At 45.5% G+C, this 288,358-nt stretch overlaps 4 protein-coding genes and 2 pseudogenes across 8 annotated transcripts in view; 2 read left to right on the top strand and 4 right to left on the bottom strand.

Annotated features, from left to right (window-relative positions):
- Nucleotides 1-49,024, top strand: part of ADIPOR2 (adiponectin receptor 2) — a 102,087-nt gene extending 53,063 nt beyond the window's left edge. For 2 of the 4 annotated variants that reach the window (XM_025401681.1, XM_025401683.1), the window contains exons 2-8: nt 13,978-14,234; nt 33,048-33,167; nt 38,195-38,366; nt 40,787-40,973; nt 41,224-41,411; nt 44,247-44,440; nt 46,292-49,024. In XM_025401681.1, the coding sequence (XP_025257466.1) occupies nt 14,064-14,234; nt 33,048-33,167; nt 38,195-38,366; nt 40,787-40,973; nt 41,224-41,411; nt 44,247-44,440; nt 46,292-46,420 (1,161 nt within the window). In that variant the 5' untranslated portion in view covers nt 13,978-14,063 and the 3' untranslated portion in view covers nt 46,421-49,024. Of the gene's footprint in view, nt 1-13,977; nt 14,235-33,047; nt 33,168-38,194; nt 38,367-40,786; nt 40,974-41,223; nt 41,412-44,246; nt 44,680-46,291 lie in introns of those variants that run through there. The other 2 variants (XM_025401682.1, XM_025401684.1) reach the window with 2 other exon arrangements.
- Nucleotides 16,948-17,720, bottom strand: LOC112634365 (annotated as a pseudogene).
- A 2,730-nt stretch (nt 49,025-51,754) lies between the features above and the next one.
- On the bottom strand, nt 51,755-185,337 carry CACNA2D4 (calcium voltage-gated channel auxiliary subunit alpha2delta 4). Its single transcript, XM_025401758.1, has 38 exons — nt 184,748-185,337; nt 181,371-181,452; nt 179,545-179,661; nt 175,969-176,028; nt 174,579-174,741; nt 173,535-173,666; nt 146,088-146,148; nt 145,300-145,450; nt 145,042-145,116; nt 144,076-144,165; nt 143,857-143,970; nt 143,012-143,090; nt 141,618-141,751; nt 138,544-138,621; nt 137,682-137,762; nt 137,041-137,115; nt 133,651-133,737; nt 132,967-133,038; nt 117,678-117,739; nt 116,122-116,189; nt 115,674-115,719; nt 115,503-115,600; nt 113,447-113,540; nt 105,771-105,866; nt 103,643-103,770; nt 100,010-100,090; nt 72,401-72,462; nt 70,826-70,870; nt 70,559-70,621; nt 61,441-61,511; nt 60,906-60,981; nt 60,257-60,309; nt 59,884-59,936; nt 59,567-59,587; nt 57,249-57,366; nt 55,426-55,538; nt 55,059-55,141; nt 51,755-53,515 (listed from the first exon to the last, which is right to left on the bottom strand). Exons 1-38 carry the CDS (start codon nt 185,173-185,175, stop codon nt 53,411-53,413), a joined length of 3,615 nt encoding a protein of 1,204 aa, XP_025257543.1. The 5' UTR covers nt 185,176-185,337; the 3' UTR covers nt 51,755-53,410.
- LRTM2 (leucine rich repeats and transmembrane domains 2) lies at nt 82,432-96,077 on the top strand. Its single transcript, XM_025401759.1, has 5 exons — nt 82,432-82,471; nt 86,592-86,773; nt 87,218-87,357; nt 90,229-90,819; nt 93,567-96,077. Exons 3-5 carry the CDS (start codon nt 87,291-87,293, stop codon nt 94,019-94,021), a joined length of 1,113 nt encoding a protein of 370 aa, XP_025257544.1. The 5' UTR covers nt 82,432-82,471; nt 86,592-86,773; nt 87,218-87,290; the 3' UTR covers nt 94,022-96,077.
- A 9,193-nt stretch (nt 185,338-194,530) lies between the features above and the next one.
- Nucleotides 194,531-196,009, bottom strand: LOC112633961 (annotated as a pseudogene).
- Nucleotides 196,010-212,589: 16,580 nt separating this feature from the next.
- Nucleotides 212,590-271,868, bottom strand: DCP1B (decapping mRNA 1B). 2 transcript variants are annotated; one of them, XM_025400908.1, is made up of 9 exons: nt 271,616-271,868; nt 264,968-265,008; nt 259,980-260,107; nt 233,686-233,752; nt 231,407-231,542; nt 221,943-222,071; nt 218,964-219,824; nt 215,583-215,831; nt 212,590-212,821 (listed from the first exon to the last, which is right to left on the bottom strand). In XM_025400908.1, exons 1-9 carry the CDS (start codon nt 271,763-271,765, stop codon nt 212,741-212,743), a joined length of 1,842 nt encoding a protein of 613 aa, XP_025256693.1. In that variant the 5' UTR covers nt 271,766-271,868; the 3' UTR covers nt 212,590-212,740. The 2 variants fall into 2 exon arrangements, with proteins under 2 accessions (XP_025256693.1, XP_025256692.1); XM_025400907.1 differs by having other exon boundaries at nt 271,535-271,795.
- Nucleotides 271,869-288,358: the final 16,490 nt, after the last annotated feature.

Below are 288,358 nucleotides of genomic sequence, written 5' to 3'. Positions count from 1 at the left end.
AGGATCAAATGTTTTTACTTTTCGATTTTGTTGTTTTGTTTGTGAAGACTTGGGAATTGCTGGGTTTAGTTATACTACTCTCTTATTAAGGGAGAATATAGCAATCCTCCTAGAGAGATTTGCAAACTACAGCGCTTGGGGAAACTTGTATAAGAAATTTTATGAGTCTTGAGGGCTGGGTGTGGTTGCTCACACCCGTAATCCCAGCACTTTGAGAGGCCAAGGCCAGAGGATCTCTTGAGGTCAGGGGTTTGAGACCAGCTTGGCCAGCATGGTGAAACCCCATCTCTACCAAAAAAAGAAAAAAAAGAAAAATCCGGGCGTGGTGGTGAGCACTTGTAATCCCAGCTACCCAGGAGGCTGAGGCATGAGAATCCGTTGAACCCAGGAGACAGAGGTTACAGTGAGCTAAGATTGTGCCACTGCCCTCCAGCCTGGGCAACAGAGCAAGACTCTGTCTAAAAAAAAAAAAAAAAAAAAAAAAAAAAAAATCTATGAGTCTAAATTACATCAAGTAGCTTTGGAGGCAATAGTTTAAATTCTCTAAAATACTGGGCACATTAGCTCATGCCTGTAAGCACTTTGGGAGGCTGAGATGGGAGGATCGCTTGAGGCCAGTAGTTCAAAACCAGCCTGGGCAACAGAGTGAGACTCCAGCGCTACAAGAAATTAAAAACTAGCTGGTTGTGGTGGCACACACCTGTAGTCTTAGCTTTTCTGAATGGAGGCTGAGGTGGGAGGATGGCTTGGGCCCAGAAATTCAAGGTTACAGTGAACTGTGATTGTGCTGCTGCACTCCAGAGCGAGACCCTATTTCTAAAAATATTAAATTAAAAAAAACCTGTACAACTCAAATTTCCAGGTACTGTTATTAATATGAGTTATCTTGAACTGTTGAAAAATTAATCATTTATTGTTGATTTCTATCTGCATATTAAAGATCTGACTTGATCTCCTGACCTTGTAATCCACCTGCCTCGGCCTCCCAAAGTGCTGGGATTGCAGGTGTGAGCCACCACGCCTGGCCTTTTTGTTTTATTTTTTTTTCTCGAGACAGAGTCTTTGGCTCTGTCACCCCGGCTGGAGTGAGTGCAGTGGCATGACCTTGACTCACTGCAACGTTTGCCTCCCGGATTCAAGTAATTCTCCTACCTCAGCCCCTTGAGTAGTTGGGACTATAGGCGTGCACCGCCACGCCCGGCTAATTTTTGTATTTTTTTGTAGAGATGGGGTTTCACCATGTTGACCAGGCTGATCTTGAACTCCCAACCTCAAGTGATCCACCTGCCTTGGCCTCCCAAAGTGCTGGGATTACAGGTGTGAGCCACCGTACCTGACCTACTTGAAAATTCTTAAATGGTTGCCTTATACTTTCTGGTAATAAAAGCACTATTTTAATGTTCAGAACTATTTTCATTGTTTGCTAACCTTAGAATTAAAAAATCCTTTTATATTTATCTTTGGTTAGATATGAGGAGACCTCAGAAAGTTTGTGGAAAAATGAAATTAAAAGATAAAAATACAAAATATAAACTTTATTCTCAATATAAGCTCTATCGAGTTCAAGAAACTTTTGTAGGCAGTAATGTTAGCCATTTAGTCCACTCCTAAAGAAGTAAGGGTCCTGGGAATTTAACCATATCAATATGTGCAGTCTTTTTTCTACATTATTAACTAAAGAAAAATGGGTGCCCTTTAAATTTTTTTTAAGATTAGGAAAAGGAAGTCGGAAGGAGCCAGTCAGCACTGTTTGGTGGATGCCTAGTGATTTTCCATTGAAACCCTAGCAAAATTGCCCATTTGAGAGGAATGAGCAGGAACCTTGTTGTGGTGAAAGTCAACAAGATTCCTTGAGCATTCCAAAAAACTTCTGTCATGACCTTTGCTCTTGACGGGTTTCTTTTGCTCTGACTGGATCACTTTCATCTCTTGGTACCCATTGCTTTGTTTTTTTGTCTTCAGGATCACACTGGTAAAGTCATGTCTCCTGTGTTAAACGTTTTAAAAGAAATTCCACATGCTGTTGATGCCACTTATTTAAAATGTGCATTGAAAGCACTGCTTTTGTCTGTGGCCGATCTGAGCACAATGGTTTTAGTACCCATCAAGTAGAAAGTTTGTTCAACTTAAATTTTTTTGTTAGATTTGTGTAAGCTGAATGAATTTATATGTCTATGGTATTGGCTGTTTTTTGTGCTGTTAATCATGTGATCTCTACATTTAGGTTACAAACGGGATGAATTTTTTCCTAAAAAATTTATGTTGATAGTCTGCTGCTGCAGGCTTCATCTTCAATATCATCTTGTCCCTTCTTACAGTGAATTGTCTATTTATAAACTGCTGATTTCTTAGGGGCATTGTTTCTATAAACTTTTCGTAAAGCACCAGTGATTTTACCATTCTTCCAGTCAAACTTCACCATACATTTGATGTTTGTTCTTGCTTCAGTTTTAGCGGAATTCATGTTGCTATGTTAGTGTGCTTTTCAAACCAATGTCTTATCTTTCTTAGTGCCTCAAACTACATCTCGTTCAGATGTGTTATAACAAGTTAGTACCAGCTTATTTTGGTGCAATTTGTTTTGAAATTCATGCATAGTTTTTTCATAAAACATACGTTACATGAACTTTTTGAAGATCCCTTGTACCTGCAGTCCAAAATTCAAAAGTTACTAAAGAAAGTAAAATAAAAATAATTCTTCCTCTGCTTGTTTTCACTTACCCAGTTTCCTTCCTCGTCTTCCTGATGGATTAAAAAAAAAAAAAAAAAGACATGATCCAAAAAACGTGATCTACTTTAGGTCTAAGGACATGTATAGGTTGAAAGTGAAAGGATTGAAAGTTAGCACATGCAAATAGTAACTGAAAGAGTGCTAGGACAGTTTGCTAATATCAGACAAAATAGATTTTTAGTTAAACACTCTTACAAACTCTTATAAGAGGCTGGGTGTGGTGGCTCATGCCTGTAATCCCAGCACTTTGGGAGGCTGAAGCGTGTGGATCACTTGAGGTAAAACTTCATCTTTACTAAAAATGCAAAAATTAGCCAGCCATGGTGGTGTGTACCTGTAATCCCAGCTACTCGGGAGGCTGAGGCAGGAGAATCGCTTGAACCCGGGAGATGGAGGTTGCAGTGAGCTGAGATCGAACCATTGTACTCCAGCCTGGGTGACAGAGCAAGACTGCCTCAAAAACAAAAACCAAAAACCAAAGAAAACCCTCTTACAAGAGACAAGGAAGAGCATTAAATAGAAGAGTCGATACACCAAGAAGACACAACAGTTATAAACATGTATACACTGAACATCAGAGCTCCACATAACCTGAAGCAAATACTGACCTCATTCATTGAAAGGAGCAACAGACAGATCTAAAATAATAATTGGAGACTTTCATATGCCACTTTCAATCATGAATAGAACAACTAGACAGAAGATCTAGTCTAATTAGAAGTAGAGGACTTAGGCCGAGTGTGGTGGCTCACACCTATAATCGTAACATTTGACAAGACTGAGGTGGGAGGATTGTTGGAGCCCAGGAGTTTGAGACCAGCCTGGACAAATAGTGAGACCTTGTCTCTACTAAAAATTAAAAAATTAGCTGAGCATGTTGTTGCACTCCTGTTGTCCCAGCTACTTGGAAGGCTGAGACAGAAGGATTGCTTGAACCCAGGAGTTTGAGGTTGAAATGAACTGTGTTCGTGTCCTTGCACTTCATTCTGGGCAACAGAGTAAGACCTTGTCTCCCCCACTAACTCCACCCCCCACCAAACAAAAACAAAAACAAAAACAAAACAAAACAAAAGAAATAGAAGACTTTAACACTGCTAGAAACGATTGGGCCTAACAGATATGTATACCACACTCCACTCAGTAGCTATTTTTCTCAAGTGCACATAGAACATTCTTCAGGATAGACCATATACTATGCCATAAAATTAGTCTTAATAAATTTAAAAAGATTGAAATTATACAAAGTGTCTTTTCTAATCACAATGGAATGAAAGTGGAAATATGAGAACGAGACCTGGAAAATTCACAAATATGTGGAAATTAACACACTTAACCATTGGGTCAAAAATCACAAGGTGAATTAGATAATATCAAGACAAAAACACAGCATACCAAAACTTAGGGGTTGCTATATATATATATATATATATATATATATATATATATATATCACTTCATACAATGGGTTTTTCAAAATCAGTTAACACAAAAGGTAAACATTTGTATAATTACAGGTACTCTTTCTTTTTTGTTGGGGAGTGGTGGGTGGTATGTGGATTTGAATTACTGTTTGAGGTCACTTGCTTTCAGGTTTTTGCATTTCTTTTAAGGGGGATCTTCCAGGAACAAAATGTTGTTTTATTGCTTTTTAAAATCTGAGGTCTGTTTCGCCTTCAGTTTTGAAATGTAGTTTTGCTAGATATAAGATTGGTTGACACGTTTTTTTTTTCTTTTATTTGAACACTTTGATTATGTTATCTCATTGTTTTCTGTCTGCCATTGTTTCTGCTTAGAAGTTAGCTGCTAATCTTACTGGGTTCCATTTTAAAATAAGTCATTTGGTTCTTGCTGCTTTTAAGATTTTCTCCTTGACTTTGACTTTCAACATTTTTACTGTGAGGTATCTGTCTGGATGTCCTTGCCTTCCTCTCAGTTAAAATATATTGAGTTTCCTGGATGTGTGGTATATTGCTTTCAATACATTTGTGAAGTTTTCAGCCATTATTTCTTTGAATGTTTTTTTTCCCCCTCTACTGCTTTTTCTCCTCTCCTTTTGGTACTCCCATAATGAGTACCAAACTGTGGCTAGTGGTATCCCAAATGGCTCTAAGATTTTCCAGTTTACTGTTGAGCCCCCCCTTTATTTTTAAATTTCCATTATTGTAATTTTCAGCTTCATAAGTTTCATTTGGTTCTTTTTTGTAATTTATGTCTCTTCATTGATCTCTATCTGAGGTGATATTGTCATTATGCTTTCCTTCACTTTTATTTTTTATTTATTTATTTTTAGTTAGAGACGGAGTCTCGCTGTATCGCCCAGGCTGGAGTGCAGTGGCATGATCTCGCTCACTGCAAGCTCTGCCTCCCGGGTTCACGCCATTCTCCTGCCTCAGCCTCCTGAGTATCTGGGACTACAGGCTTCCACCACCATGCCTGCCTAGTTTTTGTATTTTTAGTAGAGACGGTGTGTCACCTTGTTAGCCAGGATGGTCTCGATCTCCTGACTCGTGATCCACCCACCTCGGCCTCCCAAAGTGCTGGGATTACAGGCGTGAGCCACCGCCTTCAGTTCTTTAATCATGGTTTCCTTTAGTTCCCTGAACACATTTATAATGGTTAAAGTCTTTTCTGTTAAATTTGACATCTTGTTTCTCATCATTTTTTATTGCCTGCTTTCCCCTCCCTTAGCGTATGGACTGTACTTTTCTATTTACATGCCTCAATTTTTTGTTGGAAACTGAACATGTTAGATAATACATTGTAACAGTTCTGGGCTCTGGTTCCTTTTCCTCCAGGGCTTGTTACTGTTATTTGCTGGGTATTTGTTTAGGGACTGACTGGATTCATTTAGTGCAGTTGGTTTCCCTCCTTAGTGTTCAGCCTCTGCCACTGTCCTCTGGAAGGCATAATTACGGATATGCCCTCAGTTAGGATGGGTTGATAGTGCTTTTGGTAGGGCTCTCTTCTTTTCTTATCCTGGAACACACCCAGTTGTTAAACTCCACTAATTGCTGGCTGATTGCTCCAATCAGTCAGTTGACTGATTTCAACCAATGCCCTGGGGTAAAATGGTCTATAGAATAATCCAAATTCTGACTCATTTGAAGGAATAGTTTCTGAGGTCAGTGTTTAATTTTTGGTCTGATTGTACCAGATACCATATTCCCTGGTTCACTTCTGCAAACTAACCTACAGTTTAGCCTGTATCTTGATTGTGTAATTGCATGTATCTTGATTATCTTCCCAATTGCCTTTCAACCTCTGCTGTTCTTTAGAGCACCTTTAGGCCTTGACTTCATGCTGTGTTGCCAATGAAGTCAGAGTCTTTGGGAAAAGATTAGGTGCTGTTTTTTTGTTTTTGTTTTGCTTTTTAATCTACTTCTCACCCCAGGCAAACAGTCTGAGCTTGGACTTTAGAGGTGTGGGAGTGGGAACAATGACAAGTTTCTCTCTGAGTGACATGCCACTCTAGAAGATGAGTGCTCAGTGGGAGGTAGGCAGTAGCCTGGGGTCCTCCTGTTATGGAACCACCACTTCAACAGCAGGGTCCAGAAGGATTGGGGTTTCATTATTTTCAGTGTGCCCGGCCCTAGGTAGAGCCTTCGTTCCACAAGTGGGGGTTTGGCAGAAGGGTGCCTCCACTTCTAAACTGTGTTCATGGGGACTTAGCCTTCAGCAGTAGGTAGCTGGGGAAGGATGGGAGGTGCTGATGTCTTGTATCCCGTTGTCTGGGTGCTGGGGGCAGAGGGAGTCCTGTGTTCTTGCCTGCCTCAGTAGAGTGGAGTCTTCTTTTCTGAGCTGGGGGAGAGTGGGAAGGAAAAAAGAGGTTCAGATACCACAGACTGTTCCCTTTCTTACTGAATTTTCTATATGTTCTTGAATAGATATTTCTTCATTTGCTATTTGCCTTTTGGACCATTTCCAGAGGTTTTTGATGGTTTTTAAAAATAGTTTTTACAAGTTTCTCTTCGGAACAAGCCAGTGGAACCCTTTACACTGTCATTCATGCCAGAATTCACTCTCCTTGTTGTTACCATTCTTAAATTTTAGTCATTCTGATTAGGTTTGTAGTAACATTGCATTGTATTTTTAATTTGCATTTTGTCTGTTGCCAAGGCTGGAGTGCAGTGGCATGATCAGAGCTCCCTGCAGCCTCAGAACTCCTGGGCTCAAGTAATCCTCCCACCTCAGCCTCCTGAGGAACTAGGACTGTAGGCGTGTGCCACAGTCCCCCACCTGGCTAATTGTTTTAGTTTTTCTTTTTTAAGAGATGGTGTCTTGCTGTGTTGCCCATGCTGGTCTCAAACTCCTGGCCTCAAGCTGTCCTCCCACAGCGCTCGGATTACACATGTGAGCCACCATGCCCAACCTATGTTGAACATCTTTCCATATGATGATTTGCCATTGGTATATCTATCCTCTTTGGTGAAATGTTTGCTCATGTTATTTTCCATTTTATGGTTGGATTTTTTTGTGTGTACTGTTTAGTTTGGAGAGTTCTTTATATAGTTTACCAGGATTATTCGTTTTGTTTTTTTTTTTGAGATGGAGTCTCGCTCTGTCGCCAGGTTGAGTGTAGTGGTGTGATCTTAGCTCACTGCAATCTCTGCCTCTCGGGTTCAAGCGATTTTCCTGCCTCAGCCTCCCCAGTACCAGGATTACAGGCATGTGCCACTGCACCCAGCTAATTTTTGTATTTTTAGGAGAGACGGGGTTTCACTGTGTTGGCCAGGATGGTCTCGATCTCTTGACCTCATGATCCACCCGCCTCGGCCTCCCGAAGTGCTGGGATTCCAGGTGTGAGCCACCGCGCCTGGCCTTTAACAGGATCTTTCACGGAAAAGTTCGTTTTGATGAAACCCAGTTTATCAGTTTTTCCTGCTAGAGATTGTGCTTTTGATTTGAAGTCTAGGAACTCTACCTAGCTGTAGATTTTCCCCTGCGTTTTTCATAAAAGTTAAAACATTAAAAAATAAAAGTATGGTTGTGCATTTTACTTTTTTTTTTTTTTTTGAGACGGAGTCTCGCTCTGTCACCCAGGCTGGAGTGCAGTGGCGCGATCTCCGCTCACTGCAAGCTCCGCCTCCCGGGTTCCCGCCATTCTCCTGCCTCAGCCTCCCGAGTAGCTGGGACTACAGGCACCACCACCGCGCCCGGCTAGTTTTTTGTATTTTTAGTAGAGACGGGGTTTCACCGTGTTAGCCAGGATGGTCTCGATCTCCTGACCTCGTGATCTGCCTGCCTCGGCCTCCCAAAGTGCTGGGATTACAGGTGTGAGCCACTGCGCCTGGCCTGAGTTTTACATTTAAGTCTATAATCCATTTTGAATTAATTTTTGTATGAAGTGTGACCTAAATTTGTAGATTGAAGTTTTTTGCCTATGGGTGTTTAATTATTTCAGCACCATTTATTGAAAAGGTTATCCTTCTATTATTGAATTGCTTTGGATATTTGTAAATGTGTTTAGGGAAAAACTCTCCTCAAACTGTGTTTTTTCTCTACTGTCATACCACAGCAATAATCAACACAGAAGAAGACTTCTGTGATCACATGCATGGGGTTGTTTTCCCCACACACCAAGCAGCAGACACCAGCTTGAGTGTCCTCTAATTCAGTTCGACACTGTCTCCGGGTCATTGATGTCAGATCCCACAGGTTGAGGGCTCCGTACCCAAGACTGCTGCCCCAAGACACCCACCAGTCATAAGTCGGGGCATCCAGAACTTCTGACCAACCAACTTCAAGTTGGGGTGCCCATGACCCCCTCTTTGGCTTCATTAATTTGCTGGACTGGCACACAGAACTCAGGGAAACACTTATTTACGTTTACCGGTTTATTATAAAGAATATTGCAGGCTGGGCGGGGTGGCTCATGCCTGTAATCCCAGCACTTTGGGAGGCCGAGGCGGGCGGATCACGAGGTCAGGAGATCGAGACCATCCTGGCCAACATGGTGAAACCCCGTCTCTACTAAAAATACAAAAATTAGCTGGGCGTGGTGGCGGGCACCTGTAGTCCCAGCTACTTGGGAGGCTGAGGCAGGAGAATGGCGTGAACCCGGGAGGTGGAGCTTGCAGTGAGCCGAGATCACTCCACTGCACTCCAGTCTGGGGGACAGAGCGAGACTCCGTCTCAAAAAAAAAAAAAAAGAATATTGCAAAGGTCACAGATGAAGGGAGTGCAGGGCTACGTATGGGGGAAGGGGCGTGGAACTTTCGTTTCCTCCCTGGATGCTCCACCCACCAGGAGCCTCTGTGTGTTCAGCTGTCTTGAAGTTCACTGAACCCTGTCCTCTTGGATTTTTATGGAAGCTTCATGACATCAGCATCCCTACCCCAAGGGCATAGGATGGGACCCTACGTGAGAGAGTTTTAAGATCTGCAATCAAAAAGGCAGGGGAACATTAAGCATGGAAGGAGGGCAGGAGAAAGTCAGAGGCCTGCCTCTGAGGCCTAACACTTCCAACGTTATAATGAAAGACTGGAATAAAGGCTATGGGAGTTAAAGCCAGGAACCATGGATAAAGATCAATAAATATCATAGCACCACAATAAAATAACAGGCATACTTGTGTGGGTCATTTCTGGGTTCTCTGTTCTGTTACTCTATTTGTGTATTCTTTTGCGCATACCAGCACAGTCTTGACTAGCTATGTAGTTGGGCTTCAGTAAGGTCTTCTTTTTTGATTGTTTTAGCTATTTTGGAGCTTTGCCTTCATGTAAGTTTTATGAGTTTTTATCTACAAAAATCCTTGGTGGGATCTTGATAGGAATTGTATTAACCTATAGAACAATTTGGAGAGAATTGACATCTTTACTGCGTCAGTATATTGCTGAGAACATAGTATAATATATCGCTATTTGTTTAGGGTTTTTGTTGTTGTTTTTTGAGAAGTGGGGTCTCATGCTATTAGTTCACTGCAGCCTCGAACTCCTGGACTTAAGCAATTCTCTCACCACATTCTCTTGAGTACCTAGACTACACAGGTGCATACCACCAAACTCAGCTAACTTAAAAATTTTTTTTTTAGTGACATGGTCTTGTTGCCCAGGCTGGTCTCAAACTTCTGGTCTTGAAGTGATCCTCTTGCCTCAGTCTCTTGTATTTGTTTAGATTTCTGATTTCTTCCATCAGCATTTTGGAATTTTTAGCATACAGAGCCTATACATATTTTGCTAAGTGTATACTTAAAGTATTTAATTTTCTATGGAGCAGTTGTAAATGGTATTGTTTAAAATTTCAGTTTCTACATGTTTATTGTTAATATATAGAAAAGTAAATGATGGCTGGGCACAGTGGTTCATACCTTTAATCCCAGCACTTTGGGAGGCCAACTCACGTGAGAGGATCACTTGAGTTCAGGAGTTCAAGACCAGCCTGGGCAACATAGCGAGACTCCATCACTACAAAAAATTGAAAAAAAAAAAAAGGCCAGGTATGGTGGCATGCACCTGTAATCCTAGGTACTTGGGAGGTGGAGGGCAGGAGGATTCCTTGAGCCCAGGAGTTCAAAGTTACAGTGAGATATGATTGCACCATTGCACTCCAGCCTGGGCAACAGAGTGAGACCCTGTGTCTCCGGAAAAAAAAGAAAAGTGATTGATATTTGAGTGTTGATGTTGAACACTTGCTGAACTTACTATTTCTAGAATTTTTTTTTTGTAGATCCTCAATAACATTTTAAGATTTGTTTTGAAGTGTTTTATCTTTTTTCTATTGTGATATATTCTTCTTTCATAATGACCAAATATTGTGGGGTTTTGGGATCAAGGCTGTTGAAATCCATATGTCAATTTTATGCCCAACCCACAGTGATGATTTTTCTTATTTATAAATTTTTCTTTAGTTGATTTCTCCTGGGCTTTATAGATAAAAGAGTCATGTAATCTGCAAATAGTTACAGTTTACCTTTTTTTTTCTTCCAATTTTTATACTCATTTTTTCCCCTCATTTAATTATCTAAGACTTCCAAGATACAGTTAAATAATGCTGGTAATACCATCTTCTGACTTTAGACTCTAGGCTTGTTTGCTTTTTTGTTTTTTTCCTCCTCAAGGCATTGCATGCTAGTAGGAATTCTTTTTATTTCAGTAGGTAGAATGCAAATAAAGTAAAAACATATAGTAAATTTCCGTTCTCTAGTGTGTTCTAGTATTGGGGTATTCTGTTTTGTTAAATTTATGGGAACCCGAAGGTTGACATACTTTTCCTTCAACAGTTCTATTGTTGAAAGTCAGTATCATAGGCCTTCCTGCTTTCTGTAGAGTGGCGAATATTTGATTTCTTTGTAGATTTTGCGGCACTTTATTTTCTTCATTCTTATTTTATCATACTTGTGAATTTAGAAAACATTATTGATAGGAATGTCTGTTGATCTCAGGAGTTTACTGGAGAGTTGATTTTCTTCTTTTTATTTTAAGGAGGATCCTTAAAAATTATTGGGGCAATCTTATTTCTTGTCATTGGATTTCTTTTTCTGAGATGAGATTACAAAACAATTCTAACTAATAGAGCCTTTCAGTTTTCTTTTTCTTTATTACGAGACGGGGTCTTTGCTTTGTTACTCAGGCTGGAGTGTAGTCATACATTAGAGCTCAGTGCAGCCTTGAACTCCTGGGCTCAAGCGATCCTCCCACGTCAGCCTCTTGCGTAGCTAGGACCACAGCTACTAGCTACGTGCCACCACACCCGGCTAATTAAAAACATTTTTGTTTTTGGTGGAGGTGGGTCTCACTTTGTTGCCCAAGCTGGTTTTGAACTGCTGGGCTCAAGTGATCCTCCTGCCACAGCTGCCCAAAGTGCTGGGATTACAGGTGTGAGCCACTGTGCCTGCCCGAGCATGCATTTATAGTCATAAATGAGCAACACTCCTCCATATATAGCTCCTGCTGATGAGAAGTTTGGTGTGGTGATATTTTTCTTTTTTTTCTTTTTAAGACGGAGTTGCCAGACTGGAGTGCAGTGGCATGATCTCGGCTCACTGCAACCTCTGCCTCCCGGATTTGAGTAGTTCTCCTGCCTCAACCTCCAGAGTAGCTGGGATTACAGGCACGTGCCACCACACCCAGCTAATTTCTTATATTTTTAGTAGAGACTGATTTTTTGTATTTTTAGTAGAGGGTTTCACCATGTTGGCCAGGATGGTCTAGATGTTCTGACCTTGTGATCCACCTGTCTTGGCCTCCCAAAGTGCTGGGATTACAGGCGTGAGCCACCGCTCCTGGCCTCTTTTTTTTTTTTTTTTTTGGCTCACTGCAACCTCCACCTCCCGGAGTCAAGTGATCCTCTCACCTTGGCCTCCCTAAGTGCCAGGAGTACAGGCATGAGCCACTGTGCCTGACCTAGTGTGGTGATATTTCAAGAATACTTTACAAAGCTTTATTCTACTTGCTACAGCTTGAGCATCAAGATCCTGACTCTGTAGTTTTCTTGTGATGTAGACCAACTACCTTTAGGGTTCATTTTCTTATCTTTTACTCACCCCAGTCTTAATTTTGTTGCACAGTGGAAAGCACATGAACTTCGTGAGGTTCAGAAACTGGGTATAACACAGCTGCTTCTCTTTGAATCCTAATGACCTTGAATAAGTTATCCAATCTCTAATCCTCAAAATGGAGGATAATAATACCTCAGAGGGCTATATTTAAAGATGCTATGAAATACCACATGTAAATTATCTGGTAGAGAATTTACCTTTGTTTATTCTCAGTAAATGTTTACTGCCTCTGTTGATTCTCAGTAAATGTTTGCTGCCTCTCCCCTGAAACAAAATGAAATGGTGTGTGTGAATAGCTTTGTGAGCTTTAAATAATATAATTAAATAGAAGGCATTATTAGTTCTGTTTCCTCTTTCAGAAATGGGCATTAATAACATAATTTATAATCTCAGTAGTATAATGTAATGTGCTTGGCCAGGTACATGCCCAGGTTTGGTATTCTTTAGATTTTTGTTTCTTCTTGCCCTACATACTTTGAAAGCCCTTCGAGAAATCCTGTAGCAAACTCACATGATTTGTGAAACCAACAGTTGACTAATTTTTACTCTAATTCTATGTCTTTGACTAATTCTTAGTCTGTGTATCCATATATATGAACACTAATCCACCTATTACCTTCTTTTTTATGGTGTCTAGGTTCTCTTACTTTGCCCTACTTCTCCTTTCCCCACTAAGAACTTTGAACCATATGGAATTTATTAGCTAGCATATACCCTGGTCTCTTTCTGTTTTGGTATTTCTGGTTGGATTGACTGTAATAATCCTTAATTGGATATTCAACTAATTGTCTAAAATAAGCTTACGTCCGTGAGTTAAGAGGTAGAGTGCCAAGGACTTGAAAAGCTTGAACTCCTAAGACTTACTTGCTGCAGTCCAGTTTAGAGAAAAATTAATGATTTCTGAAAATATTCTTAGCACTTAAGAGCATTGAAATATTATCACATATTCATTAAACATTTGTATGCATAGCACTTTCTGGTAACCCAGATGGATGTAAAACATGTATGTTTTGGTCCTGAGTTTCTTCCTTCTAGGGTAGTCTAGTTAGAGTTCAGAATGACTCAAAAAAGTTGAAATGTAAGACATTAAACCTTTTGAATACAAAATATTATCGATAATATGTGCTTATAAATTTGAAGACTTTGTCCTATTTATTTTTTATAAAGTGTGGTGAGTTTTGTTTTCCTTTACCTGTGAACTAGAAATAAAAATACCCTGTAGGGTCATTGTGATGTTTAAATGAGATTGGTTATGTAAAGCCCAGTTATAATATATAAACCTACATATATTCTTTCTAATATATACAATGAGTATTTAGAATTCTAATTTCTAATTGTATACTATTTTTTAAACAAGTAATATGATACATGGTAAAAAAAAAAAAAAAATGCAGACAGAGCAAAGTAACTATTCTTCTCACTTCAGACCTGAGGTTCTTCCCTGTGTTCTTCTGTACCAAGAGTAGGGTTTTAAATATTTTTCATTAATTATTCTAGTATGTATACAGTTACATATACTTATATATTTTTATAACATGTGAATGGGAACATATTATGTTGCCTTGTATCCTGTGTTTTTCATTTAAAAAAAGATTTTTGGTTATCTTCCCATCAACAAATATAGCTTTTGAATACATTATTTTTTTATTGTTATTGATTGCTGAATATTCTATCGTTTGGATATGTAATAACTGGTATTTTTCCCCCAGCACTCCTTTAACGCATTTTTTAAAAACTTTCATCTTCTTAGGATCAACTCACTATCCTGAAGGTCCATTCTCCCAAGAAGAAGGGACAGAAAGACAGACCTGTTTGTAAGAAAGGCTTGGGTATCCCATGAACGAGCCAACAGAAAACCGATTGGGGTGCAGCAGGACTCCAGAGCCAGATGTAAGGCTCAGAAAAGGGCACCACCTGGATGGTACAAGGAGAGGTGATAATGACAGCCACCAAGGAGATTTGGAGCCCATTTTAGAGGCATCCGTTCTATCTTCCCATCATAAAAAAGTAAGTCAAATTGGAAGAATGGTAAACAAAGGAAAAAATCTGGAGGATGTGGCAGAGGGAGGATATGGGGAAAAAAAAAAGTGTGGGTCCATTGCTGAAGGGAGAATGGCGTGGTAAGAAGGAAACTTGCACATTTGTGTTTTTTTCTTCTGGATAACTTGAAGTCTTATTATTATTATTATTATTATTATTATTATTATTATTACTACTGAGACGGAGTCTCGCTCTGTCACCCAGGCTGGAGTGCAGTGGCGCGATCTTGGCTTACTACAACCTCCGCCTCCCGGGTTCATGTGATTCTCCTGCCTCAGCCTCCTGAGTAACTGGGTACATGCCACCATGCCAGGCTAATTTTTGTAGCTTTAGTAGAGATGGGGTTTCGCCATCTTGGCCAGGCTGGTCTCGAACTCCTTACCTCAGGTATCCTCCCACCTCGGCCTTCCAAAATGCTGGGATTACAGGCGTGAGCCATCCTGCCTGGCCTCTTGTTCTTAAATTAGCTTAGATATTATTTGATTTTGATTTTATAGTTAATGTCTTTCTGCTGACTCTTTTTTTTTTTTTTTTTCCCCCTGGAGACAGAGTCTCACTCTGTCACCAGGCTGGAGTGCAGTGGCGCGATCTCGGCTCACTGCAACCTCTACCTCCCAGGTTCAAGCGATTCTCCTGCCTCAGCCTCCCGAGTAGCTGGGATTACAGGCACCCGCCACCATGCCCGGCTAATTTTTTGTATTTTTAGTAGAGACGGGGTTTCACCATGTTGGCCAGGATGGTCTCGATCTCAACCTCCTTATCCACCTGCCTCAGCCTCCCAAAGTGCTGGGATTACAGGCGTGAACCACTGCGCCCGGCCTCTGCTGACTCTTAAAAGCATACTTAACCTGCTTTATCTTGTTGAAGGGAGAGGGCGTGTTCTATGGGTACCATATAATCTTTCGAATTTAACCATACTATGACATTATCCGTTATTTTTGGAGAAATTCGAATTGTGTGTTGGAGCTACTTTTCCAGAAATTGTCTACCTCCAGTGTACACCTTGGGAGTCAGTAGAATTTCTGAAAGCTGAAGCAGATTTTACTCTTTCATTTCCTAGAGAAAAGAGCAACCTTTAGGCAACTATACCTATAGAGCAGAAGTATCAGAAAGTCATAGTGACAGACGTTTTGCTATGTGCTTTGGAATTTCCAAATTATACAGCATGTGTTTAATGTTTTATTACTAATACAGTGTTTCTCAAACTGTGGGTTGTACTTATTAGTGGGTTTTGAAATTAATTGTATTATAAAGTGTTAAAAAAATTTTTTTAAAGATCAAAATAGAATAAAAGCATTGAAGTGTGTATATAGTAATACACATTTAAATTGTTATTTTAGTTATTTTAGTTTTATGTATATAAATAGGAATAATATATGAAATACATTTCTTACTATGCGTTGTGGTTAACATTTTGAAAGCCTCTACTTAGAACAGCAGCTTGGGGAAGAGTGTTTCGAGGTAGAGGAAACAAGCTAGTACCGAGGTCCGAAGGTGGGAATATGCTTATCTTCCTTGCCTTCCCCCCTGCCTCCTACCATCACCTGCGCCTGCTTGTATCATCTTTCTCTTCTTTCATCTTCTCCTTTATTTTATTTTAATTTATTATTATTTTGAGATGGAGTCTCACTCTGTCGCCCAGGCTGGAGTGCAGTGACACCATCTCGGCTCACTGCAACCTCCGCCTCCCACGTTCAAGTGATTCCCGTGTCTCAGCCTTCCGAGTAGCTGGGACTACAGACCTGCGCAACCACGTCCGACTGATTTTTGTATTTTAAGTAGAGATGGGGTTTCACCATGTTGGCCAGGCTGCTCTTGAACTCCTGACCTCAAGTGATCCGCCCAGCTTGGCCCCACAAAGTGCTGGGATTACAGGCATGAGCCACTGTGCCCAGCCTTCTTTTTATTGTTTTGTTTTTTCTTTTTTTTTTTAAAGGAGCCAGTATAGTTAGAGCATGAGGAACTAGAGGGACGAGTGAAATGAGATGAGGTCAGTGGACCAGTCAGAGAACAGGTTATACAGGTTTATTGAAGGAATTTAAATTGTATTTGAATAAAATTGCCTGGCAAGTGGGCAGCTTTTGGGGTGTTTAAACATGGAGACATTTGTGTTTTTAAAAATATCACTGTGGTTGTGGAATGGATTATTTGAAGACAGAATAGAAGAGGGACCCAGGTGTTAGAATATAGATGAGAGATGATGTCACTTGAAACAGCATGGTGGGAGCAGCAGAAATGGAGGGAAATGGCTAGATTCTGGGTATATTTTGTGGGCCGAATCAACAAGACCTCCTGATGGATTAGCTGTAGAGTGAGGAAAATAGAGGAATCAAGGCTGATTCTCTGAGCTGAACTGAAATGGTAAAGTAAGAGGGAGAAGCGGGTTTAAAGTAGGGAAATCAAGAGCGGTGTTTTGGAAATGTGAGATTCGAGATTCTTATTAGATATCTTAGAAGAGATTGAGGAGGCAGTAACTGTATCACTATAAGATTTTTATGTACCACTGTTTCTTAACTATTTTTAAAACTGATACTGTTATTACGGGATCTAAGGAATTTTCAAGCTTGAAAGAATTTCAGGCTAGCCGATTTGAGATTTATAATGTCAATAAAATTCTGTTTATCATTCCACATTATTTTTAATTACGTACAAAGATCTAACATGTCACCCAGGGACCATTTCACCCACTGCTCTGTTTGGTCGCCAGTCTTTTGTCTCTCTTTTCGGCAATGGTTAGGCGGATATCCTTTCCTCAGGGAAGAGAAATCCGTGGTTTGTTGCCCTTGCCAATAACAAAAATGTTGGAAAGTTTAGTGGCAAAGCCATTGGCATCTTTCATGTGAACCACATCAAAAGATCCAGGGTGCCTTTCTCTGTTGGTCATCACACCAGTTCTTCCCAGGTTAGCACCTACAGTCACCATACACAGGTTACCAGTGTCAGACTTAATGAAATCGGTAATCTTGCCAGTCTCCAAATCAATCTGAATGGTATCCTTCACCTTGATGAGGGAATCAGGATAGCAGATGGTGCCGAGCATCATGAGTCACCAGATGAGGGATTCCTTTTGTGCCCACAAAGATTTTTCTCACTTTGTATTTGGCCTCCTCAGGTGTAATAGGATGTACAGCAAAGCAACCCTTGGTGTCATAGATCAGACGGAAATTCTCTCCCGTCTTGTCAATGCTGATGACATCCATGAATCCAGCAGGGTAGGTTATATCAGTTCAGACCTTGCCATCGATCTTAATGAACCTCTGCATGTAATCTTCTTTACTTCATCTCCTGTCAGGGCATACTTAAGTCTGTTCCTTAGGAAGATGATGGGAGTAACTCTCTCAACTTGTGGGGACTAGTGGATGGACGAGGAGCAAACTCATCGGTCAGTTTATCCAGCATCTAATGCTTTGGAGCTGCCACCCACTTCCGATGCTTCTCGGGACCATGCTCCATGGCTGCTTAGGCAAGGAAAGCAAAATATATTTTCAGAGTCCAGAACTTGCCCACCCAATCACTTTTGTGTCAGATTTACATTAATTGATGTTTCTGTGTGTTTTAATACTATATATTTTTGTTTACTGTCTTCACTGGTTGGAGTGTTATCTTCTGTAGATAATATTTGTGTTTGAATTTCACTAATAAGTAATTAGGTGGATGGGATTTTTCCCATCCTTATGAATGAACTCATTTATTGCCCTGAAAGCCTCTATTTGATTTTCGTTTAATCTTGAGCTAATAGGCCGGGCGCGGTGGCTCAAGCCTGTAATCCCAGCACTTTGGGAGGCCGAGACGGGCGGATCACGAGGTCAGGAGATCGAGACCATCCTGGCTAACATGGTGAAACCCCGTCTCTACTAAAAAATACAAAAAAACTAGCCGGGCGAGGTGGCGAGCGCCTGTAGTCCCAGCTGCTCGGGAGGCTGAGGCAGGAGAATGGCATGAACCCGGGAGGCGGAGCTTGCAGTGAGCTGAGATCCGGCCACTGCACTCCAGCCTGGGTGACAGAGCAAGACTCCATCTCAAAAAAAAAAAAAAAAAAAAAAAAATCTTGAGCTAATGCAGAAGTTAGCAGTATGAACAAAAGAACCATTTTTTCTTTCATTTGTTTTAATAGATTTTTATATGAGGAGCCAAGGAATGAAAGGATCCATAGGTTGTGGAATATTAGAGTTGAAAAGGCCCTCCAGAGTCATCTTGTTTGCCTTCCTCAATTTACCAGTGAGGAAATTGTGTTTTTATTCCTAATGAAAATTTGTCTTGTGTGTGTTGTTTCTCTTTGGAGTTGAAGTTCCTTGCTGAAAAAGAGAATCTATATGCAGTACTGTCCCTTGCTGCCAATTTCATGGTTAATGTATAGTGCACGTGGGAGCTAGAAAAGAAAGGGGATAGAGTTACAGAGAACTGCAGTTTTGAGACTGAAATAAAAGGCAAAATATTAATATCTTAGTGATTTGAGGAGTTCTATGTACTGATTTTTTGTTTGTGTTTGGAGAAAGGACTCATTTCTTAAAATTTTCGGTTTTGAAGTTGAAACATCTGAACTGTAGACTGCAGCCTTCTCAATAATTCTAGTAATACCTTAATTGTATCACTTTCATAGACATTATCTCATTTGCTTCTCAAAACTGTGCTCTGAAATAGAAAGAGCAGATATGATTTCTTTTTGAAAGTGGACGAAAATAGGATTTAGAAAGGTTAGTAATTTGCCCAAGGTAATGTGACAAAATGAGAGCATGTGCTGAGTCTTCTGACTGCGCTTTCTGCTGAACAAAGCTGCCTTTATGAGAATTGGCACCAGATTGACTTAATGTTTCTGAATTCCAAACTCAGTCCCTGAGTGTTTATATTGAACCTAGAGATTAGATTCAGTAGTTGGTCTTGTTTTTTGACAGAAGTTGTTGCAGACCTCATTTTCTGTTAGGCCAGGGTAATTTTGCATCTCAGATGCATTCTAACTTTGTAATGGGTTTTCTGTTTATTTGGAAAGCAAATAAAACGAATATATCATAGTACAGTCGTTCACATTCCTAACAATTTTGCATCATTTTCTTTGTTTTTTCCCCTTTTTTAGAAGATGCAGATCTTAACTAAATTTCTTAGGCTTCATTTAAAACATGATGGCAGCCCTTACGCTGTCTTAAGTTGTGGAGATTGGCATTCACATGCCAATCGTGAATAAGGATAAAAGCAAAATAGGAAAAGCACCAGGGGTGTCTCGTTTTTTATTAAGTGTAATTCTGAATTTATAAAGTAAGATTTAAGGTAATTATGTGCATTACAGACTGGTATCTTTTTGTACAAGTCTTTATTTACTGCCAAGTTTCTTTAAATCAATAAACCTATTAGGAGTGCCCACCTGATCACATATTGCCCTTTATAGAAAAGTACAAACGCCAGGATTTTGTTCCAGGCCTGCTGAATCAGAATCTTTGGATCCTGGGTATATTTTTTTTGTTTCACAACTAAGATGCTCACTACTGTTTAAAAACCTCCTTTCTGGCCAGGCGCAGTGGCTCACACCTGTAATGCCAGCAATTTGGGAGGCCGAGGCAGGCAGATCACGAGGTCAGGAGTTTGAGACCAGCGTGTCCATCATGGTGAAACCCTGTTTCTACTAAAAATACAAAAATTAGCTGGGTGTGATGGCAGGCACCTGTAATCCCAGCTACTCGGGAGGCTGAGGTAGGAGAATCGCTTGAACCTGGGAGGTGGAGGTTGCAGTGAACCGAGATCGCACTACTGCACTCCAGCCTGGGTGACAGGGTAAAATTCTGTCTCAGGGAAAACAAAACAAAACAAAACACCTCCTTCTGGTAGGAGATAGTTAAGGGAAAAAAAATAAAAATAATAATAATAAAAAACAGAAAAACAACCAAACCAGTCCCTATTTTTTATACTTATTTATTTTAAATAAGTATTTTATTTAAAATAGTTAATGTATTAAAAACTTCTTAGCAACATGCTTTGCAAAGAAATCTCAACACATTCTCTGAGGATTATTAGGAAAATGAAGTTAGATTTATTTACTGTTTGTTAAAGGAGAATATCACATTTACTCACAGTTGACTCTTAAAAATTTTTTTTGAGATAAATTTTACATACCATAAAATTAACCCATTTAAAGTGTACAATTCAATGGTTTTATTAGTCACAGGGTTGTACAACCATCACTTCAATCTAACTTTATGACATTTTCATCATCCCCTAAAGAAAACCTTTAACCCATTTGCCATCACTTCACATCTCTACCCCCAACCCTAGGCAACCTCTAGTCTACTTTCTGTTTCTATGGCTTTGTCTATTCTGGACTTTTTAATAAATGGAATTGTAAGACATGTGGTGTTTTGTATCTAGCTTCTTTTACTTAGCATAATGTTTTTAAGTTTCATCAATATTGTAGTATGTACCAATACTTCATTCCTTTTTATGACTGAATAATATTCCATTGTATGGATATACAGAGGTCCTTTCTTATTTGTGGTTTCACATTCTCTGGTTTCAGTTACCCCTGGGTCAACCGAGATCTGAAAATATTAAATGAAAAATTCAGAAATAATTTATAAGTTTTAAACTTTGTGCTGATCTGAGTGGTGTGATGAAGTCTCACACCTTCCTTGCCCTGTCCTGTCTTACCCAGGAAATGAATCATCCCTTTGTCCAGCATATCCACGCTGCAGATGGCTGGCTACTTACTTAGTAGCCATCTTGTTATAAGGTCACAGATCACAAGAAGCCTGAGTACAGTACGCTAAGATATTTTGAGTGAGAGCGCATATTCACATAACTTTTTTTTTTAACAGTATATTGTTAAAATTGTTCTATTTTATTGTTGGTTATTGTTAATCTCTTACTATACCTCATTTATAAATTAAACATTGTTATAGGTATGTATGTATAGGAAAAAACACAGCATATATAGGGTCCAGCACTATCCATGATTTCAGGCATCCTCTGGGGGTCTTAGAACATATTTCCTGTGGATGGGGAAGCTACTGTACTATAGTTTATCTATCCAATAATGATTGATGGACACTTGGGTTGTTTACACTTTTCGACTGTTGCAAATAATGTTGCCGTATCATTCATGTAAAAGCTTTTGTATGGATTTGTTTTCATTTCTGTTGGGTATATACACAGGAGGGATTTTTCTGGATTATATGTTAACTCTGTTTAATATTTTGAGTGTTTTTCATAGCAGCTGCACCAGTTTATATTCCCACCAACAATGTGTGGGGGTTCCACTTTCTCCACACCCACACTAACTATTGTTACTATATTTTGAATATAACTGTCCTAGTGGGCGTGAAATGGTATTTCCTCGTAGTCAGTTAACTCTTGAGCTTTTATCAAGAGACCTGCCTAGGTTTGCTTTGCTCAGGATTTTGAATATTAACCTCTTTGAGGAATTTGGAAATAGAAGCTAAATTCAAACTTACTATAAAACTCAAGTTGTGTCAATTTAACTTCAAATGGTCTTCTCATTGTCTGTTCTGCCATTACTTTAAGCCACCACCATCTTCCATCTGGAATACACCTCCTGTCAGGACTTCTGTTTTGTTTCTTGTACTGTCCAATATATTCTTCACACAGTTCCTAGAGAGAGCTCTTAAAAATGCAAAGTTTATTATGCCATTCCCATTTAAGAAATTCATTTGTTTCCCACTGCACTTTTGGTAAAATCCCAAATCCTTTCTATAACCTGTAGGATCCTGGGTGATCTCACTGCTACCCTATCTGTCCAACTTCATTTCAGGACATTCTTCTCCATGTTCATTGAGCTGCAACCGTATTGGCCTTATTTCAGTTTCTTAAACAGGCTGGGCTCTTTGCAGCTTCAGAGCCTTCAAACATGGCTCTTTCCTCTGCCTGGAGTGTTCTTACACCCACACCTCTGCCTAACTGCTGCTCATCCTTCAGTATTCAGGTTAAGTTCTCTACCCCCACTTCATTCTGTATCAGGTTTCCCATTGTTATCTTTAATCACCTTTTATTTTCTGTTACAGTGCGTATCATGACATATATTTGTGTGACTTATATATTTATGTTTATAAACTTATAGATACAACATATTTTATAAAGATTTTTAATTATTTAGTAATTGTTTTTGCTTGTAGACTCTTCAGTTCCATGGTGGTAAGAATCTTGCCTTTTTGTTTTCCCCTGGTATCCTCAGAGTCTAACCTGATCTTTGAGTGGCATATAACAAACAGTTGTTGAATGAATTTATCAACAACAAATTTAAAGTTCTGTGTCTAAGTGGTTTCAAGTAGTTTCTTTAAAGAGATGTACAAAAGGAGCACATGGGGAGGTATACTATTTAGATGCTTAGGGAAGCTTAACTATTCTGCTTCTTTAATCTTCGAGAGAATAAATGCATTCTTATCAGGAGAATAATGATAGTTCACTTTTATTGATCTTTTACAATGGATGAAGCAATTTTTGAGCTCTTTTGAATATATTATTCATTCCTACAGTAGCCTTATGGAATAGATATTATTAGAATCTGTTTTACAGATGAGGAAACTGAGGTTTCATGTGAATGTATGTGTATTGTACACCGGGACTCTTGTCCAGGGGGATGATATACTTTTTCTCTTCAGAGGGGCAGGATTTTCTTTTCATTGGTTTATTGTAGAAAGTGCGATATGGCAATTTCAATGGTTATTTGCCTTTAATACATTTTAAAGTACATTATTTCCATAGATGATCAGACTTGTGGAAAAAGAGACCCTGTGATAGGTGATAGTGATCCATTGTAGTTGTGGAACTGGCTCTCAAGTAACATTGAATAAAGTACCTGTGTGTACAGTTAGATTACGCTTACCTGTGCATAGGAATCCCTTCCTTATTTGAGGTGATGGAGAGGTTAGTCTCTTCGATTCCTTATGAAGCAGAATGGATTTTTAGAAAGAGTATTAGAAACTAAATACTTTGAAATTGAAATCTCTGCAGTAGGAATCTGTATTTGTCACAAGCTCCCCTATGTGATTGTGAGACACACTTAAAGATTGAGAGCCAATGATCACAGTTTTCTTTTCATAATACATATATGTAAGTTCCAGACCAGCAGGAATTACATCAGGGTAAAGCTGGGCCTCGAGGAGCTGAGTGTTTCCTCTTTTGTAAATGCAGTATGTAATAGTATGCCTCTTGTCTCACAGGGTTGTAATGAGAATAACTTAGTGCATGTGAAGCAGCGGTAACACTGCCAGGTACAGAGAAAGCACTTAATAAATGTTAGATGTAGCATATCATTGGAGGTGTATATTTGGGTCAAAAAGAAAAGACTTCCTCTGTTATATCCAAAGGACAAAGTTAATCTCTCTTTATTTCTTTTTGTTTTTATTAGATTTGTATTTATCTTATAAAAAATAGATTGGTGGTTATCTGTCTCCACTCACTTGAACATGTTTATCCTCTGCATCCAAAGTAGTCCAGGAATGGCTGGACCTGGTGGCTCACGCCTGTAATCCTAACAACTTTGAGAGGCTGAGGCAGGCAGATTGCTTGAGCCCAGGAGTTCGAGATCAGACTGGACAACATGACGAAACCTTATCTCTACAAAGAATACAAAAATTACCCGGGCCTGGTGGCATGTACCTGTAGTCCCCAGCTACTTGGGAGGCTGAGATGGGAGAATCACTTGAGCCCAGGAATTTGAGGCTGCAGTGAGCCATGATTGTGCCACTGCATTCCAACCTTGGCAACAGAGGAAGACCCTGGCTCAAAACAGAAAATTACACAAATGTATATTCCAAGAATATTGTATTTGTGCAGTATTTAAGTAAAGAAATGAATAATTAAACCTGGGTTTTAGTCCTGGCTGTATTGCCAGCCAGATGTGTGACTTTGGCTAATTTTCTTGATTTCTTTGGGTTTCATTTTCCTTACATTAAAATGGAGATGTTTAACTGGGTGATAAACATCTAAGATTTTCTTATCCTCAAAATTTCTGTGGTCCCCGACACTATATTAATACTTTTTTGTAATGGGATAAAAAATGAGTGAGGGTCATAGTTTACTTTTTTCACAAATCATTCCAGTTAAGTATCTTTGCTTAAGCAGCCCTTTTAATGCCTTCTTTGATAACTTTTATCATGCCTGGTTTTATTTAGTGAAGCCATTTCTGTGGACTAGTAAATAATTTTGTAGGAAACAGTTTGGTAAAAGGAAAAAAGCAGGGTTTTGTACTCAGAGTGACCTGAATTTGTATCCTTGATCTCTTCTATATCATTATTTTTCAAACTTCTGCGTAGGAGGATCCTTCAAAGAAAAACGACAAAAACCTTATTAAAGCATTACACACATATACACGTAGATATATCATAAGTGGATAGTTTGATAAACTTTTATAAACTAGACACTCCTGAATAACCAGCACTCCTGGAGGTTCCTTATTACCTCCTCATACTAACTGCCTATTCCCACTCCCTCAGAGGGAACCATTACCCTGACTTCTAATGGCATAGATTAATTTTGCTTCTTTTGTACTTTATCTCATTGTAATGATTCCATATATACTCTTGTATCTGGCTTCTTTTGCTCAGTATCATGTTTGTGAAATTCATCTGTATTTTCTGGGTATAGCTGTAGATTGTTCATTTGTATTGGTCTGTGGTATTTCTTTATGTTACTGTACCAATTTTTATTTTATTTATATGAAGGCAATCTGGGTTGTATCTAACTTGGGGCTATTATAAATAGTGTTGCTATGAACATTCCAGTACTTGCTTTTTAGTGAACAAATGTATACACTTCCATTAGCTACATACCTGTGAGTGGAATTACTGGGTTAGGAAGATGATCCCATTCTCCCTTCAAACATCAGAGATATTTAACAGACCTCACTACATGATACTCACATTTTAAATATTAGTTTGAAAAAACTACATGATAGAAATTGGCTATGAATTCAGTTCATCTTAAGTGAATTTGTATTGTGTAATTCATGGAGCACCTACATGTATTTTAAAGTAGTTATACCTGCTTTATGAATGAGACATTTATTCAGTCTACAGAAAACATTTAATGTGCGTATACACTTGCATAATATTTGAAGTAATTAGCCAAGAAAGGTAGTGGTGTTAGGTTGGGAATTAAGGTACTACTTAGAGCTGTGTACCTTTTCGTGGCTTCTATTTCTTCATTTACCATGCTTGATCTAGATTTCCACTTAATAAAATGGGAATAGAAATATACTCATTTCAGAAACTTGTTATGAAGGTTTGATTAATTTGTAAAAATCACTTAGTACAGTGTGTGGCATGTAGTGTATAATAAATAATAATTGTTACTCTGTCCTTCCTTTATAATAGTACTTGACTACTATAACTGTAGTAAATCCTGATAAACACATCTTGAAGTTATCCACATATCTCAGCCACCCTTGACTTCAACAACCTTTTCATAAAGGTGATTTCTAAATCTATCATCATAGTGCTGTCTTCTTTTTTTTCCCCTAGACCCTTCAAATGAGAAGTGTTTTCTTCTTTATTGGACTTTTAACCATTTCAAATTGAACTAGTGTTAAACTAAGGTTAACTGTCCACTCCCCCACCAGCTTTTCCTTCTATTCTAACTTCCTAATCCTAATTTCTCTTAAATAATGCCAACTTTCTTTCACGTACTCAAACTTGGTTCCTAGACTGTCAAAGTGGCAGGGATCCCAAAAGTCATTTAGTTTAGTAGACACACGGATGCTTTTAATCCTTCTTCAAATGTTTTTAGTTTCTTTACCATGTGTTGGCACTTTGGACTTGAGAAGAGAAGACATAGTTTTTGCCCTTAAGCAGCATGTAGTTTAGTTGGAGAGACAGGTAAACCAGTACATTTGTGGTGAGTGCTGTGTGATTTTATGCACAGATTACTATGGTAGTAACTCCAGCTGCAAATGGATTTAGCTAAGAAAGGACCAAAGGACATTCTAGACAAAGGGAACAGCAGATGTGAAGATTCAGAAGCAAGATATCGTATAGTGCCTGTAGGGAATAGTAATAATAATAGCTAATGTGTATTGAGTACACACTGGCACATACTGATGTCTGAACCTGAAAAATGTCCAGCATAGTTGGAATGAAAGGTCAAGGTACAGTGGGGTGGAGGATGTGGTAGTAAGACAAGACAGCTAGGGCCTGACATCTAGCTCTTTAGCCTCCTGGTCCAGTATTATACCATCATTCAAATTTCTTTTTGAAATTTATATCAGTTTCCAATTTTGTGTAATGCGTACTGGTTGAAATGATTAGATCATTGCCTCTAGGCCTCTGACCCTAAAGCCTGGACTCTTAACTATATTTGCTAAAGTGTATAGTTAGGAGGCATTCTGTAAGCTTTTGGACAAAAATATGGAGGCGTTTCAAACCAGGTTGTCCTAATCTTTGTATTTATGGCTCCCCTCTGCCTCCTGCTCCCTTTCTGAGCTTTCAAGATATTAGGTTGAATAAAGAGATCAGCCTTTATGGTTGTCCTACTTTTCTTCTGCTCCAGATTCTTCTTTATAAATTGGGAGATAAGGAACTTTTATTCATTCAACCTTCATATTCTGTTAAACTGGTTTACTTTAACCAAACTCAAGAATGCCACTATATAATAGTTTATTATAAGAAAACTAACTTGTAAATAGACTCTTGTCAGTCACTTCATTTTATTTTCATGGAGAAGTCTGCTTAAGAAATTCAATTAAGATTAGAGGCTGGGCGTGGTGGCTCACCCCTGTAATCCCAACTTCTCGGGAGGCTGAAGCAGGAGAATCGCTGGAACCCTGGAGGCAGAGGTTGCAGTGAGCCGAGAGAGCTGAGACCACGCCATCACACTCCAGCCTGGGGGGACAAGAGCGAGACTTCGTCTCAAAAAAAAAAAAAAAAAAAGATAGAATTGCTATTTGAGAATTTTTAAGAAACTGAGTGATTTTAAAGATCTTTTCCATCAAGCTTTGATGGAAGTCAGAGTACATAGATTTCTAGGCAGGCCAGAATGAATATTCATGTAGACTACATATTGTAGTTATTCTTTTGGAGAATACTGGGTATATATCCATCAATACTTACTCTTCAGCTATCTATTTTTATTTTTGTGGATAGCTTTGTTTCCACAAACTTCTTCGTTTTCATTTGTTAGTAATATCAGCTTGCTAATGCCCTTGGTACACATTTCCAGTTTCTAAAGTTAAGGCTGGCTTCAACCTGTCAACTTGGAAAAAGACCATAAAAATCACCTGTTGATCAAACTAAGCCAGGTTTATTATATACTCCAGTAAGGGTGAACACTGCCTTAAAGAGTCCTAGAAGTATTTCAGAAAGAAAGTATTGGATATGGATATTTACAGGGTTTTGGGGTCTGGGTTCAAGTAGTTTAAGGAGATTTTACTTGGCCCTGTGCTAAGTTTGTGATAGAATTCTTGGATCAAGTCTTGATAAACAAATACTTATTTGATAAGTGAGCATGTTTGCCCAGTTGAGCAATTTATTATTCTAAGGATCGAATTGTGCAGTCTGTTGTTCAGTTGAATGAGTTTTTGAGAAATTCCTAAAGCTAATGATGAAGTTATTTACTGGTTTGCATTCTTACCTTCCTGGGCAATAATTTCCTAGAACAAATAATAAAGTTATGTTAATATAGGGGCCATAGATCTTAGTCCTCTTAATTAAGCTATGTGAATGCAGAAGGTCTCAGTTCTAAATGACATTTATAAAGGCAGACAAATTTTAATCAAAGGTTTACTGTTTCCAGCCCTGGGTACTATACCATTTCTTGATCTTTTTCGTCTAATTGTGGATGGTAGATAGTATCATGATTGGGAGTCTTTGTGGCACTTTGTGCACTTCCACTAACATTTAAATACATCATTTATGTTTTGCTACTTTCCTAAATGCACCTGAAGCTTTAGTTGAACTAGTAGTCTCTTTTTCTCAACATGATACTTTTGCTTTTCCCACTTGGTTATTTTCCTTTATCTCATCTTTGCAAAATTTTTATTCTTCATGCAGCTTTTCCTGAACCTCATCATTTCTGTCTTTGAACTAGCTATACCTTTTTTTCCTATGATAGTTATTTATGTGGCTAATTTAGCACTTTATTAGATTGTAAGTTCATGGAAGATAGAGACTATGTTTTATTCATCTTATTTTTAATCATCTAATAAATATTTGTTAAGCTGAATTACTCTGTTGAATTGAGTTAGGCCAAAACCAATAAATACCCAATAGGTTTGTGAATTATTTTCATATTAGGCTAATCTTAAAGACCTTTTATCTTTATCACTATGGTTCTGTCTTTCCAAAGGTAAAGTGTACTCTGGAAAATTCTCATTTTAGATTGCAGTTTGGACAGATCATCAAAGTCAAGTGTTACTATGTTTTGAAATACAGTCAGCAAAGTTCTCACAGATGGACTTTACTGAAAACAGATGGCGGGAGGGAAGAGATATTTCAAAATGTCTGTGTGCTCATTTCAAAGCATTGACCTCTACAAATTTAAATATAATAGTTATTCATAGAAAAAGCTGGAGAATTAAGTTTTATGCCTTTATTCTTGGCAGCTTTGGTTTTGTTTAATCTTTCACAACGTCGTGTATCTTGTCATAATTTTGTTGAGGGTATGTGGTAAGGAGTATGACAACAGAAGCAGAACATAGCATGTATGTGATCATTGAATATAGATACAATTTATTCAGAAATATCTTTGGGTACTGTGGTTTGGTGGCTGTTGGATGGAAGTTAGAAATAGTAATTTCACTCATAATAGTCATTTGGACTTAATATTGGAAGACAGAGACTGTTTTAAATATAGTGGCTGCATAGTCTTTCCAAGCCGTCAGTATGTGACATACGGTGTACTCTAGGGAAAGTCTTTTTTATCCTGTGTTTTAGCCAGTGTGTAACTCTGCCACTGTATTCCTACTTTATCCTCTCTCTAACCCAGGGAACTGCATTTACCACCACCCACACCATGTGGATACCTTGTTAGCAACTCCAGAATACTTGAACACAATAAATAGTTAATTATGGTCTAGTATTTTAATTTATCCTTTGAGAACACATTTGTGAATATTCCATTATACAAGGGTGAGAATTGGTCATAATACTTGGTAAATCAACAGATTTATTAATACTTTGCCCTTCTGAAGGAAATATTTTCGTTTTGTTTTTTTCTCTTGTTGCCCAGGCTGGAGTGCAGTGGCACGATCTCGGCTCACTGCAACCCCCACCTCCTGGGTTCAAGCGATTCTCCTGTCTCAGGCCTCCTGAGTAGCTGGGATTACAGGTGCGCGCCACCTCACCTGGCTAATTCTTGTATTTTTAGTAGAGATGGGATTTCACCATGTTGGCTAGGCAGGTCTCAACATCCTGACCTCAGGTGGTGCACCCGCCTTGGCCTCCCAAAGTGCTGGGATTACAGGCGTAAACCACTGTGCCTGGCCGGAAATAATTCTTTTATAAAGGTTCTGAATCTTGCTCACATATTGGGATGGATGGAAATATTACTAAAGTCTTTTTTTTTTTTTTTTTTTTGAGACAGAGTGTAGCTCTGTTGCCCAGGCTGGAATGCAGTGGCCCGATCACAGCTCATTGCAACCTTGACCTCCTGGGGCTCAAGGAGTCTTCCCCTGAGCTTCTTGAGTAGCTGGGACTGCAAACAGCCACACAACACCACTCCTGGCTGATTTTTATATTTTTTGTGGAGATGGGGTTTTACCATGTTGCCCAGGCTGGTCTCGAGCTCCTGGGCTCAAGCCATCCTCCTGTCTTGGCTGCTATCAGTAGTCCTGTATGTAATCAGTTGCATTTAGCCTGATAATCACAATTACTGATTGTGAGTAAGCGCATTGATTATTTACTGAATCATATTGATTCAGAGTGCAATTTCATCAGGTTTTACTTAATGGTAGTATACATTAACCATATTGTGTTTTATGTGCATATTTGTAGTTTTGAAACTGCTGACAATAATTTGCATGAGAATAAAGACTGTTTCTGTTTCTTTGTGAAGAATCAAATACACGTTGAATATGCATAAATATTTGAGCTATTTTATATAACATATAATTTTATATTTTAAAATCGGTCTGCTATAATCGTTTCAAGCTATTGCCCGTTTTCAGGTTTTATATAATTTTAATGGAATTTTATCATTTTAATTTCATGTTTAATTAGGCACAGCCCTCATTAATCTATTGTTGAAAGTCTTCTAGAGCATTTATTAATTTAGCCATCATGTAAGTATGTTCTGGAAGCCATGGGGAAGAGGATAGACACTTAAAATCTAGTTTAGGAAATGATACACTAAAAATGTAAAATTCTATTAAACATTAAATAAAACAGTATAAATCAATAAAAGCTGTAATCAGATATTACTGTTAAATGAGAGGCACAGACTTAAGTGCTAAAGAAATCAGAAGAAGAGCCGGGCGCGGTGGCTCAAGCCTGTAATCCCAGCACTTTGGGAGGCTGAGACGGGCGGATCACGAGGTCAGGAGATCGAGACCATCCTGGCTAACACGGTGAAACCCCGTCTCTACTAAAAAAAAAATACAAAAAACTAGCCGGGCGAGGTGGCGGCGCCTGTAGTCCCAGCTACTCGGGAGGCTGAGGCAGGAGAATGGTGGAACCCGGGAGGTGGAGCTTGCAGTGAGCTGAGATCATGCCACTGCACTCCAGCCTGGGCGACAGAGCGAGACTCCGTCTCAAAAAAAAAAAAAAAAAAAAAAAAAATCAGAAAAAGAAGTCAGAAGAAGAAACAGAAGTCAAAAGAAGCAACTGCTGTGGATTAGATAGGTTATGCAGTCTCTAGTGAAAATTGGTTCTTGGTAGGGTGGGCGGTGAAAAACTATTAAATACTACTATGGTTTGTAACCCCCCATAGGGCCACAGTACATAGATAGTATATCTGTGTTATTAAAATTCATGGGGATTAAGAAAGCAATCTAAAAATGTCCCAGGGCTGGGTGCAGTGGCTCACACCTATAATCCCAATATATTTGGAAGCTGAGGCAGGAGGATTGCTTGAGGTCAGGAGTTCAAGACCAGCCTGAGCAACATAGACCTCGTCTCTACACACACATAAACACGCATGTGCACACACAGACACAGTGGTGCATACCTGTAGTGCACGCTGCACACATGTGCCCACCGTGGTGCACACACACACACACACGTGCGCACAGTGGTGCACACCTGTAGCCCCAGCTGTTCAGGAGGCTGAGGTGGAGGATTGCTTGAGCCCAGGAGCTTGAGGCTGCAGTGAGCCATGATCGCACCACTGTACTCCAGGAGCCTGGGTGACAGAGCAAGACCCTGTCCCCTGTCTCAAAGAGAGAGAGGAAAAAAAAAAAAAAAAAAAAAAAAGGTCCCGGGCTTGGGGGTAGCAGTAATGAAAGAAAGGTTGAAGAACACGAGTTTAGGATAGTTAAAGAAGGGTTTTAAATAGCAACTATGAAGGTTAGTCATTGAAGGATAGATAGTACGTTTTAGATGAGCAAAGATGGGGAGGTTATTTTATTCAAGATGGTTTTCTTGGAGATTATATGTTTTTATAAAATCAGACTGGGTGTGTAACATGTCTCACATGCCACATCATAGCCTCTAGTGTCTTATAAACTGGAGAACAGGAAAATTAAAATCTCAAATTTCCTTTTAAACAAGATCAAATGTAAAGTGTTGTAGTAGATTACCCATTGCCTCTGTGTTCATTCTTACCAATTAGTTTTTCGATTAGAGGTGGAGGATTCGTTCATTTCTTTGTGCAGTGATGCTAGCAGTACTGTTTGTCTAGACAGACTCTTGGTTAGGTAGGGAATTGTGGTTCTCTTGTGCTGTCTTATTCATTGAGCTAAAGAATTATAGAATTTTTTAGAGATGTAGAAGACTGTAGAGATTGTTTAAACTCCTCCCTTGATATATAGGGAGAAAATGGACCTGCAGCGAGGATCCGTCGATGTTAGTGGTAGAGCGGGCCTCACCACTTTGGTCTCCTGACTTCCAGTCTGCTGCCCTTCTTCTCACAATATCATTTTATCTAAACCAGTATGAACCTTGGTCTGGAGGCAGAAATTTTAATTTTAGTAATTTATCTCTTTGGACCATACCGGATTGTCACTTCTTTTTCCATTTGCCTATACAGATCAGTCATTTTCTTCAGAATGTGGGAAGGCAATGGGTTTTGGAGTTTGACTTTTCCACTTCAGCTTTAACCTTGGACAACTTATTTAACCTCTTTGTCTAATGCTCTTAATATGTTAAATGGGAATGAGAATACTTAATAAGGCGGTTGTTAGGATTAAGTTAGATGACCTATATATAAAGCCTTTTCCTCTGTGTTAGATATATTTTTTTAAAAATTTGTTATATGTTTTTCTCTCCTTTTTCTCTCTGCCACTAGAGTACTTACCACATTGTGTATCACAGTTATTTATTTCATGTGTCCCAGGTGCGAGTCTTGGAGGTTTTCCCCTCAGTAATTTCTCAATTTTATGTAATATTATTATGGTTCTATGACATAATTCTTAAAAAACAAACCAGTAAAGCCAGGAATTTGCTACTGAAACAAACACAGAGATGCTGCTATAGTAGACAGTTAATTCATCTGTCAGAGAAGAATTGAGTATTAGAGTTCATTTTTAATACTAATAATTCTATAATAAACTGACTTACCATATTGTTGATTCTTGTCTAAGGCCTTGTTTTAACCTTAAGAATTTCATTATAATTCTGCAAGGGAAATGTATTGATTGTGTCATTTGGCTCCCAGTCTCTGTCCTTGACTGTTTCTGTGATTGCCTTGCAGAGCTCTGAGGAACATGAGTGCAGTGATGAAGCTCCTCAGGAAGATGAGGGGTTTATGGGCATGTCCCCTCTCTTGCAAGCCCATCATGCTATGGAGAAAATGGAAGAATTTGTTTGTAAGGTAAGAGTGCAGTTTCTTGTCATTGTCATGCTATGTATCTAGCCCTTCCCAAACAGAAACCTTTAGAGAGAGTGGTAGTACTGTAGCCTTTGGTTTGCTTTGGGGAAGATTTGTGGCAAGATGGGGACAGAGGTGGTCTTGGGACTCTAATCTTGTTGAAGACACAATACATTTGTTGGCTTGTAGTAGCCATGATAAAGCTCTGATAAAACTAGGATATCCAGCTTTGAAACAAAGATTTCCTAATGTAGATTAAGAGAGTAAATGTCTTATTGGTGGTTTAGACAAACAGAATGAAACATAATCAGAAGTGGTTGACGCCTGGAGATACGAAAATGCCCTCCTCAGGTCCCTTAAATTTCTTCTGCTGACTGACTGCAATGGCAAATGTACTGTTCTTTCTAGGGATTCTAGGAATTCTGAGTAATCAGGCTACTCTTGAGAGAGAAATTTTCCAGTTTTCATGTACATCTGGTATTTTCAGTTCAGCTGGTATATATTCTGTCTAAGGTTTTTCTTCCAGTCCATTGTCTGATTCCCTAGGACCTATTGTGGGATTCTCTTTTTTTTTTTTTTCTAAAATAGTAATTAGAATTGTGTTTGCCTGCTTAGAGAAAATAGACACACTGGTAAACTTGTAGGTACTTGATCAATCAGATCAATAAGGGCCCTGGCAGGTAGAATCTAATTAACATAAGTCAGTCTGTCTGTGTGTATATAAATTGATTTATTAAACATTTCTGGAGAACTACTATTTAGAGAGAAATTTTTGTGACACTTAGCTTTTCATGGCTTTTATGAAACCAAAACTTTTTATGCACATGGTCTTAGATCCAGGAGACTATAGGTTTTCTTACATTCACAATAATGCTGGAAATAATTGGGATCAGTGGACTTAGAATACTATCACTTTGGACCAGGGTATGAAAAGAGAACATTATGATCTGAACATAGACATCCTTTCCAAGACTAAGGGTCCAGTGGGCTTTCAGGGGGAGTTTAAACATTTATGGGTCTGAAATAGAAAATTTTAGCCAGTTTGAAAATGAGTGAAGAAACTGAACAAAACAATAGATTCATTCTAGTGATCACTGTCTCAGGAGAATTAGCACAAAGGGATACAAAAGATCATTTTGTTTTTAAAATGAAAATTTGGTGTGAAGAAATCTCTCAAAGTTGGCAAATTTAGTATCTGGGCCATTAGGGAATTTTAATATTTAGAGATCAGCGGGTACTGTAGCTGACTTAACTGCCTTTTTGTCCTCCCTTTCTGAATAGAGAGCAAAGAATAAAGCAACTAAAACTCTAAATTAAACAGTGAATCGGAGAATAAATAGGGCAGGACATTTGTTTGCTACAAACTATGATCTTCTGAGGAAAAAGGAGTGTTGTAAATATCCCTTAGCAGTTTGTTTATGACAGCAGAATGAAGAGGCCTCCTGTTACACAGTGTTGTCTGGTGTGGCTCTACCCTGCCATGGCAGTGCAACTGACCACACTTGAAAACCAGCCATGTCTAGTGGTACAGGGATTCTATTGCTTGGATTGGAAGCGAGTAAACAGAGACAGTTTAATATGAAATGTACTGTGATCTTGGTCACTCTTTTTTCCCCTAGACTTCAGTTTTTGCTATTTTACCAGGATAACCAGGTCCATGTGGGAATAGGATGTGTGCTACGGGCAGTTTATTTGTTTTTGAAATTTATTTATTTTTGAGTCTCACTCTGTCGCAAGGCTGGAGTGCAGTGGTACAGTCTCCACTCACTGCAACCTCCGACTCCCGGGTTCAAGTGTTTCTCCTGCCTCAGCCTCCTGAGTAGCTGGAATTACAGGCATGCGCTACCATGCCCGGCTAATTTTTGTACTTTTAGTAGAGATGGGGTTTCACCATGTTGGCCGGGATGGTCTCGATCTCCTGACCTCGTGATCCGCCCACCTCGGCCTCCTATAGTGCTGGGATTACAGGTGTGAGTCACTGTGCCCGGCTGTTTTTTAAAGAAATGTTTCTGTGCACTTTATGGTCTAATATACCCACATACCCAGTGGATTATTGCTAAGATATTTGAAGGTAGGTAGTGTCTTTGTCAAGCTTATAAATAAATATGTCTTTGGCTAAGCTGTGATCTTATTCTTTTATTCTAGGGGGTAAAAGAGGATATAACTATTTGTGTTGGAATTTGGCTGACTATATATGACTCCAAGTTGAGAATGAGGGTGCAGTGTCTGTTGAGTGTGTCACTAATTGCAGTATAATTAAGAAAGTATAGCTCCTTGTCTCAGTATTTAGACCACTAGAACATTTGTTTAGAAATAACAGGGAAAATCACTCTGAAATTATATGCATATATAACCAGTAAGTAACTCACATATTCTTTTTGAATGTAAAAAGGGAACATATGACTCTTTTGTCTATGTGGGGTAGCAGAGTAGCACTTTGGATACAGCAGAGCTGTGTGCACATTGTGAATTGCCTTGAAGATGTAAGGATTGATTTCTATCTTCCTCTCCCTCTCAGAAAATAAAATGCCCCCAAAGTAAGGTAATAGCAACATTTTGTAAGGTTAATCTCAACAATAGTGGTCTTTTCCCAAATTCAAATTTGATGCAAAAAAAATCAGTATCTTGGTCTGTCTCTGACACTAAAAGAAGCAGACTGCAGAGGTTGACAGACTTCCAACAGTTCCAACAGAAGGGATACTGGATCCCTGACTCCCTTTCTCTCCTTCTCTCCATAAAGTCCTGTGGAAGATCTTATACAGCTACTTTTGTAAGTGGTAGTACTATTAGCAGCAGATGTTAAAAATAAAGATTAGTCTTTTGGCATTATTTTATTTTATCGTATATTAGGAGCAAGCATAGAATAGCCAGATTTGCACCAGTAACCATAGACCCCAAGTTTTGAGTTGGAAGGGGAGGAAGGAGAGGTTATGTATGGCTGGGGGCGGGAAGAACAGGGAAGAGGCGGGGGGGCTAGTTTGGATAGAGTGTTAAGAGGGACACATCTGTTCTTAAACTGTTAGTCCTCACTTCCTTCGGAGGTAGAGATGTTACACAGAGGATTAGTTCTTTTACAAGTATCTGTAAGGAAGTAAGAGCAGAAAACAAGAAACAGGTTGTGGATCAGAAGGAATGGGCACAGTAGCTGGGAGTAAGTGGCAGTCTTTCCACAGCGTAGAGAGAGCACCAAGTTTCTGTGGCTTACCCATATTGTCACAAGACCCCTGTAGTGGGTAGGGTGGAGGTCATTGTCTGAAGGTGAATCTTGCTGATTTGTAGCCTGGATTCTTGCTTTATAGGGTACTAGACTGGAAGAACTGCTCAGCCCACATTAGCTGGAAGATAGACCCTGTGCCTGCCATTTTTCCTCGCATCCTTCTGTCTAGCAGAAGCAAGTTAGTCAAGATTTAAGTGGTCCTTGTGGTGTGAGCTCTTGGGGCTATGAGACATTAAAAGAAGCAGAGTGCAGAGGATGACAGACTTCCTACAGAGGGGATATCAGACTCCTGATCCCTTTTCCTCTAGAATCTGATGCGGGAGGGACCATGAGGAAAAGGGAGGAAAGGGCGCTGAGGGACTGAAAGGGCAGTTTAGGGCTGAGCTTCTTTACCATCTCTCTGCAGCATGAGCAGGAAGGTGGATTAGACACTAACTGTCCCACAGGAGATAGCCCCTGGGGATAGTCATATACTGTCTTTGGAGTAGATGCGAGGAATTACTAACTAATTCATGAAATGCTTTGTGTCATTTTGTTTGATCTTCATGATTTCCTTATGAAGTAACTGAAGCACTATTTTACAAATGAAGGAACTTCAGGTTGGAAGTTTTATAATTAATTAAAGGCCGAGCGCGGTGGTTCACGCCTGTAATCCTAGCACTTTGGGAGGCCGAGGCGGGCGGATCACAAAGTCAGGAGATCGAGACCACGGTGAAACCCCGTCTCTACTAAAAAAATACAAAAAATTAGCCGGGCGCGGTGGCGGGTACCTGTAGTCCCAGCTACTCAGGAGGCTGAGGCAGGAGAATGGTGTGAACCCGGGAGGCGGAGTTTGCAGTGAGCTGAGATCGCACCACTGCACTCCAGCCTGGGCGACAGAGCGAGACTCCGTCTCAAAAAAAAAAAAAAAAAAAATCAGTTAAGTCTCATATAGCTAGTTAATGCCAGGGATCCACAATTTTCTGACACCTGTGCTCTTTCTTCTCTGCTTCATCATATTTGTGTGGTGGGAAGAGAAGAAAGAGTAAGATGGAGGGAGAGATTTTAGCAAAAGGCACAAAAGTGTGATTCTATGTAATTCTGTTTTTACCAATAGGAATATTAAAAATAAAATGTTCATATTTAATACCACAGGGGTTTATCAGGGGTAAAGTCTGTTATATAGGATGAAGGGGGTCTGTATGAGTGAGACTTTGGAACCTTCATCCCACCGTTAGCCAGATAGAAACAAAGTTTGAAACCACTCTTTTAGGGCATGTCCTATAAATTTATTTACTCTTTCCTTTTCCTAAGGTCCCCACTTAAAAATACCTTTTTCTTTCTTTCTTTCTTTCTTTTTTTTGAGGCAGAGTTTTGCTCTTGTTGCCCAGGCTGGATTGCAGTGGTGTCCTCAGCTCACCACAACCTCCACCTCCTGGGTTCAAGCAATTCTCCTGCCTCAGCCTCCCGAACAGGTGGGATTACAGGCATGTGCCACCACGTCCGGCTAATTTTTTGTATTTTTAGTAGAGATGGGGCTTCTCCATGTTGATCAGGCTGGTCTCGAACTCCTGACCTCAGGTGATCCGCCCACTTAGGCCTCCCAAAGTGCTGGGATTAAAGGCTTGAGCCACCATTCCCGGCAAAAATATCTTTTTCATCAGTCTTTTTAAAGAACTCAGAATATAAGACATTATACATTTTGAGATGTTTGCCTTTTAAAAAATAAATTATTTTTCCCATTATAAAACAGTGTGGTAAGATATAGTTGTTAGGGATCAGTGTTGCTAAATTGACAAAATCACAAAGATGTTTGATAATACCCCTCTGCCAGGTATGGGAAGGTCGGTGGCGAGTGATCCCTCATGATGTACTACCAGACTGGCTCAAGGATAATGACTTCCTCTTGCATGGACACCGGCCTCCTATGCCTTCTTTCCGGGCCTGTTTTAAGAGCATTTTCAGAATACACACAGAAACAGGCAACATTTGGACACATCTCTTAGGTATGTAATGTCAGTGATGTGATGAGCTGGCGATTCACTTTCTTTCTTTTTAATTTCATGTATTTGATGGTAAGGACAGAATTTCAGACATGTATTTGGATTTGCCATTTTGTTCTCTCAATTTCTAATGATGAATTTTCTCACTGGTTTACTCCTAGGTTATCCTGGTTTGCACTATGATTTTGTTATAACTTAAGTCGTATTTCTCTGTACTAGATTTTCAGATATTGTCCTTAAACCAGGCCAAGTAAAAGTAGTTGCTATACAAAATGTGGTTTCATATTGTAGTGACCACTGAGAAGAAGGTATTATTTAATAGAAGTAATCTGATCTTTTAAAATTCATTACTTATATGCACTGCTAATTTTCAGTTTGGCCTGAAGTAGAATATGGACTGTAATTTTTTCTCCATAATGATAGTATATTAAAGAAAGAATACTATAGAGAAAAGAATAGTCTTTCCAACATGTGGTGCTGGGATAGCTGAGCCATATGTAAAAGAATGATCCCAAACTTGCATATACAAAAGTGAACCCCAAATGGATCAAAGACCTAAACATAAGAGCAAAAACTATAAAATCCGTAGGAGAAAACATAGATATAAATCCTTGTGACTTTGGATTAGGTGACTGTTTCTTAGAATTGCCACCAAAGAAAAAATAAATTGGACTTCATCAAAAGTAAAAACATTGGTATATCAAAGTGCATTATCAAGAAAGTGAAAAGACAACCCATAGAGAAGAGAATATTTACAAATCAGCTGGTTGGTAAGGATCTAATAAATAACTCCTACAACTCAACAATAAAGACAACCGATTTTAAAAATGGGTAAAACATCTGAATAGATGTTCTTCCAGTGAAGATCTAAAATGGCCAATAAGCACATGGAAAGATGTTTATCATCATTAGGCATTTAGGAAAGTGCAAATCAAATGCTTTGAGAAATGCAGTGAGAAATTTCACCTCTTCACACCCACTAGGATGGCTATAATCAAGAAAATGAAAAATAACAAGTCTTGGCAAGGATGTGGGGAAATTGGAACTTTCATACTTTGCCAGTAGGAATGTGAAATGGGGCAGTCCCCATGGAAAAGTCTGGCAGTTCCTCAAAAAGTTAAAGAGTTACCAGAAATCCACTCCTAGTATATTACCCAAGATGACTGAAAACATGTTCACATAAAAACACGAACACAGAAGTTTATAGCAACATTATTCATAATAGCTAAAAAGTAGAAGCAACCCAGATGGGTATCGACTGGTAATGGATAAACAAAATATGGTATATTCATACACTGGAGTATTATTTAGCTGCAAAAAGGGATGAAGCACTGATACATGCGACAGCATGGGTGAGGCTTGAAAACATTTGCTAACAAGCCAGACGCAAAAGGTCACATGTTGTTTGATTCTACATGCATGAAATGTCCAGGACAGGAAAATCCATAAAGACAGATTACTGGTTGTTTAGGGCTGTGAGGAGTGGGGAATGGGAGATGACAGCAGTTATAGAACTTCTGTTTGGGGTGATGAAAATATTTTGGAATTAGTTAGTGGTGACGGTTGTACAGCCTTGTGAATATACTAGTTCTGGCCTTACTACATTTGATTTGCATTTCTTATCACACATTTGATTTCCATGGTGCCTCTAAGTTCCTGCCTGCTAGTATAGTGAGAGGAGAATAGAGAGTCAAATCAAGTTTGTTGCTGACTTCTAATTCAAGGATAATTTTTAATTAAAATGATAAAACAATTACTTAACAAATGTTGAACTTGAAATTTCTGTGTCTGCCTTGTGTTAGGTGGCCCTTCCCTAAACAGTAGGTACATGGCATCTTTCTGTGTAGAACAGTTTAGGAATTGGTTAGGAAATGGCCTGAGTAGGCATTTTACTGTCCTTAACTCTTGAATCTCCTGAACCAGCTGATGAGGACCAGAGAAGCAGCATGATGCTCCCTGACAGCTATTGGTAGAGGAAAGCTGAATTTCTTGGCAGGGTTTAGGGGTATTGGGATTCATTGTAAAAACAAAAGCAAAAGCACAATGGACCATTGAAAGCTGGACTATGATGTATGTGCCAAAAACTGTATAAATGAAACTATTCTACATCTAGAGGTAGAAGTGGCTTCTTCTTATGTCTTCTAAGAAGTAGCCACACTGTCTGATTTCTTTTTAGATTATGCCCTTAGATAAGTTTTTATATTCTGTATATTAAGTTTATGAAGCTGAAGTATTTCTGATACCAGCAGTGTTGGAAGTAAACCACGATTTTGGATAGGCTTCAGTTACTTGGAAAATTTTTCTCATTGAACTTTTGATTCAGATATTGTTATGATGCTGAAGGATTGAAAACAGAATCAGTATATAATATTGTCTCTTTTAAAGGGTGATATTTTATCTATTTTGTGTGCTCTTTTTCCTAGGTTGTGTATTCTTCCTGTGCCTGGGGATCTTTTATATGTTTCGCCCAAATATCTCCTTTGTGGCCCCTCTGCAAGAGAAGGTGGTCTTTGGATTATTTTTCTTAGGAGCCATCCTCTGCCTTTCTTTCTCATGGCTCTTCCACACAGTCTACTGCCACTCAGAGGGGGTCTCCCGGCTCTTCTCTAAGTAAGTATCTGTAAAGTCCGTATTTTGGCCAATGATTTAGAGGTAGTGCATTAGGGAAAAACATTCAGCAGAGTTGGCAGAATTCTTAATATCATCTCATGGAAACTTTTTTTTTTTAAATTAAAGAGCAACCCAGTTTGGCTCTTAGCTGTTGTTGATGGCTTATGTCATGAGGGATTAATTGGAACCTGTATTGGCCAGTAATTTTTAAATTACTGCATTAAATGAAATTTTTTTTTTTCTATCATAGACTGGATTACTCTGGTATTGCTCTTCTGATTATGGGAAGTTTTGTTCCTTGGCTTTATTATTCTTTCTACTGTAATCCACAACCTTGCTTCATCTACTTGATTGTCATCTGTGTGCTGGGCATTGCAGCCATTATAGTCTCCCAGTGGGACATGTTTGCCACCCCTCAGTATCGGGGAGTAAGAGCAGGTAAGAACACTGGAGGTTCTACATTCGACATTCATTTATTCACTAGTTAAATTCACTATTTATTAAAGTTGAACCATTTGCCAAACATTATGCTGTGTATTTGTGATGCCAAGATGAAGAAATCATAGTCCTATTGTTGAGGGTTTTTTTATGTAGTAGTAGTAGTAGTAGTTGTCAGTAGTGTTTATTAATTGTCTTAAAGCATTAGGGTTGAGGGGTCATGGTGAGTATGAGGTGATATAATTTGGGACTGTTACTTACTTGAGTTTATGGCTAACCATCCAGAAAGCGGTAGTCTGTAACTTTTGTAAACAGTGATTTCTCTTACTCAGTGTGGAGTGTACTTTTTGTAGTGATTCTTTTTTTGTTGTCATTTTCTGTTTTTTTTTATATTTTTATTTTATAATGTATAATCTGCTTAAGGCTTCACCCCCGTACTGATTGTGTTTTGTTAAAGTGGGCAGCATATCTCCCTTCTGATGTAGGGTAAAGGGACTTTTTATATTTAGGATAATGCCTGTTTAGCTGGAGATCATAGAGAAAGCCACAAGGCCCTCAGTGCCTTGGCTGAGTCTTCTTGTAGGGTATGGAGTTAGCAGAGATGTTTTTGTCTCCCACTCAGTGTCAAACTCCGTGCCCACTGAGAATGAACAAGGAGTGTTTTTCCTTTCATCCTTAAACCCCCAAAACCATTTAGTATTAAAATCTAAGCCTTGGATCATCTGCAGGTACCTGGAAGGTTAGACACAGAAGTAACTTCATGTCAGTGGCCACTGTTACAACATTCTGCTCTCTTCCTTTTTGTGTTCGTGTGAGCAAATGAGCACTGGTCAGGGTCGGCTTTCAGCCGTACTTGAGTAGTACAGTGGTGTTAAGCCTGTTTGAGCACATGAGATAAGAATGTCTTTGCTGAGTAGAGCTGAGCATTTTGCTATTTATATACATGAGAAGAACCAAGTTCCTGAGCCTTTGACTTAGAGAATGATAGGCAGAAACCATTAGCAGCCTTTGCTTAGCATGTAGAGGAAAAGAACAAGTGAAGAAATATCATGATAATAATTCCTTAGAGGAGCAGAGGTAGGAAATAATTTTTCTTCAGGCCTGCTTGGTTCTTATCTTTTGTGAGAGCAGCATTGCCATTTTCCTCTTCTCTTTTAGATGCCCATTTTATTTGTGAGTATGCATCCTGTATCTGTGCTTACATATATTGCTGTATACCAGCAGTGTATTTGGTAATGTCCAAAGCAAGTCATAGGCTCTTTATCTGTTGAGAAAGCTTACCAAATGACAGCTTGTTTTGCAAGGGTCATTGTTAACTCTGTGTCAAAATGTAGGAACAGTTAGTTACTGGCTGAGGCAAGGAGTTCCTATGTTGCTTTGGCTAATACACAGGTTTCAAAGTGGATTTAGACCAGTGGACTTCAAATTTTTTTTTCTTCATGACATTTTCTATTACAGTCCTGAACACGTGTATCTATACATAAGTTCATGTATATATAAATTACAAAACTTTAACAAAATAGTATTTAATCCTCCACTTATGTTACAATCTGATATTTTAATTTTATTCTAGTTCATTTTAAAAAATACTGGTTGAGACTCATTTAATTCATCTTAGAACTTAGGTCATATCTAGAAGTTTAAAAAAACATTACTTTAGATGCTTCTGGAGGCAGTAAGGCAGTAGGGCTGTGGCTGAGTGATTTGCCAGACTTTTTGTACCTGATTGTTATTTAGGGGCCTGGGAGCTTTCAGAAATCTCTCTCTCTCTCTCTCATCTTAGTATAGTATTCTCTCCCATCCCCCACCCCCATTAGGTCATTTGTTAAAGGCATTTAACAATTTTTAAGTGCCCAGTTACAGGTCACAGATTTAGATTAAAATTTTTTTTTTCTTTTTTCTTTTCTTTTCTTTTTTTTTTGAGATGAAGTTTTGCTTTGTAGTCCAGGCTGGAGTGCAGGGGTGCCATCTTGGCTCCTGACCTCAAGTGATCCGCCTGCCTTGGCCTCCCAAAGTGCCGGGATGACAGGTGTGAGCCACTGGCCCGGCCCTAGATTTCTGTTAAAAATAGGTGATGCCAGGTGATATGATCATTCATTGCCTCTCCACCCCAGGAACATCTGTCGCTTCAAAGAGAAGATGAGATACGTAAAATAGCTTGTATTGTAACCTGTGTCTGTAAAAGGACAGGCTAGGACAGTTTAAATAAACTCCTGGAGCTGTCCTTTCTGAAAACATTTAGCAACATTAATTCAAAACCCTTGAAGACTGCTGACTTACTAAGCTAGACCTCTCTTAGCGAGGCTCCTTGCTTTTTTTTTTTTTTTTTGAGACAGAATTTCACTCTTGTTGCCCAAGCTGGAGTGCAGTGGTGTGATCTCGGCTCACTGCAGCCTCTGCCTCTCGGGTTCAGGCTCAGATGATTCTCCTGCCTCAGCCTCCTGAGTAGCTGGGATTACAGGTGTGCGCTACCATGCCTGGCTACTTTTTGGATGTTTAGTAGAAATGGGGTTTCACCCTGTTAGCCAGGCTGGTCTTGAACTCCTGACCTCAGACGATCTGCCTGCTTTGGCCTCCCAAAGTGCTGGGATGACAGGTGTGAGCCACTGCACCCAGCTGGCTCCTTGCATTTGTAAATCTTTAGAATACAGCTGTGTTGTCTTGTGTGACAGTGTCCCAGAGTTTGAAGAACTTTTTCCTTTAAAACTGGAAGCTAATTTTGTATGCTGCTTTGAAATACTCAGTTTACAGAGTTAATGGAACTGTGCTGTAATACTGACTTCTGGCTCTTTGTTTCTCTTCTGCGTTACTTCACTCTCTTCTTGTGACTGCTAGGAGTGTTTCTGGGCCTGGGCCTGAGTGGAATCATTCCGACCTTGCACTATGTCATCTCGGAGGGGTTCCTCAAGGCTGCCACCATAGGGCAGATAGGCTGGTTGATGCTGATGGCCAGCCTCTACATTACAGGAGCTGCCCTGTATGCTGCCCGGATCCCCGAACGCTTTTTTCCTGGCAAATGTGACATCTGGGTAAGTATGTCAGGGGTGATTGAGCTTGTGTAGGTATCTGCTCGTGGGTTATTGGCATACTGCAGAGTGATGCAATAGAAAAAGTTTTAGACACAAAGTTAGGACAGTTGTATTCTGGTTCTTATTCCTTGTTTAGCTGTCTTTCTATGGACAATAAGTACAATAATAACTAACATTTAGTGAGCACTTCCTTGGTGCTCAGCATAGTACAGAGTGCTTTGCATGGATTACCTCCTTTAATACATTAGCCCTATGTGGTATGATAACTCCTGTTCATGTCTTCATTTTACACATCAGGAGACTAAGGCTTAGGGAGGTGAGGCCACTTGTCCAAGCCATGTGGCTATTAAGTGGTAGAACTGGAATTTGAATTAGGCTAATTTTAATATCAGAATCTGTGCTCCTTTTGACAATGGAAAGTCATTTTTCCATTCTTTGTCTCAGTTTCCTTGTTTATGAAATGAGGATGATAGACCAGATTTTTACCAGAGTCCTTTTTAGGACCAGATTTCTACCAGGGTCTTTTTTTATACCAAAATTTAGTGATTTGTAATGAGAGACTGAGTGTATGTATGTCTGGTGGAAGAAGAGGGATTGTGAAGAAGAGGGAACTGGATTGAACTAGATTGTGGTCATTGGTAAGAGACGAGGAAAGAGAGGAGGGAAAAGAAAATATATGGACTGATATAGATAGAAAAACTTATAACCAAAGAGGGCCTGAAATATTTTCAACAAGACAAAATTGGAAATATGCTTAATGTGAAATCTGACCTTTGGAATTCTGTTCCTCAGCCTATTGCTGATTATTATAGACTAAGCTGATTATCTCATCTCTTTAAAGTTTAGTTTAGCTATCTGTAAAATGCAGATGATCTTGAACTTAAGCATTTTTTTTTAGCTTCAGATTAGCGCCTTCATCTTTCTGATTGCATTATCATCATTTTGACATTTACCAGGAGGGGTTTTTGCCCTTTATCCTCTTTCTTTGGGGAAATTAATCCCCTTTGGTTTCCTGGGAAACATCTCTTGGGATGTGACTTAATTTCTTCTAGTTTTTGCTTCCAAAATCAGTGTTTTTCTCTTGATAAATCCTGCTTAGCCACTGTACTTTTTCATTTTGAGATTAGAATGACAGAATAGTGTAATTTTTGAAGTGCAGCCAGCTATTGATTACCCTTCTTGAGATGTGGAATAGCATTCAGCAGAACAGGTAAAATCAGAAATAATGTCACTTGCTTGTAGACCAGCTTCTGACTTGAGAAGTAAAAGGGCCTGTTTGCTTAGTTTTTGACACATTATGTAGTTCATGAAATTTCAGAATCATAGCACTGAAGGAAACTCTGGGGACCATATGTTATGACATTCCACACACGATCCTGGAATCCTCTTTAGTTTTTCTAACAAGAGAGCAACATTTAAATGACCATAGCTCTAGTCCTCTTGTCCATGACAAAATGTCCATCAGCAGTGAGTAGGAAAAGGACTGTATGTGTGATCATAGTCCATGGCTAGGTGTCAAGGGATCCTTGGGACCTTTGTGGCCTGTTAGCAAGAGTCTGTATGTCATTTGCCACTGGTTTCAGTGTTAAGTGTGTAGATGTTTATGTGTAGAGCTGAGTGGCAGCACCTTGATTTCTTTGGGAACAGCTGACTTTCAGCTCAGCAGAATGTGATATACCTAATGGATGTTCCAGGATCTGTGGACACCTTGAATGTGAGCTCTGCCACATCCATTCCCTGCCTTCTGCTCAGCATAAACCAGGATTAAACGTTTCTAAGAATCTTTAGCAATCTTAATAATGTATGGGTTTGGGTTTCTCTATCCCCTTCTCTTTTTTTTTCCCTCTCCAGTTTCACTCTCATCAGCTGTTTCATATCTTTGTGGTTGCGGGAGCTTTTGTTCACTTCCATGGTGTCTCAAACCTCCAGGAGTTTCGTTTCATGATCGGCGGGGGCTGCAGTGAAGAGGATGCACTGTGATACCTACCAGTAGCCAGGGACTATGACCCTAAACCAGGGCCTGCAGCACTTGCGGGCCTCCCTGCTGGCTACTGATGCCAGTACCAGAGGAGCCCCAAAACTTTGACAGCCTCGTGGGCTTTGTGACGGCCCAGGGGCTCTGCGTGGTACATGACTGAGAAGAGAAAAACAAAAATAAATCATACCTCAAAGGATGGAGTGCATCAGTTGGGAGAAAAGGAGACATAGCCCAAACCCTGGCTTATTCTTGGGATCTACTGATTGTGGGCTCTGCAAGACCCTTGGCAAACTGGCTTCTGATCCATATCATATTTATTTGTAGAAGATGGCGAAACAGTTTAACTGGTGGTTCGTTCTTCTCCCTTTCTCTCTCTGTATAACAATAATACAAACCGATTTAGGTGAACATTTATATCCAATAAGGGGTGGGAGTGTGATTTTAAATGCTCTTTTGGGAGAACAAAGAAATTAATGTAAATAAGATTTCTAACTGTTTAAATAAGACTTTATATAAATGTTTAAAACATAGGGGTAAGGGAGGGAGGGAGAATTTTTGTATAGAATGAAACATGCAAGTACCACACACTGTTTGAATTTTGCACAAAAAGTGACTGTAGGAGGATCAGGTGATAGCCCCAGAATGTACAGTGTCTTGGTGCACCAAGGTGCCTTCTAAAGGCTGACATACCTTGGACCCTAATGGGGCAGAGAGTATAGCCCCAGCCCAGTGGTCACATGACCACGGTCAGGCCTGCGAGCCTTTGGGAGATCTGAAGTGGAGGGGAGTGGTGTGTGTTTTCTCAGTGGAAGCAGCACACGAATGGCTGACAGGACGTGTTAAAGGCTCTAGTTAGGGTGTCATTGTCATTTGAGAGACTGATGCACTCCTGCCAGCTGGTAAAGGGGTGCTGGAGACCACGGAGGAAACATTAGCACGGGCTGGTCCGGTTACTTCCTGGCATCCCGCTCACTTTTATGGTAAGTCTTATTAGAGGGATGTGACAGTTTTCCATATCCTTGCTGTGGAGCTCTGGAACACTCTCTAAATTTCCCTCTATTAAAAATCACTGCCCTAACTATCCTTCCTTCTTGAGGGGATAGAGATGGACCTTTCTCTGACATATTTCTTGGCATGGAGCCAGCCACAAATGAGATTCTGACCTGTCCAGGTTTCTCCTGAGCTCGTCTACATAGATTGGGAGACCCTTCCTTTGGATTAGGAAAGATGAGTTTTACCTCTGGTACACGGTCGTGATAAGCCTGGATGTGACAGACACCTCGGCTCTCCTTGAACAAGAAAGCCAGCAGAGCTCTTAAAGCCAATTGTAGTACCAAGTTGTCAGCACTCACTGAACCCCACTTTACAGGGATAGAGTGGCATGGCATTGGTAGACAATGGTATGTTATTGCCAGGGAGTGAGGTACAAGACAGTGGCTCGTGTCCCAGGCCTAACCTGATACGCTGTCAGAGAAAGTGGTGGGGAAAGGATCTGGTTCATAGAATTCTGATCTTGGCCCATAGGTGAACCACCAAAATAGCGCTTGAGTCTTAGGTTACTGTCATCAAAGACTTGGGATGACTCCATTATATCCTGGGATTGTGGGTATTAGAACTAAACATGGAGGTCCTGAACATGGGGACTGGCATCCTCAGTAGGTGTCTGGGAATATAGGAAGGGTCTCCTATTCAATAGAGTTTTCTCAGTTATTTTCCTCCCTTGCCCTTCCAATCTCCAGCAAAAGCTGGGATCCAGGAAGGAAAGAATCCAGTGTAGAAGTTGAGAAGAACTTGAGCGTTTTGGTTCTTGATAAGGTCACTGCCCTAGGTGCTAGGTGGACCGAACAAAAGACTCAGTGGATGAACTGATGCAGTGCCTGACAGAATAAAGAACAGTATTAATCCCTTTGAGAAAGCATAGTCCAGCAGGACAGTGGCCATTTGGACAGAAGCCCACTTAGTTTCTTGGGAGCAACAGCACAGATCAGAAGCCAGACTTGCTCTTTGGTCATGCCCTTTGGGATACACAGGGTACAGGTGCAGCCCTGTCACAACAACAGAAGTAGCAGCCTCTGGGTGCAGTCACCCACACCCCAAAGCTGGAAGGATCTGGTTCAACATAGCACAAACCCTTAGGAAAAATGAAATTAACATCACTGATGTGTAATCCAGTAAAATCTCCCTCTTTTGGGTGTGTATGTGGGCATCTCTGTGCCCATTTCTATGTGTGTCTACGTGCAACTCACTACCAACAGCCTCATGTGCACTTGACCTGACAGTGCTCGCTGAGAACTCTCACCAGGTTGGCGCCTGAATGCCTTACTCTCAGCAGTCAGAGGCTTGCTTGCTCTGTGCAGATTTTTAATTTTCTTTTTTGGCCCTAGGCTGGTTGGGACCTCTACAGCTTCATTCTTTCACCATTAAATAGTGGCCTTTTTCAGTATTTTCCCTCTTCCCCTTTATAAATTGCTAAAGCCACAAAGCACATTTTAGGGGATCATAGAAGGTTGGGGTTCCAGAAGGGCATCTGTGTGATGGTTCCATTGATGTGGGATTTCCCTACTTGCTGTATTCTCAGTTTCTAATAAAAAGAACCAAATGAAATACGACCTTCTGTTGTGTGTTTTTTATTGCCGTTCACCTTACCTCCCCTTAGCTTTTGGCACTTTTCTGAGGCTCTAATTTAGACACTGAGATTTAAGAAATTTTTGGAAACTTGCCATTCGGGATGCACAAATCAAAGTGCTTATGCCCAACTCCTGTTTCCTAACTCAAGCTTTCATCGTAACTTGGACCAGGTTTAGAATGGAGGGGAGAGCAGCCCTAAGAGGCAGTTCGTTTTTATTGTTGAAGTTTATAAAAATAGTCTCTAATGTAACACTTGATGTCAAGGGATGTGTTAGAGAACTGTCAATGTCACGTGATCATAGTCACAACCCTCTGAGCCGGTCAGGAATGTATTCACTCTCATTTTATACAGGGGGAAACTGAAGCTTAGGAAGTTTAAGAATGACTCTAGTGCCAGCACTGTATTGGAGAAAAGAGTGAAGAGAAAATTTAAGAAAACCTTTCTGTATTTATTATTCTGATTAAACAGTCTCATGTACACTGACTTAAAGGTTTTGGGGTTCATTAACCTAGTCCCTTCTATATAAGAAGAGGATCTGGTTCGTGTTGGTGTTTGAAATAAAAAGGAATTCCAACCCATTTGCCTTAGGTTAATTTAGTTTTTGGAAGGGCATTTCCAGTATTGGGATAAAATGTTCATTCTGAATTCTCATTTTTAAGTATAGATTTTAGAGTGTCCCATACCTTATTTGGGTATAGGCACTGGATCATTTCCTGCTTTTGACAATATTAACTGAAGCCTACTAATAACCCACTTTGTCTTTTCCCAGTCTCTTACTAAAAGGTATCTGAGCTGGGGTTGGTGGCTGATGCCTGTAATCCCAGCACTTTGGAAGGCTGAGGTGGGCGGATCACAAGGTCAGGAGTTCGAGACCAGCCTGGCCAACATGGTGAAACCCTGTCTCTATTAAAAATACAAAAAATTAGCTGGGCGTGGTGGCGGCGCCTGTAATCCCAGCTACTCGGGAGGCTGAGGCAGGAGAATCACTTGAACCTGGGAGGTGGAGGTTGCAGTGAGCTGAGACCACACCATTGCACTCCAGCCTGGGTGACAGAGCGAGACTCATCTCAAAAAAAAAAAAAAAAAAAAAAAAAAAGTGTCTGTATGGTTCCTGATACTCAGGTGATGTTATGTGGATGTTGCAGAGGAAGTAGATAAGGACAAGTTTGGATTCTGACTACAGAGTGCTAGGCTCTGGGTGCCTAGAGAAGCCTCTGGGCAATGTTACTTTAAAATCTTCCCAGAAACAACATCCTCTTCTTGAATATTTGGCTTCAATTGTAGTGTTTCATTTTGTCCTCCCCTCAGAGGGCATGAACCATTTGCTAGCCAGCACCGCCGCCCAACCCCCACCAACACCCTATCTAATGTACAAATCTTTCTGCCTTCAGCTGGTGAAACAAGGGCAGCCTGGCTGGCTCATGTAGAGGCTGCTTATGATGGCATGGGGCAGGAAGGAAGCGTCACATACGGTGGCCTCTTGTCACTGCCATCCTACTGTACCACCGTCCCTACCTGCTACGCTACCTGGAAATGAAAAGCCTAACTTCAGATCTTGGTTGTGCCATTTGCCACGTAGTTTGTCTAGCCTCGGTGTTCTGTCAAAATGAGGCCTATGATACATCCTCTAGATCCCTCACTGAGATTCTGTGGCTCCTACAGATTATTTGCTCAAACTTTTCCGTAGTGATTGGCTGGGGTTTCTGCCAAACCCTCACTCCAATTCCGTCCTTTTGTGGACTTCATTTATTTTTCTGGCCTTATGTTTTGCCCACTTGCTTGCCTCCCTCCCACCCCCTGAACCAAAACTTCACTGAGCTTTATGAAGTGGTTGAAGCATTTTCCCTGAAAGCTCTTCTATTGAAATACACAACATTATTAGGTGGATTTAGTAGTTAACATATCCTTGGTACTGAGGAAGGAAGATCTGGCAGCATCCTTAAGTTCCTGGTCCTCCAAAGGTGTACAACGTAAGATTTCAAAACTCTGCATTCACATTTATTAAATGACTTAGGTTCCAGCTTCATGCCTCTGAAAGCAGGTGATGGGCTTTAGAGTGAGCCAGGCTGCCACCTGCTGTCCTTTAGTGGTTCTGCTAAAAGTGGAAAAGGAGGAATCGTTCTGAGCTTCAAAGGCAAAACTTAGGAGAATATTTTGTTCTCCAAAGTAGAGAAGGTTACTTTATCAGAAACGGTTTTAAAGGGATTCCCCTTGGCCATGCAGAGACACGGGGCCCAGAGGAAGCAGACAAAACAAGGCCAGAAGCTGCTCCAGCTTCCTAAGCCTGGCTTTTCGAGTTGGTCAATTTGCCTGAAAGTGCACTTCCTGTTTGGGTAGGGAAGATAAGCCTTCCAAAAGATAACACTGGGTTATTGTCCTAGAGAGACTGCTGGTTGGTGTCTGTGAGTTGGTACTTGGGGTCAAATGCAGTTGGAGGTCAGAACGTGCCTTAATGCCGAAGAATGAACGGCAGGTGGGCGGCCACGGCCTTGGCAGGGAGTGGCGGGGCGAGACAGAGTGCTCACCCTGCTGTGCGCAGCACGGGGACCCTCGTGACACGTGGTTGGGACACTCAGTGATGGCAGCCCAGGGGCTGGAAAGGGCTCCTTGCTGCTTTCTTAACCCTGCTGGGCCTGCTGGACACCTTATTGTTCCTGGCATCTAAATTGTAATTTCTTTGTCCCCACCTCCATGAACCAAGATAATGTAATGATAGCAGTTAGCATGTATTTATTTAGCGTTTACTATATGCCAGGCAGTTTCAAGCATGTTACGTGAATATATCACATTCAATCTTCACAATACTCTTCCAATAATTTGGAGGCAATTTTCAACTCTGCTGCAGTTTCTATAATATGGGATGTACCCACTTTCAGGAGGCTGCTGTGAGGATGGAATGAGCTGAAACATGTTATTCGGTACGTGTAAACCTGAGCTGTTCTAGCATTATTCTGCCACTTAAGCTGGCTTCTCCGAGCTGCAGTGTCTTCTGCTGTAGGGGGGCATTACTACCACCCTCACAGGGTTGTTGCAAGACATGACTGTTAAGAGTGACATTCTGTAACCTATAATGTAAGTGTGTTTTACAGAGTTGGCATTTGGCCCACTCTAGAGGCAAGTTAGGGCTATTTGCTAGTAGGAAACTTGAATAGCTTGTACTTTGAAGTGTGGAGGCCGAGGGCGATGGAGGAGCAGGAGGAAGGGCCCCCAAATCCCTGCATACTACCCATGCCCATCACTAGGGTTTGTTAAACGGAAAGATTTGAGGCCTCTCCCAGATTTCTCCATGGTTTTGCCCTTAATGTTGCTCTCACCGTGGAGACTGTTGTCGCCTGGGGTTTGGTGGGGGGAGGAAGCTGCAGGGCCTTGGGACCCTGGGGAGATGTGTGTGCGCTGGGGCTGAGTTCCCAGATCGAGCTTCCCTCTCAGTGGACCCTGCTTAGCAAGTTGGAATGTTCCCACAAGTTCCAACCCTAAGGGTTTCACTCCAGGGACAGAGTCAAGTAGATTCTTTTGTAAATCATTGGCCAGAAAAAGAGCACAATGACTGCTCTTTTTCACTATTTTACAGCTGTTTTTGCCATCCCCTGAATGTACATCAATTTCCATGCGGCAATTGGATGGCTCAGCCTACTGGCTTTTCATAGATGCAAACTTTCCTTTAGGGCTTTGTAAAGAAGTTTTGGGAAGTTCTTCAATAGTAGCAGTTCGGGGACATCACATGCAGCCCTGTCGATATTTCCTGAACGGATTTCCCTTACCCATTCCCTTACCCAACCCCCACCCCAACACAGTCAAAACCTTTTTGAGCATCAGCTAGGAAAGTGAGCTGCCTTCCACCCTGAGCCTCACTTTGGGGAATCTATGTTTTAGTTGGGGCATGTTCTCGCCTTAGCCTCATCTCTGCATTTGGCCTCAGTCTGCTGCCTTTTCTCAGTGCCCGGAAGTCCTTAGGTTCTACCAGAGACCACGCTGACAGAAACGGTCAGAAACCACTGACCTTTCTTGGCCGGGTCTGGACTCCGGAGTACAGGAGGAACTAAGTTATTTTGTCTTGTTCCAAGCTGAGCTCATGCTGGCTTCCCGAAGAGGAGACAGGAAGGTTAGGTTAGAAGTATGCTCATTTTGAGACCTAGGGCGGACGGTACCGGGCACCGTGAAGCGTCTTGAAAGTGGTGCCAGGGGATTGGTTTCTTGTTCCATCCAGCATTCTCCGGCCGCAGGGGCCACCAGCCCAGGACTGAGAGGAGCATTGGCCTGGGGGTGACCCGACTGCAGTTAGCTGCATCCCATGTCCGTGCTGACTTTTTGGGATGGCTCTGGAAGGATCACCTTGCCAAAACACAGGTCAGGCTAGGTGGTGTCACCGCAGGAGGTGGGGCAGTAGCCCCCAGACACACAGAGGCAGCAGGAGTAGGGGCAGCGAGGCTGAGGTGTCCGAGGCGCCGCCGCAGTCCTGGGCATTCTCCTATGAACCCAGAGCAGAGGTGAGAGGGTAGCACTGAGAGGGGGACCCTCGAAAAGGGAGGGGCTTCCACCACGAATGGGGCCAAAAACCTGGGGAAAGGGGCGTTTCAGAAAGCAGGGGAAGCACTGCTACCTTTCTTAGACCCCTCCCTTTTGGGGGAAAAGCCAAGGCTGGCCCCGCAGCCTGGGAAGGGGGCACCAGCCTTCTCTGCTTGCCCCCAGGCTTGGAGTGGCTGCGGGGTCATCCTCTCAGCATGGCTTCAGGAAAGTCCTCAACTCTGGGAGCATCTCTGATGGGGATTATTGTCCCAGCAGACGGAACCGTGTATGAAGCGCCCGGCTCAGGGCCTGACACCTGGGTCTCGGTTCTGGATCCGTTCCAGCCACTAAGACTGTCATCCACATGACGGCCTCCTCACACTGCTCAGATCATTCCGAACTAAGTGCAGCGGGAACGAGGACAAGATGGGAAAACTGCGTTCTAATTCACCTACCGCCCAAGGCCTAGGAAGCGTGGCTCTTTGTTAAAGCACCTTTGGATCCTGATTGACTTCGTATTTTAATGACATAGGGCTGTGCTGTGTTTGCACACCACCACTTCAACAAATGTGAAGGGTTTTTCCCTCCCCACTCTCTGGACACCAACTGGGTGCCTGTCCTGAAATTCAATTCAAGTCTGACACTATCGAGAAGTAGCATTAGATCCCGCAAGTTACAGGGCTCAGTCCCACAAGGTGGCCCTCACCTCACATGCTAATCGCAAGCCCCTTCTGACAGACTGGCTGTAAATCTAGGGTTCCCATGACCCCGTCTCAGGCTCCGTGATTTGTTAGCACGGCTCACTAAGCTCAGGAAGGTGCTTCCCTCACCATTACCAGTTTATTATAAAGGACGCAGCTCAGGCAGCTGAGTAGAAGAGACACATAGGCCAAGGCATGGGGTGCGCAGAGCTCCCACACCCTTTCACCAACTCGGACACTCTCCAAACACCATTGTTCAGGGATTTCATGGAGGCTTCGTTATGATAGGCACGATTGATTAAATCTTTGGCCATTGGTGATCAACTCAATCTCCAGCGTCCTTCCTTTCCCAGAAGCCAGGGCGTTGGAGCCAAAAGTCCCAACCCTCTAATCCTGCCTTGGTGTTTCCTGTGGCCAGCCCCCATCCTGTCTAGGGCCCCCCGCCACCAGTCATCTAATTAGCATTCAAAGGTACCCCTATCATTCCAAAGGTCTTAGAGGCACCTGCGAAGGAACCAGGGACTAAGACCAAACACTATACCGAAAGATGCACCTATCACCCTGATCATTCAGGAAATAACAAGGGTTTTAGGAGCTTGCCAGGAATCAGGACAGGGACCAAATATCTGTTTCTTATTATATCACAGCGTCACAGGGCATAAACGCCAATGTTTCCCCTGAACAGCACAGGTACAGGTGTGTTCATTGGCATCCATGTATGCTCCTGTCTGCAGGGCACAGACCCAGGCACAGAGGGTTTGGGGGTGAAGATCCAGCCCACCCTCGACCCGCCTCAACCCGTACCTCTGGATGGAAGGCGTGGCAGGAGTCTGGTCGCCTGCGGAGCTTCTGGGAGCGCATGCGGTCACATTTGACAGAGGCATTATGTGCAGAAATCACTGTTAAGGTCAATATCTCAGGACCGGAGCCCATTCTGCAGACTGGAACAAGGTCTGGAAGAACCTGCTCTGGCGCCACCAGTTGCCCTGCAAGCAGCTTTGGGGTCAGGAGGCAGCACCGGGGCCCAGGGAAGGGTTAGAGAACAAATAAGGGAACCCTGTGGAGGGCAGACTGGTGGTGAAGGAGGCTGGCCCCGCTGCTCAAAATCTGAACCCCACAGACACCTACAGCCCCGCCCCCACCGCACACATCCCCGAGGACTGCAGGATATATTTGACTTCTGTGGCCTCCTGCAGCACTGGCGGGAAGATGCTGCAGTCACAGGTGGGGTCTGTCACCAGGAGGAGGAGGTTACTGTTGGGAATCTGTTGCACCACAAATACCCTGCAGCAAAGAAAGGGAGTCGAGGACGGCTCCGTGGCGACCACGGGAAGGGCTTCTAGGGAAGGAACTTCTGGAGACTTCAGTGTGGAGTTAGGGTGGCAGGGAAGCCCGGAACCGTGAGGCGGTGCGGGTCGGGGCAGCTACGGGAACGGGCCTGGGCAGATGGCTCAGTTCTAACTGGCTTTCCCCACAAGCCTTTGCTGCTGCATTTCCTTTCCTAGCAGATTGGAGAAAGTGAGGAAGTCCAAACTGGGCCGCTTTGGAGAGTGCAGAGTTGTTATTAATACATGCAGGGACAACAGGCGTCAATCAAGACCATCCAGAGCAAACGGGAGGGGCGGCCACGCTTGCTTTGGGTGAGGGTGGCGGGGGCAGGCCTGGGCGAGGCGGCAGTGCTGGGGCCTGGCCACCAGGTGGCGCGGTGGTCCCGCGCTCGGCGAGGCCGCCCCGCGAGGAGTGGCGGGAGTGGGGCGGGAGTGGGGCGGGAGTGGGGCGGGAGTGGGGCGGGGCCCGCCCACCGGGCCCACGGCCTTCCCAGCAGTCCCAGCGGCCGCCTGCCGAGCCCTCCGCCGGGACGGGGGCGTCTCCCACGTCCACACGTGCCCACCGCAGCCGTGTACACGCTAAGCCTTCACGGCTCTCCATGAGGCTGCTATTGTGCCCATTTTGTAGATGAGCAAACGGAGACTAGAGCAGGCGAAGTCACTGGCCCACGGTCCGGAGCCAGGAAGAGCAGAGCCCGTTTTAAACTCAGGTCTATCTGAGGCCCTCGCTTCACTGCGAGACCGCGGCTCTATCCTGGCACCGAGCCCTGGAGACTAGTGCACAGGGGACGCGCTTCTCAACCCTCAACCCTGCACGGAACCCGGGGTGACACCCGCGCGGCAAGACGCGCAGGGAGGGGGGAAGGGAGCCCCCATGCCAGCGCCGCGGGGGCCGCACTGTTCAATGGGGTGCCACGGCCGGGGGGTCTGGCCGAGGCGACCCTCGAGGAGGCCGCTGCGTTCCCGGGGTGGGGTCCTCCCGGGCTCGGCGGCGGGGGTCAGCACGAGAGACCCTTCCGTCCGGCCTCCCTGCCTCCCCGGGCCAGGGCGGGTTCTAACTAGCGGCGTCCACACAGCAGGAAGCCTGGCCGGGCTGCTGTCCGCGCGCTGGGGGACCCAAGTCGGTTCCCTCCTGGAGCCTCCTGAGGTGGGCGCATGGCAGAGGTGGGCACACGGCAGAGCAGGGCCGCGCCATCCAGGCGGGGACTGTGCCCAGCGCTCCGCTTCCTCCCAAGGCTCCCAGCGGCCCAGGACATCGCACACTTTCCGGCTTCTCTTCTCGCACCTCCCTCTGCCTTCCAAGTGCTCCCCGTGCAGCTCAGCCCTGGCCCCGGCCTGTGCCCGAGCAGGGGTGAGGGAGACCCGCTGAAGGGCCCCCTCGCCCAGGGACGCCGCAGCCTTGGCGGGGTGGGGTGGGGCGGGGCGGGCTCGCCGCCTCTCCCCGCTCCCCTGCGGCAGCGCCCCCGGCTGTCCCGGCCCCCAGCGTCCCGCCCGCCGCAGACCTTCCGCCTCCTGCGTGTCTCCTGCACGGAGGGCGGCGCGGGAAGACCCTGGCAGCGTGGCTCGCGCCTAGAAGCTCCCCCTCCTCCCAGGCCCTGCCCCGGCTTCCGTCTCGCGAGGGAGGGAGGGGCGTGGCGGGACGGGCGGCGCCGCCCTGCGGCCTCACTTCTGGCAGGGCCCGCACTCGATGATCCCGTTGGCCTCCCGGATGGCCGGCTGGTACACGAACACCGGGTACTCGGTGTCGCACGGCTGCAGCTGGTCCTGCTTCTTTTGTTTGTGGGCTGCGGGCAGAGAAGGGACATCAGGCCGCCGAAGGGGCCTCGGAGGGCATGGCCTGGGGTGACCTCGCCTCAGCCTTCCCAGGGCCAGAGTTCCCCCCGGTCCATCTGCAGGTGGCCCCTCCTCAGGCGGTTCTCGGGACACGTGTGGAGGAGCCGGTGGGGGTGAAGGGAGGGGAAGGCACGGAGAGCGGCCTCACACGGGGAGCGCCGCGGGGCCCTGTGTCTCGGTGGAGGGAAAGCGCTTGCTCTCTGGGAGCCTGGCCCTGGCTGTGAGCTGGGGGCGGTGCACCATCTCCAGGGCTCCTTCCAGCACTCAGATCCGGGGGAGGGTCTGAGCAGGGAGCAGAAGCAGTAGGGGCACCAAGGGGTGGCTTGGGGGTACTTAGGCCCACCACCCCTCCCCTCACTGTGGACAGACCTAGCGCTGTTCCTGGGCAATCCTGCCCTCCTCTCCCGCATAGCCAGGCCCACCTGAGCGCCTGGGGTGGGGACAGCCGGGCAGGTGGGCTCCAGGCCTGGGGCTGCCAAAGCCCAGAAGGCACAGCCGCCTGGCGCGGGGCTCCTTGGGGGCAGTGCGATTTGCCCTAGCTCCCTGGGACAAGGACAGTGGACTCAACCGAAGGCAGAGGCGAGTGCCTCAGCCCCGCTCTGGGGGACCCAAGTCTGTTCGCTCCTGGAGTCTCCTGAGGTGGGCACATGGCAGAGCAGGGCCCCACCGCACAGGTGGGGACTGTGCCCAGTGCTCCTGTTCCTCCCAAGGCTCTCTGCGTGGCCCTTCTGTTCTCAGGGCCCGGCTGTGGCCCCCAAGGATAGACCTAGAGGTGGGGGCCACAAGTGTGCGCTACCTTTCCAGGCTCATGTGGGGTCCTACAGGGCAGCATGGGTCTCCTCAACTTCTAGACCCAGAAACTTCCAGCCAGAGCTCGAAACCCAGAGCGGACACCGGCTGGCACACGGAAAACCCTCACTGAGAGGAGCAAGCCCACAGCGGCTGGGCTGTGAGTTTTGTCCCCAGGGCTGGGCACAGAGGCCTGACAGCGGCAGGGTTGAGTGGCATCCCCAAGGTCACGCAGTGGAGGGGGCTGCAGCACCTACACCCCGGCCTGGGACTCCAAGTCCAGTGCTCCTTCACTGAGGACACTGACACCTGGCAGGCTGGGGGGAGGAGCTCCAGGGGACAGGTGCCCCAGAGAAGAGAAATTCTGAGTAGGCAGATTGAGGGGGATCATCCTCAAGATACAGCTGCTGACAGAGACAGAGGGGACAGTGTCCCCACCCCACGGTGAAGCCCTGTGTTTCTGCGCACGGGGGTGGGGACCTGCTTCTAAGTGACACAGCGTTCCTGGTTCCTGTCACTGACACCTATGGACTGCAAACGCCCCAGAGCAGCCCCACCCAATCGATCATGGGTGTGAGTCCAGGAGTCTGGAGACACAGCCCTAACCGCCCTGAGCCCAGGGACAGGGGAAGCCCCAAGCCAAGGCCAGCAGGAGAGAACAAAGAGCAAGCCGGAGGTGGACCACAGCAGAGCTGAAGAGATGGGATAAGCTGGGGACAGCCCAGGTGGTGGGAGGTTTTGGAACCCCATGGCAAAGGTTCTATGAACACTGAGGCAGATGGCCTCCTGTGGTCATGGAGTGCCCAGGCGCCCGGGCAGTGAGTGCTTTGAAAAGGCCAGTCTCATTGCCGCCCTGCGCGTGTGGCCAGAGCCACCGGGCTTTGTGTTGGGGCCTCTCATGGTCGCTGCCTCTGGGGGACTCTGTCCTCAGACACAGGGTCCCAGAGGGGAATCATCCTGAGAGCTTCCTGGGGCATCTGGAACCAGGAGTCCTGCTGAGGGCTGGTGATGCCCGGGCTGGGGTGCCGCTGTTTGCTTCTCCAAGGGGTGGGCTGGCGGTTGCTCACTCATACTGCCTCATGGCCACCCAGCCGCACCATCCTTCCTCTTGGAATCTTACATGTTCTCACCCAACGGGAGGCTGGAGTTTCTCATTTTCCCTGGGGCCTGACTGTCCTCGTGTGAGATGCGATCTGGGCTAGACTCCCCAGTCCCCCAACCCCCAGGAACAGTACTTTACACCGGGAAAGCTCAGCCCTGCCTGGGGTCACTCCTGGGACGGGTCATGGAGGGCGGGTTCTGTGTAGCTCCTGCTGCGTCCCCAACCCACCACTAGCAGGGATTGTCAGCAGAGCTACTTACAGTGATGGAAGACACTTTTGGCTGGCCGGGACATGAGCCCAGCACAGGGTGGACACGGCACAGGAAGAACATGGTGGCACAGGAGGGCAGGATGTCATGGGGTGGTGATGATGGCACATGGAGTGGCGGTGTCCCAAGATGATGTCACACACAGAGCCAGGAGTGAGGGAGGTGATGAGAGAAGGCCACGCAGGGTGAGAGGTGAACAACGATGCTCCTATCCCCACTGTCACCCACCCCACGGGGAATGGTCTCACGTGAGTGGACCAAAATGCCACTGCTCTTCAGCACATGACCCTGCAGCTCTAGGCACTCACCCTCGGCCCCTCTGTCGTACCAGGAGCCCCAGACGCTCCACTCCAGCAGGAACCTGTCGGACACAGGACTGAATCTCGGAGACCTCTGAGATTACAAGGGGCTGGAGTATCCCTGACAGCCCCCGGCCCATCCCCTCTCCTCTAGGACACCCTCTTCCCTGCTTGAGGGCTCTGGGGTGAGCGGTGAGGTCCCTCCCAGGGGCAGCATGCAGGGAGGAGGTGGTGTCCATGCCCAGGGATGGTGCCCTCCTTCCCCGGGTTCTGGTCGCAAGTGGGTTGTCCTGGAGACCTTGCAGCCCCCTGCTCAAGCACACCCTCCTAAAGCCACCCTTGCATGCAGCCCTCCACCAGCCCCATGTCCACCCCCACTCACAGCACCAGCTCCTGCAGCAGCCACCTGGTCGCCGTCAAGAAGGCAGACATTGGCTGGGAAGGAGAGAGTACACACCACTCACACCTAGGTCCAAGGCTGAGGGTCCCCCCACGCCCCAGCACCACCCTCAGAGAGACCAGACAGTGGGCTGCCCTGCCACTGGGAGCGGGGGCGGCAGAGCTCAGGCCCGCAGCCCAGCACCCACTATCCCCCTACCCCCCACCTGCCCTGCAGAGCTGAGCTAGCTGGGAAATGCCTATTGCAGGTCAGACGTCTCAGGTGGGGTTGGACGTGCCCCTCCAGGAGATGAGTCAAGGCCTCATCCTGGTGCTGTACTGCTGAGGATCCCTGGTGATCAAGTGGCAGTGTCAGGGGCTGAGGCTGAGGCAGGTTGCTTTCTCTGTCTCCGCCAGAGGCCCTATTATGTCACAGCTACCAGAGCAGTCCCTTTGAAGCCCCAAAGCCAGACCCACAGGCCTGCCTGAGAGCGGGACTGAGAGCAGTGGCTCTGAGCAGAAGGTGGAGATGGTCAAGGTAGGGCCCTGGGGCCAGACACCCAACGTGGGTGAGAACAAGGACCAGTGACCTCATTCCAGGAGAGGGCAGAGGACTGGCTGGCTGGCAGAGGGAAGGGCTGGGTGACACTCACGCTGACCAGGGGCTGGGCTGCGCTGTGGTGGTGACTTGAGGGTTTGCACATGGCCTGATAGTCGTACATGGTCACTCTGAAAATCAGACGCAGGCTGTGATGAGTCCGAAGCCACCCCCACACCCTGCCCCTGCCTCAGGAGGCTTTACTAGCAGAGCACCCATTTACCGCAATTCCCAAAGGAGCCTGAGCTAGGACAGCAGATCAGAAGACAGTTCATGCTGAAAATTGCATGTCTGCACTTGGAATGGTTTAAAGACAGTGAAGAGTAAATGGCTTGCCCTCTGAGTTGGACGGTTTTCCCTTTTTCCCTCTAGGGTCTGACCTGTGGGGTCCCTCCCAGGGATGCCCACATGACCTTAGCCCTCCCCACATCATGTTGACGCCCTGGCTCCATAAAGGTTGCTTTTGGAGCTCTTTAGGGGCACCCACTGTGGGTTTTGGAGGTCAGGATCCCAAGATCCGCTTGGGCCACTTAGCGTCAGCTCTTGGTTTGCTATGTCTATTTGGACGGGGGAGGAGGTGCCCCACTTACTGGCTGAACACCCCCATGCTGAGCAGCTGGGTCATGACAGCACCATCCACCTCCCCCAGAAATCTTCCCGTCTGTGAGGGAGGGAGAGCAGAGAGAAAGGGAGGGAGAGAGATGGAGCAGGGTGGAGCCTTCTGAGTCCAGCATTACTTACTTAGCTCAGGTCGAGGCTTCTGGTGCCTGTCGGGCTTTCCCTCTAAATGCCTCTCAGCAAAATCCAGCTGAAACCTTCCACCCACGCCCCTCTCCGGGCCTGGCCCCCGCCTTACCGTCCAGCCTGGTGCTTTCCAGGCCAGCAGACTATGAGACCAGCCTAGAGGTTGCAATATGATTTTTCAATGGTACAGAATTCCTTGGAACAATTCTGCGTGAATCACTTGCAGCAAGGTTAAAGAATGTTTTATGAAACTGGATTTGTTGTACGTGCTGTGTGTGTGTGTGGGGGGTCAAATATAAAACACGTCTACACGTTTCTGCAGGTGAAGGTCAAAAGCAGCGCCTGTCTCGTGCACACTGGTATCCTCATCCTCCCAGTGTGAGAGGGCTGGTGTCGCTTTTGATGTCCCTCCATCACCTCCCACAATCAGTGTGCCCTGTGGATAGGTCATTTGTCCCCTCCACGACAATGACCTAACCGGATCCCTTGCCCTGTCTCCACTGCCCACCTGCCCTCCTCACTGACCTCTCCCCTAGTCCCTGTGGCACTGCCAGAGTCATCTTCCTCAAATGCAGCATGAATGGGTCACTCTCGTCTTCATTTCCAAAAAACAAACAGGACCCTCCCTCCTGCCCTGGCTCCCCTTTCGTTGTCCATCAGCCAGCGCTTTGTGGCTTCTGTGCCCTGTGCCAGGCAGCGGCCCCCTAGCTGGCTGAGAATGGCCTCAGGCCCCCCATCCTGCCACCTCTCATGGCCTCTGTACCTGCCTTGGCCTATTGAGTCTGCCGTTTCTCAGCAGGGCAGGGTGGCAGAGCTTGGGCTTTGGTGTTGGATTTCAACTTGAATGTAGGCTGTCTTTAAAGATTGGGGATAGCGTGTGTCCGGCGTGTGGCTCCCAGTAAATACTTGAAAAATGGCAGCCATTGTTAGGAGAAGAGGTCTGGGGTCTGGCTTGGCTGTTCTCCCTGCCTTGATTACCCTTTTTCTGTCCTCGTGCCAAGGAACTTTTTTCCTCACCCTCGCTGGGAAGTCTTTCGATTCTAACTTTTCCAGCCAGAACAAGGCCTTCCTCTGCACACTGGCAGCCTGTGACCTGCACGCCCATGCAGTCCCAGTCTCACTGTGCCGGATAAGATATTTGGTAGAAAACTGTGTGAGAACAGGACCATGTCTTACTCATCTTTGAATTCCCCACAGTGTCTTGGTACCTGGACATACTCAGTCAGCGTGGAATTTTGGCAGGGAAGGGAGGTGGAAACCAAGCTGAGGGTCATGTCAGCTTCTTCATGGAGATCTTTCTAGCTGCCAGGGCCCAAAATGATGACATGTGTGATAACTACCAATAAAAAGAAATGCAAGGCTGGCACAGGAGCTGAGGCACATGGGCCTGGCCAATCTCAAGGAAAGGTAGGCATTGTCTGGGTGCCCACCTGGGGCCTGCCCTGGGCAGCCAAGTAGACTCCAGCAAGCCTTCTGAAGGGAACAGAGATTTATTCCAGACAAGGGCTAGTCAGAACGCACAACTCCTGAACACCTAATGAAAAATCAGAGAAGTTCTCTCTCAAATAAGAGGTGATGGTGCAGCTTCAGGACAATAACCCCAGTACCATGCCCATGGTTCATAATGCTATGACTTATAATCAGCCAGTATGGGGCCACGGGTCCCCAGATGCACCCACGCCAGGAATCTGGGATGAAGTCAGGAAGTATTACTTTCCAAATTGGAATTAAATAACAAAACATAGTCTTTACATCCTACAGTATTTCCTGTATAAGTGGAAATAGCTGACTTATAAAATTAAAACGTAAGGATGCAACCCACTAAAAATGCATGGCAAATTGTAATCTAAAAATGGACGGGTCAATTACAAAAGTAAGCAGGAGGAAAACAGAGGCAGACAAAGGTACTCAGACTTGCCTGTCTACATTCTGCTCGCTCTTCACCTGGAATAGCCTGACCACCAAAAACTATTTCATAACACCTTTTATTCACAAGGCACTCACCAGGTGAGTCTGATGCAAAAATGAATGAAATGGACACAAATCAAGAACTTCAGACTAGTTTGCATGGACAGACAGGGAACACACAAACTCTCAGACAGGGCTGGCTGATAACCGGCACCTCCTACAGTGGCGGAATGGAGTGGGAACCCAAAGCCCTGGTAGGCTGCATGGAAGAAGGCAGTGGACATGGCAGGGAGACAGCAGGGAGGGTCAAGGGCATTCCAGGGACAGAACAGCACATGGGAATGTGAAAGGCATTGAAGTCCCGCCTGTTCAAGGTGCAGCCCTAGAGCTCTCCCTGGTGCCTCCAGCTAAACTCTCTCAGCTGGGGCTTGCTTTTCGCTATTCTAGTTACTCTATGTGTGTGTGTGTGTGTGTGTGTGTGTGTGTGTGTGTGTTTCCTCCGTCACTCCCTCACCTGACAGCAGGATTCTAGAGGACAGAAATCCACCTCTGTCCCACAGCACCACACCATGTCCTGTTTACAGTTATTATTCCATGCATATTTGCTGAAGGAATGTGTGAGGGAATGAATGACCCGACTCCTCTGCTCCCTGGGAAAGCGCAGCGGGGTGGAGACAAGGCTTCTGACGAGGCTGGTCTTAATTCCTACAAGCCTGTCCCATTCTCCTTCCTAATTCTAGGCTTATTCACTAACAACCCTGGTGTTTAGACCCTGGATTCTGAGAAGAGAGGTCCCTGAGAGCAAGGATGTGTATCCTGGACACTAGAAAAATGTATCCCCCTCCATAAATAAATAGCTTGATTTTTCTAGGATTTGTCACTCTGGCAGAAAATATCCATTCTCCCTGTTTTCTTTAGTTAGGCACCCTGACTTTAATTATGGCAGCCATGTGCTCAGCGAAAAGACTACATTTCCCAGTAGCCCTTGCGGCAAGGACTGGCCAATGGAATGTGAGTAGAGCCGCTGGGCGGGACTTCCGGGAAGCGGTCCCAAGGCCTCCTGCCTGCTGCCTATTCTTGCCCTTGCGCCCTGGGAAGTGGTCTCGAAGGCAGGACCCCCTCCAGCAATGCTGGGATCGTGCGGATGGGGACAGGCCGGGCCCAGGCTGCCTTCATCTATTCTTTTATGAGAGAATAAACCTTTAGTTGTTTAAGCCACTTCTCTGCTGGCAGCAGAACACAATTCCTGGTTTCTTTTGAAGTGTGTCAGGGCAAATCCCCGACTCAGATAGAGTCCCTGAACCTGCAAAGCCAAGGCCCAAAGGTCGACGTGGGATGCCTTGTCGATTTGGGAGCCCCGGACCGTCCGTGGAGTGGCACCCAAAGCACAGCACGATGCCTGGGCCTGACTCCGCCCCAGCCCCCGTTTCAGGGGGATGATTCACAAATAAGCAGTGGCCCATGGGCTGCCTGAACTCTGGGGCTGGGTCAGAAGGGTCGAGGACACCCCTGCCCGGCCTTCAAGTCTGGAGGGAGGCTGGGGGGAGGCGGGTCCTGTGAGCACCACCCAGAAGCCTGCAGGGGAAGCAGATGGGGGCAGAGGCAGGCGAGCAAGTGATGAGAGGTTGGGCAGTCCCTCCCAGGCCTGGACTAATTTGCAGGGCTGTGGGAGGCTGTGCCCAGAAAGAAGGGGTGCTCTTGACTCTGGTGACAGATGGAGTAAATGTCCCATGGCCTCCTTACCTGGGGACAGCCTCCGTTTCTTCTCTAAAGATGGGAGCTCATCCTCCTAAGGGGTGTGAACACTCAAGTCCCTGTGTCTGGCTCGTGTGGGAATCAGTTTCCTTTTGTCTGCTCCTGGCTTGTGCAGCCTCTCCTACCCCCCCGTCCCCCAGGCTGCAGTCTCTTAAGGAGTGTTTTGGACACTCAAGGGTGCCTGGGAGGGATGTGAAGGAGCGGGGTGGGGATGGGGCAGCACTGCACTCCCTGGAAAGCCACCTGAAGAGCCTGCCTCTGACCACGACAGGATGAATTTTATTCCTGGAGGGCCCAGTGGACAAGGGCCATTTGGGAAGCCAGGAAGGCAGAGGGAGCACCGCTGCCAGGGCATGTGGTGTCCCGGAAGATGGCCAAGGCAGGCTACCCAGAGTGGAAAGGATGGGAACACGTGCCAGGCTGGGATAGTGACTTGAAGATGAGGAGCCTGGGCTGGGCGGGCTGCAGGGGGCAGGGAAGGTGAGAGGGATTCAGGGAAACAGGACCCAAGGCCCAGACAGGCATGCCTGACGCCCCTGATAACAGAAAGGGATGCCCTGCTCTGAGGGCCTGCCCGGTCCAGGCTCACTGGGCTAGGGCATGGAGGGAGCAGGGTGCTGTGCTCTGAGAGATCCAGGGAATCTCCCAGGGAAAGGTGCTGGGATGGAGCCTCGGATTCTCTAGGCTGCAGGTGCTGCCCCTTGGAGATCCACTTTGAAGCTCCCATGGGTGGGTGCTGTCAGGAAGCAAATGACAGGCATCGGAGTCCCCAGATTCAGGGTGACAGATCCACTATGAATATTACAAAGCTCCACAAAGCTGCTGTCATTGTCCCCAACTGTCTGCTTCTCTTTCTAGGCCCCACATCAAGGGTTCAATCTTGTCATTCATAACTCTTTATTATAAGAATGAGCCCTGGCCTGGAAGAGAGGCCAAATCAGCAGGCCTGGAACACCACTGGACAGGAGACAGCCAAGCAGCCACTCCCTCAGGCTGGCTGCAGATGGGACCCTTGTGGTTTCCCCACTCACTGACTATGGGGAGGAGGGTGTGGAAGGACTTTGTCTGGGAAGAACCTTTGCATCTGTAGCTCAACAGGCTTCTCTCTCCAGGCCCCTGGGTGAACCCCAGCAGGGACAAGGAGTCGCTGGAAGCTTTTGACACATTTGCCCAGTCAGGAAAGTGACAGTAGCCAGCTCAAGTGCATCCAGCTCCACAGCAGCCATGAGGCCTGGGGAGGGTTCTCAACCCACCATGCACCCAGTCACCTGGAGGGCCCCTTTGAGCAGACTGCTGGACCCCAGTCCCAAAGTGCCTGAGTCCCTAGGTCTGGGTGGGGCCCTGGCAAATCTGCATCTCTGACAAGCTCTCAGATGCTGGGGCTTCCATACTTCAGCCACACTGGAGACCTGGAGATAAGCAGGGAGGAGCAGTGAGGAGCGGATGAGTTAGGGGAGCCAGACTCTGTGGCGCTCGATGGCGCCTGTGTGTTTGGGGAAGAGGGGCAGGTTTGGGTCGGTTGGTGGGAGTTGGTGGTGGGCAGACCCTAAAGTGGTTCACAATGATCGCAGCCTCCTGGGCTTCCTGCCCTTGTGTAAGCCCCTCCCCTTGAGCGTAGGTCGGACATAGTACCTTGTTTCTAGCAAGCAGACTACGGTAAAAGTGAGGGGTGTCCCTTCTGAAATCAGGTTTCAAGACTGACTTCCACCTTGGCTTGCTCAGTTTGATGAAGGAAGCCGCCTGCTGTGGGAGAGGACGCTTCCACCTCACAGCCCTGGAGGAACTGAACGCTGCCAACGTGGGACCGGATGCAGATCCTTCTCAGGTCAAGCCTGGAAATGACAGCAGCCCTGGGGACCTTGATGCTGTAGCCTTGTGCAAGACCCTGAGCCAGCCGCACCCAGATCCCTTACCCACAGAAACCGCCAGATTTTAAGTCTTCTGGTTGTAAGCCACTGCTTTTGCCATAATTTGTTATGCAGCAATAGATAACTGCTACAGAGTTGTTAAATGAATACGTTTTTTCAAAAACAGCAAAAACAGATGGATGGACAGAGGGTTGGACAGCTGAACAAGTGGCATTAGCCCCAGACTCTCTACCGCCCTGTCTTCCTCTCACCTCCCAGTCCAGCGCCTGCTACCTCCAGCCCTCACTCTCAGGCCAGTTCAGTTCTCCACACAGTTATCGAGTGTCTGCTGTGTGCCAGGCACCACGCCAGGCGGGGTCTCTGGCCTGCGGCCCTCCCATAACCCGACACAGTTCAGGCTGCATGGTCACAGCTGTCCAGAGTGAGGAAAGAGGAAGCGAGCCCTGTCACAGTGTCTTGACTCCCAGGGCTTGACACTAGCCCAGAGCTTAACACAGGGTTGGGATTCCTGGGCCTTGCCTTTCAGGTCCTACAGGCATTGGTCCTAACTCCATGAGACTCAGCTGAGCACAGCAAGTGAATGAACTCCGCCTTAAGCGGTGACAGAGTGACCTGGGTGGGGCTCAGGGCCAGGAGTGTCACCCAGGGGGCCCGGACTTGCAGCCTCCACACCCACCAGAGGAAGCCAGTCTAGCTGGGGTCATGAACCGTGCCCTGCAGATGCTCAGGTCCCATCAAGACCAGTGTCCTCCCAGCTCAGTTCCCCTTCCAAGAGGTCTTTTCTAGAATCTTCTTCCCCCTCTTCTTTGCTGCTCTTCAGTTGGCTTTCTGGGTTTGAATTCTGGCTTTTCTGTGGCTGTGAGTTTTTGGGTTAATGCTCTAACCTTGCAGGACCTCATTTTCCCATCCTGTGTAAAGTGAGACTAACAAGGTCCCAGCAGATGATGTGGGGGGCCTTTCTCACTTTTGAGGCCTCACCGTTGGGGAAGTAAGGGTGAGCCAAGCACGGTGGGAGTGGAGGCCCTGGCAGGAGCCTCTAGAAGGTCAGTTCATTTCTGTCCTGTTTCATTTCATGGAGGATTTGGGATGGCATATAAAACTACACACAGGGTAAAAAGGTAATAGAATCATTGAGAAAATGGGGGTGAATGAGTTAAGTAAACAAATACATTATAAAATATAAATCTCTGAGTAACTGACGGCTACCACATCTAATCCAAACTTGTTCTCAGTGATTTCACAATCCATGAAGACATGTGAGCAAATGTGGTCTGGACAGAATAGGACCAAAGTGGCCCAGTGGGTTATGAGAGGGTCCCTCGAGGGGTTCCTATCTCGAGATGCCACACGCTTGCCAGCTTCTCTCAAGACTGGGGTGGTTCCCCTCCAGGGCTGGCTCCCTGCACGGTTGTCCGGCTGCCTCTGGAGCAGGGACTGGCAACCACAGCCCTCAGGCCAAGCCTGGCTCACTGTTGATTCATGTGGGACCTTGATCTAAGACTGGCTTTTCCATGTTCAAGTGGTTGGGGAAAAAAAGTCAAAAGATTGATAGCATCTCATGACACATGAAATGTATCTGAAATTCACATTTCAGTATTCAAAGGTTTTACTGGAGCAGTGCCACGTGCATTTGCTAACAGATCGCCCATGGCTGCTTTCTTGCTGCAGTAGCAGGGCTGAGTCTCATGAAGTTCAAAACCAAAATGTGCATCCTCCCCTTTAGGAAATGCTCGCCTACCCCTGCTCTAGAGCTCGCTCTCAGGCTTGGCCATCCTGTCCCTCTGTCCTGCCACCTCCCATCCCAGTGTCCAGAATCCAAGCTCTCGCTGGGACGCCTTAGCCCATGCTCTGGCCCTTGAAAGCCAACACCACGGGAGGCCTGGGGACGTGGTCAGGCTCCGTTACCCAGGGCAAGAGGGGTCAGAGCACGAACGAGGGGGCATCAGGTAATCCCAGAGCCTCACACCAACCACTGGTTTTAACTCCTGTCATCACCGGTTTTCTCCCAGAACAGTGGAAAAATACAAAGGCCCGGGCTCTGTCTGGGGAGGAGTGAAATGGCCAAAAGGGGGCATGAAAGGGAGAAGGGGGAAACCAGAGGCAGGCGCCCAGGTGACCACGATGAACGATTAGCTGAGTCCTGCAAAGCCCTGCCCCCACTCCCACCAAGAGGAAGTTGAATGAAACCGTCTTTGGCTTCTCTGCTCTTGTGGCTGAGAACTGCTGCTCATTAAGTGGGTCATTTAAACACTACCCCAAGGAGTTAGATTTCATGACCCACTGGTGCCCCTTTGTCCTCACTTGTCCTCTTTCCCAAGTCTCCTTCCGACACCCCTGCTCCGGTTCCTGCCCTGTTCCGATGACTTCTTTGGATCGGAAGCCGCATCCCGGTCAGGCCAGACCACAGCCCTGAGATGCATGGAGGTGGCCTTGACCACGACCTCTGCATCAGCCTCTGCATATCAGGCGGTGCGAGCCTTCAGCTGGGGCTGGCTTGGACACTGTAGTCCAGCTCCCAGCGAGACACGGCGAGCGGAAGTCGCTTGCCCACATCATATTTCTAATTAGTAGTGAAGCTCACACAGAACCAAATACTACGCCCCTTTCCCCGAGGCTCAGGCAGGAGGCCGTTCGGATGCTCTGCCTCGCTTCAAGGAAATACGTCTGGTGAATAGATCTGGATTTACTTCAGGTTGGAATGGGCTTCTTTCTCAGTTTGATTCCTGGCTAAAGGAATAATCCATTTTGAGGCCCCTTTTGGAGCCCAGCAAGTATAAAAATATTATTGTACTTTCTCTTTTTTCTGTCTGAGTACATGTTCAGTTCAAAGAGATGCCCCACCCAGCGGGGGCAGGGGAAGGTTAGGATGTGCAAGCCAGGCCTTCAGGTGAGAAAGCCTCACATCCATCCCCCATTTCTTCCCTGGCACAATGAAGGCTGGGCGTGGTGGGCGAGAGTATAATTTTCCATAAGGTCCAAACAGGACAAGAACATGAAGTGGGGCAGACGTGTCTTCCGGGCCCCACGATGGTAGAAAGGCAGGAGGGGGTTGGGGGTGATCTGATGAGTGGGTGTGCTTGGATCGCTGGGGGGAGGCCCCGCATGAGGCTGGGTCAGTGTGGCCAGCCCGGGCCCTGAGATGGGGTTACTGAGTGGCTCCTACCAGGGATGGGACGAGGCCAGGCTAGTGACAGGTAAAATGAAGTAGTAATATTTTCTCTGACTCTGTGAGTTGAAAAGTGATCCAAATTCTGCCATCTTGCTCTGTTGACTTTGGCTTTAGGAACACCGTGTTCTTCAGACCTTTCAGCTGAATTGGCCCTGAGCAGGGTTCCCTCCCGGGGCCGTGGGGCTCTCTGGCTGGAGTGGCTGCCCGATCTCTCCAGTCCTCCTGCTGCCCTCTCCCCCTCATTCTACATCCCCAGTGACTCACCTCATGGGACCTCTTGGAGATCAGAATGAACCCATTGTTGTCTATGACGAAGCAGTCCAGATCCTGGGGGGAAACCCAGAAGGGAGGTTACGCCAGGACCCTCGCCCACCCCGGTCCTCCGGCCTTGTCCCCCAGCTCTGGAAGGCAGCGTGGGAGCCTTCCCTGCAGGGAAGGAGGGGATTTGGGAGAGGGAAGCTGGCCCACAAGGAGGACCGGGTAGAGGGCCATGGCTCCCTCCTCCAGTTTCCTCACGCGGGCAGAACTTACACTGTCCTCACAGCTCTGTGTGCACGGCCCGTCCACAGTGCTGCACTGGAAGGAAGAGGAGAGAATGAATGTGGAGACCGCGTGCATGTGTGCGGTAGAAATGGCGCGTGGAAGTGGGAGCGCTGTGTGTGGGGTACGTTTGCAGTGTGTGCGCATATGTGCATGGGGTATGCAGAGGGCATGTGTGTGGGGTGTGGGATGTGTGTGCCGTACGCAGAGAGCATGTGTGTGAGGTGTGTGCATGTGTGTGTCTGTATGTGGAGGGTACATACGTGTGGTGTCTGTATGTGTGTGTATACAGAGGGTACATGCGTGTGGTGTGTGTATGTGTGTCTGTATGTGGAGGGTACATGCGTGTGGTGTGTGCATGTGTGTGTCTGCATGCGGAGGGTACAAGCATGTGGTGTGTGCATGTGTGTGTCTGTATGCGGAGGGTACATGCGTGTGGTGTGTGTTAGTTCTGTGTATGTCTGCATGCGGAGGGTACATGTGTGTGGTGTGTGTTAGCTCTGTGTATGTCTGCATGCGGAGGGTACATGCGTGTGGTGTGTGTTAGTTCTGTGTATGTCTGCATGCGGAGGGTACATGCGTGTGGTGGGTGCATGTGTGTGTCTGTATGTGGAGGGTACATGTGTGTGGTGTGTGTTAGTTCTGTGTATGTCTGCATGCGGAGGGTACATGTGTGTGGTGGGTGCATGTGTGTGTCTGTATGCGGAGGGTACATGTGTGTGGTGTGTGTTAGCTCTGTGTGTGTCTGTATGCGGAGGGTACATGCATGTGGTGTGTGTGGTATGTGGCCTGTGGGTGCAGCATGTTGCAGGCCCTGGCTGGTGGAGTGGCCCAGGTAGCCCTTCTAGAGGTGCAGGCCCTGCAGCCCCCGGGCCTCAATGCTGGTGTGGGGAGGGGGCTTTGTGGACTCTGCACTGGCTGTCCGGTGAGGCGGAGGGTGACCACAGCCCCCTGCCCTCCATCCCTCCCCATTCATTCTCGGGCTCCCTGCACTTGCCCAAAGCCAGGCCACAGCAATGAGTGATGGGGGCCGAAGGGTCGGCGTTGCAGGACATTGGGGCTGAGGGAGCTTGAGGGAGGTGATGGGGGCAGCTCAGAAGCCCAGAGGGACCTGAGGGCTCTGGGGAAGCAGATGGGAAAGGAGCCAGTAGAATGGACAGGACCGGGCCAGGCAGAGCTGGGAGTTCTCAGCCAGAAGCCGCTGTCGTCTCTGGCATCTCTTGCCAGCCATCAGGGCCTGGACCCTGGACCTTGGACAGTGGAGTGAGATGGCTCTGCCTCTGCAGTGGGGAGGTGAGCCAGTGATTTTGGGATGGCGAGGGGGGTGACTCTGGGTCGTGCCCCTCAGCACTGGGCTGGGAGGGGCTGGGGACCAGCGCTGAGGCCCGGCCTGCAGGCTGGGGAGGGAGGGGCTGAGAAGCAGGAGGGGGCCGGGAGGGCATCCTGAGAGTCTCAAGGCAGTGGAGCATCCAAGGGGATGCGAGGGGGTCTACACCCAGGGAAGCGCGGTGAGTTCCCCACCCGACCTGGCCTGACATCACACCTACCTGTCACATTGACACCTACCTGCCGTGTTGCCGCCCAGAATTTGCGCTGGAGGAATTCCAGCTTCATTTGGACGCCCACGGCTACAGGGCAGGAAGAGAGAGGGCAAGGCCAGGGAAGAGACAGGGAGAGAAAAAAATAGAGTCGAGTTAAAGAGAGGAGGTGCTTCCGCCGGAATTGAGGAGAGAGACAGCAGCGCATGGGAGGACTAAGTCAGAGGGCAGAGTGCAACTGAGGCTCCTGGGGAGTGGGAGGGGTGGGGGAAGAAGAGAGACGGCAGCCCAGCAGCGATGAGGCTCCGGTTCCAGAGAACAATGAGGGCAGGTTCATCCTAGATCTCTGGGAACTCAAGGCCGGTGGATGGGATGCTCAGTCTCCCCTTTCCCATAGATGGGAGTATAGAGGCCAGAGAGCCCCACCCGTTTGACCAAATCACATGACCAAGAGTGGCGCCCGGAGACTGGAGTTCAGGGCCATTGCCCTAGCAACTCATGGGCTCCTCGGATCTAAACCTGGTGTAACCATGTCTTTCACACCCTCTGCCTGCTCAGGCTCTTCCCCGCTTTATAAGAAGGCTCTTTTCCAGCTCAAAGCCAGGATCGGATTTGCCCGGGGCTGCAGGCAGGTTCCAGGAAACTACAGGCACCACCAGCTGGCAAAGAGTTCTCTTTTGATGACTGCTTACAAGGGCCACCCCTGCCTTTCTGGTTCCCAAATAGGCTTGGAGAACCCAAACGGGTGCTCACATATCAAGAGAAATCTGGGACAAAGAGCTCCAGGAAAACTTGGGGCCAATGAATAGAAAGAAGAGGCAGGTTATATTGAAAAGAAGAAGAATTTCAAAACTAGGCCAGCTTCCTAGTGTCTGGTATAATAATATCAAAACTGCGCTGGGCGCTCAGAACGTGTCCGGCACCTCACATGCATGAGTGTATTGAATCCCACAGCAGGCCAGTCCTATTATTATTCTGACTTTCCAAGCTGAAGAAATGGTGGCTTTTCAGAGTCACATGGCTTGCCCAAGTCACCAGCTTGTTAGGAACAGAAGCAGGACTGCAGCCTGGGCCTGCCTATCCCTGAACCTGCCTCCTCTCGACCTGGACTGAGTCCTGGCAGTCGGGAAGGAGCGGCGGGCACAGGCAAGCCGCTGTCTACTCAGGTTCCGGTCTCCTCATCTGTGAAACGTGAGCAGATGTGGCTTCTTAACCATTACGCTGTGTCCATCACAATCATTCCCACTTCTCAAGTGCCAGTTGGCGGGAGTTCCAGTATGGCACAGAGATACAGAATTGTGTTTTTGTTTTTTCAATCTGGAATGATCTTAGAGAAATTTGATGGGAGAAATGAGAGCAGGGAAGGGTGACAGGCCAGAGGTCCAGCCCTGCATTTTCCAGGGTTGTGATCTTTGAATTTTGTCTTCTCAGCTGCAAGATGAGTCACAGTTCTACTTCCCCTAGAAGGGCAGAAGGAGTGTAAGATTGTTGAGGCTCAAGTGAGATAATGTGTGAGGCTGTCACTCTAGACTAGAGCCTTGGTTTTTAAGTTTCAGCGTGCATCACAGTCGCCTGGAAGGTTTGTTAGAACCCCACCCCCAGAGTTTCTCCTTCAGGGGGGCCAGGGTGGGCCTGAGAATTTCTGAAGTGTTCCCAGGGGTGGCTGATGCTGCTAGTACAGGCACCATATTTATGGAACCCCTGTCCTAAGCCTTACCCACGGAACCTTCTAAGATGATGAAGATGGCCTACATCTGTGCTGTCCTAAACAGTAGCCAATAGCCACACGTGGCTACCGAGAACTCGGAGTGTGGCTAGCATGCCTGAGGACCTGAATTTTAAAACATTTTAATTTTAATTAACTTAAATTTAAACAGCCACGTATGGTTGTTGGCCACTGTTTTGGATAGTGTTATTCTAGAGCTAATCTGAGTTTGCAGATGAAGAAACCAAGGCTCTGAGAGGCCCCTCCCCTCCCCTGGAGTCTCATGGCAATCCTGGGGCGGGACTCTGGCTGACTGGCCTTCTTGAACAGGTCCTATGATATGGGAACATTTGAGTTCTGTGGGGGTGTCTTTGTTGCTTTGAGGTCCAGGTGGCTGAAAGGAGTGGGCTGGAAGGGGATGGGTAGACCCATTTGTTGGCTCATGACAAAGATGAGAGCTGCAGACACAGTGCACAGCAGCAGGTGAGGTGTGCTCGGGGCCTAGCACGGTCATGCTCCTCCTCCCGCTCATGTGCCCCTCTAAGGTTGTGGGGACCCCTCAGTCTCTTCTCCTTCTTTTCCCTTATAAGACCACCCTAGATATTCATTTTAGACAGATTTCTTTCAGCAAAGGCTGAATGAAAGAGGATCATCAGAGTGAATCACGCTAGTGTTCAGAACGACCAACTCTTCGGGATCGAGGAGAGCTTCCTGCATCTTGCCCTTGGCCTCCGTGGTCAAAGAGGTCTCACATTATTCCTAGAACGAGACTCTGCCTTTCCATTGGAGGGCTCAGTGTCAAGTCGCATAGCATCATGAGATTTCTGAGCTGGAAGAAATTCTATGGTTCTAACATGGAGAGTATGGAGAGGGTGGGGGTGTAGGTTTTGAGGCTCCTTGGGCAGAAATGGGGGGAGCAGGGCACAGAGCAGATTTTCCCCCACTTGGTTCCATTCCAAGCTCCTCCAAGGCAAGCTGTGTGTCTTGCCCCGGGTGTCCTTTGCAAAATTTAGGGTATTGCAACCGCCTATGGGCATGTCATCTGCCCTTGGGTCACAGAGTGCTAATGAGTGCGTTTTACAATCCTCTTGTAAGATAAAAAAGTTCTCAAAGTCCCCACTCGACCCAAGAAGTGTAGCTGGCTTCACCTCTCACTTTGAACTTGCCATGTTCTTCCCCAAACCTGACCCTCCTTGAGACATCTCCATTTCACAACACATTTTCTATCTGATTGCTATCATTTTCCCTCCTCCCATCTAAGGTCTGCACACCTTAGTGCCAACATTTTATAAATCTGTCCGCTTCCCTCCATCTCCACGGTTACCACCCTTGGCCAAGCCAACATTGCCCTCACTTGGATTAATGCAAGCACCCCCAGCTGTCCACCGCTTTCCACCCCACCTCTCTCTGACCCGTTCTCCACATAGCCGCGAGAGTGATCTTTCTGAAGATCAAATCACACCACTCCCTGGCTTAAAACCCTCTAATGTCGTCCCATTGCTCTTTGTTGTTTTTTTTTTTTTGAGATGGAGTTTCCCTCTTGTTGCCCAGGCTGGAGTGCAGTGGCATGATCTCAGCTCACTGCACCGTCTGCCTCCCGGGTTCAACGGAGTCTCCTGCCTCAGCCTCCCGGGTAGCTAGGATTACAGGTGCGTGTGACACCATGCATGGCTAATTTTTGTATCTGTGGTACAGATGGGGTTTCACCACGTTAGCCAGGCTGGTCTCAAACTCCTGACCTCAAGTGATCTACCCGCCTCAGTCTCCCAAAGTGCTGAACACTTCAGAAATTACAGGCATGAGTCATCGCACCTGGCCCCCATTGATCTTAAAATCTAAACTTGTAAGATGGCCACGTGAACTGGCTCTGCTGATTTCTCTTATTTCAACCAGAAGCACTTCATCTGTCAAACATATTAAGCTCATTCTCACCCCAGGGCATTTGTACCAGCTGTTTTCTCCTCCTGGAATGCTCTTCCCCTAGAATTTTACATGGCTGGCTCCTTCCCATGATCCGGTCTCAGCCCAGCATCATCTCCTAGAGTGGCTGTCCCTGGCCTCCCGAGATAAAGCAGGTTCCCCCCTCCCCCGCCACCTTTCACTCTCTATCTCGTTACTTTTTTAATTTTCTAAGTGACATGATTTGTTCATCTATTTGATTTCTCATTTATTGTCTGTCTGGGGCTAACACCAGGCGGGGGATTGAGTTTTGATCCCCAGCACGTAGAACCCATTCCTATCACAGTGTGGCTCCGTACATTTCTCTTGAGCTATGTGAGCAAACTCAATTTGAGCCAGCCAGTTGACAGGGAGGCAGAATTCTAGCAGGTCTCACTGTCCCTTCCCTCCAAGCTTCAGGGCCTTGCTGACCTCCTTCCTCTCCATTTTGCTGTGCCTGCTCACTGTCCCTGAACTTGAGATCCTGGAGGTTTAGCTGTGCTCTGGGTCCCTTGAAGACCTCGGAGGCAATCCACTAAGGAATGGGGGTTTAAGTGAGACACGAAGAAGAACTTCCTTATGGCAAGAACTGTAAGATGTTGAAGACAAGACGTGGTATTGGGAGTAAAGGCGGTGAGGCACGGAAATACATTTACCAGTGAGTCAACAGTGTTCTGCGGTGCCCAACTGCTTGCACCCCTTGGCTTGCATCATACTGAATCCTTCTGTCAACTCCTGTCCCACAACCCAAGTTGTGCTTTTCCATTCCAGACACCCAGGGAACCGAGTCTTCTCCCCCAGGATCCCTGCTCTGCTCGTTCAGCTGAGTGGCTACTTGCGGGGAGGACTGCCCTTCCTCCCATCATCTCCTGCTAGCCAGCTGTGTGTAGGAGACAACACCTTATGATACTATGTTTGCAGACAAGCTCACACCTTTCCGTGAAGAGAAATTCAGGCCAAGGGCCTGAGGGAATGCAAGGCCTCGGCTTTTCCGGTTGCTTTCCTGGGAGTTATCAGGAAAACTTCCCTCATGCCTGTGCATGCTGGGCCCCTGGTTTAGACCCTGACGTTGGTCCCCAGGGGGTCTGTCATGACCTGAAAGAGGAAGACAAATCTCAGACCCCTTCCTGCCCCAGCTGGCCTGAATCCCTTCCCTCCCTCCTGTCCTCCCTCTCCAGGCTGTCCCCTGCCTTCCCTCTCTGGCCTGCCTCTCCACATTGATCTCGTGCCTTCCTCCATAGCAGCTTTCCTTAAGATCTCAGCTCAGCTCCGCTGGCCAACATAACAAAGAGCCTCAATAAGGCCAGGCCGGCAAGCGGCTTATCAAGATGTACATCTTGGCTCTGCACGTAGACTGTCACCTTGGTGCTGCTGTGTCATCACAGATGGCAGAACCAAACAGCTGCACATGCACACACACATACATGCACACACAGACACACATGCATGCACACATACATGCACACACAGACACACATGCATGCACACACACATACATGCACACACAGACACATGCATGCACACACACCTGCACACATACACATGCATGCACACACACCTGCACACGCATGCATATACACATGCACACCATACACATGCACACACGTACACACACATGCACACACATAGCATGCACATGAACATATGAGTTTGCACACTGTTGAGTGCTGTGGTCCCAGGAGTCAGAGGCTCCAGCTTTGCCCTCCCAGCCATTGTATCTACTTCTCTTTCCTCCTCCTCTGTCTTGAGAACCTAACCGGGAGACTGCGTGTTGCATGGGATGGGGACTGTGGGGCATGAGACGGATCATCTTTTGTAACACATGCTGGGGACCCGGCAGGTGCACAGCGAAGACTTAGGTTGCAGAAGGCCAGTGCCAGAAGGGAGACCAGAGATCTCAACCCATCTCCTCATTCTGCAGGGCAGGAATCCCAGCCAGCAAGGCCCAGGGCTGCTGAGTGAACTCACTAGCTAGCTAGTCACTGAGCAACAGAGTCTGGAGTCTGGGTGCCCTGATGCCCAGTCTTGGGCTCTTTCATGTCCTCCATTCCTCACTCAGTTGACACAAAGGCGCTGGGGCCTGAAGGACACGGAACAGGTGAGGCCGGTCCCTCTGCTTGAACAGCTCTGTGTAGGAAAGGAAATGAAGCAGACCACAGAAAGCCTCTGCACAATGTGAGGGTGGCCCAGAGAGAATGCCAGAGATCGGAGGAGGAGCAGGGCCAGTCCTGTGGCATTCCGGGGAAACGTCGCCTTGCAGGTGACATTCTGGTTGAGATTTTAAGGAAGCGGGAAGTCCCCTATGGGCGGGAGAGCATTGCAGGCCCAGGGAAGGCCACACTTTCGGGGAAGGCCACGCTTTCGGGGAAGGCCACGCTTTCATGGAGATGGAGAAGCAGGAAGCGTGTTTATGGGGAGGTGGGAGCCTCTTTAGCTTGAAAGTGGGAAGTGTGGGAGGCACCAGCATGAGAGGTGAGAGGCAGGGGATTCCCCAGAGGGAAAAGACACTGCAGCTCAAGGCTTGTGCTGCCCGGGGGCCCAGCAGAACAGACAGAAAGGAGTGTGCAGGAGCATCCTTCTAGGGGCATCCTGAGTCCAGGGGGTTCCTCTACCCCCACTCCAGTCCTGGTTATGAATCCTCCCAGGAAAGCAGGCAAAATGGAAGAGGGACAGAGGACACAGTGACATATTGCTAGCACACTGCTTCATCTGTCTACAGGCAGTGGACGCAAAGGAAGGGGGATTTAGGGTTCGTACTCCAGGCTGGGGGGGCCCTGGCTTCCTTCTAGCTTGGTCCCTGACTCACTTGGCCTTCAGATCAGCCACTTCCCATCTCTTAGGATATCAATTTTTCTGACTTGCTTTATCCTGATTGGTTAAGAAAGAGGCCTCCAAGTTCTTGAATGACAGTCTCTTCCCTTCGCATGCCTGACCCATCACAGATAAGAGCAAGGAGCCCTGAGAAGCCAAGCTCGTCCCTGGCACTGAGAATGGTCTGCAAGCAGCTGCTGCAGGCTGCCCTGTGCCCAAGCTCCCAGCTGCCAACTCTGGTATTCTGCTTCCTAAAGTAGTCCTGGCCTGGGGTGGTCAGACCCTGAGGCTCAGTGACCTCTGCATGACCATGTGATCCCTGGCTTTGTGGGGGCTCAGGGCCCTTTCCTGTAGGGCCATCTGTCACATGGACATCCCTGTGCACCCTTCTTTTGTATGACTGAGAGAAGGGTTCAGTTTTTCCTTCTCTCAGGCAGGATGGGAGACTCTGCCTCACATGTCTCTAAAACAGGAGAAAGACCAGCTTCCCAGGGGGGGCCTCAATGGGAACAAAAGTCAGCCGCTTGCTCAGTGTCTGCGCCTGTCCCTCTTTCCCCAGATGGAAGGGAAGAGAGCGGAGAGGCACAGAAGACAGGTGCAGCCGGGGGGGTGAGGGAGAGCCTGGAGGCGCAGGATGGAAGATGGAGGTGGTGGTAAAACAGCTTTCCTCCTCCCTGGGGTCGGCAGCGATTCATCCACAGGCGCCTTTTTCCACTGAAACGTGAGCGTGGCCAGGGCGAGCGCTGCCCTCGCGGCCGAGGCGCCTCTGGTGTGTGCCTGTGTGTGCTGCTGCCGCTGTCATCACAGATGCACCCCAGCTGTCACTCCCCGCTCTGCTCTGGCTCGTCGCTCGCGCACACGCGCGCTCTCCTCCCTCGCCCCTTTCTTCCCTCTCTCCTCTCTCTCTCCCTCCATCCCTCTCTTTCCTTCTCAGTTTGTGACTGACCCAGCAGTCCCCTGCCTGCTGCAAGCATTCCACCTCCCGGTGCTGTGTGCAGCGTGCCAGCCCCTGCTCCCGCTGAGTGGAGACTCTGGCATCAGTGCCCACTGCGCTCTGCCTGCCGGTGGTGTCTGGATTTCTCTAGGAATCCCAGGAGGGTCTTACTGGAGGGTTGAGAGCCACCTGATTGAAGGCGTTTGCGGTCAGAGTAAAGACGGTGAGTGCCGATTGACTGGTAGGAAGGAATGGAGGGTTGGTGGGGACGGGGCGGGGGGGGTGGGGTGGTGGTCCGGGCATGGGAAGTGGGGACCGGCCATCTCTGCCCTGCAGGAATAGCTGCAGTTGCTTCCCACCTGGGGGCAATTGCTGGGGCCAAGCAGCAGCTTGGGCTCAGGCACCTGAGCATCCCAAAGGTGCACGACACCGGGAACTCTGAGCCCACAGCACTGGGGACAAGAACTGTGGATTCTGCTGGGAAGTGGGGAGGAGGGCAGCGCTGGCGCCAGATGACAGTCCCGGGTGGCATAGAAACGGTCCCTGCAGCACGGGAGAAGCAGCCAAGAGCCTTGTGTTGTCGTTGTGCCCGGCTCTGCACAGACAGCCCCAAGAAACTCGGGGGTCATGGGAAGCGGGTGGGATGGCAGCTGGGTGCTGGGGACAGGGCCAGATCACAGGAAGGCTTGGGGTGGAGGGTGGCAGGGTGGAGGGCCTGGATGTCAGAGGCATGGGCACAGACCCAGGGCCTGGGCCTCCCCATGGCTTGCCTGCAGGTGGCTGTCCTTGGACAAGGGTGTGGAGGAACCCTCCCCCAGATGAGCATGGGTCCACTCGGCTGTGCATGAGGCCTCCCTGGTGAGGGTGAGGCTGGGAGTGGGCAAGAGAGAGGAGTATCGCAGCCCTTCCCTGCTAGCCCAAGGGCAAGACAGGAGAATCAGGCCTGCGAGAACCTGCTGGGGTGTCCCGCGGCTGTACACCCAGCCATCCACCTGCAAATGGGTCAGGGAGCCTTAGTGGGGGCCGTGCACTGAGCTTGGGTGGGGGGTACACAGCGGGGCCAGGCCTGCCTGGCTTCTTGACCCAGGCAGGGGGCATGGACCCCCTGAGTAGAGCGGCACAGTCACTCCCAATCCCCCAGGCCCATTTGAACAGTGCTGGAGAGGGGAGCAGCCTGACCAGGAGTCGGAAGTTCATATTCCTGCACCTCCCCGCAGGTCCAGGGCTGGGTTCCAGTTGGCGGCTCTGTCTCTCCCCCACCCCCAAGCTGTCCACATTTCTGGGGGGTGTTGGCACCTGGCTGTCAGGGCTACTTGGGCAGTGCCTCTTTGTGACTCAGATGACACCCCTGCAGCTTAGATAACCGCCTCAGGTGGGGGCGGGGAGGGAGCCGAGCACGTGGAGCTGAGGCGGGGGAAGTCCAGCTGGTAGGGAAACCCGACAGCAGCTTCCGAGCTGCCAAGAAGAGCCCAGCTCTTCCCACCCCCACCTCCCCACCGGCAGAAAGAAAGTCTCAGCACTGCCAAAAGAGGGAGACCAGGAAAGCCAGGCCCGTGGGGAGGGGGAAGGAGAGAGGCCGCTTAAGTTGCCGATCTGGTGTCTTTGGGGTTTGACAGAAGCTTGTATGGGCCCAGGAGGAGCAAATCCTGCTCCCATTTCCCAAGCACCAGAGCCCAGGGGCCACCTCTGGGCTGTTTGGGCCTCAGTGGGCAGTGTAGGAAGGAGGAGGGGACGGCGTGTATGTGATGGTTGGGGGTGTCTGGGAGCTCTGGGGGTGGGCAGAGGAGGAAGGAGCCAGCATAGAGGCCGTCTGACCCTCTGGTCTTCCTCCTTCCCCCCAGCCAGGCTTCCCCTGTGCCCTGCCTGGGGACACCACTCTGAGCCCAGCCCCAGGGCTCAGCGGACACCTGAGCCTCCCTCATGTCAGGGAGCAGCTCCCATGAGGAGTCACTCAGGGGGCTTCTCTGCTCTACTTCCCAGAGGGTCTGTTTGAGATTGGGACTATCTGACAAGAAAACGGGGGTGCAGGAGGCTGGGGGTGAAGATGGGGCATGTGTTTTCAAATGAACCAGGAGGGCATATGGCCGTTCCAAGTACAAATATAGAGATTGTAAAAACCTGGTTCCTTGCTGCCTGGGCAGTGTGTGTGATGGGGGTGATGGGCAGGAAAGAGATCTAGCATGTGTCCTAGAGGGCCTGGGTGCCCAGACGGGCAGCAGCAAGGGAAACCCAGTCTAGACAGCAGTGGCAGCCTCCCCTGCATCCCGGGCATGTGGAATCTTGGGCTGTCTTTGGCCCGGGGCTCTGGCTGCCCACTCTCCGGGCTCCCTCTCAGCCTTCCTGGGGTTGGTGGAAGGGCACTGCCCCTGCGGGCCCAGGGCGTGGGCCCAGTGCTGGCACTGCCTCTCTCTGGCCCTCTGCAGAATGAAGGGGGTGGCAGAGTAGGCTGTCAATGCCCCTTTTACCCCTGAGTCCTGTGACTCTTCCATGCTGAGGGGTGTGGAGGCCTTGTCTCAAGTCAGGGACCCTCGACCAAGGGGAGATGCCAGGGGAGTGGGTGCACCCTAGGGCTAGCAATGATGGACCAGGAATCAGGAATTCAGAGGTGGAGGCCCGATGGCCATTATCTGGCTGCATGTCTTGGATGCTTGATGTGGAGGGATAGACATGAGCAGAAGCCTGGGAGGAAGGGCGCGGACACCAGGTCTATGGTGAGTGTGCAGGAGGTTTCTAGCTAGAGTCTGAGACTAGATTAATTAACCTCCATCTCAGGAGAAATGGAAGGGGCAGGTGCATGGAGCGGTCCAGGCTCCTGCCGTCCCAACCTAGCTCTCTGCAGTGAGTGCGTGCGTGCAGGCTGTTCCATGCTCTGAGGGGCCGGGTGGGGCGCTAGCGGGGAGGTAGCTCCCACCCCCAGTCTCTAGGGGTGGCTGCAGCCCACTCAGCTCTGCACGTGGAACCCCCTGCTCCTACTGGGGCCTCTTGCTCCCCCATGGCCTCCTCAGCCTTGACTCCCCCACAGCAGAGCTCCGGCCTACTCCCCTCACCTCAGCACACAACCCCCAGCCAGAAAGGTTTCTAGAAAGCCCCCTCCACCCTCTCTAAGATCTTGGCCTCCCAGGACTTCAAGAAGGGAGGCTGGGAAGAGGAGAACCTGGCTTGCTTGCATCTCAGTCCAGCAAGTCACAAAGTCTGTTCCTTCATCAGGGCAGTGGGGACAAAGACAGCTGCCTTAGCTCCAGCGAGAGTGGATCAGGCAATGCCGTGGACGCTGCGGAGGACCCTTCCGAGGAAAGGCAGTGTCTTCCTTTCCTACCTCTGCCTTTCCTACACAAGTAGCCCCCACGTGTAAGCAGACGGACAACTGAGTTAGGAGCCAGAGAGCTCGGGCTCAGACCCATATGATTCCATTTGCCTAACTTTAGGAGAGTTAATTTCTGTTGCCTCAGTTTCCCCCATCTGCAAAATGATAGTAACAAGAACACTAACCCCAGAGAGTTGTTATAAGGATTAAGAAAACTACATAGGTTTGTGACTGTGGTAATTTTTTCTCCCCAGGTCCCAGTTAACTTCTCAGTGGGTCCTGGAGGCTCAGGGACAGGCCAGCATGGTCTCCTCGGCGGGCCGCCGTTTGCCCTGCTGAGAGGTGCCCCGGCCTAGTAGTATAAAACTCGAATATGCATGAAAATCGCCTGGGGATCTTGTTAAAATGCTGATTCTGACTCAGTCATTCTGGGTGGGACCTGGGACTGCCTCCTTACAAGGCTCCCGAGCTAGACCAATGCTGCGGATCCATGGACCGCACTTTGAGTTGCAATGGGCTACACTCAAAGCCCGTGTTTCTGGCCCTCCAGAGTTCCTCATGTGACTGCTTTGAGCTCTTCAGCCCCATTCTCCCATCCTGGCTCTCTCCGGAAGGGAGGCCAGGGCTTCCGTGGAGGCCCAGCCCCTTATCTTTGGTCTCCCCGTCTCTAGGACTGGGTTAGGAGCAGGCTCAGCATCCAGAGTGGATGAGGCCATGGGACTTGGAGACAGGAGATCTCGCTGTCCGCCATGCTGCACCCTGGGTAGGGACTTCCCTCCCAGACTGTGAATTTATTTCAGCAGCTGTCAGCGCCTGCCACGGCAGCTGCTCTCCAAGCTTCCCAATGTAGGTCACCCCCTTTCCTTAAGGAGGCTCCACTCTTCTGGGGGTGGGAAGGGGCCCTTTGGATGGAGGTGTGTTGGTAGGCAGAGGCTCAGGAACTAGGGAGTGCTGGCTGCAGCCCCACCTCTCCCTAGGAGTCCTTCTGTGACGACACACACGTATGACTGGTGTCCTCTGCGAGCTGCGCTGTTTTTCTCACTCTTGGGAAGGTCCTAGTGTCCAGGAGGAAGCCCAAGGAACCCAGGAAAGCAGAATTTGTTGCTCAGAGAGCAAGGGGCATATCCGCATGGACCTGGGGGCCTTGTTTTCATCACATTTCTCTAGACAATACCAGGATCAACAGTGTCCTGCCACCTTGCAAGACAATACCTATGGGTCTGTATTGTGGGGACTTGCCTGACTTGTGCAGGTGACATCCCAGTCAAGGCTGGAGATGGGACCTCCAGACCTGCACAAGAGGCCACCTTCGCCAGCCTGTGTGCTGGTTAACCCCTGGGCTCACAGTGTGGGAGACACTGAGGGACGGGAAAGGGTGGCATGGGAGGCAAAAGAGGAGCCTACCCAGAGGAGGCAGAAGCCTTAGGTGGAAACTGGCCTGAGCTAGGGTGGGAGGGCTTCTCCACTATCTATCTGCCTGCAGCAAGCCAGAAGGAGTGGGAGCAGATGCCTGGATGGGGCATCTGGCCTCAATGTGGACCCTGAGCATAGGAAGGATCTCATGGGTTAGGGGCTGCCCTACAGAAGTTCTCTCTAGACCTTAGGTCCAGGCTGCAGGTGGCTTACACATATGTCGCTGGGGGCATTTGGGAACTTAGAGGCATCTCATTCGGTTGCCTGAGTGTTGGCATTTGAGAAGTGCTGGAGTGCTGCCAGCAAGGTGCGTGTGCATGTGTGCAGGCATGTGGGCTCATGTATGTTAGCACACGCCTAGCTGCACAGCTCTCTGTGGGTGTGTTTGCATCCCGTGCTGTGTACAGAGCTCCAAGCACATGTCTGGGAGGCCTGTGTGTGTGCCCTGCTCTGTGCACACATAAGTATCTCCGTGGAAGGGCCACTGCCCGGTGACAGTCCCCAGGGAGTGACGGGCAGCCTGGCTCCAAAACCTGCAATCCAGTCCCTTATTTACCGTGTGACCTGGGGCAAGTGATCGTCATCTCTATGCCTTGGGTGGCCGTGGACGGTGAGCTCTGGACATGGGCATTCTTGATTGAGTAAGAGAGATTGTGCTAAAGGTCAGGGCTCGAGGGACAGACAGCGTGGACGCTGCTGTTTGAAGGCAGGTCTGCGAGGGCCATAGGTGTGGGGCAGAAATACACAGACTCCACAGGCCCGGGGTGCTCAGGAATGAGAATCAACCTCACGTGTGAGGTTGGTGGGATCGGGAAAGGAAGCCGTCACACTGACCTGCTGCTGACAGCCCTCTCCCCCGGAGGGAGGAACTGCTGCTCCCTCATGCCTGTCTTGGGCTCAAGTCCAGGCTTGGAGCAGGAGCCTCTGCCTGGATTTCCACGGTGATGTGCACTGAGTGTGTCAACTCTCTTCCCTTCACTAGATAGATCCTCATAGAAATTCCACCAAGCAGGTATTGCGGTCACCATCTCTAGGCATAAAGAAGCTGAGGCCCAGAGGGTGTAAGCAGTTTGTTTAAAGAACTGGCCAGAGATTTGAACCCAGAGCCCCCACCCCTGCCAACTGGCACCAGGAGCCCACTGGGGCTTGGCCTTGAGACAGTGGTTAGAGAACCATGACATCGCCACCCTCAGGGGCTCCTCCACCCCTCATGCCAGGGACGTGGGTCCTCCTGAAGGCTGCATGGCAGGGGGGTCCCAGGCTGCCTGCAATCCCACATTTGTGCCCAGTCTTGTGACCCCTCTGCCAGCGCCTGCGGGGCCCTCGGCGGACTGGCACCCTTACTGTGTGGGGGAAGGGGAGGAAAGACAGCCAAGAGGGCAGCGCTCTGCCCCTCAGCAGGCTGCCCTTGCCGGGGTCAGAGCCGACTGTCCTGTTCTAACTGGGCACTGCTGTGGCGGCCTGAGGAGCACCCAAGGAGGGAGGGGCCGAGGGGAGCCGAGAGGAGAAGATGGGGGCAACAGGGTTTGCAGCAGGACCCTAATGCCCGAGTGGAAACCTGCACAAACAGGCAGAGATTCTGGGCTCAGCACTGACGCTTCCTGGCAACTCCATCTACCTCCGGGCCTGTCTCTTTCACTCTGATATTGCCTCCTGGGCTTCCAGAATTACATAGGCCCATGCGGGCAGGGAGAGGCAGGCTGCAACCAGGAATCACCCAGGGACAAATCTGACAACCAAGGAAGGTCAGAGGCTGGGAGCCGCCTGGAGCAGTGGGCTGACGCAGGGAGCCCGTGGAGGGCGAAGGAGAGGGGTGCAGGCATCCTCCCTCCTTCCCCACCCGTCCCCGCCCCTGCCAGCTGCAGCAGGTAAACACATGCCAGTCCCGGTCCCCGTCTCTGATGGGCTGGCAGCCTGGGCCTCCCATCTGGAAGGAAGTGGAGACCCCAGCACACGTCCTGTGTCCCGGTTGGGAGACACAGGGGGGCAGACCCTAGAAAGGGTAAGTGCCCCCTTGTCCCCTCGGAAGGAAGCCTGCTCCTGCACCCCGGCTGCCTTAGCGCCCCTGCTCTGAGATCTCACCTCTCCTCTGTGTCCCTGTCTCTTCCTAGCAGCTGCCGCAGCATGAACCCCTGAGCTGATGAGTCTTATTATAGCCCGGCTGGCGGAAGACAGAGTGCTGCTATTCACCTCTGCGCGGGCGGCGGTGCAGGGGGAAGCGGCAGGCCGTCCAGTGGCTCACACCCTACGCGACTGCAGCTGCCAAGGGCCTGGCCCCTGCCTCCCTGGGGCCATGGTGAGCTGTGGTGGGGCTGGAGAAACTGGGACCCAGGTGAGGGGAGCCTCCAGGGACAGGTGACAGCTGTGGCCTGTGACCTCACTCTGCTCACCTCGCAGAGACAACTCAGTTTCTCCACCCATAACTCAAGGAATGCCCAGATGGGAGACCAGGTTGTCATGAAAACATTTGAGTGATCAACAAGAAGGCGGAGGAGGCCGGGTGGGCACTCGGGTGCGCCCCCAGCCTTGCCGCACTGTGCAAGCCGAAGCCTGTTCCTCCCCCACCCCAGGGGGTTGAAGGCTCCCTGGCTCCTCTTCTTCCCCCACCCAGGGAATCATGACTGAGAGGAACAGGAGAGGGCATGAGGAGTGTAAAGAGACACCCGGGACCTCTCCCTAACCCCTGGGCTGGAACGGGGCTCCTGCGCCTGCCTGCGCTCAGTGCTCCTCCCTCCCTCAGGACTGACAGGCGGTGCACCCAGGGCCTCCTCTCTCCCCAGAGCGACAGGGCCCAGAGAGCCGTGGGCCTCACCATGCTGGCGCCGGGCAGCAGCCCTGAGCAGAGGGGCAGGCTCGCCCTGCAGTGGAGGCAGGTCTCCTGTGAGTACACCCCTGGCCCCGGAGGAGGGTGCGGGTGGGGTGGGGGTGCCGAGGTGACTTTAGGTAGCACCGTATGGGGCCTTAGCAACACTTAGGCTGCAGGGAGGCCTAGGCCAGATCTTCCTGGGATACCCGAGGCCATGTTCTGGGAAGCCAGGGTCATGCCTGGTGACAGCATCCCTACCAGTCAGTCACCGCTGAGTGCTGAGTGGTTAGACCTGGAGTTGGAGGCCTCGACAGTTGTTCTACCTCCCCCAGGTAAGTCTCTGTGACCTCCTGGGGTCCCCAATGAGAGAAGAGCTCTGCTGGAACGCAGGCCTGCTGAGTCTTAAACAGCCTCACTGGTGCCTAAGCTTGTCAGACTGAGCTTGTCAGTCTGTGTTTCATAGACTGTGGCGAGCCCTTTTGCTCCCATGGGAACTGCCCCATTGGCTGGCCTCGGCCAGGAGCTGGGTCAGCTTGGAGATGTCTCTTATGCTCCTTATGTCTCCGCTTTCCCAACTCTCAGTAGAGGACCTAGTGGGCTCTTGGGAGGCGGTGCTGGAAGAGACTTTGGGGAGTGGGTCCAACCCCTCCTGCATATATAGACTGAGCCCTCTATTTACCAAAAACGGGAGGAAGCGTGAATGAAGGCAACGCCTGGCAGCGTCAGGGTGAAAGGAGCCCTGAGAATTCTCTTTATATGTGGCAAAGGGACAAGGTCAACAAGGGCTGGCCTGCCCAAGGCTACACGGTGGCAGGGAGGAAATGGCCCTGCGGGATGGGGACGGCACCCCGCCTGACTTCCCGCTGCGGCCAGCCCTGTGATCCGAGGCCCCACAACACAGGCAGCCTGAATTATTCACTGTTCGAGAGAGGCTGGCCCCCGAGTGACTCAGATCTCCTTTCAACCTCATTCCAGAATCACTCAACACCTCGCAATACGGGATTATGTTTTCTTGTCACTGGAGCTTTTCTGCCACCCTGGTCTCCAGGGCGGTTCGGAGGCAGGGAGTTGCTCTTCTGCTGCGGCTCTCGGCCTGCTGTCAGGCCCTTCCCTGGGAGGGGCGAGTGGCTTCTGGGGATGCAGATCTTTGGAGAGGGAAGCTGAATGGATTGGAATTTTTTTTTTTTCCTGGGGAAAGTCAAGTCTGAAGAATGCTGATTTTCAGATGGCTTGGTGTGGTGGTGTGGGGCTGGCTGACTGGTAGCAGATGGGCTCAGAGGGGTGAGAGGTGAGCGGTGACATGAGGTAACCCAAGATGGCCAGAAAAAGGGTCTCCAGTGGCTTCCATGGCTGTGCCTGTGCTCGCTTCTCACCAAGAACATGGGGGCTCGCTGTTAGGCTGCAGGGAGGCCTAGGCCAGATCTAGCCATGTGTCAGCTCTCAGCTGTCATCGATCCTCCAGGCAGGGGAAGGGGAGAGTCTCATCCTCTTCCTTCAAGCTCCACCCTTTGGGACACCAGACACCCAGAGCCCTGTTGGACAAGACTTAAGGCTGTTCACACCCAGCTCACGGCCCATTGGTCCACCCCGACCTGGGACAGCCAGGCCCCAGGTCTCAGGCCCCAGGTCTCAGGTCCCAGGTACCAGGTCTCAGGTCCCAGGCCCCAGGCCCCAGGCCCCAGGCCCCAGGCCCCAGGTGTCAGGTCCCAGGCCCCAGGTCGGGGATGGACTGATGGGCTGTGAGCTGGGTCTGAACTTCTCCATTACTTCTCTGGCTGGGGTCTTTTCTCTAGTCTGTGTGGAACTGACCTTGGCTGGGCTGACTTGGTGGGACTGAACTATTTTGAGCTCTTCCCAGTTCCCTTTCACAACGAGCAGGCTTCCCTGCTACTCAGGAGGACACTTAGGGGTTTTTGAGGCCGCTGTTGGAAAGGGCTGCTCCACAACGGAAGGCACGGCTCTGATGTGATTGTTCCCCGAGGGTCACTTCTCCCAGCCCTACACACAGGATCCCATGCTCGCTACGCAGAAGAAGAGTCTTGGGCAAAAGATGGGACCGGGAAAGGAATTCTGTTAATCGAGCCATTGTGCAGGAATGCTGCCCTGTAGCCCCTAGGAACAGAGGCCCAGGCTGAGAGCCTGGATGGTGTTAGGGTGGGAGTCAATGTGGAAGGCGTCCTGGGCCCTGTGATTTGTCAATGTAGAAGTGGGTTTGTGCATCTTAGCCTGTCACTCCGACAGTGGGACCCTCGGTGCACAGCCTGGGCTCTAAACCCTCACGCCAAGTTGCTGGCGTCATCTTGGGTGTGGGGTTCATGGAGACCTAACAGCACATGGGAAGCTGTGCAGGACAGGGCTGGAAGTGCTGTTTTGTGCTCTCGCCTTTCCACACGCAGCTTGTCTTTAGGGCAGCTCCAGAGTTGGGGTGGGCCACAGAGGGGAGGGGGCCAGCAGCCTGGCCATTTTCCATGGGAAAGAGAGACTTTGTCCCAGCAGTGACACTGGGAGAGGGCATGGGAGCAGGTTTCTCTGACAACCTTTTCTCCTGTATTGTGTCAACATCCATGGTGTCTGTAGGACCCAAGCTCCCAGGAGATGACTGTGGGAGGCCCTGCAAGCTTCCCATCACTGTGCACCAGCATGGCTTGTCCTCTGGGCTCTGGCTGAGTCTGCAGGGTCATTCTCCACTCAAGTGATTGCTCTGCCAGATGTGTGGCAAGGCAGGGCGCCCTGCAGACACTGTGTGATGTCCATTACTATGGAAGTGGCTTTGGATTTGTTATCCTTTTATGTGGTTAATAAATGTTTATGCCTTGATTGTGGCTTGTGCCAAAGGAGATAAAGCCAAGAGCTTGTTATGATATGAGCTGGAAAGGAGGGAAGAGTAGCAGGAGGTAATGACCTGGCCTGTTGCTTTCTTTCCCCTGTCTGTCCCTCCCATCAAGGGATCACCTGCTGGGTCGCCCTGTATGCCGTGGAGGCCCTCCCCACCTGCCCTTTCTCCTGCAAGTGTGACAGCCGCAGCCTGGAGGTGGACTGCAGTGGCCTAGGCCTCACCACGGTGCCCCCAGATGTGCCCGCGGCCACCCGAACCCTCTTGCTCTTGAACAATAAGCTGAGTGCCCTGCCAAGCTGGGCTTTCGCCAACCTGTCCAGCCTGCAGCGGCTGGACCTGTCCAACAACTTCCTGGACCAGCTGCCCCACTCCATTTTCGGGGACCTGACGAATCTGACTGAGCTGCAGCTACGCAATAACAGCATCAGGACCCTGGACAGGGACCTGCTGCGGCACGCGCCGCTGCTCCGCCACCTGGACCTGTCCATCAACGGCCTGGCCCAGCTGCCCCCTGGCCTTTTTGACGGCCTCCTGGCTCTGCGTTCCCTCTCGCTTCGCTCCAACCGTCTGCAGAACCTGGACCGGCTGACATTTGAACCCCTAGCGAACCTGCAGCTGCTGCAAGTGGGAGATAACCCCTGGGAGTGTGACTGTAACCTGCGTGAGTTCAAACACTGGATGGAGTGGTTCTCCTACCGAGGTGAGCGCAGCCGGCCCCGCTGGGGCCCCAGGGATCGGGACAATCACCTCTGGCCCCACACTTTCCTCCTGGTGGCTGGGTGCTGACTCAGAGAGCAGGCCAGGGCAAAGAAGGGGGCGACCCTGCCTCTGTGCCAGCTCGGCTAGAAAAGTCACAAGCCTCCCCTCAGATGAGCCATCACCCTTCCTGCCAGTGGGAGAGAGGCTGGTGCTGCTCCCTCCACCCCCACCCTCCCCTCCCTGCTCTGCATCCCCTCCCCAAGCTAGCTCCCCGCTTTCTCCTAGGAGGACTCGCAGAACTGGATCTCCCTTTCGTAGGTTACATAAGGGAAGTAAAGACACCTGGACTTTGTATCCCACCAGGTTTGCCTGTGGGCTTCCCCGGTGCGGTAGAAGGAGGGAGAAAAACAGCTCTTCTTCTGAAGAATACAGCCGTCTCTTAAACACCTACCCTTACATGACAGGGGAATAGAATGAATCCTCAGTAAAACCACAGCTTCCTTGTGGTGACAGTGCCAACTTCCTCTCCCAAGAAGTTTTGTCATCCAGACTTTAAGAAGTCAAATGAGTTAGGTTTTACTTTCTTCCCGTCCCCTTTTCTTTAATGTGGGAAAGTGCTGTAATGACCTATGATATGGTCACACGACATGGGAAAGGAGGGTGCGCAAGACAGTGGTGAGAAGGGCCGGATCTGCCTTTGTATTTCGGCTCTGCCACCTGCTAGCTGTGTGATCTTGAGAAAGCTGGTTGCCCTCTCACTGTGGCACTGTAAAGTGGGAAGGAAACAATATCTATTTCGTAGGGTCATTGTGAGGATGAAATGCGGCAATGCACGACATGTGGCTTGAGAGGTGCCCAGCACAAAGTGAGTCCTCAATAAAACGTTCATTTATCTGTTCGCTTCCTGGTAAGAATCAAATACTAAGTGGACTTGAAATGCCATTTAGTGCCCAGCACAAAGTACATGCTCAATGAATGTCTGCTGAGCTGATGAATCAATATTTAAGCGGTGAAAATAATGCCAATGCTTTTTGTTAAAGTCTTACCACTTTCATTTCATCTCCAGCCACAATTTCAATTATTTCCATGAAATTCTCCTGTGTTAGTTAATTAAAAATGTTTTACATACTATAAAGTGCCACAAAATGTTAGTCACTATGATACTTTCTCCCATTTTAGTGAGAGGGGAAATAATGATTACTATTTGTATAGTTTCCAGTTTACCAATGTCTTTTCATGTACATGATTTTAATCCTTACAGCAACTAATTGAGATAGACCTTCTTATTTTATAGCTAAGAAAACTAAAACTCATAAGTAATTAAATAAATTAAATAATTTTCACAAGATGACACAGCCAGGATTCAACCTTGGGTCTTCTGAGCAGGGAAATGAGGATGCACCCCTGTCAGCACCCAGCTCTGCATCCCCAGGCAGTACTGATACATGTTCCTGGGATGTGAGGTTTGCTGCAGGCCACCCAGGCGTCAGCCGCATAGGGGAACTACTAGGCCAGGTGTCTTTAGACCCTCCTCTGCTATGGTCGTCGGGAACTGAATTCCCAGCACAAAAAGGCATGCCATGAGAATGTGCACTTTTCAGACTTTTTCAATAGCAGAATTGCTTTCAACCTTGCATTTCTTAAAAACAAAATCTTGGAATATTTCCATTGGCATCCCAGGGAAAGATTGATGCCCACTGTATGAGGAGACTTGCGGCAGACGGGCTGCAGAGGGAGCTGCCAGTGACAGAGTGGCTGCAGCCGCATCTCTTCAGCAGGGGGTCTAGTGCCTGCATCTAGATTTCGCTGGAAGCTGAAAGAGGGCCAGAATCCAACTTTCACTTTCTAGGGGACGTCTAGGCAGATTGTTGTCCTCAGCCACCCTCTCTCTCACCCCACCCCTGTCCTGCATCTGTGTCTCCCTATGTCTGAGCCAGGCTCCGCCATCATCATGAAGACATGTTGGCGAGCCCGTGCGCCCACGTACCCACACCTCCTCATCAGCACCAGCCTCCTCTCCTTGGCCTCGTGTGCCTCCAGGATTCCCCCTCCTGTTGCCTTTGTACTCACAGGGCTGTGGTTGGGGCACTGATGGGGCCATTGGATTGCTCCTAAGGAGGAAAAGGAGAACATTCCTGCCAACTCTTTTCCTCCCTACACCAGAAAGGGAGCTGCCCATTCTTAGGCAACCGAAAGGTCTTGCATGGAGGGGCAGTGGCAAAGGCGGGGGTTTTGACTTTTGTCCTTCGAGTGAGACGTAAGAACCCTAGAAGGATAAGATGCTGTGTTGAGAACAGTATCCTGGGCTCACAGACAGGTGATCAGCAGGCAGATTCAGGGGCAGACAGTGTGGCAGGGACACTCAGCTTTCTGCAATGACAGCCCTTTCCTGGGCACCTCCCCACGTTAGCACTGCCTTGCTCTGTGGGTCAGTTTGGCCCGGGAGAGGACAGGCTGGATGGAAGTGGCTGCGAGCTTCTCTATAAAATGGGAATAAAGACAATATCCATTTCACATGGCTCCTGTGAGGATGAAATGGCACGATATACGTAATTCACTGTGGACTTGGCTCAATCAATGCTGTTTTCCCTCCTCCGCTTCCTCTTCTATAGATGGCGATTCCAGGATTGACTACATTGCTGATAAAAACTACCTTCTGGGGCTTCCGTTTTGGGGAGCTGGGGATGGGGAGAGGGAGTGCAAGTTCTGGATGCCTGGTCAGCCCCTCTTTTTCTCTCCTGCATGCAGGGGGGCGCTTGGACCAGCTTGCCTGCACCCTGCCCAAGGAGCTGAGGGGGAAGGACATGCGGATGGTCCCCATGGAGATGTTCAACTACTGCTCCCAGCTGGAGGATGAGAATAGCTCAGCTGGGCTGGATATTCCTGGGCCACCCTGCACCAAGGCCAGTCCAGAGCCTGCTAAGCCCAAGCCCGGGGCTGAGCCAGAGCCGGAGCCCAGCACGGCCTGCCCACAGAAGCAGAGGCACCGGCCGGCGAGTGTGAGGCGAGCCATGGGCACGGTGATCATCGCAGGGGTCGTGTGCGGCATCGTCTGCATCATGATGGTGGTGGCCGCTGCCTATGGCTGCATCTACGCCTCCCTCATGGCCAAGTACCACCGGGAGCTCAAAAAGCGCCAGCCCCTGATGGGGGACCCCGAGGGCGAGCACGAGGACCAGAAGCAGATCTCTTCTGTGGCCTGAGCGCCCACTCCCACCCGGACAGGTAGGAAGGGCGGGGAGAGCACGCGGCATTGCTCTGCCACAGCCTCCACCTTGACCCGGCACTGGCCACTGCCTCCCCCAGTCCACTCTCCTCCCCGCCCTCCAGCAGACAAGCCACAGCGGGCTCTCTCCCTGCACTTTCGAGGCTCCCTGGAAGCCGCCGTGCTGGGGGCTCCTGCGGATGCTCCTCTCAGAGCCAGTACATCTTTGGAACATCTGGGGGATCTCCCTAAGCTCTGGCCACGGCAAAGCAAGGAGGTGTGTGCAAGAGGAGGCTTCCGGACTGGGCATTCCCCTGTCGCCCTTCCTGCCCTGGGGTGGCCACAGCTGGTGACTCTTCCTACCTTGCTGGTACCACCTCACCTGCATTGAGGGGACGGGGAGGGAGGGATCTGAGGGATGAAGGTAGATTTCTGAGACTCTCTCCTAAGCCAGAAGGACGTTCTTAACACCCCTGCAGTGTGAAAGCTGGCCCAGCTCTACAACTGTTGGTACCAATGTGCAAACACACCAGCCCTGCCATCTGGACCCAGCACTCAGAAACACCACACACCCCTGGCCAACGCCATCATGCCTCTGGATCTGCTATAGGTCACACTGACCACATGCTCCTGGATTCGCTGATTCACTCACACACCCATTGCATCACCAGTGCAGTCACACGGATTGATAGAATACACACACACACACACACACACACAGACACATTCTCACACTCACACGGTCACATGGAGACCGAGGCTATGAGCACTCGGACAGCAGAGACATGCTCTTCCCCGGGGGCCTCCCTGAGATCACAGAGCCTCTCGCTTGCTCACTGCAATCTTCTCAAGTCAACAGCGGGAAGGAACTCAACCAGTAACACCAGGATCCTTTGAGATCCTCTAAAGTGGGCCAAAGTGGTGCCACTAGAGGAGACTTCCTGTCACCATAGTAACCCTCTCATACCTCTCCTGCTGGGCTTTCCCGGGACACCCCCCAGGGGCCTGGAGCGGCTGCATGTGTGCATGGCGGCCTCCTGAGAACCCAGCCACACACCACTAGTGTTGCCTCAGTCCTGCCCACGCACATCACAGCACCATGCTCTGCGGGGCCCCTACCGATTCCTCCACAGCCTGCAGCCTGGCACCGTGACTCTGTGCCTCTCACCCTCCATCTTCAGTCCTCCTGGCCTGTGACTTCAGGGCTGGGACTTGGTGGTGCTTTGCCATTGGTGGCACCCTCTGGGGAAAGCAGGTGGCAGGCAGAGAACACGGTGGCTCCCCTGAGGCTCACTGCCTGCCAGCCTATCGCATCCAGAGCCCGGGAGTGGGAGGGGGTGGCCACACGCTGCCCAGAGGCTCCCAAGATGGGGCCTGTGTTCCGGGCTTTGTCTGCTCAGCGTGGCTCCCCAGAGCACTCCTTGCACCCAGGTGGGGGCCAAACCAGAGAGTGGGTGGGGAACCTGTCTGGGATGGAGCCACCTGCCGCCAAGGCAGTGCAGGTTTTCCAGGTTACTTGTCCCCCTCCCCAGCTCTGTCCCTCCTCAGAGTGCGATGACGGTGGGTATCTAGGTGTCGTGCTCACAGGCTCAGGAGGCATCAGGCTCGTCTCTGGCTCTTGGATGGAATCTCGATGGGGGCTCAGGAAGAGGCCAGCCAGAACGCTGAAGCCAAGGGTCTGAGCAGAGGGAGTTGGCAGGCCTAGCTCCTGTGCCCTCCTCTGACCCTCCCTGCTCATGCGGCAGTGGTGAGTGGGGTGGGCTGGGGGCCCGGAGGAGTGCCTTTGAGGAGGTCGGTCCTGGCAGGTGGACAGAGGACGCCTGGCATGGGCGACTTACTGGGACCCCAGGCCACCCCAGCTGCAGCCACAGTCTTCCTGCTTCTTTTGGTGTGCGGGCTGGTACCAGATCTGGGGATTTTCTAAAGGGACTGGGGGAGGGGAGGGCATTGTCAATGGTGGTATCTTTAGCCTGAGACAGAAGATTTTTAAAGGCAAAATTATATTTCTGGTTTGTTGTTTCAGAAGACCAATAAAGACTGTATTTTCCTACGTACTTCCTGGTTTCATTGGGAGGGAAGGGGACTTGGGTGCCAGGAGAGCTGCTTCCTGTCCCCCACCTCCCCAGGAGGCTGGAAAAAGCGCCAGTGGCCATGACCCTGATGGGTAGAGCTCTGATGACAGACGGTGCCTCCCGCCCAGGGCCAGGGCTGGGGCAACACTGGGAGAGGGCGGAGGCTGAGTCCTGGATCAGAGCGAGGCCCTGTAGCTGGGGGCAGTGAGCTCGTGACCTGGCAGAGCCAGGATGGTACTTCCATCCCGACCTGACAGGCAGGTTCTTGAGCCTCAGGGCAGCTTAGCTGGGCGGCGCTGAGGTTGTGGTGTGAAGGTGAGCTGGGGACCCCGCCGTGGCCGTGCCCTGTGGGTGCTGCTCATCCACCCAGCCTTGACATGAATTGGCCCTGGCAGCCAGGACAGATGGGCTTGTGTGGCGAGAAGGCACTGTTTGCCCAGAGGATGCCGCCGCACAGTGGGAGGGGAGGGCAGTTGGAGGGGCCTCTGATGACTGGGTTCTTTCAGCCTCACTGGCTGCTGGCGGGGCTGCTGGTGGGGAGGGGGAGCCCATTCAGGGCTTACTAGGGCGCCAGCAAAACACACTCTGGGCCTGCAGAGTGAACCCTCCACGGGGCTCAGCAGGTGGGCCCCAGAATTATGGACTGGAGGGCTGGGGAATGAGGCACCGAGTAGAGGGGATGAGGAAGAGCATCAGACCTCTGGGGTTATGAGTACACGGCAAGCCCCTGTGAAGAGTGGGCTCAACGCTCGGCCCGAGAACTCCCTCCTTGGCTATATGGTTCATTAGTCTTCAGAGGCCAAGGCGGAATTTTCTGCTTCCCAGGATCTTCCTTTGGATAACAACCCAGCAAGCCAGGAGCAAACCCTGGAGTGAAGTGAACCGTCGGGGCCCCCCGGGAGTTCAGCTCCACTCCACGGCAGAGCCGGGGTGTCCGCCTTCCCCAGGCAGTGATAACATGTTGCTCTCCTACAGCCCTAATAATCAGAGCAGGGCCCAAGACAAGCCTTCCCGAGCCCCACTGCAGAAGCAAGAACGGGGCCCCTCCCAGGCCTGGCACAGGTCTCCGTCATGCATATGTGTGTAATTCAAATGTCATGGTTCCCAGACAGAAGCCCTCAAAGGTCTGAAGGCTGGGCCTGTACTGAGGCCGACCTCTCAGGAGAGGAGAGCTCTTGCAGCCCTGGCCGGCAGGAAGGGCCTCTGTGCAGGGGCTTCTGTACATTGCAAGTCGTTCTGGAAGAATGCCCGTCTGCCGGACAAACCCTTGCCCATTACAGCCCCTCCGTCCTGGAGCTTGACCTCATTCCTTGCCTAGGGCCTGGAGGACATGGAGAATTGAAAACAGATCCTGATCCAAAAGTTAGATCTCTGGAAATTTTGCAGTAGCTGTCTATAAACCACCTGCTTAGGGATGAACACGATCTCTACCGGTCTGCTGCCCTTCTGTGTGAGCCGGTGGCGTGAGACATGGCAGTGACGTGCAGCCCGCCGCTGCCCCCGTGGCTGGGCTGAGTGCCCGTCTCCTAACTTCCCCTCGAGCTCGGCGCACAATCGTCACTATACAGCCCCCACCACAGACACCACACTCAGCAGGCCTGGCGCTCACACACTCACAGTGCCAGCCGTTTCCAGGGACAGCAAACGAACCACCCACCCCTCCTTCAGCGACAGGCTCCAGCTGGCCCCAGGATCAGGGAGGCTGAGCCACAGGCCAGAGAGAGGAAGTGACAGAAAGAGACCAAAAGAAAAATTGTAATTGAAGTATCAGGTCTCCAGCACCCCATTTCTTTTCCTCTGGCATTCATGCACCCCAGAGTGTAAGAGCGATTGTCTGCAGTGAGTTAAACTGGAGGCACTGGGACACTGTTTCTATGGCAACCCCTCTCGGCTCTTATTCAGCTCTGAGTTAAAAATGCTATCAAATAATTGGAGAGTGCAGGAAAGCACAGCCAGCAGCCTGACCTCCTGTCCACTGTCTTTCCTAGACCTCCAGGTGTACAGGAGCTGAGAAGGGCCCCGTCACGTGGGAGCAGCACAGGCCCTGGCTTGGCTGGGAGCACAGAACAGTCTGAAGGGAGACGATTTCAGGGTCAAAGTTTGGCCTGGAAATCGGGTCTGGGTTTAGTGTGCCCTGGGCCCAGGGAAGCACGGCAACTGGGAGGGCACAAATCCCTTCCAAGTGCTGTGGGTGGCTGCATCGCAGACGACCAGTGACACGGGGGTTTCTACCCGCGACGATTCGGCAATGTCAGACGGAGCCGTTCTCCCCCCATCGCTTATTCCAGAGCAGCACACAGCCCAGGACCCCAACTCAGGGTGGCCCTGGTGCCCTCTCTGGGGCTGGAAGACAGAGCCCAGCCGGCTCCTTCCATCCCCTTTGCCCTGACCCTGTCTGCTCTGTCCCCATCCTGCTGCGAGAGTCCTCACCTGGCCAGGGCCTCAGTTACAAGGCAGGTGACTGACAGCTGCGTTCATGGAGCCAGTGCGGCCGAGCTCGAGTGCCTGTTGGATCACCCAACGTTTCAGAACACAGCTGGGTTCCAGATACTGAAGCTAAAACGAGGGTAAGGAGGGCTTCATTGCAGGGGCCTGATCTTTCTCAGACAGTTAGGCAGAGACACCAAGGACTCTGCGGCACTAAGAAACTGAAAGTCAGGAGAAGCTTGTGAGGGTCACAGTTGCTCTCATCACATAAGCCATGGCAAACTGCAGCACAGGGCAGTGAACCTGGGTTCCAACAAGAGGCGGTCTGCGTTCAAATCCCAGCCTCATTCATTATTAGCTGTGGGGCTTTGGGCAAGTAATTTTTCTGGGTCTCCGTTTCCTCAGCTGTAAAATAGAGCCCAAACCATCTCCTTCACTGGGTCACCCCAAGGACTGCATGGGAGGCAGTTTCCACAGTGTCTGGCACGTGCTGAACATACGTACTGAGCTCATGCCTTATGGGTTCGAGTCACAGTCCCACTTCCCTCTTAAGCAGGATCTGAGACCCCAAGGCAATAGGAGATGGAGCACGCAAGCGGATGACACAGGAATCAGCTCCATCGTTTGCTATGTAAAGAGGCATGACCTCTTGGTGGAATAACACTGTGGGGAAGAGACAGGTCTGGACTGAATTATGGCATCCGATCCCCGCTAGCTGGGTTGCTTTGAGCCAAACGTTCTGAGCCTATGGTCCTCATTTATAAAATAGGCGCTGACAACGATACCTACACTCTAAAATATTTGTAAAGGTTAAACAAGTTAATATTGCAAAAGAGCTTTCTCAAGCTTTAATGTTTAGGCAAATCAGTAGGAACCTCAGTGAAGTGCACTCTGGTTGAATAGGCATGGGCTGGAACCTGAGACTGTGTGTTTCTAACAGAGGCCCGGGCAATTTCAGTGCTGCTGGTCTTCATCTTTTCAATAGCAAAGCTTTCAAGAAGTTACCACTCTGTAAACACTCAGTAAATATTAGCTCTATGATGATGATGATGATTGATAAAAGGCCTAGAATAAAACAGCTCTGCCCGCCAGCCTTCCTTTCAGCTATGGAATGCCTCAGTAATGCTCCATTAACCCTCAGGAAGTGTTTCTCAAGAGAAGCTTGCATAGAGTAAATATATTGTATGGAAGGGGGAGTGGGTGGGGGTGGCGGGGGGCTGAGCGGCAGTTTCCCGTCCTGGGTGGCCGTGCAGATCTCCTAGCCTCTCTGGGCTTCATTTTGCTCACGTCATGAATACTTTTACATCTAAAGTTTTACGATTTTACAAAATAAATGGCTTAGGAAGAGTGCACTTCTGCCCATCCCACATTCCACCGGCAGGACTGTGGCCCTGGCCACATGTATGGGGCCTCCCGCTGTGATCTATGCCTTGCTCTTGACACGGACCCCAGCTTCCCGGCCTCAGCGCCTCAAGGGCAGCTCCTACCTGCAGCAATGGCTGTCTTCTTGTCCACGGTCACCGCCACAGCTGTGCTTGCCGTCACCACCGTGGGCGCACCCGTACTTTCTGGGGAAACAAAGACAACGCAGTCGCTGGGGAAGAGCCGCGGTTGGGGCAGGTGGAGCGCTACCACTTTCTTGGAATAGGAGACGGGAATAAAAGCAGGCGAAGACATCCTTGGAAGAATTGAGGTGAGGGTGGGGACAGGGGTCGTGTTTGGAGAAGCAGCTGCTGTGATGGTGGTGACCCCAACACGGGTCTTGGACAGACACACACACGGCCTCTGGCCACCAGAACAGTGCAGGGCCGCAGTGTCCCTACGACACCAGGGTTTCTGCCTGTCTGTCGGCTGCAGCATGCGTCCTGCCCACAACACCCATGTCGCGCCCAGTGATCCCTTCCAGTGGAAGGAAGGACAGGCTGCATTTCAGCACTGGGTGGTGGGTGATCCTGGATTGCTCTCTGTGAGTCTGCATGAATCAGAGAGGACGCCGACAGTCAGTCCCATTCAGGAAGCCGGATGCCACAGCTGAGCCACTGTGCGGGCCTGGGCAGCGAGGCGACGGACCCTCCACGCACAGCCGCTCTCTGGGTCTTTCACTCGCTTCACAGCTGTTGCTTCACTTCTGGGACTCTCTGCAGCGACTCAAGGCAAGCCCCGAGGCTCCTGAAAGCCACAGGCCTTGCCTTGCTCTCTCCACTTCTTCTGGAACAATCAGGCCACCATAGGTGCACCGTTTAGAGGGCAGTTTCATCTCCACATTGAAGCAGAGCTTTCTGGATGTGACTGGGGCTGGCTACTTCTTCATTCTCATCAGTCCCTGACCCCAGACTGGAGTTTCAAAGCACTCTTGTCCGCAGGTCAGATGCAGATTAAACTTCTGAGAAAGGGGCAAACATTTTCTGATGTGCTATCGTATTTTGTTAGAATGTCTTGATGTCAAATGTTGCACGAAGCAACGGGACTCTTGTGCGGCAATTATTACAACAGTGTCAGTTGTCCTGGGACTTCACCACCAGCTTCTCACATCTGCCACGTGGCCAAGATCACCCATCACACCTGCAGTCATCAGGTATCTCAAGAAACCTAAAACTGCAGTCTGATTCCAGGAACTTCCAATACGTAAGGTTGTCCTTGATTCTAGAAATTTGCCCATGATGTTGAAGGGCCCACAGTTCCCCACCTTGCGTCTAGAGACATCTCGGAGGTAGTGATGAGGCGGCCCCGACAGCATTCTCTGGGTCCCACTGCCCATTTTCTGGGACAGACCTTCTATTGCGTTTGTAGCCCAGCCAGCAGAGGCTTGTAGGAAACACTGATGTGAGGATGTGGAGACCCTAATGATGCAGTCTCTGGGGACATCAGGGATCTCAGTGCCTGGCTCACCGTGGCTACCTGGCCCAGCACCTGATGGGAATGATCAGGGCGCTAAGTGCAGGAGGGGGCAGGGCCCGGAGAGAGGTGGGCTGTGGGCATGTCGCTGAGGCTCTGCTGTGTGCGGACAGGTTTCTAGGCCACTGACTGCACCATGCAGCTCCATGTGGGCAGGACTTAGCCCACCAGGCCCTGGCAAAAGGCAGCCATGTCAGCCTAGAGAGATGGGCGCTTCCCCTCACCCTGGAGGCAGCTGCTCCTCTTTTCCCCATTGACACGCAGTTGTTTTCCTTCTCTTGGGGTGGAAGGGAGTGTGCAGAGGTGGCCACGTGTCTAAGCGTGTGCGTGCGCTGAGCGGGTGAGCGGGCTGTGGAGAGGAAGTGGGCCCCGCCTCCCTCCTCACCAGGCCCCCTTTTTGGGCTCCAGCTTCCCTCTTTTCTCCTCGTGGCTCAGCTTCTCACCCACCCACCCTCCCACCTCATCACCACATAAAGCTCCCCCAGCAGCCAGCAGGCTCAGTCCTGGTGGATGTGGGCAGGAGGGGACCTGTCATCAGGGCCTGGGGCCTCACTATAGAACCTCTCCAGGGGCCTGTGGGTGCCCTCCCTGGCGAGCCCACTGTGCTGCTATCGACGGCGTGGCCATGGAGGAGGAGCTGCCTCTTTCAGCCTTGGGGTGGACGGTGTGGGAAGGGGTCTCCCCTTTGCTTCCAGAGCCTTCCTGCTGGACTTGAGCTGGCAATAAAAACTCCCCCTCCCTCTTTCCTTACCTTCAGTGTGGTAACGGGGCCTGGGCTTTGATTAGGGCAGTGCTTGGCTCTGTGGCTCCCTTGCTGTGTGACCCTGGGCAAGTCACAGAACCTCTCTGAGCCTCAAGTTCTCCTTGTATAAGTTGAGGGATAATGACAGCACGTATCTCATGGGGTTGTAGAGATTAAATGAAGAACACGTGGAAAAATGTTTTGTGAAGCATAGTAGTTATTGGCACGTGTGTGGAGGGAACGGGCACAGACAGGAGGGAGAGCACAGCACCAGGTGAGGAAGGCGGAATTCCGGAGGGGGCAGGGGTGGAGCTCCTCCCTGCTGTTGGCCTTCCCTGTCCTTGTTCCAGGAGGACCCCTGGGATCCTGGGCCTCCCCAGCCATCAGCTCCAGGGCATCTCTCCATCATGATGCTTGAGGATGGTTTTGGCAAAGTGGTGGTGGAAGGCCTCTGCCAGAAGAGCACACTAAAGGGGAAGTTCTGAGTGGCCCCAGCCCTGGCTCTCCTTTCAGAAGTCTCCACCCTCCTGCATCCCCTCCTGGGGCTCACCCCACCTGCCTGTGCACACTCTCTAGGCCCCTGGATCCATGCGCTGGAATGGGATCATCCGCCCCAGCACTCACCTGGTGGAGGGCTGGCTGTGCCATGCACTCTGGGACCCCCTGGACAAGCCCCTGAAGCTCCCTGGGCCACAGTTGCTTCCAGTATAAATCAGGAGCACCAGGCTATGCAGACACTGAAGCCTCTTCAGGTCTAAACATTTGGCGATTTTTCTGGTGCTCTGTTAGAGTCACTTAATTTTTCCTATTTTGGTTATTTTCCAGAATGGGGGCTGGGGCTGGCTGGCAGTTGGGTGCCCATCAACTCTGAGAGTCTTCCTGGCCCCTGGCCTTGCAGGGATTTTGCGACTGCCTCATACCCCACCCTCCCTGCCACCTGCCCGGCACAGCCTCTCTCTTGAGCTGAGAGGGGCTTGTGGAGCAGACTGGGAGCTCCCTGAGGCTGGTTCTGGGTGGCCCTGAGTAACTGGGGACTGGCCGCTTTCTTTCTGTTTGGGAAGAGCAGGGCAGCCCCAGTGACTTGGTGATGCTGCAGCCCCTAATGAAACCGCCCTTCCGGGGGGTTTATGAAACTTTCACAGAGAGGCAGGATAAATAGAAGAATCTTAGAGATAGACTCTTCTGCTCTCATATTTGGAATCAGGGCTAGAATCCCATGCTGGATTTTTAAATGCCAACTTTGATGGCTGGCTAGGAAATAGAATGATCAGGCCTTCAGCGCGGAACCTGTGGTGTGGGAAGCCGCCAGTGAGCTTTCTTAAGTCACTAATGCATGGCACGAGGGAAGGCAGGAGGGGAACCCTGGTGGTCTGGACATTCTATTCCATATCGCGTTCCCATTTCCCACAAAGAGCACAGCAGGAGGAGAGGTGAGACTGGCCTGAGGCTGGCCCAGCCCCAGGAGCACAGGGCCGTGGGTTACCTGGTCCTTCTGCCCAACGGAGGTTGAAGACGAAGCTGCCAGCAGGATGCTCTGAGGCCTGGCGGTACCACAGCGGGAAGCTGTCCAGGGTGAACACACTGGCCTCGTCTTCAGGCGTCAGGAACTTCCTGCAAGGAGGAAGATGTGGTACCTCTCCCCAGATCTGTGAACACAGTCATCTCCTCTTTCCTTTTCTCATACGAGGTCATCTTGGCTGGGCTAGGAGAGTGATTGTAGCCCCTAAATTAGTACTGCCCCAGACAATGTTTCCCAGCAATTCTCGCCTTTTCCAGAAACAAAATGATGTTGCATCTGACTAGCAGCTAGAAGAGGTATAGGGTCTGCATAATGAGGAAATACTTTCCATTTCTGTGTAAACTCTTCTGCCTGCAGCGTTTCTTTCTTTTGGATGGAGCTTAATTTCTTCTTGTCTGGCTCACTGGCACGTCTGAGGGAGGAAGCTGCAGAGTCAGCTCTATCACTGCACTAATAGGAGGGCATCAACCTCCCAAACGGTTCCTTCAAGAGGATTGCCTCTAGGCTTTTGCATGCATTATGAGTTTCCTTTTTTCCAGCAGCTTTACCTTGCTAATTATGGTTTTGCATTCCCTGAACACACAGCAGCCCACAGAAGGGAGTGTTTGGCCAGAAGCAGAGTGGGAGGCAGGGAGAAGCGGGGTGGGGGTGGGGAGCAGACACACTGCTGTGGATAATCCACAAGGTGGATAACTGAGATTTGGTTCTGAGAGTGACGGGCTCACATGTACCAGAAGCAACCTGCCTTGTGACACAGTTCCTGGGCTGCCATTCACCTCAAGTCTGGGTGAAGGGAGCCCCCGGGAGTGCTCGCAGGAGGCAAAGGCACTGGGAAGGTCTGTCTGCCTCGAATCTCCTGCTTCCAGTCTTAGAAGCCTCTGAGAGGTGGCGAGGGAAGGGTCAGGGAGGCAGTGGTGCTCTTCTCTCCACCTCCGCAGGGAGGGGTGGGGGGAGGAGGGGAGGGAGGAGGGAGGGAAAGGGAAGAGCAACTTAATTTGTTTTCCTAGAAAGCCTCAGCTTTGCTTAGCAAGTGTGGATTTGTCACAGAGTCCTGGAAGAAGCTCAAAGATGGCGCTCCGTGGCTGGGTGTGCTTAGTGAGAGGAGCAGCTGGCGGGTGGGAGGCGAGGAGAGTAGGGTCAGTTCAGCTCAGGGGCCCTGGGCTTCTCTCCAGGTACGTGAAGGTCCTCACCTGTTGGAGTCTCCTGGGTTGCGAAGCGGCAGGTGGCACTGCTCGCCCCCCGACCCCTCCTCTGGGCTCCCATCCTCCTTTGAGCAACCGGGTGGGCCAGCCCCGGATTCCCCCGGAACCCGGCCTTGGCTTAGAGCAGGCTTTCTCAGCCTGGGCACCGGTGACATTTTGTGCAGGCGATGGCTGCGGGGGCTGCCCTGGCCTCATAGGATGTTTAGCGGCATCCCTGGCCTCCACCCACTAGATGGCAGTAGGACGCTCTCTGTCTCCCACAGTGTGACAAGCAAGCGTCTCCAGACATCGCTGAATGTCACAAAATCACCCCCTGTTGAACATTCCTGGTGTGGAGGCCTGAGCCTTTCATGGCCTACAGGGAGTTGGGCCTGGATTCCTACCAGGTAGAGTAAGAAACCACAACTGCCCCACACCAAGGTGGGAGTGGGTGGTTCACGAAGGCTCTGTGGGGTGAGCGCTCCACCTACCGCCGGGCCCCAGCAGCACCTCCTCTCCCCTTAGGAGTGGGGAAAAGACACAGCCGGAAGATTCAGCCTGTCACACAGAGACCAGCCCAGAGAGGAAAGCAATTCCGGCTTTCTCCCTTAGAGATTCCTATGGTGGATTCTCCGACCAACCCTCAACTTCAAAGTCTGTCTCCCTGACTGGTCCAGCCTCCATCCTCTCCTGGGGACACCACCACCAGGAGGTGTGAGCCTTCGGGGAAGGGCTGCTTCTCCCACCATCCCAATCTGTCAATCCCAATCCTTCTGCCCTGCTGGGCTCCCAGGGGTCCAGCAGGCTGGAGACCCCGTGCCAGTCCACCCACAGCCCAGGAACACACCGTGGGACTCTGCCCCTCTCTGCCCTGCAGGGATTGCCCTCCCGGGGTGGCCGGCCCAACCCACCTGTCAGAGACCTTCTCGGAGCCCACGAACAAGCTGCTTCTCAGGAGTCCAGCCCGGGTGCCCAGGAAGGCCATGTCCACCACCTGCTCAGACTCTCTGCGTGGCAGACACAGTGGAAGTGGTCACCACGGGGCTGTGGCAATAGCTTGGGGGAGACCTGCAGGGGTTTGGGGGCCTCTCCTTGCTCCTGCCCAGCCTGGCTCAGGGGAGACTTTCCAGGAAGGCTGGGTTCCCGGGACAGGGGCCGGGACATGCACCCTGCTGGCATCCACGGTGCACATCAGGTTTCAGGCCCGGCTTCTGGGCAGCATCTGCCTGTGCAGTGGAGCCCTGGGCCTCTGCCTCTCTGCCCTGGCAGATCTAGCTCCTAATTTGTTCTCCTGGCTTTTGGGGAGTTAGATCTAGAAAACGGAACTTGGAAGGGAGATTCTGTCCTAGGACCTAAGGAACAGGGACTTCTCATGCCCAGCACATACCTGGCACCTCCTGGTCTTATAGCTCTCCACATACTTCCCTTATTACTGAAATGTGAAGGAAGGGGGAGCAGGCACTGTCCACACCCACCCAGGAGAAGTCCCGGTGGACCTCATAACCTTGCTGTTGAGACTTGAAAGAAGACAGACCCAGGAGCTTGTTGGTGTCACAAACCTCCCTCCCAGTTTCAAAGCCACAATACTTTGGCCAGGGTGGGAAGTCATCACTTTTAACCCAGGTGATGTTCTTGTCTTTGGCACAGTCGACTGGAGGCTATTACCTAGCTCCTCTCCATGCCCAAGAGTGTGTGCTATAGTGAGCATACAAAGTAGGCAATCCTGAAGCACTGCCAGGCTCAGAGGCTGGACTGCGGGGGTCTCCCTCATGGATAGACCCTGCAGTGTCTGTGGTCTGGAAAATCACTGAGGGAAAGGGTCTCCCCCACCCACTCCCATGCTGTAGCCAGGGGGCTTGTACAGGGTGTGCACGGGGTCACAGGACTCCAGCCTCACAGAGCCCTGCAGCAGACCTCTGAGTCAGACTCTTTGGAAACAGATCCTAAGCTCCTGGTTATCCCTAAAGCTTCTTGATTCAATTCTCTGTTCAAAAGCAGAGAGAATGGGGCTAATGGGTCTCACCCAGAACCTGGCTTCAACAATCACCAGCCCGAGCCTGGTCTCAATTCAGCCACTGCCTCCTCCAACCCCTCAACTAGATTATTTTGAAGCAAATCCCAGATATTTCATGGGTAAATATTTTAATTTATACAATCAAAATATAAATAATTTTTAAAAAAAACTTTGATGCCATTATTACACCTTAAAAAAAAAACCTGATGATTCATTAATATCATCAGATAATCCAGTTGCCTCATGAATTATTTTTAAGTTTGGCTGAATCAGAATCTGCCTAAGGTTGATGCATGGCAACTGGTACCTCTTATTTGTCTGTCTGTCTTTCTTTGTCTTTATTGAGATATCATTCAAATACCATCCAATTCACCCACCTAAAAGTGTGTGATTCAGTAGTTTTTAATGTATTCACAGAGTTGTGTGACCATCAGCACTGTGAATTTTAGAACATTTTCATCACCCCAGAAAGAAACCCCATAACCATTAGCAGTCATCTTTGGCCTCTTTTAACCTGATTCCCTTTCTCTCTCCACTCTCCCTCTCCCCTTCTCTTTTCCTTGCAATTGATTTGTGGAACAAACAGAGCGACAAAGGGCTCTTGCCTGTGGGGATTCTCCGGTTCTGGCCTTGGCGGATTGCCACCCTGGGGTGCTCTTCAGACTGCTCTGTGTCCCCTGCGTTTCCTGTCAACTGGCTGTGAGACCTCAGGGCCTGACCGGGTTTGGGTTTGTGTTTTTACCAGGCTGTTCTTCATAAGAGGCACGCACTCTCTGATTGATTAGGGCATGAAAAATACATGTATTCTTTTGTTTCCTATTTTATTTTTACCTGAAATACCTGTATAAGGAAAAACTTCCCCTCATCAATATTTAGTTATCCTGGAGTACAATTTTTATAGAAGAGGCAGGATAAATAATTTATTCTTTGTGTTTCTTTGTTAGGTTTTAGAATAATGAGTTGTTTTCCTAACAATCTTCCAAAGATGGCCAGTGAGGTTTTTTTCCAGTATCATTATGAACCCAAGGATTTTAACATATTTCATATGTTTGAATTCATTGCAGTTATTATTATTATTTTTAATTAAAGACAGGATCTCACTATGTTGCCAGGCTGGCCTTGAACTCCTGGGCTCAAACGATCCTCTTGCCTTAACCTCCCATGAGGCTGGAATTACAGCCGCGCCTCCACAGCCAGCTCCTGCTGTGATTATAATTACTTCATCCACCTTCGGCCAGTGAGGGCCTCCTCCGGCTGGCTCTGCGGTTCCTTGGGCACAATATCATTCGTCTTTGGTAACTTCTTGCTTCCTCGTATGACAAGATGTTCCACGTTCATTGCGTATATTTCCTGCCCCTGTCCTGGAATCAGACTTTTCTTCTAGGAGCATGGGCTCATTTTAATGAGGACTAACATTGAAAGTCCAAAGTCTAGGGCTGGGCCACTCACTGCGGTGGGCCCTTTCACGGGAGAGAGCTAGGATATCCATTAAATTTCTTTAAGAGAAACTACATCGTGAGTTCAAATTGATATTTCGAATTAACATTTAGCATTCCATCTAATCTTAACTTCTTTGATTTTTGAAATTTGTATATCTCTTTTCTCTTTTGCTGAAGATCTTGGTTCTTAACGACATTAATATAATACGATTTGCTCTCTGTATTCAGAATAACAATGCCAATACTATTTCTAGCAATGTGATTACTGAGCACTGCTTAACATTTTATTTATTTAGTGTTTACAATTCTAAAGCCCCTTGAAAGAATTCCCATATGTTCGATTATTTAATGAACTTGATATATGGCCAGGTTTATTTGTTTCATTAGCTTTCAATTACTACAGGTTACTTTTTAAAATTTAATTTTGTTTTATGATTCGATAAAGCATTTACATGGTTCCAAAGTCAATATGGAGAAGGCCTATTCAGGGGAGTCTGTCTCTGTATCCATCTCCTTGTTCCTTTAGTCTTCCTGAAGATAACCTGACTTTTGGTTCCTTGTGCCACTGAAAAGTATGTGTGTGTATGTGTACATATGTGTATGCATGTACATTTATATGTACATTTCTGACAGTAATTATGAAAACACATTTGTATTTCCTCTTTCTAGATAAACAGCGGAGATATCATTCATACTTTTTCCATTACTGAAGATTATTTCATAGTGGCAGTACATAGAGATACTCTAGTTTTTCACAGCTGCATAGAGTTCCATTATGTGGATCCACCATGATTCATTTAACGAGGCTCCCACTGATAAAGTTTGGGTTGTTTCCAATCTTTTACTGTTATTAAAGGTGCAGTAATGAGCAGCTCACAGGTACATTTATTTTTCATATTTTTGCCAGTGTATCTTTGGGATGAGGTTCCTAGAAGTGAGGTTGCTGGATCAAAATGTAAATGTACATGAAATTGTGCTAGATGTCATCAAACTCCCCTTGACAGGGTTTGAACCATTTCATATCCCACCCACAACCTACGAGTGCCTGATTCCCCACAGTTCTGCCAGCAGTGCGCGCTGACAAGCTCAGGTGGTTCTCAATCTGACAGGCGAGAAGTCCAATCTGGGTACAGTTGTCATTTGCATTTAAGATTAAATGTTAGGTTGAGCATTCTTTTTTCTTTATATTTAAGGACTATTTGAATTTTTCTTCTAGGGACTATTTGCATTTTTCCTCTGAACTGTTCACATTTCTTGACTACTTTCCCTCTAAGATAGCTGGTCTTTTACGTCTCAATTTTTGAAGCCCCTTATCATGAATACATAATATATAGAGTAACCCTTTATCTATTTTATAAGTTGCAAACACCTTTCCAGTTCGTAATTTCTCTTTTTATCTTGCTCGTGTTTTTATTTCTGCCATAGAAACATTTTTTTTCCTTTCTTTTTTTTTTTTTTTTAAAGATGAGGTTGGCCGGGCTCACGCCTGTAATCCCAGCACTTTGGGAGGCTGAGGTGGGAGGATCACGAGGTCAGGAGATTGAGACCATCTTGGCTAACACGGTGAAACCCCGTCTCTGCTAAAAATACAAAAAATTAGCCAGGCGTGGTGGCAGGTACCTGTAGTCCCAGCTACTCGGGAGGCTGAGGCAGGAGAATGGCGTGAACCCGGGAGGCGGAGCTTGCAGTGAGCCAAGATCGTGCCATTGCACTCCAGCCTGGGCGACAGAGCGAGACTCCGTCTCAAAGAAAAAAAAAGAAAAAAAAAATATATATATATATATATATAAATATATAAGGTCTTGCTGTGTTGCCCAGGCAGGAGTGTGGTGATGTGACCATGCCTCATTGCAGCCTCCACCTCCTGGGCTCAAGCGATCCTTCCACCTCAGCCTCCTGAGTAGCTGGGACTACAGGTGTGCACCACCACGCCTGGCTAAGTTGTTATTATTTTTATTTTAGAGATGGGGTCTTGTCATTTTTCCCAGGCTGGTCTTGAACTTTTAGGCTCAAGTGATCCTCCCACCTCAGCCTCCTGAGTAGCTGGGACTGCAGGCACGAGCCACCGCACCCGACTACAGAAACACTTTTGACGTTGCTGAATTTACCCATCATTCCTTTATTGCTTCTGAATTTTGAGTCATTGTTGGGAAAGGTTTTCCCCACTCCTAGCTTTTAGAGCAATTGGCTCATGTTTTCCTTTAGTATTTATATGGTTTCGTTTTTTACATTTGAATCTCTGAGTCATTTGGACTTCGTCCAGGTGTATGGTGTGAGAAAAGAACACAATTTTATCATTCTCCATATGGCTCTCAAACCGGTTATTTAAAAATCCATCTTTCCTTCATTGATTTGACAGGATATCTCTGTCATAGACTAAATTTTCACATGCGTTTAGATGAGTTTCCGGATTTCCTTTTCTGTTCCCGTGGTCTGCCTGCCTTTTCATGTGCCAATACCACACTTTATAAATCTCAGAGGCTTTGTCATGTGTTTTAATATCTTGGTAGGCCCAACCTCCCTTCATTGCTTTTTTTGGTGTGTGTGTGTGTGTGTGTTTTAGAGATTTCCTGGTTATTCTTGCTTGTTCTTCCAAATGAACTTGATAATCAGTTTATCTAGATGCAGAAAAAGACTGATGGTGTTTTCATTGGGGTTGCATTTAACTTATACGTTAACTTAGGGAGGATTAATATCTTTATGACGTTGAAGTCTCCTATCCAAAAACACTGTCTTTCCATGTGTTCCAGCCTCTACTTTTGTGTTTTCAGGAGTGTTTCGTAATTTTCCTTCTATAGGTTTTTGAACAGTTCTTATAGTTTATGTCATATGTTCTTGTAGTCTTATAACTTTATCATGTATTATTTCTTGCCTTTTAAAATAAGCCTTCTCATATCTTCTTTTTTTGTGTGTGTAGATAAAGGCTATTAATTTTTGAATGCTGATATTATAACCCATTACTTTACTGAATTCTCTCATTGGGTATAGTAATTTTCTTATTAATTCTTCTGGGGTTTCCAAATATATAATTATGTCATCTTTAAACAGAGACAATTTTACTTCTTTCTTTCCAATTCTAATTGCCTCTGCATATTTTCTCTTGTCTAATGCCTTCTGACCTTGTTAAACAGCAGTGGGGAAGTAGGCCTGCTTGTCTCGTTCCTGTCTTTAGTGAGAGAGCCTCTAGCCCCATTAAGATGTTACTTGCATGCTTAGGTCAATTTTAATTTTATTGAGTGGCTTTAACAAACAAGAATGGTATGACTGGGGGTGGTAGCTCATGCCTGTAATCCCAGCACTTTGGGAGGCTGAGGTGGGAGGGTTGTTTGAGGCCAGGAGTTCAAGACCAGCCTGAGCAACATAGTGAGATCCCATCTCTATAAAATTTTTTTAAATGAATGAATATTAATATTTATTTAATGCCTTTTCTTTATCTATGGAGATGGTTATGTATTTTTTTCTCCTTAACTGTATGCTCTTTTTTTTTTTTTTTTTTTGAGAGGGAGTCTCACTCTGTCGCCTGGGCTGGAGTGCAGTGGCCGGATCTCAGCTCACTGCAAGCTCCACCCCCTGGGTTTAGGCCATTCTCCTGCCTCAGCCTCCCAAGTAGCTGGGACTACAGGCGCCCGCCACCTCGCCGAGCTAGTTTTTTGTATTTTTCAGTAGAGACAGGGTTTCACCGTGTTAGCCAGGATGGTCTCGATCTCCTGACCTCGTGATCTGCCCGTCTCGGCCTCCCAAAGTGCTGGGATTACAGCCTTGAGCCACCGCGCCTGGCCAACTGTATGCTATTTTATATTAACTCCCTAGGAAGTCTCTTCTGATGCATGCTCTGGTTAAGAATATTTCCTTCTCAATGTTTCTCCACATTGAAAATCATCTGTGACTAATCTGTGAGGTTGGAAAGATGAAGATGGTGCCCCTCTCCAAACCTAGTGCTGCAGCCCTCTGTAGAAGGCACAACAGTGCAGGGTTTAAGAGTCTGGGCATGGGAGTGAGGCTGCCTGCTGTTGATTCCAGCTCTGCCACTTTCGAGGCACATGACCTCAGGCAACTTGCTTAATCTCACTATGCTTTGGTTTCCTCATCTGTCATATGGCAGTAATGAGAGCTCCTGTGTGAGACGACTGCAGTGAGGATCAAATGGGTTATATACACTAAGCACTCAGAACAGTGCCTGGCCCACTAGATTCTTTTTCTTTCTTTATTCTAGTTTAATTTTGTATAGGTCATATATTCATATGGTTCAAAATTACACCAACACGTTAGGGTGAAAAGTGTCCCTTCCATCCCTGTTTCAGTTACCCATTTTCTAACCAGAAACAGCTAATGAGGAATGTTTCCTGATTAGCCTTGTGTAGATAGTGTATAGATCATAGATGTTATCTATATAATCCACACAAATACTATGGCACCCCCTTTTTACAGAAAAGGTAGCGTACTATACTATGTGGAGTGGTAGCATTCCACATTTTGCTTTTTTCAGTAAGAGACTGTCCCTATAAAATTCTGTAGGAGTTTTCTTTAATAATAAGGATAGCACTAAAAAACTAATATTTAATTTTCTAGTATCTAATTGTGTCCTTAAATTTATTGACTGTCTAGGGGAGGTTTGACATCTTCACAATGTTGAATCCTCCTATTCAGGAGCAAGGTATGGCCCACTGTGACGTTAACCTTACCCTTCCCCCCAGCACTCATGGGCACACACACGCCCTACACTCACACTCACATGCCACTCATCTTCCTTCTACCAGGCCACTAAACACGATAGTACCAAGAAAAGACCAGCAAAGGGAGCAAGGACTTCTAAGGGGTTGGGAAAACCAAGGTCAAGTTCATTGGTGCCGTGACCTTACCTGCTGGAAACCTATTGGAACTGCTCTTTGGCCAGGGGCACTTTGGCCAATGAAGTCTCATGACTGGAGTCCAACCCAGAGAAAGGGGCTGTCCAAATGGGACTCTCCTGGAGTGGGGATTTAGTCCTGTGCCCAGGGGGACCTGTACTTGTTCTTAGGCCACAGGACATGGGTGCTCTCTGAAGCCACCAGCCAGGTGGTGAGAGGGGCCCTGACTCAGCCAAGGGAATTCCGGGGGCCGGTTGGGGCCTGGGACCCTGGGAACCTGGACCTACTCGGAGATGTTGAGGGTGAGTGCTGTCCAGTAGGCTTCCATGGGGGCTGTCACCACCGCATCAAACAGCACCTCCCGGACCAGCTCCTCGTCACCTGGATGCAAAACATCAAGGGACCAGGTCATATGCTTCCTCCATGCTTATGAACACAACTCACCCACCCAAAGTTCAGGGAAGAAGATGTGCTTCATGTACGTGTCTGTGGGACATGTAAAACTATCTCTGTGAGTGTGAGGGAGCCACCTCACCTCTGTCCATCTTCACTTTCTCAACTCCAAAATATATGTCAGTACAACAGCTTGATATCTGAGGCTCTTTCCAATTGTAACATCTGATAAACTTAGGAGACCCTCAGTGACCTCAGGTTGGATCTTCAGTCTCCCTCATCTCAACTCCTCCTCCTCTGCTCCTTAATCATCCAGATATCTTGGCCTTTGGTCAGTTCCATGAATTTATTTTTGCTGTTGTTGTTGAGATGGAGTCTCATTCTGTCACCCAGGCTGGAGTAAAGTGGCATAATCTTGGCTCACTTCAACCTCCACCTCCCAGGTTTAAGCAATTCTCCTGCCTCAGCCTCTCAAGTAGCTGGGAACACAGGAGCACACCACATGCCTGGCTAATTTTTATATTTTTTTGTAGAGACGAGGTTTCACTGTATTGGCCAGGCTGATCTAGAACTCCCGACCTCAAGTGATCTGCCCACCTTGGCCTCCCAAAGTGCTGGGATTATAGGTGTGAGCCACCGCCTCTAGCCAGTTCTGTGAATTTGACCTTGCTAAGCTCCCCCTTGTCTCAGAGCCCCTACACATGCTGTTTCCCTTGGTCTGGATGTTCTTTTCCCCAGCCTTTGCATGGAGGCTCTTTCTTTTCCTCTCTTTTTTAAAAAATTTATCTTTGTTGAGGTAAAATTCACATAAAACGGAACTGACCAATTTAAAGTATGCAATTCAGTCAGTAGCATTTAGTACACACACACAATGTTGTACAACCACCACCTCTATTTAGTTCCAAAATATTTTTGTCACCCCCAAAGGAGATCCTCCTCACCTTGGTGAGGTAGTGTCACAAAACAGTCACACAAGTGGCTTAGCAGGATCTCCTTTAAAGCAGGCCTATTTCTCTCTCCTACAGCATTGTGTGCATGGCACTTATCACAATTTATAACAACTTATATCTACATATGTAGGCTTATTTGCTTATCACCTGGCTTTTCCACTAGGATGTAAGTGCCATGAAAGCAAGGGCCTTGTTTGGGTTATCTTTGTAGCTCCAATGCCTACCCCAGGGCCTGACACAGGGTGCAAGCTCAGTACAGATTTGTTGATGAAATGAATAAATAAGTAAATAAGTGCCCTGTTGGGTTGGCATGGGAGGCAGTCTTCTTATAGGGGTGACAATTATGTGACAGGATGACCTGCTCTTTCTTCCAAAGAGGAAGAAGGAGGAGCAAGCTAAGGATGTGGCCTAATGAGCTCACCACTCGCATTAGTGCAGGTGAGAAGGCCATGGGACCATGGAGCAGAGACTGAAGTGTCACAGCTGCAAGACAAGGAGCACTTGTGGCTCCTAGACCTGGAAGAGGTGAGCAAGGTTAGCATGAAGAACTGGCTTAGAAAACACAGCCCACAGGCTTTGAGTCATCTGGCCAAATGCTCCCCTTGTGGTGATGAGGACTTCTGGTGAAGAGTGGCAGCCATTTGCCCAGAGGTCCACTTCTAGACAGTGGTAGGGAAAAAACTGACAGACTCTGAATGGTGCTCTCTTCTGACCCTTAACAGAGCTTGGTGGATAGAGGCTGAAAAAGATCCCAGTCCCTGACCTGGGGATCCATACATGTCACCACAATTCCAAGGATGCTTAAACACCAGCTTAGCCCTGTGGTAAGGATGGCTATGCCTTTTTCTTCGGGAATCTCCCTGTTTGATCTAAGCCATCCATGTGCTACTGGGATAGGGCTGTGCAACAGCCTCCCCCTGTCTTCCCACCTCTCCTGGCAAAGTTCTGAGCTTCAGGGCCCCAGAGGAAAAGCTCGCCTCAGTGGGTGGCCAGCACTCACACTCCAGATCTGGGTCCTCCCTGGTGAGGAAGCGGATCACAGCTTCTAGCTGGCTGAGCTTCCGGTGGTCCGGGTCAATATCTGTGATGCAGTAGATCCTGAAACCAGGAAAGTCAGTGTTATCTCAAAACATTCCACCTGTCTCCCTCCCATTTTTCACTCCTCACTTACCAGTCGCTGGCCAGGGCCAGGTCTGGGTGAAGCAAGTCGTGCAGGCCTGAAACCAGAGTCCACATTCAGGGTGATGCTCCCCCACTTCCATGAGTGTGTGTGTCCCAATTGTAGAAATAGCCACCCAGTGAGTTTCAGCTTTGAGCTTTGTTTAAAAAACATACTGCCTTGACGGACCTCCCAGTCCAGTAAGGCCTCCTGCAACCTGGCAGTGCAGCTGGCAGGCCTCAGGCTCTGCTGGTTTGATGACTGACCCATGGATCCTGCATGCCCTGGGAGCCAGGGACACACACACCCCTCTCCACCTGGCAGCACTGTTCTGAGAGGCTGCTCTGGAGCCTGGGAGCAGGGAGGCTATCACACTGGCTCTGGTTGGGGTTGGCCCTGTGTCCTGTGAGAGTCCCTTATTTTCCACTTAACTGTCCCTCAGACCCTGGTGCCGACCCACCTTCTTCCACAGACGTGTTCCCCAGAAGGATGTATTCTCCGTGGCCCCGGGACAGCACCACCCCCAAACTGTGGGGAGAGAAGAGAAGGCACTCATTTAGCAGCAGAGACGCCGGCCTGTCTCCAGGGTCTTGTCCTTGCCCTCACCAACACTAGGTGTATGGGCTTTTTGTACCCACGGCGAGTGGTGTACTCCTCACGCCCCCTTCTTTGCCTCTGGCCTTGCAGCCATCCCCTCCAGAACGGAGGCAGGGCGTCTATTTTCCCAGCAGCCTCCCTTCCTGAGCAGGACCCTGGCCATTCTGTAGACCGAGAACGCTCTCAGCTCCCATTTTCATCAAGGGACGTCCTGAACCTCACAGGGATCCCCTGCAATGTAGAACAGTCTCTGTTCCACAGGGGGTCCTACAAACAGGAGCTCCCTCTCCCACCTGGAGAGTCCTGCTGCGCCTTACTCTGTTTGGCTGAACATCGGTTTTGAGCCTTGGCTAGATGTCTGACTTTTTTGGGGAGCTTTAAAAGATGCGAGTGCATGGGCTCTACCCCTAGAAATTCCGATTAAATTGGTCTGGCCAGCCTGGGCAACACAGCGAGACCCCAACTCTAAATTTTTTTAAATAAAAAAATTGGTGTGGTGTGGTGGCACACTCCTATACTGTCCCAGGTACTCGGGAGGCTGAGGTGGGACGATTGCTTGAGCCCAGGAGGTGGAGGCTGTAGTAAGTTGTTTGTGCCACGGCACTTCAGCCTGGGAGACAGAGTGAGACCCTGTCTCAAAAAAAATTGGTTTTGGATGAAGCCTGGGAAGTGGCAACTTCACATAATTCCTCAGGTATTCCAATGAGCAGTCAGGGCTGGGAACCAGGGCTTTATGGAGAAGTCAGATAATTCAGAGGTAGCGGCCACTTGTTTCCTAATCTGCCTAATACCTAGAGTCAAATATTTCTACAGTTACATGGAACCTGAGATCTTCCAATTTGATCCTCTCACTGCTTTAGGATCTTAAGTGGATGATATCACTTAATCTTCACAACATCACCAAGAAGCAGCTGTTATTGTCACCCCCATTTTACAGATCGAAATCTAAGGCACAGAGAGGTTAAGTGAAACTCAAAGGCCTGTTAAGAGAGTTGTAGGAGGCAGAGGTGACGCATCAGTAAAGTAGGGAGCACTGGACCTCAGAGCCTCTTCTCAGAGACCGGGCTCACTGCCCTGGGGGAAATGGCCTGTTAAGGCAGCTTGGCTGATGGATGTTGAGGAACAGTGAAGTAACAGTGGCAACTGAAGAGCTCGCCTGGGGCCCACAGGAGCAGAGCACAGACCATACACTTGACCAAGTTTACACAGCCTGTAAATGGTAGAGCTGGGGTTCACGTCCAGGCAATTTAGCTCTGGAACCTGCATTCTAGGCTACACTGGCAAAGCAGGTCTAGACCTCAAGTCTCCTGAATGCTGACCTGGGTCTTTTGCTATGACCACAAAATTGCCAACTAAATATGAGTTGCTGGTATTCATGTTCAACCCCCACCCCCTGCAAATAAAGCCTGTGTCCCTCACCTGAAAGGGGTGTCGCTGATGTCGGTGAAGAAGTAGTCATTGGTCAGGAAAAGAACTCGCTTCTGAAAGAGTAGACAAGGAAAGAGTGCTTATGCAGAGAAGAGCGGCCCCCAGCCCCCACCTCCTCCCAGGGCTCTTGGGGTCTTCATCGAGCCACTGTACAGTCCCCCGCCTTCTTGTCTCCTCCCTCACCACCCCCTGCACAGCTCATCCTAGTGACACCCATAGGCAGATCCTCTCGATGCAGCAAACTGCAGCCCTTTGGGGCGTGGCCTGGATTTCAGGATCAAGGTCTGGACCTGCACTCCTATCACAGTAGTCCCTAAGCAGCATTGAGCACTTGAAATGTGTGGCCAAGGAACTGAATTTTTAGATTTTAGTTAACATAAATTTAAACTTAGTTAGCAAATATGGCTAGTGGCTATACTGGGCAGTGCCGATGTAGACCATGACTCCAGGGTTCCTAGAGGGTTGAGACTGGGGCCGTGAGTGTGTGCTAAGAACTTCTGGAGCCAATGTATACATACACAATCTGCTTAAACCTCCTTGCCCTCAAAGACGCCCAGGGAGAAGGGGCGCACCATTCTCCCTCCACTGTCATCCGTGACCGGGCCATGGGACCCTTTCACAACTTCCTTTTTCTTTTAGTGCTGCCATCTTTTAGCCTTGGTTTACTTTGTATAAACTAGGACATCAGGTAGTACAGAAGTGGCTAAGGGCCTGGCTGGGCTTAGATGAACCAGGATTGAAGCCCAGCTCAGCCACTTTTGACTTGTGTGCGCTTGAGCAAGTTACTTCACTTCTCTAAGCCTTCGTGTTCTCATTTGTAAATCAGGATTGTCCATGGCCTCTCTTGCACGAGGCTTCCGTGAGGGTGCATTTGGGGTGCTGAGGTTCTGTGGATTGTCCTGTCCACCACACAAGTTCGTGTCATTGGGAAAGGCACATATTTTGCAGTTGGCTCAGGACTTGTTCTTATTCCCTTTACTTCTTTTTGACTTTCCTTGTTTGATTTTGGAAATTGGAGTGAGGTGTCAGAAGGGACACAGAGGGAGAGAATGGCGACAAAAGCCTTGCTTTCTCTAGGAAACTGGCTTTATGCCAAATCAGAATGCACCGTTCTCAAAACTGGACCCATCCCCTGGCAATGCCCTCCTGCTCCTCTGCCCAGTCAGACCCTCTCTGTAGCTTCTCTCCATTGCAGCAGTCATGGGATGTCCTGGAAGATGTCTTGGGGGAGTCGGGTGCCCTGTGCTCCAAGGAGCAGCTGGCTTGAGTGTCAGAACTGGAGATCATCTTTTTATCTTTACCTTTTTTTTTTTTGAGATGGAGTCTTGCTCTGGTCACCCGGGCTGGAGTGCAGTGGTGTGATCTTGACTCACTGCAACCTCCGTCTCCTGGGTTCAAACAATTCTCCTGCCTCAGCCTCCAGAGTAGCTGGGATTACAGGCACGTGCCACCCATGCCTGGCTAATTTTTGTATTATTAGTAGAGACAGAATTTCTCCATGTTGGCCAGGCTGGTCTCAAACTCCTGACCTCAGGTGATCCACCTGCCTCGACCTTCCAAAGTGCTGAGATTACAGGCATAGCCACCGTGCTTGGCCTATCTTTTTTTTATTGAAGAAAAGGGTGGAATGCACAGATCTTACACATATAACCTAATTAGCTTCGATACATGTATCCAGCCATGTGATTACCACCCCGTCAAGATACAGAACAGCCTCTCCAGTCTCTCTGCCTACCCCTTCTGGTCCATCCCATCCCATTCCTTCACAAGCTAACTCTGTTCTGGATTCTGTCACCATAGATTGGTTTTGCCTGTTCTTATGGTATGACACACACAAACATTTTTTTTTGTTTGTTTAAAATAATGTTTTCAGCATCTGTCTATATTGCTGTGTGTCCGGTAGTTTGTTCCATTCTGCTACTGAGTAGTATCCCAGTGTGTGGACACCGCCCAGGATGCTTCTACGCTCACCGATTGATGGATATTTTGGTATATTTTGGTTTTTCCTACTTTGGGGCTACAATGAATAAAGTTACCATAAATATCCTGGAAAATGTGCTTGCATTTCTCTTGGTAAAAACCTAGGAATGGAATCTGGATCACATGGTAAATGTATGTTTACCTTTATAAGAAAACTGCCAATTTCCAAGAGGTGTTTTGCCATTTTATACTCCTATTAGCAATGTCTGAGAGTTCCAATTTCTCCACATCGCTGCCAGTATTTGGTGTTATTAGTATTTTAAATTTTAGCCATTATAGAGAGGGTGAATAGAATCTTGCAGTTTTTTTTTTGGACAGAGTCTCACTCTGTTGCCTAGGCTGGAGTACAGTGGTGAGATCTTGTCTCACTGCAGCCTCTGCCTCCCAGGTTCAAGCAATTCTCATGCCTTAGCCCCTGAGTAGCTGGCACCACAGGCATCCACCACCGTGCCTAGCTAATTTTTGTATTTTTAGTGGAGACGGGGTTTCATTATGTCGGCTAGGCTGGTCTCGAACTCCTGGCCTCAAGCGATCTGCCCACCTCGGCCTCCCAAAGTGTTGGAATTAGAGGCATGAGCCACGGTGCTCAGCTCAATCTTGTAGTTTTGATTTGCATTTCCCTGATGACTAATAATGTTGAGCATCTTTGCATAGCTTCCTTTATGAAGTGTCTGCTCAGTACTATGAGCATTTTTTTACTGGGTTTTAGTCTTTTTGTTATTGCTCTGTAGGAGTTCTTCAGGCATTTTGGATACAAGTCTGTCTGCTTTTTCATTTTCTTATTGGTGCCTTTTGGAGAGCAGAACTTTTACTTTCGATGAAATCTAGTTTATCAAATTTTATTTCATGTTTAGTGTTTTCTGTGTTTTTGTCTAGGAAATCTTTGCATATCCTAAGGTTAAGAAGATTTTCCCCTATTTTTTCTTGTAAAAGCTTTACAGTTTTAGCTTTTACAGTGAGGGTTATGATTCATCAGATGAGTTTTTGTGTGTGGTGTGAGCTATGGCTCAATGATTCCCCTCCCCCATACATTTATTCAGTTGTTCTAGGACCATCTGTTGAAAAGATTGCCTTTCTCCAGTGATTTGCAGAGGCGTCTTGATTGAAAAATCAATGGATAATATATGTATGGGTTATTCCTGGGTTCTCTGTTCAGGTCATTGACCCATTTGTCTATTCTTTGGTCAATACCACCCAACTTGGTTATTGTAGCTTTATAGTAAGTTTTGAAATCAGATACTGTGAATTGTCCAAATTTGTTTTTCTATTTCAAGATAATTTTGCCTATTCTATGTCCTCTGCATTTTCATATAAATTTTAGAACCAGCTTGTCTCTTCCTAGAAGTCTGTTCAAATTTTGTTAGGGATTGCGTTGGATCAATTTGGGGGAATGAATGTGTTAACAATACTGATCTTAACCCATAAACATAGTTATATCTTTCTATATTTATTTTTTTCTTTGATATTCTTTCAGCAATGTTTTGTAGTTTTCAGTGTAGAGGTCATATATACCTTTGTTAAATTTATTCCTAAGTATTTTATGTTATTTGATGCTATTGTCATTGGAACTTTAAAATATTTCATTTTCTTTTTTTTCTTGCCTTTTTAAAGAAAGAGACTTTTTGTTAGCATTGTTATAGGCAATGCATTATGTGAGCTGGTCCTGTGTACAATCCTCCCAAGCCACAGCAGACACATCAGTAGAGACAGCATCTATCTAATACTGTACACAGCGCAGAAACAGGATCACCCTGAATGTCAACAGAAGACTGAAAATCACTTTACAAAAAACAAACAAACAAAAACCCAATTTTCCTATATTAAAAAGTGCCAGCCCTTGAGTGGCAGAGTTTCGGAAACGCCCGAGGGCATGCCACCAGGTGCCTTCGCTGGAACGTGGCTGCCAGCCGTGTGTGGCCAGGCGCATCCTGTCCAAAGATAAATGTTTGGAGTGCTTCAGTTCATCTTTAAAAGGCAGCCAGGCCCGTTTATCTTTGGAGTTCTTCTGTCTTAGGATTTTCCCTCTCTACTGTTTGTAATATCATGAGCATGTCAGCCTGACAGTGAGCCGAGCTTCAGGCTCCTAAGCGTGAAGGCCGGAGACTTTCCCTTTGTAAGGTTTAAATCTGAGTGCAGTAAAGACTGAAGAAACCAACCCTGGACATTTTAAAGTCAAATGACAATGGAGCCAGTGCCAATTTTGAGAAGCACTCCCACCCTCCCTTAGAGGTTATGAATGTTTAACCAGTTAGCAAAATATTTAACCCAGTTAGCAAAATTTACACCGTCATTTCCATAGTTACTCTGCTGTGTACAGCAAACGCTGCAAGATGAACATCACATTTGATGAAGCACATTTGAGAAACGTTTGCCAGGAAGTGTGCCTCGGCCTCAGAGCCCTAAGCCCGGGGAGATGAGCAGAGACCCCAGCAGCTCTGTGCCTGCTGCCGTGCGGGTGGCTCCTCTTCCTGCGGACAAGGTGGGCACTGAGGACGGGGAGGACCAGTCCCGCCAAGGCGCCGCGGACGGCGATGGGGACCAGCGTGTTATTCTCGTCCAGCAGACGCTCCTCCGCAGCTCCGACCTGGTTGCCTTCCACCCTGAAAGCCTGGCCCCACATTGGGAATATGTTGATTGAAAATGGCCTCGTGCCGCGGACACGCTCCGGCCTCGTACCTGTAGGAACTGCCCATGGCGGCCTGCAGTGCTCGCAGGGAGTCGTTGGCAGCTTTAAAAGTGGGATCTCGGCGGGCGCCTGTGGTCGCAGCTACTCGGGAGGCTGAGGTGGGAGAATGGCGTGAACCCGGGGGGCGGAGCTTGCAGTGAGCCGAGGCTGAGGCAGGAGAATGGCGGGAACCCGGGAGGCGGAGCTTGCAGTGAGCCGAGATCGCGCCACGCTCTCCAGCCTGGGCGACAGAGCGAGACTCGTAGGAAAATCTGGCTGGAACCTGCCTTCATCCCGCACTGGAGGCCCAGGACGGTGCGCCCAGGTGGGTGAGGTCTTGCGCAGGCTGATGTGGAACGGTCTGGTCACCGTCATGTGGTCACTCTGCTCTGGTGAGGCTCAGCCGCAGGCCCGCGCTGGCAGGTCCCGTGGGAGCCACCGTCGCTGTACCGGTGCGCGGAGGGGCGGAGCGGCTCGCGGCCCCCTGGCTGGGCGGGTGCGTCTTGCTCGCGGCGCGTCTCTCCCTTGACGCACAAACGTAGTTGTATCTTATTCCCTGTTGGAAAGCTGGGCCCGGATGGGGCCACCGTGGAGCCTGATGGTCTCGCTGGTCATGCCGACCTGGGTGCCTTGATACCTGGTAGAGATTCCGCCATCTTGATCTCCTCGGAGCTTGCACTGGGGAAAATGTGTGTGTCTGACAAGCTGTGAACAAAACTCGTGAGCTGGACGCCGTCACGTGTTGCATTTCTTGGGAAATGGAAGGTCAGTGTCTGTCCTCCTCCAAAACCCATCACGAGCCTGGGGTGGGAAGTGTTCGCTTTACCGCAAGGGCCGCTGTCTGCATTTGATGGCAGGTCAAAGGCCACGTGCTTAGAGCCATCTTAGAGTCGTAGTTCATGGAGAAGGCGGTAGAGAAGCTGGCCATGATGCAGGCTGTCCCGTTGCCCTTTTTCACCGCGTCCACTGCGGATGCACCATGCGCGAGGCCCGGCAGCAGCAGCACCAGGGGCAGCCGGGGGCTCCACGGCGCAAGGCAGCCCGGGAGACGAGGGGAGCCGGGGAGCCGGGGCATGGGGAGGCGGCGGCGGGGCGCTGGCTTGAGGGCCGGCCTGAGGGACGGTGGCATTCCTGGACCAAATATATACCATTTTCTGTTTGCTGCTATATATGCAAATAAAATTAATTTTTATAAAATTGTGTTCTGTGAACTTGCTACACTTACCTATTAGTTCTAGTGTTTGCTTTCTAGATTCTTGGGATGTTCTGTGGAAACAATACTTCTGTCCATGAATGAAGGCAAGTTTTACTTCTTCCTTCCTTGTCTTTGTGCCTTTTATTTTGTTTTCCTGCCTTACAGCAGTGGCTGGGAGGTACAGTGAAAGGCCGAATAGAAGTGGTGAGAAGTCCTCCTTGTCTTCTTCTCAGTTTTAGGGTGAGAGTGTTCAATATTTTACCATTAAAAGGTAGCTGCAGGATTTTCATAGATGCCTTTCATCAGAGGGAAGAAGTTTCTTTCTGTTCTCTGTTAAATTTTGCCAAATGCTCTTTTAGCATCTATTGAGATTACCCTCTGTCTTTTCTTTTTTATTCTGTTAATGTAATAAATTGCACGGATTGATTAATTTTTTTCAATGTCAAATTAACTTTAAAATTTTGAGATAACTCTGCTATGTGCTACTGTTGCCATATATTTCACACTTACATATATTACAAACCCCACAATGCGACATCGAAACTTTTGCTTTAAATAGTCAGTTGTCTTTTTGAGAAATTAAGAGAATAAATAAAATACAATCTTTTATTAACCCACGTTATTTATCGTTTCCAGTATGGTTGAGTCTCTCCTGTAAACCCCAGTTCCAGTTGATGTCACTTTATTTCAGCCTTAAGAATGTTCTGAAGCATTTTTGCATTTTTGCTGCTGGTCTGATAGTAATGAAACCTCTGTTTCCTTCTATCTGAAAATGTCTTTTTTTTTTTTTTTTTGGAGACATAGTCTCACTGTGTTGCCCAAGCTGGAGTGCAGTGGCATGATCACAGCTCACTGCAGCCTCAACCTTCTGGGCTCAAGTGATTCTCCCGCCTCAGTCTCCTGAGTGGCTGGGACTACAAGCGCATGCCACCACACTTGGCTAATTTCCTTTTTTTTTTTTTTTTTTTTTTTTTTTTTGTATTTTTTGGTAGAGATGGAATCTCCCTATGTTGTCCAGGCTGGTTGCTGGTCACGAATTCCTAGGCTTAAGTGATCCTTCTGCCTTGGCCTCCCAAAGCGCTGAGATTACAGGTATGAGCCACTGCCCTGGCCTGAAAATGTCCTTATTGAAGACATTATCCTTATTTTTGAAGGGTATTTTCTCTTTCTACAGAAATTTGAGTTGACAGTTTTTTCTTCTCTGGACACTTTAACAATGTTATTTTGTTGTTTCTTATAGATGGCAGTCTTATTGTTTCTCTTTATGTAACGCATCTTTTTTCCTCTAGCTTTTTTGGAGATTTTCTTGTACCTTTGAATTTTAGTAACTGGACTATGAAGTACCCAGGTGTGGTTCTCTTTGTCTTTTTATCCTGCTTGGGGTTTGCTGAGATTCTTGGATCTGTAGATTGCTGTTTTATATCAAATTCAGGACATTTTTGCCAATTAGTTTTTCAAATACACTTTTTTCTGCTTCAGTCTTTCTCCTTTCCTTCTAGGGCTCCAAGAACATGTCATTAGACCACTAGATACCATCTCACAGGTTGCTGAAGTTCTATTTCTTTCTCTGTCTTTTCCCCCATTTTCCCCCTGTTTTTTAAATGGGATAATTTCTATTGATCTATCTTTAAGTTCACTGTCCCTTTTTTCTACAACCTGTTGGTCAGCCCATCCAGTAAAGCTTTCATCTCAGATGTGGTAATTTTCGGTTTTAAAGTTTTCATTTGGAAGCATAAGAAACAAAAGCTAAAATAAAAAGTGACTAGAAACCTTCTGCATAGCAAACAATCAATAAAATGAAATGGCAACCTATGGATTAGGAGAAAATATTTGCACATTCTATAAGGGACATAAAAGTCTTATAAAGTATATGGTTTGCAAATATTTTATAATATCCAAAATATATAAGGAACCCACACAACTCAACAGCAAAAAAACAAAAAAAAAAAACAAAAAAAACACCCCACACATCCAAATAATCTGATTTAAATATGGACCTGAATAGACCTTTCTCAAAAGAAGACATAAAATGGCCAACAGATATGTGAAAAGCTGCTCAACATCATTGATCATCAGAGAAATGCAAACCCAAACCACAGTGAGATGCCACCTCATACCTCTTAGGATGGCTTTTACCAAAAAGACAAGAAATAAGTGTAAGCAAGGGTGTGGAGAAAGGGAACCTTTATACACTGTTGGTGGGAATGTAGGTTGGTGCAGCCACTGTGGAAAACAATATGGAGGCGCCTAAAGAAATGAAAAGTAGAACTACCATATGACCCAGGAGTCCTGCTTCTGGGCATATACCCAAGGGAAAGGACATCACTACCTCATAAAGATATCTGCACTTCCATGTTCACTGCACCATTGATAGCCAAGATATTGAAACAACTGAAGTATCTGTTGATGGACGCATAAAGAAATTGTGGTGCGTATAAATACAAAGGTATATTATTCAGCCTTAACAAAGAAGGAAATTCTGCCATTTGCTACAACATGGATGAACCTAGAGCACATTATGCTAAGTGAAATTAGCCAGACACAGAAAAAAATGCTGCGTGATCTCACTTATATGTGGAATCTAAAATAAAAATGGAATGCATAGAAACAGAGAAAAATGGTGGTTACTAGCAGCAGGTGAAAGCTCAGTGGGAGGCGGGGAATGAAAAAACGTTGGTCAAAAGGTACCAAGTTGCAGTTATCTAGGATGACTGAGGCTAGAGCTCTAATGTACAACATAAGGACTAGAGTTCGTTGTACTGTATTGTATTGTATACTGGAAACTGGCCAAGAGCATAGAGTTTAGGTGCCCTTACCACCCACACGCTAAAGCAAGGGTAACTATATGAGATGGTGGGTATGCTAATTTGCTTGACTATAGTCATCTCTTCACTTCACTTTGTATATCAAAGTAAGCACAGCTAGCCCTCCATCTCCACAGGTTCCACGTCCCTGGATTCGATCAATTGTGGATCAAAAAGTGTTCCAGAAAAAAGGATAGTTGCATCTGTACTGAATATGTACAAACTTTTTCTTGTCATTATCCCTTAAACAATACAGTGTAACAGCTAGCTATGTAGCTTTACGTTGTATTAGGTATTATAAGTAGTCTGGAGATGATTTAACGTACTAGGAAGGACTGTGTAGATTACACATAAATCTACACCATTTAGCAGAAGGGACTGGAGCATCCACGGATTTTGGTATCTGTGGGGTGTCCTGGTCCAATCCCCATGGATGCTGAGGGACGACTGCTCAGCATGCTGTGCACCTTAAATATACACAGTTGAAAAGCAGGTCTAAAGCAAGAAAAAATTCCCGTTTGGTTTTTATAATGACTTTGTACCGTGTCAAATTAGCTAAGCTGGAACTACACTTCCGGACTCAATGCCCGGTGTGGTTTCAAGTCAGGGTCGGCCAAAGAGAAGCGTGTGTGAGATTTGTGGATGGAAGTGCAGCGGCAGCCATTTTGCACACTGAAGTCCGCACAGAATACCAGGCTCTGCCACTCTTCGCTGTAACCTACTGCTGTGCTTTCTTGGCATGGGGCTGCAGCCAGATTCAAAGCCACCTGCTGCTGGCTCTCCTCCTCTAGTTTCCCTGAGACCTAGCCTGATGAGGACGCAGCTCCTCGTGGAGGGCACTGGCTCCGCCTGCAGGTCATCTGCCATCCTTATGGGTAGTGTTGGTGAGTGACAGATGTGGGTTTCAGTTTGTTTCCAGGGATTCCTCTTTTTCCTCAGGAGTTCCAGTTCGTTCTTGCTTTCTTCCACATCTCATCCAAATTTCCTTCCCAACTGCTGGTCCTGCTGACCTACAGTGACTTCAAGCTCACCACTGGATGCAGACACCAGCTTTCCATAGATTTCATCACCAGCTCCCACAGTTTCATAAGGTCTAATCCCTAGAATAAAATCCTACATTCATATCACTCACAGGGGCTCTGTTCTTTGACCAAGCCCTAACCATTTCTCTGCTGAGATTCTCCATCTATTCCCTCATTATGAATATCTTTTCCTTTAATTCCTTGTGCACAGTTACAATGTCTGCACTAAAGTCATTCTAATTCTAATGGCTGGATCATAACAATTTTATTGTATACCGAATATTTGAGGGATAGGCCATAGATACTCTTGTCTTCCTTTGAAGAGTGTTTTTATATTAAGCAGTAGTTAAATGATTGGTTGATAAGAACTGAGTGTATAGAGGCTTGAATTCACATTTTGTTTGGGTGGGTCTGTCTCGCCTTTAGGCCTAGAGTGAATCTTTTGGTCTTAGGACAGTCTTTACTCCTAAGGTGTAGTTCTTCTGTGCTTTCAAAGGAAATCCCGAGGTGTTTATCAAGTCCCTCCACCTCTGTGTGACTCACAGTCCAAACTGTCCCTACTACACGTGCAAGAGCTGAGATCCCGTGTTGAGATCCTGCTCTGAAATCCTGCTTTTGGCTTTCCAGTGTCGTATTCCACTGGGGCACTTCGAGGCTCCCCTGTGTCTGCAGGGTTCAGGAGTCAGCCAGGAATTGGAGAGGAGTTTGTATACAGATTTGCGGTCTAGCCTCCCTGCTTTTGGGCTAGCCCTCTTCATTTCCAGACACTCTGGAAACCCAAATTCTGTTCTCTGACACTTCACGGTGACAGCTGCAGCCTTCTGCTTGAATTCTAGCTGTTGCACTCCAGACAGACTGGGGAGTACCCTTTGGAAAAGCCATCTAAAAGTGTATCGCACCCAATGCAGTTCTCTTGATTCAAGGGTTGTTGCTGCCTGCTTTTGGTTACTTTCAAGTGCCTTTCTATTTTTGTTCCTTGTATTTTGTTCAGAGTTTATAATTGTTATCTGCTGAAGGGTGAGTCTAGTCAAGCTACACCTTACTCAGATGAACGTTGAGATCACCTTTTAAGGCTGAAGTAAAAGGAAGAGAGAAGGGGTGTGGGGGTTGGGAGGGGGGTCTGTGAATTCCGTTAACAGAAAGAGAGAACGAGAGAGGTCTGGAAGATGAGGCTGGGAGTAAAGAGGTATCAGAGCAATCTGCTCCTTTAATAGACTGAGTCCTGCTGGACAAAAATGTGAGGGGAAGAGAGAGAGAGAAAAAGAGAGTGTAAGACACGTCACAGAGTACTCTAACCCTGTGTTCCTGAAATCCAGGGCGCAGGGATTCAAGGGCACTGGAGGAAGACCAGGCGAAGCTGCTCTTCATGCCAGCTGCTAGTGTGCGTGTATACATGTGTGTTGCTGGTGTGTACATGTGTGTGCTGCTGGTGTGTGTATGTACACGTGTGTGTTGCTGGTGTGTGTGTACATGTGTCACTGGTGTGTGTGTATGCATGTGTTGCTGGTGTGTGTGTATGCATGTGTTGCTGGTGTGTGTGTACATGTGTGTGCTGCTGGTGTGTGTGTGTATATATACACGTGTGTGTTGCTGGTGTGTGTGTACATGTGTGCTGCTGATGTGTGCGTGTGTACACATGTGTGCTGGTGTGTGTGTACATGTGTGCTGCTGATGTGTGCATGTGTACACATACGTGCTGGTGTGTGTACACGTGTGTGTTGCTGGTGTGTGCAAGTGTACATGTGTTGCTGATGTGTGTACACGTGTGTGCCACTGGTTGTGTACACCTGTATGTTGCTGGTGTGTGTGTATACATGTGTGTTTCTGGTGGGTGTGGATGCATGTGTTGCTGGTGTGTGTGCACATGTGTATGCTGCTAGTGTGTGCGTATGTACACGTGTGTGTTGCTGGTATGTGTGTACATGTGTGTGCATGTGTGCATGTGTATACATGTGTGCTGGTGTGTATATACATGTGTGTGTTGCTGGTGTATGTGTGCACACATGTGTGCCACTGTGTGTGCATGTGTACACGTGTTACTGGTGTGTACATGTGTGTGCTGCTGGTATGTGTGTGTACACGTGTGCCGCTGGTGTGTGCATGTGTACACATGTGTTGCTGGTGTGTACACATGTGTGCCACTGGTGTGTGTGTATACATGTGTGTTGCTGATGGGTGTGGATGCATGTGTTGCTGGTGTGTGTGCACATGTGTATGCTGCTTGTGTGTGCGTATGTACACGTGTGTGTTGCTGGTATGTGTGTACATGTGTGTGCATGTGTGCACGTGTATACATGTGTGCTGATGTGTGTATACATGTGTGTGTTGCTGGTGTGTGTATACATGTGTGCCACTGTGTGTGCATGTGTACACGTGTTACTGGTGTGTGTACACGTGTGTGCTGCTGGTGTATGTACACACGTGCTGCTGGTGTGTACACGTGTGTGCCACTGGCATGTGTGTACAATGCACATGTGCCACTGATGTGTGTGTGTGCATATACACGTGTGGACTCCAGTCAGTGCAGTTAATCTGGAAGAACGCAAAGGCTAGGAAGGAACACTGTCTGCCCCTTCCCTCCCCCATTGCTAATAATTGTGTGAAATGATCAGAAACGTGAGAATAACAGAACGAGTCCTAGGTGAGACTCCAGGACGCTGTGCTCTTTTGCTTTCTTCTTTTGAACCGTGTCTGAGGATGTCTGGCCAGCGTGCTGCTGATGGGTTAGAAACTGTGGCACCTGGCACTGGTCTGCAATTTGGGACAAAACCCCTGCCATCCAAGTGGCAAATGGGAGGCCTGCGGCCAAAGCTGGGCTTCTTACGAGTTGAACATCCTAGATGTTGGCCCAGGTTGTGTTTCTAACATTTTTGGAATTAGTTGCACACATTTAAACATGGGTCTTAGCTGTCTCCTGCAGATGGTGTGTATTCTCTCCAGTTTGCCACAGTTCCCAGAGCCCCCTGCACAGAGGCCTGTCTGCTTATTTGCATTTCTTAACAAATACAAGTTTTGGCCCCATAGGTTCTGGGTTTGTGAGTCCTGCCCTAAATCATGCTGGTGATCTGTGGAAAATAAGGATACCTGCAAAATCCCCTGGAGAGAACAACACAGCAGGTGGCCATGTGCCGGGAGGATGGCTCGAACAGTCACAGATACTCCCACAAGGCTTTAAGAAAGCTTTCCTCAGCCTAGACCTAGACCTGGAGACAGTTTCTACTGAGAAACAAGCTCATAAGTTGAAACGCACCACGGAGTTGAGAGGGAGGGCTGGGATAGATCACCAGGCAGGCCAACCATGGGGCAGTTGGATGGCTCTATGAGAGCTGTGTGGGGGAGACAGGGCCCTTGGCAGTGAAGAAAGTGCAGCCACGTTGGGGATGCGTGGCAGCCTGAGACATCAGAGCAGTGACAGTCAGACACTGCCTCGGCGGCCCCACACCAGCAAAATGCCCTGGTGGAGGCTGCCCGGCTCCTGGGGTCAGGGTGAAGAGATGAAGGATGAAGGAGGGCTGAGTGGTGACAGAATGGGGTAGAGGGAGAGGAGAAGGTGATGAATGTTCAAGGTGGAATAGAAATGCTATGCTAAAGCAAATTTTGGGAAACCTTTAAGGCTGGAGAGTTGAGAATTCAGGGCTAGTCCTACAGAAAAGGCCTTCTACAGCAGTGGTTACGAATGGGACATCTAGGAGCAGTTACACGTGGGCTTTGCAGTTGATCATCTGGGTGATGCTGGGCAAGTTTTTAGCCTCTCTGAATATCCTTATCTGTAAAATGGGGATAGGATAGGCCCACCCTCAGGTTGTGAGTGTTCAATGAGTGAATATTTGAAAGCGCCCGGTCCAGTTTCTTATAAATGTTAGTTGCTGTCATTATTATTAGCTGTGCTAATAGCAGTGAGACATGAACACCTAAGTGCTACGGAGCGTCCATTATGGTCATAATCATCGTCATCCTCACTGAACATTCTTTACGAGGAAGCATCCGTATGTCAGGAAGCCTTTGTGAAATTGCAAATATATAACCCAGATGGTTTATTAGTGGCAATGAACAGACTTTGAAAGGATGGGCAGAGGTTTCAGAAGTTCGGCCTGCTGCATCTGGTTAGGACTCTGCCTCAATGGCTTTGAGAAGCTTAAAAGCAGCACGAGATCCCTGCGCACTGGGGGAAAGGGTAGAAGAGAACCACACCCACTGCGTGTGTCAGTCTGTGTTAGATACAGTATAGCCACATTCAGATCTACTTTTAAGCTGTCCTGTGCCATAAGCATACTAAATTCTTCATTGTCGGTTCAGTGCTGTGACCGTGCTGGGCTACGTGAGAGCTCATCTATACATGTGAACAGGAATCTGGCTGGCATAAAGGTGGGGGCCTATGGAAGAAGCCTCTATTCTTTTTTTTTTTTTTGAGACGGAGGCTCGCTCTGTTGCCCAGGCTGGAGTGCAGTGGCGTGATCTCGGCTCACTGCAAGCTCCGCCTCCTGGGTTCACACCATTCTCCTGCCTCGGCCTCCCAAGTAGCTAGGACTACAGGCGCCCACCACCATGCCCGGCTAATTTTTTTGTATTTTTAATAGAGATAGGGTTTTACTGTGTTAGCCAGGATGGTCTTGATTTCCTGACCTTGTGATCTATCCGCCTCAGCCTCCCAAAGTGCTGGGATTACAGACTTGAGCCACTGCACCTGGCCAATTCTTTTGGATCAGGAGAAGGAACAGCTGCCACTGGCGATCTGACCTCACTATAGTGCCCAGTCTGCCTGAAGGAGGCCTTTCTCAGCCCAGAGCTTACAAAAAGCCAGGCAGATGCCACCAAAATCCGACACTGGTTCCAGTGAAAATCAGTCTTGCCTAAAAGGGATGCTTCCTTGTCTCTCCCTGTGCTTTCTTGTTTGGCTTTCATGGAGGTCTGTGTTGTGGAAGAACTTGGGTCTAATTGCTGCAGGCAGATGCCTGTGTTCTTTTAGCTGAGGCAGATGGGCAGGGGAGGAGGAGGTGGGGGTGGCTGTGAGGGAGGAGGTGACATTTGTAAATATGTCAAGGGACAATGCAGAATCAGTAGACACATTGGAACCTTTTAAGTGAGAAGATGAAATGATCTTTCACAAATGATGCACAGGGCTGTAAAGATAGTAGTGGGATTATGAGGGTATTGATTCCTAACTATCTGGGGTTACAGTGGATGAAAATCAGCTGTAGGGAATAGTGAATATTTTCAAACTCTTCCTGTATAACATTTCACAAGAGCTGCTTACCATTTACAAAATTAGCTGTCACTTTTCCCCTTTTCATTATAAACAACAAAAGGGCCAGTAGCAGCAGACAGCATAAGGAGGAAAAAAGAGCTGTAAATGCCTCGGCCAGCCTTCTGCCCAGCTCAGCGGTCTCCCAAAAGCCAAGCGTTGCATGAGCAATCCTGTCATTCCCTGGCTAGGTGTTTCTCCGGGGGCCAACACACCCTGTGTGTACTCCCTAATGGACCCGCATTAGGGTGCAGCAAGCACTCAACGCTTCGCTATAATTAGGCTAAGTCCGGGTCCCTCGTCACTACTCCAAACCCAATTAATGAAGATGCCTTCCTAGGCCACGCCCTGGCTCTGTTTCTAGCTCCTTACCCCTTTATCCATCGGAACCTTCACGTCCATCGAGAGAGTACCTGTTTCCCTGTTGATCATGGCTGTTCTCAGCTTCAGGAGGAAAGACAATGACATTAGTTCCTTGGCTCACAGGCGAGGGTGAAAGTATGGAGTTCTTCGGACCAGATTAGAGGTGATCCCCAGAAACACGTTTGGTTCTTCCCTTTGTCCTCTGAGAGAGATACCAGGAGGGAAGATGGACCTGACTCTAAGCTCCATCTAGCTCATAATTCCAGGCATTCCCCAAGATCCCACTGCCAAGTGGAGACTGATGCATTGCGGTACAGAGTGCCAAGTTGCTGGGACACAATTTCCTCTAGGATGAGATACTGCGATCAAAAGCCAGGCTAAAACATCACTAAAACTCAATCTCTGCAGCTTATACACGTGATCTCATCCGGCCTCAGTAGTCCTTGTGATCAAGAAGATATTGTTATATTTTTATAGTTGTTAAAAGAATTGCTCATTTTAGGCATTGCTTGTGGCTTGATCTTGGAAAGGCTCTGGGATAGACCTGTTCTGCCTGTCTTGGAAAGGCTCTGGGATGGACCTGTTCTGCCTGACAGGAACAGAGTGACCTCAAGGCTCACAGCCACACAGCTGACCTATTTAGTTGGATGTAGAGCTAAACTAGCTTCCCTTCCCCCTATTTTCCCCACTCACAGATTCAGCCTGGTCTTCCCACTCCACTTCGGAGAGATCCACACTGTTGTAGTTAGGTTTGGGTTTTAGTTTCTTCCCCTCTCGGTACTGGAGTGCGCATGTTAGGAAGAAAAACATGCGGTTAGTGTACGACCTGCTCAAGTTTATCTCTTCTACAAAGCCTTTCAGGTATATTCATAAAAGCAAAGGATTCCTTAGAAATCAATCAATCCAGTAATTACTTACGGTTATCTGGGCAAACTTCCACCTGATACAGAGCTCCCCTTATCGACATCTATGACAGATGGTCTCATGGCCTCTGAGTGAATCTTCCCCATGGCAGGGAGCTCCCTATCTCATGGGTCAGCTTGTTGGAGCTTTGGACAGCCCTAACTGTTAGAAAGTTCCTCCTCATACAAAGCTGAAATCCATCTCCCTGTGACTCCACCCACTGATCTTCCTTCTTTCCCCTGGAGCTGCATAGAACGCGTTCCACCTGACAGCCCTTGGGATTTCCAAAGGTACTTGTCACGCCTAAGACTGCACTGCTCCAACTGAGTTTGCCCGCTGTGCAGATGCCTCAGCTCCCTCTGAATATGCTCTACTTTGTCTTCAATGTCACTCTCAAAATGGAGTACCCGTGACAAAAGCCAACCTTCTAAATGGGGTCTGACCAGTGTGGCGTGGGCTGTGATCTGTGGACTAAGGCGTCAGGGGGCCTGACTGCTGCCTGCGTTTCTGCTGTCTTCCTGGCCAGCCACACAGACCTGGCAGTTCAGGCAGAGATTTCAGACAGTTCGGTCCCCTTGGTCTTCCTCATGGGACACACCGTCAGATCCCTCTTCACAATCGTGTGCTTGGGCACTGAGTGTTTCCAGAGCTCTCCATGCATCCCTAATACATTTCATCTTGCTAGTTTCAGCCCATTGTTTTAGAAGAATGCTTTCTGAATACTAATTTTCTCATTTAATGTATTAACCATATCTTCCAGACTCTATGGCATCTGCCTTCTGCATTTTCATCTTAGTGATAAAATATTTGAATGGGACGGAGACAAGGACAGATCAGTGCTTAATAAAGACCTCCCTTCAACTTGACATACAGCCATTAATCAACATGCTGAGTGTTATTATTTTCTGGCCCTGATTTCTCTCTCTCTGAAGCCAAGACAGATGTCATCAAGTTATCTATGATTAGGTCTGCAGCACTTCCCAGGTTTAGTTTATTAACCCCAACCAAAAAAGGAAAGAGGATAGTTTATCATTGAGGCAAATTAAGGATTAATTAGCAGTCTGCTTTGAGCCAAATGAGGCCCCCAGCAGATGCCTGGACAGCTCCGGTCCCCTGTCACTGTGTATCTTGCTTCTGCCAGTTTTTTGTTTGCTTGCTTTTTTCGGGGAAGTATCATGCTGATTTCTTGCCTGTTCAGGGGATCTGTAGGGTCCCCTTTCCCCTCTTTTCCGCCTTTCCCATGCCTGGATCATGCTTCTTGATCTTATTAATGACCATACTCATCAAACAGCCCTGCCCTGCCCTCTTTTACATGGGATCTGTTTCTTTTGGGTGGGGCTCAGCATTCCATTGCCATCTCCTAAATCCTGACAAAGCCTGAAGATCATCTGTAGCTCCTCACTTTAAAACCACAATTCAGCCGGGCGTGGTGGCTCACGCCCGTAATCCCAGCACTTTGCGAGGCCGAGACGGGCGGATCACGAGCTCAGGAGATCGAGACCATCCTGGCTAACATGGTGAAACCCCATCTCTACTAAAAACACAAAAAAATTAGCCGGGCAAGGTGGTGGGCGCCTGTAGTCCCAGCTACTTGGGAGGCTGAGGCAGGAGAATGGCATAAACCCGGGAGGCGGAGCTTGCAGTGAGCTGAGATCCAGCCACTGCACTCCAGCCTGGGCGACAGAGCGAGACTCCGTCTCAAAAACAAAACAAAACAAAAACAAAAACAAACAAAACACAATTCTACTCCATTAAATACTCCTACATGGGGCACTGACATAGAAAGATTTCAGTCCAATGGGATGGCTCTTTTCATTTATTACTGGGCATATCCTCCTTATTTTTTCTTTTTCAAATGTAACTATTGTTTTCCTGATAGTGCTTTCCTCAGATAACTCATTACATTGGCTTTACTGTATCTTTTGTTGTGTCATAGTGTTCTGTGTGGTATTATTCCCTAATTGTTTCATTTGTGTAAGTCTGGTTTTCCTAATTAGAGTATAAGCCTCGGTTTATAGCGTTCTTCACAGCATCATGAGGTCAGGCACGAGGAGGTTCACACTCAATCAACTGGTTGAAGCCTTATATTCATCTAGAGTACGTAGATGATGACAGGCAGTTTCAGATCAGTACCCCTCAATCCTGCAAGTCAGTTCCAGAATCAGCATATTATTTCCTTAGTGAGTCATTTTGCTGGCACTGGGCTGCCCCCCGCAGAACCCCTTGGTACAAGGGAGTGATGTGTTATGGGTTCAGATGCTTGCCCAGCAGAGCCTGAATTGGAAGACAGTGTGAACAGAGTGGCTTCCAGTGTACCCCGATCTCTCTCTATTCAGAACCCTTAGAATTTGCCTTAAATAGTTAATCATTGCCTTTCAGATATTCAGTGTCTGTTTGAACCAAGTGGAATGAATGGAGTGTGGCTTAGACTGACCTCTCCGAATGACACCTGGGCAGATGAGACCCTAAGTTCTCTGGAAGGCAGTCTGCTGTCTGTCTTCAGTTGCCATCTGTTATTTACCACAAGACTGGTAGAGGGCAAAGGGTTACGATTCTCCTAGAACTTTAGCTCCCTCCGTCCCAACAATCACATTGAGAGTTGTGGTCATTATTGCTGCATAGTGCTTGAGTGCATGACTAGCTCCTTAACCCTGAAGGCAGAGCTTTCAGATAAGACAATGCAACTTTCTTCCTCAGCCATCAGATGCTCAGTGGAACTCATGTGAAAATACCCCCGCCTCTGTGTCAGGGTGGAGAGGGCTGGGAGGGCCAGGAGCACTCAGGAACGCATCCTAAGCTGTGCTGCTCAGGAGAGGGCTCCCTGCTATTTCTATGGTTAGCTCCTTGTTCACCCAACTTCACAGGCCCCCAGTCTGGGAGACTCCAAGCAGATGTGACTAATGGCCCTGTGGGCTCTTCAGCCTCAAAACTGCACACTTCATTACGTGTTCTCTGGCCCACTCATCAGTCATTTCACATGGTTTTGCCTTGTCTCTTCTGATAGATTCCAAACAACTTGAAAACAGGGACCATGACTCGAATACATTTTTTTTTTTTTTCATATTACCCACTGGGTTCCTAAATGGAGCCCAATGTGTGTTTGTTGTTTTAATCGTTTTTGTGAATTACCCCCAAATCCCATACAGTGAGGATCCCAAGGCAAAGAAGGTCTGTACCTACCAGGGGTCGGAGGTCAGGATGGGAGAGGATGTAGCCATTGTTGGTGTTCAGAAAGGCGTATCCGTGCACTCCAAGCTGCCAGAGTCCAGGGTGGAGGGGCATTAGGTCTGCTGTTTGTGCTGGGCATCTGGAGTTGGGCAAGGGTTTGGGGGCCACAGGACAATCGAAGATGGCAGCTCACAGCAGTGAGTGTTTTCAATAGGAACACAACTGAGCCAGTGCCATGCTTCCATCCATTGATTGAGGAGTCCTTTCCAAACTTGACTGTTTATAGCAACCATCATAATACATATTATTACCGACTTCTTTCCCACCACATGTTCTGGGTGCTTTGATGATGTAATCTCACTCACACTCACAACAGGACTGTGTGGCATGGAGGAGCAGACTGAGAAACTGAGACACTGGGCAGGGAAAGGACTTACTGAAGGCCACAGTGCAAGTCATAATTCGTGGTGGGAAAGGGACCCAGGGGCACGCGTTGCTGCTCCCATGCTCAGCACCTGCACTTCTTGGGCGGTGACGGAGAGGCCCCATCCCAGCTCTGGGCTTGGCTTGCCTGGAGAGAGGCTCTCGTCACGGGGGAGGGAGTTTGCTCCTGGGGAACCTGTGATCCCCACAGGGAACAGACCCAGGCTCACCTTGTACCGGGGCGCCAGCTTCATCAGCTCTCTCAGGGCCACATCTGAGCCCACCACACCCAGGAGAATGCCATGGGATCGCTGGAAGGAAAGACACAAGGAATAGGGGAGACCCAACTTCCCTGTTCACAAGGTTAGACTGGATCCTGGGCCTGTCCAGAGCTTGGAAGAGGAAGCCACTTAAGCTTTAAGTGGTTCTTCCTCTGCAATTAGATTCTAGGCTGGGAATAAAAATCCGGACTCTATCAGACAAGGTCCCGGGAGCAAAACCAGCTACCAGGAAGATTAATACCCGGCATTAATATTTAAGTTGTAATATTTAAATGGAATCCAAAGTTAAATGAAATATTAATCTTCACGGCAGAGGGTGAAGTTGTTGGGATCTTCGGGACCATAATTCATGGATGCTCTGAAGCATATGGGGCCTGAAATACGGGGGGAAATGAAACATTTCCTGACCAGATGGAGGATGGAAGGCTCGAGAAATCCCCTCACCAGAGGCCTTTACAGACAAGTTAGAGTCTGTACAACCTGGCAGATTCAGCATGGCTTTGCAGGAAGGCTGGCAGGCAACCCGCCAGCCTTACTTCCCCAAGGCAGGGGTCCCAACTGCAGAGCAGCAAAACGACTCCCAGCCAGCGAGCAGAGTCACTGGAGAAGCCATAGAAAACCACAGACCCCCAGACCACCTCCAACCAGGAGAGTTTGGGGTAGCTACTCTGGGACAGGCCTGGAAATCTGCATTCAAACCCTCCCAAGGTGGCTCAGAGGCACAGCCAAGTCAAGAATCACCGGTCTGAAGATGCCATTGAGGCCCCAGGTTCTAATCCCTGCTACAACCTCTCTAGGAGCAGCCACTCACCGTTTCATTCTTCTTGCTGAAAACTGGCATGGCCACAGTGGTGAGCAGCATCAGGCTCTGAGCCTGCGAGCTGAGGAGCTGTCAGGGAGGGGAGAACAGGGGTCAGAAGCTGTAGCCTAGGGCCACTGGTTTGCTGTACTCAGAGCACCCAGTGCAGAGAACCCATGGTCACTGCATCAATTATCCAGAGTCACCTTCCCACAGGAAGGAGGAAATCCCAAATGAGGGTTTCTCTGCAAAAGGAGAGTTGGCAGGAATGCTGGGAGCCAGAGGTGGACTGGAGGGGAGGACCAGGCTGATGTCATTCAGCAGGGCCCTGAGCCCCATGACCCAGCCCCAAGCACCTTCACTAAGCTCTCTTGTCTCAGGGAGGCCCAGGCTGAGTGTTGAGCGCGAACCCAGGAAACAGGCCTATCTGCGCCCGCCCAGAAACAGAGAGGCTTTGCACAGCACCAGCTTTCCAGAAACCTCTGATATGGACTCAAGGTTGCTACAGGTGAGAGGGAGGACATTGACCCAAGCTACCCAGAAACACAGGCACACCCCGAGGAACCGCAGCGCAAGGGCAGGCCGTGGTGTAGCTGTAGTGGCCCTCGGGGCCATCCCTAGCACATCGGTCAGACCCACATGGTCTCCACTCGCAACACCAGAGCCAGAACCCTTGCCAACCTCTAGATGGCTGTCCACCCTGACTGCCTGGGCTCGCCGTGCTGGCTCCTCCAGTTATTTGAAAGGGGCTCTGCACGTGTGCCCCACTTTATAACAAAGGTAGGATTCCGACAAGCATGTGGGAAGAGAGGTATCATAAGTCCGACCTTGGATGAGATCAACTAAAGGAGTCGTGGAAGTCCACAGTTGACTTTCTTGGAGAAGGAAGCACATTTTGGCCACCATGTCTCTTTTTCTCGCCTCATCTGAGTTTTCAATTTAGAGTTAGAAGTAAGGCTTTCTGAGGGTGAACCACGATGACATCTAATTGTTTTCTGAGCTTGGACACATCTCCATGGGCTACATGAGGGCTTTCCATTCTCCTTCTTGAGTGAGGAGTGCATGAAGCCAGCTTGTCCCTGGCTCCCAGGAAGCAGCTCCCAGGCTCTTGGAGGCCCGTGTGGCCTGCTCTCCCTAGGACATGTCTCAGCCTGGGCAGGGTCCATTCACAGCTGTCCCTGCACTCATGTTTCTGGACACACTTGGGAGGGCAGACACCTGCCCTGGGCTCAGGGGAGTGACATCCTCCTCTCAGAGGGTTCCAAGGTGGGTCCGGGAGATCTGCAGGTGAGTCTTAACTTCAGGGACTCCTAAGTCAGGGACAGGAGAGGGAAGGAGGAAGACAGAGGAGATGTAGGGACTGGCTGCAGGGGGTGATTCTCACTGAGGGACACCTCAGGAGACAGGTGTAAAAGGGACAGATGTAAAAGTGAAGATCAGACCGTGAACTGTGGCCTCGTCTGTGTGCGTGGAGGTAAGAGAGCGCCCGAAGGTCAGGCTGTCCATGGAAGGCGAAGGATGTCCTAGCACCACCCGTCTGACATCAGTGACAGCACACAGGGAAGCCGGGGTTGCCTCTACCCACCTTCTGCCAAACTCACACCCAACACTCCAGGCCACCTTCAGCAGGAATGGCCTGAGCCCAGATTCTCTCATTGGATTTCAGGGTTCCGAAAGCCTTCGCTCTCCAGCTCCCGTGGCATGACCACAACACTCCCAGGCAAGGGAGGCCACACAGACCACCGGAGCCCTGGCCCCTCCTGCTGGGCTGGCTCCTGGCAGGCAGATGAATGCACAGGTGATGGAGAGGAAGCACAGGTGCCAGCGGTCACGGGAAGACAGCTCAGAGAAGATCCCCCCCTCCTGTCCTCCTTCTCCCCACCCACCTCTCTCTCATCGAACCTGGACACACAGGGCCCTACAAACACTTGGCCAAGGAAGGGAGAGCCCTGCCCAGAGGCAGCCAGCTCGTCCCTTCTCTGCAGCAGTTGGTGATGGTCGGATGACATGTGCTGGGCATGGCCTTGTTGGCTGAGCCCCTGTAAAGTAGATTAATGAGCTTTTCATCCCAAACTTGGCCAGATGGCTTATGTCTACTATTAACAGGGGGAGGTAAGCATGCCACTGCCTTCGGACATAGAGCAAGTCTGAAGAAAGCTGGCCGTTGCATTCCCAGCCTTTTTGTCAGCATGGGGACTAAGTTCTGGCCAGTGAGAGGTGAGTTCCGGGTTCTGGCACGAGTCCCTGCAAGTTTCCCTCACAGGGGCGAAGCATCCTGCTGCCGCTTCCACAGCCTGATGCTTAAATGTGGTTTCATTTGACTCATGTTCCGCCAGCCTCCTGAGCACAAGGATGAGGGTCACATCCCTGGGACAGCAAAGGGGACGGCAGGGAGGAGCCTGGGCCCCTGACGACCAGAGAGCTTGTGGTCAGCTCTGGGCTTTGTTTACCCAAGGCCGACATTCACTTCTATCTTATTTAAGCCCCTCTTTTTGGGTCTCTCTAGAGCCCAGCCTGATACATCATCACTGAAGCAGGTGGCTACCTATGTGATGGGGATTTGAGAAGTAGTAGAACTGTCTCCCTTCCCCAAAAAGGTCCCATCTGAAGCTCTCCCTTTGATGTTCATTCTTTTGTGCAAGTCATTGCTGCCTGTAGTCCTTTGAAAATGCAGGGACCCAGGAAGGGAGAACATGTGTGCCAGCTGTGGGATGGTGGATTCTTGGTCTGACCCCTTTCTCCCCCGGGTGGGTGGGAGACAGGGATGATGAGGGAGGCGAGGACTGTGGGGGAGGAGGGAGGAACAACTTTGGAGCAGGGACCCTGTCCGTGGAGAGCACCCTGGGCAGGTCTGCTGGGGGTCTGGGGCAGCATATGGGCAGCGGCCCCATTAGTGGGCCAAGGGCTATCAGGAAAAGAGGAGGAAAAGCATGGAAAAGCGGCTTCATCCACCCTTCTTAATGTTCCCTAAGGTGCTAGGCCCACCCTTCTCCTGAGCCAGGAAGTCTTGCTCCCTGGGGTCCCTAACTCTGGGATCCCTAACTCTGGGATCGGCTTCTCTAGCTGGGAGCTGCTGCCAGGCTTACCTTGCTGTCCATGTAGGCCTCTGTCCAGATGATGTCGTGGTCGTGGTTGATGACCATGGGGCGGCTGAGCACGTGCAGGTATTCCATCACGTTCTCCTGGGTGTCCGCCAGCGTTGAGATCTGCGTGTAGTAGCCTGCGGTAGGGAGGGCCACGTGGGTGTGGAAGGCAGGGCTGCCCCGGGAACTCCTCGCCAGGGCCTGCACCCTCCCTGGCTGCTGATGGCTCACAGCCGAATCCTCTCTGGAAACTGGCCCGGGGCGCAGGGAGCTGCTTCCCCCCAGTTGTGTCCTTTACCCAGGGGCAGCCGCAGGCCAGTGGGAGGCCAAGGTTCACCCTGCCTCACCCTGGAAGACCTCTGAGGGGCTCTCTCCCACCCAGAGCTCCGCGCAGGAGCAGCAGGGCCTGATGCAAGGGCACTGGGGGTCGGCTTCTCCCTCTCCCAGCCCCGCCCTCCCCACTTCCTCACAGGAGCATCTCCTGAGAGTGCCCTGTAAGCCTTCTTCTGTCACTCTTAGGTCTGTGTTCAGGGAACCCAGTCAGAGGCAGAGACTTCTGCCTCTCCGCTCCTCCTCCTTCTGGTCCTTGTCCTTGCTCGGGTTGTGGGGTGGGTGTTACAGCCTCTTCCCTGGAGCCATGGTGACACTCCAAAGAGCAGATTGTGCAGAAAGCTGTGAATGGCCTCTCTGCTCTTCTGGCCCCCACCTCCCACCATGTTCATCCCCCTCACCAGTGAGATGCAGCAACTGTCCGCTCCCAGCAGGTCTCAGACCCTTTGAACACACCGTTCCCTCTGCCTGGAACACCCTTCCAGTTGCCCCACTGACTTGGAGAGTGCCTCCCCCATGGCCCCCCCCGGCACCCTGAATAGTCTGTGTCTCCACCATCAAAGCTCATTTCAGGCTGTATCGTGGGTGGTGGTTTACTCCTGTGTCTCCCTGCTGGACAATACCAAGAGGCAGACTGACCCTGAGTCCATCCTGATCCCTCTTGGTCCCCTGGTGCCTGGAAATCGTGCCAGGTGCATAGTGGATGCTCAGTGAATTTTTGTTGAATCAATGGGGTCTGGTCAGAGATATATGAGGACCATTCACACACAAAACTTATTCCAAAGAAAACAGTGACTCTCTGCTTTTTGTCTGGGAGCAGAACCAGAACCAGAGTCTATGCCTTAATTTGCTGACAGAAAGAATGGGGGCAGGATGGAGACATAGCTGACATTGTCTCACCTTGCTTTTTCCAAATACGAAGGAGGGACTGAGGCTGTAGTTCTTGACGTAATGCTGCTCCTCTTAGGGGCCACGGGGAAGCACAGGCTCAGCACCTCCAAGGCTGGGTCACCCTGTGCCCCGTGCTCAGGCACAGGTGGGAAGGCACCTGCCGGCCCGGTACTCACCTTTGTTGTTGCATGCGATCCACTTCATGCGGTCGGCAAAAGACACTTCTCTCCCAATGAGGTAAGTGAAAACTCGGACCTAACCCACAAGACACAGATGCACTCAGCAGCAAAATTCCTGGCCGTAAGTAATGCTAACATGGTTTATGTGAGTCCTAGATGTTGGGCTGAGTGCTTATCAGTCTTCGGGTTCTCCAGTCTCACCCCTGAGGCCCAGGCAACAACACAACACAACTCGCCCAGGGCCATGGGGACTGCGGAGTAGGTGCAAGGCTGAGGTTTACAGCCTGGCAGTTCTTTTTTTTTTTTTTTGGGGAACGGAGTCTCGCTCTGTCGCCCAGGCTGGAGTGCAGTGGCGCAATCTTGGGTCACTGCAAGCTCCGCCTCCCGGATTCACGCCATTCTCCTGCCTCAGCCTCCCGCGTAGCTGGGACTACAGGCACCCACCACCGTGCCCGGCTAATTTTTTGTAATTTTTAGTAGAGACGGGGTTTCACCGTGTTAGCCAGGATAGTCTCGATCTCCTGACCTCATGATCCACCCGCCTCAGCCTCCCAAAGTGCTGGGATTACAAGCATGAGCCACCGTGCCCGGCCCAGCCTGGCAGTTCTGATGTCCCCAAACCATATTCTGGTCCCTCACCCCAAACCTCCTACATCAGGCCTCTGTGTCTCGGGTCATCATAATTTTGGAACACCCAATTAAAATGTATCTGAAAGCAAGAATGGCTCTAATAGGAAAGCAGATTTGCATGGGGGCCATCCTTTTAGGGGCCCTGCTGGTGATCCCATCCATGGCAGAAGGAGAAGCTTTTTTTTCTCCCCAGACGCCCGTGGGAGGGTCACCTTACAGTCTGGCCAGTTATACTTCTCAAACACCGGCTCGTAGTCCTCCACGGCACCGTCACTGATCAGCATGACGGCCTGGTTGCAGAGGCTTCCTTGCTTGGCCTCTTGGAACTGTGTAGGGAAGAGGAGTGCCCGTGACCACAGGCCAAGCCTGCCTCCCCCCACCTGCCCCCTTCCTCCCAGTCCTTCCCTCCCAGGCCTCATTATAGCGGGCACCTGCTTCAGGATCTGGAAGGCCTCTCTCAGGGCTTGGTCCACGACCCCCACACCTTTGACCATCAGCTCCTCCACCAGCAGTTTGAAATGCTGTCATGGGTGAGACATTAGAGAAGCATCAGGGGGTTGAGTGGGCCAGTGGAGCTTCATGTTTGGTGTTAATTTAGGAGGCTGTTTTGGGCCATCAGAGGCCTGTGTCTCCATGATGCAGCTAAGTTCATGGACTGGTCCTCTACAATAGGTGTTTCTCAAATGTCCCCAGGATAAACTGAGAGAGGGTGAATGACTTGGTACAAATCCATGGCCACTATTGGCGGGAAATGCCAAGTATGAAGCTGAGTATGGGGGGAGGACGGTCCTGGGATGGAGGCAGGGTAACCTCAGCTCCCAGACCACAGCCCGCAGCCCGCAGCCCAGGGGTGCGCACTTCACAGTAGAAAGTGTGGAGGTGCCCAGGGCGGAGGCCTGGCTTCAAGAGGAACTCAAACCCCAACTCCCCCATCACAGAGGGAGGAATCTATGATGTGCAAAAGCTCTCCTTAAAAATTTATTGCCATGTCCTCTCCTCCTTTGTCTTTTACCAGAGAAAAAGGACGATACTCAATGGGTTTAAATTTGTCCTCCTTTCAGGGAAGCTTCTCATGAAAACTGACATAATGGAAAGGCCCAGGTGGGAGGCCAAAGGGGAAATGGAGACCTACATAATCCACAGGGTGAAAAACCAGTCCTGAATAAGGAAGGTTCCGTTTGGTGTGAGGTCTCTATCTGCTCACTGTTTGCTCTGATAAGTAGCAGCGTGTTTACAGCGCGGTTCTCTGGTTGTTTGCATGGGTAACATGCTCTGCTCTCATTCCAGATGCCATGAGAATAAGCAAAAGGGGCCACAGACACAGTCTGCAGAGACAATCGCCCACCATCCAGACATGAGCAAGGGCTTGTTAGTGTCAGGCCACAGTGGACACTCACCTCTCGATTGTCTCGGTCCGCCTGGACGAGGATCCCTTTAAAACAAGGCTCGATGTAATGGACGTAGTCATTGTACTGCAGTTGCAGTGAGGCGAGGGAAGGTGGGGGGAGAATAAACAGCATCAGTTTGCAAAGTCCAGGCCCAGCAAACACACTCACGCAGGTCACAGGGTGGTCAGGGGCTGTGGGTCACCTTGGCACCTGTGTATGATTTCTAGAGCAAGTGAGAGCTATTCTAGAACAGGAAGGCACATTTACCGCAATGATATTAACAAAGTCATTCTCCCCCAGGGTGTCCAAGATGGTGGTGATGGTGTGCTTGGCAATAGTCATCCTCAGCCCCTTCATACTGCCACTCACATCCACCAAAATCACTATGTCCTTGGGAGAAGTAGCAGCTTGAATGTACCTGCAGAAGAAAGAAAGGGACATGCCCAAGATGGGAAAACCAAAGCCAGAACCAATACCTGACCAAGGTCTGCAGTTATTTCTATTCAGATGCTGGCTCAAGCCCACCCAAAGTTCAGGGCAACCCACCTATGGCAGATTTTACATGTTTCATAACCACTCGACACAGTTCTGGAGCCGTCTGGAGCGGCAGTGGTTGGGGATGTGCCCACCTAACCGGCCAGGTCAAGCCCTGGAGGTAACCCTTGTCCCTTTTGATTTAGACCAACCAGGGTCCCTGAGGGGCTGGCAGCAGAAAGGGAAAGAGCTGGGCTTCAGATTCTGTTAGAAACTTGCCAAAAAAGGGGTGTTGAAAGAGAGGAGAGCCTAACAAAAGGTGGATGTGGAGACAGCTCGGTGTCCTGGAAGGAGGTTTAGGTTGAGAAAGACACATATGATCAGTCCTGGAGCAAGGCAGTTGCAGAGGGAAGGGAGGAATGCTGGTGCTCTTCCTGTTCTTGTGTCTGGTTTGGGTTCTATACACCCAAGGCCCTTGAGTGATGGTCGGGGAGGGGGTGGGAGTGGAGGAGGACGAGGCAAAACCCAAAAGCTATGAGATAAATACCCGGGCTGCAGACCTTTCCCCTATGAGCTCTTACCAGCCGCGGTTTCGGCAGTCAAAGGTAATGACTCCATTCTCATCAGGTGTCCATTTTATACCTGGGGGAATGAAGACTCGTTCTTTTACTAGCTTGGTGAGGCTGCCCCAGATCCCCTGGCTGGGTGTGGACCCCCAGGATGGCCACAATCCCCAGGGCAGAACAGCTTTGGAGCTAGGGAACAGGGTGGGGACCACTGGGACATGCCCTGTAGACTGAGACAAGCTGGCAAGGAGACATCTGCCAGCCAAACTGCCCAGATGCAGAGCTGGGGGTCATTTCACAGGTAGGCCCACATAGGTGGTGCCTGGGACTCATTTGTGAGGCGAAACCTCATATCAGATAGTGGAAGGGGACGCTTTGGAGAAGTGTGACTTTTAACATCCATTACCATCCAGCAAATTGTGGACAAAATGTTGTCCACAAGTGCTCTGACTTCTAACCCACTTGTCTCTAGGTGTTAAGCTCATTAGCACTCAAGATCCTTCCTGTTGGCTGGGATGGGATAAATGATTGGGTTCTATGACTGTAGGCTCTTTGAGGTCAGGGATTCCTAGAACACAGCAGAGTATATGCTTAATAAATGTCTGTTACCTGAATGAAAGGACAAATGAATGGGTGTGAAAGATCTTGCGTTGACCCAGGAGCAGAATGCTGGTGTAGATTTTTATCCTATTCACCTAATAAAAAAATCTGTATAGATGCACAGAAAACACTGACATGATCCACAATAGAATCTCGACTTGAAAAGACTTTGATTGAGAATAGTGGGTTTAAAATAAGAAGAGTAAAAATAACAGGTAGAATTGCAATGTGTTGTGACTGGGATAGAAAAAATGATTGTAGCAACATCATGAATGTCTAGAAGCTCCAAGGGCCCTTCCTACTCCACAGTGGTTAGACTTCAGATGACATACACTCTTTGAGGCATTGCTGGCCTCTCAAAGGTAGGAGAGGTTTTCAGAGACCATGCTCTTCAAAACCAAACCAATGAGAACACAGCCCCAGGGGTGAGGCGTAAGTGTGAGGTCAGCTAGCACCCAAAGCCTTGAAGGTGGGAAGCAGAGCCATGGGAGTGTGGTGTGATGGGAACTTGAGTACCACTGATCTGACCTAGTCTTGCAGGCAGTCATGGGAGGTGGGGCTGTCCTGAGGCCGCATTCTTATAGTAACATAGTCGTGGGGAATTTGATCTTTAGAACAGCAATGAGGAGGAGAAGCTGAGTCTGAGATTACTGGCTCTTAACCAAAACCTTCAAAGAGGACTTTGGAGGTCCTGGCTAAGGGTACCCTCAAGTCCAAGTGGAAACAGAAGCAAATTTTCTTGTGGATTCCCAACTCAGACTCACCGGACTCCAAAGATGACAAGCAGCATGGCCTCACAAGCAAAGATCACCAAATACATACAGAGCAGACCCCTATTAGGGGGAAGCAGCAGACTCAAGAGCTACCTTAAGAGCTGGATATAGCTTCTCAAGAATTACAGATGTTGGAATGGCCAAATACCAAACACAAACGAGGTAGGTATGAGAAGAACACACAATACGAAGAACACACAATACAAAGAACATGCAAGAAATGACCAGGAATGAAGAAACATCTTTGCAAACATGAAACTTTCAGAGATGAAAAAATGTATAGGTTGAAACAAATAACTTAAATGGATAGTGCTTTATTCATGGGTAAAAATAAAATGCATACATTTGTGGATGTATCTAGAGTTCTACTGAGGCTGGGATGAGAAGGTTTAATACACATCTGATTGGAGTCACAGAAAGAGAAAAGGGAGAGCATGGAGGAAAGGTGATGGTTAAAGAGATGATATTGGCAAATATTCTAGAACTGATTAAAAATGCAATTCTACAGATCCAGGAAGCACAGTGTATCCCAAACAGGATGAATAAAAAGATATCCACATATAGACATACAGTAGTGGAACTGCAGAACTTCAAAGGCAAATAAATAAATAATTAAATAAACAAACACCACAAAGGCAGCCAGAAAGCCCACAACACCTACAAAAGAAGAGCAGTTAAACTGATAGATTTTTCCCAACATCAAAGAAAGCCAGAAGACAGTGCATAAACAGTTTTCAGATGTTGAGCGAATAGAATTATTAATTTAGAATTGCTTTGTCAGCAAAACTATCATTCAAGAATGAGGATAAAAGGAAACATTTGTAGATAAACACAATCTGAAGCAGTTTATACTGAAGGCCCCACTGTAAAGGAACTTCTGGAGGATTTACTTTAAGAAGAAGGAGAAGGATCCGGGAAAAACATCCTGACATGCGTGAGGGAATGGTGAAGAAATAAAATCGTAAATAAGTCATTAATTCCAAGTAAACGATGTTTATATCAAATAACAGTACTCGTGTGTCTGATTTGTGGGGATGAAAAATTTGAAATATTGACAATAGAATGGAAGTCTAGAAGAAAGAGATGGAAGCACAAAAGTTCTAAAGGCCTTTGCTGACTGAGAGGAGAGTAAAAATATTATTTAATTTTAATTTTTTATTTTTAGAGATGGGATCCTGCTATATTGCCCAGGATGGTCCTGAGTTCCTAGGCAAGGGAACCTCCTGCCTCAGCCTCCCAAGTAACTGGAACTATAGGTGCAAACCAGGTTCCCAGCTTAATTTTAAAATGTTATTGTATTAAATATGCCTGATAAGATTTCAGGGGTAATGACTGAAAGAATAAAAACAAGGGGACAAGTTCTAAACTGCTAGATAGAAAAAAAGTTATATTAGGGACACTTATTATTTAAATGTTAAGTACTTAAATAGGAAAAAAGAAGAAAAAGCAAATATAAAAACACCAGGACCAGTAAAAAATTTTAAAAATAAGATAATAGGCTTCAAGATGGCTGACTAGAGGCATCTAGTGCTTTCCTCCTCTACAAAGAAGGACAAAAATAGCAGGTAGATAATCACACTTCGAATAGATCATCCAAGAGAGAACACTGGAATTCAACAGAGAGTGACAGGAAACACCTAAAGCAAGGAAGGAGATGGAAGCAAGTCTCCCTGCTTGGTTAGGATTGGCTGGGAGCCTCTCCAGGCTCCTCAATGCAATGAAAGGATAAGTGAGAGACCCCCAGAAGTCCTCATTCCCACCATGGATTCCTGCAATCCTAGCCACAGGAGAGCCTCTAGACTCTCGTAGGCCTTACAACTAACATAGGGAGCTGCTTGGAGCCTGGGTGAGGGCATTGCTCCAGAGACGGAGCTCACACTGGATCTCATACACTCCCAGATCCCTAAGCAGCAGCAGCACAGCACAATATAGAGAGTCCAGACTCCACCAGACACCTGGGGGCCCAACAGCTTCTGGATCTTCATATCCCTGAAGACCCACTGACATTTCCTTCCCACAGGCACCACCATGGCTGGATGCTGCCACCAGGGCTGAAGCGTGAGTTATTGGCAATAACACCACTGCCTTTGGCAGTGAAATCACCACAAATTTTCATGCACCCTGAGGACAAAATCCTCCATGTACAGCCATTGCACCATGGGCTGCTGCCAAGAGGGCTGAAATACAAGTGAAGCAAGCACTCCTCAGCTGCCTGCATCTGGCTGCTGCCACTGAAAGCAACCTCACCCTCCCCAATGGCAGGGCTGCAGCACAGCCACTGCTGCCCCAACCCAAGCATTCCACCAGGGGCCAAGGGATCACCCCACCCTTGCCTACCACAGCCAGTGTCTGCATGCACCAGCAGAGGGCATGGGGACAAGTCCACCTGACCTGGCTCTGTATTCCCCCCACCCAGTGCCAGTATCCTGTCTGGGGCCTGGGAACTGCCCAGCCCACTCCATCACCATTGGCACCTGAGAACTTCTCCAGGGTCCTGAGTTCAGGGCCACTCAACCTCCTGCTACCACCACAGGTCACACCCACTCTTACATGCCACCTGCAGGCGTGGGGACTGAACCGCCCAGCTCATCGCAGCCACTGCCAAGAGCAGCACAGACCACTTAGGAGGCAGAGGGTTGCCCCACCACTGCTACTGCTTGCATCACCTTTGCCACACCCACTTCTCTGGGTCCTGAAATCCTGCCCAGCAGCCTGGCCCACCACTACCACTACTGTCCCCTGAGCAAGCCAGTTGGAGGCCCAAGAATTGGCCTGTCTGAACCCACTAACACCAGTGCCAGTATACACCTCCCTGGGACCCAAGGACACGCATGCTCAGCCCACTGCCACAACTGGGGCCCAAAGACAGGATCACCTGGCATCCTTGTCCCCAGAAAAACTTCACCACAGCCTCCACTAAAAATGGCACCCTAAGCCACTGAGGAAATCAAGACACCACAGATGCTGTTTACAGCTGAAGAAATCATATGGAGATTACACTACTGGATGCATCTAAGATCAAAGTAAAAATGTCCTACCCAACCATACCATAGATACAGCTTTAGGAAAAAGTCCTCCCATATAAAAGCAAATTTTAAAAATGGGAAGATGCAACTATTACACCAGATGCACAGATATCAATGTAAGGACACAAGAAATATGAAAAAGCAAGGAAATACAACACTCCCAAAGAACACAATAATTCTTCAGCAACAGATTCCAATCAAAAAATAATTTATAAAATAGCAGAAAATGAATTTAAAATAATATTAAAGAAGCTCAGTGAGATACAAGAGAATACAGAAAAGCAATGCAAAGAAATAAAAAACTCAGGATATGAATGAGAAATTTGCTGAGAAGATAGATATACTTACAAAGAATGAAACAGAAATTCTGAAGCTGAAGAATTCATTAAATGAAATACAAAGTACATTTGTAAATGTTACAATAGACTATAACTCAAGCAGAAGAAAGAATTTCAGAACTTGAAGACAGGTCTTTTGAAATAACTCAGACAAAAATTTTCTTTAAAAAAAGAATAAGCAAAGCCTATGTGACATATAGGACATCATTAAGTGGCCAAATGTTCACATTTTTGGTGTCCCATAAGGCAAAAGAAACAAAATGATAGAAAGCCTATTTAACAAAATACTAGCTGGAAACTTTCCAAGTCTAGCAAGAGATTATGACATCAGGATACCAGAAGCTCATAGATCCCCAAACAGATATAATTCAAAAAGGTCTTCTTCACAGTACCTTGCAGTCAAACTGTAAAAAGTTAAGGACAAAGAAAATTCTAAAAACAGCGAGGGAAAATTGTCTAGTTACTTACAAGACAACGTCCATGAGACTAGCAGTGGATTTCTCAGCAGAAACCTTACAGATCAGGAGAGAATGAGATGATATATTCAAATTTCTTGGAAAAGGAAAAAAACTACTAGTCAAGGATACTATAACCAGCAAAGTTGTCCCTCATAAACAAAGGAGAAATACAGTATTTCCAGGATAAACAAAAAATTTATCACCACTAGACCTGCCCTACAAGAAATTCTTGAATTGTCCTGAAAAAGAAAGGACAATATCTACCATCATGAAAACACATGAAAATATAAAATTCACTGGCAGAGCAAACACAAATAAGGAAGAGAAAGGACTCAAATGTTACCTCTACAGAAAACTACCAAACCACAATGATAATAAGAGAAAAAGAAAGGAACAGAGGATATACAAAATAGCCAGAAATCAATTAATACAATGACAGGAATAGCTCTAACATATTGATAATAACCTTGAATGTAAACAGATTAAACTTTCCATTTAAAAAGTATAGACTGACTGAATGGTTTAAAAAAATATGAACCAACTATATGCTGCCTACAAGAAACTCATCTCACCTGTAAAGACATATACAGAATGAAATGGAAGAAAAAAGATATTCCACACAAAGAGAAACCAAAAGCAAACAGGAGTAGCTATACTTCTATCAGATAAAACAAACTTTAAGTCAAAAACAGATATAGAAAAAAATAGATGAAGAAGGTCATTATACAATGACAAAGGGATCAAGTTAGTAAGAGTATATAGCAATTCTAAACCTATATGCACCCAACACTGGAACACCCAGATACATGTGGCAAATATTATTAGATCTAAAGGGAGAGACAGACTCCAATACAATAATAGTTGGAACATCAACACCCCACTCTCAGCATTATGTAGATAATTTAGACAGAAAATTAACCAAAAAAATTGGATTTAAACTGCACATTTGACTTAATGGACTTAGGCATTTATAGAACATTTTATCTGACAGCCACAGAATGCACATTATTCTTACCAGCACATGAAACATTCTCCACGACAGATTGTATATTAGGACACAAAACAAGCCTCAGTAAATTAATCCCGGCACTTTGGGAGGCTGAGGTAGGTGGATCATGATGTCAGGAGCTCAAGATCAGCCTGACCAAGATGGTGAAACCCCATCTCCACTAAAAATAAAAAAAAAATTAGCCGGGCGTAGTGGTGGGTGCCTGTAATCCCAGCTACTTGGAAGGCTGAGGCAGAGAATTGCCTAAACCCAGGAGGCGGATGATGCAGTGCAGAGATCACACCACTGCGCTCTGCCTGGATGACAGAGCAAAACTTCATCTCAAAAAAAATAATAATAATTGAAATCATTTTCAGTATCTTCTCAGACTATAATAGAATAAAACTAGAAATCAATAACGAGAAATTTTAGAAACTATTCAAATACATGAAAATTAAGCAACATGCCCTTGAATGACCAATGGGTCAAGGAGGAAATTTAAAAATTACTTGAAACAAATGAAAATTGAAAAACAATATACCAAAACTTATGGGATATAGTAAAAGCAGTATAAAGAGGATAGTTTGTAGCACTAAGTGCTTACATCAAAAAGTAGAAAGATTTCTAACAATGTAATAATGCACCTCAAGGAAATACAAAAGCAAGAACAAACCAAACCTAAAATTAGTGAATGGAAAAAAATAATAAATAACAGAACAGAAACAAACAAAATAGAGACTGAAAAATTGCAAAGGGTCAACAAAATGAAAAGTTGATTTTTAAAAAAGATAAAATCAATAAACTGCTAGCTAGACTAACCAAGAACAAAGAGAGAGGACCCAAATGAACAAAATCAGAAATGAAAAGAGGATACATTACAATGAATACCATAGAAATAGGGACCAATTATAAGCAACTATACACTAAGACAAACTGGAAAACCTAGAGGAAATGGATAAATTCCTGGACACATACAAGCTACCAAGATTGAATTGGAATACATAGAAAACCTGAACAGACCAATAACACATGATAAAATTGAACCAGTAATAAAAAGCCTCCCAACAAAGGAAAATCTAGGACCAGATAGACTCATTGCCAAATTGTACCAAACTATCAAAGAACTAACACCAATTATCCTCAAGTTATTCCAAAATATTGAAAAGGATGGAATTCTCCCTAACTCATGCTGTGAGGCCAGCATTACTCTAATATCAAAACCAGGTACAGACACAACAACAACAAAAGAAAACTACAGGGTAGTATCTCTGATGACCATAGATGCAAAAAATCCTCAACAAAATACTAACAAGCCAAATCCAACAGCACATCAAAAATATAATATGCCATGATCAAGTGGTATTTATACCAGGGATGCAAGGATGATTCAACATATGCAAATCAATAAAAGTAATATATCACATCAAAAGAATGATAGACAATAACCATATAATCATCTTCATAGATGAAGAAAAATCATTTGATAAAATTCAGCATTGCTTCATGATTAGAAACTCACAGCAAACTAGGCATAGAAGGAAAATACCTCAACATAGAAGGAAAATACCTTGTATGACAAACCCACAGGTAACATCATACTGAATGGGGAAAAGCTGAAAGCCTTTCCTCTAAGAGCTGGAACAAAACAAAGATGCCCACTTTCACCACTCCTATTCAACATAGCATTGGAAGTCCTAACCAGAGCAATCAGGCAAGAGAAAGAAATAAAAAGCATCCAAATTGGAAAAGAGGAAGTCAAACTATTCTTTGCAGATGACATAATCTTATATCTAGGAAAACCTAAAGACTCCACCAAAAAAACTCTTAGATCTGATAAATACATTCAGTACAGTTACAGGATATAAAGTCAACATACAAAAATCAGTAGCGTTTCTATATGCCAATAATGAACTAGCTGAGAAAGAAGACAAGAAGGCAATCTCATTTACAGTAACTAACAAAAAAGTACCTAGAAATAAATTTAACCAAGAAGGTGAAAGACCTGCATAAGGAAAGCTACAAAACTGATGAAAAAAACTGAAGAGGATACAAATTAAAATATTTTATATTTATGGACTGGGATAATTAATATCATTAAAATGACCACAGTGCCCAAAGCAATCTACAGATTTAATGCAATTGTTATCAAAATACCAATGCCATTTTTTCACAAAAGTAGAAAAAAAATCATAAAATTCATATGAAACTGGAAAAAAAAAAAAGCCAGAATAGCTAAAGCAATCCTGAGTAAAAACAAAAACAAAAACAAAAAACAAAGCTGGAGGCATCACACTGCCTGACTTTCAAAGTATGTTTCAAGGCTATAGTAATCCAAACAGCATGATATTGGTATAAAAACAGACATAAAGACCAATGAAACAGAATAGAGAACCCAGAAATAAATCCATAAATTTACAGTCAGCTAATTTTCTTTTTAAAAATTAATTACTTAATTAATTAGTTTTTAGTGGTAGGGTCTTGCTCTGCCACCCAGGCTGGAGTGCAATGGTGTGCAAGACTCACTGCAGTCTTGAACTCCTGGGCTCAAGCAATCCTCCCACCTCAGCCTTCCAAATAGCTAGGACGATAGCCGTGCGCCACCACACCTGGCTACATTTTTAAATTTTTTGTAGAGATAGGGGTCTCACTATGTTGCCCAGTCTGGCCTCAAACTCATGGCCTCACATCATCCTCCCACCTTGATCTCCTAAAGTGATGAGATTGCAAGTGTGAGCCACCATGCCTGACCTCAAGCCAACTAATTTTCAACAAAGGCACCAAGAACATACAATAAGAAAAGAACAATCTGTTCAATAAATGGTGCTGGGAAAACTGAATTTCCATATGCAGAAGAATAAAACTGGATCCCTACCTCTCATGATTTACAAAAATCAACTCAAAATGGATTAAAAACTTAAATGCAAATCCCCAAACTATAAAGCTACTAGAAGAAAACGTAGGGGAAATACTTAAGAACACTGGTCTTTACAGAAATTTTATGGATAAGACCTCAAAAGCACAGGCAACAAAAAACAAAATAAACAAATGGGACTCTATTAAGCTAAAAAGCTTCTGCACAGCAAAGGAAACAATTTACAATGAAGAGACAACCTGTTGAATGAGGATTATTATTTGAAATATTTGAAAATATTTACGAACTATTCATCTGACAAGGGACTAATATCCAGACTATCTAAGAAACACAAACATCTCAACAGTAAAAACAAAACAAATAATCCCATTGAACTGTGGGCAAAGGACATGAATAGACATTTCTCAAAAGAAGACATACAAATGGCCAATAGATATATGAAAAAATGTTCAATATCACGAATCATAAGGGAAATGCAAATCAATACTACAAAGATATATCATCTCATCCCAGTTAGAATAGCTATTAATAAACACACACACACACACAAACAGATGCTAGCAAAGATGCAGAGAAAAAGAAACTCATATGCCATTGGTGGGAATGTAAATTAGTATAGCCACTATGGAAAACAATACGGTGATTTCTCAAAAAACTAAAAATAGAACTACCATGTGATGCCATGACCTAGAATTTATCCAAAGGGAAAGAAATCTGTTTATCGAAGGTATACCTGCACTTGCATGTTTATCACAGCACTATTCACAATAGCAAAGATACAAAATCAACGTAAGTGTCCATCAAAACATGAATAAAGGAGATGTGGTATATACACACAATGGAATATTTGGCCATAAAAAATGAAATGCCACTTGCAGCAACATGGATGAACTGGAGGTTGTTATGTTAAGTGAAATAAGCCAGGCACAGAAAGACGAACATTGGGCTGGGAGTAGTGGCTCTTGCCTGTAATCCAAGCACTTTGGAAGGCTGAAGCAGAAGGATCACTTGAGGCCAGGAGTTCAAGACAAGCACTACGTGTTCTCATTCATATGTGGGAGCTAAAAAAGTTGATCTTATGGGGGTAGAGAGTAGAATGACAAATACCAGAGTCTGGGAAATGTGCGTGGTGGGTGGATGGAGGAGGAATAAAGAGAGGAAGGTTAGTGGGCACAAACATACAATTAGATAGAAGGAATGAGCTCTAATATTTGATAGCAGAGTAGGGTGACTATAGTTAGCAATATATTGTATATTTCACAGTAGTTAGAAGAGAGGACTTCAAACGTTCCCAACACATATAAATGATAAATACTCCAGGTGATGGACACCCCGAAATACCCTGACTTGATCATTACACATTCTATGCATATAACAAAATATTACATGTTCCCCATCAATATGTACAAATATTATGTATCAGTAAAAATAAGATGATAGCACATTCAAATATACCAGTGTTCACAATAAATGTAAATATGCTTAACTTGCTAACTAGTAAAAGAGATTGCCAGTTTGGATAAAAATTTAAAAGCTATAAACTGTTTTCAACAGATATGGCTAAAATGACAGCAAGTTTGAAAATAAAGGGATAAAGGAAAAAGTATATATCAGGTAAATATCAACCATGAGCATGCTGGTGTCACTCTATGACTATCAGACAAAAGACACATTAAAATAAAAAGTGTTGTAGGAGTTCATAAGGATCAAGCAAATATAAAATCAGCAAAGATATAGAAAATTTAAGCAATACGATTAACAAGCTTGATCTAATGGCATGTATAGAAGTTTTCATCCAACAATGAGAGTACACATATTCTTCTCAAGCACATATGGAATATTTACAAAACTTGATATCACACTAGGCCATTAAAATAAATTTAAATTAATTTCCCTTATATGCACCAAATTCTTGGGCCACAAAGCAATTGATCTAAAAATTTAGAATAAAAAGGTAAATATAAATATTTATCTACATTTCCATATTTGTAAATTTAAAAACACACTTTTAAATAACTGAAATATTAAAGAAATCACAGATAAATTTCAAAATATTTAGAAGCAAATGATAATTAAAACACTACCTCTATACCAAAACTACAGGCAACAATAGAAAAAATAGACGGATTGGATATATAAAAATTAAAAACCTGTATGTATCAAAGGCTACAGTCAACAGAGTGAAAAAGTAACCCATAGAATGGGAGCAAATATTTGGAAACCGTCAATCCGACAAGAGGTTAATATTCAGAATATATAAAGAACTCCTATGACTCAACAACAACACCTGATTTTAAAATGAGCCAAGAACTTGAACAGATATTTCTCAAAGATGAGCAAATGGCCAGTAAGCACATGAAAATATGTTCAAAGTCATTAATCATTAGGGGCATGCAAATCAAAGTTGCCGTTAGATACTACCTCACACCCATTAGGATGGCTACTACCAGGAAAACTAAAAAACACTAAACAAAAAGAAAACTCCAGAAAATAACAAGCTGGCAAGGATTTAGAAAAGTTGGAACCCTTGTGATAGAGGCCTCACCATTTTACATTCCCACGTGTGTGTGTGTGTATATGTATGTGCATGTACATATATATGTATACACGCAAAAGGAAATATTATTCAGCCTCAAAAAGAAGGTAAATTCTGACATATGCTACAACATGGATGGACCTTAAGGGCGTTATGCTAAGTGAAGTAAGCCCATCACAAAATGACAAATACTGTACGTTTTCACTTATATGATGTACATAGAATAGTTAAATTCATAGAGATAGGCATAGAATGAGGGTGCCAGAGGCTAGAGGGGAGAAGAGAATGGAAAGGTATTGTTTAATAAGTATAAAGTTTTGCAAGATAAAAAGAGTTTTGGAGATGGATGGTGGTGATTGTTGCACAACAATGAGAATGCACTTGTTATCAGTGATACTTTTAATAAGTTCACTTAAAATGGTTAAGCTAGTAAATTTTATATTATATATATTTTTGCCATAAATAAAAATAAAATTTAAAAAAACTCACTACCAATAAAAACCTGTGAGATGCAGCAAAAACAGAGCTTCTAGCGGCATAGTGTAGAATTAACATTTATTTTAGAAATACAGGGAGGCTGAAACTTAAAGCTAAGTGTCTCATTTAAGAAGTTAGGAGGAGGAACAAAATAAACTCAAAGAAAGGGAAAAGAGAACTTAAGAAAGAGCTAAAATAGGTGAAATAGAAAATAGAGAAATAGTTAAGAGCAGTCAACAAAGACAAAAAATGATTGCTGACAAGACTAACAAAGTAGAGAAATCTATGGGGAATTGAAAAGAAAAAAATGCATAATACTGTAAATTAAAAGGGGACACAATTACAGATACAGCAGAGACTTAAAATATGATAATAGGAGAATAATAGATTCATACAAATAAATTTGAAAAGTCAGATAAAATGGATGGATTCTAAATAAAACTACTTCAAATTTTAAGGAATAGAAAGCCACATTAGCATTACAAGTGATTAATAAATCAAAGCAGTAATTTTATCTTCCCATAAGAAAACATCAGGCCTACATGCTTTATAGATGAAATCTATCAAGCATTTGAGGAAAAGATCATTCTAATCTTATTCAAATATTTCCAAAAACCAGAAAAAGAGGGACTACTCCCAAATATATTCTATGAAGTTAGTATAATTTTGAAAACCTAACAAGGATGGTAAAGGAATGAAAAATTATGGGACCATTTCACTTATAAATATAGAAGCAAAAATCCTAAACAAAATATTAACAAACCAAATCTGGCAATGCATAAAAGGATCATTTACTATAATCAAGTTAGGTTTCTCACAGGGATACAAGGATTGGTTAACATTAGAAAATTCAATAGTTAAGTAGGCAAAAGACAATATGCATTTCACAAAAGAGGATATACATACAGCTAATAACATATAAAGAAATGCTCAACTTCATGACTGATCAGGGAAATGCAATGCTAGACCACTATGAAATACTATTTTATACTAAAAAAGTATTAGCAAAAAAATATTTTTTTGAGACAGGGTCTTGGTCTGTCACTCAGGCTGGAGTGCAGTGACATGATCACAACTCACTGCAGCCTCAGACTCCTGGGCTCAAGTAATCCTCCCACCTCAGTCTCCTGAATAGCACCACAGGTGCACGCCACCATGACTGGCTGATTTTCATTTTTAAAAAATTTTTTGGTGGAGATGATGTCTCACTATGTTGCCCAGGCTGGTCTTGAATTCCTGGGATCAAGCGATCCCCCTGACTTGGCCTCCCAAAGTGCTGGGATTACAGGTGTGAGTCACTGCACCTGGCCAACAAAAAACTTCTAAGTTTAACAACATTCAGAGTTAGATAAATTGTTCATCAATGGGATCTCTTATTCATTGATTGTGGGAATATAATTGGTGTGAGTATTTTGGAAAAAAATTTGGAATTTTCTTTTCAAAGTTGAATACCCACATATCTTAGGGCCTAGCAATTCCATTCCTAGGTATATACCCAAGAGACACTTTCGTAATATGTCTCAGGAGACATGTGTAAGAATTTTCATAATAACACTGTTCACAAAAGTAAAAAACAAAGAAGAAAAACAAAAACTGGAAAAAACCCAGATGGCATCAAAAGGATGGATAAATTTTCCCCAAAGAATATGTGACAGCCCATTGAGCACAATGCTCAATGGAAAGCAAGCTCTAAAAGCCTATATACTAAACCAGTTTTATAAATTTCAACAACAACAACAACAACAAACAACAAAAACAAAGCAGAGAGTGGATTCTGGGAAGATGGTGGAGTAGCAAGCACCAGGAATCTATATCCCCATCTAGACAACAACTGCGCTGGTAGAATCTGTCTGCTGTAACTATTTTGGAACTCTGCAGTCTATTAAAGATTTGCAACTTCCAGGGGAGGTCTTGGGTGGTAAATTGCAGTTAATTTCTGTTTATTTTAGCTTTTAGCACAGTAGCAGCTACTTATGCCCCAGCCCAGTGCTGGGCAGGTGTGCATGTGTTCTTGGAACACTTTACACAGCTTGTAGGAGCCAGGGTGAGCAAAAAGAATCCTGTCCTCCATATTGAGGTTCTGTGCTCTGATTGCTGATTGCTGCTTCTGATCACAAAAGTGCAAATAAAGAAGTGTCTGTGCATTGTTGTACTTCCTCCCATTGCTGCAAACCTCTCTTCCTATACTGAGGTTATTTTCAGGATATTTAAAGAGCCAGTGATCATTTTCCCCCTTCATTTTCTTATTTTCTGCTTTTGTGAGCGAGACATTAAAAACTAAAATATTCAAAAACAACTGCATAGGAAATTAGAAAGTGACCATGCGTACCCAGAATAAGGCTTAGAAAAGACCTGACAAGAACTTAAGTTTACACCTCAGGCTGAGCCTCAGCACAGAGGCAGCCTACAACAATTTTTTTAAAATAACAAAAACAGGAAACTCTAGAGAAGGAGAGTATGATTTCCAGAGCTACCATATGAATGTTCAGTTCAAATGTAAATTGAAATGTCCACTTTTTAACAAAAATTACAAGGCATACAAAAAGAAAAGTGTGGCCCATTCAGAGGGAAAAAATAAACCAACAGAAACTATCTCTGAAAAATATCTGATGGTAGATCTATCAAGCAAAGACTTTACAACAACTGTCTTTGAGACATACAAAGAACTAAAGAAAGATGTGGAAAAAGTCAAGAAACAATATATGAACGAAATGAAAATATCAGTAAAGAGATGAGAAATCTAAAAGTAAATTTAAAATTATTCTGGAGCTGAAAATATAGTAACTGAAACTTTAAAAATCCACCAGAGGGATTCAAAGGCATATTTGAGAAGGTGGAAGAGAGAATCGGTGAAATTGAAGATAGGACAATGGAAATTATTGAGTTTAAGGGACAGAAAGGAAAAAGCTTAAAGAAAAGTGAATGGAGTCTAAGAAAACTATAGGAAACCATCAAGTTGACCAACGTATGCATTGTGAGAGTCTCAAAAGGAGAAGAGTGACAAAAATTTTGAAGAGATTGGGCCAGGCGCGGTGGCTCAAGCCTGTAATCCCAGCACTTTGGGAGGCCGAGACTGGCGGATCACGAGGTCAAGAGATCGAGACCATCCTGGCTAACATGGTGAAACCCCGTCTCTACTAAAAAATACAAAAAAAACTAGCCGGGCGAGGTGGCGGGCGCCTGTAGTCCTAGCTACTCGGGAGGCTGAGGCAGGAGAATGGCGTGAACCTGGGAGGCGGAGCTTGCAGTGAGCTGAGATCCGGCCACTGCACTCCAGCCCAGGCGACAGAGCGAGACTCCGTCTCAAAAAAAAAAAAAAAAAAAAAAAATTTTTAAGAAATAATGAGAGAGTATTTGAAGAAATAATGGCTGAAAACTCCCCAAATTTGATGAAGGACATGAATATAAACATCCAAATATGAACTCTAAGTAAAATCAACTCAAAGAGATCCACACACAGGAGACACATTACAATCAGAAGTTCAAAAGGCAAAGATAAAGAGGGAAGCTTAAAAGTTGCAACTGAAAAGGGACTCATCATATACAGGGGACTATCAATAAAATAATCAGTAGATTTCTCATCAGAAATTTGCAGGCCAGAGTTGATGAACTGATATATTCAAAGTGCTAAAAGAGAATTTAAACAAGCTCATCAACCAAGAATCCTCTATCTGGCAAAACTATCTTTCAAAAGTGAGAGAGAAATTAAGACATTCCTGTATTTTAAAATGCTGAAGGAGTTTTTTGCTAATAGACCTGCCCTGTAAGAAATGCTCAAGGGATTCCTGCAGGGTGAAATGAAAGGACACTAGACAGTAACTTGAAGCCATATTTAAAAAATAAAGGTCTCATAAAGGAAAATACATGGGCAATTATGAAAGCTAATATTATTGTAACACTGATTTTAACTCTACTGCTTGTTTTCTGCATGATTTAAGAGACTAACACATTTTACAAAGCCAGTACTAGGCTGAAAACTTGTATTATTGTAACACAAAATTTTGTTTTCTACAGAATTTAAAAGACTAATGCATTCAAAAGAATTATTAAGACAGAGAGGGAGAGTGAGATGGCTGAATAGAAGCCTCTACCAGTCATCTTCCCCAAAGGAACACCAAATTTAACAACAATCTGCACAAAAAAAGCATCTTCATAAGAGGCAAAAATCAAATAAGCAAAAACAGTACCTGATTTTAACTCCGTATCACTGAAAGAGGCATTGAAGAGGTTATACAAAACAGTCTTGAATTGTTGATGCCACCCATGCCAAACCCCTTTCGGTGGCCACACGCCACAGAGAGAGAATCTAAGTACTTGGGAGAGGGAAGATGCAGTGATTGTGGGACTTTGCATTGGAACTCAGTGCTGCCAACCCCAGGCAGAACTCAGATGGTGCCCACAGAGGGAGCCTAGTCAGACAGGAATCGCCCATCCCAGCAGCCAGAACCTGAGTCTTGGCAAGCCTCACCATCACGGGCTAAAAGTGCCCTGGGGTCCTAAATAAACTTGAAAGGCAATCTAGGCCACAAGGAATGCAACTCATAGGCAAGTTCTAGTGCTCTGCTGGCCTTGGAGCCAGTGGACTTGGGGGACACACAATCTAGTGAAATACCAGGTGGGGCAGCCAAGGGAATGCTTTGTGTTACTCCACCCTTAACCCCAGGCAGCATAGCTTGTAGCTCCAAAAGAGACCCCTTCCTTCCACTTGAGAAGATGAGAGGGTAAAGAGCACTTTGTCTTGCAACTTGGATACCAGCTCAGCCACAGTAGGATAGAGCACTGGGCATAGTCCTGAGGCCCCCATTCCAGGTCCTAGCTCCTGGATGACATTTCTAGACACACTCTGGTCTACAAGAGAACCTGCTGCATTGAAGGGAAGAGCTCAGTCCTTGACAAGATTCATCACTGGCTAACTAAAGAGCCCTTGGCCGGGTGTGGTGGCTCAAGCCTGTAATCCCAGCACTTTGGGAGTTCGAGACGGGCGGATCACAACATCAGGAGATCGAGACCATCCTGGCTAACACGGTGAAACCCTATCTCTACTAAAAAATACAAAAAAAAACTAGCTGGGCAAGGTGGCGGGCGCCTGTAGTCCCAGCTACTCGGGAGGTTGAGGCAGGAGAATGGCGTGAACCCGGGAGGCGGAGCTTGCAGTGAGCTGAGATCCAGCCACTGCACTCCAGCCTGGGCGACAGAGTGAGACTCCGTCTCAAAAGTAAATAAATAAATAAATAAATAAATAAATAAATAAATAAATAGCGAGCCCTTGGGCCCTGAATAATCAGTATTGGTAATCAGGTAGTACACACTGTGGGCCTTGAGTTAGACTCTGAGACATGCTGGCTTCAGGTGTGACCCAGCACATTCACAGCTGTGGTGGTGATGAGGAGAGACTCCTGCTTGAGAAAAGCAGAGGGAAGCGTACAGTGGACTTTGTCTTGCAGCTTAGGCATCAGCTTGGACACAGTGGGGGTGGAGCACAAAGTGGGCTGTTAGAGTCCCTGATTCCAGGCCCTGGGTCTTGGGCAGAACTTCTGGACCTACCCTGGGCCAGAGGGGAGTCCACTGCCTTGAAGAATGAGTCTCACAAACTGACTGAAGAGCCCTTGGGTCTTTAAGTGAACATTGGCAGTAGCCTGGCAGTACTTCCTGTGGGCCTGTGGTGGTGGTGGACATGAGGAGGGACTCTTCTGCCTGGGAAAAGGGGAGGGAAGAGTGGAAAATACTTTGTCTCGTGGTTTGAGTACCAGCTCAGCTGCAGTAGAATAGAGCACCAGGTAGATTTCTAAGGTTTATGACTCCAGGTTCTGGCTCCTGGGCTGCTTCTATGGGCCTGCCCAGGATCCGGGGGAGCTTGCTCCCCTGAAGGGAAGGACACAAGCCTGGCTGGCTTCACCACCTGCTGATCAGAGAGCCTTAGGGCTTTGAGTGAACATAGGCAATAGGCAGGTAGTGGTTAACAGTGGGCCTTGGGAGAGGCCCTGTGCTACACTGGTTTCAGGTCTGACCCAGCATGTTCCCAGTGATGGTGGTGGATACAAGGGTGCTTTGTCACCCCTCCTCCAGCTCCAGGCAGCTCAGCAGAGACAGAAGCAGAGAGAGAGACTTTGTCTGTCTGGGAGACAGTAAGGGGAGATAACAAATCTCTGCCTGATAATGGAGAGAATTCTTTCAGATCTTATCCAAGAACACCAAAATGGTATCTCTACAAGTCTACAAGAACCACAGTGTTAACTGGGCTTGAGGTATTCCCTCATGCAGATATGGCTGTAGTGACCAAACACTTAGATCACAACACCCAAGTCCCTCTGAATACCTAGAAACCTCCCCAAGAAGGATAAATACAAACTTTCATTCTTCACAGCCCAGACTGTGAAGATTATAATAAATACCTAACTCTCCAATGCCCAGACACTGGAGAGCATCTGCAAGCATCAAGACCATCCAAGGAAACATGATCTCACCAAACAAATTAAATAAGCCACCAGAGAGCAATCCGAGAGAGAGAGAGAGGTGACCTTTCAGACAGAGAATTAAAAATAGCTGTTTGGGGAAAACTCAAAGAAATTCAAGATAACACAGAGAAGGAATTCAGAATCCTATCAGATAAATTTAACAAAGAAATTGAAATAATTTGAAAGAATGAAGTAGAAATTTTGAAGTTGAAAAATGCAACAGAGGCGGGGTGCTGTGGCTCACGCCTGTGATCCCAGCACTTTGAGAGGCCAAGGTGGGCGGATCACTTGAGGTCAGCAGTTCAAGACCACCATGGCCAACATGATGAAACCCTGTATCTACTAAAAAAATACAAAAATTAGCCAGGTGTAGTGGCATGCACCTGAAGTCCCTGCTACTTGGGAGGCTAAGGCAGGAGAATAGCTTGAACTCAGGTGGCAGAGGTTGCAGTGAGCTGAGATCACATCACTGCACTCCAGCCTGGGCAACACAGCGAGACTGTCTCAAAAAAAAAGAGAAAAATGTGACTGACAAACTGAAGAATGCATCAGAATCTCGTAATAGCAGAATTGATCAAGCAGAAGAAAGAATTAGTAAGCTTGAAGACAGGCTATTTGAAAATACATGGAGGAGACAAATAGAAAAAAAGATTTTTTAAAAAGTAGCATGCCTACAAGGTTTAGAAGGTAGCCTCAAAAAAGCAAATCTAAGAGTTATTGGCCTAAAAAAGGAGGTAGAGAGAGAGAGACATTGGGATAGAAAGTTTATTCAAAAGAATACTAATGGAGAACTTCCCAAATCCAGAAAAATATACCAATAATCAAGCACAAGAAGCTTACCAAGCAGATAGAACACTAAGCAGATTTAACCCAGAGTTGACTACTTCAAGGCATTTAATAATCAAACTCCCAAAGGTCAAGGATAAAGAAAGGATACTAAAAACATAAGGAGAAAACAAACAGATAACAGAAAATGGAGCTCCAATATGTTTGACAGCTGACTTCTCAGTGGAAACCTTACAGGCCAGGAGAGAGTAGCATGACGGATTTAAAGTTCTAAAGTAAAAAAAACACTTTTACCCTAGAGTAGCATATCCAAAAAAATCATTCAAATATGAAGGAGAAATAAAGACTTTCCCAGACAAACAGAAGCTGAGGGATTTCATCAACACAAGACCTGTCCTATAAGAAATGCTAAAGGAAGTTCTTCAATCTGAAAGAAAATGACATTAATGAGCAATAAGAAATCATCTGAAGGTACAAACCTCAATGGTAATAGTAAATACATAAAAAAACACAGAATATTGTAACACTATAATTGCAGTATATAAACTATTAATATCTTAAGTGGAGAAACAGAAAGATGAGCTGATCAAAAATAATAACTATAACTTTTCAAGACATAGACAGTTCACAAACAGTTAAAAAGCAGAGGGACAAAGTTAAAATGCAAAGTTTTTATTAGTTTTCTTTTTGCTTGTTTGTTTGTTTATGCAATCAGTATTAAGTTGTCATCAGTTTAAAATAATGGGTTATAAGATATTATTTGCAAGCCTCATGGTAACTGCAAATCCAAAAGTATACAATGAATACACAAAAAATAAAAAGCAATAAATTAAAATATGCCACCAGAGAAAATCACCCTCACTAAAAGGAAGACCAGAAAAAAGGAAAAAAGAGAAGCACAAAACAACCAGAAAACAGTAACAAAATGGCAGGAGTAAGTCCTTACTTATCAATAACATGAATATAAATGGACTCAACACTCCACTCAAAAGACATAGAATGAATGAATGGATTTAAAAAACAAAACAAAACAAAACAAAGCTTGGGCACATGTTCTCAGGACTTCCTGAGGACTGTGTCATTGGCAAAAAACATTTTTAAAAACCTAAAAACAAACAAACAAAAAACACAGCAAGACCATTGATCTGTTGCCTATAAGAAACACACTTCAACTGTAAAGACACACATTGAAAATAAAGGAATGGGGAAAGATGTTCAATGCAAAAGGAAACCAAAAAAAGAGCAGGAGCAGCTATACTTACATCAGACAAGATAGATTTCAAGACAAAAACCATAAAGAGAGACAAAGAATGTCATTAGAAAATGATAAACAGGTCAATTCAGCAAGAGGATATAATAATTGTAAAAATATATTTACTGGAGCACCTAGATATATAAAGCTAATATTATTAGAGCTAAAGAGAGAGATAGACCCCAATACAATAATAGCTGGAGACTTCAACACCCCACTTTCAGCATTAGACAAATCATCCAGACAGAAAATCAACAAAGAAACATCATACTTAATCTGTACTGTGGGCCAAATAGACTTAATGGATATTTACAAAACATTTCCCTCAATGGCTACAGAATACAAATTATTTTCAGCACATGGATCATTCTCAAGGACAGAGTATATTTAGGCCAGAAAATAAGTCTCAAAACATTTCAAAAAGTTGAAATAATATGAAGTATTTTCTCAGATCACAATGGAATAAAACTAGAACTCAACAAGAAGAGGAATTTTGAAAACTATACAGAAACATGGAAATTAAACAGTATGCTATAGAATGATCATTCAATGAAGAGATTAAGAAGGAAAATTGAAAACTTTCTTGAAACAAATGATAATGGACACACAACATAGTAAAACCTATGGGATACAGCAAATGCAGTACTAAGATGGAATTTTATAGCTATAAGTGTCTATATCAAGAAAGTAGAAAAATTTTAAATAATCTAACAATACATCTTGAAGAACTAGAAAAGCAAAAGCAAACCAAACCCAAAGTTAGTAGAAGAAAAGAAATAATAAAGATCAAAACAGAAATAAGTGAAATTGAAATGATAAAAAAATACAAAAGATCAATGAAATGAAAAAGTTGGTTTTTTAAAAAGATAAACAAAATTGACAAACTTTTAGCCCCACTAAGAACAAAAGAGAGAAGACTCAAATATATAAAATCATAGATGAAAAAAGAGACATTACAACTGATACCACAGAAATTCAAAGGATCATTAGAAGCTACTATGAGCAAATATATGCCAATAAATTGGAAAACCTAGAAGAAATGAATAAATTCCTAGACACATACAACCTACTAAGATTGAACCATGAAGAAATCCAGAACCTGAACAGATCAATAACAAGTAATGCTATTGAACCCATTATAAAAAGTCTCTTAGCAAAGAAAAGACTGGAACCTGATGGTTTCAGAATTGCTGAATTTTACCAAAAATTTAAGAAATAACTGATACCAATCATACTTAAACTTTATGAAAAATAGAGGCAGAGGAAATACTTCCAAACTCAGTATACAAGGCCGGCATTATCCTGATACTGAAACCCAAAAAAGACATATCAAAACAAAAACCAAACAAACAAAAAGCCTACAGGCCAATATCCCTGAAGAGCATTGATGCAAAAATTCTCAATGAAAACACTAACAAAGTGAATACAACAATATATCAAAAAGATCACTCATTATGCCTAAGAGATGAACCTTGCAAAGAGATGAACCATGCAAAGATGGTTCAACAAATGCGAATCAGTCAATATAATACATCTTACCAACAGAAAGAAGGACAAAAACCATATGATCATTTCAATTGATGCAGAATAAGCATTTGATAAAATTCAACATCTCTGCAAGGTAAAAACCCTAAAAAAACTGGGTATACAAGGAACGTACCTCAACATAATAAAAACCAGATACAACAGATCCACAGCTAGTATCATATTAGATGGGGAAAGACTGAAAGCCTTTCCTCTAAGATCTGGAACAAGGCAAGGATGTCCATTTTCACCACCATTATTCAACATAGTACTGAAAGTCCTACCCAGAGCAGTCAGACAAGAGAAAAAAATTAAGGGACTCCAAATTCAAAAGGAAGAAGTCAAATTATCCTTGTTTGCAGATAATATGATCTTATATTTGGAAAAACCTAAATACTCCACCAAAAAACTATTAGAACTGATAAACAAACTCAGTAAAGTTGCAGGAGACAAAGTCAACATACAATGATCAGTGACATTTCTATATGCAAACAGCAAACAATCTGAAAAAGAAATCAAGAAAGTAATCCCATTTACAACAGCCACAAATAAAATAAAATACCTGGAAATTAATTTAACCAAAAAAGTGAAAGGTCTCTACAAGGAAAATTATAAAATTGATGCAAGAAATTGAAGAGAACACAAAAAATGGAAAATATTCCATGTTCATGGATTGGAAGAATTAATATAGTTAAAATGTCCATACTATCCAAAGCAATCTACACATTCAGTGCAATCCCTATCAAAATACCAATGACATTCTTCACAGATATAGAAAAAGCAATTCAAAAATGTATATGGAACCAAAAAAGACCTAGAAGAGCCAAAGCTATACTGAGCAAAAAGAACACAACTGGAGGAATAACATTACCTGACTTCAAATTATGCTACAGAGCTATAGTAACAAAAACAGCATGGCACTGGCATAAAAACAGACACATAGACCAATGGAACAGAATAGAGAATGCAGAAATGAAACCATACATCTACAGTGAACTCATGTTTTTACAAAGGTGCCAAGTACATACATTGGGGACAGGATAGTCTCTTCAATAAATGGTGCTAGGAAAATTGGATATTCATATGCAGAAGAATGAAACTAGACTCCTGTCTCTCACCATATACCAAAATTAAATAAAAATGGATTAAATACTTAAACCTAAGACCTGAAACGATGAAACTACTAAAAGAAAACATTGGAGCAACTCTCCAGGACATTGAACTGGGTAAGGATGTCCTGAGTAATACCCCACAAGCACATGCAACCAAAGCAAACATTGGTAAATGGGATCATATCAAGTTAAAAAGCTTCTGCACAGCAAAAGAAACAATCAACAAAGTAAACAGACAATGCACAGAATGGGAGAAAATATTTGCAAACTCCTATCCATCTGAGAAGAGATTAATAACCAGAATACATAAGAAGCTCGAACAACTCAATGAGAAAAAAAAAATCAAATAATCTGATTTTTAAATGGGCAAAAATCTGAATGTACATGTCTCAAAAGAAGAAAGACAAATGGCAAACAGGTATATAAAGAGGCTCAACATCATTGATTATCAGAGAAATACAAATCAAAACTACAATGAGATATCATCTCACCCCAATTAAAATGGCTTGTATTCAAACAACAGGCAATTACAAATGCTGGCAAGGACTTGGGGAAACTCATACACTCATACACTGTTGGTGAGAATGCAAATTAGTACAACCACTATGGAGAACAGTTTTGAGGTTCCTCAAAAAACTAGAAATAGAGCTACCATATGATCCAGCCATCCCACTGCTAGGTATCTACCTAAAAGAAAGAAAATCCGTATATTGAAGAGATATCTGCACTCCCATGTTTATTGCAGCACTATTTACAATAGCCTAGATTCATAAACAATCTAAATATCCATCAACATTAGATGAATGGATAAAGAAAATGTGGTACATGTACACAATGGAGTACTATTCAGTCATAAAGAGAATGAGATTCTGTCATTTGCAATAACATGAATGGAACCAGAGGCCACTATGTTAAGTGAAATATGTCAGGTACATAAAGAAACTTCACGTCTCACTTTTTTGTGGGAGCTAAAAATTAAAACAACTGAACCCGTAGAGATAAAAATTAGAACAATAGCTACCAGAGGCTGGGAAGGGTAGTGATGGGGTGGGGGAGAAGTGGGATGGTTAATGAGTACAAAAATTAGAAAGAATTGATAAGATCTAGTATTTAATAGCACAACAGGGTAACTATAGTCAGTAATAATTTAATTTTACATTTTAAAATAACTAAAAGAGTATAATTGGATTGTTTGTAACACAAAGGATAAATGCTTGAGGCAATGGATACCCCATTTGCCCTGATGTGATTATTACATGTTGTATGCCTATATCAAAATATCTCATATATCTCATAAATATATACACATACTATATACCACAAAAATTAAAAATTAAAAAACAAGAATTATTAGTTTGTGGTTTTGGGCACACAATGTATAAAGAAGGAATTTTGTGACAACAACAACCAAAAGGGGTAGATAAGGAGCTGTAAAGGAGCCAAGTTTTTGTATGTTATTGAAGTCAAGCTGTTATAAAGCCAAATTAGAATGTTATAATTTTAAGATGTTAAATGTAATCCCTCTGGTAACCAGAAATAAAATAACTATAGAATACATATAAAAGGAAATGAGAAAGAAATTTAAATGTTTCCCTACAAAAAATCGACTAAACATAAAAGAAGACAGTAATGCAGAAAATGAGGAACAAAAAGCTTAAGGCTTATAGAAAACAAATAGCAAAATGACAGAAATAAGTCCCTCAACAGTAATTACTTTAAATATAAATGGATCAAACTTTCCAATCAAAACACAGACATTGGCAGAATGGATAAAAACATAAAACTAGCAAGCAAAACTCAGGAGCATATTAGAAAGATTACACACCATAACCAAATAGGACTTATTCCTGGAATGCAAGGAAGGTTCAACATATGAAAATTGATCAATATAATATACACATTAACATAATGAAGGGAAAAAATTCCATGGCCATCCCAATGGATGCATAAAAATCATTTCACAAAATTAAACATCCTTTGATGACAAAAACATTAAAAATCTAGCAATAGAATAAAACTGATATAAAAATCATATATGGAAAACCACATCTCAAACATCATACTCTATGGTGAAAGACTAGAAGCTTTTTTTTTTATTATCAAAAACAAGACCAGGATGTGCACTTTTGCCACTTCTACTCAATATAGTATTGGAAATTTTAGCTAGAGCAATTAGGTATAAAAAAGAAATAAAATGGCATTCAAACTGGAAAGAAAGAAGTAAAATTATGTCTGTTCACAGATGATCTCATATGTAGAATGCCCTAAACATTCCACAAAAAACTCGTAGATCTAATAAATAAATTCAGCAAAGTATCAGGGGACAAACTCAACACACAAAAATCAGTTGCATTTCTATACATTAACAGTGAATAATCTGAGAAATTATTTTTAAAAATCCTATTTACAATAACATCAAAAAGAATAAAATATTTAGGAATTAGCTTAACCAATGAGGTGAAAGACTTGAACAATGAAAACTATGAAATATTGCTGAAAGAAATTAAGGATAGGAATAATGAAAACACATTCCATATTCATAGACTGAAATACTTAATATTGTTAAGATGTCAGTACTGCCCAAGGTGGTCTACTGATTCAGTGCAATCCCTATCAAAATCTCAACAGCAAGAGAAACTCATTCTAAAATGTATATGGAACCTCAAGAAACCCCAAATAGCCCAAACAATTTGGGGGAAAGAAAAACCTATGGAGGCCCACTTCCTGATTTTTAAATTACTGAAAAACTACAGTAATCAAAACAGCATGGTATTGGCATAAAGAGAGGTATATAGACCAATGAAATAGGATAAAAATCCCAGAAATAAACCCTCACATATATGATTAAATGATTTTTGACAAGAGTACCAAGACCATTCAATGGAAGAAAGGCAATCTTTTCAACAAATGGTGCTAGGGCAACTGTATATCCACATGCAAAAAAGTGAAGTTGAACTCTTACCTAATACCACATATAAAAATTAACTAAAATGGAAATGTAAGACCTAAAACCATAAAACTCCTGTTAGAAAACATAGGGGAAACACTTTATGACATTAGAGTTGGCAGTCATTTCTTGGATATGACAGCAAAGGCATAGGCAACAAAAGATAAAATAACCAAATTGGATTTCAGAAAAAAATTAAAAGTTTGTTCATCAAAAGACAATATGAACAGAGTAAAAAGGCAGCCCACAGAATGGGAGAAATTATTTGCAAATCACATATCTGATAAAGGATCAACATTTAGAATATATAGATAACTCATAAAACTCAACAACAATAAAAATAGTGCAATTCAAAATAGTGAGAATTGCACTATTTTTTTGCACTATTTGCCTCTCTCTACTGACTGATGAGTTCACATCTGGACTGTGTTGTTTACATATAAGTTGGCGTCTCTGGAAGCCCTGATGTGGCAGGAATATTTACAGGAATTCCACCCTGGGGTAGACAGAAGGGGCATGTGGGCTGCATAGAAGAAGGATAACTCTATTCATTGAAGCTTCAGAGAACCGAAACAGCCGCAATAGCTAGCTGTGAATTCTGGCAGAACACAATGTCAACTATGGGAACTGCAGGAGCTCTGAGGTCCCTTTGCACTCCGAGAGAGAGAATGACTTTCCAGCCTGTGGACACAGAGGAGTCCTTTCGGGCCTTTCTGGTTTCCTGTTTCAGAAAAGTGGGATAACTTCCTGGACTGTGTGCTAAACTATAAAAATGGGTTGGGGTGAAATGGAGAGCCAATTTATTTTAAATGGGAACCAAAAAGAGGTAGAACTCTTGGAAACTTTGTGCTCTGTGTGTTCTATTTTTATTGATGGACTCTATTAAGTTGGCCACTAGCCACAGAGTGGCCTGTGCCATTTTCTGGATTGCTGTTGAACACTCTTGGCGCGTGCGCCTCATTTTTCCAATTGGGACATAAAGTCCTTAAGGTAAAGAATTGTTTTATCCTTCTTTGTATCTCCCAAAGTACTTTTCATGGGACAGGAGCTTCATGTGTGCATTCAATGACTGGTTTCATGGTGTTTGATGGTTTCATTCATTCATTCATTCATTCATTCATCCATTCCACAGCCCTTTAATATGTGCATATCATGCAGTGAGAAGGACTAAAGTGTGGGCTTGGAGATGCTTTGGGATAAGAGGACCAGCTCCATTCACTGGGGACCTGAGTGGCAGGGTCCATCTTCAATGCCCCTATTGTCTTATTTCCAGAGAAGAATCCCAGAAGGTCATGGAGATGCAACTCCATGTCCTTACCTGGATAGATCCTGAAGAATCCAGTTGCACTGCCAAAATATTGCCAGGTCAATGTTGGGTCTCTCTGGAAGTTCTCCACAAAGACAGCATTCAAGGCTTCAGACATGTAGACGCCATTTAAAATATCTGGGTCTGAAGGGTGAGATTATAGATGATCATGATCCTGTAGAACTTCTCAGGAAAACGGTGATCATGCCTGGTGGACATGCCTGGTGAGTGTGTCTGGCGAGCGTGCCTGGTGGGTGTGCCTGATGGGTGTGTCTGGTGAGTGCCTGGTGGGTGTGCCTGGTGAGTGCCTGGTGGATGTGCCTTGTGGGCATGCCTGGTGGGTGCATCTGGTGGGTGCATCTGATGGGTGTGTCTGGTGGGCGTGCCTGGTGGGCTTGCCTGGTGGGTGTGTCTGGTGGGCATGCCTGGTGGGTGTGCCTGGTGGGTGTGTCTGGTAAGTGCCTGGTGGGTGTGTCTGGTGGGTGTGTCTGGTGGGTGTGCCTGTTGCATGTGCTTGGTGGGTGTGCCTGGTGGGCTTGCCTGGTGGGTGTGTTTGGTAAGTGTGCCTGGTGGGTGTGCCTGGTGTGTCTGGTGGGCGTGCCTGGTGGGTGTGTCTGGTTGATGTGTCTGGTGGGCATGCCTGGTGGGTGTGCCTGGTGGGTGTGTCTGGTAAGTGCCTGGTGGGTGTGTCTGGTGGGTGTGTCTGGTGGGTGTGCCTGTTGCATGTGCTTGGTGGGTGTGCCTGGTGGGCTTGCCTGGTGGGTGTGTTTGGTAAGTGTGCCTGGTGGGTGTGCCTGGTGTGTCTGGTGGGCGTGCCTGGTGGGTGTGTCTGGTTGATGTGTCTGGTGGGCATGCCTGGTGGGTGTGCCTGGTGGGTGTGTCTGGTAAGTGCCTGGTGGGTGTGTCTGGTGGGTGTGCTTAGTGGGTGTGCCTGGTGGGTGTGTCTGGTGGGCGTGCCTGGTGGTTGTGTCTGGTGGGTGTGTTTGGTCAGTGCCTGGTGGGTGTGCTAGGTGGGCGTGCCTGGTGAGTGTGCCTGAGCTGAGCGTGCTAGGCTACCTTTGTTGTACACGTTTGTGGGCAGCTGCACGCTGCTGATGGAGGTGTTCACCGGCAGGTTGCTGAAGTGCGCATTGGACTCCAGGAGGAACTCGGCGCCCAGCTCCACGAAGTTGCCTTTCTCGTCCCTCTCATTGATCAGGACCGAGTTGTAATAGTCGAACTGGGGTGGACGGGTGAGGCCCACGGAGACGGCCCGAGCACGGGGACAGGCGGAGAGAGAGCAAGAGAAACGGCGCAGGTGAGAGGACGCGAGGGCCGGGGCGGAGCGGCCATCAGCGTCTACACAGGCACCTGCAGCGGCGCGCTGGGCAATGATAGGGTGATTCGGGACAAAAACATCCAGGAGGCCGACGTGTGATGACCGTCGTCCTGGCCGCTGCCTCAGTCCCCAGCTTGGAGCGGGTGTGTTGACGCGGCCGAGGCGGAGAGGAGACAGGCAGCCGCGGAGTCAAGGACAGGTAGAGACAAGAGCCCCATCAGCCCGTCCACTTCTCGCGGGCCAGGAAGGCCCCAGAGCCCCAGAACGGTGCCTGCGGAATCTTGGGGCCTACAGCCTTGGCCTCAGACAGGTTCCGAGTCCCGCAGCTGCCCTCGGCCTCTCCAACGCGGTATTGGAGGGTGTGCTAGGATTGCCTCCAGCAGAGCCCCGGCCCCATTTCCTCCACACGACCGGGTTCACACCTGAACACCCCCCAGGACTGCCTCACAGACATCCCCACGCCAACTGCCACGCCAGGTTCCTGCACCCCACACCCGGCTCCTCCTCACGACACTGCGGCCCGCGCTGGCCTTCCACGCACACTCCCAGCCGCATCCCCGCCCTGCTCAAGCCCTCCGCACCTGCCTTTCCCTGCTGAGAAAGGCCAGGCTCCTAGGCTGGCACCCAAGGCTCCCCCGACCCCCTCATCTAACTGTCCAAGGCCACTGTCTTCGTCACCAGCCTCTGGACACACAGGGCCCAGGTCCCACTGTTTCCTCAACCAACCTTGTGTTTTCTTATTTCTGTATCTTCTTTCCACTGTGACCAAAGGCCCCTTTTCCAGGCCCTGTCTGCCTAAATCCCCCTGAGCCCTGGGCGCAGCCCCAGGCAGCCCTGTCTGCGGGAGTTTTGGGGCAGCCCTCCCCTTCTCCAGCCTGCATTCTCCTGAGGCTCCATCCACCCATCTGTAGTGACTTGTGATGTGCCTTATACTGGAGTTCTTTGCACTGTGAGCTTCTTGAGGTCAAGAACAAGTTCCCATCCAGAGGATAGCACATCGCTGTGCCTGTGTGGGGTGAGCAGTAAATGTCTATGGAATCAGTGTATCACCGCCCTACACCACCACCCCCATATCTGGTACTCAGGTGATCCTGGCCCTCTGGCACCAGTGCCAGGAGTGGGACTCACCACCAGGGATTCGTTGAATTCGTGGTTCAGGTCGGCCTCCTCGGCAGCCTCCACCAGATTCTGAGGGATGGGAACACAGAGGTAGGGAGAATGGGTAAAAGGAACCCAGCGGGTTTTCAGCGAGTGAAACAGTTGCCGGGTAACCCAGCAATTCCACTCCTGGGTGTGTATGCCCAGAAGAATTGAAAACAGGGATGCTAACAAGAACTCAGGCACGAATATTCACAGCCACACTATGCACAACAGCCAAAAAGCATGTGCATACGGCTAAGTGAAAGCAGCCCATTGGAAGAGGCCATGTACTGTGTGATCCCAACAACATGGCATTCTGGAAAAGGCAAGACTAGGGAGATGGAGAAGATAAGTGGTTGCCAATGGTTGGGGATTTTTAGGGCAGTGAAATTCTTTTGTCTGATACTGTAATAGCGGATGCATGTCATTGCACATGTTTCCAAACCCACAGAATGTACGAGAGTGAACCCTAATGCGTGCTATGGACTTTGGGATAATGGAAATTCACTGATTATACCCAATCTACTATGGATGCAGGGTGTCGATAGTGGGGAAGGCTGTGGCAACAGGGGATGTATGGAAACTGTACTTTCTTCTACATTTTGCTGTGAACCTAAAATGGCTCTAAAAAATAAAGTCTACTAAAATACGTGCTCTGTGTGTGTGTGTGTGTGTGTGTGTGTATTCAAAGCCAAAAGATGGAAACAACTCAAATGTCTGTCATTTGATGAAATAATAAACAAAATGTGGGCTATGCACACAATGGAATATTATACAGCCCTAAAAAGGAATGAATTGCTGATGCATGGAACAACACAGATGAACCCTGGAGACATTATGCTAAGTGAAATAAGTCTACAAATGGTCACATATTGTATGATGCCATTTACGTGAAATACCCACAACAGGCAAATCCATAGACAGAAAGAGATTAGTGGTTGCGGAGCTAAGAGGAGGTGGATAGTGGAGTGATTGCTTACTTAGTACTCCGATTCTGCTTGGAGTGGTGAAAACGTTCTGGAACTAGATGATGGAGATGGTTGTACAACATTGTGGATGTACTTAATACCACTAAATTATACACTTCAANTTTTTTTTTTGAGATGGAGTCTCGCTCTGTCACCCAGGCTGGAGTGCTGTGGCATGATCTTGGCTCACTGCAACCTCCGCCTCCCAGGTTCAAGCAGTTCTCCTGCCTCAGCCTCCCGAGTAGCTAGGACCACAGGTGCCTGCCACCATGCCCAGCTAATTTTTGTATTTTTAGTAGAGATGGGGTTGCACCATGTTGGCCAGGATGGTCTCGATCTCTTGACCTCATCATTCGCCCACATTGGCCTCCCAAAGTGCTGGGATTACAGAGGTGAGTCACCGCGCCTGGCACAATTTTTTTTTTTTTTTTTTTTTTTAAGGGCAGGCCAGCACCACAGAGTGTCAGGGTAAGTCAGGGTGGGGGAAGTGTTTTGGGAGTCAGAGGACCCAAGATCCTGTTCTAGCTTTGTCAGGGCCAAGCCACTAAGCCTCTCTGGTCTTCTGCTTATACAACTGTAAATTGGGTAGGATAATTCCTGCCTCCCCACTCTCAGCTTACAGATCCTAGGATAAGGAAATTCCACAGGGAAATACTCATTTCAGGGAGGCTTTGCAGGAAACTTCCCATGCGCATCCTCATAGAAGGTCTGCAACCCCCACACACCACCCACAGCAGGGGCAGGGACCGGTGCTCAGAGAAAATCTGCAGAGCAGTGCTTCTTTGGTGTCTGAGGCTGTGGAAGGGCACAGGGAGCCTGGAGCCCCAGCCTCTGGGGGTGTCTCAGGACTGCTTGCTGCTCTAAGGGAGGAGACCACCCCTCATATTGTCTTATGCCCAATTTCTGCCTCCAAAGAAAGAAGTAAAAACTAAAAGGCAGAAATGAAATCCACAGGCAGACAGCCCAGTGCCGTGCCTTGGGCCTGGTAGTTAAAGTTATTGACCCCTGACCTAACTGCTTATGTTATCTACAGATTCCAGACATTGTATGGAGAAGCACTGTGAAAATCCCTGTCCTGTTCTGTTCTGTTCTGATTACCGGTGCATGCAGCCCCCAGTCACGTACCCTCTGCTTGCTCAATTGATCATGACCCTCTCATGTGGACCCCCTTAGAGTTGTGAGCCCTTAAAAGGGACAGGAATTACTCACTCAGGGAGCCCGGCTCTTGAGACAGGAGTCTTGCCGATGCTCCCGGCCAAATAAACCGCTTCCTTCTTTAACTCCGTGTCTGAGGAGTTTTGTCTGCGGCTTGTCCAGCTACACTCTAGTGACACAAGGACCGACGCCTGAAGTCAGGCGAGTTTCATACCCCCCTGTCTGTGTTTGACCCAAGGAGGCTGTTTACACAGCGCTCACTGATTGAAAGAGGGAGGCGTCACTGCAGGTGCCAGGCTGTGTGTGAGGCTGGTGCCTTCCTGCTGTGGTGTGTGATTCAGTGACCCCAGATAGGCTCTTGAGTCCCCAGGCATCTTCTCATTGGTTCCTGATGCTAAGATCCCTTGCCCCTAGGCCTGCAGAAATGCTGCTCATTATAACACATGGGAAAGAAGGCCCCAGCAACCCTGACCTCGGCCTCCTCCCAGAGCGGGGGTTGTGATGGGGGTGGGGGTAAAGCCAGCACACTGGGGAGGCCGCAGCTCGCCTGCCCTATCTGCCCCTTCCCCTGCTGCTTGGCCCTGGCCTCAGCCTCCCAACCCAGCCAACCACCCCCGATCTCCTCTCTCCTTGTTCTCCTGGCTGGTCTCACGAGTCCTTTCAGGGACAGCACTGGTCTTGGATGGTTCGATTCTTGACTGGATGGAGTGGAGGACTGTATCTCTCCAACCACACTGTATCTACTGGTTTATACCATCCAGGTCCCCATAGGCCTCAGTGCAGACACTTCATCCCAGAGAAGGGGACAGCTTCTGTTTCTCCTGGGCTGCACCAGGCTTGGTGGATGTCCAGTAACAGGGTCACCTGGGCACAGGGCCCATCCCTGTAAGTACCTCTGCTGCCCGGGTGGCCCTCAGAGCACTTGGAAGCCATGAAGGTGGGTCCTGATGGCTGAATGAGGGTAAGGGAGGAACGAGGAGAGATGAGAAGGAGGATAGAGGAGGGAGGAGCTTGGCTTTGCTGGCTCCAGCTAGCTCGACTCCCACCCTCCTTCTGTTCATCTGTCCATCCATTCCCAAAGCAATTCCTAGGTGCTCACCCTGTGCAGTGCTCTCTGTACTGGTCACTGGGTATGGTCTGGTGACTCAGAGTTCCCCACAATGGCTGCAGGCTGACCTGGCAGTGCTGGGCATGGCCACCTCGGGGCAGAGCTCCGATCCCAGCCCCTCCCCTCTCCTCTTGTTTCCTATCATTTCCTCTTTTACAGGGACTCCTGGAGTAAGGGTTCTTTGGCTAATGGAGGTACAAGGTGGAATCTTGTAAGATAGGAGAGGCTCACGAGGGTGGGAGGATGCAGGGCCATGACATGGGGAGGGTCACTCTGCCACCCTGCATCATGGGGCTGGGGAGAAATGCCCTGCAGATCACAGGCCTGGAGTACCTGGACGGCCTCGACTTTCCTCCGCAGCATGTTCTCCATGTCCTCGGAGAACTTCCTCACCAGCTCCAAGCCATCCACCTCCTCGATCTTCAGACTGGACTCCACATCCTTGTACTTCTGTTTGGGGAAGGGGGGAGAGACGGGTGCACGAGGTTTTGTACCAGCGTGGTTGCACCTGTGTATGCATGGCCTCCATCCTCTCAACAGGTGCATTCTGGCACACGGAGCCTGGTTTACTCAACTAGGGGGAGGCCTAGCCTCTCCTCCTTGGACAACATCCCCAGTGATAGTATCGCTGCCTCTCTTCAAATGTCTCTGTTCCAGGTGCTCTAGACGCATCGCAGCTATACCCTTAACAGGGGAGTAGACCGAGGCTCAGATAAGTCAGTGAACTTGACCAAGGTCAGTGAGCAGGTGACCCTTGATGGGGCCAGGGCTCCCAGGCATCCCTGCCCATGTCCTTTGTGCAGAGCCATGCTGCTTCCCAGGGCTTGTGAAACCACCCCTGACATCAGTTCACTTTTCCCCAATGCCCCCAAAGAGGCATCTTGCTGTGAAAGTGCCCCTGTGCACATGGATGTGAACCTCAACTCCCACTGTCCCAACAGAGCCCGGCAGCTCCAGGAACTGAGCACAGCCGCCTGACAACTGCCAGTGAGCCCAGGAAAGCTTGGAGTGGGGTTTGAGTTTTCTCTCTGGGCCCAGGGGAGACCAGCTCTCATTGACTGTGTGTATTGTAAATGTCTATTCACTCAGCTCTGAAATTTATTGGCCGTGTGACCACAGGCAAGCCAGTCAATCAGTTTCCTCATTTGTAAGATGTGACATTTACATAGCTTTAGTGTATGCTCTAGAACGCATAGATTTTACAGAATACTTTTACCCCAAACGGACATCAGTACTGCTCTCTGCTCCTCGGCCCGGGTTGTGGTGCTGTGCAGCATAGGAGTGTGCTGTGAGGGGCAGGGGAGGTCTTAGCTGTCATCGCTACAGTGGCCTCTGGGGGCTCAGGGAGCAGCCCACCCTGGCTCCTCTTACTCCACCAGGGACAGGCCTGGGGGCTGTGGGCAGGGGAGTTGAGGAGGGACATGTGGTCACATGCAAGCATAAAAGCCTGGGATTCAGGATCTTTGTGATATGGAAAAGCTGCCTCATGAATTGGTGGTGGGAATGAAGTCATGACTACGAAGCTCTCAGTGAGTGGTAATAATAGAGGAGGGTGAGCTGCCGTTGGAACTGCTCTGGGGGGTTACAAATATTAGAGAACAGTGAAGTTGTTTATAACCTGGTAAGAAGACCAGCCAGCCGTTAATCTGCACAGCAAGCAATGCATATGAAGGGGGCGGATGCTGGACGTGGCTGGGGGCTGGGGGACTGACAGCTGGAGGTATGGGAGCTCTCCCTGCACAGAGGCCACAGCCCGTCCACCTTCTATGGCCCAAGCAGCTCCTAGGGCCCTGCACATGCCCTCCAAGGCTCCGCTAGCATCACAGGTGTTAGGCCTGCATCCCACTCCATCCACTCCCTCTGTCTCCCCTTTATTCTTCACCCCACCCCCACCCAGTACATCTCCTGCGTCTAATTCCACCTTGGCCTCTGCTCCCTGAGGACCTGGCACAATGCTCTTGACCACGCCCCCAAACCGCCCCCCCTGCCTTGCTTTGGGAGTTGAGCAAATCGTTCACCTCCCCAGGCCTCAGTGTCCCCGTCTGAAATAAGCCGATTTGATGGGAGGCCCAAGGCCCCTCACAGCACTGGCATCTGGGGGCTTTGATGGCTGACTGCCCTCTGCCACCCGGTGGGCTCTCTGGAAGGGGGCGACTGACCTTCTGCAGCAAGAGGGAGCCCGAGTATTTGGTCAGAGTGCTGTACAGGTCCCCGCCGAAGGTGTCAGCCCATAGCTTCACTCTGCCAGGCAACGAAAGGACACGTGTATACACACAAGTACATGCACAAATACAGAAACACACGCATAGACATATGGATTCACACACATAGAAAGCAAGTGTCTACACACAGACACCAGCTGACGCATGCACACTCAAACACACAGACACATGATGCATAAGAAATGCACACACACATACACCCACATGCATGCCCATACACACACACGCATATGCATACACACATGTGACATATGCCCAGAAACACACACAAGAGCACCTGTCCCTCCTCCCGTCCCTAAAGCTACAGCCGCGGCCTGGGCAGGAGACGCGGAGAACCCTCCGGCTCCAGCGGCTGCACTGCTGTGTGTGAGCGTCCTGCTGAGGGTCATGAGGCAGGGCTGACGAGCCCAGGACTGAGCCTCACCCCAAGCCTCCGGGGCCTCTGGTTGGAGAGTGGTGGACCGAGAGGAGAGAAGGAGGGGAGAGGCAGTGGACAGGCTCAGGCCACGGTCGGAGGACCCTGAGGACAAAGGAGGACCTGCCTGGCCACAGCTGTGGCCTCTCAATGAATTGTTCCCTCCAGTGCACTCCACTCAAGGCCACTGGGGGCTGCCAAACCCTCTGTTGAAACCTCAGCGAATGCGTGAGGCAAGGACGCAGGAGGAAAAGGCTCTGAGCTGCCACTGCTGAGGCTGAGGGCAGGGCAGGCTGGGAGGGCATGAGGAGGCCACACCTTGCCCTCTGCATGGGCAGCCTAGTGGGGAGCCCCGACCTCTGGCCCATGCCCCAGAAATGCACCACAATCCCACCATCTGGGCCGGGCTCCTGGGGTCCTGGGGGCAGGCACCCAGGGCTGGGTCTGAGCCTCTGCAAATGGAGCGGAAGTGGTTTGCCTGTGAGATCATTTGAAGAACAGCAGTCGCCACTCAACCAGTGTTTATCAGGGTCCTGCCATGAGGCAGCCTGGAGCCACCCCACAGTCCCCACCTTTGCAGGGACAGTTTTCTCATGCAGGTAGCATAGTACACGTCTGAAGGTGCCCATGAAGGTCGGGGAGAGGTAGTGGTATAAGGGAAGCCTTCCTAGGGGAGGGAGATCTGAGCTCTGGGTTAGAAGTTTGGTAGAGGTTAGCCTGCAAAGGGATCTGGAAGGGGATTGTAGGTAGGGAGTACGGAAGAGCTTGGAGGAGTAAAACATGACTTCCAGGTTTCCAGTGTGGGCTGTTGACCTGATGGTGTTGTTATTGAATAAAATTAAGACTATCAGGAAGGTCGGGGGAACAAGTTGAGGAAGGTGAAAGGTGACGTGTGTACCTTGGGCTCTGTTGAATGTGAGGTTCCCATTGCAGAGCTACCAAGTGCCATTGGGCAGGTTGTGCACTGCACAACTCTGGAAGGCACCAATTGTGTTTTATCTTGAAAGACACACATCTGAATTTAAAACCTCACATGAGGTTTAGGAAAAGCTGCCCATAAGCATTGGGTATGTGTCTAACAGGTAGAGACAGGCCGGGAGTCATCAGCACAAAGGTAGGGATTGGAATTCTGAGGGCAGGAGGGCTCTCTCAAGGAGGGTGTTCAGCATGAGATCTCTGAGCGTGGACAGATGTTGGGGAGCACCCCCAACCTCATGGGGAGGCAGGAGAGGAGGAGCACTTGAAGACAGCAGAGATAAGCTGTGCCCAGGGAGACGCAGAGGAGTGCAGTGCCATGGAAGTCAAGGCACTGGGATAAAGGAGAGGGGGGCTTGTGTGTTCCAAGCAACAGGGTCTGGGGCGACACGGCCAGGAATGTCTCCTGGATTGGGCACGAGGAGGGCTTTGGGGACCCTGTGGAAACAGAGTTGGGCGGAGGTGGAAGCCCTGCAGGCGGAAGGGAAAGACTGAGAAGAGAGGTTCGGCGGGAGTGAGGACAGGTGGGGCTGAGTCCCGGGCAGGCAGATGAGGCTGTGTGCAGGCTACGGTCTCCGGCAGCACCCAGGACTTGCGCATAGACGGCCGCTGGGGCCCCCCTCCCTGAAGGCCTGGATTCCAGCCACCCTGACTTGGCCCTCAGCCCACTCCTGGAGTTGGCCCTCTCCTATCAGCTGGTGTGTGTTCTGGGGATGAAAATTGTTCTCAACATCTCCTGCAGCAACAGATAGCGTTACAGGCTGGCAGTGGGTGTGATGGTGGAAGCGCAGTCCAGGCTGACTGGAGTTCAAATCCCAGCACCTTCATTTCCTGGCCTTGTGAACTTGGGGAAGTCACCTGATCTCTCTGGGCCTCTGTTCCCTCAGCTGCAAAACAGGGATAAAATAAGCCCCCGCTGAATGGCTTTGCAAACTAACGGTGTCGTTTGTGAAGCACCCAGCTCCATGCCAGGCATGAAACAAGGAGAGATGTGCAGCTTGATGGGAAGCGATGCTGCCTAATCCACTGCTCAGCAAGGCTAAACACATGCACAGTGTGTCATGTGGGCTCGCTGTCCCCACTCCTGCTAAGACATGCAGTTGGCAGGTGGCTCTGCTGGTGGCCTGGCTATGGTGCTGGGCTCAAGCGACTGGATTAAACAGGATAGGGTCTGTAGCACCTACAGTCTAGAAGGCTCTGTCCCCCACCATGTAGTGGAAATTTCCTTCCTAGGACCACTAGAGCTAGGGCCTAAAATACAGACACCCCGGAGAGGTTGCACAGTAATTTAAATTTACACCAAGGTGCACGTGACTGATAGCGGGTTCTTCCCTGGAGCTGGTCTTCATGGCCGGCTATAGAATCAAGGCTGGAAGGAGGCAGAAAGGTGTAGAAAGGGAAGACTGCAGCCACCAAAATCCATTTTTTCCCCAGTTCCTGGACAAGCTACCTCCTGTGTGCATGAGACGTTCTGTGGGTTCAGAACTGCGTCCCCTTTTTGGAATGTCAAAATATGCATTTCTTGCCAAATCCTCTGGGGACCTGTGATGACGACATAACCCGGCTCCCCCAGGCCTCCTCACCTCAGCGATTATCCTGAAGGAGCACCCGCCCTGCAGGTGCCCCAGAAGCTGCTTGTCAGGCCAAGAAGAGAGCAGCCCTGAAGACCAGTCCTGCCTAAAGCCATCCTGCTCCTGGGGAGGGGCAGGTGGGACTCCGGAACTCACAGAGCTTTTGCGGGGAGAGAGAGGAGGCCGGAGGAGAAAAGGGTTTTGCAGCAAGAGAGTGGCCAGTCGCAGCCACTGGGGAAGAGCCCAGAGGGACGGCAGGGGCAGGAGGAGTGGGCAGAGGAGGGAGGCCCAGCCCGGGAAGAAAGTGGGAAAGGGTGACGGGTTTTTGGGGTGGGGCTGAACGTGATGCTTACGTTTCCAGAGGAATCTTGGCCTGCCCCCATGTAGGGGACAGGGAGGTGCCCAGGAGCAGCAGCCACAGGAGGGCCGAGGCCTTCTGCACAAAGGCCCAGGCCACGGGCATTGGCTGGCGGGGAATCCAGCAGCTGGTGGAGCTGAGATTTGCGTGGAAGTTGGGGGTTGCCGGCATGGTGGGCCTGGGGTTGGGGAGGGGAAGGAGGGCAGAGCAGCCACAGACCATGAGCTCTGCCTGCCTGCCTCCTAGGCCCCAGGGACGCCCCAAGCCTTTGTCTTCCGGGCCCCGGCGAGCCTGGGGTCTCCAGCCTCTCAGTCCTGGGCGGGGAGGGCTTCTCTCTGCCCCACAGCTGCAGCTCACAGGAGCGTCGCCCCACCTAGCAAGCAGGCCTCGGGAGAGGGGCTGGGGGAGAGGCTGTGGCAACATGAACCCCTTTAATCCGCTGGCCTCTCCTCTAATCCTCTCCTGACAGCAGGGAGGGGGTGGCAGGGGGCGGGGAGCTGCCTCCCGAGATTACCACGACTGCAGCTGGTTCCCTCAGGGCTGCAGTGCACCCCTCTGCTTTAAAGAGGTAGCCCCGTTCCTGTGGAACCACCTTCTGGACCCAGGGAGGGCTCACTGTGACTCTGGCCAGAGGACAGCAGCTGAGTTTGCACAGTGCTCTGATGGACCCACAAATCTCCTGCTGACCCTGAGGTGGGGGCGTGTCCTCATCCCTGCTGGGCAGAGGCTCTTGAGGCCCGGGGAGTCCCAGGGGCAGAGCTGGGACTCTGGCTGGTGTTTCCAGGCCTGGGGCCTTTGGGCCAGGTCATAGGTCATAGGTGAAGTCAGTGCAGGTCATAGGTCATAGGTGAAGTCAGTGCAGGTCATAGGTCATAGGTGAAGTCAGTGCGGGTCATAGGTCATAGGTGAAGTCAGTGGACCCACACCTCCACATCTCAGCTGCTCGTGGGCAGGGCTGGGGACGTGTTTGCTGTGCAACTGATGAAGCTTCAGGGCCCCTGAGTCCACAGACTCCACCCTTTCCCGGAGAGGCCCTAGCAATGTGTTCCTGTGGCCAAACGTTTTTGTAAACTATGCAGAAGTGAGATAGTTTAACCATAACCAGTTGAGACGTCTGTCTCTTTCCATCCCAGCTTCTCTTCCGTCTGATGGGCCCTTAGTTGGATGATGTTTGGGTGGCTGAGGGCACTTGGGGGATCCAGTTAAGAGGAAAGTGAGCCGGGGAAACATCTAATCTGGGCTTAGAGGGATATGCTGATGTGGCTCACAACGACTCCTTTGTATAGAGAAGTCACCTCCAGCTGAGTGTAGGACGGGCTTCCAGGAACACTCGTCCCACAGGACATCCCAGCAGATGCAGCAAGAGAGGCTGGGCGGCAATGTGAGCGCACCCCGCCCCTCTCAGCCTGGCCATGTGTCGTGGGGAGGGCAAAATAACCGTCAGGAGCTCATCTGCAGAAAATCTGCAAAAAGCCACACAGGTAACATTGTTAGTGGAGGATCTGGTTCTCACCAAGGCCGGGCCGGAACAGAAGTTCTCTCCCGTTAGGAAAATAGTTGATATTGAGAGAATATAATTACACCGTACATTGCTTTGTGTTCTGATGAGAATTACACAAATTAGAATTGATCAAAATTCTTGTGTTGTGAGCCCAAACCCGTAGTAGTACCACATGGGTCCTCTGGGGGTGAAGTCATAGATTTTATGCAGTCCCTGTCTCGGATTGTTTTCTTAGTGTAACTGGTGCACCACGTCTTCACAAAATCTGGTGGTTCCAGCAAAATGGTACACAAAATTGCCACCAACGCAGAGAAATGCTTGCAGAAGCAAGTGTTCTGATGACAGAACTCCTACACAGATTCATCAATAAGTCTATGTTGTAGTATCAGAGTAATCTGGTGGCACAGTTTTGTGGCTGAATACAATGTATTTTTTAAAGGCATCTGAATGATTCCTATGAATGTCTTAATTTCACATAAATTTTGTACATGTTTCGAGGATTACAAATCAAACACATTTAGAAAAAATAATACAGAGGTACATTGGGCAGTCAATACATAAAAAGAACGTAACTTCTCTAGGTTTTGTGAATTTGGTGGCATTCACCAGCCTCTTAAAATTTGTAATTTGGAATTGATTTTTAAAACTAAATAAATATTCACTTTTTTTCAACTTTTTTATTGTGGCCAAATACACATAACATATAATGTGCCGTCTTAATCATTTTTTTAAGTGTACGATTTAGTGTAATTAAATACATTCATAATGTTGTTCCACCATCACCACCATCTATCTCTATAATTCTTTCATCTTGTAAAGCTGAAACTCTGAACCCATTAAACACTAGCTCCCCTTCCCTTCTCCCCCAGCCGCTGGTGGCCGCCACTCTGCTCTCTGTGTCTCTGATGTTGACGGCTATAGGGACCTCACAGAAGTGGAATCATCACACAGTTGTCCTTCCATGACTGGCTTATTTCACTTAGCACAATGTCCAAAAGGTTCAGCCACGGTGCAGCGTGTGTCAGAGTTTCCCTCCTTTTTAAGGCTGATTAATATTCCATTGTGTGGATAGACCTCATTTTGTGCATCTATTCCTCTATCGATGGACATCGGGGTGGTGTCCTCCTTTCGGCTACTGTGAACTATGCTGCTCTCAAGACGGGTGTGCAAATATCTCTTCGAGATCCTGCTTTCAATAATAAATATTCGCTTTTATATTTATGTTTGCACTTGTGATTTGCATTATTTTTCTTTTATGGATAACCACTCGCACATTATACAAGCTCCCACCCCCTCAGAGCCTGCCCCCACCGGGTTTCAGCACCCTGTCTGGAAAGGCTTCACCTCCCTCTACTGTGTCAAGCATGAGAGCAGCTCAGAAAGCTCCGTCCTTCACAGACACGCTGGTGGCCCGTGTCCTGAGCAGCCCCTTAGACATACTTAGGAAGCCTCCAAAACTAGGCCTCCTCGGCCCAAGGCCACCCCTGGCCTCCAGGCAGCAGACTCTGCCCACTTCCCCTTCAGGCTCTAGCGACGGTTTCCTTCCCTGAGTGGGGGCTGGAGGGGGTAACGGCTGGGCTGCATCCTGTGTCCCCTACACTCACACCTTTCCAGAGTCCTTTGGGAACCAACTTTCTCACCTGTTCCTGCGGGGCCCTGTCTGGGAGCCTCCCCACCCTGCCTCTCCTCATCGATTCTTAACGCAGCAACTGAAGGATCTTTTCAAATGTAAGTCAGACCCTGTGGCTCCTCTGCTCCGAAGCCCCCAGGGCTGCCCATCTCCCTTAGAGGAAAAGCCACAGTTCTGACCACAGCCACGAGGCCATACCTGGCTGGAGCTGGCTTGATTTTAAAAATCATTCCAAATTACAAATTTTAAGAAGCTGATGAACGCCACGAAATTCACAGCCACGAGGCCCTCCGGCTGCCGCCCACTGGGGGGCTCCTGCTGCTCCTTGGGTACCTCAGGCACGCTCCCCGTCGGTGTGGCTGACCTCTGTTTGCAGTCCACGCTGTGGCTCTGTCTGCCTGCTTCCCCCTGCGTGGCCGGCTCCCTCATTTCCATCAGTGCCTGGCGTCGGGTTTCCTGCAGGAAGAGCTGGTACCCTTGGCTCGGGCAGCTTGAGAAGAGTTTAACAGAGAGGCTATTTACAGAGGTGTGGACGGAGTCCTGCAGGGACACTGCAGTGACCAGGGCTGGAAACGGCGGGAGCCAGCCCCTAAACCTCGGGGAGGGGGACGGGGACAGGGACAGGAAAGCCACTGGACCCTGGAGAGAACAGGCTGTATGGGGAGGACTGTGGCCTCTGGCCAAGGGATGCAGCCAGCCACAGCAGTCCCATGGGAGGGCTGGGGCAGTGAACACCCACTCACCCTCTGCCTCCCCCCGCTCTCCTGCTGGTGCCCCTACCTGGTGAACCCACTCCCCCCCAGGACAGCCCCTCAGGGCAGGGAGAGCACTCAGAGGAGACAGCAGGGGATGTCTAGCTCAAGGTCTTCAACGCCACCTTTTATGAAGGTGTCCTTGAATGAGAGAGTGGCGGGCAGTGACGCACAACTCTGTGAATAGCCTGTCAAGCACTGAGCTGCAAACTTGAACATGGTGAATTTTACGGCATATGAATTACTTCTCTGTTAAAAAAACTTTTTTTTTTTTTTTAAAATCACCTTTTTAACGAGTGAAGCCTTTCCCGGCTACAAGATCCACCATCTTGACCCTACGCCTGACGTTCCCTGTCCTTCTTCACAGCATCTTTCTTCTCCTCAGTGGCTAGCATGGGACGTGCCATATACTAGGCCTCCTCCTCTAGCACGCAGCCTCCATAAGGGGCAGGGCCTGCGGGCTGTTTGTCCCTGCTGTCTGCCCCGTCCCCCCGCACAAGGAAGTAAAAACATGATTGGAATGAAGGAGGGATTGAAACGGGGGTGATGCTGGGTGGAGGTGAGGGCACTTGGGCCGAGTCCTGCTTGTCTCCGCCTCCGCTCTCTGGGGCCTTTGAACAGGAGCTCCAGGGCCCCCGGGTCAGTTTGGAAACCCCCATGTAGCCAGGCAAAGGCTTTCATTTCCCGTTCATTTTACAAATGTGTCTCGGATGGCTCATTTCATCTTCGGGTGACACAGAGCACATCACAAAGGCCTTCTGTGGTATCTGTACAGCACTATTCACTGCAGTGTGAGTCACAGCAGCAGAAGGTGGGAGCACCCCGGGTGTCCACCCTGCAGGGACATGGATCGTGGATAAATCCAAGTGTCAACAAACAAACTAAACGTGGCATTGCACACGATGAACTATTAAAAGGAAGGCAATCCTGACACACGCTACAACATGGATGAACCTTGAGGACATGGTGGTGAGTGAAATAAGCCGGTCACGGAAAGATAAATACTATATGATTCCGTTTGTACATGGTTCTCAGATTCACAGAGACAGAAAGCAGAGTGGTGGGCGCCCAGGGCTGCAGGGAGGGAGCAGTGGGGAGTCAGTGTTTAATGGGTGCAGAGCTTCGGTTCTGCAAGGTGAGAAGGGTTCTGGAGATGGAGGGTGGTGGTGGTTTCAGAAGCGTGTGAATGTATTTAACACCACTGAACTCTACACTAAAACATGCTTACGATGGTGAATTTTGAGTTACGTGTATTTTACCACAATGTTTTAAAAGAAGTGAGAAAAAAGAGGTGTGTGGGGGGTGCTGTAGAGCTGCCCTGGGAAAAACCAGGAGTCCAGAACCCCCCGACTTCCTCATCTCCCAGACACTGCTTCCCATTCTTCAAACATCCATGGCTCCAAAATGCCAGTCTGGCTGGATTGCAGAGCTTTGAAAGGGAGAGTGCGTTTCAGACTCCTAACGCCTTTCATCAGGCCCAGCCAATTTTTGCTCAATGAGGGAGGAGGAAATAAGGTCATTAAACAAAATGGTCTTGCTTGAACATGTGACTCCTGCAACTATGCACATGGACACACACATGCATATGGACACACGCACAAGGACACACATGTACACAGACACACACGCACACACATGGACACACACAGGGACACACATGTACATGGACACATGCACACACACAGACACACACGCACACGGACACACAAGCACACAGACACACGCACACGGACACACACATGCACGTGGACACACATGCACACGGACATACACCCGGACACACACATGCACACGGACACACATGTACACGAACACACATGTACATGGACACACGCACGCACACAGACACACGCACACAGACACACATGCACACAGATACATGCACACACACTGACACACATGTACACGGACACGCATGCACACAGACACATGCACATGGACACACAAGCACACAGACACACGACACGGACACACATGCACACAGACACACACGCACATGGACACACAGAGACACACGCACATGGACACACACATGCACATGGACACACGCACATGGAACACACACATGCACACGGACACACACACACGGACACACACATGCACATGGACACACACGGACACACACGTACACGGACACACGCACCAGAACACACACACGTGTACACGGACACATGCACATGGACACACACATGCACACGCACGTCTCCCCACCCATCACTAAGAAACGCAGCTTGGATTTAGGTGGTAAACAAGGTCATCAGCCTAGCGTCAACCTAGATTTGCTGGTGCAGTCTCCTGCCCGCGGGACGTCAGGCCTCCAACTTGTACCTTCTGCCTGGAGAGTCTGAGGCGCATCAAAGCGCGGGAGCAGAGGGCAGCGGGCTAATTAGAGGCTGGCCAGGCAGGCAGCCGCTGCGAGGCTGTGCGAAGAGGCACTCTGCCAAAGAGCGGATCCCTGGGGACCTGCCGTGTCTATAAATACCCTGAAGGTAACTTGTTAGAGGTTGTGTGTGTGTGTGTGTGGGGAAGGGGGGAGAGAGAGAGAGAATGGGGAGGTAAAGACTGAAGCAGAAGAAACTCAGAGGGCCCCGTGGGGATTTACAAGCTGGGGGAGGACTTGGTGGTGAAAGGAGCTGGTCAGTTTCCACAGCTTCACAGCCCAGGAGGAGTGCAGAGAGGCCTCAAGAGGAAATTCAAGCATCAAAGAACAGGGTTTGAGAGGGAAGACCAGAGGAAGTGCTGAGAGGCACCAGCAATTTACTCATTTAACCGACAAGTGAGGGCTAGCTGCGAGCCCAGAGGGTGTGCTCCAGGTTCTGACCCGTGATGGGCGGGCCCCAGGACTGTCCCTTCCTACCCTGTTATCCACGGCATCTTGTTTTTCTTATCTGTAAAATGGGGATGATGCTCCCTGTGACAGGAATAAATGTACTCAGCTGAAAGTAACAGAAAACCCAGATGACAAACAGGGATTTGTGAAAACAAGAAGTTTGGAGTGGGCAGTTCCAGTAGCAGCCTGTCTTGGCTCAGCTGCTCCGTGATGTCTGCAGAGACCCAGGCCCTCCTTCTTTCTGCCTTCCCCCCTCTGCCTGCTGGCTTTCATCCTCACGTGGCTCACCTCACTGTCACAAGATGGCTGCTGCCATTCAACATCACGTCCAAGTTTACAGTAGGGGGCAGGAGAAGGGCCATGCCTCTGACTAATTGGCCAAAAGTGGACAACGGGGTCGCCCTGAGCGGCAAGGGAGGCTGGAAAGATGGAAACAGGATTACCCTAACTTGTCTAACAAAACATGATCTGTTGCCTGGTGCTGGGTGTTATGAGGAAGAACAGAAGGGTATGATGTGGGCAACTAGGTTTGCCTCACTCCTGGGAGTAGTGAACAAAACGAGGCAGGTAAAGCTCTCAGCACAGGGCCTGGCACTCAGAAACACTCTCCATTATCATGTACATGTGAGTTTTCTTCCTGTGTAACGACTGATGGGCAAACCTCTACTCCCAAGACACTTCCAGGGGAGCTAGCAAAGGGTGCACCCCCTCTTCTTCAGAGCAGAAGACCAAGGTGTGCGCAAAGGGGCAGAGATTGGGCAGGGACTCAGCTGTGGGGCCCAGGGGCCCATTTGCCCTGGGAGCCTTTCATGGCCTTTCTGGTTGGGTGCAGTGGAACAAGCCTCAGCCACCTATGAGTCAGAACACCTGGTTTTTAGTGCGCACCCTGAAACTGATCTCCTGTGCAACCTTGGCCTTTTCCCTCTTAATTTTGTCATCTACATACAAGAGAGTTGGGTGAGAGGATCATCGGAGACAGTGCATGTGAGCTCGTGATGTTCTACACAAATGCGAGACGTTTGAGTTCACGAGGGAGAAGCAAGGCAAGCTTAGGGACCATAGTGAGCTTAGTGACTGTGGGCGGCGGGCAGTGAGCACACACATGAACATACACACACACGCATGCACACATGTAACACACCACACAGTACCAACCGAACACGTGTGCAGCACATGTGGATGAATGCACATCCAACACACATTAATACACAGGTTAGCTGTCTGCCAAGATGGACCCTGGTAACCCACGGTATAAAAGCCTTGCCAAAGGAGAGGGGACATGGGAGATGGAGGATGAGGCTGGGCTGAGGTCAGCCGGCCCCCAGCAAGATGGTCTTGGCTATTCCCGTCACGTGAGGCCAGAAGGCAGTTTCCAGGGTGCTCACTGGGGTGTGTGGACAAGGTGTTGACCATGTTGTTCCTCTTTGGAAACCCCCTCACTGCCCTTTGGAAACCCCCTCACTGCCCTTTGCAGTGACTCTATCCAGTAGGGCCATGTTGCTAGAAAGTCTGGTCTCCAGGTCCTCTCCATCTGCAGCTTTTCCATCCCTTTCAGGGCAGGCAAGAGGCTGTGACTACACAGTCAGCTGAGGCTGAGAAGGACAAGGGGAAGCAGGGGGGCCCAGTAGCCACGCCGGCCAGAGCCCTGGCTGCCCAGCAGTCAGGAGGGAGGGGGATGGAATCCTGGGGGAGTCGCTTTGAAATCAGAAGTCCTCACAGCCTCCCTTTCAGCTCCCTACTTCACTTAGACTTGCACCTCTGTAGCCGTGCCAGGTCAGAGCCCTGAGGAGGTGGGCAGCCAGCACGTGTAGCGTTATACCAGGAGGGTGAGCGTGAGAACCTGGCCGGGAAGCCACCACTGCAGTGGAAATCAGTCCCTAAGCCCTGCCGTTCGAAACAGCGGGGCCCACGCCAGCTCATCTGAGGTGCTGGAAACGTGCTGAGATGGAACCATGCACAGCTCAGAGCACTGGGCCAAGCCCAGAGGCCACAGCAGCCTGGAGGAGGCAGCTCACAGCAGTGAGCGTGGGGAGTGGGGCTGGCCGGACAGGAAGCCGAATGCTTCCTCGGAGAACCAGACCAGCTTCCAGGAAGGATGTCTGGTCCAGGCTGGCAGCTTGCTGGGAATTTGCTCTTCCGAGCTCCCCAAGGACTGCGTTCCGGAAAGGCCAGAGAGGGCCTTGGTCAAGGGTCTATTGAGGCATTACCCAGGGCCAACAAACGAAGACCAGCCAGGAGCCAGGGCTGCTGTCCAGGTTCTCCTTCAAGCAATCCGCGGAGAAAACGTTGCCTTACAAACTGCGACGATGGGATTAAAATGAATCCCATTGGCGTTAGGAAGAGTTCTTCTCCTTCCTTCTGATGGGGGAAATGTACAGAAATGGTGCAAATGTTTGGTGGTAGAGAAATGGAATTAGGGGTGTGACCGTTTCGTGACTGTGACTGGCCTCTGGTGAACTCATGTTCCCTTGGCCCGCCGCCCTCAGGGTCACCCCCATGGCGCGCCATAGTTGGGCTGATGTTCCCATGATGAAAGCCCTGGGCACGCCTCAGAGGATAGAGGAGGACTCCGGACCCTCGTTCCCGCTTTGGGAACAGTCCCGGAGGAAGTGGCAGAGGCGAGTGGGAGCCATCAAATGCTCATGCTCAGTGGAGCTTCTGGAATTGTCGGAGCTCAGCCCTCAACTTTCCAGAAACATAACTGAGACCAGGAGAGAAGGGCCCTCCTCAGTGCCACGCCCCATTCACGAAAGAGCCAGGACCACTGAGCCCAGGCTGCCTGCACTCACCGCACTGCCTTGCCAGGCTTCGTGGGATGGGCCTCTCTCTGTGTCAGGTACAGCAGGGGCGATACAGAGGCGAGGGGATGGGATCCTTTCGCTCAGAGATACACCAGGGATGCAATCAATATGAAGACCATAATAGTCAAGGACAAATGTGAGATGGGCTCTTGGATCGTTACGGAACACACTGGCAGACACTTCTGAAGAGGTTGACACAACGGGAGTAGCATTTGAGTTTGAAAGAAGAATTAGTCCTGATTAAGCTAATCAAGGAGGGTTGTAGTGGCTAAGGGCTTGTTTAGGCCCTGCCATTGATTAACGGCGTGATCTCGGGCAAGTTACCAAACTTCCAACTCAATTTCCCCCTCGATAGAACGCGGGGCAGTGATACCTGCCCTGCAGATGTCAGGGGAGGTGACATGGTGTGTGTAACATTCCTCCACATTGCCCAGCAAATGGCGAGATCTCTATAAACCCTGTGGTCATCGTGGCTCTCCTTGTCATTGTCATCCTCCTCATGACCATGGCCACCGTTCATGGGCAGGGGCTGGGTCACACCAGGAAGGCTGTCTGCAGCAGTCTCCCTAGGATGAGGGCACTGACACCTGTGCAGCCCTTCCTCTGCCTGAGTCCCACCTGTTCTGGACAAAATTAGGTGTGTAGGTGAGGAAGCAGAGGGGCAGTTACTGGTGCCGATGAATCCCCGAAGCGTTTTGGAGAATCACAGCTACAACTAAATTCAGCTGGAGGTCTGTCCTCTCAGTCTGAGCCATGTGCTCATTTCAGAGTGTGGGGAAGGAGGGGGAAGGGGGAAGGAGGAAGAGGAAAAGGTCGAGGAGGAAAAAGAGGATAGGAGAAGGAGGAGGAAGAGAGGGAGGAGGAGGAAGGGGGAGGAGGAGGAAGGGGAGGAGAAGGAGAAGGAAAAGGGGGAGGAGGAGGAGGAGGAGAAGAGGGGGAGGAGGAAGAGGAAAAGAGGAGGAGGAAGAGGGGAGGAAGAGGGGGAAGAAGAGGGGAAAGAGGAAGAGGGGAAGAGGGGGAGAAGGAGGAAGAGGAGGAGGAGGAGGAAGGGGAGGAGGAAGAGGAGGAGGAGGAAGAGGGGGAAGAAAAGGAGGAGGAAGAGGGAGAGGAAGAGGGGGAGGAGGAAAAGGAGGAGGAAGGAGGAGAGGAGGAAGAGATGGAGGAGGAAGAGGAGGAGGAAGAGGGGAAAGAGGAGGAAAACGGGGAGGAGGAGGAGGAAGAGGGGGAGGAGGAGGAAGGGGGAGGAGGAAGAGGAGGAGGAGAAAGGGAGGAAGAAGAGGGGGAGGAGGAAAAGGAGGAGGAAGAGGGGGAGGAGGAGGAGGAAGGGGAGCAGGAGGAGGAAGAGGGGAGGAGGAAGAGGGGGAAGAAGAGGGAAAGGATGACGAGGAGGGGGAAGGCGGGGGGAGGAGCAGGAGGAGGAGGAGACGACCAGATGGGCATGGGTTTGGTTCCGTCTGCTCAGGCTCACTTGTCTGTGCCCACTGGCCTGGGTCCCTCAGGTCTCCACCCTTCTGTTTCACAACCTCAGTTCCTCTCTTGGTGGGGCCTCCATGAATCTTTCCTTCTCTGCCTGTCTGCCTGGCCTTTGGCTTCTCCTTTTCTCTTGCTCCTCAATGCCTCCCCGCCCTTCTCTCCCACAGTGCCCAGCAAGCCTTTGCTACCTACCCACTGTACGCCTGGCCCTGTGCCTGGCCCCAGGGTCCAGAACCCCTTAGCGTGATGGTCATTTCTTGCCCTGGAGGAGCTCACAGGCTGCTGAGAAGACAGACACAAAAGAAAATACCGAGAGGCCAGAGAGCTCACTCTGCCTGGATCTCATGCCCTTATGAGGGTGATTTCTGCCTGGAGTAAACCCCACGTGTCTGAACACCTGCTGCTCCACTGGGCCCTCAAGAGTGGAGCATAAGGCCGGGCGCGGTGGCTCAAGCCTGTAATCCCAGCACTTTGGGAGGCCGAGACGGGCGGATCACGAGGTCAGGAGATCGAGACCATCCTGGCTAACACGGTGAAACCCCGTCTCTACTAAAAATACAAAAAACTAGCCGGGCGAGGTGACGGGCGCCTGTAGTCCCAGCTACTCGGGAGGCTGAGGCAGGAGAATGGCGTAAGCCCGGGAGGCGGAGCTTGCAGTGAGCTGAGATGCGGCCACTGCACTCCAGCCTGGGTGACAGAGCCAGACTCTGTCTCAAAAAAAAAAAAAAAAAAAAAAAAAAAAAAAAAAAAAAAAAAAAAAAAGAGTGGAGCATAGACCCTGCCTCGCCCCCGCCTCCGGGAGCTCAGAGTCATCAGAAGAGTGCCCAGCAGGGGTGCGGCGGGTACCACTTAGTGCTTCCGGCTGCAAGGAGCAGGAAACCCCTACTTGGGGACTGAAATAATAACGGTGTGACAGCTCACACGAGGCCAGAGGCAGGTGGCTCCAGGGCTGGCGAGTGCAGCAGGTCCAAGATGTCACCCAGGACGCCGTTCCTTCCGTGTTTCCTCTTGCTGCCCTCAGCATTTCAGTTGTCCCCCAGCCAGCTCCCCTCATGGCCACAGGATGGCTGCCGCTGCTCCCTTGCTGGTTCCCAGGGCTTGTCCCAGACCTTCTGGATCCAAAGCCCCGAGGTGCAGAGCCCCCGTCTCCCTGGGTGCCCCCAAGGTCCTGGCCGATGTTTGGGAGCCAGTCCCCCGACCTTCCTTCGTGGATACAGGAACGCTCAGCCTTGAGCCGGGGGCAGTCAGAGGAGGAGTGAGGGCAGCACGTCCTGGCGTTACCTTCCTGCGTGGATACAGGAACGCTCAGCCTTGCGCCGGGGGCACGTCAGAGGAGCAGTGAGGGCAGCGCGTCCTGGAGTTAGCAGAGACTGCAGACTGGGCTTCCACACAGAACATTTGCCTGTGACCAAATTTGAGGACAAAGGTTTCTTTCTTTTGAAGTCATGGGTTTCCTGGTTGGAGCCTCCTCGGACCGCAGCAGTGCAGTACAGGGGAGTGAATGAGCAGGAAGAGGACCAGCATCTTGTGGGGGCAGGGCCACGACAGGGGCCTGTGCGTCCATCCCTGCGGAGCTGGTGGCAGAGTGGCGGATGCCGTGGTGGAGCATTGCGTGGAGTACTGGCGGGTGACACGTGCACGTGGCAGTGAGGACGACATGTAAACACGGCATTTAGTGGGGGGAAAGCCAGAACGGGATTCATAACACAGAACCACAGAAATTAAAAATAGATAAGCTGGGCGCGGTGGCGGGCACCTGTGGTCCCAGCTACTCAGGAGGCTGAGGCAGGTGGATCGCTTGAACCCAGGAGGTCGAGGCTGCAGTGAGCTATGGTACAGCCACTGCACTATAGCCTGGGTGACAGTGAGATCCTGTCCTAAAAAAAAAAATAGGTCCACAGAGTTTCATACAACTGAATACTACACAGTGATTAAAAATGGACATAACGAGGATTGAAAGAATCAGATAAAAGACGGTGAAGACGCTGCTTTGTGTCACTCCATTTATGTGAAATTCCAGAAGGAAACCTGTGATGACAGGAATCGGCACAGTGACATCCCAGAAGGTCAGTTTGGCTAAGCAGGGTACACGCAAGACCTTCTGCAGTGTCGGCAATGTTCTCGATTGTCGTCTGGATGTGGGTTAACACACGTATGCAGACACGCAGACGGCTGTTTGTAAACTTCGCTGAGGTGTGCACTGAGGTCTCTGCGTACTTTTCCGTGTGCATCTTACACCTCTATAGAATTCATATAAAGCCATGCGCACAAAACAATATACATTTTGTAAAAACACAAACAAAAAATAACACGTTGGACGGGATACAATGGCTGAGGGGTTGTGGGGAATGGGAGTGGGGCACGGACGTCAACAGGAGGAAATGAACTTTTAAAGAATCCTTGTCCAAACCAGTGATGAAGGTTTATATAAACTAAGGAGCATGATTACCTCAATTGCTTGTGTGCCCGAGGGTGGGGGCAGGAGAGAAAAGAAAGAGCAACAGCAGCAGAATAGCAGAGGCAAGAAGTTTAGGGCTTCAGAGGCTTGGACCAGACGCACGTGAGGAGTGGCGGGGTCTCTGCGGGCAGCCTGGCACCACAGCTTCCTAGGCCCATTGCCAAGGGCAGGCCGCCCTGGTCTGCTCAACGTCAAGAACGTAATCCAAGATAGTGACAAAAGAAAGCAGGACAGAGTTCCTGGCAGTGGTTACCCAGGGCTGGAGCTTCCCAGTCCTGGCAGGGAGCTGGCAGTGAAGCCAGACTGAACGTGCATCGTGCGTCTCTCTCCACAGCAGGGGAGATGGTGTGAGCTGGAGCGTGCACAACATTCAGGGGTGAAATTTTTAGTGAGCAGAAATGGAGAGAAGGGGTGTGGGCTGAGGGTCATGTGAGGTGAAGTGAAGAGGTTCGTTCTGCCTCTCCTGGCTGCAGAGGGAGCATCCACTGGGCACTGCTGCGGGGGCCAAACCACAGGGGACGAGGCTCAGCAATGCTTGGAATGGGATTGGCAGAGGTTTGTTCCACACAATAACAGGAGACTGTTGGAAATGGGCTGGGGCGTGTGTGTGCAAATGTGTGTACATGTCTGTCTATGATGTGGATATGTGGAGGTGTATGTGTGTTAATGTATGTGTGCATGTATGTTGTGCAGGCATGTGTGCGAGTGAACGTATGTGGGCATGTGTGAATGTGCACGTCTACTGCATGTATGTTTATGTGTGTGCATATGTGTACGTGTGAATGTGTGTGCATGTGTTTGTGTGCATGATGTGTATGTGAGGTGTATGTGCATGTGTATCGCATGTTTGTGCATATGTATGTATATGTATGTGTGCATGTGTGAATGTATATGTGCGTGTTTGTGTGTGTGATGTGTATATATATGTGAGGTGTATGTGCGTGTATTGCATGTTTGTGTGTGCATATGTGTGTGTGTGAATGTATATGTGTGCATTTATGGTGTGTGTGATGTGTATGTATATGTGAGGTGTATGTGTGTGTATTGCATGTTTGTGTGTGCACATGTATGCATGTGTGTGCATGTGAATGTATGTGTGTGCGTGTTTATGGTGTGATGTGTATGTCTATGTGAGGTGTATGTGCGTGTGTATTGCATGTTTGTGTGCACATGTATGCATATGTGTGCATGTGTGAATGTGTGTGCGTGTTTATGGTGTGTGTGATGTGTATGTATATGTGAGGTGTATGTGCATGTGTATTGCATGTGCATGTGCATGTGTGTATACGTATGTGTGCAGGTGTGTGTACCTGTGTTCTGAAGAGACTGAGAAAGAATAAACAGAAGAGGCTCCCAGCAGGGGTGACTGGTCCTTTAATGAACCCCCCAAACTCTCCTTTCCTTTGCCTCCTGGGCTCGCTGTGCAGCCTCCTTAATTAATGCCTGTAGAATGCATTCAGAGGCTGGAAGGAGAAGCAGCAGCTTTATAAATAAACACAGACTTCTAAAGGTTGACTAATCCCTGAGTCCCTGAGGGAGAGGAGAGAGCTGTGCTGTGTTGGAGGAAGGGGCACCTTGAGGGAGGGAGGCAGCTGCGGGGGTTCGCTGAGGTTTTGGTCCCGGCTCCTATTAGCAAGTTGCTTCTCCAGGGGCAGGCCCCGGCTCCTTTCTGGGCTTGTCTCCAGCAGCCAAAGGAAAGGCTTGGATTATGGCCTCATAAGATCCTTTCTCTTGCTCTCATTTTATACAGTGCCTGTTGTGGCCAAGGTCACGGCGTTGCCCCGGCTGAGCACAAAAGGGCACTCAAGAGAGGCAGGCAGGGGCCACGTGGCCGCCCCCCCATGCAGACAGCCTCGCTGGCTGGAGCCACCCATGGAGTGACCTGTTTGCGGAGGTCCAGCACAGAGCTCTCTAAGAGGCTCAGCAAAGGCCAGCAACAGAGCAGGAGGCTCCCGTCCATGGCAAAGCCAAACCGGGGCTGCAGGGCCATTCCACACACTGCAGAGCACCCCGACCTGGGGGATAGAGCGGGTCTCCAGGAGACGTGGAGGCAGAGAAAGTGGTGGCCGCCTTGCACTCAGTCACTCTGACAGTGACTTCCCCTGAACATACATCTTAACCAGAAGGAAGGACCTGAAAGGAGAAAGGGGGCTGGACGCTGAGACAGGAAGAAACTCCATCTGGTAGAGACTCTTCATGTGACAGGGGAACCTGCCCTGTGTTTGCATGGCCTGGCTTTAGTACCCAGGGCGAAGTAGTGCCAGAGCCGGCGCACTCAGCCTCCTGACTTGAGGGGAGCTGTTGCCTGCCGTCGGACTCTTTTAGGCTTATCGAAGGGACCCCTGTGGCTGTAAGTGTGGCAGGGCCTACCTGGTGATAGGCATGGGGATCACTTGTCTGCATTTGCCCAGGACAGTCTATGTATGTTTCTGCCTCGTCTGTGTGATGAGTGACAGTTCACACCCAGAAGTGTCCTAGTTTGGATGATGAATTACGTGGTCACCCCACTGATGGACAACTGGGTGACACTAAAGAAAGAGGACTTGAACCTCCAGAATCTTTGACTTTTAGAACTTTATGGACATCTGTTTTCTGCGAAATCCCTCCAAAACGTGATGCAGCCTTCTGCTGACGTCATAAACAAGAAATCATTCCTCATCTGCCCACGTTAGAGTGGGGTGTGATGGGGGAAGTGAGTGACCCCGGTATCTGAGTTAGAGGAGGTTCCCTGAGACCCCAAAGCCAGGGTGGCCCCTACCGGACTAACATTTCCTAAGTGCTCACCCACAGGCACCCACAGCACCACCCAGCTCACAGGCATGCTGAGTTTAAACTGCATGGAGCCCCTCACATGTCAGGCATTATGTTTTATTATTGGCATTATCAACTTCCTTATCTCATGAAGAGAGGAACAGACTCCTGAGGGGGGGATGGTCACATCCTGCTCTGTGAGTGGCCACACAGGAGCTAGAGCCCGGGTCCCTGGGCCCTGCCTCCCCTCCACAGGACACTGCCTCTGTGCGCCTGGTCACAGTCAGACCGAGCAGGGCGCCCTGCTGGCAGCCAGGCCCAGGCAATGGGGAGCAGAGGGCAGAATCCCTCGCGGAGTCTCTGCTCCCTGGACGGGCTGGACGGTGCTTTGCCAGCCACATCTCCTGCCAATCTCTGTCTTTTAAGTTCCAGAACACTGAGTGGCTTGTATTCTACCCGCTTCCCACCCAATCACACACACACGCACACGTGCGCAAGCACACGTATACACAGGCACTGTTGCTGCTTCTTGCCTTCCTGTCTTGGCTCATGCCATCTCTTTTGCCTTAAACTCCGGCTGCCCCCTTATTTTGTCAGCTCCTACCTACCCTTTGAGAACCGGCATAGGCATCGCCTCTTCCTGGAAGCCTTCCCTGGCCTCTTATTTGCACGTAAGTGATGGCCCTCACCATGTCACCGACGGTAAGTCTCTTTCCCACTGGTCTGTGAGATCCTCAGGGCCTGGGCTGGGTCTTACTCATCTCTGTGTCTCCAGCATGGCATCTGATGGGTGGAGGTCATTCACACACAGGCTGGGCGCTCCACTGCCAGGCAGGGCCCCTTGTCCTTTCAGGACCCGTTATCTCAAGATTTCCTATATCAAGCCACAGTTTCCCAGCCTCTGTGCATGCTGGGAAACCTCTATCTACACAGGAGGGAATAAAACCTAAGGAACTTGTGACCCTGCAGAAGTGCCATGGGCAGAAAATATAACAACATCAAAAATAATTTTGGACAGACTTATGATGGAGCCAAAAGTGGCGAGAAGAAAGGCTGGGACACACCTGACCCGTGAGGCTGATGGGGGAAGGGCCAGCTCTGCCTGGCACATCCCACAGGGCTGCCATCCAGCGTAGAAAACGCCAGCGTGGCGCACGCGCGGCTCTGGCCCAAAGCAACCATTGCAGGGTTCCTCCGATTAACGCCACAGAAAATCCTTTCCCCTTGATACTCATCTGGGCGGAGAAAGAGACAGGAGGTGGTGGGACTAGAACCCAGAGCTTCCTGAGTGCAGTATTCTCTACACTACATCACATAGGAGGAGGGACTCCTGACAGCCTAGATCTGGGGACTGCCGCCTTGGTCTTCTGAGCCCCTTCAATTGTGTAGGTACCCAGTGTGCCCGACAGGCGGAGGAAGGAGCTGGGGCATTCACAGAACTGTGTGTGTGCATGGCTGGGTGGGCTGCAGCTCCCATCCTGGGCCAGGAGAACGTCACCTTGGAGACGAGGCCCTGCTTGTCCCCCAGCATCTCTAATGCTGAGAACCCCCACCCGTCCCTTGTGTGTCTGTTTCAGTGTCTGCCGACCTCAGCAGGACGCTTTACCTTGGCTTCTCCCTAGATATTTGGCGCCTTTCATCTTGGCTCTCAGACTTTTAGAGAAATTCTTAGACTTTGGCTTATGACTGTCTGGTCTCCCACCCTTTCTCTTGCCTACTTAGTACATTTTTATCTCTTTCCTGCCGTGCCCTTAGTTAACTTGTCCGAGGCTTGGATTTCTTTCTTCTGCCTCCTTCAGAAGCCTGGGCTGCACAGCTTGGGTTGCTAGCTGGCGCGGGGCCACGCGCCTGTCTGTACTGCCCAGCCGCCAGGAGTGCCAGTCACCCAGTGCTCTGCTCTCCTCCCCCCCAACAGTCTGCACACGCAGTTTTTATTTGTGTACTTTTCTCAAGGCTCTAAGCTGTTGGCAGGCATTACTCATGACTCAATTTAGTGAACATCTATCTAGATACCCAAGGTTGAGTTAAATATACCGAGTATTTGTAACCACCTCCCTCACTCCTCTAATTGTAAGAGGGAGTGGGGTGCAGAGCAGCTGAGATCTGAAAACCAAGTGTTCGACAAAATGCAGGGCAGGCTCCCCAACTTGCGTGGCCACGCACCTTTCCACCACGAAGCGCCGCCTCAGCCTGTGCACTGCAAACGACGCATTTCACCTCGAAGACGACTCCATGTTTCAAAGCCTGCGAGGCAGGCCGATTTCTTGGAGAAGGGAGGAGGCGGCACATGTCTGAATAGAGCAGGCCCTGTTAGAAAACAGAAGGCTTCTTCATTGCTAATAGGAGCGAGTGGCCAATCTGTCCACATTAATCCGGAGACATGGTTCCTAAAACTGCACCCAACACTCCACCCCTCCCCGCCCCACCTGCGTCTACACTGACAAATGGAAACCGAGCAAAGCCTGGTGCTCAGAGCACTCGTTTCTAATGTGCCCCTCCCATCCTTGGCACCACATACTCCAGGGAAACAGGCCTTAACAAGTGTGGACTGTTGGTTTCTCTTTATACCCCCGAGAACCAAAGAAGGCTGTTACTCAACAGTTGAGATTTCTTGAGGTGGAAACGCATTTTCCTCTCAGATTTTCACCCTTCTCATTCAAGAGGAAGAAAGCAGGTCTTTCTGTCCTTTCTGGGTCTGAAAAGGGCAGGCAGGCTGCTGGTGTCTGCGGGAAGAACAAACTTACCCAATGCAACCGAGCTGTGATTTCCAGGGCGGTCCTTCAGCATACTCTCGCTCTCTCTCTCTCTATATATATATATATTTTTTGTTTGTTTGTTTGTTTGTTTTTGTTTTTGTTTGTTGGCCCAGGGTTGACCCCTTAAAAGGGCTGGAAGAAGCCAATACCTTAAGGGGGCTCTGTGTATCAGCAGGGCTGGGTATGCACACCAGACAGTTCTAGAAGACGCTAACGAAGGCTTCTCTCACTCTGCAGTTACCACCATGCCCGGCCTTCTGAAGGGGGAGACCGAGCAGACTGCTTCTTCTCAGAAGATCCAGGAAGTACGAATCCTGTCAAACAGCACTGCCTTCTCCCACCCTGCAATTAAGGTGGTGCTTTACCCATACGGCAGGGGCAAGAACAATACCGACATGGTACATTACAAGTAACTGTACTGCTGGGTATGTGGACCTCTGAAAGAGCTGCGGCATTTCCTTCATAAGGAAGGGAGAAGTGTTACTGTTTTCATTCCAGTGATAAGGAAATGAAGGGGAGAAGACGGTAAAGCAAGGCGACCACAGATCCCTAAGTGCCAGTGCCAGACTGAACACACAGGTCCTGGTAGACGGCAAACGAAGGCCAGCCCAGCAGCTGCGGGCCTCTCCCGACAACTGGAGCATGGCCCCCGACACCGCAGCCACGGCACAGAGGAGCCGTTTGATTAAATGCTGCTCCCATTTAATCCTCATATGGACCTTGTGAGGGTCTTTCATTTTCTAAGTGAGAAAACCACGTCCCAGAGATGTGCTTGTTCAGGAACTGAAGGCGGGTCTGTGTGACTCCACAGCTGGGTGCTCTGTCCCCACACCAGACAGCTCTGGCTTCTGGAACTTCCGCCAGGTTGAAGCCCACTGCACTGGATAAGGCTGCCTCTATGAACAGAAATCTCAGGGCTCCACCTGAGATTCAATTAGCTGAAAACTGCTGCCTGGGAACCAGTGGCACCTAAGGAGTGGCGTCCATGATGTTCTCAGAATTTGGGCTGAGTGGAAAGAAGAAAAGCCCATTTATTTATGAAATCTAACTTTGGGTGCCTTAGATAACCCTTTTTGATCTGTTTCTTGGACTCACTAGAGAAAGTCCTTTTGTACAAAGACACTCTCATCTGCTCTGCTGTGTAGAAGAAATAAGCACTCCATCACCAACTGCCCTTTAAAGGCTGCCTTCGTCTTTGGTCTAAATGAATTGGGCCTGTCCCTTTTGAAATGATTTTTCCAGTAAAGGATGGAGAATTTATTATTTTTCAAAACAGATGACTGTGGTGTTGACCTAGAAAGGCCCGACTGAAGCCTGCAGGGTAGGTCTGACCGTGCTGGGCTTGGGTTTGTTCCTCTGTTGCATCAGAACATGGGCACCTTTTCACATCAGGTACTGCAACTGATATTCCTTTCTGTGCTGTTTACTCAATTCTGAAGCAAAAGAAGAACTATTTCATGAAATTAATCATTTGCTACTGCAAATATGTTAGGAACATTAAGTATGGAATTCATTTCTCCTTAGCTAGTGAGGCAACTCTAAACATGTCATTAAGATCAAAGATATATTTTTAAGGTTGCCAGCAGTTAAGCAGATCATTGATTTTGTCCCATTTTTGTACATGTGTTGCTGAGGCAAGCACTATTATCATTGGCTTTGGAATAACAGATCCAAGTGTGTCTCTGTCCTTGCCCTGTTCTCCTTATAAGACTATTGAGATACCATATATGCAATTATTAATTCCAAGTGTTTTGTGAAAACTTTGCATGGTTTATCACTATGTTAGATGTTGTAGGTGATACGAAAGAAACAGAAGAAGTCAGCGCTTCCTAAATGTTGGAGGATAACACAGTAGACTCCTCGCCAAGGTCCGGCACATGACAAGGGTTCAGTAATAGTCAATCCCTTTTCCACCCACCCTTTCTCTTCACAAGAAAAAGCACCTTCCTGCAGAAGAGTAGGGGAGGTGGTGTTCTAACAATGCTTTCACTCGATGGCATGGCTGAACAAAGGTCTAGCGCTTCAAGTCCAAGCCTAGGTCTCAGAAACTGTAGGGAAACCTGTTTTCCTCATGCTTCCATGTTATGAACTATAAAATGAGAATAAAAATTACTGCCTACTGTGCAGTAATCTAAGATCTTTTTATTATCCGAGAATAAGAAGGGCTATAGAAACGCAAAGCTTTATTTATTACGAATACTCAGCAGGGACTGATTCCCATACATACTCTTAACAACTTGGCAGGGGCTCGTCCGACTCCTTCCAAGATTAAGCTCCTCATCTCTGTGAACATAAAACTTGATCTGCTACACAGCCTGCAGATCATGACGCCCTGAACATCACAGTCACAATCTCCTGTGCCCTCCCCCTCAGCATGTTCTGCGAAGGGTGATACACTCTCCATTCGGAAGCTTAGGCGGGCACATCCTGCTGCTTGGGTCCAAAAGAAATACCATGGGCTGGGATGGATGAAGTGTTGCTGGAAATCTGGGCCATTTGTCAACTCCTAGAACATCTATCCTCTAGAAACCAGCTATAAATACCTTTAGAAATAACTTCCTTCAAAGGATTGGGTAAAACATGCCAACTGGGTTTTTACAAATGAAAGGTTTACTTTGGTAAAAGAAAACCATCATTACTTCCAAAGGCTCATTAAAGCCTTTGTAGGCGAACTTGTGGGACGACACTGCCACCTGGTGGTCGGCGTGCACTGTGCACACTGAGCTCCCTAATGGAAATTACACACTGCTCAAAGAACAGCCCTTCCCACGGAGACACCGATTCTTCTAAAGTGGCCCCACACACGTAAGGAGACATACTTTAAGCTTGGCATTTACTTGAGTGACCTGAGCAAAGAATTTTCCTACCCACTCAATTCTTGGTACCAGGTGTACTGAAGGACATGATTTCTAAAAGCAAAACAAAACAAAACAAAACACTTGAAAGGCAGGCCCAGTGGTGACAAAATCTCTCAGCATTTGCTTGTCTGTAAAGGATTTTATTTCTCCTTTGCTTATGAGGCTTAGTTTGGCTGGATATGAAATTCTGGGTTGAAAATTCTATTCATTTTTTTTTTTTTCTTTTTTAAGACAGAGTCTCCCTCTGCCGCCCAGGCTGGAGTGCAGTGGCGCGATCTCAGCTCACTGCAAGCTCCGCCTCCCGGGTTCACGCCATTCTCCTGCCTCAGCCTCCCGAGTAGCTGGGACTATGGGCGTCTGCCACCTCGCCCGGCTAATTTTTTGTATTTTTAGTAGAGACGGGGTTTCACCGTGTTAGCCAGGATGGTCTTGATCTCCTGACTTCGTGATCCCTCTGTCTTGGCCTCCCAAAGTGCTGGGATTACAGGCGTGAGCCACCACGCCTGGCCCCTGAAAATTCTATTCTTTAAGAATGTTGAATATTGGCCCCGACTCTCTTCTGGCTTGTAAGGTTTCTCCAGAGATATCCACTGTTAGTCTGATGGGCTTCCCTTTGTGGGTAACTTGACCTTTCTCTCTGGCTGCCCTTAACATTTTTTCCTTCATTTCAACATAGGTGAATCTGACAATCATGTGTCTTGGGGTTGTTCTTCTTGAGGAGTATCTTTGTGGTGTTCTCTGTATTTCCTGAATTTGAATGTTGGCCTGCCTTGCTAGGTTGGGGAAGTTCTCCTGGATAATATCCTGGAGAGTGTTTTCCAACTTGGTTCCATTTTCCCTGTCACTTTCAGGTACACCAATCAAATATAGGTTTGGTCTTTTCAAGTAGTCCCATATTTCTTGGAGGCTTTGTTCGTTCCTTTTCATTTTTTTTCTCAAATCTTGTCTTCATGCTTTATTTCATTAAGTTGATCTTCAATCTCTGATATCCTTTCTTCTGCTTGATCAATTCAGCTGTTGATACTTGTGTACGCTTCACGAAGTTCTCGTGCTGTGTTTTTCAGCTCCATCGTGTCATTTATGTTCTTCTCTAAACTGGTTGTTCTAGTCAGCAATTCCTCTAACCTTTTTTCAAGGTTCCTGGCTTCCTTGCGCTGGGTTAGAACATGCTCCTTTAGCTCGGAAGAGTTTACTACCCACCTTCTGAAGCCCACTTCTGTCAATTCATTCTCCATCCAGTTCTGTTCCCTTGCTGGTGAGGAGTTGTGATTCTTTGGAGAAGAAGAGGTGTTCTGGTTTTTGGAATTTTTAGCCTTTTTGCATTGTTTTTTCCTCATCTTCGTGGATTTATCTTTGATGTTGGTGACCTTCAGATGGGGTTTTTGTGTGGACGTCTTTTTTGTTAATGATGGTATTCCTTTCTGTTTGTTAGTTTTCCTTCTAACAGGCCTCTCTGCACTAAATATGGAAAGGAAAAACTGGTACCAGCCACTGCAAAAAACATCAAATTGTAAAGACCACTGACATTATGAAGAAACTGCATCAACTAATGGGCAAAATAACCAGCTAGCATCATAATGACAGGATCAAGTCCACACATAACAGTATTTTTTTTTTTTTTTTGAGACGGAGTCTCGCTCTGTCGCCCAGGCTGGAGTGCAGTGGCCGGATCTCAGCTCACTGCAAGCTCCGCCTCCCGGGTTCACGCCATTCTCCTGCCTCAGCCTCCTGAGTAGCTGGGACTACAGGCGCCCGCCACCTTGCCCGGCTAGTTTTTTTTTTGTATTTTTTAGTAGAGACGGGGTTTCACCGTGTTAGCCAGGATGGTCTCGATCTCCTGACCTCGTGATCCGCCCGTCTCGGCCTCCCAAAGTGCTGGGATTACAGGCTTGAGCCACCGCGCCCGGCCCACATAACAGTATTAACCTTAAATGTAAATGGGCTAAATGACTCGATTAAAAGACACAGACTGGCAAATTGGATAACGAGTCAAGACCCATCGGTGTGCTGTATTCAGGATACCCATCTCACGTGCAAAGACACACATAGGCTCAAAATAAAGGGATGGAGGACTATTTACCAAGCAAATGGAAAGCAAAAAAAAAAAAAAAAAAAAAAGCAGAGGTTACAATCCTAGTCTCTGATAAAACAGACTTTAAACCAACAAAGATCAGAAAAGACAAAGGCATTACATAATGGTAAAGGGAACAATGCAACAAGAAGAGTTAACTATCCTAAATATATATGCACCCAACACAGGAGCACCCAGATTCATAAAGCAAGTTCCTAGAAACCTACAAAGAGACTTAAACTCCTACATAATAACAGAGGGAGACTTTAACACCCCACTGTCAATATTACACAGGTCAATGAGACAGAAAATTAACAAGGATATTCAGGACCTGAACTCAGCTCTGGACCAATGAACCTAATATGCATCTACAGAACTCTCCACCCCAAATCAACAGAATATACATTCTTCTTAGCACCACATCGCACTTATTCTAAAATTGACCACATAATTGGGAGTAAAACATTCCCCAGCAAATGTAAAAGAAAGGAAATCATAACAAACAGTCTCTCAGATCACAGTGCAATCAAATTAGAGCTCGGGATTAAGAAACTCACTGAAAACCGCACAACTACATGGAAACTGAACAACCTGCTCCTGAATGACTACTGGGTAAATAACAAAATTGAGGCAGAAATAAATAAGTTCTTTGAAACCAGTGAAAACAAAGACATAACGCACCGGCTAAAGCAGTGTTTAGAAGGAAATTTATAGCACTAAATGCCCATAGGAGAAAGCGGGAATGATCCAAAATCGACACCCTAACATCACAATTAAAAGAACTAGAGAAACAAGAGCAAACAAATTCTAAAGCTAGCAGAAGACAAGAAATAACTAGAATCAGAACAGAACTGAAGGAGACAGAAACATAAAAAAACCTTAAAAAAAAAATCAATGAATCCATGAGCTGGTTTTTTGAAAACATTAACAGAATAGATAGACTGCTAGCCAGACTAGTAAAGAAGAAAAGAGAGAAGAATCAAATAGACATAATAAAAAATGATAAAGGGGAGATCACCACTGATCCCACAGAAATACAAACTACCATCAGAGAAGACTATAAATACCTCTATGCAAATAAACTAGATAATCTAGAAGAAATGGATAAACTCCTGGACACACACACCCTCCCAAGACTAAACCAGGAAGAAGTTGAATCCCTAAATAGACCAATAACAAGCTCTGAAATTGAGGCAGTAATTAACAGCCTATCAACCAAAAAAAGCCCAGGACCAGATGGATTCACAGCCTAATTCTACCAGAGGTACAAAGAGGAGCTGGTATCATTCCTTCTGAAACTATTCCAAACAACACAAAAAGAGGGACTCCTTCCTAACTCATTTTATGAGGCCAACATCATCTTGATACCAAAACCTGGCAGAGACACAACAAAAAAAAGAAAATTTCAGGTCAATATCCCTGATGAACATCAAAGTGAAAATCCTCAATAAAATACTGGCAAGCCGAATCCAGCAGGACATCAAAAAGCTTATCCACCATGATCATGTCGGCTTCATCCCTGGGATGCAAGGCTGGTTCAACATATACAAATCAATAAATGTAATCCATCACATAAACATAACCAATGACAAAAACTACATGATTATCTCAATAGATGCAGAAAAGGCCTTCGATAAAATCCAACACCGCTTCATGCTAAAAACTCTGAATAAACTAGGTATTGAAGGAACGTATCTCAAAATAATAAGAGCTATTTATGACAAACCCACAGCCAATATCATACTGAATGGGCAAAAGCTGGAAGCATTCCCTTTGAAAACTGGCACAAGGATGCCCTCTCTCACCTCTCCCATTCAACATAGTATTGGAAGTTCTGGCCAGGGCAATCAAACAAGAGAAAGAAATGAAGGGTATTCAAACAGGAATAGAGGAAGTCAAATTGTCTCCGTTGGCAGATGACACGATTGTATATTTAGAAAACCCCATCATCTCAGCCCAAAATCTCCTTAAGCTGATAATCAATGTCAGCAAAGTCTCAGGATACAAAATCAATGTGCAAAAATAGCAAGCGTTCCTATATACCAATAATAGACAGAGCCAAATCATGAGTGAACTCCCATTCACAATTGATACAAAGATAATAAAATACCTAGGAATACAACTTACAAGGGATGTGAAGGACCTCTTCAAGGAGAACTACAAACCACTGCTCAAGGAAATCAGAGAGGACACAAACAGATGGAAAAACATTCCATGCTCATTGATAGGAAGAATCAATATCATCAAAATGGCCATACTGCCCAAAGTAATTTATAGATTCAATGCTATCCCCATCAAGCTACCACTGACTTTCTTCACAGAATTAGAAAAAACTACTTTAAATTTCATATGGAACCAAAAAAGAGCCCATATAGCCAAGACAATCCTAAGCAAAAAGAACAAAGCTGGAGGCATCACACTACCTGACTTCAAACTATACTACAAACTATACCTCAAACTATACGTAACAAAAACAGCATGGTACTGGTACCAGAACAGATATATAGACCAATGGAACAGAACAGAGGCCTCAGAAATAATGCCACACATCCACAACCCTCTGATCTTTGACAAACCTGACAAAAACAAGCAATGGGGAAAGGATTCCCTATTTAATAAACGATGTTGGGAAAACTGGCTACTCATATGCAGAAAACTGAAATTGGATCCCTTCCTTACACCTTATACAACATTAACTCAAGACGGATTAAAGACTTAAACGTTTAAGACCTAAAAGCATAAAAATCCTAGAAGAAAACCTATGCAATACCATTCAGGACATAGGCATGGGCAAGGACTTCATGACTAAAACACCAAAAGCAATGGCAACAAAAGCCAAAATTGATAGATGGGATTTGATTAAACTAAGGAGTTTCTGCACAGCAAAAGAAACTATCATCAGAGTGAACAGGATGGGAGAAAATTTTTGCCATCTACCCATCTGACAAAGGGCTAATATCCAGAATCTACAAGGAACTTAAACAAATTTACAAGAAAAAACAAACAACCCCATCAAAAAGTGGACAAAGTATATGAACAGACACTTCTCAAAAGAAGACATTTATGTGGCCAACAAACATATGAAAAAAAGCTCATCATCACTGGCCATCAGAGAAATGCAAATCAAAACCACAATGAGACACCATCTCACACCAGTTAGAATGGTGATCATTAAAAAGTCAGGAAACAACAGATGCTGGAGAGGATGTGGAGAAATAGGAACACTTTTACACTGTTGGTGGGACTGTAAACTAGTTCAACCACTGTGGAAGACAGTGTAGTGATTCCTCAAGGATCTAGAACCAGAAATACCATTTGACCCAGCAATCCTATTACTGGGTATATACCCAAAAGATTATAACTCTAATTATTACCCATTACTGGGTATATACCCAAAGGATTGTAACTCTGCCTATTACAGGGTATATACACAAAGGATTGTAACTCTACTATAATTAAAGGATTATCATTCTACTATAAAGACACATGCACACGTATGTTTACTGCAGCACTATTCACAATAGCAAAGACTTGGAACCAACCCAAATGTCCGTCAATGAGAGACTGGATAAAGAAAATGTGGCACATATACACCACGGAATACTATGCAGCCATAAAAAAGAATGAGTTCATGTCCTTTGCAGGGACATGGATGAAGCTGGAAACCATCATTCTCAGCAAACTAACACAGGAACAGAAAACCAAACACCACATGTTCTCACAAGTGGCAGCTGAACAATGAGAACACATGGACACAGGGAGGGGAACATCACACACCGGGGCCTGTCACGGAGTGGGGGAATAGGGGAGGAATAGCATTAGGAGAAATACCTAATCTAGATGATGGGTTGATGGGTGCAGTAAACCACGGAGGCACGTGTATACCTATGTAACAAACCTGCATGTTCTGTGCATGTATCCCAGAACTTAAAGTATAATAATAAAAAACACTTGACTATAAAAAAAAATCTGAAACATTTTACTTCATATTATACATACTTCTTTAAAAAAAGGCAGAAACATTGAAGGAAACCACACTCAACATGAAAGGACCTTGTGCCAGAGTTCTAGAAGGACCTTGAAAATCAGTTTTAAACCGACTTGCTGTCACATAGTCTTTTTCATGGCTGCTTGAGTCATGCTGAAGAGATAGGCTTCATAGATTATATTTAAGAAGTTGTCATCGTTCTGGAAAACAAATCGAAAGACCCGAGAATGTAACTTGTTTGGCAGACACAAAAGGCTTCCTCTGTCTTAGAGCTGAACTGGCATTTGGATACTGAGACACTCATCTCTCCCTGTCTGATCTAACAGCTGGTGGTTTTTAATTGCACGTGTGAATGTTAAGTGGGGTTGAAGGCAAGGCTGGACAGAGCTGATGGTTTTCCACAGTCAGTATGCACAGTAGCAAGAGCTCATTACATGCAGCACAGATGGGCAGCCCAGCCACATGGCAGCATGGAGCAAGGTTTACTCAAGAACAGCCTGAGTCTGCTGCCTGAAAAGACATGGCGTTAGGAGGACGTGATCCAAGTCAGTGGTCTCCAAGTTTGGTTAAGAGATTGCTGTGGTGTGTTTTTGGTTTCTTGTTTTCGGGGTTTTTGAGACTGGGTCTCACTCTGTCACCCAAGCTATAGTGCAGCGGTCCCATCATAGCTCACTGCAGCCTCCACCTCATGGGTTCAAGCGATCCTCCCACCTCAGCCTCGGGAGTAGCTAGGGCTACAGTTGCATGCTACCGTGACTGGCTTTTCTTTCGTTAAGACGGGGTCTCACTATGTTGCTCAGGGTGGTCTTGAACTCCTGGGCTCAAATGAGCCTCCCACTTTGGCCCCCCAAGTGTTAGGATTACAGGCATGAGCCACTGTGGTTCTTAAAGGCCCTCCAAGTCACCTACAATGTGTCTACTTTGTTTTGGGCATTACTTAGGATTGCACTTGCAATATGCTTCATCAGTACTTCATCAAAGCCAATATGAGTCTTCCCAGAAGTCATGGAAAGTTTCTGGCCTTTGCAAGTGGGCAGGAGTAAGACTGGCAATCTCTGGGCTCTTTGGCCCGGCTAAGAAGTCAGAGTCATGGTCTAATCAGTGGTTTTCCTCATTTTTTAATTCTAGAGACTTCTCCCTCCCACCCATTCTTTACAGTGTTAGTAATTCACCCACACTTCACATTCCCCCTTCATTCTCTCTTGGCACCCCACATAGAGTTAGCATCATTCTCATGTAATGAAGAGAGTGATGTTATCCCTCTTTTTCCTACAAAGTAGTCACAAAGTTCCTATGCATGAGATTGTGTCCTAACAAGAGGCAGAGACTACAAACAGACTGCTTGAGTGACTGGGAATATGAGGTGTGGTACATGGGAAGAAGTATGATGCATGCAGACGGTGGAGGGAAGGGGAATGTAATTTCTAACCTGCCATGTTCAGCAACTACTCTGGAGTAACAGAGTCTCAAGACGATGCGAATGGAATCAGCCAGAAAACATATGACTCTTTTAAATTCAAACGTAAGAAATTGGCTCAAAGTAAAGAGGTTCACAGATGTCCTATCTAATTCCTCAGGAACTTACCATGAATAGCTTTAAAAGGTGGCAAGTATTTTTATCCTGATACTTATTTATGAATTAGTAAGGCTCAATCATTTGCCGTATTCATCTCTGATTGTTATTATGCTTCTGCTGATTTCTAGCCCCATTCCTTTCATTCTCCCTCAAACATGTTTCCTTCTTTTGTAGTCTCACTATGTTGCTCAGGTTGGTCTCAAACTCCTGGCCTCAAGCAATGCTCCCACCTTGGCTTCCCAAAGTGCTGGGATTACAGGCATGAGCAGCCACTGCGCCTGGCCAACATGTAACCTTTTAAAAAATGTTGTACTAATCGAGACCATTGTCTTTTTAAGTAGGATAAGACAACCACAGAAGGGGCTGGCCTGCTCTCTGAAGAACATCTGATGCTTAAGCAAAGTACCACGAAAGTTTTCTTAAAGATTATCTACCAAAAAGACACTTAAATATGTTAACTGGGGTATCTGAAGTCTGTCTGGCTACAAATGTTCCACTTTTCAAGGACTACTATTGATTTTTTTGGGTGTGCTTTGCTAGGGCACCTGTGCTGAATGTTCTCCCGAGGCTGGTCCCCGGTAACATTCAAGGGCCACGGGAGAGTACGTGGGAAGTGGCACTCGGGGGCCAGGCTAGGGGGCATCCCAGCTCTGCTTATAGTTCTGTGCCTCAGGCCAGTTGCTCAGCCTCAGTTTCCTTGTCTGTAGAATGGGAAAAATAACAGGGTTGTTGTGTAAAGGAGTGAATGAGTTAATAGGTGTGTAGCACTTAAAACACGGCCCGGCACCAGCTCTGTGGAGTGCTAGCTATTACAGCACTCATTTCATAATTTCATAGACAAGTGAGGCAAGCAGCTCACAAGGAGTCCTGTCACTCCATCCCGTCCTAATGAGCAGGTTTCAAAATGACTCGTAAAACACACCTGTAGCAGCCATGGCCATTACTTGCTTCCCTCCCTGTTTTCCACTCACTCAGTGGCCTGCTCCCCACTCAGCAGACGGCCCCTTGCCCAGGACTGCTCCCACCTCTACTTCCCAATGGTGAGTTTTCTGTGTGGGCCCCCAGTAGCACCCAGGGTCCTCTCAGGGACTGCTTAATTCCCAGCGTATGCTTCCTTCCCTTCTGACAGGTGACAGCTTGGAGGCCTTAGAGTCCTTCACATTACAAAATCCTTGAAAAGCTGAGACACCCAAAGCCACACTTGGTATTATACATAACACCGAGCTAACGGAGCACAGAAGCCGCTGGGGTCAGGATGAGTTGTTACACACACCTGTTATTCTCACGGAAGCTAAGCAGGCCTTGGCTGAATCTTTATCTCATAGTTGCAGCCAGGAGGCCAACCGGCGCAGTCCGGTGCAAAGGCAGATGACGTGCCCGCTTACCTGAATGAGGTACAGCAGTGCCTCCTGGAGCTGGAGCTTGGTGAGTGGGCTGCTGGTGATCACGGAGGGCTCCGGGCCCTGTACGGGCAGGAGGAGGCTGGTGGTGGCAGCAGGTGGCTCCTGGCCTCCCACAGGCAAGGGGCCGCTCTCCCTTTCCTTTGGCGGGACAGAAGTGGGCTGTGCGAACACCATGGGGGACATGAGCAGAGAAGGAGCTGCTGTAGCAGGGATGCGCCGAGGTGAGATGACCTGCTCACAGGAAATACACAGAGGGCGCGGCTCAGGAACAGCTCACGGCATCGCAGCAAATACACACAGAGGGCGGGGCTCAGGAGTAGCTCATGGCATGACAGCTTGCAGCGGCAAATACAGGTGGTCTAAGCATGCCCTGTCCACAGCTTCCCTAGCTGAGAAGTCTACGGGTAACTGATTCTTGTTCCACTCTCCGTGCACCTTCCTTTGGCATCACTGAGCAGCTCTGGTATCGTCTGCTGTGGTGGCTGCTCCCACTGCATATGAAGCCTGGCCTCTGGGTGACAGCTTCTTTTTCAGGCTACTAGTATCTGGCAAGCGCATTTAGACTACTGACCTTTTCCTTAGACCTGGCTGTCCATGACTCTGACCTAAAGGTCTCACAACCTGTGTGACCTGCCACCCTTGTTAGGGGCCTACCCATTTCCCCTCCTGATCCCGGAGCACAGGAGGCACTGTGAGAGCAAGTCCCCTCCTCCTGCGGCCTCACTCGCTTCTCACCGGGAGGGAGAGTGACGTGTGGGCTCTACCCCTTCTGGGCCCTTCCCCGACACGGCCCGGCCGGCCTGCGGACAGCCCAAGGCTTCCGCTTCTGCAGCTGATGTGTTTGGGGTGACCAGGCTGCCTGTTGCTCAGCCCTGCCAGGGCCTGTGTGGTGAGTCTAACTCCCTTGGCAAACAGACCTGAAACCAAGTTTTCTAACAGCCCTTTCAGTTATGCAAGTGACATTTTGATCCTAATCTGACTGACTCCTACAGCTATCATTTGCTTCTAACTGAGGGAAGAAAAAGAAGCTTATTTCTCAGCCTCCGAACTCCCCAAAAGAACTCCTAAGAGGGAGGCACGGAGGCCGGCAAGCTAGAAGGTGCTGTGATTTTATCATCAGTCCCTCAGCACCTCTTTGAGCAGAAGCTGGCCTAGAGGAAGGCAGGCTGTCTCTTTTAACTTGTCCCTACGTGACATTCCGAGGAGCGGCGCTGAGCAGGGGTGCTCCCGGAGGAGGAGTCAGGCATTCTGAGCACAGCGTGGGCTGCTGCAATGCTTGCCTTTCTCACTTGGCTCTTGATATTTGTGAGTACTGAAAAGTCAAAGGAGTTGTACATCAGAAATTTAAGTCAGACTATATTCACCCCATTCTTCTCATTCTAAATCATCAAAGAGAGAAAAAGCAGACATTTTTAAAAGACGGACAATAACACTGAAATGAGGGGGAGTGGGAGTTACAAATATTGTTCCTAGAGCAGTCAGTACTCAGATTTGGGATGTTAATAAATAAGAAATGAGAACACTTGGACTCAGGGGCTCACAAAGACTTTTGGTCCATGCCTAAGATCTTTGTTTTCAGAAAACTGAATTTTTTGTTTTGCGACAGGGTCTCACTCTATTGCCCAGGCTGGAATGCAGTGGTGCGAACATGGTTGACTGCAGCCTCAACCTCCTGGGCTCAAGCAATCTTCCCACTTCAGCCTCCCAAGTAGCTGGGACCACAGAGGCGTGCCACCACACCCGGCTAATTAAAAAACAGAAAATTCTTGTAGAGACAGGGTCTCACTATGTTGCCCAGGCTGGTCTGAAACTCCTGGGTTCAAGTGATTCTCCCATCTTAACCTCCCAAAGTGCTAGGATTATAGGCATGAGTCACCATGCCCAGCCAAAAGTGAAAGATTTTTGAGAAACTGTTATAAATTACATAACAGGCCAGGTGCAGTGGCTCACGACTGTAATCCCAGCACTTTGGGAGCCCGAGGTGGGTGGATCACCTGAGGTCAAGAGGTCGAGACCAGCTTGGCCAACATGGTGACACTCCATCTCTACTAAAAAAACACAAAAAATTAGCCGGGTGTGGTGGCAGGTGCCTGCGACTCAGGAGGCTGAGGCAGGAGAATCACTTAAACCCAGGAGGTGGAGGTTATAGTGAGCCGAGATCGCACAATTGTACTCCAGCCTGGCAACAAGAGTGAAATTACATCTCAAAAAACAAAAAAAAAGGTATACAACAAAACATGACGAAGGGCCAGTGATTAGATATGTGATACACAGGGAGAACTTTCCGATTTTTAAACCCAATGTACTTTCAATGAATGTGTTCCAATACAAAGGGAAAACAATTCAGTGTCAGATCTCCAGATGTTACCCACAGGCAGATGATCAATAGCTTGTGGTTTCCTCACTGTCCGAAGTCAGTGATAGACATGGAGAAGCATCTTCCCCAGAGGACAGAATATTTCTAAAAACGGTCATATTCTCCCTCTCTGGCAGTTTGTGTGGGGGGTGGAGGTGGGTGGCATGCGCATCTCTCCTGATCTTCAGTAGGCTATACTGACAATACAGAGAAGGATAAAAACAGGCTGCACCTTTAAGGAGGAAATATGCTATTTTTTGTTTATTTCAAGAACCTACAGCATGGGCTGTGGGTAGAGGTAAGGAGTCTGTTTTCTTCATCATTATGTACCCACATGTAGACAATGCCTGACACATACTAAGTGCTCAAAAATATTTACTAAATAAGTGAATAAGCAATAATTTACTGTGGACTGAAAAACAAGAAGAGGTCAGATGCTTGGCATTCCAGATTGATTTCAAGGCAGATCATACTATGTTCCTATAGTCAAAACTTAGGGTTTTCTCCCATGTCTGTGTTGGTCTTCAGACCTCCTAACATTATGAAGATTTAACTCTACAAGTAAATGCTCTCAAAAAGGTGGGGGGAAGTTCTCAGATTGTAAACCAAAGTGAAGATTCTCCTTCCAGGTAGAAAGTTCAGGCAATCAAGATGCATGGAGGTGGCTTCCGGCAGCCTGCTCCAAACAGAAATGGGCGTGGCACGCTGGTCCCTAGAGCACAGAAGTGGACTCTGAATTTCACTGCATTATAGTAATACCTTTTTCTTTGTCTTTTTTTTTCTTAACACACAGGGCCTTGGTCTGCCACCCAGGCTGGAGTGCAGTGGCACGATCATGGCTCACTGTAACCTCCGCCTCTTGAGCTCAAGGGAATCTCCTACCTCAGCCTCCCGAGTAGCTAGGGCTATAGGCCTGTGACACCAAGCCCGGCTAAGTTTTGTTTTTTCAGAGACAGGGTCTGGCTATGCTGCCCAGGCTGTTTTATTTTGCCCCGGTACAGATTTACCTGGAAAAGAGGAGTCTGCTGTTCTGTGCTGGATGTCTTGTTGATCCAGGATTCCAAGGGTTTGCCTGTTCCAGAGCTCTGAGTGAGCACAGGAAACTTAGCGGCCAAGGCCGGCCGGTTAGAGGCATGCAGCTGCTGCTCCTGCTGCACAATCTGAAGCTTCTTCAGTAGTTCTTGCGGGGAGATCACTCCAGAACTGCCAGTCTGATTACCAGAGATGGGGAGTGTTTGTCTTGGGAGTGTGGACTGTTCTCTTCCATGAGCCTGACGTCCTACTGTGTGAGGTGGAAGGGAGCCATTGAAATAGGCCTGTGGTGGCTGAGTCAGACCCTTTCCTGGAGCCGCAGGGGTGACAGAAGTGGGAGCTCTGCTGCGGTTCAGGGCAGCTGAGCCAGCAGGTGCTGGTGTACTAGGGTCACACTTGTTTGCTGTCCCTGGGATACTCTGAAGTTTCTCGAACAGGTTCTGAGTTCTCGAAGCATTTTGTACACCACGAGAAATCCCACCGTTGTGAGGAGACCCTGGCTGGACGGGTCCTGTAAAAACTTCTCCCACAGAAGGGGTGCTGCCATTTTCACACGGCCGGTTTTCAGGCAGCTCTGACAATGGGTGGAGGTCTGCGCTCCTGACCATGAGCTTCTGAATGGCTGGACAGAGCTGCTTCTCGATAGAGGGTGAGTGTCTTTTGGGTTCCTCATAGGACAGGGAGCGTACAACCCCCTGCCTAATTGGAAGCTTCTCTTGCTGCTGCTGCTGCTGCTGGAGAGTCTGTGGAGGCTCCACAGTTTCCTGACATGTAGCTTTGTCCTGCTTCCTAAACAGAGCTGTCAAGGATAAGTGTTGGGGTTCAGGGTCTAAGGTCTGGAAAAAATAAAGAGATCTGACATGAGTCTACAAACAATTTGGTTATATAAGGGAGCACTATGAAACATAACTTATCTGATGACTTATTCTATCTACAAAGGATTACAGAGAATGAAAAACTTATAATCAACTTTAAAGATCCCCTTTTTAATGTCAAAAATTTTCACATCATGATCCCGTACACCCCCAAAACAGTTGTTATATTTTACTATCTGTTGACTGATAAAATAGGTATAAGGTCTTCAGGGGCCTGGGGTTTCACAGATTGGGAACCACCTTGGTAGGAAATTATATGCACTAAAAAAACAAACAATCTCTTTAATAGGAAGTCCATCTAAGCCTGCAGAGTAATATGAGAATACAAAGGCATATAAGAATTTCAGAATTTCTAGTAGTTGTTCACAGGATTATGGAAATCTAGGGCTGGAAAGAAACGGAAGACTTTTAATCTAACTTGATCCTTTCAAATATATACCAGTAGGATTTAAAAAGTCCTTGGATACATAAAATCTACCTTAGCCCAGCCAGTTACAAAGCTACTTCCTTCCTGCTTTTTACTTATGTTGCTTTCTGCATTGTTGCACTGAGAAAACAGGAGGCCAGGCACAGTGGCTCATGCCTGTAATTCTTGCACTTTGGGAGGCCAAGGCAGGCAGACTGCTTGAGCTAAGGAGTTCAAGACCAGCCTGGGCAACATGGCGAAACCCCATCTCTACAAAAAATACAGAAATTGCCGGCTGTGGCAGCACACGCCTGTAGTCCCAGCTACTCGGGAGGCTGAGGTGGGAGGATTGCTTGAGCCCAGGAGACAGAGGTGCAGTGAGCTGAGATGGTGCCACTGCACTCCAGCCCGGGTAACAGGAATGAAACCCTGTCTCAAAAAAAAAAAAAGGAAAAGAAAACACAAGCTTCATTTTAAAGTCAACATATTCAGGTCTCGCTATCAAAATATAATAAAAACTTTCCATGGAAAACAAGCAATAAAAAGCAAGCTAAAAATTAGATTTCTTCTCTTTAAAAATTCAATATAAGATTTTCATTACTAGTCTTTATGTCTTTTGGCTCCATGTTCATTTTCAAAATTGATTTAAACTAATTCCTTTAAGAAAATCTTTTTAATTAGTCATAGTCGTGATAAAATGACACAGCAATATTATATTTACAATCATTAATGGGACCTGCAGATTGACAATTTTTGTCACTGCTGTACTATTCTGAAATATACATATATATACACACACACACACAAATACAAAAGTTGCTGTAATATTTCTAATTTAGATTGCAAATACAGTGACAAGTCATCATGTCTGAAGAGGAATTTTATACCACTCCTTTGGACTCTGAGCTCTCTGCAGCAGCTACCCCCATCTATTGTGCTAGCACTGCATCTGGCACAGAGGAGGTGCTCAGAAGTGTTCAACTCAATTTTGTTGCCTTGGTTGTTGTTCTCTTAGGTGGCCTAGGGAAACCACCCACCCCAGAAGAATATGGACCCAATGTTTCTGTCATCTCTGACAATGTTATTAGTTTTCTAGGGTGTTTTTTTGTTTGTTTTTGTTTTCTGAGACATGGTCTTGCTTTCTTGCCCAGGGTAGAGTGCAGTGGCACATCTCATAGCTCACTGTAGCCTCAGACTCCTGAGCTCAAGTGATCCTCCTGCCTCAGCCTCCAGAGTAGCTAGGACTATAGGTGCACGCCATCATGCCGGGCTAATTTTATTGTAGAGATGGAGTCTCACTATGTTTGTTGCCCAGGCTGCTCTCAAACTTCTGGCCTCAAGTGATCCTCTTGCCTCAGCCTCCCAAAGTGCTGGGATTACAGGCTTGAGCCACTGTGCGTTGTGTTTTAAAAAATACATTATCTTTTAAGGAGTTCAAGTTCACAAGAGATTAGCAAAGAATGTGGTATATGCCAAAAGTAAAAACTTTAACCCTCTTCTAAGAAGAGTAAGTTATTAATAATGAAAAAATCTGTATTTTGAAATCCCTCTTTCCTGGGTTTATCTGAAAGCATTTTTCAACAACACCAGGCCCTCCCCTGACTATATTCTGGGTCAAAGTTCTTTAAGAATTCTAGAGACACACTGAATACGACAAGCAGAGGACTCCGTACCTGGTTGGGCTGAGGTATACGCTGTTGCTGGTTTTCACTGGGTTTCACTGGAATTGGTTTGATGAGATTGGGATTGTCATAGATGGCAGAGGAACTGGTTATCTTTTTTGGCTCAGAACAGGTTTTACACTGAAACAGAAAAAAAAAATCACCTCGTTTTTGGCTTAGAAAAGATTTAGTCTTTTTAAAAGACTACCTTTTTACTTCTTATCTAATTTGTAGATGGCTGTGTTTTTGATAGATTTTCATGTACAAAACAAAATCTCTTAAATTTCTCTAAGAGCTGTGTTTGAGTATAAATCAAGTTCAAATTTAATTTTTCTTAGTCGGACAATTCAGTGCTCTAAATAATACTAACACCACCAGCCTCCAGGACCGGGGGTTCTTAGACACCTGTATAATTGAAAGGTTCTATGCTTAATATATCGACTATACATTTAAATATATGTAGTCTAATGCCTTTCAATGATAAACAAATATAGAAACCATTCCTTAAATAACATGTCTGGACAATTTAAGCAGTTGACTTAAAACTGGAGAGTAACAAAGCAACTAAACCTTTTTTGATCTACAAACCAAAAAGCTGACTCAAACCACTGATTTAAAAATTACTAACATCATCTTTATTTAATAAATGACTTCTTGCATAAACAGAATAATTCAAATCTGAGCGTTCTGAGCCACTTACTACAAATTAGAATTTTGTAGAGAAAGAGACAAGAGATAAATCTCATCATTTCCAACACTGACTCATTATCAAATATTAATCTAACCAACCATGCAATTGCTAACACAGTAGGATTCATAACAAAAAGAGCATGGCAATGATACTGGTGTCTAGTTTGTGAAAACACTAAATAAAACAATATAAAATGCTGCTTTCTGTACTATAGACTCTCCGAAGCATCATTAGTTTCCACTGTACAACTAAGGCCTCAGGCCCCAAATTATTCCACACTGTACCTGACATGAAATGAGATATAAACACAAACTTGTCCCTCAGGAACCCAACATTCCCAATGTATTTTACAGTTATCAATGTGTATTTTCTAATCCAGCAATCTAGGGGTGTGGCATCTATTACCACTATATGCACGGTGAGGTTAACCATACAAAATATTAATCATTTTCTTCCGGCCATTCCATCAATAATTTCTATATTCAGCACAAGTATTATGTGGGATGCGAAATCACCTTATAAGTCATCAAATGTTCTTTCCAATTCTTCTTAGGTGAATGATGGTACGGGCTGCACGGACCAACTGGCCTGGCTTTCCCAACTCATGGAGAACCAAGACAAGACAAGAATACAGGCTAAGATGTAATCCCTTACACAATTCTGGCATGAAAAGCCTTGCTATTTAAAAGAACGTGAATGCTTACTTTCTTTGAATGACCCTTTCTGTATTTCTTCTTTTTCTATGTTCAGAAACACTGAATATCCGGCAAAGAAAAGCCGATTTTTCCCAGCTTCCCTCTGCCCATATCCATTGGGCTAAGAGGCTGCTTTGTCTGTTAATGCGCGTAACCCTGATAGCTTTTCCTAGTTAAAATGTATCTCCAGAAGCTGTTTTCTGTGTCACTACAACTGTCTACCCACAAAGCCTTGCTTTTATGTAACAATTGCTCCCTCTTATCAGAGTGCTCAGAATTAATCATCCACCTCAGTAGTTTGTAGCTCATTTTCTAGTTGTTTAGTTTTCTATGCTTTTCCCGACCCAAATATCTTTAAAATCCTGGGGGAAAAACAGTTTCTGAAAAAGTATATAATGGATTCTTCACAGAGAACCTGAGGCATTTCCTTTTTTTTTTTTTTTTTTTTTGAGAGGGAGTCTCGCTCTGACACCCAAGCTGGAGTGAGTGGCGCGATCTCGGCTCACTGCAAGCTCCGCCTCCCGGGTTCACACCATTCTCCTGCCTCAGCCTCCCGAGTAGCTGGGACTACAGGCACCGCCACCTCGCCCGGCTAGTTTTTTGTATTTGTAGTAGAGACGGGGTTTCACCGTGTCAGCCAGGATGGTCTCGATCTCCTGACCTCGTGATCTGCCCGCCTCGGCCTCCCAAAGTGCTGGGATTACAGGCATGAGCCACCACGCCTGGCAAGGCATTTCTTTAAAACCTCAAAAACTTCCTCTGTTGGATGCTGAGGTTAAAATATAATAAAACCTCAAAAAGTATGTCATATAATCCAGTTTTAATCACACACAAATACATACATACATAAACATATGTATTTATGCCAAGAGAGACGTCTGAAACAAAATACAATAAAAGTGTAAAAAGTTTCTATCTTTGGGTTATAGGATTATTGGTGATTTTTCTTTTTATATTCTGTTGAATTTTATCATTCAACAAAAAAATTTCTGTAATTTCATAAATAACTCACAGCTATATCCAGAAAAGAGCCATTAATTATTGTCTTAAACCACAAAACACAAATAGTCCACTTCTGAATACTCCAAGCCTAACTATGCAGCCTGTAGATCATTTCTGGTCCTGACTCTTGTTCTTACTAAAATTTGGTTATTTTATTGTTCACTCACATCTCAACTAGAAATTGAATAGGGCGGATATAAAAAGAGATTAAATGCAAATTAATATCTTTGCTACTTTAAAGCAGATTCACAGAAAGTTTTTTCTCAAAAGAGAATGCACAAAATTTCGGCCAAAATAAGTTTTCAAATTATTTTATTAACCTCCTGTAAACGAGACAGACTTCACTTTATCAGTATCATATATACTGAGAGCTCGACATTTTTCCTGCTTCCACTTCTTGGGATGTTCACAACTCTAAGAATTCTGGAGAGACTTAAACATAAGGCCTGAAACTATAAACCTACTGGAAGAAAACAGGAGAAAAGCTTCCTAACATCGGTCTGGGCAATGATTTTTTTGATGTGACCCTAAGGATAGGCAACAAAAGCAAAAGAGACAAATGAGATTACATCCAACCAAAAGGCTTTTGCACAGCAAAGGAAACAACAGAGTGAAGAGATGACCTACGGAGTGGAGGAAAATACCTGCACACCATACATACGATAAAAGATTAATGTCCAAAATATATAAGGATCTCAAACAACTCAACAGGAGGAAAAGAAAGCAAATGTTGGCCGGGCGCGGTGGCTCAAGCCTGTAATCCCAGCACTTTGGGAGGCCGAGACTGGGAGGCCGAGACGGGCGGATCACGAGGTCAGGAGATCGAGACCATCCTGGCTAACACGGTGAAACCCCGTCTCTACTAAAAAATACAAAAAATAGCCGGGCGAAGTGGCGGGCGCCTATAGTCCCAGCTACTCGGGAGGCTGAGGCAGGAGAATGGCGCAAACCCGGGAGGCGGAGCTTGCAGTGAGCTGAGATCCGGCCACTGCACTCCAGCCTGGGTGACAGAGCGAGACTCCGCCTCAAAAAAAAAAAAAAAAAAAAAGAAAACAAATGTTCTGATCAAAAAATAGACAAAGGGCCTGAGTGGACATTTTTCAAAAGAAGACATACATGTGGCCAACAGGTATATGAAAAATGCTCGACATCACTAATCATCAGGGAAATGCAAATTAAAACCACAGTGAGAGATCACCTCAAACCTGGTAGAATGTCTACCATCCAAAAGGCAAAACATAAGTGTTGGCAAGGATGTACAGAAAAGGAAATCCTTGAATACTGTTGATGGGAATATTAGTTGCATAGCTACTATGGAAAATAGTACGTTGGGCCGGGCGCGGTGGCTCACACCTGTAATCCCAGCACTTTGGGAGGCCGAGACGGGCAGATCACGGGGTCAGGAGATGGAGACCATCCTGGCTAACGGTGAAACCCCGTCTCTACTAAAAAATACAAAAAAAATTAGCTGGGCGTGGTGGCGGCGCCTGTAGTCCCAGCTACTCGGGAGGCTGAGGCAGGAGAATGGTGTGAACCCGGGAGGCGGAGCTTGCAGTGAGCTGAGATCCGGCCACTGCACTCCAGCCTGGGCGACAGAGCGAGACTCTGTCTCAAAAAAAAAAAAAAAAAAAATAGTATGTTGTCCCCTCAAAACATTAGAAATAGAACTACCACATGATCGAAGAATCCCATTTCTGGGTATATATCCCAGGAAAATGAAATCAGTATGTTGAAGAGAGAGCTGCATTCCTGTGTTCACTGCAACATTACAATAGCCAATAGATGGAATAAACCTAAGTGTCCATCAAGGAATGAATGGATAAAGAAAACGTGGTATATAAACACAATGGAATACTATTCAGCCTTTAAAAAGAAGGAAATTCTGTCATTTGCAACAACATGGATGAACCTGGAGGACATTATATTAGGTGAAATAAACCAGGCACAGAAAGGCAAATATTGTATGATTTCACTCCCACGTGAAATCCAGAGAAGCTGAACCCATTGAAGCACAGTAGGCTGGTAGTTGCCGGAGGCTGGGGGTAGGAGGATTTTGGAGATGTTGGTCAAAGGATAGAAACTTTCAATCTGACAGGAGGAATAAGTTCAGGAGATTTATTGTACATCATGATGACTTTAGTTAGTACTAATATATTGCATACTGAAAGTTGCTAAAAAAGTAGATTTTAACTATTTTTACCACACAAAAATGATAAATGTGTGAGGTAATACATGTGTTAATTAGCTTGATTTAGGCATCCTATAAGATACATGCATATCAAAATATCACATTGTATACCATAAATATATACAATTTTAATTTTTCATTAAAAATAATTTAAAAAATAAAACTTCAAAAAAAGTAAGTCTAGCATTGGAAAGCATCTCCGAAGTCTTTTAGTTTAATAGTTATCCAACACAACCCAAATTATTTTATCACATCACCAATAGGTTCAATCTCTTCTTGAACACTGTAAGCAACGGAGACTCACTTCCCAACAATAACTCTGAAGGAAAATTCTGTTTTCCTTCTCTCACCACCTCTCCATTTCACCCCTTTCTTCTATCTCAGAACCACTCTCCTCAGGGTCTCCACATTTTCTGAAATATCTGTGTGTGAGTGCAGAGACAACACGAATGTAAGAAGGCGATGGAATGCTCCTTCCAAACATAAGGCACTGGCAGCTAGCAGGGCGCATGCACACCTAGTTAGGCAGGCCAAAAATACGGTGATGGAAAAAGAACATCTGAAACGGGCCCTGAAAGATTGATCATATTTTGATGGTTGAAGAAGGGGAGGGAACAGTATGAGAAAAACCATGAAAGCACTCTCAGGAAGCAACATGGGTATTCTGTTTGGCAGGAGCTCCAAATATTGGTAGAGGGTAGTAGGGTTAGAAGAATGATCTAGGCCATCTCAGGGAAGGCTTGAAGACTCCAAGGGTTCCTGTACTGCGCAATGACAAACCAAGAAAAATGTAGACTAGGAAAGTAGCATAATCATGCAGGTGTCCTGGCACACTGTATCACAACATCTGGCTGTTAATGGAAGAAGAAATAATTTCCTCTACTATTTATCTCACAGTTGGAGCAATTGACATTACACATATAACAACATGTATTTGACTTTTACAGAAAAGCATCGTCTACACAGGCATCAAGTGTCTGCATGTCAACATTATAACAAATCTGTGAGGGCATAAAGATGAACAGAACATTGTTTTAACTTCAACCAGTTTACAGTGTACTGGGAGAAGCTGACTTAATGTAATAAATGAGGAAGAACAAAATAAGTTTTAAATAGTAATAGACTGAGTTCACATGGAAGAGTAATTAATTTGACTGAAGAGATCTGGGAAAACTCCACGTAAAAAGTGTCATTTTTACTGAGCCTTAAAGGATATGTAAATTCTGAAGGGTAAATAAAATAAGGGGAAAAATATTCCAAGACACAGGCACAGTATAAAGTGATGGCCTAAATTAAATCTCCAGAACCGTGTATGAGTGTTCCTGAGCGAGACAGAATGTGTGTGCCGTTCTTTTACGTGGTGGTCACTCCAGTGAGGCCAGAGGAGACCCAGGGGAGTCTCAGGAAAACAAAGTTTATTATACTCACAGGTCCTGGAGACGAGAGGCATGCCACGCTGCACAGGGCCACATGTGGAAGCCTCAGCAGCAAGGGGAAGGCGTAGGCAAAGCAGGGCGCGGGAAACAGGTTAAGCCTGGCCAGTTTGAGAAACTCCAGCAGGCTCCGAACTGTGTGAGTGGCCCCTAGTTGCTGGGTACCCAGCCCTCGGATAATTAAGGCAGAGGAATATTATACAGACCAGAGAGGAGATATGTATCGCTCAAGACTGGTGAGGGTACATATTAAAGGTGTGCTCCCGGCCAAGCCCTTTGCGATCTCTGAAAACTGGCTGCTCCTAGGAGCGGCGGCCTCCCCAGCCAGAAAGGATTTGAGATATCAAAGCATTATAACACATAGAAGATAAAAAACAGAAACAATACAAGGTATTTGTATGTTGAGAGGAGGAAGGGAAAGAAAGGAAAATAGTTGTGTTCAATATTTCTATTTATTATTTATTTGCCATTGTTGTGCTGTCTTCACAGAACATTAAGTTCCTAGAGGGCAGAAATGTCACCTTTTGAAGATTAATCTTTAGTGTGCATAATATAGTATAATTAATAAGTATAACTATTTAATTATTCAACTAGTTGCCAAGTCATCATAATATATTTTAATGACTTTTGAAGAATTAAAAAAAACACAAAATGAGTATAGAAATAGTTGTTAGTGTCTGAAGCGGAGATTGAGGCATCTCTGTCCAGGCCACACAATAGAAGGAGAATTAAACTGTGGCTCATTCACATTCATATTCCTTCCTTCATTCAACAGCCATTATTCAGCACTCATCATGTGCGAAGTACTTTGAAGACAAGAAGGGATATAAAGATAAATAAAGGACGTTCTTTGTACTCAAGAAGCTCACAGTCAAGGCAAAGCATGCTAAAGAAACTTGTTCAACTGCTCTTATGTGCCACTTCATTCAGGATTTTTCTGATTGCTTCCTCGTGGCACCATTTAATTTGTTTTTCTACCTGGTCTCCCCTCACTCCCTCCCTCACTTTCACTTTCTGTAAACTAAAAAGTTAGAGCTCAAGGTTTAATGAGATTCACGATCAACTCTTTGGGCAAGAATATTTCAAGATGGTGCTGTACATTTGACATCTTATCACATTAGGAAGCCAGAGTGTCTGGTTATCTAACTTTTAATGATGATAATCAATGGGGTTCAGGTGGAGGCAGACTGACGCTTCCACTGTCAAGTTTCTATCAACCTTTCCCATAACATTAATATTACTGATGCTCACTGCCTGAATCAATTATTTTAACTAGAGTGTCTTTAAGTTCTATGATTCCCTCCACATGCACCAGCTGGAATTCTTTGGTAGAGAAGAGCTCTCCCTCATTGACCAGGGCTGTTTGATTACTCTGAGATACAGTCCCTTTAGGGCAGGCAGGCTAAAAGCTTAATTCATTCCCATTAATTACCAAGCTTCAGAGGAAGGGGTTGGTGCCTTAGCACCTTCAAAGGATGACTAATAATTATTCTGCTTGGTTTTATATGTTTGGTTTGCTTGCTCTCTTTTTCATTACCATGAACTCACAGATTTTTATACATTCAATGTGTTTTAATCCATTACAGTCATTCCTATTGATGTAAGAATTTGATGCTCTGGTCAGTGTCCTTGAAGCTGATTACTGTGCCCTTTCACATGACCCTATTGGTTTTACTATTCCAGACCTGGAATCAGAAATTTCTTTAAAGAGCCCTGACATCTTTTGGAAGGAAGTAATATTTAGAAATAACAATCTGGGTGATATAGATGCTTACTGCCACTTTTATTTTTATGTCCTTTCAGGGCAACAGTTAGAAACTCTATTTTTTGTTTCTATACCTAAGAAACAAAACATGAACTAATTCTGATATTTCCACTTAATCATATATAGTTTTAACTTATTAGATTTGATTTTTTTTCCCCTTACACTAAGGTTTTGGTTCCAACCACGTTTATCTAATTTCGTATTTGTTATACCCACAACAGTAGAAAAATTACAATGCCAACAGTAGAAAAATTAAAATGCCAACATTACTATAAACAATAAAACCAATGAATGAAGTTTATAATTTCTTGCAGTTCTTTTTGTCCTTAAAATATAACCCACTAAGAGTGTTCAGTTCAAGCAGCGGGTTTTGAAGTCACTCTAATTTTTTTCTAAGTAATTATATCATAATATGATATTCAGTTAGATATGTTTATTTTAGCTAGTTTCCAAATTCTATAATTTTTTAAAATTTTTATTTTTTGCCCATTTTTCTAGTGTTAATCTTGTACTTCTTAATTTTTAGGAGCTCTTCATAAAATAACCTTCCTGTTATTCTGGTGTAAACAATTTTTTTCTCAGTTGTTTTTGTATCTTTCTATTTGCTTGTGTTGTATTTAAACCTTGTAAAATGTTATTTTATTTTTATGTAGTTTAATTAATTGCTTTTGGGTTTTAAGGCATAACTGAAAGATTTCTCTTTTCCTAGATTATAAAGAAATCCATACAGATTTTCTTCTGGTACTTGAATCATCATATTTTTACATTTAAATTTCTAATACATTTGGAATTTATCCTGGTGTATGTTGTAAGGTACAGACTCAATTTTGTATTTTCCCAAATGGCTACCATTTGCCCGAACACCATTTATTTAAAAATTCACTCAAATAGCTGACTTGAGATTATCATCTTTATCATATCCTAGATTTCATATACAACTGGATTTAATCCTAGACTTAGAATCTTAAATCTGTCCCCATTGGTCTATTGGGCTGTTAGGTATCAATACCATCAATACCATACTGTTTGAAATGTTTAGACTTCAATGTTTTAAAATCAGGGAGAGTTTGCTCCAACCCGCCTCATCTCCCCCATCTCTAACCCCTACTAATATCGCTCTTCTTTGCCAGGATTTTCCCAGCTATTCTTTCTTGCATATTTCTTCCCATGAGCCTTATAATCAACTTGTCTGGATCAGAGAGTAAGGGAGAAGTGGGGAGGGAGGTTGAAAAGAAACCAGTGGTATTTATTTAGTGATCACCTTAAATGTAGAGATTTTTTTTAAAGAGTTTTATGTTGAACCTTCTTATCCAACAATAGGGTGTATGTTTCCATTTGTTCAAGTCTATTTTTATGCCTTTCAGGAGTTTTTAAACATTTTCTTTATATAGGTTTTATCCATTTCTTGTGAATTTTATTGCAAACAATTTTATATTCATTTGTTGCTATTGTAAATTGGGGTCTTGTAGTAAGTCTTCTGTTTGTATATATGAAGGCTATTGACTTCTCAGGCTATTTTTTAATCCATCTAAAGGCAAACAGTTTCCTTTAGCTTACTAAAGGCAAATAAAGATTTTTTATTTGTAATATAATTTCGTTTGGTGGAAGGAACAGCACCCACAGCACCTAGTGTTCCTAAACAAGAATATTCCCACTGCAGAACTGAAGTGTGTATGTATCACAAGGAAGGGCAAACACTCACCTTTGTGTATTCGTCTTTGGCCTTGAGGAGCATTCGTAAAATATCTACTTCTTTGCCCTCTCCTGAATTGAGGATCATCGGGGAAATTCCTGCTCCAGTTCCCTGATGGGCTTTCAACTGTTCATACTGAGTTAGACTAGAAAAACAGAGGGGAAAGTCCAAACAAGAAAAACCAATTCAACACAGACAGTGTTTAAAACCATCCCAGTTCTCACCTAGGTGTTTTCAGCCTGTTACAACTATATTAGAAATAAGACTGCTTAGGAATTTAAAGGAGAAAAATGAGAGTTGAGGTCCTGAATTCACTGACTACATAGATGAATCTAGGGTAGGGGTCAGCAAACCTGCAGGCCAAGTCCAGCCCACCACCTGTTTTTGTAAAGAAAGTCACAAACACAACCAAGCTCAACACAGCCATGCTCCTTTGTTTATGTGTTGTTTATGGCTGCTTTCGCATGACAAGGGCAGAATTCTATAGTTGGAACAGAAATCCTATGGACTGCAAAGCCTAAAATACTCACTCTCTGGTCCCTTTGAGAAGAGTTTGCCAACTCCTCACATAGTGCATTCTAAAGGATGCTCTCATTAGTTGCTAAGGAAACCCAATTTAGAGTTCTGAAATACTGAGGAAAGTACCCCTGACTTTACAGACTGCCTTGAAGACAAGGCAAGGTTGATTCTGGCAACGCAAATCCTGTAGCTCTGTGGCCGTTTCAAAACATGGTAAAGATTCCATTCTAACTCGGAGAAGAAGGGCCATTTAAAAAACCATTTACAGCGATGAGGAGTTCTTCTGTTGCCTGGAAAACAATACAGAGAGAGACCAGATTGCTCCTATATGCTGCTGGGTGATGCCGAGGAAAATGTACTTTCCCTTTACGTGCTGTGACTTTCAGCTCACATTCTTATTATTGCCATGAAGTTTATGGTAGCAAAGATGTGAGTACTTACTGAGAGACTTAATTCTAACTAGGGAGGGAGTCTGAATCCACACCAATCAGCTGCTTATTGCTAGTAAATAATCAATTTCCTGCCCGAGTTGTTAGGTAATTACTGCAGAATGCTGACAATTTTAACGTGGCCTCTTGGCTGAGCGACAGGGTATTTTTTAATCTCCGTATGAAATCCTACTATTACTATCCACTGCACAATTTACAGTAACACGAATGTTCTAGAACTAGTTGTTACGGTGGTAAATACCAGTCTGAATACACTTAATCACCATCTGCACCTTGAGCTAGTTACCTAAAGTTAGCTATCTCTAGCTAGCCTTTCAGGAATCTATCTCATTTCTTAAAAGGCACTCCCTGTTTTTCATTTCTGTGAGGTCACTTTCTAGTCATTTCATTGCCCCAGGATTTAAAAGTGGGGACTGATTCTTTTGCACACAGAGCTACAGTGTCATGTGGCAGCAGCCATCCTATGTGCTTGGCTGAGTCCAGTCCCAGGCTGTGACACAGCATGTGCAGGAAACTCATCTCACTCTGAGGCTCTTACCCATCCCCATAAATGGCAGGGAAATAACTGCCTCACAGTGAGCAGCCCTAGGCTCAGAAATTGATCAGTCAACCAATTGTAGAGCAGAGAGCAAGCCTCCTCTTCCAATGCAGTCAGGGAAGCCAAGAGTGGGACAGTCAGACAGCAATTTTAAAGCTGCCCAAAATGCAGAATGGGACCAATCACAAGGTATCACGAGATTAAAAGAAAGAGACCAGTAACAAGGAAGAGAGAGACGGTCGGCTGGTCACGAAGCTAACAGTAACTCAGCAATTTCTAAGGAAACTGAAAATAAAGACTACCTTAACTCAGTGTCTGAGACACGGGAGGAACTTCTGAGCTCCCACAAACACGTATACACAGTTAAAGGAAAGCACTTTGGGGAGGAAGGAGATGAAAGATTTTACAGAATCTGGAGCAGGCATTTAGGATGGCTCTGAATGTTCTTTTTACTGACAGGCATATTGATAACTTTTCAAAGCAACAAACTGCTAATTTACAAATGAAAATATTAAAGAAAACTGCCATCTGGAACAATTCATATATATTTCACACACAGGAAAAAATGAATCATTCTAGATGATAAATATGACCTAGTGAAAATGTGGCAAGTTGTTTATGTCTATTTTTCATTTATTAATTAATACTAAATGTCTGCCTAACCACTGTGAAAAGGGCTGCTGTGGGAGATATATTCTGTTGAGTATAGTATAGTTACATACACTTAGAAATACAAACAAAAGTACCAGGTCCTGAAAAATATTTAGCCATTTAGTACTTACTTTTTCATAAGCTCTGCAATTCTTTGGCATTCTTCCTTATCATAAAACCAAATTCCATAGATGGACACTGCAAAAAACACATCAAACAAATTATGAGCGTCTTCAAAACTACAAAATAGAAAAAAATCTCCTTTCCATCTTAAATACATAATAATCTATGTATTGAATTGATTCATTCAACAATTATTGAATAAATAAAAACAATCATTGGGGTTAAAGCTTAAAAATGCAGTGTCAAGCCAGGCACAGTGGCTCACACATGTAATCCCAGTACTTTGGGATCACCTGAGGTCAGGAGTTCAAGACCAGCCTGGCCAACGTGGTGAAACCCCATCTCTACTAAAATACAAAAAAAAGTAGCCAGGCGTTGTGGCAGGTGCCCATAATCCAGCTACGCGGGATGCAGAGGCAGGAGAATCACTTGAACCTGGGAGGTGGAGGTTGCAGTGAGCCAAGATCGTGCCATTGGATTCCAGCCTGGGAGAAAAGAGCGACACTCTGTCTCAAAAAAAAAAAAAAAAAAAAAAAAAAAAAAAAAGCATCGAAATTTAAGTCCACAGAGAAATCTGTGGTGGTTTTGTGCAAATATACGTACCCACACATAGCCAATAAACTGTGTTCTCCTTAAAAATATAGCACCTGAACACAATAGGCATTTGGTAAAATCTTCTTGAGCAAATGAATACAGATTGAAAATGAAATCACAATTTCTAAACTTCCTGGCTTCGAGATATCATTGTTTCCACACTCCATTTGCACATTCACAAACACATTTCGTCTTTATTTTTAAATATTCAGAAACCTGATACTCAGATTATGCCTGGAAGCCTCCCTCCCCTTCTCCGTCTCTCAGGAACATGTTAACTGAAAAACTGGCTTTGTAAGCTGTTAGTTAGGGAGAGGCCACTGGAAAAAATAAAACTTAATAATAAATCTCTGGCTTCAAAATGGTACAGAAAATTTACACCTGCTGAAAGATTAGATATGACTATGATTTCATCACTTAGTAATGAAAGGAACTGTGACATAATATACCTGCTATTGATTCATTTAATAACGTTCAAATAAGTTGTACACTTTAGTACGTGCCTATCTATATCACTTTTATAGTAAAGGCTGAAACAGCTCCAAAAGACGTTTATAACTAACTAGTTGAGGATCTGATGGCGTTAATCATCTAAGTAATATATTAACTACATACACATTTTAAAAATCTTCAGTGAAAATAGCAACAATATTATGATAGGGCAATGAAAACCAACAAAACATGTTTTTAAAAGGGAAAAAAGACTTCAAATTCAAACTTTCCAAACACGTAATTATATTAATAGTATTTTGCTGTTAAAACAGCTGTGATATTCTAACTACATCTTTTTTCTCCTCTTACCTGACCAATGTGTGGGCATGGAATTTCTGCTTCTCGTCAGTAATGATTCAGATATCAAAAGGTACAAGAAAGGTCTGTATAGTGCTATTTTAAGCAGGTATTTTAAAGAGGAACCTATGAATCTGAATTACTAACTTGCCAAAAGGTGGCAATAGGGCTTTAAACTTTGTTTTGCAATTATCGGTGTACCAGAAATCTTTTATCTTATCTTACCTACCTGCATGTGAAGTAGGGGGCAAGTAGGGGAAAAGATTCCAGCTTTTCCTTGAAGAGGACCATTTTACTCTCTTAGGTGAAAATACATACACATTTTCCTCCTTGGTACACTGACTTTTTTTTTTTTTTTTTAAAGAACATCTGAGTTCTGAAGCCCATGTGCTATGAGAGGTTTTACATCAAAACAAAACTCTTTTATCTCAAGATCACTGAATGTGTATCTTGAAACTTCATATTCAAGGTTGCTTCCAGTCCATCAACAGTAATTCCCTACTCTGATTCCCTACACAGATTCCCTCACTAACCTGCCTACCCTCACGTTCTTGAAGTCAAAGCAGACTGGATCACTGACGTTCAATCACTTAATAAATCTGAATATGTTTGTGTGTCTTGGTGACTTTAACCTTAGTCACAAAACTAGAAGCCTGGTCTATTTTTTTGGTTACAGTGTAAGTTTTCTTTCCTTGAAGACTGACTTTTCCAAAACTATCAAAGGGGAAAGGTGGCAGTAAGGGAGAAAAATAGAGCGTAACTCAGAAACACGAGGCCCAACGGCAGAGGAAAAGCCAGCCACTGTTGTCTCATGAGTAGGCTCTAGTAATAGGAATATTTTGGGCATCTTGTGTTTGATGTTATACATTTGTGGCATTTGACATAAGGAATTAGGCTTTCGTAAGGGTGGGATGCCAAGAAAACTGTTGATACAAATAGAAAAACAGTCTGACATTGTCATTACCACGAGATAACTGAAATGCAGACTTAGGGAGGGAAAATGCCATGGAACATCTTTCAGATGTCAAAGCAAAATGAAGGAAAGACTGAGTTTGCAGTAATTATTGAAGACACTGTGAAGACTTCTTTAGGACCCAATCATTTATCTCCAAAGCAACATGGCTTTAAAAATTAAAATGAGATCATTTTGAGATAACTCTTTTGATCCCAGTTTAGTCTGGGCAGAAAATTTAAATAGCCAAGGAGGAAAAAGAAACATTAACCAAGAGTTCTGGCTACCAAAAAGTGGCACCAAGATAAAATGCAGAACTGGGCCTAACTTTCTTCTCCCTAAAATAGTTTTGCAACTTGAGCTGCATTCCCCTGGGAAAGAGGCTGTGAATTCCATTAAAGTTCGCATTCCAACTGAAGTTTCCTGCCTCTTAGCCCTAAGGTCTACCAACCCCTGGACAAACCTATCACTCTTCCACACAAGAGGGTCTATCAAAGCAGTCTGTGGAGATATATAAAAGCCAGAGATCATCATGCCTTAGGGAGGTGATGAGCTGACAGGCTGACAGAAACCATGAAGTTCACATTTCAATCCAAGTTTTCCCGTAAAGCCACTGGGTGAGAGGCCCATCCCTACATAGGCAGGGAGCAGAGCAGGGAAGACAGAAAATACAAGGTTGAAAAGAATCAAGCAAGAAGGTGTTTTGTTTTGTTTTGTTTAGAATTCTAAAATTTTAAAGTAATTTTACTGTAACCTAAACTTGCAGCGATATGATATGGCCATGTAAACTTTTGTGGCACTGAAATGTTACTGCAGGAATGGCTTCTGGGTTTTAAAAAATTACAAGAGATCATGAGCAGGATAATTATTTAGCTTTAAAAATCAACCAATTAATATACAACTGGAAATTCACAATGCTTCGAGCCTTTGTTCAGCCTGGTATGCCTGCATACCAGCCGCTTCCCAGCCACCTGTCTGCCGACACGGAGGTCAAGTTTAAAGGTACTTTGGTGCATGAAGCTCAACTCAACTATTTCTACATCTCTCCTGGAGGTAAGAAACCCTAAAGCGAAATAAAGAGTGGGAAGAACATGTGGAAATTTACCCTAAATATTCTAATGATACTTAGAATGTGACTGCCTCACTCTAAGAACTCATCTCTCCATATTTAATCAGGATTTACCACACACCGTTGTGAAATTTTGCCTGTAACTGCACCATCCTGGTTTATGCCGTTCTTTGGAAATTCTCAATTGAAAAAAAATGATGTTTGAGGCAACAGGCAATGCAATACTGCCTTTACATAATAAAACACCAATCTTTGACTTTCCTTTTAACTCTGTCAGAAAGATCAAGGAGATCAAAATTTCCGTATTAGACTTCATGTCTGGATTTTGTAGGTCCACAAAGACAAGGCAGAGAGCAAGCTGATTATATTCAATAGTGGTGTTTTCTTTTTTAAATTTCTTCAGTGGAAAAATAAAAAGCTGGTCAAATTTTAAGAGGCTAGTTAAGAGGCCATTAAAGGTGGTATCAATGTCACTCAAATGCACATTTTCATTTGTAACCCTTTGATTCTTATTAGCATGGTGCATTAGTTCATTTTACATGTTCTTTGGGGATTTGCCTCATCTTGTTTATGTTCCTAATAAATACTTCTGTTCGATCTGTTCTTTTAAGATATTTATAATTTGTTTTATATTTTACCCAGATACCATACAACTCCAAATCATGAATGATAGCTTATAATTGTCTAATGAGGACATGTGATAATGTTTGTGTAAATTTTTAAAAGAAGATATATATCCATTCAATTAGGAAGTGGATGATAAACACATAATTACACGGGTAAAATTTAAATAGGCAGGACATCTGATTTGGTAATGCTCTTTCTAATATAATTTCACTAATTCCTCTCAAAAGGATAGGGAAATATGTTTTTCTTACTATCCAGCAAGGAAAGCATTTAAGTTCCTTCTTTTTACTTGGAAAGCCATGGAAACAAGGGAGTGTTAAATTACACAAACCTCTTCTGGGCATCTAAGGATAAACCAAAAATTTAAAAATTCCTTCAAACTCCATTCCTTTCATGAAGTCTTTCTCAAAAGAGTAGAATAGTATTTTCAATGTAAGGATGGAGAACATCTAATCATATATTTGTATAAACACTTGTTTCTGAGATTTCATTCAAATATAGTATTTCTTGATTTACTGTACCATTTATCTAGATCAAGCTTTAATAAATTTGGCCATCCTGATGATGACTACTTACTAGCATATGGTAGTACACATGCACACACAGTTACTAGGCATTTGAAAGACCTCAAGATATTTAAAAAAAAAACCAGAAAAATAGAACCATGAAATTTTAGAGCCAGAAGTCAGGTAAGAAGCATGTAGTTCAATAACCTGTTTCCCTAATGAGGAATCTGTGGTCTAACAAGGCTAAACAAGCTAGCCAAAGTCATTTTTCTTGGTTTAATCTGTTTCCCCTAAAATATGCCCTTCTCCTAGCCTTTCAAATGAAATAGATGAAGCATTCAAATTTGTTTTTACATATTGGATTGAGTTCTAGGCTTGGTTATAAAAGACTGGAATTAGTCTTTTTAAACCAAAGTTCATGTGGACTCTCTAAAGGAAAAAAAGAAGGATGGAATGAAGGGGGGGGGAGATCAGTGAGGAAGGGAGGGACGGAGGGGGAGAAAAAGAGAGAAAAGAAAGAGGAAGGGAATTAAGCTTTCTGGTAGTGGCAATGTTTTCACAGCAGTAAACACTCGAGCAGCAGTGACGCTGCCTGCGTGCTGGCATCCATAGATGGGAAACACAGGCTGTGTTTGGCCGGCTCTATGCGGATTCTGTACTTCTTCCCCATTTGGAATGTTTGCACTCAAAATGCTTTCCTCCAGCATGTTCTCTAATGCCTTTAAAGTAATGTTCTTCCATTCACCTTCCGCCTTAGCTTTACTGACCAAACACGGACACAATCTTGTAAAATAAAATCTTCACTGGCCACTGAGAGTCTACATAGCACTGTTATCTTTGGCCCTTGGTCTGCTTCTCTTCATATGACATGGTTTTACTGCACCTCACAAATCAGTGATCCCATGACCTGGGAAGAATGAAAGGTTCAAAGCAGATGAGAAGCAGTTTCTATTTTACGGGTGACTAATACTCATGAACATTTTGGGGGAAACAGTAGTAACAACCTTCCCCTTTCTAAATAAATTAACGTTATTAGAAAGTTAATGCCATTAAAAACAAACAAAACTCTCTTAATTAAAGCTTTATACTAATTTGGATTAAATTAGTATGTACTCTCCAACTATAAATGAGAATTTATTACTTTCCCAGTAAAAGATGGATTTAATCTTTTAGAAAGTTTTAATTCATAATGGATTCATGTTATATCATTCAATCCTCCTAATCTTCACAGAGGTCATTATCTTCCTAAACTGGGAAACTTGAGGTCATCTACTACCCTCAGGTTTACCAGAGGTCATATGGGATCTTTTTCATCATATACTAATTTCCTAGTTTTATTTGTTCCTTTAATCTAAGAGATATAACAGAGTAAATAAACTTTTAAAAGTTAGGAAGCTGAAAAGTCCACAGTTTGTAACAAATATAAATAGAAACAACTTATTCTGCCTTATTGGCCACTTAAATTTATATTTTCATTTGTTCATAATCTTGCTGATAAATTTCAAAATCTCCTTGGCCACAAATATCATGCAGGGAGTCCCTAATACATCTTTTCCTTCTCTCTACTCATCCTTGAAGACTCAGGCTTTCTCACTCCTCTAGGGATAAACAGTCCCAACTTTTTCTTTGCTCCTGTAGTTTTTTTTGTACATCCTTGTACTAAAAAAGGTAATAAATTAAGCATTTATAAATCTGTTCCCTCCACTAGACTATAACCTACTGGAGGGGAGGACTTTGTTAATACACCCAGTACAGCAACCAGCATGTGCAGACATTCAACAAATACGGTGCCAAGTTGAACTGAAGTCTAAGACTTCAAGCTCTTCTACCATCAATAATCCTTATAATTGTTGATACGATAATTACCACTTCCTGGAACAATTAGACATGTGGATTAGATATGCTAGAATTCTCTATCAATTGATTACACCTTCTGCTAGAGACTTCAGCATGGACAGTCTCCTCACATCACCCCTTTTGTTCTCTTTCAACCTTCACTGAGAGTTTATTTTGCTTCAAATGCTTTACCTTCTTATGCTTAAGTAATGTTGATGGGATTCTGTCATTAGGCTAGGAGCTCCCAAAGACTATATATTTCGATTGATTCAGCACTATGTAGGCACTAATGTACTCATTTAATGTGTATTTATTATTACAACCCTACCATATACCATTTTTCCTGATTGACTACTTGTTAGGCACTAGCAACTAAGAGCTCAAAGAATGCAACAATTCTGCAAAAGCACATGCATTTCTCTTCATTATGGAAAAACAAAGGACAAATAATAATAGTACTTTGGTCTACCAGAAAATCTAAGATATTCATATTCCAGTCGTGTTTGATAATGGTAATCTCAAGCTTACACATATAAGTACCTAAATGATCTGAAAAATGTAAGATTTATATGCATGTCAATTATTCCAGCAACACATTGACAATCTATTACCGTACGTGAATCTCAATGTATAGAAATGAATCCAGTCTCCTATAATTGCAGTTTTTGAGAAAGTTATATTTAAACATATCTATTTATGCTTAAGCTTATTTTTAAAACAGAGTATTTCTACAGGTCAAAAATTTGTTCCAATGAAGAACAGACTTCTTCACATTTGAATCAGATGATTTAATCGAGTGTTTAACAATGATAGGAATAGCTCTGCTGAAAATAGCCTAACTATAAAACACATGATCACGGAAATATTTCTACAATTTGACATAGCAGTAGTCTAGCCAAAGAAACCTAGTGCTACTTCCTGATTAAAGAAAAGTCAGAGTTTCTGTACTTTTTCATTTTTACCTTAATCTGTGAATAGAGACATAGGAGATACTACTTTCCAAAAGACTCTTTCCAAAAACCCTCTATGTTGAAACAGTTTCATTGTGTTTTGGTTCTACTATGAAATAAGAGCTCTAAAGCTATATATAAGGTGATTCTAATACAAATTCTTGTCCAAAATTGTTTCCCTTCTTCAAAACCCATAATTTTTCCTTCTGTGGGTTAAGCAGTAAATTTACTATGATTCCAGAACTTGATTATTTGAAACTACTTGCTAAATGATTTTTGGACAAAAATTAGTAATATAAAACACAGAATCTAAAAGAATATACATTATATAGCCATAATGACCACTTACTATAGATAAAGGGTAGGGAAACTAAAAGATGCTTTCCTTATTAAGCATTTAAGAAAATGTTTCGGAACCCAGCTTTTCTCTGCCAAGATTTAGGCTTCCACCATGCTAAACTGGGCTCTCTTAAACACAAAATATAAAATACACTGCATGTCCAAGCCACAGATGCAGTGTATGAATCTGAATAGCATTACTATGTTTTCTTGGTCAAGCCGAGAACCTTCATAGTCTCTATCGTTCAGGATAAAACAAGTGACTTTGCTTTAATTTTACTCTCACGTAGCAGCTGTAAATCACCATATCTGACTTTGCCACATGGGTTTTTCCTCACCTCAGCATGTCAGATTGTTAAGTTACATAAGCGATGTATATATTCACATGAAGGCTCTCTCCGTGAGTCCCCTAGCAGCTACGACGGAAAAGTAGAAACTGTGTTAATTGGGTGGTCAGGGTGAAGAGAAGGGTTGTTTACCCACATTGTGTATCTGCTTATGTGTGTGTTTCAAGGAACTATCTGGTGTCACAACTCAACACACAGAAAAACAGAAATACAAAATCCAGAGATACCACAAGGCTCAAGAGTGAAATTCTGCTTTACTTGAGATTTTTCAGAGCCTTCTTTAACTGGCAGAACACCAGTTCTTTAGACGAATAGTCTTCTTTAGAGTTTAGATCCCTTCCTTTCAGCCTAAGTGGACTACTGACAGAGAACAAAAAAGTCATTCTGGATTAAAGGTCAGACTGACAAGTTTCATCACTCAAGTCACAGTAGATGTATAACCCTTCATCATATATTAACACATTAGCTCTCTAAGCAATGGTGCATAATAAATAGATCAATTTTTCAGTCAGAATGGCAAAGGAGACTTAGAGACACAAAGTAAGATTCAGTGACCACATTATAATTTTTAAATTTTGGGGGCTCTTCTTCCTCTCTCATTAAGTGCAGGCTTAAAAGGAGTCCTTGAAAGTTTCTAATGCAACCAACTACTCCTCTCACGTACAGTAAGAGAGCCTCAAGACTGTATCGGTTATAGCAATTCTGACTAAGTGTGAAATGTCAGACTCCTCAGCTCCCATTCCATACTGCTCATGATTTGAATGAGTCTACTTTGAGGATTTTGTCTTGCTGGGCAGATCCCGAAGAGAAATGTATTCTGTTATTCCTACAAATACTAAGTTTTTGCCTAGTAAGAATGTCAAGTATTTTTAGCCATATAGTTACTTTAAATATTAGTTTCTTGACCCTAGAGAGCTTTAGGGGTTCAATAAAATTCCTAAAACTCTATGCAAAATGTCATGTATATATGCAAACAGACATTTTGGGAAGTGAAAAACTGCAAAGCGTAGACCCTCTAGAACGATGTCTGGCACACAGTAGTCAAGCAAATATGTCTGAGGAAAGGGGGAGAGGGAGGGAGGGGGGAGGAAGGAAAGTAGGAAGTAAAGAAGGAAGAAATGAAGGAAAAAAGGGAAGAAGAAAAGTATTCAGATTCTCATAGGGATTTGTGACTCACAGAAGATTACGAACTACTATTTGCGACTATCAATATGCCAATAAATATCCTAGAATGGAAACCAACCTTCAATTATCTGTGGGCAGATAATGTGTCTTTCATTTACTTAGTAATGAATTTACACAGAGTTCACTTTTAACTTTCCAAATAGCTTTTGTAATCATTGCCTAGACTGACTGCAAGGTAAAGAAAAGACATAACAAAGTCTCCAAGTCTTAGAATTTGTTAAGTTGGAAGAGCTTCTATTCCTCTGTGTAGCCTGAAGCCTAGGAGAAAGCTTAAAAAGCACAGATCGGTTAGCATGCTCAGCCATGGAGAGGGTGAATCACAAAGTTCAGCTGTGGCTACTGGTTTGTTGAAGAGGTGTCATTCTCGGTCTCTACAATGAAGTGGGAAACAGAAAGACATTTTGGAAAGCTGGGCAACTTTGTGGCTTCTGCCTGATCACTCTAAGCAGCATACCTTCAAAGCTTTGTCTTATGCATTCTGATGTTCCAGATGCTAGACAAAATCATCATATACACACACACACACACACACACACACACACACACACAACAATTCTAGAATATAAGTGATTCAGGAATTTTGTTAAGTACACTGTACATGTCTATTTCTTATCTAAATCTGTTTATTTCCTGTGTTTATTTGGCACCACAGAATACAAATAAAAGATATGGTCTCTGCCCATAAGGGGCCTGTAATTTATTATCCATGCCACTGCCTTCTCAATAGCCTAGATAATTAGCAACCAGTTAATTAATGGTAACATAGTGGCAGAGAAAACGTTTTACAAAATGCATTCTTAGTGAGCAATATTGTTTCCAAATTATGACTCATCATTGTTCTGTAAATTTGGCTTTCTTACTGCTATTATTTACTATGGGTATATACAGGTACACTTTAACTTTGGTGCTTTGGAAGAGAATCAAGTTTATACTTCATAATATGTTCTATAATAGCCACCAAGAAAATACCTACTACTATATTTTAAAACTGTATTGTTTTTATACATTTCATTCCAGAGAAAGCACTGCAGAGTAGATGCTAAGGCTTCTCTTTGCTAGGAAATTGACATTTTAAAAAATTGACTCTCAAGAGAGAAGTGGAAGGTTAATTCCTTCCACTCAGGAAAAATATTAAGTTGTACAAGTTTCCATATTTTTGGCAAAAAGAAACCTCGCTTCTCTGACTACGGGGAGAAAGCAGATGTCACAACCCAGAGAAAGGGGGCATAGCCTTCTGACTGATCTGGAAACTGGAAATGCAGACTCAACTATTTCTATTACCTCACATTACTTGGCGCTTTCAGCTGATGTCAAGCTTTTGGTATCATGTTGGTTTAAAGTACTGAAGATGTGTTTTAGAACAAGGACTACTTTATTTCCAGGTTGAAAAAGCCAAGACACAAAGTGATAAGAGTTAATGTAATATTCTAATCAACACAGCAGAGATCAGAGTTAGCAGAAACAGCGGCTAATAATGTCAGGAAAATAAAGAAGGGTAAAAAATTATCCTTAAATATTCACTTATTTAAATACTTTTTTTATAAGGTTCAATTATTTCTACTTTCTTACACTGAGGAATCATTTATGTAAAAGAAAATGCACAGATCTGAAAGTGTTCTGCTCAGTGAGTTGGCAATAAAACACTCTTATGTAACCAACACTGAAAACAAGATATAAAATATTTTTATCACTCTTTTCCAGTCAACCACCACACCCCACTTCCACCACCAGCCCCAGCAGAGGCAACCAATTTTTTACTTCTATCATCCTAGATTAGTTTTGCCTGTTCTTAAACTTCATATCAATGGGGTCGTACAGTATATCCTCTTTCGTAGATGGCTTGCTTTGCTCAACGTGTTTCTGAAATTAATTCATGTTGTTGAATATATCAGTAGTTCATTTCTTTTTATTGCTGAGCAGTGTTCTATTATTATATACCAAAATTTATCTATGTAACTATTAATGGGTATGCGGGTTATTACCGGATTTTTTTTGCTACTATGAATGAAAGTGCTTTGAGCATTTGTGTAGAAGTCTTTGTGTGGACATGTGCTTCGGAGTCTCGCGCTGTCACCCAGGCTGGAGTGCAATGGCGCGATCTTGGCTCCCTGCCGCAACCTCCGCCTCCCACGTTCAGGAAATTCTCCTGCCTCAGGCCCCCAGGCTGCTGGGACTACAGGCGCCCGCCACCACGCCTGGCTAGTTTTTTTTTTTTTAGTAGAGATGGGGTTTCGCCAAGTTGGCCAGGCTGGTCTCAAACTCCTGACTTCAGGTGATCTGCCTGCTTCGGCCTCTCAAAGTGCTGGGGTTACAGGCGTGAGTCCCAGCGCCCGGCCTCTTCTTGTTTACGTTTTTGAGACGGAGTCTGGTTTCATCGCCCAGGCCGGAGTGCAGCGGCGCCATCTTGGCTCACTGCAACCTCCCCCTTCAGGGCTCAAGCGATCCTGCCTCGGCCTCCGCTGTAGCTGGGATTACAGGTGCCCGCCACCACGCCCAGCTAATTTTTGTATTTTTAGTGGGTGGGGGGGTTCACCATGTTGGCCAGGCTTGTCTCGAACTCCTGACCTCAAGGGATCTGCCCGCCTCAGCCTCCCAAAGTGTTGGGATTACAGGCGTGAGCCACCATGCCTGGCCCATTTCTCTAAAGTAAATAACTATGAATGGAACTTGTTGGATCATACGCTAGTTATATGTTTAAGAAAATGCCAAATAGTTCTCCAAAGTAGTTGTAGCATATTACTCTCTCAGAAGCAATTTATCAACGTTTCCATTGTTCCACATCCTCATTAACACCTGTCTTTTTAATTGTAGCCATTCTAAGGAGTATGTGATATTCTTATTTGGGCTTTAATCTGCATAGGTTTCCAATGCCCAATAAGCATATGAAGAAACGCTCAATACAATCTGTTGTTATGGTAAAATGCAAATTAAAACCACAATGAGATATCACTTCAGAATTCCCAGAAAATTTAAAAAAACAAACAATATCAAGTTTTGACAAGGATGTGGAGCAAATGGGAAGTCTTAGACATTTCTGAAGAGAGCATAAATAGGCACACAACTGTTCAGCAGTATCTCTAAAGCTAAACAAACCCCTACACTATGTCTCCATCAATTTCACTCCTACGTATAAACCCAAGACAGATAAGCATACCTATTCACCTAAAAAACATGAACGGAAATGTTCATGGTAACTTTATTCAGAATAGCTCAAATCTGGAAATAACTCAAATATCTATCGATAGGAGAATAAACAGACTGCACTATAATGATGCAGTGGAATACTACACAGAATAAAAAGCAAGAAACTACTGCTACATGCATTAACTTCAAAATACCTGATGAATAATGGTAAGAATCTTTTCATATGACTATTGGTATTTGTATATCTTCTTTTTTAAAGCATCTTTTCAAATATTTTGCTAATTTTTTAGTTGGCTTGTCTTTCTGTTGTTAACTTCTAAGTGTTATTTACATATTCTCAATATAGTACTGTGTCAGATATATGTACATGTTCTCAGTATGTTTTCCCAGTCTGTGGTTCTCTTTTCATTTTCCTAAAGGTATCTTAAGAACAGAAGTTTTTAATTTGATGAAACTTTTACTTTTGATGAGGTAAAATTTATCATTTTTTGTTTTATAGTAAATGCTTATAAGTGTCATTTTAAATCTAGTGTTTGGTAATACTACTTTTAACTATTTTTAATAAAGATTTATTTCATTGCTTCTATAAAAATGAAAAAAATTCTTATTTCATTTGCAGATAAAACATCTATAGCGTAAGCTTTTCTGTCTACACCACATGGCCATGTTTAACAGGGCCAGGAGGAAACAGAGATGTGACCTGTTTTCATGTATCGTAATTAAGATATCAAGTTTAAAATAGTGAATAAACTTCTTAAATATCAAGTCACAGTATCTCAATAAGCATAAAACAAGTTGAAGGAGACACCCATAAAAGTGCTTTTTTAGAATTTAAAGTTCTATAAAGAAAATTTATATTATATATATACATTATACATCATCTTGTTCACATAGATAAAACTAACATTTTCCCACATTACATATCTCTTCCTTGAACTATTAAATTTCCCATGATGAGGATGTATGGCATTCTCACAACTCACAATTACCTCTAGGAACTTCTAGGTAAATGTTGCTACTATCTATATTAAAGTAACCTTGAGAATCAGAGTAGTTCCTAGGTAAACTGCTAAAATTACTTACTGCTTTGAGTTTCTACACAGGAAACACAGAGGCTTCTTAATGCCTAATGGCTAATGCTCCAAAAGAAAAACTAATCCCAGCACTTTGGGAGGCCGAGACGGGCGGATCACAAGGTCAGGAGATCGAGACCATCCTGGCTAACGCGGTGAAACCCCGTCTCTACTAAAAAGAAATACAAAAAACTAGCCAGGCGAGGTGGCAGGCGCCTGTAGTCCCAGCTACTCGGGAGGCTGCGGCAGGAGAATGGCGCAAACCCGGGAGGCAGAGCTTGCAGTGAGCTGAGATCCGGCCACTGCACTCCAGCCTGGGCGACAGAGCGAGACTCCGTCTCAAAAAAAAAAAAGAAAAAAAAAAAAAAAAGAAATAGTTGTGAACTTTTAGGTTAAGTTTAATCAGTAGCTTTGAATAAAGAAATCCAATAAAAGCAATTCAGTACTCATTGCAAATATTTAATTGTGCACATTTAATGCAAGGAATTCAGTGCTATGGGGGGGACTGGAAAGATACCTTTGCCCTGAAGGTGCTTGCACTCTAACAGAGAAACTAGCACAAAATATTATGCATAAGGTAAAATATAAGCACAACTAGTAATTGCCTTTATTTCTAGCTCAGATTTAGCATGTTATTTTGAACATATATGTTTACATGTCTGTCTTTTGTGCTAGGATGGTAAACTATAAGGAGGAAGGGAGATATCTTTTTTTTTTTTTTTTTTTTTGAGACAGAGTCTTGCTCTGTGGCCCAGGCTGGAGTGCAGTGGGGCAATCTCGGCTCACTCCAAGCTCTGCCTCTTGAGTTCACGCCATTCTCCCACCTCAGCCTCCCGAGTAGCTGGGACTACAGGCGCGCGCCACCATGCCCAGCTAATTTTTTTGTATTTTTAGTAGAGATGGGGTTTCACCGTGTTAGCCAGGATGGTCTCGATCTCCTGATCTCGTGATCTACCCACCTTGGCCTCCCAAAGTGCTGGGATTACAGGCGTGAGCCACCGCGCCTGGCCGGAAGGGATATATCTTATTCATTACTTCCAAAACCCAACACAGAATCAGTATCAACAGACAAGTGCTCAATAACAAATGAGCAAAGCAAACATAAATACAACATAAAAGACGTATATGCTGCAGTGAGACACCACAGCTATACGGGGGAATCACAGAAACATCCAGGGAGGTAAACTTCCAGCTGGGTTTTGAAATATGAGTAGAATTTATCTGGCAGAGATTGGTCAGAATGAGGGAGAGAATTCAAGGAGAAAAAACAATATTTAAAAGCATGCAGGTAAGAGTATTCTGGGAAAGTGTGTACGTAGTTGTTTACTTGGAGCATTAGGCAAGCGTGCAAGAGTAGTAGCAGACTTGACCTGAAAGGGAAACTGACCTGACTACAGCAAGCTTTAAATGTTGGGTGAAGAGTTTTACTTGGTAGGCATTTAAGATTTTGAGAAGGAAAGCAACTTAATTAGGATTGTGCTTTAGGAAGATGAATCCAGCTGTGGTTTTGGATGGAGGGGATAAACCAGATGTGAAATATAAGGCTAATGACATATCCTTTTTATGAATTGCTGGATTCAATTTGCTAGTATTTTTTCCTTTTTCTATTGTGTTAAAATATTAAAAACATCAAATTTACAGTTTAAAATATGCAGTTCAGTGGCATTCAACACATCCACAATATTGTGCAACCATCACCACTATCCATCTCCAGAACTTTTTCATCATCCCAAACTAAAACTCTGTACCCATTAACAGATAACTCCCCACTCTCCATTCCCTGAAGCCCCTGAAAACCACTATTTTACTTTCTGTCTGTATGAATTTGACTACTCTATGTACCTCACAGAAGTGGAATCATACAGTATTTGTTCTTTCGTGTCTGGTTTAACTTAGCATGATGTCTTCAAGGTTCATTCATGTTGCAGTACATATCATAATTTTATTCTCTTTTAAAGTGGAACAATATTCCACTGTATGTGTATATAATATTTTGTTTACCCATTCATTCACTGATGGATATTTGGGTTTTCCCCACCATTTGGCTATTGTGAATAATGCTACTATAAACATTATTTTGTTAGTATTTTGCTGAGGATTTTTATATCTATGTTCACAAGAGACATTGACTGATAATTTTCTTTTCTTGTAATGCCTTTGCCCTGTTTTGGTATCAGGATAATGCTGCCCTGATAAAACGAGCTGGAAAATATTACCTCTTCTACTTTCTGAAAGAGATTGTGTAGAACTGGTATTATTCCTCCCTTGAATATCTGGTTGAATTCACCAGTTAAACTATCTGAACTTGGAGTTTTGTTAGATTTTTAATTACAAATTCGATTTCCTTAATATGGGACTATTCAGGTTACCTATTTTTCTTGAGTGAATTCTGATGATTTGTATTTCTCAATGAATTAGTCCATTTCATCTAAGTTGCCGAATTATAGTACTCCTTTATTATCCTTTTAATGTCTGTGGATAGCCTCTCTTTCATTTCTGATACTGCTAATTTGTGTCTTTTTTTCTTCTTCATTAGTCTGGCCAGGTGTTTATCAGTTTTACTGATTCCTTTCAAAGATAATCAGGTTTTGGTTTCACTAATTTTCTCTAAATAGTTTTTCTGTTTTTTATCTCATTGATTTCTCCTCTTTTTATTTCTTTCCTTCTGTTTGCTTTGGATTTAATATACTCTTCTCCTGTTTTCTTTAAGTGAACGTTTGAATTACCGATTTAAGAACTTTCTTCTTTTCCAATACAAGTACTTGATGGTATAAATTTCCCTCTAAGTCCAACTTTGGTTGCATCTGAAATATTGTAATTTTCATTGTTATTCAGTTCAAATGTTCTCTAATTTTCTTTCTTCTTTGACACGAGTTTTTCAGAAGTGTGCTGTTTAATTTCCAAATACTTGGGGATATTCCAGATACCTTTCTGTTGTTGATGTCTAATTTAATTCTATTGTGGTCCCAAGAATATACTTTGTATGATTTCAATTCTTTAAAAATGTTTAAGGTTTGCTTTATGACCTGCGAGGAGGTTTATCTTGGGGAATATTTCATGTGCACTTGAGAAGAACGTGCATTCTGCTGTCGTTCGATAGCATGTCATATAAATGACAGCTGTGTTTAATTGATAGTGTTGTTCAAGTCTTCCATATGCTTCCTGTTTTCTATCCTCTTGCTCTATTGACTGTAGAAAGTGGAGCACTAAATTTTCCAAGTGTAATTGCAGAATTAAAAAAAAAAAACAAAAACTTCTCCTTCAGTTCTGTCACTTTTTGCTTCACACACTTTGAAGCTCTGTAATTAGGTGCATACACATTAATAATTATTATGCCTTCTGGATGACTTTATTCCTGTATCATTATGTAATGTCATTTTTTATCCCTGGTAATTTTCATTGTTCTGACATCTACTTTGTCTGTTAATAATCTAGACACCCCAGTTTTCTTTTCACGAGTATTTGCATGGTATATCTTTCTTCATCCTTTTACCTTTAACCTATCTATATCATTACATTTAAAACTGGTTTTGTGGGCCGGGCGCGGTGGCTCAAGCCTGTAATCCCAGCACTTTGGGAGGCAGAGACGGGCAGATGACGAGGTCAGGAGATCGAGACCATCCTGGCTAACACCGTGAAACCCCGTCTCTACTAAAAATACAAAAAACTAGCCGGGCGAGGTGGCGGGCGCCTGTAGTCCCAGCTACTCGGGAGGCTGAGGCAGGAGAATGGCGTAAACCCGGGAGGCGGAGCTTGCAGTGAGCTGAGATCCGGCCACTGCACTCCAGCCCAGGCTACCGAGCAAGACTCCGTCTCAAAAAAAAAAAAAAAAAAAAAAAACTGGTTTTGTGTAGAAAGCATATAGTTAGGCCATGCTTTTTTAATCCAATCTGGCAATCTCTGTATTTAATCACTATGTTAGCCCATTTACATGTAACGTAACTACTGATATGGTTGAACTTGGGTAGGTCTGCCATTTTGTTTTTTGTTTAATGTTTGTCATATTTTTTGCTCTCCTATTACCCTCTTTCTTGTCTTCTTTTGGGTTATCTGATTTTTTTAGTATTCTATTTGATCTCTTGGTTGTATCTCTATATTTCTTTTTAGTGGTTGCTCTAAGAATTACAATATACATATCTAACTTTACACAGTCTACTTAGAGTTTTTCTTTTACCACTTCAAATAGAATGTAAAGGCTCTATAAGTGTCCATTTGTCCTCTCTTTTTATGTTATAGTTGTCACGTTTCACATCCGTATACACTGAACCTCCTCCTGACAACGTTGTAACTTTTGCTTTCAACAGTCATATGTATTTTAAATAATTTGAAAGGGGAAAAAATAAATCTCTTGTAACCAATATATTTACTATTTCTGTTGTTCTTACTTCATCCTGCAATTCCAGCTTTCCCTTTGATATTATTCCTTCCAGCCTGAATAATTTCTTTTAACATTTATTCTTCAACAGGTCTTCTGGCAAAAAAAAAAAAAAAAACTTCTTTTTATGTTTCCTTTATCTGAGTATGTCTTTATTTCACCTTCATTCCTGAGAGATATTTTTGCTGGAAATGGAATTCTAGGTTAATAGCTCTTTTATTTCCAAATTTGAAAATGTTGCTCCACTGTCTTCTGGCCTACATAATTTCTGATAAGAAATCTGTAGTCATTCAAAACATTATTGTCCAAGATGTAACACAATGATTTTCTCTGGTTTCCTTTCAAGATTAAAAAAAAAAAAAAAAATCTTTGTTTTTCAGCAGTTTGATTATGACTAAATGTCATGTCATGGGTATGGTTTTCTTTGGGTTTATTCTGTTTGGGGATTCACTGAGTTCCTTGAATCTACATATATTTGTTTCCTTCACTGGATTGGGAAAGGTTTTGGATATTATTTTTTCAAATATTTATGAGTCTCTCCTCTTCATTAGACTTCAATGACACGAATTAGACCTTCTGATATTGCCCCACAGATCTCTGAAGGCCCTGTTCATCTTTTACAAACATCTGGCTCTATATTCTTCAGGTTTGGAAATTTCTATTGACCTATCGATGAGTTCACCAACTCTTCTTTCCACTGTCATCTGCATTTTACTATTAAGACCATCCAAGAAATAGTATATTATTCAGTTCCAAATTTTCCATGTGGTTATTTTTTATACCTATTTTTTATGCCAAGAATTTCTATCTTTCCATTCATTTCAAGAGTATCCAGTTTTACCTCACAGAGCATAGTAATAACTATCTTAATGTCACTATCTTATGATTCTAACATCCAGATCATCTCAGGGTGGCTACTGATTTTTTCCTTGAGAGTTTGGCATATTTTCCTGGCTAGTAATTTTGGATTGCACCCTGGACATTTTTATTCTTTTGTAAGACGCAGAGTCCTCTTGAAACCCTCTGGAGAATGTTCATTCTGTATATTGGAGAAAGCATCAATTCAGTGAGGTTTAGGTGAGAAGCTCTGCCTTGCTGTCTGTGGATGGCGCTTCCATGTCGGTTCCATTTTCTTTTCTTTTTTTTTTTTTTTGAGATGAGTCTCCCTCTGTCGCCCAGGCTGGAGTGCGGTGGCGCGATCTCTGCTCACTGCAAGCCGCCTCCCGGGTTCACGCCATTCTCCTGACTCAGCCTCCTGAGTAGCTGGGACTACAGGCGCCGCCACCACACCCAGCTAATTTTTTTTTTTTTTTTTGTATTTTTAGTAGAGACGGGGTTTCACCGTGTTAGCCAGGATGGTCTCGATCTCCTGACCTGGTGATCTGCCCGCCTCGGCCTCCCAAAGTGCTGGGATTACAGGCTTGAGCCACCGCGCCCGGCCCTCAGTTCCATTTTCAAAAGTGTTTATGTCTGCCCTATACATATACTAGTCGGAAATTTGGAATAATGGTTTATATTGTAAGCTAATTCTCAAAGCTGTTGTTATTTCCTGGGTTCTGTTACATGTATATAGCTCACAGGTGGACCCAGGGTTTGCATCAGTTCCTAGACAGAATTAGGAGATCTCCTTATCCAGCTCCCTCCTCTAGAGTCACTCCCACTCGCCAGCTGTCAGGGCTACAGTCTTTTTCCCCAGTCTTCCGGCTACAAAGTCAGGGTTTGTCTCAGGGTTTTAGACTCTCACACTGTCAGGCAATCTGTGCAGCAAAAGAAAACCAAAATGAAATACATAATGGGATTTTCCTCACACTCTTCAGACCACAGGGGCAGAGACAGGCTCTTTCTTGGGATTTTGGGTGCCTGTGCCACCACCATGACCACCACAGTGGCAGTTCAGCTTTCCCTGCAACTGGCTTCAGGGTAGGGATATAAGAGAAAAGGGGAGGTAGGGAAAGAAAAGGGGGAAGTTTTTAGAAAGAGGAGTTTCTCTCAGGTTTTGTTATTTTTTTCCTAGAGTTATGTGACTTGGCACATTCTTCTGTCAAATCCAGTTGATAAAAGAGGAAAGAATAAAGCTGGGAACTCACCACCATAGCAGTTTTTCTTCAAGTTCCGATTGCTCTCCTCAGTGTGTCTGTTGTCATTTACTTTCAGAGGCCCCAGTTAGTTGTTTTTGGAATCTGCCCAGAACTTTTAGTTGTAAACAGTGGGAGAGATACATTGTAGTGAACTTACTCTATTTTGGATGATGCCGGAAGTTCAGTCCCTTTATGCTCTGGGGGGTTATGAAACATCCCAAGTAACACATAATGAAAGCCTGAACTGGAATAGAAGTGGGGATGGAAAGAAGGAGAGAAGCTACAGAACCACTCCAGAATTAAGAAACATGGCTACGAAGACTTCAAAAGGTTTACTATTACCACACATGCTTTAAAAAAAAACGTACAGGAACTCCTAGCTTTACAAATGACTTGTCAATACAAATGGGAATAAGAAGTACTCTGCCCTGCTGCTAAGGAAATTATATTCTTGGCGTCTACACAGTTTTATTCTTGAATGGATTTTCCTACAGAAATAATCCTACATATGCTAGTGCTATATTTCATATGTACATCATTATAATGCTAGTATACTACTCTTAAATAGGTGCATACTGGGCTAAAAAGGCTTTTGTGAGTTGACTTGGAAAGCTAACCACAACTAAAATTACGTTTTTTATGAGAGAATATATTCTGATAACCAATTATATTTTTAATTTTTATTTTAATGAAAATAATACATGTACATAATTTTAAAAGTTAACTAATACTATGAAGTTTATAGCAAATAGAATCCTTCTCTAGTCACTCCATTCTTGATTACTGCTCCTTAAAAGCAACTTAAATTATATCTATGACAGTTCTTTCTGCTTTCCATTTCTCATCTAATTTTTCTTATGGTATTTAAATCCCTTTCCCATATATCATGTATGTAGCATTTCTTGATTCAAGAGGATTCAGTTTTCTTACAATACACACAAATTCACACACAAATACACCACATACAACCCCATCCTTCCAATATAAGGCTTTCATATTCAGTGGCTTTAACTGTGTATTATGATTTGCAGAGCTACATGGTGTACTATGATTTCCTTTTTTGTTCAATATTTTGTTTTCCCAGGAATTAAAGTGTTTCTTCTGTCTCCCTACCCCTTAGTTTTCAATGCTCCTTATATCAGCACCAAACTCTTAAAAAGTAACTGTAAATGTCCCAATAGATTCAAACTATCAGTTGTGAATTTTTTCTTGGATACCATTCCTGAAGCAATTCACCCTTTGACTTTAATTTAAATCCCCTCCAGTTGCACAGGGGTCATTATGGGACTCTTCATCTTTGCTCTAGGAGATTCCCTTCTTCCTGGATGGTTTGTATATCAGTCACAATAGGCCAAGTTATGCTACAGTAACAAATGACACCAAAATCTCAACGGCCTAGCTTACAATGACACAGGTTTATTTCTTACAAGCTACATGTCCATCATGGGTCACTTTTACCTCCGTGCCATGTTATCTTCATTTCAGAACCTAGGCTGACAGCGCAGCCTCTGCCCGGAATATTGCTGGTCATCATGGCAGAAGGAAAAAAGGCAGTAAATCTTGAGCTAGTTCTTAAAATATTTGCTTAGAAGTGATACATATTTTCAGCCACATTTCACTGGCCAAAGCAATTAGTATAGCCATGCTTGAGTACAACAAGGTGAGTACGTATTATCCTACTGCAGGGTGGGTCAATGCGTGGTAGACCCAACAGAGCAAAGATCAACAACCCTCTGTGAGGAGGCAGAGCTCATATTTGTGTACAACGAAGCTATCACGGCACGGCTTCCTACTTCTTGTTTATTCCATCTCTTTCGTAAAATGGATCCTCCACTCTTTGGGTTTATGTCTTTTTTTCACTGTCATTTCAAGAGAACTTCAGGAAAACCAGGAGTATGCTCACTCTGCCATGGTTTACCCAAAAGCCTATCAGCCAATCACTTTAAAAGGTAACTTTTTGGAAGATGCCTGTTTAGAAGATGAGGGCTATCTGTAATTTTCCTTTTCATTCAGGGTACTATTTCCATTATTTATAGCAGTTTTTCCCAGATCCTATAAATGTTAATCAAGGACTTAAACTGTCATTTCTTTTTTAATACAATACTACCCAAAATGGTAAATTCACTTTAAGACTTAGGAGGAGTTTTCTAAAATAGTTTTGGTCCTAAATATCTTAAGTTTGTCTTTTCTGATTTGATCTAAACTTCAGGTTTACATTTGCAATAAAATCCAGCATCTAAAAAGAATTTCACTACAATCCTATAACTGTTGATAATAATATATTCAACTTGTTGGCCTAGCTCTGAAATCTCCCTGTCAGCTGGGCATGGTGGCTCCTGCCTGTAATGCCAACTACTCAGGAGGCTGAGGTGGGAAGATCACTTCAAGCCAGGAATCTGAAACCAGCCTGGGCAACACAGCAAGATCCTGTCTCTAAAAAGGTTGTTTTAAATTATCCGGGTGTGGTGGTTTAGCCCAGGAGTTCAAGGTTGCAATGAGGCTATGACCATGCGACTGCACTCCAGCCTGGGTGACAGAGCAAGAACTTGTCTCTAAAGAACAGAACAGAACAGAGGAAAGAGGAAAGAAAAGAGAAAGGGAAAGGAAAGGGGCCAGGCATGGTGGCTCACACCTATAATCCTAGCCCTTTGGGAGGCCAAGGTGGGCAATCACTTGAGGTCAGGAGTTTGAGACCAGCCTGGCCAACATGGTGAAACCCTGTCTCTACTAAAAACTAGCCAGGCGTGGTGCCGCACGCCTATAATCCCAGCTCCTCAGAGGCTGAGGCAGGAGAATTGCTTGAACTTGGGAGTTGGAGGCTGCAATAAGCCAAGATTGTGCCACTGCACTCCAGCCTGGACAAAGAGAGCAAGACCCCGTCTCAACTGAAAAAGCAAGAAAAGAAAGGAATCCCCCTGTCATTGCTGTCTATAACCTAAGTATTATATTTGGGAAATGATATTTCCCTATGCTAGTATCTTATTTAGCTGCGAAATGAAAAATACAGTAAATGATTACTATAGGGGAACATTACAAAAGAAGTGGTATAATTCAACTTTTTGTTAAATTAGTTTTTAATTTGGTAAAAACGAATCTTTCTAATAACTGATATATGCTTGAATCTCAAGGCTAAAAAAACTTGCTTTTTAAACCTTGGAGTGTACTCTAAAATAACTATGTGTTTGTAAATGATAAACTTTGCTCAGATGCATTATTTACTGCTAATACTTCACTGCTTGGGCCTTGGGTCTTGAAGTTAAGGTTTCTTGGTTTAAATAGTGTTGCCATCTCAAAATAATCATGGACCACAGTGTATTGCTTAATCCCTTTAACCTCAGTATTCTCATTTATAAAACAGGAGTAATAGTATTTCCAAGAAAAAGTTACAGGATAACCCATATAAAGCCTGAACGTAGTGTTTGGCAGACAGTAAATGCCCAGTAAATGTTTGCTGAATAAATGAATGAATGAAATGTTTGCCCTAACTTTAACAGCTATCTTATTTACTTTTAAAGTTCATACAGGTCAAACCCCATTTTAACAATGTTTAAACCCTTTAAACAATGTATAAACCCTTTTCTGTAATAAAGTAATCTATTTTGTGTTTGAATGAAGTTACTTTATTTATCAAGCATCTTTTTTTAACTGATTAAATGAAGGGAGTTTGGGATTTTCATTTCTTTATTTTGCTCTTCTACATTCATCCAGTTCAAGAAAGGGATTTTTTTTTCTCTCCTAATGAATCTAAAAAACCTCACCAAAAACCTCTATCAATTCTACCTTTGTCTACTTGAAATGCCCAAATATGGCCTATGATATACATAAACCAATGTGAAATGCCAAGACCATACAGAGAGATTCTTGACTATACAGAATATCTTGAGAAAACAGTCTTAAAAAAAAATCCTGAGTGAAGCTGAGTTCCTTGCCCAAAGAAAGGCCGACCAATCTACGTGCCACCAAAGAATATGTAAACCATACATAATTATTATATAACATATTTGAATTGTATTAAAATGTTTAAGAGGTATCTGAGACTCTGACAGCACCTGTGGTAAACCCTTCTGTGTACCTTTGATGAGCGGGATTGAAAAGGCTTTTGCAAACAACATAAAACCAAATGACTCTGGCTGCAAAGGCAATCAGTATCAGATATAAAGGAGAAAAAAAAAAAAGGCAAAATGAATTCAGAAAAGTAAATAGATCCATTCCCTTTCACTCTTTGTTGTTCAACTGATTCTACTTCTTTTGTATGGAAATTCATTAGCAACATTTTAATATGCATCCCAAATTTGCATCCATGTTTAATAGTAGAGCAGTACAGGTAGTGGTGTGGAAAAAGCAATGGAAGTGAAATCAGAATCTGTGGGTTTTTACACAGTCTGCCACCTCACTGAGTCTCAGTTTTCTCATCTGCAAAATGGCAGTGAAAATGTCTACTCTACAAAACTGTGATTATTAAATACGGTAAAATAAATGAAAATCATTATAAAATATGGAAACATAAATGAAAATATGAAAAACAAATTAAAATAGAACAGTGCCGTTCAATAGAAATATGAGGTGAACCACGAACGTGAGCCACATCTATTATTTTAAATTAAAAAATTCAAAGAAGCAGGTGAAATTAATTTTAATAATATATTTTATTTTGCCCAATTTATCCAAGATATTGTCATTTCAATGTGTTAATATAAAATAATTAATAATAGAGGTTTTTAACTTTTTTTTTTGGTACTGTCTGAAAATTGGTGCCTATTTGACACTCACAGTACAGCTCGGTTCAGACTAGCCACATTGCAGGTGCTAAACAGCCATAGCAGCTAGTGACTATCATAGTGGTCTGCATATGCTGAGAACCAAAGTGTATGTTTATTAGATCTAAATAGTATTTCCTATCAGATAAACCCTGTGGGACTTAAGGAGGTTATTTTTAAAATTGATGCATTAAAGAGAGTTTGCATTTTTATATTTTTGATATAGTAGTTAATACGTGATATATAATAAGAATTTAAAATATTACCTATAACTGACCAGACCATGTATTTATCCAAAATAAAAGCAACCAAAAATGATGATTATAGGTAACTTTGTAGTTATTTTATTAGGACTTAAATTATATATTAATTTGACATAAAATCTAATAATCTTAAAAAAACCTGACATAACTATAAGCACACAAAACAATTCAAACTATAAACAATTCAAACTGGCATTTCTGTAGAGAAGGAAAGGGTCTTGGAGTTGGAAATCCAAATCTTTTAGTAATCAACTACAATTGATAAAGTGTACCTTTTGGCAAAGAAACATGAGGAGAAAACACAATATTTTTCTATATTGCAAAACTTCATTTCACAGGACCTGCCATTAGTAAGTCATATTATAGTTTCAATAGCTTTATTTTTTTCCTCTCATAAAAATTTATTCTCTAAATAACAGGATGACCACCTATTATGACAATTATATATAGCATCATTTTAATGCATCTTAATGATGCGTTGGGGTTAAAATGTCAAATATTATTTACATTATACTCACTATTTAAATTATACTGAATAGTATATGGTAGGCAAATTCTTGTATCTTGAGTTCAAAGAGTAGGATGAAAAATATAAAGCAAACATTTCTTCACTGCAAGGTCTTTATGAAAGCTGTCCACAAAGCGTAAGGTGCATGTGTGTGCACACATGTGCACACATACATATTTATATATTATGTTCTTGTTTTCTGTGGGTGGAGATGTCCCTGCAACTGGCATATTTTCAGCAATCTTCCTCTGGGCTGACCAGCAGTGCAACACAAGTGGTCAGAAAACGATATGAGAGTAAACTGTAGTATTAGAAAGGTGATGGCTACTTCATTTCAAATCTGACAAGGACTATTTAGTTACCTACTATGACTTCCACATTACAAAGGGTTATTAAATTCTTAATGACGGAAAGACACTTTTTGGACTTTGATTTTTTATTTACTTGTATTCAGAAGATGGCACTCCTACAACACAGGCCCTCAAACACTTTGTCAGCACACCGGGCCAAAAGTGATACATCAAGAAAAAGTGCCATAGCAGACCTGTCACTTCTTCGTTCAGGGCGCCACCTATGTGTCTCTCTGGAGTCTCCTCACTAACAACTTGCCTCACCCAGCCCTGCTCAGGCTTAAGATCAGCAATGGGTTCACACTACAAATCCATAAAGCTTCAAAAGACAGAGTTTAAAGGTTTATATCATCATATTTATATTCACTTAAACTCTTCTGAGGAAGCATCTATTCCATCAGTTAGGCATGCATTTCCTAAACATTAGCATTTGTTAAAATGCTGACCACCCCCCATAGCCACTGATACCAAATGCAAACACAACAGCATACACTGTACAATTTTAAACACTTGGCCAAACTTCAGATGTAAAACTACCCAATGTAGTAAGAAAGACTCACATCTGGCATTTCTGTAGAGAAGGAAAGGGTCCTGGAGTTGGAAATCCAAGTCTTTAGTAATAGGTTCTGTCCTATTTTCCATGCTCAGCCTATTCATAATGGTGAATCCGTGCTTTGGAGAAGCAGACCTAAAAATCACAAGGGGTCAGCGGGAGATCAATAGACAAATTGCTTAGTATGCTATATTTTCAGTATAGTACATTCTGATGTGTCTCTCAACTTTTGTTTGTATATGCAGCTTTATACAAGCAGCCTGTACACATACTTCTCCACCACTGGCATCATTATGGACTAATTCCCATGTAATGCAGCAGCACTGTCATGATGACTCATTCGGTAAAATTGAGTCACACTTCATTTGTGGGGGGGGTGTGTGTGTGTGTGTGTGTATGTGTGTATACAGTTGTTGTTTGTTTATTTCTTTACCTACGTTGTAAATTCCTTTAAGGCAGAGTAACTACTTTTTAAAATATTACTGACTTTTAAAGAATACTTTTTAAAAGTTAAATTAATTAAAGATATTTTTAAACAATCTTGGTAGTTAATATTAGAGTGTACATCACAATTATATGAAGAAAATTTTCATAGAAAATGTTAAGTGTTAGTCTGAAACTGAAGGCTGCAAAATCTCTTAGCCATATGAATCAACTCTCAACAATGAGTTTGTGAGGACACAGCCTGAACTAGAAGTTTACATAACAGTGCAAAGGGCAGATACTTTGTTTTCTTCAATGCAAAGCAAACAGCTTCACAGATAAACCACTATAGAAGTTTTTCTCTATAAAAATGTGACATTTAGTGACGTTTTATTTTCATTTCACTCAATAAACCTTGAATGCCTACTCTGCCAGGCAGAAAAGAATCCAAATCATACTGAGTATAAACTCTAACAACTACATGTGCATTCGTCTACCCTTGGGTGACAGCCATATAGTAATTCAACTGTTCAACTTCCGGTGACAAATGAAACACCACATATTTACACACTGAAGCTGAAGCAAGCAGAATTCATTTATTTACTTTAAATGAGGGTGCTAGGGCTGTTATTAACAAACCCACAGAAATGTTATGAGCAACAGGAAGACAAGTTGTTTATGTCTTAGTTTTATTTTGCCTCTATTTGATACTGATCAAGGAACACAGCTACACAACCACTGCCAGGATTTTCTCCTGAAACCTCCAATTTTAAAACTGATGGGAGGCAGTCCTTGCCTAGCTTATTTTACCAAGGGGTAAAGTGGTGGTAAGCACACAATCAATACAGAAATAATCACGATCATCACTTCCGCTGAAACTCAGAGAAGAATGACAATGAACTCCCAAAGAGCTCTGCTGGGGGCCTTCTGGACGCGCCAAGTTCAGAAATCACCAGTGGGTGTCTCGATGAACTCTCTATTACAGAAAGGAAGGCACGGGAGGAAATAAATGATTTTTTAAATGGGATTAAGTGTTTTCATACAAGAATCAGAATTTGATTCTTCCCGTATTTCATTATCACAACTGGATCTCACCTCTTTAATAGCACGGCTACTATACCATCTCATAATTTAGAAAATAGGCCCAGGGGATACATGTGCCAGTTGCTCTAAAGCGACTTCCATAAGAGAAGTCAAAATACATCACTGCCAGCTCCATTCCCTGTAACACGCCTCCCGCCCCCCAACCACCATGAGTTTTCCATGCTTTTTGTAATTCTCTACTGAAGAAAGGCCTCCACATACTAGGATCTGGGAGGTTTTTGTTTTGCAGGGGATAAGGGAGGCATCCTATTCTTGAGGAGTTAGATTTGGAGAAGAGACTAAAAAAAAGCAAAGGATTATTTTCTCAATTTAATGTTTTGTTTAATTGAGAGTTCCATTAGAAACTTGTAGTAAGAAATCCTTGAAAATACAAACCTATATTTGGTTTGGATGTACAAAAGAAAATACTTGTATGATTTGTTCCTCTTCCATAGTTAAAAAAAAAAAAAACCCTACTAAAAATTCCCAAAATCAATCATTAATACATACAAATACATTTTTTCTGTCACTTCTCCGAGAGTAATAATACCTGTTGTGAGAAATGAGTGAGAATGGACCCTGTGCGCACGGCACGTAGTACAGTTCAACCCTATGGCTTTTGTTGTAAACTTCAGAATCCTCAAGAGCGCTCATACTCTATTGACTAAACCTGCTTGGGGGCATGCTCCGGCGCTCTGGATGTTCGGGAGCATAATGGAGACGAATACGCCAATGGTTCTTGGGTACTCCACTGCTTTTCCGAGACTGTAAAGAACCTCACCTCCTTGTCACCGAGTATGCTGGCCTTGCCTCCCATTCCTTCCTTCCCCCTCCCATTGTTGCCTCCACTGGAACAGACCTTCCTCCCCTGCAGCTGAGCTCCCTCCTGCCCGGCACACACAGACCTCCATCATGCCCACACTTTGCCCCCAGTGGGCCTCTCTGTGCTGTTCTAGTCCTGCTTTTATCTTTCTCGCTGACTCCTCTGTATCCTTGCTGGCCCTCAAACCTAACCATAAACCCTCATCGGTTCCACTTTACACTCACTCCTCCAGGGAACAGCTTTCTTTCATGGCTTCAACTACCAAACTACTTCAGACAACTCCAAACCATCTCCAGCCCTGCCCTTACTCTGAGGGGCTGGACACCTCCACCCGAATGTCCTGCTACCAATCCAGATCATTACTTCAAAGTAAAATGAGGGCTGATCCTCAAACCATATTCTTGACCTCCTGTCTTTCTGTTCCACCAATGCTCCTGTCATTCTCAATCTTCCATGTTCAAAATATTGTCATTTTAAAAATTTCACCATTGCAATGCCCTTTCCATTTCAATTTCTATTATTCTTTTTTTTTTTTTTTTTTTTTTTTTTTGAGACGGAGTCTTGCTCTGTCGCCCAGGCTGGAGTGCAGTGGCGCGATCTCGGCTCACTGCAAGCTCCGCCTCCCGGGTTCCCGCCATTCTCCTGCCTCAGCCTCCCGAGTAGCTGGGACTACAGGCGTCGCCACTTCGCCCGGCTAGTTTTTTTCTATTTTTTAATAGAGACGGGGTTTCACCGTGTTAGCCAGGATGGTCTCGATCTCCTGACCTCGTGATCCGCCCGTCTCGGCCTCCCAAAGTGCTGGGATTACAGGCTTGAGCCACCGCGCCCGGCCCTCAATTTCTATTATTCTAATCCCAACTCTCATCATTTCATATCTACTCCACTGCAATAATCTTCTCACTGTCCTGACTCCAATTTCTTCCAGAACCAGTGCATCCCCATGAAGTTAACACACTGACTTTCCCCACACATTTTCTCTATTACGCTCCTGTTCGTAAGCCTTCAATAACTTCCTACTGCTAAGAAAATAAATCTCAAAATCCAGAGTCTGCCATTCCAAGTCAGCAAATCTCTTTACACTTGCTAACTACCACAAACCAGTATAAGCCCTCTGCACCACATCTCCCTCACTGGCCCTTTTACACACCAGGTTCTATGCCTCTGCTTTTGCCATTCTTCCTGCTGAGACTGCCTTCCCTCTCCTCTATGCAAGCTAAGTTCTACCATATTCCTGAGGCCCAATTCAAGACCCATCACTCTATAAAGCAGGGGTATCCAATGTTTTGGCCTCCCTGGGATACCCTGGAAGGGGAAGAATTGTCTTGGGCCACACATAAAATACACTAACAATAGCTGATGAGCTTAAAAAAAAATCTTCTAATGTTTTAAAAAAGTTTACAAATTTCTGTCAGGCTACATTCAAAGCCATCCCGGGCCACATTTGTCCAGCGGGCCACGGGTTGGACAAGCTTGCTATAAAGCCTTCCACGATCACAGCAGTCCATTCATTGCTCAGAATCTATCCACTGGCACTTGGGGTACTCTATCCTGTATTGTGGCTTACCATAAACATGGATATATGTAGAAAGAAAATACACTTGTGTGTGTATGTTTCCTGTCTCCCCAGTGAAACTGATACCCCTAGAAAGGTTTATATTAGGCCTTTTAATTTCATCTTTGTACCCCCAATGAAGGTGATGACCTTTCGCTATGACATTTTATGTGAATGTTTATGTGAATGAAAAGTTTATTTGTTGAGCCAATATACATAATGTATGTCTCTATATGCACTTGTAATTTGATATTAATAATATAACAAGAAATGACTAAAAACATGAGCTTATTAAATCTATCCTGAAACATATTCTGTTAACTAGACAATGGAGGACTAAAAGACATCTTCAATTCTGGATCACGCTTTTTTAAAGAGTCGGTGGTGGGAGAAAAATGATCAACGGCCAGGCGCGGTGGCTCACGCCTGTAATCCCAGCACTTTGGGAGGCTGAGGCGGGTGGATCACAAGGTCAGGAGTTTGAGACCAGCCTGACCAACATGGTGAAACCTCCGTCTCTACTAAAAATACAAAAAAAATTAGCCAGGCATAGTGGCGTGCGCCTGTAATCCCAGCTACTCAAGAGGCTGAGGCTGGAGAATCACTTGAACTCAGGAGGCAGAGGTTGCAGTGAGCTGAGAGTTGTGATCGTGCCACTGCACTCCAGCCTTGGCAACTGAGCGAGACTCCATCTCAAAAAAATAAATAAATAAAAATGATCAATGAAACCCTTTTCCAAATATTAACTGAACAATCTAGTATTTCTCATAGTGTTCTTCTAGCTCCTGGCCAATGCATTATATTCAAGAACTTTGTGCCATTCATTTGAATCAAAGAATATTTAATCTATTTTAAACAGTGCTCAGTCAATGATTTAAGTTCATCTATATTGAAGTTTAAATTATATTCTGAAATTAGTATTCATCACAACATACCCGGTGACATTATTCAGTATTTATTCCCTTCTTCATGTCAACTAATAACTTCAAAACTGAGATTTAATTCTTTTACTTCTTTTTGAAATAAAACTGCATGCACTTGAAGAGTGACACAATTGAGCTAAAATATTATCTCAAAGATTGTTAGTTTCTTTATAAAAGTGAAACACTCTTACCTTGTATAAACAAATAAGGTTCCTTCCACATCAGTTTTCTCCTAAACAATAAAAACAAAACACACAAGACATGTATGTTCTCCTCATTCACAAAGGTATAAAACAACTTCTCATGGAATAGGAATTATATCCAACTTCAAGCAGGTGAAACTGCAATGGGCCAAATACACCCAACATGAGGCGTGATTCTCAGGAAAAGGAGAAAGCAAGCTCTGGGCCATCAGTGTGCCTCTGCAGACTAGGCAGCAGGAAGCAGGCTTTCTTCTGTCATTTACAAAATAAACCATCATTATCTCTCTTTACCAAATACAGGGAGAGCAACATACCTCTAGCTGAAACGACGAGAAAGTAAGTGTGCTACGTGGATTTAATTAGAAAGAAGAGCGCTGCCTTTTTCTCCAGCCACCACACTGGGTATGGAGCAAGCTGCAGACATCACTGGTGTCTGCATTTCACTATTCTTCATTTTGTTTTCCTGGTTCATTTTCTCTTGCCATATCCAGTCACTTAGGAGAGCAGATGATCTGTCAATAACTCTACTTTAGCTGCTAGATAGAGAGGGCAATGATGGCCACAGAGTTCTCAGATGAATCAGTCACCTACTTAGTGTAGTCTATTTACAGTCAAGGTCTGCCCCGAGATCCCTGAAGTAAAGTTACACAAGTACCACCAAGTTAGGACTCAAGAAATTTGCCTGAGAAAATCCGGGAGAGGTGGTAAAGTTAAAATGATGCTTCAACTAGTTCATTTGACATTTCTTTTCCATTTCTCCAAAGGCAGGAAGCCGGGCCATTATGATAATATTCATCCATATAATGCATACTAAAAAACATACATGTAACTATCCAGGTGTTTGATTAACCAGTAACCAAGCCTATTGTAATTCAGAATTTAAAATGTACTTCTGCAATTTACATGGTTTAATTTCAGCATTCTATTTAAACCCCTGATATTTTATTATTAATATTCATGACCATAATCATTCAAAATTTAAGTACTCTATAATTTGGGTGAAAAATACGCCCTTTTAAAAAAAAAGTGTAATGTCAAAACAGCAATTTTTAAAAGGCACACAAGGCATGATCCTTTCACATGCTCAAGCAATTTCAGCCAATTTCTCATTCACTTTAGTTCAGTGGGCCTCAAAGTGTTATCCCCAGATCAGCGGCATCAGCATCACCTGGAACTTACTAGACCTGCAAGTGCTTGGGCTCCTACCCAAACCTACGGAATCAGCAACGCTGGGGATGGTGCTCAGCAATCTGGTTTTCATTAACCTGTCCCGGTGATTCTGATGTATGCCAGTCTGAGAGCCACTCACTGCCTCAGCTCAACAACATACTCTCTGCCCATGAAATTATATTACAAGTCCTGAAAACAAAATCCATTATGGCACAAATCGTATCAAGTTATTATCAAGAGTAAATGGCTATAAAAAATCATTACTTAGTAACAAAATTTTTAATCTCAAGATGTTTATTATTATGGAATATGAAATTATAAATAAAGAATTTAGACTAGGTACAGTGGCTCATGTCTGTAATCCCAGCACTCAGGGAGGCCGAGACAGAAGGATCACTTGTGGCCAGGAGTTCAGTTTGAGACCAGCCTGGGCAACATAGTGAGACCCTGTCTCTACAAAACAAAAATTTTTTTAATTAGCCAGGTGTGATGACACATGCCTGTAGTCTCAGCTACTCAGGAGGCTGAGGAGGGAGGATGGCTTCAGCCCAGGAGTCTGAGGCTACAGTGAGCTATGATTGTACCACTGCATTCCAGCCTGGGCAACAGAGGGAGACCCTGTCTCTTATAAATAAATAAATAAATAAATAAATAAATAAATAAATGACGAAACAACTTTAGCCAGTTTTTTCCCTAACATATAAGCATAGGTAAGAAAGTCAGGGACTTCATCCTTAAACTAGATCCACTATAAAGTTTGTATAAATCACTACCACATACTGTGCAACATATCCTGATTTCTGAAATGTGGCTCATTTGCCCCTGTACTTTGAAAAATATCCAAGTCAAAATGAAAAAATATATATACAGAAACATTACTTATCTTTCTTTGAAAACAAACGTGGTTAATTCCTATCTGTTGACAAATGTATATCCTGAGTGTACTTTAAGCACTAAGAATTACTTAAACCCAAACCACTAAGGTATTAATCAGGAAAATGGCCCCTACAGTACAGTAAATGCTACCTGAACAAATTTTTGGCTGTCCCTAAAGTTTAAATGATTCAGTCAGCATGTATTCACAAGTCCACAAAGCATTTAAAAATAAATTTGTAAAAACTAAGTATTTGGTATTACCCATTATATTGTCAGGAAACTGAGCCAAGATACAGGTGACAGAACTAGGACTTTGCAGAACCTCTATGTACCGTCAGGATCACGCCCCACAAGATCAAAACACTCTCCTGGTATTCCAGTATTTGACTTTGGACTGTTTCATCTTAGAGATCCGAATCAGGATATCTATATACAGCACACATAAAACTAAATAGCTTCTGACTTGTTTCCTTTCTTCCTTGATGTAACAGAAATTCTCTTAATTAAAAAAAAAAAAAAAAAAAAACCTTTAATGCCACATTTTAGTTTTTAAAATTCCAAGGTCAGAAATGTAAAAGGCATGCTTCTCCTAAAATTAATCTGTCACTTAAAACAAGCAATTGTCAAAACTAAGATTTTTATTTTTATTTTTTTTGAGACGGAGTCTCGCTCTGCCGCCCAGGCTGGAGTGCAGTGGCCGGATCTCAGCTCACTGCAAGCTCCAGCTCCCGGGTTCACTCCATTCTCCTGCCTCAGCCTCCCAAGTAGCTGGGACTACAGGCGCCCGCCACCACGCCCAGCTAGTTTTTTGTATTTTTAGTAGAGACAGGGTTTCACCGTGTTAGCCAGGATGGTCTCGATCTCCTGACCTCGTGATCCGCCCGTCTCGGCCTCCCAAAGTGCTGGGATTACAGGCGTGAGCCACCGCGCCCGGCCTTAAGATTTTGATTCAGCATTACACACAAAGAATATGAATTTGTTCATAGAAAGGAGTTGTGTTTCAGTAATCACAACCTGGGACCTATAGTGGGGTTCCTGCCAGATCATGCTGGGCTAATTAGCTTATTATGATATGTCTCAGTTTCTCCATTGAAAAGAGATAACCAGGCCGGGCACGGTGGCTTACACCTGTAATCCCAGCACTTTGGGAGTCCGAGGCAGGCGGATCACCTGAGGTCAGGAGTTTGAGACCAGCCTGGCCAACAAGGAGAAACCCCGTCTCTACTAAAAATACAAAAATTAGCTGGGCGTGATGGCAGGAGCCTGTAATCCCGCATACTAGGGAGGCTGAGGCAGGAGAATAGCTTGAACCGGGGAGACAGAGGTTGCAGTGAGCCTAGGTTGCGCCATTGCACTCCAGCCTGGGGGACAAGAGCGAGACTTCGTCTCAAAAAAAAAAAAAAAAAGAGATAACCAGCTTACAATACTCAGATCTTTTGATGAAAAAAACGTCAGGTGCTCTATGATACCTGGATAAAAGAGACTTTGAAAATGTACATTTCTGTTCTATTATAGCTGCCCAAATTCATGCATTTTCCTGGCCCCTCCACAGTTATCCAAGGGCAACCAGATTTTTTTTTTCTTTCTGAGCAAAGTCCAGGGTTAGGGATGTGGAGAATAGTTAAAACAAGATTAGATGTTCCTTAGATCCTTTAAGGAGGACTTTTATGTTAAAGTATTAGTTACCAGTCCTGGGGTATTTTAGCTTAAATTTTAAAAGTACAATTTGACAATTTAATATTATATTCTATTATAAAATCTAACAAGTGCTAAAGAAATAAGCAATTCAGAATTCAAAATACTAAAAAACCCAAAATGGAATATAAAATAGTGCTGTTTTGCAAATTTTGGGGACTGCACACTGACACAAAATAGCTCAGCACAATCTCTATTTTAACTTGATTATTCTCAATTAAAATAATCAAAACGTAGGCCTCAACTTATCCTCCCAAATCTCTCTTAATCATGCATGTAGCGTCAGCGTCACCTATGAAGCTTTCAACAATCTCAAATGCCTGGGTCTCATTATCCAGAGGTTTTAGTTTGGCATTTTTCACTTTTAAAAAACTGTGAGTTAATTGGCTACACCAAAAACTTAGAAAACCACTAGCTCGGAACACAACCTCAGTCACTGTAGGGCAGTTTTCAGGCTCAGCTCACCTGGCCTCTATTCTGCAGATGTCCTAACACTCTTTCCTTCAGTGCGACAGCCAAAAACGTCTCCAGACGCTGCCAAATGTCACCTGGGGGCAAAATCAACTCCAGCTGGGAGCCACTGGTCTAAGGACTGACAGCTGGAAAATACCAGGGCTATGGTCTTCAATTGACACACAGGTATTAATATTTTGGAGGGGGGCATCTTTCCTGGCAACAGGGAGAAGATCTAACTCTAAAATTCCTATTCCAGTCATGACATAATCTTTCTTAATCCTTCTTTAAATCAGTTCATTTTCTATACACCTTTCCTTCCTAATTTCTCCTCCTCTGAAAGGCTGAAGTCATTCTTCATCCATTTTCAGGGCAATAAGAATTCCCCTCTTTAACATCTTCCCTGCCTTCTTGTAAATACTTTCTCCTCTCTTCTCAAGAATGTTCTCATATTCTTATTAGGTTTACATTCAAATGGCTCCCACCCAGAGTGACAGCACATGGAGACAGTGGTCATAATTTGTTTGCCTCCAGCAACTGCTCTGCAGCTGAACTAGGTCTCTCTCTTTGTTTTTCTGGCTACGACAGCCTTGAATATTAGAACTTTGAAAGAATGACCTTTTCCTGAGTGAATTATACCGTCTGAAGGCAACATGTCCAGCAAGCAGGAAAACATAACTCCTGTAAATAATGCATTGTGACACATCTGCTTTTTGATGAGGCTTTAGGTATCTAATAAACATCTGTAACTATCTTAAAAGGTATCTATCACATAGATAACGGTCAAAAGCCTACAGGAAACAACTATTATTCAAGAGAAATGCTCTACTTTCTTTATATTAATAGTTTCTCAGGATGCTCCAGACTCGAATCCCAGTGTCAAGTCAATTTACACAACTATACATCTCTGGTCCTCATCTCTCTACTATGGAATTAACTTTTACAGGATTATAACATTATGCCTTTGGCATTTTTCTACACAGCAGCAAAACAGCCTTATGTAGAATATCTTCATATATACTTTTAATTACCATGGAGGAAACTGTCTACTATGTTGCTCAATGTTCTTTATGTAAAGACCTAGATGACAAATGCCCCTGGAAACTAGGGGGAAATAACCTTTCTCCTGATTAAGTGGTAGGCTTTCTATTACAGAAGAATGAATATTAAAGAGCTCTTCCTGTTCTCCTTTTGAGTTTGGCTACTAGGAGCGCAGACCTAAATTCTTTGCCCCATTCCTGTAAATTTCCTCTGTTAAGAACTTTGGGCAAAACTGTTTGTCTATCCCATTCTTGCTTGCTTTTTTATTTTTATGTTAATGATTTTCAGGTGAGTTTTTACTACAGGCTGCTGAACTACACTGGAGATAAGCAGGCTGATGAATGTGGGTGTTAAAAAAAAAAACAAGAGTTGTTCAACATGGATGTTTTCCTTGCTTAAGTTCTGATGTTTATACAACCGACTTGAAGAACACAAAAAGTTTATCTGAAATCCATTCATCAAGGCTAAGTTCTCCATACTGTTTTGTAACTTATTTTAAAATGATGGATATCATATATGTGATATTTAATGGGCAATATATAATGGATGATGAATATTATTTGGACAAAAATCATTATGAGGAAAGAAAGAAAATTACATCTCTCTACATTCGAGTGGGTGGGTTACAAAATTACAAGCAGCAATTCCTGTAACAGGATTCCAGTGTTCTAGGCTTCTACCCCATTCTAACTGTGAGGACAATGAAACTTCATTCCATTACCATTTATTGGGACTCTGCTTTGAGAAGAGCACTAAAATAATCTGGCTCCCAAATGGCCTCCAATATCAAACTTGGTGGGCTGTCGTATAATAATCCTCCCAAGAGCATCAGCCTCCTTCTAAGTGTTGGACCCTGCCCCATTTTGTCTTTTATTTGACGAGGTTGGCTCTTTTCTTGGCGTTTCCCTAGTTTACAACTTGCAGATTTCTCCCCTTCTATCAAGTTTTGATTTCTCTTTGTCCTATCTAAGACTGACATTCCAAAATCAGAACTCTGCACTTTTATTCATCTGCTGTCCCTGCCTCCCCCATAGCCACAGATTCACTGTAACAGAACTCTGCTTTACTGTCTCGAGCACATCGGTCTTCCGACCTTAAGGCATCAGGTCCTTCCTTTCCTTCGGCTCTCAGGGTGCGGTACCCGATCGGTCTGGTCTCCCAGCGTTGGGTACGTTAGAGATTTAAGTCTTTTCCCCAACTCCAGGTAGCTCCACAGATCCGCCTCCCTTCCCCCAAACCCCCGGGAGCGCATCTCCACAACTTCGGCCTCAGGCCCCAGATCCACCCACCTCCAGGGCGTCAACGTCTCCTCCCCCTCACCGGGTCCTCAAGTCCTGAGTCTGACGCCCCCCGCCTCCACCCCAACCCTGCTCTGCACTGCTCCGCCGCGTCCGCACGCACCCACTCGTTGGCCCGATGGCCGAAGGTGTACAGAGCCACCTGGCTGGCCACGTCCACGATGCGGTTGATATAGGGGTCGTGGCGCTGCAGGGCCGCTAGGCTGATGTCGCGCCCCTTCCCCACCAGGCCGCCTGCCGCCACGGCTGCCATCTTCCCTCCCTCCCCGACATAGGCACGGGGCTCTTGGAAGCCACTCTCAATAGATCGCAGAACGAGCGAGCTGCTTCGCTACCAAGAAGCCACGGCGACCACAAGGCCCGGGAGGCGTTTTCCGGCTCCAGTCACCCACACCCTCCCGCCCGCCGACTGACGCAAGGCCTCACTAATCGATGGCCGCGCTCCGCCCACTGAGGATCGTTGCCACTGGCAACGACAAGCCCAGGCCTGCCCTCTGCATCCCGTTTCTTTCTCCAAGAGCTGTTTTTCTTCACGCTCGAGCCTTTGAGCTGTGTGCGCGGTAGGACTTCCTTCTTGGATGTGTTCGACGCCTTGGCATATCTTTTCTTTGGCGCTTCAGTGATCAGACCTATCACAATAAATAAGCCTCGAGCATCAAGAACTCTGAAGAGAAAGAGAACTGAATTGATTTCTGAATGCGCTAACACCCAGTGGTTCTCAAAGTGTGGTGTGGTCCTGGAACCCCTTGGGAGTTTCTGAGACCCTTTCAAAGGATCTACAAGGTCAAAAAAAAAAAAAAAAAAAAAATTTGATGACAATGCTAAGACTTATTTGACTTGTTCACTGTGGTGACGTTTTGCAGACAATGGCGGTTAAAAGTGCTGGTGGCTTAACCCGATCATGGCAGGGACACCAAACTGTATTGCTAGTGAAAGTACGCACGCGTCACTAACCTGCATTCTCAGTTAAAAAAAAAAAAAAAAGCTAGAGAGCCAGTGTCACCTGATGGTGTTCTTGATAAGCAGTAAAAATTATAAATTTTATTGAAGCTTAATCCTTGGGTACCATTCTTTTTAGTATTCTGCATGAAAAAATAGGAAATAGGCATAAAGCACGTCTGCTACAAAATGAAGTGTGTCATACTTGTCTCTAGGAAAATACTTCTGTGCTTGAGTTGTGGGCCGAATTCATGTTTTTTTTTTTATTTTCATAAAACATTTTACTTGAAAGAAAGATGGGCAAACTATGATTATTCAAACAGGTACTTGACAGACATTTTCCTGAAAATAAATAAAGTGTGCCTGTCACTTTCAGGAAAACAAGGGACAATTACTGCTGCCAATGATAATTTTTAAGCCTTCAAGCCAGAATGAAAAGTTTAGAAAATGTGTATCTGCTGCCATGAGCTTGACAACGTCTCAATATTTAACGTTTTTTTCCTGATGAGATCAATGATGATATTAATGAGTGCAATTTTAACAAATCTTGTGTAATGGAAAGTGTCAGTATCTCAGAGATCTGCTTAACTCAGTGGTCCAATATTTTCCAAATGACCGATGTCTCATGCTACATAATCATGCACAGGCAAAAGATCCATTCCAGGACAAGGTGGACTAATGGATTTTTAATGTAACAGTATGAAAAGTTAATAGGATTTCAGATAGTACATTGCAGCTAAGCTTTGAGAAACTCCAGCTTGTCAAGTTTTGGTATATTGTCCAAAAAGAATATCCACAGTTATCTGAAAAAGTCTATTAAAATATCCATCTCTTTTCCAACTACATTATCTACATATGAGGCCAGAGTTTCTTCATATACTCCAAACAAAACACACATAGCCCGGCCTCTTTAAAGTTATTTTTAATTTCCAACGTGGTAAATATAGGTAGATATAACTCATATAAACAAAAGTTCTCTGAGGGAGTCCTTAATATTTTTTAAGAGTGGGCCAGGTGCAGTGGCTCACGCCTATAATCTCAGCACTTTGAGAGGCTGAGGCGGGCAGATCACAAGGTCAGGAGTTCAAGACCAGCCTGGCCAACATGGTGAAACCCTGTCTCTACTAAAATTACAAAAATTAACTGGGCGTGGTGGTGGGCACCTGTAATCCCAGCTACTTGGGAGACTGAGGCAGGAGAATCGCTTGAACCCGGGAGGCAGAGGTTGCAGTGAGCCGAGATCCTGCCTCTGTACTCCAGCCTGGGTGATAGAGACTCCATCTCAAAACTAAATAAATAAATAAAAAGTAATTTAAGAAACGATTTTTAAGAGTGTAAAGGGGTCTTGAGACTAAAAAGTTGAGAACGGTTGATCTAAACCATTTATCTAGCATTAAATATTAGAACAACTGTGCAGACATTATGACATTCATAAATTCTTACCTATTTGATATAGAAATATCATAGATATGGCACACATGCCCTGTCATAATAATATGTTGCAATATAATCTTTGCAGTCACAATTCAATTGTACTGAAATTCTTGGTTAAGCTGCGTTTTGTAGTCTCAGTCCTGTTGATTCCCAAGCCTAACTTCCCAGTGGGGAAGAATATAGCAACGGCTTTCAAAGACCTTTTTTTGACTGAGGCTGGGGTTATTTGCAGTCTGACCCAGAACATATGTTTATATATTTATACCTGATATTAACTAGAATAAATGTTTCATGAAACAATACTAAGTGATACAGACATTTTTTAAATTGCTGTTTGTGACTTTGTAAATTGATTTCATGATCAACTAATGGATTGTGACCTGCAGTTTGAAAAACACAGGGCTACAGCAACTGAACAACTACACAAAGCTGACTAGACAACTTTCCATGTTAGTTCACTGCCTTTTTCCAGCGTTACTGACCTGTTTGCTCTTCATCGCATACGTGCTTCCAAAAACGAGTCTAATTTGTAATATGGACAATGGAGAATTTTGTGATTAACACTTGAACTAGTCACACTCTCTCACTTGATTAGCTGTTCTAATTTGGATTTTTCAGCATGAACCCACAGATTCTACTTTGCATTTCCCTCATACATATAATGAGGCCTTGCTTTTCTTTTGTCTGTTAAGTTCCATGATCCTTACACAGATCATTTTCCAGTCTTTCCATCTTTAAAGTGTAAGGAATAGATTGTGGCCTCCAAAGAATGAATTGCTTTGAGCTCAGTAGAGAAGACAGGCAGTATGGGGGCCGTGGTAAAAGCTTAAAAGTTCATAAACCAAAAGTGCATTCGGGTCTTGGTGATCTGTATGACTACAACTGCAGAGCATTTACTGAGTGCTCACTTGATGAAATTCATTAATTCTTCTTGATTTATTGTTGCTTCTTGTGTCTGTGCTGAAATTACATGGTCATGTCATCTCCGGTCTTTGATCTCACTGATGAGTAAGATGAAAATACCCTTACTGTGCTTATGGGAAAGATTTCACACATGTGAACAACATGCCAATATGATGCTTAGTAGAGAAGGGTTGATTTTTTGTGTGTTGAGAGTTAATGAAACAACCCACCTTCTGTTCCAACCTCCTTGTATCTGAACTCTTTTCTCCCAAGTATCTCACACATTCCCATCCCTGTACCTTCGCCCATCTGTCTTCTTAGCTTGGAATGACCTTTTCCTGGAAAACTCACCTCCTGTCTTCTCCCATACACTCCTTTCAGCCTGTGAATCCTGAGTGCAGTCTGTTGTGATTTTTCTTCTGGCACTGAACTCACTTTATCCTGACTTAGACTTATTTCTTTACTATGTTACATATACTTTTTTTTCCAGTTCTTAAAAAAAAAGAGTCACTGTAATAAAAGAGAATTGTTATAGAAAATCTAGTCTGAAAACGTTATTGCAATTGAACAAGAAATGTAGCTTTGAGTTTCTTGACAGATAAGCAAAAAGGAGGAAATAGTATGTTTCATAAATTTTTATTTATTTATTTATTTATTTATTTATTTATTTATTTATTTTTGAGACAGGGTTTTTCTCTGTTGCCCAGGCTGGAGTGCAGTGGCAGGATCACAGCTCACTGCAGCCTTGACCTCCTAGGTTCAAGCAGTCCTCCCACCCTAGCCTCCCAGGTAGCTGGGACCACAGGCGGATGCTACCATGCCCAGCCAATGTTTTTTATATTTTGTAGTGATGGGGTCTCATTATGTTGCTCAGACTGGAGATGTTATTTTATTTATTTATTTTTTTGAGACGGAGTCTCGCCCTGTCGCCCAGGCTGGAGTGCAGTGGCGCGATCTTCGCTCATTGCAAGCTCCACCTCCCGGGTTCACACCATTCTCCTGCCTCAGCTTCCCGAGTAGCTGGGACTACAGGTGCCCGCCACCACGCCTGGCTAGTTTTTTGTATTTTTAGTAGAGACAGGGTTTCACCGTGTTAGCCAGGATGTTCTCCATCTCCTGACCTCGTGATCCACCCGCCTCGGCCTCCCAAAGTGCTGGGATTACAGGCGTGAGCCACCGCGCCCGGCCGGAGATGTTATTTTTTATGTGCTTATCACCCGTATAGTCTCCCTAGCACTTGGTCCAATGCCTTGTGCATAATAGAGATTCAATAAATGCTTATTCTTTCGAACTAAACCCTGAGTTAGTGGAATTTACTCATTAAATGTCAGCATTTTTTAAAGAGCTCATGATTTATGAAATAATGAAATCCAAGTTGGGATAAAAGAACATATAATAGCAAGTCCTGATCTCTCAGATTTTACATTCTAAGGGAGATAGAAAAAAATGGAAAGGTTTTTGGTTTTTTAACTTTCAAACAAAAAACTCTTGAAGATGAGACATCATACTCAGAGAAAAAAGATAAATAATGTTGCAGTGACTTCAGCATTGCCGTATTGTTCATCTCCTCGGCCCACAGAGCTTTATTTTTTTTATTCTTTTTTCTGCCCCCCAAAGTCCTAAAGCTCTGACCTTCTAGGATGACGCCAGCCTTCTGCCTTCTTTCTATTTGAATAATCTGTGTTTGTAAAACCAGGTCATCATCACTTATCCAAATATACTAAGTTGCAGGCTCGATATTAGTAAAAGACCATTTCAAATAGGCAAATTCTTTTTTAATCCATGTAACTTCCATTTCTGTTGGCGTCCAGAGTGCTGGCGCACTTCCACTGTGTTTCCATAAGCCTCGTCATGATACCTTGGACAAATATTGGTAACTTCGGGTTTCATAATTATATTATAATTGTCATTATGAGATTAAATATATGCTCACACTTGGTTTTATAAAGTTGCATACTGCAATTTAAAACAAGTTTGTAGTATGATTAAGAAAAAAATAATGTTTGGGTCTGGGGTTTTTATACCATGGCGATGACTGAGTAAGACAAAATTCAGCACCTAATCAATTAAGATAATTGTAAGAAGACAGTATGTTTAGATTCTTTGAAAATCAGAATATAATTGAAAACTGGTTTTGTAGGTGTGAATGAATGTTTGCATGCAAATATGGATTGACTATATCATAATTTTAAAACACAAATACATGATCTGCTTTATTAGTCCTCTTTGTTGTATAAATACCCTCTAAGTCTGACATTTGTCTTGTAGCAGAATATGTTAGAATGAAGAGGAAGAGAGGAGCTTCCAGGATGCCCCTAAGAATTTGTGATTCTGAGATGACTTAAACAGCCTCTGATGCTGTGCTTTTGCCATGTGTATGAGTTGCCCTTTTTTTGCTAGGAATTTTATTCCAAAGGATGATACAAGTGAAGAATTAACTCCTTCTCCCTATGGAGGAGAACAGTTTGAAGCAGTGTGTTATCAGTTGTTTTCAATGCATGGTTCATTTATTTTTCTAAGCAGCAGCGCACAGTAGAAAGGGCACCCCCCTGGAAAGGGAAACTAGTTTCACCTCTTTCTATCTATGTGACATTCAACCAATGACCTCACCTATACCTTGGGGAACATAATATTTGCTCTGCCAATTTCACTGGGTAAATGAGATCAAGTGAGAAAATGTACCAGAAAAAGCTTTGCAATCTGTACAATGTTCTGCAAATGAAAAAAAAAAACAAAAACAAAAACAAAAAACTATTATAATTAGTAGTAGTAAGAGTATTGCTATCTTCATCATGATTATTATTAGTTTCATGACCAGTATTATTCTTTCTAATAGAAGCCCAGAAGGGATACTTTTAGTCCAATTACCCAATTAGTGTTCAAATAAAAAAAAATTCTGCATAAGTGACAAAGAATATGTCAATTTCTAAGGCAGCACATTCCCAATATTTTTATACAATAAAGGATGCAAGTTAAAACATACTTATCAGAAACTTCACAGAGGAAGATAAAATATAGGAGACATAGCTCTTTGTTCTGCAAGGTTGTACAAAGAGGTTACAATTTGAAACAATTGTTTGGAAGCCAGAGCAGAATGAGAAGGGGCAAATATGGGGTGAAGATTGGGTGATGTGAGGAAGGCAGACATCTCCCAGGGGGGCTTTTGCTAGGGTAAGAGGTAACCTATACCTTTGAAAAGGTCAGAAATTCTCCAGTCTGGGCCTTATAGCTCCCTGGACTAGACCTCTGTTAACTTGACCTGGAGCGGGGTTGGCGTAATTAGATCTTTTTGGAATGGAGAGACCACTCGTGAATTGACCACTTGTGAATTTTCTCTTTTGATCTCTCTTTGCTTCTCTCTGCCAGTCCTACGAAATCTATTAATTTTAGTGTCACTGTCAGAAGTCAGGTGAAGGCATAGTGGGTCTAGAGGATCTCTACAATAGCTACTTCTTTTGATTTGTTTCTTTGTGTTTCTGGGCATCATCCTAAGATATGAGGAAGTACTTTTAATTCCACATGAAGAAATCATGGGCTTAAAATGCAAAGATCTGATGCTGCTACCCAATGTCCATGAGTCTCAGTCAAAGTAATCAGTCATTTGATTACCAAGAGGGAGAAAAAGATATTAAGACAGAGGAAGTAGAAGTCGGACACAGTGGCTCACGCCTGTAATCCCTGCACTTTGGGAGTCTGAGACAAGTGGATCACCTGAGGTCAGGAGTTCGAGACCAGTCTTGCCAACATGGCGAAACCCCGTCTCTACTAAGAATACAAAAAATTAGCCAGATATGGCAGTGGGCGTCTGCCCGCTACTTGGGAGGCTGAGGCAGGAGAATCCCTTGAACCTGGGACACGAAGGTTGCAGGGAGCCAAGATCGCGTCACTGCAGTCCGGCCTGGGAGATTAGAGCGAAACCCCATCTCAAAAAAAGTAAAAATAAAAAAATAAAGGAGGAAGTAGAAACTGCAGAAGACAAATCTCTGTTTCATTCTCAGTGTACCATGGAAAGGACAATGGAAGTTGCTTGCCATGCCTCTGAAAACACAAGCAGCTCTGTGTCACATTATTGAGGAAGATGTTATTGGATGTGGCTGATTTCACATAAAGGAGCCTTGTCCTAGGACATGGAGGAGTGTTGAGGGTTGTCACCAGATTGTCTTTCACATTAACTAGGTGTGTGCTAGCTGATTCATTATCATAGCACCAAGATCATAGAGGGATGACTTGAATGATTATCTGCTTTGAGCAAAGAACACACAGTTCTAGGCAAGTCACGTCACTTCTCTGTGTAATAAAGAGATTGAATTAGAAGAGTGCTACCCAGCTACAGATTCCGTGGTTCTCTATTAAGCTACCTCCATTCATATCAAATGCATATCAAATCTTTACAAACATGTAGATAAGCCCAGAAACAATACTGAATGATTTGTTTAAGGGAACATCTCACACTGAAATTATGTCAGGGAAGCAGCCCATTAAAGACTTTTTAATGTTAAATCAAAACTGAGGGCTGAAAAGCCTTTCTTCTTCCGTGTGTTGTGTTCCCTCATGCTCCAAGGAAAGCTGTTGTGGGGAGGAAGGAATATTTCCTCTTGCCATGCTGTAGGCAGCTTCCTGCCCGGATGGATGGGCTCTCGTTGTAGATTGCTAATCCAGGTGAAATGAGTATTTCAAATCACCTATGATGATTTGCATGGCAGTCTGTAAGAAGCAGTTGGGAAAGAGTGTCAGAGACTCCTTGGTGGAATGCGTTTGAAGAATTTCGTAATTACTTATTGTTCTTACAACCTACTATGTTAGCTTTCCACTTTGTCATTGATTTTTCTCTTTTTAAACTGATGTACGAAGCCCCAAAGGTAATTGGGCTGCAAAACATTGTGCTAAACTAACCTTAAGTCCAAGATGAGAGGCTTTGGAAAAATACTTGGCTTGGTCAGGGGCTAGAACTCTAGTAGTGGGGACAAGAGGGTAGAGGGATGAAGGGGAGGTATAGTATCTACTTCTATAATGCTGAGATTTGAGAATATTTCCTTACCCAGTCCCTCAAGCCTATCATACATATTCTATATTGGGTTGACAAACTACAGTTCACAGGCTAAATCTGGCCCTCTGCCTGTTGTGTAAATAAAGTTTTATTAGAACACAGCCATGCTCATTGAATTGTCTATGGCTGTTTGCACCCTGCAACAGCAGAGTTGAGTAGTTGCAACAGAGACCATGTGATCTGCAAAGCCTAAAATATTTACTATCTAGTCCTTTACAGAAAAAGGTTTTTGGCCTATATTATTTAAACAACTCAATACATAAGTTATACTGAGGACTTTCTACATGCTTAGTCGGCAACCAGTTTGTGCACATTGTAAATACACAATAGATTGGAAGCCCAGTTTCTATTCTCAAGGAATTTAAAATGTAGTTGAGGAGACAAAGACTAGCATACATGAAAAAATAGTGAACAGTGAAAGGCAATGTATAATCAAGGGTTCGACTGTGATGTACAGGCAAGTACCAGAATTTGGAGAAAAGGAAGGTGGATCAGTGAGACCTCTAGTAGTTGGGGAAAGCAATATTTAATATAAAAAGTTCCAGGACACAATAAGAGCTTGGTTGCTCCCTTGAGATCCATTGTAATTGGATTTGACCTGTATTTCCACTCCAGTGTCATTTAAATCACTGTTATTTTTGGCCTTGTGCTTAGAAGACACCTAAATGACCAGAAATATTTCTGAGTGACTTTAGCTGACTGATTTTCCTGGGATTTGGGATTCCTTCAATCTCCCTAAACTACAGAAAATTAAATCTAGCCATAGTGGCATAATGTCTTTCTCTTTTGAAGACAATACAGCAAAATGATTGCAAGCATGAGCTCTGCAGTGAAAGAAACCCAAGTTTCAATCTCCCTCTAGCTGTGTAACCTTGGGGAGACTCTAAAGCTCTGGGCCTCAGTTTCTTCCTTTACAAAGTAGAGACAACAATAATGGCAACCTGCTAGGGTTATTGTGATAACTAGATCATATAAGGCCTGTGACGTGTTTAGAATATAAAGTGCCTGCCTGGTATGAAGAGGTCTCCATGAATGTTTAGTTATTGGTCATTGCTCCTGAGAATAGCAAGGTTTACATCCTGCACAAAAGAGTCATACTTACTTCCGGAACAAAAATTAGTACTTTATCATTTATAAAGGCACTTACAACAAAATGTACTAATGTAAAGCGAAGAATTACTGCTCCCCATTATTTGGTTTACTAATGGTTACAATTCTTAATTTTTAACATATCGCCATTGCCAGGCCCCTGATTTATTTCTGTGATGTCCTTGGGGATCTTGGGACCAGGAGCATGATGCAAAAAACGCAGATACAGATCTCCACTCTGATACTAATGCAGGAATCTTGGGGGTTTTCAGGACCCGTAGTGACTATCTTTGGAGGTAAGGCAGAGGGCAGTGGTACCAGCCTTGTGGGCTGGGAGGCAGCATCTGCAGGTTCTCACCGATTTCTGTGGTTATGGAAGAAATTATGTAGAATCCAGACCAGTTTTTCTTATCTCTAATAAGGAGATAATGTTATAACATTTATTTTTGTGCTTGTTGTGAGTATTGCTGAAAGAGCTCTTTGAAACACTTAAGTGTTTTGATGTAATCATAAAATATGAGGCTTTAAAAGTAGGGTTTGAGCATCCACAGAAGGCTCTGTTTTCTCTGTGGATAATGTCTGATGATAACATTGTTTTCTGTTTTCCTTGAGGTAATTTGAAGATTAAAGGGCAGGGTGTTTTCCACATTTCCTGTTGGTAATAAACAGCCCTCTCCCCGTGCTTTGACCTTCCCCCGCTGCTATGGAGACTCCTAGGAGCAGTGACCAGGACTGCAGCCAGCCAGGCCCGTGTTGTTAACACGGCTGACTCTGTGGGCCTTCAGTATTAGTGTATTTATAAACAACCCCAAACACTGAAACCACTGTTTGGTTTTGTTCGCTCTTTTAAAAAATTACATGGACTTTAGAAGAAAACAACAAACTGTCAGAAAAATAGGCATCTCTCTCTTTTTTTTTTTAACCCAAATAAGCCAGTGTTTAGTCTATAATGGGAGAGTTCTTACAATAAGCATAGCAACTCATGGCTCAGCACTTCCCCGTGGAGTAGAGAGCAAGTATTTCTTATTCGCTTATGCGATAACCTTTACATTTAATCACTTGTCTATTCAGTGAATATTTATTAAGCTCTTACCATGAGACAGGCACTGGGTAGGAGCTGGGAATATTGCAGGGAACAAGACAGGCACATTCCCTGCCCTCCTAGAGCTTAGAGTCTCACCGGGAAAATGGACACATAAACAGGGAATCGAAATAAAGTGGGGTGAGTGTGAAAAGTTTGGGATGCTACAGGAGCATGGCAGACCCACCAGAGGCTCCAGTTTCTTTAAATGAATTGCCAAGTGTATCGACCTGAAGACACTGTACATCCTGTCTTTGTGCCTAGACCAGGGTGGAATGGTCCTAAGAATTAGAGGCTGGTCTCAGTTATTCTTGGACATAAGACTTTTCTGGTTGGTTTGAGCTTTAGGCCTTAGAGAGGAGCCAGAGACTTGTTTGGGTAGTGCCATAGGTGTCATCCTAAAGCCACCTTGGTCCCCACTGGCCTTGAAGCTAGTCAGACTAGGAGCCTCCCAAGAGCACTGGGAATGGGAGCAATCCCTTCCTACTCGTGGACTGGCAGGTCTCGGCCCAGCGATTCACCTGTGCAAATAGTACATCCTTGAACCACCAGTAGTTTTTACCTGCTCAGCTTTCTCTTGTTCTCCTTCTTGGAGTTTCCTTTCCCAAGAAAACAGACTGGATCTTCTGCTTCTCCAAACCCATCCCTCTGAGGCAAGGCTGAGAAGACCATGTTGGTCAATGAAAGGGCTAGTTTACCAGCCAGGGGACTCTGCTGTACTCTCTCTCCCTTTACTTGGTGCCGAAAGACCATCCTCAATTAGGGCTGACAAGGAGCACCCACTTGGCTACATTTATCCTCCTTATTCTTCTTAAGAAGCTATAGCTTTTACTTGCTGTACAGCATCTAACAAAATAGGGCCGTTAGCTTATCCCAGCCCCAAGTTTTCTGTAGTGGAGGCTGAAAACTTCAGGGGAAAGCTGTCTGGAGTCAGATGTGGAGAGTCTAGGAGTCCCCTGTTTGCCAGGGCCTAACGTGGGAAGTGGAGGAAGGGCAGGGATAATTTGTAGGCATTCAAGCTAGAATTATTGCCAAGATAGGTGGCTTCAGCCACCTCTTGGTATAGAAGAGACTGAAGCACAGAGAAGTGGCTTTTGGGAGGATACAATGGCTTAGAATAGAGAGAGAGCCTAGAGCAAAAGTTCTCAACCCTGGCCATGCTTTAAAATTGCTGGAAGACATTTAAAAAGAAGCCCCAGTGGCCAGGGCTCATCTAGAGGAGTTAATAGGATTCTGAGGTTGGGCCCTGGTCAGTCTCAAAGTGATGCAAACAGCAGGCAGGATGGAGAACCACTGCCTGGTCGGCAGCCTCTGCGCTTCCTGGGTTCAGATCTGGTTCAGCTAGTATGGGAACTTGGGCAGTTCACTTGTCCTAGGTTAACCTCAGCTTCCTGCTCTATAAAATGAAGTTGCTAATCACATCTATTTGGTAAGATGATTTTTGAGGATTAAACAGGAAACTACAAATAAAGCACCTGGGACATATCAAGCACTTAATAAATACAAATCACTGACTTTGTCATTTGGTAATGACAGAACAGGACTAGACTTCAGGTCTCCGATTTGCAGGCAATGCTCTTTCTACCACGAGGATTTATCAAGGCTTATGATGATCAGTTCAGTGGGAAATGGGGTGCTCCCTCTTTAAAAGAATTCCCTTTATTAAAAAAGACATGAATGACTTCATTTCTTGGTTCGGTGTCTCCTGGTTGAAATCATTCATATATTTGTTCATTTGTTTGTTCTTTGATTTGACAAACATTTGTTGAGTGTCTTATTAGGTGTCAAGTACTTATCAGGTCCTGAGTACTATCTAAATATCATCAGTACAACAAAATAAATGCAGACCCTACCTTCCAGGAGCTTACAGTTTAATGGAGGAGATACACTAAAACTAACTATTATACAATGTGTCAATGAATTGATTATGACAATGGGTTTGTTTAAAACATTTCTTTCCTTCCTTCCTTCCTTCCTTCCTTCCTTCCTTCCTTCCTTCCTTCCTTCCTTCCTTCCCTCCCTCCCTTCTTTCCTCCCTCCCTTCTTTCCTCCCTCCCTTCTTTCCTCCCTCCCTCCCTCCCTCCTTCCTTTCTCTCTCTCTCTCTCTCTCTCTCTTTCTTGAGATGAACTTTTGCTCTTGTTGCCCAGGCTGGAGTGCAATGGCACAATCTCAGCTCACTGCAACCTCCGCCTCCCGAGTTCAAGCAATTCTCCTGCCTTGGCCTCTCGAGTAGTTGGGATTACAGGTGCCCGCCACCATGCCTAGCTAAGTTTTTGTGGTTTTAGTAGAGACAGGGTTTCGCCATGTTGCCCAGGCTGGTCTCAAACTCCTGACCTCAGGTGATCTGCTTGTCTCGGCCTCCCAAAGTGCTGGCATTACAGGCGTGAGCCACCGTGCCTGCCTGTTTAAAACATTTCAAGAACAGTACCTGATCTACCAGGCAATCTGGGTGACCAAAATCCTAATAGAGTTTTGGGATTACCTAAGGTGCCAGACACTGGCTTTACCCACAGACCTTCTGATGTAATTGACGCAGGATGTGGCCTGGGCATTGAGGTTTTTTAAAGCTCCCAGGTAATTATAATGTACCTCCAAGCCTGGGAAGCACTGGCTTAGAAGCTTCCTGTTCCTTAAGGATAGAGCCAACTCTGGAAAGATAGGCTGCAGCTGGGTGGTTAGGAGTCTTCTGGGACTACGCTTGGACTTTGGGAATTTGGAGTTTATTCTCTAGGCAATGAAGTACAGTGACAAGTCTTTAAAAGGGGAAGTGACATCAAAGTTTCAGAAAGGTAATTCTGACTACAATTTAGACAGTTGGAAAGGCGGGACACAGGGTAATTGTTAGGAGGAAGAGATGACACCGAAGGCCTACATGAGACTGGGATGGTGGCATTCCGATGCTAGGTAGCAGCAGAAACCCGGGCACACGGGGGAAAAAACAGAATAAGAGCAACTAAAATGTTCTGCTTCTGCTGGTTTCCAGCTTTGAAATTTAATGGTGGCCTTGTTAGTAATCATCTAAAGAATTCAGTTAGTACTTATTAGCTTGGTTGTAAATGGGGACAGTCCCTTCAAGAGCTCTCAAGCATTTGAGGGTTTCAGAATGATAGAGATAATTGATCACCCTTAAAAAATAAAAGAACTCGACTGGGCGTGGTGGCTCACGCCTGTAATCCCAGCACTTTGGGAGGCCGAGGCAGGCGGATCACGAGGTCAGGAGATCGAGACCATCCTGGCGAACACGGTGAAACCCCGTCTCTACTGAAAATACAAAAAAATTAGCCGGGTGTGGTGGCGGCACCTGTGGTCCCAGCTTCTAGGGAGGCTGAGGCAGGAGAATGGCAGGAACCCGGGAGGCGGAGCTTGCAGTGAGCTGAGATTGCGCCACTGCACTCCAGCCTGGGCGACAGAGCAAGACTCTGTCTCAAAAAATAAATAAATAAAAAAATAAAAATAAAAGAACTCAGTTAGCTTTTACAGTTACCCAGTTAATTTTGTAGACCATTAAGCTTCCAGATAGAATTTTTCACAGGAGGTGAGGGGAGAAGAGATGGTCTGGCTGCTTAGACTCCAATTACCTGGATAATTGCCAGATACCCACTAAACATGGTGATGTAAGCATGGTTTCAGTCAATGTATCTTTTTCTCTGTTTTTTTTGTTTTTGTTTTTGTTTTTTTTTCTGATCTAATGCCTCTACTGATAAAAATATATTTTCACTATTATTGGTTCTGTGGAGCTAGTATGACCGTGGTAGTGAGAGGACTGGATTCATTTGCCTTGTGCTCCATCAGAGTCAGCTGTCGGTGTGTCCTCATGCCAGACTCATCGTAATTAGGAAGGAGGCAGAAAAGGCAAGAAGAGCCCAGCGGGAGGCTCTCATTTTGGCTTGAAGGCAGTAGCACCACAAATAAGAAAAATCACTGCTTGCCTTCTACACCGACTCAACACAACACTCTTGTGTCTACCAATGGGAGGTTCGGAATATTTTTTTACAACCTTTGAAAACATAAAAACCATTCTTAGCTCAAGGGACATAGGAAAACAGGCCACAGGGCAGAGTTTGCAGACCCGCGGTCTAAACAATTAACAGAACAATCAATCAAGCCCGGATGTGTCACATTTGCTGATCTCCCTGTTGTAAATACTCTCACGATGACTTGATTTCAGAATCTCTACGTAAACTCGGCTGCATGGGGAGTTAGGGAGAGTCGTGCAGTGGTTTACCATCGTGTGCTATTTCCACCACGCAGAGCATAGGCTAACGGGTGTGATAAGCAACCTTGAGAGCAAAGGGAATGGTAAAATGTAGTAAAATAATTAGGAAGGAAGGAGTTTTTGAGTATTTATTCCCTTTGTTTCTACTATGATTTATTTAATTGTAAGTTTACATAATTTAGTTTTTATACTGGCCATGTTGAACAATCGGCTGGCAAAATTTCTGAAAATTTTACAATGTTCTCTCACAAACTGGTACAAGCTGGCTCCAGTACACCACGGCTGGAGAGGGGAAGCTAGAATGCTGAGAGGCAGTCAGGATGAAAGCAACAGAGCAAGGGAAGCTGAAGTTTATGGTTGTGGATGAGCACTTCCCCCATCACCTGGGATGGAGCCACGCGTGGGCATTGCACAGGGCAGCAGCCGATGATGGGACAGAGCTGATTCAGGCCCTCTGTCTTAAGAAGCATGACTCAACTAATTTGGGAAGAAAACTCACTTCAGTTGACCAGTACCTGGCGGGGACAGGGAACTTGACTTAATATATAGTAAATCTGATTATAAAAATAGAGTACTGTGCTCAAAATTTACATGTGAGTAGAACGATCGTGAGTGATAGAGAAGATAGAAGTTTTCCCTTACCATAACATTGGATTTTCTTTCCAAACCTAGCTCTCCTACAAACATGCAAATAAACTGCACCAGCTGAAGAAGTGGTCCCAAGGTTTTATTTTAAAAAAAAATTTAACCCTTCCTTAAACGCTATCTAATGAGGCAGCAAAATGTGTCACTCTCCCTTAACAGATGGGATTCTGATGGCTGCTGTTAAAGGGGAAAAAAGAGAATCCAAACTGGGTGACTCCTTGAGTTAGATCTTTGGCTCTGAACTCTGTGAGTCTATGGTTTGATAGGTTGGCAGGGCAAAGGGAAAAGCAGAGATTGAGCTGACTAAGGATTAGAAATGGAATCTGGAGCTGGGTACAGTGGCTCACACCTGTAATCCCGATACTTTGGGAGGTTGAGGTGGGAAGATCATTTGAGCCCAGAAGTTCAAGACCAGCCTGGGCAATATAGTGAGATCCCATCACTACAAAAAAATATTTTTAAAAAGTAGCTGGGTGTGGTGGTACGTGCCTATGGTACCAGCCACTCAGGAGGCTGAGGCAGATCACTTGAGCCCAGGAGTGCAAGGCTGCAGTGAGCAATGATCATGCCACCTTACTGTACCCTAGCCCACAAAGCAAGACCCTGTATCTAAAATAAAAATAAAAAAGAAAGAAGAGAGAGAGAGAAAGGAAGAAAAAGAAAGAAAGAAAAAGAAAGAAAGAAAGAAAGAAAGAAAGAAAAGAAAGAAAGAAAGAAAGAAAAAGAAAGAGAAGAAAAGAGAAAAGAAAAGAAAGAGAATCTGGATGACTTCTAAGATAACATGGTATTTTTGAGGAAGAAAGAAAGAAAGAAAGAAAAGAGAAGAAAAGAGAAAAGAAAAGAAAGAGAGAATCTGGATGACTTCTAACGTAACATGGTATTTTTGAGAGGGGATACTGTTACCTATAGCAGTCATTTGATTTACTCACTGATTGATTTAGTTTTTAGTGTCCATAATACGTTAAGTATTTTAAAATATGAAATATGTACCTACGTGTATTTAATATTTATGACTTAATTGAATCCTTAAGATATCAGTGGTAGATGGCTTTCTGTTTCTATTTATTTCTCATGTTTTTAAACTTTCTGCAGGGAGGAACCATTTGTTAAATTTCTTTTTATGTTTCTTACTATGCAGCATTGTACCATGAATATGGAGGGTGAGCTTTAAAATAGTAGTAAAGACAAATGTTAAAAGGTATACATTTCTTTCAGAGAACTTTTTCGCTCTCTTTCTCTGAGAGTGTGTGTGTATCTCCTGTGTCTCTCTTTCCCTCTCTCACGTGCACACTTATGTGCACACATGTGCACACACATGCATACACACACTTCTCTTGGAAACTGAAAGAGGCAGGAATATGATACCATTAACAAATGCTCTTTGGTGGACAGCAATAATAATAACTGCTAACTTTCACTGAGGACTACTTATGTGCCAGATACCATGTGAAGCACTTTGCTGGTATTAGATCACCAAAACCTCAGAAAAAC

Source organism: Theropithecus gelada, chromosome 11 (genome assembly GCF_003255815.1).
Source record: "Theropithecus gelada isolate Dixy chromosome 11, Tgel_1.0, whole genome shotgun sequence".
Classification (NCBI taxonomy): domain Eukaryota; kingdom Metazoa; phylum Chordata; class Mammalia; order Primates; family Cercopithecidae; genus Theropithecus; species Theropithecus gelada.
The sequence above is the reverse complement of the archived record's forward strand: the minus strand, read 5'-3'. Positions and strand labels throughout refer to the sequence as shown.

Excerpts from the sequence above, each read along its gene's own strand:
- LRTM2 (XM_025401759.1), top strand. The coding sequence starts at position 87,291 with ATGCTGGCGCCGGGCAGCAGCCCTGAGCAGAGGGGCAGGCTCGCCCTG. Across the intron at positions 87,358-90,228 it reads GCAGTGGAGGCAGGTCTCCT|GGATCACCTGCTGGGTCGCC; the intron begins GTGAGTACACCC and ends CCTCCCATCAAG. Across the intron at positions 90,820-93,566 it reads GGAGTGGTTCTCCTACCGAG|GGGGGCGCTTGGACCAGCTT; the intron begins GTGAGCGCAGCC and ends TCCTGCATGCAG.
- CACNA2D4 (XM_025401758.1), bottom strand. The coding sequence starts at position 185,175 with ATGTTGCCACAGCCTCTCCCCCAGCCCCTCTCCCGAGGCCTGCTTGCT. Across the intron at positions 145,117-145,299 it reads ACTTTGTTAATATCATTGCG|TACAATGACTACGTCCATTA; the intron begins GTAAATGTGCCT and ends CTGCAACTGCAG. Across the intron at positions 137,116-137,681 it reads AGCTGGCGCCCCGGTACAAG|CTTGGAGTGCACGGATACGC; the intron begins GTGAGCCTGGGT and ends GGACTCTGGCAG.
- DCP1B (XM_025400907.1), bottom strand. The coding sequence starts at position 271,765 with ATGGCAGCCGTGGCGGCAGGCGGCCTGGTGGGGAAGGGGCGCGACATC. Across the intron at positions 265,009-271,534 it reads ACTCAGGACTTGAGGACCCG|GAGAAAACTGATGTGGAAGG; the intron begins GTGAGGGGGAGG and ends TTTATTGTTTAG. Across the intron at positions 233,753-259,979 it reads TCTCTACAGAAATGCCAGAT|TGTCCATCTATGGAATTTGG; the intron begins GTGAGTCTTTCT and ends TGTTTTTTGCAG.